Genomic DNA, 268,212 nt, shown 5'->3' with positions numbered 1-268,212 from the left:
CCTCCCTTCCCTGGGTTCCTGTGTTACATCCCTCCACTGAGACCCCCAGCCAGGAACCCAGCCCTGACCTCCCCCACAGCAGGACCCCAAATCCTGAGCCCCCTACCATGGGTATACCATTCTTAAAGCCCTCTTCCCTTTCAGGGTGATGGACAGCGTTTGCTGTCTCCTCCCTGCAGCTTGGGCCTGACCTGGGGCCCGCCTTTCTGCTCTTCTGGGTGAGCGAGAACAATCCTGCTTGCCTGTATTCAGCCCACACAGGCTAGAGGCTTTCATTCATTCATTCAGCAAACCTTAATCCACTCTGTCTCAGCCCCATGCTGCAAGCACCAGACATGCAGATGAATCATGGATCGGACACAGTCTCTGCCCTTGAGGAGGAGGGAGAAAGCCAGGAAAAGAAATGGAGCACATCACAGTGAGGACGAGCACCGCAGGGAGACCCGGGACAGGCCAGCTCCCATCAGCGGACAAGGGCCACTTCTGAAAACTCCGGAGAGTCTGAGACAGGCCATCCAGTGAACACCCACAGTCAGACAGATACGTGTGCTGGCAGGGAGGAGACACGGACACACCAGCAGTGGGGGTGGAGGAAGAAATAGGAAGGGACAGCCAGCCAGGCAGACACCCAGGGCGGTTTGCATTCACCGGCTGGACCAGGCCTGCCCAGGGCAGCAGGGACGCTGTCTCACTCTTGGCCGCAGCCCCAGCACCAAGCACGGAGCCTGGGACTGTGAACGTGTCACTGAGCGGTATTAAAAATAGGGACTCCTTGGATCCAAAGCCGGCACAGGGAAGGCGGTATGGACAGACTCCTCCCACTAGCAGTCATTTGCTCTTCCTTCTCCAGGGACGGTTTTCACCCTGGCCTCAGACGAGAGCCCGGGACTGATGGAGCCTGCCCACTGCCTCAAGCCTCACCCCCTCCTGGGCTGGGAACCTCACCTCACCCTGCCCCAGCCCTGCTCCTCCACTTTGAGTGAAGTTGGGGGTGGTGGCTGGGCCCTTTGGGCACTTGGAAGAGGCTACCTCTCCACGTTGTGGTTTTGTGGCCAGTGGCCCAGTCCATGGGAAGGGATGGCTAGGACCATGGATATTGGGGTAGGTAGGGGTCCTCAACTTTGGGGCAACCACCTTCTGTGACAGAGCTGTATGACAGAGGGGAGGAGCAGAGAGCCAGTCAGCCTGGCTGCAGTAGGAATTTTTGTGTGACGTGTCTGGTGTGACTGAGACTGGGGAGGTGTGTGGTTGTACATGGCCGTAGGAGACAGTGAATGGGTTTGAGTGCGTGAGTTTGAGGGCTGGAGTCTGTCATGAGGGATTTTCTCACTCAGCTTGGAAAAGCAAATCATTTTTCTGGATGTTAGCAGAGACCCCAGCACCAGCCCCTCCCTGGGCCCTTCTACCAAGGATGGCTGTGCCCCCACCCCAAGGGCCCCAACTCCTAACTTCAGAGTTTACTGCAGATGAAGTTGTAACACAAGTTAATTACATGGTTATCGAGAGATAACGGAGCCACTCGAATGCAGTTTCTGGGCAATTACAATTGTTTCCAACAGAGTCCCCATATTGCAGCCATGAAATAGCATGTCGTTTTGCAGTAATTATGTAATTAACTCGTCTCACCGCTCTAGGTTGCACAACAATTAATTCACTCACAATGAGATAGACTCGACATCAGGCAGCCAGCCTTTGAAAACTCCTGAGAGCAGAGGTGGCCTTCTAGGAGGCCCCCGGCCCTGCTCTGCCCACTGCAGACCTTACCAGGGGACTCCTCAGTTCAACATGCCATGGAACATGCCAGATCCAGCACCATGGCCTCACTTATTGCTGTGTCATTGTCCTCATCTGGGAAATGGGGACGATCTATTTCCCAGGGTAGCCGCGAGGCTGAGATCTACACCGTGAAGTACCAGGCCTGCATGAGCTGGGGTCATCATCCTGGACGTCATGAGGTGCTGAGCAAGAGACTTTCACCCAGGAAATCCCGTAGCAGTCCGCAGTTGCCCCCAAGAAGAGGCCACACAGGCCTTGGCTGTGGCAGGTGTCGAACCAATAGGAGGACAGAGGGAACAGACAGGAAACCAGGTTCTCCCTGTAGCAGGGCAACCAGGGCAAGGCCATAGTGACTACTTGGGGCCAGGGATTATGTACCTGGTGAATGTCACACGGGCTCCCAAGAAAAGCCTGACCTAGGAAGTCCCCGGCCACAGGGGCACAGGAGAAAGTTAAGTATAGGGCATGCGTGGCTCTGACCTGGTTCTCCTTGGGACTGCAGAACTATTGAAGATTAGGGAAAGGGAGAGACAGGAAGTACTGAACATGAAGAGCTGGAGGCTGCAGCAGCTCGAGCCTCAGCCTGGGCCATGTGGGCGGTGGCAACGTGGACGGGCATGGGACTGTAGCTGAGCGGTCCCCTCTTCCTCCAACCAGCCCATGGGACCCCGTCTTCCCTCCCTGCGTTCCTTGGTGGCCAGTGTCAGAGATACCCTAACAAGGGGACTGGTACCCATGGAGTATGGTACTTGCTTATGCCCCTACTCCTTGGCCTGAAGCTGGACCACATAGTCTGCGTGTGGAAAGAAGTTTGATTCCAATCTTGACACTGCTGCACGCCAATCATGAAATCTCACCTGGGTCCTCTCTTCTGGGCCTGGTCCCAGAAACTGTGCGCCACATCCTGAGATACACAGGATCCAGTGCAGAACCCACGTGAAATTCCTGCCTAGGAAGTCTCATCTCTGCGTGAAGACAATTGCTGTCTCCCTTAAAGCTGTCCGTGATCGTCACAGCCAGACTAACTATATCTGGCACAGAGTGCTTCCCAGCACCACCCATCTAGGGATGCTGCCACCAACTGAGGGTAGATTCAGAAAAGATGCTTTGTGCTGCAACTCTACATTACCTCTACAACTATGATTTTGCCTAAAACTCAACAACTAAAGATGGGCTGATATGAAGATCAGTTGTCCAGAAAAATAATTGGTCAAGCCTGGTTGATCATGAGAAGACAATCAGATCACACACACACACACACACACACAGCTAAAGAGTGCTAATTAATCAGAATCTTATGAACAAACCTCATCCCTGCCCCTGGGGCAGACTTTCATACTGCCTTGTCTCAACAAGTGTGGGAGTCTCTTGCCCCCTAGACATGAGGTTGAAGGGTATCCCAGATCTCTCAGACTCTTGGAACCTACAGAGTAGATTGTTCTTGAGCTCCCTCCTTATTGGTGCCATATTTGTCACCCAGCAATTATCCCCCAACTTAGCAGCACCTCTGTGCTCCTGCCTGCTCTCCCTGAGGCCCCCGTGGTCTCCAGCACTCAGCACCTCTCCCCTCTGGTCTGGGCCCAGTGCTCACATAAGTTTCACGTCACACTTCTGCCCTGTGCTTTCTCCTTTTCACTACCTCTGCTTACTTCATGGAGCAAGGGACCTCCCTTGCTGGGGCTTGTCTGAGGACCCTCCCTCTCCAGTGGCATGGCCAGACCCAGGAAGGGGAACACAGTTGCTGCTCAGGACATCCATCAGGGCGCACGGCAGAGGCGAAAGACACTTTACTATGGAACTTCCATAGCAGGAAGAGAAATAGGGGGGGGTGCGTCAAGGGCAGGTTTAAGGGAAAAAGGAAACCTGCAGCTCAGAGAGAGATTAGCTTGTAAAGCCTATTTCCAGTGAAGGAAAACAGACTTGGATTCAAATATTTTGGACTCTCCAAAGTGGTTTTTATTCTAGGGCACCATCCTTCCCCTTTATGAAATGTGGTGAAAATCCTCTGTGCTGCTGGCTTCCTCCAAACACCAGTTTCTTCCCCTCTTGAGCCCCAGGCTGCACACCTAACCAAAGTTTCCAGTGGGTGCTGCCTGGACCCCTCTTCTCTGGGCTTACATGCTCTGAGCCCAATCCAACAGCCCATTCTCCAGACTATCCCCTTGGCATTGGGTTTTGCAGACCTTGTGGCCTCTGCAGGAAAAGCATGAGCCCCTGAGGGGCTCAGGAGCCCTTTGGCTGCCTGTGGCACAGGATTGGGGTCTCTATTCCTTCGGTCCCCTGCCTTATCTGGGGACACAACTAGATTCCGGAGAGGCATTGGTCCAGGGACTCCTGCCTGGGGCTTGATTTACACTCTTACCTCCTGAGTCTGCTCTGTGAGAGTGGGGAACCCCATTGGGACCTGTGGTTTCCTACGGTTCTGGCAAGTGCAGTTCTGTCTTTCGGAGTCTGGAGGTGCTAAGGGATAGAGGCAGTTCCCAGGCCACACCTCTTGTTGTAACAGGTCTCTCTGTTGCACTTGGGTAATATGGGGCTCTCCCCACGGGGGTCTCAGGGCTCTTCAGAGTGACCCAGGGCCCCCTACTTCTGCCCCCCTCCCTATCTGAGGTGGCACAGTTACCTGAGGTAGAGGAACAGAGAGGGAAAGATGGGAGAGAGTAAGAGAGGGGGGAAGGAAGGAAAGGGGAGAGAGAGAGAGAGAGAGAGAGAGAGAGAGAGAGAGAGAAACAGATGGGAAGAGATGAGACAAGGTAGGAGAGCAGAGGGAATGGGCAACAGGTCTGGGAAGAATCTAACTACAGGGGAGGGGTGGAGTGAGGACGGCTGTGGCGGCAAAGGACAGTGTGGCACAGTGGTGGCATGTGGCCCAGGAGCCAGATTAGGCGGGTTCAGACCATAGCTCCTATGCCTGGCAGCTGCATGGCCTTGAGCTGCTCGCTTCACTCTCATCTTACAGGTGAGGAGTTTCTTCATCTTTCCAAGAAGGGTGCAGATAGCACCTACCCTCAGGACTGCCCTGAGCATTAGATGAGTCGTCACACGGCACCTACTCACAACTGCAGCTGGCTTGTGGTAAACGCCAGAACATGTAGCTGCTGCCGGAGCATTGACTTGATACAACCCGCATCAGGCCTGCCGCTTCTGAGGCCTGGGGCCCTCTTGCAAGAGGCCTGGGCTCCCCATAGCAGCCTCTTGCCGCACCCCATGGGCTGCTTCTGGGTCTCAGTGCGTGCTCCCTGGAAAGGGCACGGCGCCCTGGGACTGGTGGGGGAAAACAGCCAGGCAGACAAATGAAGCAGGCTTTCATAAATAAAAACAGTGCCCAGTAACTCTGTGAGGGAGGTGAGATTATCATCATCATCCCCATTTTATAGCTGAAGAAACTGAGGCTCAAAGTAATTACTTACTCCAGTAAGTAATAGGACTGGATCTGAACTCAGGCCTGGTCTGACTCCAGATTCCAGTCAGGTAATTCCCATGTGAAACTGACACCTAGAGACAGCCCTTGTATGGGGAAGGGCCTGGGAGCTCACAGGCAGATGGTACCCATGAATAATCCTCTAGACCCCCCACTTTGCCCCTGTTTCTCTCTATGGCCCATCCCCCTGCTGAGAAGGTGGTCCTTGGGTAAGAGAGGGAGAGACGAGGGAGGAAGAGTAAGTGACTTGGATGCTTCTGTCCCTTGTAGCACATCCTAAATGAGCCTGTTGCTGGGCCTGGCTTCTGCGGAATGCTGGGTGGAATGAACGGTTCCAGATGATGTCATCAGAGGCAGTGCAGGCTGGAGCAGTGATCTGTCATGGGCAGTTCCACAATCCCTGGGCAGGGGTTTTATCGGTGAGGCAGGCCCCAGTGCACCAGCATTCAGTCAGTCAGGAAGCCAGCCTGCTATGTGCCAGCCATGCGGCAGGTGCTGGGGAATGGAAATCCCAGTGGAGAAGGCAGACAGGGTCCTTCTCCATGTGGGGTTTATAGTCTAGTGGGGGAGATAGGCAATAAATAAATAGGTCAGTAACGAGCTGAAGATAGTGTGGAGTGGCCGGAGAGAGGCCTGCTTTAGATAGAATGGGAAAGAATGATCTTTTCTTACCCACCTTTAGAGACCATCTTATCTAATGGGCTTGCTTTGGGGAAACTGAGGCCCAGAGTGATGGACAGGGGCACACTGAAGCCAGCCTAGGTTGGGAGTTTGATCTTCTGGCCCTCAGCCTGGCCCAGAGCCATGTCTCCTGCATCCTGAGGCCTTCATTCCCGCAGGGATCCTGCTGGGGCACACAGTGCATGGAGGAGAGGAAGAGCCACTCAATCCTGATGTCTGCTCAGTGCTTCTCTCCCTTTACTTTCTGGGTTAATAAGAAACATTATTCCTTAAGATACCAAGAAATTGGGCTTGGGTTCTTGGCTGCCATCGCCAGTCTCCCTGCCCCATGATGCCACTAACTTGGGATATGTTGGCTGGATTGTGGTTTCTAGGGAATCTAGCCTGATTATTCTGGACACTTGGAGTTACTGTCCTCCACAGAGGATGCACCAAGAAAGTAGTTTCTCTGCAGACTCTGCATACCCGTTTTCCAGGGGAAAAGAGGATTTGTTGTAAAAGCAGGAATTGGCAATGCCCAGAGGGCCACGGGACAATGGGGCTGACATGACCGGTCCTTCTTTCCCTTTCTCCAGACCTCACTGCCTTCAGCTTGCTGGCCTGTTCTGAGGGGGGAGGTACTCCAGGCTTAGGCTCAGCCTCAGGGCCCCTACTGGGCCTTCCTGCTTCCAGGGATCGAGAGAGAAGCCGAGGCAGGTGGGTTTCTCATGACTGTATCCTGGGCACGGAGGTGTGGGGGCCCCTGTCTGCTGCCAACAACACACACCATGAGGTGCCCCTGGGAGAAGGGTTGTTTTGTGTGTCCTGTGATACTTCCCTACTTCACCCGGGGCTTTCATGCAGGGCTATGGATTTCCAGAATGTGGCTGACGATAGAGCCCCTTGCTTCTAGCCTGGGAACATCAGGCCGCCACCCACCCCTAGCTTCTCACAGTGAAGGAGTGAAGGGAACTTTGCCCAAAGCAGGGTTGGGTGGGCAGTGGTTCTGTGGGCCTCAGGAGACCCTGGACCCCTTCTCCAAGTTCCCATGGGCTGGCCGCCCCTCAGCCGGGGCCCTGATGACCCAGTCCTGTCCTTTACCCCTTCCCCTGCACCTGCCTACTTACTTAGGGCTTATTTGGAAGCTAATCCCTGTATTCATTAAGTGACCCCTCCTCCTGGCCCTCTGCTTTCATTAGAGACATGAGAGCTAATTACTAGCCCCTCTGAGGCTCCACCCCAAGCCATTTTAGAGCCGACACCGCCCTTTAAATGATTTAAAAATCCTCTTTCCCTGCAATGAAATGGGCTACTCTTCCCTCCCTGTTCAAACTAATTACTGTGCACTTCCCATCTGAAGAGGGACCCTGCTCCTTGTCCTCCTCAGACAGTGGCTCCTCACAGAAGCCTTTACGGGTTGCTGGGAAGGGAGGAGGTAGAAACATCTGAGGCTCTTCTCTCTCCAGGCACACATCCCAGTGAGTTCAGGAAAGCTGAGCCCGATGGAGACCGGGCAGGACAGGCTCAGGCTGGAGAGCTGGATGGCGAGAAATCGTTAGCGAGTAGGGAGAAAAACCGGCTCTCAGTGGTGGCCACCAGCCCCTCTGGGGCCTCAGTGCTGAAAAAGGTCCCCGCCCAAATCTAAGGCTTGAACATGCCCTACGGAGACCAGGGCAGGGTCAGAGAACTCTCTGGAACTCTCCGTGGTTCTGGAGTTTTTGAGCCTGAACCCTTGGGCTCATGATCGGGTGTACAAAATGAAAGGGGTGGTGGAAATGACCCCTGAGTATTATGATATAGGCTATGCCTGGAACACCGGAGTTCACCAACTCCAAAAGCAGCTCGATTCTATGACGGGAGGCCCCTGCTCAGGCCCCTCTGACTCCAGGAAGTGATGCCAACAGTGAGCATCGTGACCCTTGTCTTCTTCCCTCTGGCCCACACCAAATGGGTGGGGGGAGGGGGGAGGGGAGAGAAAGACTCTACAAAGGAGTGGTCTTAATTTCAGCATATATATAAAAGCTTCTTTCAAGAATATAATTTTATTCTGCAATTTAGATGTTATATTTCTCTAAATCACATAGGGGGGTTCCCTAACATTTTTCAATGTTTATTTATTTTTGGGACAGAGAGAGACAGAGCATGAATGGGGGAGGGGCAGAGAGAGAGGGAGACACAGAATCGGAAACAGGCTCCAGGCTCTGAGCCATCAGCCCAGAGCCTGATGCGGGGCTCGAACTCACGGACCGCGAGATCGTGACCTGGCTGAAGTCGGACGCTTAACCGACTGCGCCACCCAGGCGCCCCACCTAACATTTTTTCTTTAACTTAGGGCCTCTAACTTGAGCTCCAAACTTCATGGGGCTCTGTTCACTGGGGGCTTTGCTATGTAATCTTAGAGGTCACCCCCCACACACACACACATTCTGAGTCCCCTCCCCAGCGACATGTGGTGGTGGCTGTCACTACAGGCTCTCTTCCCACCCCTCCAGCAGTGGATGCACACCAATGCTCAGCCCAGAACCAGAACCTGTTAAAGTGGGAATATAAGGGGGAAAAGTGGCATGATCCACCCTCTCAGGGACCCCAAGTCCTCTGCGGTGTAAGTCCTAGGCCCTCCTCAGGTCAAGCAGGACTCAGACTCTACCTTCTGCCACTGGCCTTGTCTCTGATGGCCCTCACCACTCGAAGCATGAGGCACCATACTGCTGTCCCCCTTCTTCCTGCACTCTACCAGCCCTGCACCCCTTTAAGCCATGCTTTCTTATTTTTGGTAAGGAAACAGACATTGATAAAAACTTCATACAGAGAAAGAGGCACAGATTTGAGCCCTACGATAGATTTAGGCTCCGGGCTTCTGACCCATCTGAGTGAGGATCGGATTCCGATTACACTTCTGGTTGCCTTTATTCCCTACAGGAATGCTCACATTTCCACCTACTCCCCACTGCTCCTCAGTAGCCCCTTCGTGCAGCAAAATAATGCCCTTGGGCCTGGAGAGGTTTAAGAGGAAGGATATCGAGGGCTCCTTGCTCCCTGTGGGCAGTCTAAATTCCTGAGGTCTTAGGTCTGTACCGTCTGGGAACTTGCCCCTAACAGGGCCAATGACAGCTCTGCATAACACAAAATTTTTCTGCTTATTAAAAACACGTCACCTGTTTTGCTATATTGTATCTCACAGTCTCCCTGGGAGTGCATAGGTTAATGCCCCCCCCCCTTTACAGATGAGGAAATAAAGCACATTGTAATGTAGCTAGGTGGTGCAGAGGGGAGAATTCAAGTCAGCTCTTCTGCATCTGGGGACAGGGTAGCTGCTCTGTGGTATCTCAGGAATACACATCCATGTAAGCAGTACGTGGCAAGAATGAATGGGTGAGTATGATGTTGTCAGCACTCTGAAGAAGGGGCGGCCCACGTGGCACAAAACACCTGAGAGGAACCTGATATTGAGTTGCTTCCTGCGGAAAGAATAGCCGGAGATATGAGGGAGGCCTTACGGGTATAGGGGGAAGGAAGTCTGGGATCTCGACTGGTTGAAACGCAAGAGGGGACGCTGGAAGTGGAGTGGGTTTGGGGTTGAGGTGGGGGATAGGAAACAGGAAGCTGAACAGAAGAGTTTAAGCCCGGACTTGCAACACAAAGAGCTGTTATAGGTTCTTGAGCAGGACATGGGACACGAGCCCCTGTTTTCCAAGCCATGGCCACTTTCAATGTGTCCGCTCCTGCAGGCACGTAGAAAACCTCACTGGCCACTACTCCTCAAAGCTCCACCTTAGTAAGGAGGGTGGGAGCCTGCAGTGAAGCAAGAGTACCAAGGAAGAAGGCTCTTGGTGGGTCAGGTTGGGGCCCAGGAAAGCAGAATTATTTGAGCTGGGCCTCAGATTCATCTGGTGGAGACACGAGAGAAAGGACACTTCAGGCTGAGACAAAGCAAGTGCCTAGAGGTGGGAGCTCCTCCCCACCCGGGGAGCTCCAGGTGGAACAGGTGACCAGGGGTGCTGCTAGAAGTAGGGGTGGAGGGAACAAGTAAAGGGGTGCAGTTCTTGGAGATGCTGGATGGTCTCTGTCTGGGGAATCAGGCACATGATCGAGGTCAGGGGTGCCCTTTACTGGGGAGGGCTCCGAGGCCTGATGGACCAGAAAGGTTCTGCAGGTGGCAGAGTGTAGTACGTGGGGTGACGTTTTTTCAATGCCACCTCTGCCAAGGAGTAATAACGCCAATTAAAAGCAGAGAGGACCATTTTCTTGGGTAAAAACACTAAGCATAACATGGCCCAGAGCAGAGCCCTGTGGCTGACCACTAGGCACCTCCTATCAGATTACCATTATTTAGTGATCTTTGGGGGTGGTTCTCCAAACAGCTGACTAGCACTGAGTCAAGCACAGTTTTCCATCACAGGCACGGATGAAGTTATGAAAGAATTTATCAAAAGTCCAGACACCGCAAAGCATCCCTGATAGCCGTCTAGTGACCTAGGCAGAAAAAAGTAACGTTGGTTTAATTCATCTCTCCCTCCCACCTTCCCTCCTTATGTAACTCCTGTTCCTCCTCCTGCCCACCTTTCCATCTCTCCAATGTATGTTGAGTGTCTAATGTAGGGTAAGGCAAGGGAGTTATAAAAGAAATGAAGCAAAGTCCCTGCCCTAAAAAACTCTCACAGAGAGGAGGAGAGTCAGGAGCCAGCCTGTGAAAAAGTCATAACTCGGTGTGGTCGGTGTCACGACAGCTTTAGAAAGGGGAGGTAACGAACTTGGCCTGGGAGACCCGGGAAGGTTCTGGGGAAAGGACACTTGAGCCATCAAACAAGGGAGGATGAGCATAGCAGACAGTGGGTACAGGCCCAGAAGTGGGAGAGAGTGGAGCCTGGGTGAAGGGTGGCCCGAGGTTCAGTGTGCCTGCACAGGGATGCGGAGGCCCTGGAGGAAAGCAGCAAGGCCGCATGGGGCGGGAGGGTTGGGGGGGGGGTGTCTCCCGCTGGGCTGGGAGATGGGCCTTTATCCTCGAGGAACAGGGAAATGTCAGAGCTTTGTAAGTGGAACAAGGCATGATCAGATCTGCACTCTTTGAAAGATCACTCTGGGGTGATATAAAGGGAGAATCAGAGGGAGCAGACACCAAGGGTGGGGACACCTGCAGTTTCACTTGCCCAGGTGAGAAATGAGTTTTGCATGGCTCGCTCCTCATGACCCCCCACTGGGCTTTTTTTTATTTTTATAGCCATTCAAAAACATATACTAGAAGCATCCTGGGGGTGCGGAGGTGAAATGCTCCACCCTGCCACAGCCTCCAAGGTCTGTTTTTCCCCTTTTCAGAAAACCCAGCCTCCCATAGACCCTCCAAGGACTTTCACCCTTGATCTGCTCCTAGGGCATCTTCCAGTACAGAGAATAAAATGGCCAAAGCAAAAGTGTACACATTGGGCAAAGAATTTCTTACGAGTTGAGATGGGCTGTGGCCACCTCCTCCATCCCGTGGTAGCAGGGAAGACATCTGGGCCTCATAGGGAAATGAACTGAGAATGGTCCCAATATCCCAAATGACTCAGATGAGGGCATATTCTGTGAGCAAAGGGTCCTGTGAAAGCAGGGGCAGAAATGGGTCAAACACTTCCTTAACCCAATAATTCCAGGTCATAATGTTTGGAGAGAAATAAAAATCAGGTTACTAGCAGGCATATGCATCCCTCTGGTGAGAACCAGCTTGTTGTGGTGGTGAATTTCTCTCAGGTTTACCCAGGAGGAAGCAACACAGGTCTGGTTGAGAGATTGTACTAGAAAGGGTCAAAGCGCAGACATCTTCTCTCTCATATAGACAAGGGAGCATCTCCCTGAGACACCCTCTCTGGTGGACATTTGGTTAAGGTCCAACCTCCATTCTGTAGATGATCAGTCTAAATCGAATGCTCTCTGCACCTCTTTTTTCTTATTATTCGTCCAGGGTAAGTAGGTATCCAAGTTATCCTGGTCAAACTAAGGACTTATATTTATGATTGGAGGAGAGGTTTTCTGTCTTTCTTTTGGTGTGTGAATAAAGAAACAGGTAGCCCTGTTTGCCACTGGTAGCATCTTTTTTTATTAAATTTTTTGATGTTTATTTATTTTTGAGAGAGAGAGAGAGAGACAAAGACAGAGACAGAACGTGAGCAGGGAAGGGGCGGAGAGAGAGGGAGACACAGAATCGGAAGCAGGCTCCAGGCTCTGAGCCATCAGCACAGAGCCCCACGCAGGGCTGGAACTCATGAACTGCGAGATCATGACCTGAGCCAAAGTCGGATGCTTCACTGACTGAGCCACCCAGGCGCCCTGCCACTGGAAGCATCTTAGGACCACAAGGAAAACCAAGAAGGCAGAATGACACCAAGGAAGGCAGGATGGAGGAATGGGAAACTCCCATGTCCTTGACAGCTTCATTCAGCTGCTGGTAGTTCGTACTTGGGGCCTGCTGTACTTCCTATACTCTTATTCTTCAAGCCCCTTTGAGTCGGGAGTTTCTGTTACTTGCAGCTTAAAGCATCTATACTAACACACTCTCCAAAGGGCTCCAAAGGCGGGGTCTTGTACCCCCTTGGTGTAGTACAAGGGAACTTTTTGGTTGCCTAAAATCTCTTGCCACTGTCTTCCAGCTTCCCGTATGATTTCAGGTGCTTCGTTAAACCCCTCAAGAGCAGAACAGCTTATAACCCCGTCCACTGGAGTTAAGTATGTATTAGACCAGGAGAAGACAAGGCAGAGTAGCACTCAGAGTAGAGGCAGGACCTTCTTTGTCCTCAGATGGGCCACTGGCCCTACAGCTCCCCAGGCCTGAGGGCCCAAGGGCCAATTTCCCAATTTTCCTTTCAAGAGAATATCAACAGACTGTGCACTCGCCTCACCTGAGGGCCAGAAAGGAGGGCCTTGAACAGCAGGTGAGGGGTGGCTGTTCTCTCCTTAGGCAGCAATATATTCAGTCCCATCCAACCCTGCATTTCACCCCCTCCCTGACCCTGTTGCTTGAGGGGAAGGGCCATGTACATGCAGGTAGCAACTGGGAGATCCAACGTGCATGGGCCCCAAGCCCAGCCGAAGCCCGAGGCCAGTGTCCCAATGGGTCAACTGGCAGGCAGGCAGGCAAAAGCTGGAAGCTGTTGTTCTCTTGTTCCCTCAGGCTGAGGCATCAGCTAGAATGGGCTCTTGAAAGCTTCTGAAGGGAGCTTGTGCAGTCAGCCTGCCCTAGCTCCAAGGCATGGCCTGGCTGGGACTAGGAAACCTTCAAAGCTGTTCTCCTTCCCATCCCCTGCCTTGGAAACATGAAAGGGATTCTGATGCCCCATGCTGGTTGCTTTGATATTCAGCCTTGCCCACTGAAAAGACATTTCCCTGCCAATGCTCTCTGTCTCTCCCCTGTGACTCTTGCCCTGTCTCCTCTTTGTCTCTCCCTCTCTCTTTTCCTACCTTTCAGTCTCTGTCTCCTTTTGACTCTCTCTCCCTCTGTCTCTCTCTCTCCCTCCCACCCTCCTTCCCAGGCTCTATGTAGCTAAGATATTTTTTCTCCGGTAAAATCTGAGTCACCCTGTGTAAGATGGTTGGGCTCAGTGGAGAGGTTGCCACAGGGCCTTTGCTGGCCCAAGCCTGAGGCTGCACAGCCCCCACTCACCTTTCTTAGAAAGGACGTGAGCCCTTTGATGTTTATTTATTTTTGAGAGAGACGGAGACAGAATGTGAGTGGGTTAGGGGCAGAGAGAGAGGGAGACACAGAATCCAAAGCAGGCTCTAGGCTGCAAGCTGTCAGCACAGAGCCTGACACCGGGCTTGAACTCACAAACTGTGAGATCATGACCTGAGCTGAAGTCAGACGTTCAACCGACTGAGCCACCCAGGCGCCCCAGGACGTGAGTCCTTTGAAACGTGTGTGCTCACAAGTGGTTCTGCCTAAAGAAGTGAAAGCCTCTCTATGTCATCTGGGAGGCTCCCCCAGACCCCAGAATATCCCTCAGCCCATCTGCCTAGAGCTTAAAACCATCATCATTAGTCAAGCCACTGGGAGTCCCCTTGGAGGGGTGTGGTCTGCCATATGCACAAGATTGTGTTTAGGTCTGTGTTTTGTCTTGAAAGTTCACACACATCTTCATAATTCAGTCTTTTTAAGGTACGCTTTTAATGAAATGTAAACAGAAGTGCTCCCATCTTAAGTGCTCGGTCCCATGATTTTTCAAAAGAAGCACACCTGTGTCACCAGAACCCAGAGTAAAGGGTTCATCATCAGCACCCTAAGAAGCCCTAGTGCCCCTTCCAGTCACTGTCCCTGAAAGGCGACCTCTATTCCGCCAGTCCATAATATATGCTTTTCAAAATATATGTTTTAAACTTCTTTCTATGTAGCAAAAGTGTTGTTTGCAGAAGCCTGTACTTGTCCTGTGGCATTCCCAAGTCCCAGCATAGCACTGGGTGCTCCAGATGAAAAAGCACAGAGTCTCTTCTTGCCTGTCTTCCAGAAACTTCAGGAAATGAGGACTAGCTTTACTATTACCACCACTGAACAGTTAAGAAACCAGTGTTCAGAGGGATGTGATTTGCCCAAGGCCACTGAGCCTGAGTGATAAGCCAGGGATTTGAGACCCCTGCCAGGACCCTGAAGCCCTAGGGGGAAAGAGATTTGCTCCCTGGAGCCTGAGTTGTCCCATCTGATGAAAGGATTCCTGTTGAGAGCTTGATAACATCATATTAGAGACGTACAGGGGGTAGGGGACTAGGGTTTAAGCAATACTGACTCCTAGAATGTGGTCATGACAATGAGGGCAGGATCCCAGGAAACCTGACTGAGATGACCAGTGGGCCAGTGGGTGCTACCTTCAGAATCAGGCTCCCGAGAAGAGGTCACCTTAGTCTTCTGAGCCAAGCATGACCTTGGGCTCCTGGATCCATTACCAAATACTCAGTGGCCCTTCCGGAGGGGCAGAGGAGAACAGGACATGGTCCTGCCTCCATAGTGTGGCTGGGTGACCTTGGACAGGTCTCTTCCCTACTCTTATTTACAAAAGAAGAAACTGGAAGAAATTTCCCAAAACAGCCCAATGTGGCTTGCAGCCCCCAGGCCCCTCCAGCAAGGTATGCTGCCAGGGCCGAGGGTCCTGCCAGGGTCACATTAATAGAACAGGACTCAAATGGTCTAGAAGGGGAGAGCCGGATGGTGCAGCCCCACTGCCCCCCCCCCACTGACCAGGCTGGAGGCCTCCATCTCACACACCCCTAACACCCTGAGGAAGGCTGCATGCAATTCTCAGCTCGCAGGGCTCAGAGGAGGGGGTCCCTCAGCAGATTCTGGGGCTGTAGGAAACCCACTTGGCGAGGATCACACCAAATTTTTCTAAAATTCAGAGAACTGGAGAAGGCGATCTTTTTGGCTCCCTTTCAGAACAATGAGTGTGAACCTTAGTGGACGGGAGGGGTTGTGGAGGGGGTTCTTGCCAAGAACCTTATTGCCGACCAGAGTATGGTGTCTAACATGTGGCACATGACAGACTCACTCTGCTCTCTCCTGGCCAGACCACTTCTGGTCTTTGGAATTCAGGAAGGAGGTTCAGGGTGGGAGGGAGAAGACAGACCATGTAGGACAAGGAGCCTGTGCTGCAGCTGAGCTGGTTTACCCTACGGGAGAGCAGCCTCGGGGGCATGGTTTTCCTGACTGTGGAGCAAAGTGGTCAGAAGCGAGGGCTCAGGTCTGGCAAAGTGGGGTTTGGTGTCTCGTGCTACTGCCCTCACCAGTGACCTTTGCTCAGGTTACGTCCTATGTCTGTGCCCCAGAAACCCACCTACCTCACGGGACCGTAGGAGCACTAAATTGAGATGATGCGTGACAGGTGCCTTGTACTGTGTGTGGCACATAGTAGTTCAGTTAACATTAGATACTATTATGGTTATTACTGTTGTGAGCTCAGTGGCTCTTCTGGGGAGTGGGAGACTCAGGGTGGGGGTCAGAGAGAAAGGAGCAGGCAGACTCTGTAATAAAGACCACCCTTCTCGGTATGAAAGCTGCCTCAGTGGCTGTCAGCTTCCCACCCCTAGCAGTGTTCAAACGGAAGCTGAATGACCCCCCTCCCCAACTCTAAGCGCCACTCCCAGCTCTTAGCCAGACTTTTGGGGTCCCTTCCACTTTTGCACCTGGCGGGGATGCCCATGACAATCTGTCTGTCTGTCCCCTGGGCTCTTATTCCAGTCCAGAGCAAAGGAAATGGGCAGGTGGTGTGGTCCCAGCCAGTGTCTGCAGCGGAGGATGCAAAAACTCCTTCCTGATTGATCTCTCTGCTCAGAAAGGCCTTCAGAATTCCTCTTTCTGAGCACAAGCAGCAGGATAGGGACAGGGATGAGGGCAGGAAGAGGTGGCTTAATAAAAAATCCCAATAAAGCTCTGCAGCCCCTGGTGGCCAGGGGCAGGTCCTGGGCACAAGCCTTCCTTAGACCCGCCCACCCGGGGGCCCTGACTAATATTCCTGGAGCCTCTGTCTGCCCTTGGCTTCATTAACAATGCTGAAGGGGCTGAGAGGTCCAAGGGGGGTCCCAAATGCTGCCTGACAATATTGCTGAGCCGCCCACACCAGCCCCACCCCAGTGCACGCACCCCCCCCCCCCCCCACATTCCAGACCCTCTGCTGAGGAATGGGTTTGATTCAATCAGATATTTGCCTGTGGGACTGGCCGGGTCAATTTATTATGGGCCGATGCCAGCTCCAGGGAGTCAGGCAGCCCTGGCGTGGAATTTGGAGTGAGGACTCATTAAAGAGCAGCTGAGATGTGCAGGGGTGGGGTTCTGTTCCCCCAGAGCAAGCAGACCCAAGGGTAGGCTCTAGCTAGAAAAGGCTGGGCTGGGGTAGCTGAGGGCAGAAACAGAGGCACAGCCCACAGGGAGCACTGCCCTCCTGGTCAGAGCTGGTCTTCCTCCCCTGTGAGCTCTGGGTGTGACAAGCTCGGGCCTTGTTCCCTCTACCTATCCCCTACTCTAACGCTTTAAGGAGTTGGGACTCAGAAAAGCTAAGTCTGGCCAGTTTGAAGACAGCCAGACAAAGGCCTGGTGCGGGACCGCCAGGAGCGCTAGGCCCTCAGCTGCCTACAAAAGGAAGGGAAAGGGAGTGCGGACTTTGCAGTTCAGCTTAAAAAACAAACCTGTGAAACAGAGCCAGGCCCCCCTCCCTCCCCCTCGCTCCAGCATTAGCAGGAGGGGCTGAAAACATTTGTTCAGAGAGAGGGGGGGTGAAAAACCCTAAGTGCTTCTGCTTCCTTTTTTTTGCCAAATCATGCAGAAGATGCTGGCAGCTGCAAAGATTCAATTATGCACAATGCGAAAAATCATTTACAAAAATAATGGCACTCGAAAAAAATGGCCTCTCCAGAAATGGCGTGGAACAATAAATCCGTTAATTAGCTAATTAATATTCAATTGGGGTCAGTGGGCTTAATAGAACCTTTCTTGGAGACCCAAGAAATTCTAAACTGCCGCGAGGCGCCTGCCCACTGCCATTATCTCGGGCGAGCAGGCCCTTATCGGGCCGCCAGCTGTCCCCGAACAATGCAGGCCCTTATCAGCTGGGGCAGCAGCCCTGGCCGCTTGCTCGGGCTCCCTCCACCCAGAGGAACACACAGCCTCTTGGTAATTGATATATGGCGCAGCTTTGTCTGAGGCTGTTTGCTCTGCTGGTATTTAAGGCAGCGCGGGCCCCCTGATTGATTGCCATTGGCCAAGTTTCTGCCGTCAATGACAACCTGTCAATGAGGGACCAGCCAATGACAGTGGCTAACACTCCTGATACCCTGGCCACCTGGGCCAGGCTGGAGGCCCGACACATGGCAACATGACCCGTTGGGTTTGACTTGAGTTTGTTGCCCTCCTCAAGTGGGAACCCAAACCCTCATAGCCTTGAGTGTTTGAGTGGAGGACCAGCATCCCCTGCCCTGCTTTGCCGAGAGGTTGGGCCAGACCCTCGCTGCTCTAAGTGTAGTATATGGTCTTGCAGCATCTATCAGCTGGGAGATGGCCAAAATTCTTGGGCCTCCCTCAGATCTCCCGAATGTGGCTTTCTGGGGATGGGGCCCAGTAGTCTATGTTTCATCAAACTCCTTAGATGACTCAGATGCATACTGAAGTTCAAGAAGCAGTTGACAAAATAAGAGTTCCCACTCCTAGCTGTGTCTTAGAGTCACCTGGGATGGGGGAGAACTCAATACACACATTCCTGGGTCCTGCCGTGTAGAGTCACTTTTCCCTTATCTGCTGAAAGCACTGGGGTGTACAAGTCACCCTGGGAACACTAGGGCTGGCCAACAAACAGTGAAACAGGCCGCCATGATCATGGCCCGTTGGGAGTCCTGTCCAGTATAGAACAAGGCAGCACACACCCACCAGGATAGTCAAGCTCTGGCTATACAGGATTTGAGCTCCAGAAAACCCATTGGGAAACAATGACAGTCCATGTGGGAGGAAGGGCCCCAAGCTAGCCCCCAGATATGTGAGACCCATAGCAAAGCTGAAACTCAGTACATCTCTTTAGCAGCAGGTGCCATGGGCAGAGAAGGGAAGAGAAGGAAGTGGAGAAAGGGAAGAAGATTATGGAGAGGGGATTTATCTATTCTCTCCCCAAGGCTCATACTTCAGATTCAGGCCTTGGCTACTTCTGAGTGGGCAAGTGTTCCTCAGTGTCCTGCATTCCCATCCTGCCCTACCTTCTCTCTTCACCCCAATGGCCCATCCTCTATCATGTACCTTCCCAGGTCTGCCCCATCAGGTAGGGCTCAGTGTTCCATAGCTCACCTCTCCCTGCCTTCCCCCAACCCATACCCCCATGTCCAGGGTCACAAGCACTCAGGGAGCAGCTATGGCTCTCTCCACACGTCAAAGAACAAGCCTGAGTCACTGAGGTAGAGGGCTTTAGTCAGATGTGGACTTGGAAGCAACCAAGGATGAGGAAGTGGGGAGAGTGTATAGCACTCTTCTCTCAGGTGCTATGTGGGAGTCAGTCAAGCAATAGGAACCAGGAGGCCATGGGTAGGGGCAAACACCAGGCATAGCCCAGCTCAGCTTTAAAGCCCCTGACCCCACAAAGTTGGGGAGGAATTTGTAGATCACAGAGCTTGGTGATAGGAGTTCAGGGCTCTGTTTCCCAGAGAGCCAAGGCCAGGTGCAAGGTGGACTGAGCATCAGCAAGTGACAGGGCCCCAGCCACAATGGGGCAAAGCTAGTCTGAGCAGAGGGCAGCTCTAAGTAGGAAGGTGGCATCCCTGGGCAGGTAACCCAATGGGGCCTTGAACAAGTTAGGATGAAGTGATCAACCCTAGCTGGGGCCTGAGGCAGGGACCAGCTGTGATACTGAGTGAGACCAGAGTGACATCTCTTGAGCCATACTGAGGCCACAGGTAGGTTCAGTGGCTGATGAGAGAGAAAAGAAAGAAGCCAAGGAGGCAGAGATTCGTTAATCTAAGCACTTCCTTTGTTTTTAATGTGATTCCACAGCAAGGGCTCAATGTGCTGCTCCTCTGGGGTCATTCCTGTCTTGAGAAACAGGTGCCCTTAGGGCCTTGACCTCCATGTGGGAAGGTTAACAGCTGCCCCAGGCCTCTGGGGAAGCTCGGTGGCTGCACGCTCTGACTGTGTGGGCTGTCACTAGCACTCAGCATGGGACCGGGCATACCTCATGCTCAGAGTCCCAACTAAACCATCTTTTCATTGGTGCCCTCCCTGGGGACTCTTGGTGCATCAAAAGGCTGTTGCATAATATCAGAGGCAGTTATCCATCATCCAACACTCTCCTGCTAGGTTCAGTGCCTGCCATTCTGATATGTTAACAAACCCTCATGAGAAAAATAACCTTCCATTTAGTAAGCAAAACATTGACTTGAGAACCCATGGATTAGCCCAAACCCTAATTTACCAAGTTAGCAAGTAGCTTCTAAAGCTTCCCAGAATGTCAAAAACAGTCCCTTCCTTCTCCCACGAATGTGCACATACATGACTTTTGCCCTCATAGGGCTCCTGGGCCCTCACTGAGCAAGTCTGTTCCTTTGAAAAACTCGGGTTTGGCTCAGCTTGTCAGATCTTGGGATTGAAGGCCCAAAGTAGGCTACAGTCTTGGCTCCACCCACTTTGGAGAGTGAGCATGTGATCCCAGGTTGGGGGTACTGCCCTGCACAAGATGGTGGCAAGAGCAAGATACCCCCATCCTCCTCTGGCAGATCGAATCTGTCTAGGTTATGTTTCAGGAGGCCACTGGGTGCGGGTCCCCCTCGGAGAGGCTCCCATAGCCAGCTGGTGGTGGGAGAGAGAGACCGTGAGAGTCTCAGAGACAGACTTGGGAGAGAGAGACACCAAAAGCGCTGGTTGGTTTGTGTAAGAATGAGGGGGAGCTCTAGTCATTGGTTAAATTATCTGGGACTCTCCTTTGGCTGCCACAGAGACTTCCTATGTCTATGATGACAGATGCCAGGTGGTGGTGGAAGCCAGGGTGGGCTGGGACACTGGAGGTTTTCCTGACCCAAAGTCCCTATTTTGATCTTGAGTCTCTGGTGTCCTGCAAGCCCACAGTGGGCTCTTTCCTGAGCAGAGGAAAAGCAGAGCGTGTTCCCAATTCCGTCAGCCCCTTGTCCTTGAAACACCAGACATCAGACCAGTGTCCACCGTGACTTTATAGATGAGGGAACTGAGTCTCAGGGTGTGTCCAAGTACACAGTATATACATCGAGTCAGGTGTTAGGCTGGGACTCCAGGAACAGCCCTCTATCTCTCTTCATTTCTCTGCCTCCTGCCCACCACTCACTCCCCTCATCTGTCTCCATTGTGGGGGAGTCCAGGCCCCACCACCAAAGGAAAGAAAGTTTCTGCTCACCTGAAAACCAGCCATAGGAGCAGGAGGCCCTGAGTGCGCTTGCGGAGTTTGGAGCTCCTTCAACTTCACGACTAATTGCAGAGAGGCAGTGGGCGGGCTCTTGGCAGGCGATTAGCTGTCCCACTGCATGAATAATTTGCATAGAAAATGCTTTATTTTGGCAATCTATTAAAGGGCCCACAGTGCTGTGGCTTATCTCAGCCTCACAGCAAGGAGAAGGCTTGGCTATCTCGTTAAGTTCTGTTGATGCATAACAATTTGAAATGGGCACAAGCTAGTATGACATTTAAAGATGCCTTCACTTAATTATATTACACAAACATGGGGTTGTTTATCCTTGGGAATAAAGTCTTTTTGAAGTCAAAGTTGGCATGTGCATAAAGGAGGGCATTTTAACTGATTTTTCAAGAGGGGGCCTCCTCACTTCAAACTTGGGGGGTTGCATTTCCCTAAGGCCTCATAACACAGAGGGTTCTATGGCTGAGATGCAGACTTTGAGATTGGTTCTCTTGTTCTTCTTCTCTGGGGGTGGCCTACAGTTTGGCACTTAATACAAAATCGTGGAAAGAAAAGCTTATTAGAGCAAGGAAAAGAGACTTACTGTGTGACCTTGGGCAAGCCCCTCCCCGTCTCTGAGCCTCTGCTGCCTCACGTGCAACATGTGGGGTGGGGCTTTCCTGCTCTAAGGCAATGACTGGCAAACCACAGTGTATTTTTGCTTTCTCTTTGCCTCTCATCTTGTTGACTCTGTAAATAAAAAGACAGCCTCTTTGTTAAGAGCCAAAGGGAATTCAGGGTCCCATTCATGCTCTTTCTAAGGACTGGAAACATGCTAGGAAAGAGAGATTAGGGAAAACTAGGAAGAGTCTTGCAGCTGTAGAGGTATCAGGTATGTTTTTGCTCTGCCAAGCCAGGAGTCCCCAGGAGACCACAAAGCTAGCGGCCTTGCCTCACTTCCTTGAGAAGCAGGAACTGGGCCCTGGCTGGAGGGAATGAAAGGAAAAGCCCTAGTGGCATTGAGAAAATCTGCAAAGCTCTGAGAAGCCTGCTTTGCCCACAAGGTGCTCATGGAAAAGCTTATGGATCCTGGCTATCTCTTCACCTCTGAGCATTAGAGCAGAGACCAGTGCTGCTGTGGGAGGAGCTCTGGACACAAGGTTAGGTGGGCTGGTTTCTGGCAGGGTAGAGCCTTTGATGTTTCCAGTGACAGTGCTGCCTGAATAAGTCTTTCAAGAGAAAAAGATGCAGAGAAAGGAGGGTTTGTCCGGGGCCCTGACTTCCAGGCTCTATGTTCCTCCTGGAGTTAAGCTTTCTGGAAAGCAGACTCGCATCCCGCCTTCCACTCCCCTTCTTGCCCCCTAGGACTGAAGACTGAACTCTCCAAAGCTCACAGACAACATGCTCCTGCTCTGCCTCTTCCTGGCACTTAAAAAAATAGATTTGTGATTAATGGACACATTATCTGTGATTAACTATAGACAATTCCCATTCCATTATGACTTCCTAGAAACATAACTCTCTGTTAAAATAATGGAGAGAGTATTAATTAGCATTAATAGTTAACCTTATATTTAACTGATGTGTGCCACTTTGAATAAAACCTAAAGAAATGCCACCTCCCAGACACAATTAGGTCACTCCTTGGCTAGTCATGAACTGTTGGTGGTCACTGCCTGCTCTAACATGATTGTCCCCCAGTCTTGGGTAAAACTAACCCATTAAGTATGTAAATCTTGAGTCAAAACCTTCCTGGTGGTTGCTAGAAAGAGCTTCATCTTCAAATGCTAGCGTGAAACTAATAGTCGAGGTGAGAGAACTCACTCTCTGTTAGGCTTGTGCCATCTGGAGAATAAGAAGCAACATTACCACTCACGAGCAGTTGTTCTGAACCAGACCCTGTGTTAAGCACTTGTTGAGGGTAAACTACATGAAACTAGTGTTTTTGTAGTTCAAAAATAGCCAACTGGTGGCAACTTCATACAACTCAACCTAATACCTCACTTAATCCTTACCATGACCTTACCATTGTTATTATTCTTTCCATATTACACATTAGGAAAATGAAGCACAAAGAAATTAAATAATTTACCCACATTAACAGAGCAAGTAAGTGAGGCCAGGTGCCATGAGCTTTGACTCCATATGCATCTAGCTTTGACATTTTACTTCTTACCAAAGTGTTCCCAAAAGTATTTCACATGTTTCAATCAATGGACACATTTAAACTGAAACTGGTACATATTGTGTGCTCAATTAATGTTTATTAAATGAATGGATGAAAGAAAGGATGGATTACAGGGTGCCCGAGGCCCCAGTATCAGAATGGTATATAGGAATGGGCTGGATACTACTTAGCCATGGAGCACTTGGCCAAGGATTCTCACATTCTCTTCTCCCAATCTGACCCCTCACATCAGGTTCTTTTCCAGAGTCAAATATGTGTTCAGATATGGCTAGAAAGGTGGTGTGGACAGGGGGAGATAGACGAGGAGCTACAGTGCTGTCAAGGCAGAGACCTAGGACAGGGGGGTCATTTGGAGAAGTAGAGGAAAGAAGAGGATAAGCAGAACCATCATGCCTTGAGCCACCATAATTAGGCTGAGAAGCAGAGCCTCCCTAGATCTGGATCCCCCTCCAGGCTACTGCAAACAGGCTGTAAAATGTCCACTAACATCAGAGAGTCCTTGTGCTGTATCCATCACTTCCTGAGCATTTAGAGTCCTTTCTTTCTGACCCAGGCCCATTCTCTGGGCTCGAGGCAAATCTTCTCTCTTACAGACACCTAAACCTCAGCTTGTCTTAACATGGCCCTGTGACAGTGCCCAGGAGACTGAGGTTGGGCATAATTAATGGCCAGCTGTGGAGGAAAGGAAAGGCATGTGAGCACTGGTACAGCAGATCCACAGGGCACCCTGTGGTTCCATGCACGGTATGAATCAATGGGTTGTACTTAATTTATGTATTTATCAATTTTTGGCCAAACATAACTAAGAAATTGAAAACTGTAAAATGACACATAGATGCACAATAATTATAGCTCCCCTATTGAATAGCTTCCAATAACAAGAAATGGATGTAGTTAGCATAATTGTTGCTTTCGATTTTGCATTGAGTAGTATTTCTGAGAGTGATTGATTAATAGATGCTGATGCCGCACATTGCCCTCCCTTTGGGTAGCAGCCACACTGCACATAGTGATGGTTATAGAAGTCCATGCTGACAGGAGGCACTTGGTGAAGTTGGAGATTCAGATTCCAGGCTTTTTACTTGAGGCCCAGAGGGATGGTAGGTGGGTGCAAAAGAAAGAACAGCTAATCCCTGGGGAATGGCAGGTGCTGGAAAGCCTTACCTTCCTTGGGCCTAAAACCTCCAGATCTGGGTCACTACTAAGGATCTTCTAAAGAAAGAAATTCAGTCTCATTTAATGACTTACTAGGCATTTCCATAGTGCCCTTATTGAGCCCTGGGGGACGACAGAGAAGAATCACCCACATGTTTTATCCTCAAAGAGATTTCATACCTTGCCTGGCCAAGACCTTATCTTGGATGCCACACCCAAAATCATTACCATCACAGTCCTAAGCCCATTCACCATGTTTTATGATCTGTAAAGCTCTTTCAATTCATTTGCTCATTTAATTTTGCAATGACCCTGTAAGGGCAGAGATAATTATTCCCAGGGGAAACTGAGGCCCCCCAAGAGTAGGTGACCTTTCCAAGCTCATTCAACAAGTCAGTGATGATGAAGGGACCACAACACCAGTGTTTAATTTTGAGTCCAGGACTCCTCCCACAAGAACACACTACCTCCTGGGATGAGGTGGTGGGAAAGAGAACCCTGCTTTGCTGAGATTGATTTTCTGTGGGATAAACAGGTTAGAACTCATCTGGCCTTTGGGACTCACACACAGAACATGAGTCTTCATGAAGTCAGTGTGCAAACAGCCTCAGCTGGATAGAAGGGAGCAACAAATGGACAAATCATCTTCCAGACATGCCTACACCTGTATGGGTGTCCTGATTCATTTATCATTCATTCAACAAATATTAACTGAGGTCCTACTGTGTGTAAGACTGTCCTGCAGGATATCCTGGACATGGAAGACATCCTGTTACAATCCCCAGACTCTTCTCCCGCCCTTAGTCTGGCTGTCACAATCCAGAGAGGGAAGACAGACTTTGGTACCATGGACAGCTCAGTGCATGTATCCTTGAGAAGAATAGGCCAGGAAGGAGGGCAGAAGGCCACACACACCACCTTTCTCAGGAACAGCCTCATTTCCTGATCTCACCGCTACACCTCCCTGACATTCAAGACAATCTATACACCCGCCCCTTTAGTGTATGACACCCAAAGGACACGAAAGATGGTCTGGATGTTCCAAGGCTACTCAGAGAAACAACCCAGACCCACTCTTCCTTTCTCTTTCCTCATCTGCTTTTCCTTGTGATACAATCTCCTAGGACTCTGTACTCTTGCTTCATAACCCAAACTCTTGATCCTGCCACTGTCCTTTTAGGATTCCAGTTTGTTCTGAGTGTTTCTAGTGCATGAACTTTAATTTTTCCAAAAAATGGGGTCTTATTTAGCTTGCCTCTGTCTTGCCTTGGATAGGAGCTCCCGCATTGTACCCAGACCCCCATGTCAGCCATGTGGCTGCATTCCCTCTATGCTAAACCTGAACAGACAATCAGGGTGGCCATATCTTCAAAGTGGCTCACTAGGAGAGGAAGGAAAAGCTGGAGTTTGAGAACCAGCTAGAGCTAATTGACAGAGAGAGGTTGCAATTTGTAATTGATAGAGAAGCTCATCACAGGAGTTTCCCTGTGAAGTTTCTTATTCCTTATTCTGACATGAGTGCAGTGGAGGAAGGTTTGAGGAGAGGGAGTCAATTCTGCAATAATTTCTTTGGAAAGCAGGAGACAGATACTGGGGACCGACAGAGGGATGGATGGGCAGTGCTGAGGGCTTGGCGGAAAGGAGCCCATTGTGTGTATGGTTCTGGTCTTTATGTTTGGGTAACTGTCCCCAGTAGCACTCAGCTCCTTGCATGCAGAGAAGATTAGGATAAGGAGTTTACCAACAAGGACAGTGGGAAAACAGAGGTCAATGAAGTTGAGTGTGTCGACAAGACAGTGCTCTCTAGCCCTGCAAAATCATCCATGGGATATTCCAGAAGCTGTCACTTTGGTTCCCATACATACACTGCCATCTGCTGGGAGGATGGAAGAATGACCCGGAGGCTGCCCATATTTGAGGCCAAGCCAGAATCCTGTCCTAGGAAAGCCCCTCTCTCCTGCTAGTCCCAGTCAGATGGTCCCCAGACTCCCTCCCTGACTCCCTGCCTGCTTTCTGTGGCCTCCAAAGCCCTCTCTCACACCCCATAAATGTACTGATCCCTCTCTGGTTTGGGTTCCTCTTCCCCACCTCCCCATCTGATAGAGTTGCTCCTTGAGGACAGATTTTGTCCCCCAGGCGCAGAGCAGGGACCTTGGGGCATATGACCTCTCAGGCAGGAGATGCTACCTGTCCCCTCCAGGCCAGGCAGGAAAGAGGCAGCCGTGGGACCTGACTTGTCATAGGATGACTTACATGGATGTAACCTCCATGCTGCTTCCAGTCTGCCTGAGGGTCGTCAGCCCAGAAAACCAGGCCTGTTCCAGAGCTAGCTGCACTGAAACTGCACCGGGAAGAGACTGCCCCTCTTGTGATCTCTGGGAGGAAGGCAGGGGAGTCAGAGCCACCTAGCAGACCACCAGAGAGAGAAGACCCTCTGAGACCTCCCATCAGAATCCCCACGTCATGGATGAGAAAACTGAGGCCCAGAAATATGGTGCACCACGCTGCCCCTCCTGATAAGAGGGACTATTAAAGCACATTCCTAAGGGACTCAGAGGACATGTAGTCTAATCCTTGCATTTATAGATGGGGACACCAGGCCTGGGGGGTAGCAGGAGAAAAGGCTGCCAACCTGCTACGCATTGCAGTGCTAGTTAGTATCTGTCCTGTGCTTTCTCTGTGCACCAAACTGCCCCCCCTTAATGGAAGATCTGCCTGAATGCAGGAGGACTCTGGGGGAGGGGATGGGCAGGGAGGCTGGCCAGCCTTCTGGTGAGGAAGAATGCTGAGGCAGCAGCCCCTGGCTGCCCTGTCCCGCTGTGATGTTCCCACCATTTCCTTTGCTGCTCAGAGCAAGGCCAAGGTAGGAGGCTTATTTATTCCTGTGCTTTTATTTATTCATCTTTTATTCATTCACATCCTGTCAGTGTATATTGTTTACATTATAAATCATATGTATTCCCACACTCCCTCTTAAGGAAAAGGCCCAAGAATACAGATTGTTGCAAAACTGTGAAAACGGTGGCGGTGGCGGCACTCCATCTCCTTCCACCTCGGGCCTCCTGATGGGGTGTGGGAAGCCCTCATTATGGCAAGGTGAAGGCTGAGACCACCTGGACCTCCCCAGGCACCAATGGCGTGCAGCATGTACTTCTGACTCTCAACAGAGGGAGCATAAGAAGGAAGAGGGATGAGAGAAGATAGGAGTCTGCAGGGAAACCTAAGGATGGCATATTCTCCACACTCACTTCCTGAGCTGGCCAGACAGGGCTGAGCTGGGGCACCAGCTGTCTGAAGCCATCTGAAGGGAGTAAGCTGAATCCAAGCTACTCCGGAGGAAAGCCATAAGCCACCAGAGAGATGATTGCAAATGCCAAGACCAAAGGAGGAGAAGCAGATTTGTGAAGGAGAGATGGAAACAAGAGCTGGTAACCTGCTAGGGCATGGCATTGGAGCAGAAGCGGGTCAGGAGCAAATGCAGTAGGCACCCAGGTGGTCTGGCGGGCAATCACAGTTTGCATTTACAGACTGCCCTGAGTGAGTGGGAGGGCCTGGAGTTCTGGCCAGACTGAGACTGGAAGAACTGGACTGAGCAGATGTATCCTGCAGCTGCCAGACTGAACAAATGGGAAGTGGTACATATATCTCCGTGCAGTGGGGGGAAAAATCATTGTTTTAATTATATATCAAAACCTTTGGATATGTCTAAAGCTATACTCAGAGGAAGAGTCATAGACAAATGCATTGTTGGACAAGGTTAGTAACTAATAGCTAGCACAACAGGCAAACCCCCAAGTTGCAGGGACTTAGCACAGTAAAGGTTAGTTCTTATTCATGCTACATGCCTGTTTCAATCAGTCACTCAGGGGTGCACGCTGATAGAGAATCTTCTGCCTTGTAGCTGGACCATCTGGAACACATAACCTACAAGATTGTGGTAAAGCAGAAGGAAAAGGAGGAAGAAGGAGGAAGAAGACATACCGGCTCATAACTGTTTCAATCCAGACAAAATATAAACCACTTTCTGCTCACAATGCATTGGCTAGGGCTAGTTGCAGACCTGATGCCAAATTCCAAGAGACCCTGTGATATATAAGGGGAGATCACACATGTATCCAGTGAGCGCTGTCTCAGGAACATTAAACATTAAACAAGAAACCATTAAAATCTGTGACTTAAGCATCCAGCCAAAGAAAAAAATAACAAAATCATCCTAAGAACAGTAGTAAGAAGAAATTAATAATAAAATAGAAATCCATTCATTAAGAACAATTTATTAACTGCCCAACTGATGAAAAGACGAACACAGAGATGAATTACTAGTTAATCAGATTTTTTTTTTAAAAAAAAGCAAAGAAGCACAAGTAGACAAAACGGGGAAATAACCGCAAATATGTAGAAAATTAAAATGATAATTTTATAATTTCACAACCCTGTGTTTCATGTATTTTAAAAACTATATGAAATTATTTCTAGGAAAATATTATTACCAAAACTGACTAAAGACTGTTAATAATCATGGAAGATATTGAAAAAAATTTTTATGATTTTCTTGTATATATACATACACAAACACACACAGAGCTTCACAAGTGAATTCATTCAAATCTCTGAAGAACAAATAATTGTGGAGTTGAACTGTCCAGGGCATGAAAAGGAAAGGAGATCTCCAAGTTATTTGTTACAAAGCTGGTAAAATACAGATAGTAAAACTGGACAAGGCAAAACAACTACTACAGATTAATCTCATTTTGAATAACAAAACCAAAATCTTCAATAAAATATTAGCAAATAAGACTTAGCAGCATATTTTTAGGTATTAATTACCAAGTAAAGCTATGGTATAGGAGCAACCAGATCTCAGGACATGGACAGGTCACAGGAGCTGAAATGACTGAGATACCCAGTTTGACATGCAAGAAGGTTAGATGAGTTGGGTGCGAAAATGATGCAACACACAATTATGACTCTACTTCTAAACTCCTAGCCAGAGGTGAAGTGGTATAGAGGCAGAGCTTAAATGGGGGTCGTGAGATCACACTAAAGAGAACCTGTGACGTTAGGATCCCTACTGTGAGCCTTCTGGACCTCTAGAAAGCTGAAAACAGATGAAAAAACAGGCACCTAGGGCAGGGGAAATAATATTGCTGAGAGTCTGTTTGCCACTACTCACTTGAGTGGAAGCTGTTAACTGTCTTAGCTCTCTCCTCTCCCCAGACTATTCTTCAACAACCCACTCAGTTGTAAGATGAGATAGAACCAGCTGGAAGTCACACAGGGGCTTAGCAAAGGGCAGGGGGTGAGGAACATAAAAAAAAAAAAAGAACAGAAACAAAAAAAGCAGATGAAGGACATACATTTCAAGAGGAATTAAGCAAACAAAGGAAGGATGCAAATAATTTTCGGTAGCCTTCATTAAATTATAGATCACATGATCTCTCTTTCTAAAGAAAAGTACAGAGAAGAGACACAAAGGTGTAGTGAAGAGCTTATAGGATAGCAAATAATAAATAAGGTGGCAAAAGTCCAGAGAATAAATAGAAACAAAAAGAAACAAGAGAAACAGGGGTGCCTGGGTGACTCAGTGGCTTAAGACTTTTAATTTCAATTCAGGTCGATCTCAAGGTCATGAGATTGAGTTTAGAGTGGGATTCCATGTTGAGCACAGAGGCTGCTTAAGATTCTCTCTCCCTCTGCTCCTCTCCAGTTCGTGCTCTCTCTCTCTCTCTCTCTCTCTCTCAGCAAGCAAGCAAGCAAGCAAGAAACAGTGAGATATACAGAGCAACCTCCCATTAGAAGCAACAAATAACAGGAAAAAAAAAATGAATGAAAATACAGTCAGAGTCCTCATGATCAGAATTTTAGGAAATCACACTAGATAAAATGGAATAAAAATAAAAATGAAAACATGATTATGAAGAAGTTGATAGGTAAGGAAGACGAAAGAAATCTACTATGTATAATTAGTGTTTCTTAACATGAAAATGTCCCCAAAGAAAATTGAAAATACTTACCTATCTTTCACACATTTTCTCCACCCCCCCACACATCTATCTGTATATATGCTCAGAGATTTCTAAAATAGTGTTCATCAAGAATTATAGATGTTTCTTTCCAGGTGGTAGAATTTAGGAGTGAATATTAACTTTCTTCTTTGTATCCTGTATTGTATCTTATAGTAAGCATGTATTAGTTTTATAAAAACAAAATCATTATAATAGTTAGAAAGGAATTCAAACAATTAAAACAACCTATGGTTCTGAAATATCAAAAATTTAAAACAATCATATACAAAAATTAACTCAAAATGGATAAAGGTCCTAAATGTAAAACTATAAAACTCATAGAAGAAAAACATAGGAGAAAGTTTTCTTGACTTTGCGTTCGGCAAAGAGTTCCTAGGTATGACACTAAAAGCACAATCCATAAAAGAAAATATTGATAAATTAGACTTCATCAAAACTGAAACTTTTGCTTTGTGAAGGATACTGCTAGAAGAATAAAAAATATCAGCCACAGGTTGGGAGAAAATATTTGCAAATCATATGCCAGGCATGACTTGTATGTAGAAAATATAAAGAAACTCTCAAAACTCAACAATAAATAAGCAACTTAGTTGTTTAAATGGCAATGGTTTAAATTGATATTTCACAAAAGAAGGTATATTAATGAATAAGCACATGAAAAGATGCTCAACATCATTAGTCAGATAAATGTAAATTAAAACCACAATGACATACCAGTATGTACACATCAGAATGGCTAAAGTTAAAAAATGAAAACTGACAATATCAAGTGCTGATGAGGACAGGGAGCAACTGGAACTCTCATACACTCCTGGTAGAAATGCAAAATATTACAGCTCTCCAGGAAACATAGTGAGGCAGTTTCTTTAAAAAGTGAAACATTTGGGGTGCCTGGGTGGCTCAGTCGGTTAAGCATCCAACTTCTGCTTCAGGTCATGATCTCATGGTTCTTGAGTTCGAGCCCCCCATCGGGCTCTGTGCTGACAGCACAGAGCCTGGAGCCTGCCTTGGATTCTGTGTGTCTCTCTCTCTGCCCCCCCCCCCCTCACACTCTGTCTCTCTCTCAAAAATAAACATGAAAAAAAAATTTTGAAAAAGGAAAGCGAAACACTATTTACCAACACTATGTCCTTTGCATTCCATTTCTTGGTATTTACCCTAGATAAATGAAAACCTATGCTCACATTAAAAAAATGTACAAAAAAGTTCACAGCAGGGTGCCTGGGTGGCTCAGTCAGTTAAGCAACTGACTCTTGGTTTAGTCTCAGGTCATGATCTCATGGTCTGTGGGTTCAACCCCCACCTCAGGCTTTATACTGACAGTGCAGAGCCTGCTTGGGATACTCTCTCTCTCTCCCCCTCCCCTACTCACACACACTTTTTCTCTCAAAATAAATAAACAAAAAAAATTTCATAGCAAAATTTTGTAATCACCAAGACTTCAAAACAATCCAAATGTCCTTCAATAGGTGAATAGATAAACTGTGTTATATCCGTACAATAGAATGCCACTCAGCAATGAGAAGCAATGAATTATTAATACACACAATAACTTCAATGAATCTCAAATGCATTTTTCTAGGTGAAAGAACCCAATCTCGAAAGATTACATACTGTATGATTCCATGATTCTGGAACAGGCAAAAATATAGAAACAGGGGTGTCTGGGTGGCTCAGTCAGTTGGGCATCTGACTCTTGATTTCGGCTCACGTCATGGTCCCAGGGTCATGGAATCGAGCCCCACATCAGGCTCCATGCTTGAGATTCTTTCTCTCCCTCTTCCCTCCCCCCCCCAAAAAAAATTAAAAAATAAAAATAAAATATAGAAACAGAAAACAGATCCATGGTTGTCTGGGGTGGGTACAGGGAGAGGATCTGAAGACAAAGGTGCAGCACATGGGAATTCTTGGGGGTGTTGGAATTGTTCTGTATCCTGTGTGAAGTGGTGGTTAAAAGGATACAAGTATGTGTAAAAACTCATAGAAAAAGTGAATTTTACATTTGTAAATTTAAAACCGTAAAAAAAAATCCCCAGTGAACATTTAGCTTTCCACATTCAAAACCTTGTTGTAAACAAACAGCTGTGTCAACCCAGACAGAGGGGGAAAGAGTATAATGCTTGGACCTACAGGTTGCCAAGGCTTTATGAAGACATAAGACTGTGCCCTTGTGGTGACACTAGTTTATTTGTTAACATAGTTCATTAGTTGCATGAGAAAAACAAACAAAACAAAACAAAAAATAGAGAAGACTGTGCCCAAAGTACCACAAATTAAAAAATAATTACTATTTCAAAACAAAATCTTGAAAGCAAGGCTACTGAGTAGAGTTTCTGCTACTTATCAGTTTTGAAGCCCAGTCGATTTCTACCTTTTGTTTTGGTCACACGGTATTGAGAACATTCTGAGGTAATGCAAATGGAAACATATTTTACGCCTTGCATCCTCAAGATTATCTTTAATTAACCTCAGAAGCTTGAAAGAGAATAGTAGAAAATTGGTGTGTTTGCGTCCAATAGAGAATCACCAAAATTACCTAACTGCTTGCATTCCTTATTAAATAAAGTGTCAAAAATGGAGAACTCCAAACTTATTATGTTTTATGGAAATATTTATAAGAAATTCAAATATGTTTGTAGAAATGAAAGAAGAATCTTTATGCTGAGGCTCTACCTTTTAAAAAATGTGTTAACATGACAGTAGTAGTTAACACATCAGGAGTTGTCAATATATTCAAATTTAACATATACTACATTTGAGTACGTGTTATTCTAAATATAGTTAGAATATATTTGGACAAAAATAAGAACAAACATTGAAGAAAGCCCTGCAGCACCTGAGTTTCTACAGAACAGCATTTAAAAACCACTCAGCATGATAAACACTATCTAAGCCAAACATGAGAATGTGGATGATCAATCATTCAATGTAAAACTGTTCCCACTTCATTTGCCCAATTGTAGTTTTCAGCTGCTATATAATATGCATGTAACTTATTTCCAGCTAGTTGAGGGGATTTTTCAAAGCACTTTATCTATAAAATCTATATGTTGTCATCTTCATCAAACCATTCAAAGAATATGTATTGATGCCTACCATGTGCCAGGCACTGTTCTAGGCACTTGGGAAGCAGAAGTAAGCAAAACGGACCACAGTCCCTGCCCTCGTGCAGCTTACACTCTAGTGGGGAGAAACAGGAGAGAAACCACAGTAATAACCTATAGAATGTGATAAGTGTTGCTGTAGAGTATATGTTTGTGCCCCTCTGAAATTCATACGTTGAAACCTAATCCCCAATGTAATGGTATTTGGAGGTAGAGCCTTTGGGAGATGATTACGTCATGATGATGGTGAGCCTCATGAGTTGGATTAGTGTCCTTATGAAGGAGACCCCAGAGAGCTCCTTTGCCTCTTCTGCCATGGACACCAGAAGAAGATGGCTATCCATGAACCGGGAAGCAGGCTTTCATCAGACACCATAATCTACCAGTGCCCTGATCTCAGATGATAGCCTCCAGAACTATGAGAAATAAAGCTATGTTGTTGATAAGTCACCCGTCTGTGATGCTTGGTTATACCAGCCTGAACTGGCTAAGACAAGTGCCATGGAGGAAAATAAAATAGTGCAGGTGGATAAAGGAGTGTTTACCTTACATAAGTTGACCACAGAAAGTCTCACTGAGAATGGCAATGTTTGAGCAAAGACTTAAAGGAGGAGAGGTTGAGCCATGCAGATATTTGGGGCAAGAGTTCAAAGACTCAGGATGGTGCTGCCCAGGCCTGTGTGTGTGAGCAAGGAGGCTAACATGGCTGCAGCTCGAAGCACAGACATCATAGGAGATGTGTTCAGAGAGGCAAGGACACTGTATTTACAAATGGCTGCTTTGGGTCCCTTAGCCCTTAGCCACATAATAGTAGGGTCCAATCCTTCTCTCTACCACCTTTCCCTTCCAGGATCACTGTCTTCCATTGCATTTGGGAGAAACAGCCTTTGTTTCAAGTGCATTCTTACCAAACATGCAGTAGCCTGCCTTTTCTTTCACCTGGTCACCCCACAGCCCTCCATGCACATTGTTTCTTGTCACCTTGGCTGCTGGGATTAGCATTGCCTACTGATTCAATACTGCTCCCTCAGCCCTGGTCTTAGGAGATGAGAGTGCCTCGCTCCAAGCAGGGACCAATCCTCTCCCATATTCCCCAGCACCAATGGCACAGTCCATTGTGTACCACAGACTTTTCTAAAGGCTCGAAGAAACCATAAGAGGAATGCAGTGCAGGAGGAAACCCTGGATATCACTTTACTGAAACCATAATCTACCGAGCATCTCTCATCATACATAGGGAGCTATTTCCTGGCTGACTCTCTCTCCTACCAACCACAGGCCCTCAAACCCTGCCCTCTCTTCCCCAGTTCCTTGCTGTTGAATTCCTGTCTCTGAGCCACCAGAGATCCCAAAGTTTACAACATAACAGCCTCTCATTGAAGGAAAACATCACTTTAATTTATTCTTAGAAGCCCCTTGTCCTCATTGTCTCAACCCGACTCCATATAGATGACTCAATGGACCTTGCCAGGAGATTCACAGGAGCATTTTCCCTGTGCCAACATCAAGTCTTCTGGAAACATCTGCCTGGAAACTTTTCTAAAATGGCAATATTCTATTTCTATGGTACTTGATGCAATGAAAAACAATTATGTGTTGAATTTAAATAAATAAATTTAAAATTAAAAAAAAGTACGTGTTATAGGAAACACAAAGCAGGAGGCATGTTACTAAAATGTTTCCATTTGTCTTAAAACCAGAAGGAAAAATGAATTTTTAGCAGAAAATGCCTTGATATCTAATAGTAACATATTTGTTTTTATACCAATGCAGTCATAAAATGTAACTTTAAATATGTTTTATGGAAGATGGGACCCATCAAGGCAAAAGCACCAATGACCCATGACAATCCTAATGTGGTCCTGTGGCCAGTCAGAGCCCACCATGACTTGAACCTGACTGGGGCATTCATGCTCAGCAGTTTGTCTATGCCACTCAGATTTGGTAACAAAATTAGAGCAAAGTGAACGTGACCCTTAAGCAAAATAGAATAATATTTATTTCAAGTTATAAAAAAAGACAAAAGGGAGAAAATTAGATAGAATTAAACTGACTTCTTTTGTGACTCTTTTCTAGGTTCTAGGATCTGGAACCATATACCCTTCTGGAAGCAGGTCAGACATTGAATAATAACAGTATGCATTTAACAATAATAGTGATGATGGTGGTAACAATCAGAGGCAAGTTTTAGTCTAAGTGCTTTGCATGCAAATTCACTTGCTTACAAAAGTTATTTTGTAACTTGTTAGGCAAAACTCACTCATTGGGCAAAAGTTACACTACTTCCCATTGCAAGAAACAAAACTCCAACCCAATCAGGCAAGCTTAACACATATGGAAAAGAATGGGAGGAATGTATTGACTCCTATGGCGGGGAGGTTTCCAGGAAACCCACAGAATCAAAGGAGGAGCAGGGAGCAAGAAGGGTCTGGGGCTGGAGCCTGGATTCCACAACAGGCTTGTTCTCCATTTACCTCATTTCTGCTTATTTCTGCTGGTTTCACTCTGTCCTCCAGACAGGCCTATTCCATATGGTGGAGAGATCATCTGCCTGGAGACCCCAACCTTGCACCTGTCTTAGTTTAGTCTCCCCCAAAGCAGACTCCAAGGTAAGACTTTGCGCTACTTTATTTGGAAGATCATCTCAAGAAGGGAGTGGCAAAGCGAGACAAGGAAGGAGATGAAGCCCCAGAATGGGTATGTTAACAAGCAGGTTATGGTGACAGCAGTTAGAGCTTAATCCCACCGGGATGCCCGGGAAAGAATGTGCAGAGAACCCCTCAGGTTGTCCACCCTAAGGTAGTTATCTACCAGCTCCCCTCCCTCGTTGTCTGAGAGTTGCTCTGGGGTGATAGCTTCCAGCAGGTCTAGCTTGTTCCACAGTTTAGAGAATGGCCTTATGCAGACAGATGCAGGACTCCAACCTACATACAGGAGCTATCTGCGGGTGACCTCAAAGGTGAACCACTGGGATCTGAGTGAGCACCTGTAACATTCACTACAACTCCTTGTAGCACTGTGTCCCCCAAAGCATCATGGAGCTGCTTCTCCTCCAGCTCCAGCAAGCTCTGTGAAGGATCCTGATCTAGCAGGCCGAGGTTCAAGTTCCCACCATGGGCCAATCACAGGTCCAGAGGAATGGAAGGCTGCTTCCTAGTAAGGGGGCAGCTTTATCTGTTGGAATAGAAAATGTTCCCCTAGTCCTTTCCTCCACTCTCTTCAGTAACTAAAACCGATATTCATTTTATAAGTACTGAGTCCTACGGCGACGCCTGGATTGCCTTTGCCCAGCAACCAGGCCACTGACAGACCCCAAACTGCCTGGTTCTCCAGTTTTCACCAACCCGATCCCCCTGCAGGAAGAAAACAGTCGTTATCAAAAAGGCCATTGTCATTCTCCCTCTTTAGAAAAATTCCCATTAAAGATAAAGCAAATTTTAATTAGATTAAGTATCCAATTACTGTAATTACATTTTTTAAAAATTCACATCATGAAGATGACCCTTTTTAAAAGGGTTACAGGAATAATTAGTGTATTCATATTAACCAAAATGTATTGGATAATATTTATACCCAGAAGACAAAGTACATTACACACATTTCACCTTTGGGGAAAGCTTGCAAATGTTTTGGCAGTGGCATGAATATTTATAGGCAAGGGTGTGCTTTAGCAAGATTATGTGAGGAAGCATTTAAATGCTCACCAATTTTTACCCAGGGGTAAAGTATACAGAAAATGTAGCGCAGAGATTATGGATATGCAAAGTGTGACTTAGGCAGGGAATTTCTATCAGTTTGCTTAATTAATTGGAGCCAAAGACTATTTCTTCTCATTCGAGGCAGAAAGGCCCAAGGTATCCAACTGTGACTTCTCTCTGCGCTGCATCCGCCGGGGGCAGGGGCCAGTGAAGAGAGGTGGTAGGAGAGTGGTCAGGACTCTCATACTTTGACCAACCACCAGCAGGAAGCCTGGGGCCTCATGCCCCTCGCCTCTACCCACCCAGTCCTGGTCAGGTAAAGCTTTAGGGTCCTCCCAGTGGGTTTTCGTCTGAAGCTGCCTCCCCTTTTCTGATTCTAGTTTTCTTCCTTTTGACCTGCTTTGAGCCACAGCTCCGGCTGTTGTTTCATCTCACACCCAATTGCCTTCCAGGCTCCGTCACATTTGCTAGCTCAGGGAGGGAGACGGCACAACCTCCATTTCACAGGTGAGGAAACTGGGGCTCTGGAGCTTGAAACAACTCCTAGAACTGTGCCGCAGAGCTGGCCTCTCACGGGACTTCTGTTGCCACTGACCCCAGACCTGCTTGTGGTCACCACCAACTGCAGGAATATCCCACCTCTGCTGCCACCTGGGACCATCAGAAAAGGCAGCCCGGCATTGCTGTTTCCTCTCATAGATAACTTCCAAACCAAAGTCCCGCATGGGTGTGTCTGATTAGGGAACCAGTTATATACCTGTGCCCCAGTGGCGAGGGGCAATACCATTTGCTGGACTCCACATTGAGAAAGGGAGGTTCTTGATGCAGATAACATCAAAGAAAGGGTATTCAAAAGATTCTGGACATCCACAATCGACAGGCGATTTAGCACATTTCCTTCATCCTTGATGGAAATTCTATCCTTCTTTCAAGGTCTGGGTCCAGTATACCCTCTGTAGGCATCCTGCCCCATCTTCCTGCCTTTCTTATTTAACCTCTTCATTCTGGACTTTGGAGTTACACGCCTTGCTCCCTTCTGCTTAGTGTTCTGGATACTTGGGTCTCATTTCCCTGTGAACAACCCCAATTTCCTACCTATATTAAGGGTCCGTGACTCTTCACAATGGCCTGCTGTGGTTCTTTGGGCTTTTTTAAGAACTGTTTTCAGAGACCAAGGTGCATCCCTGGAATCTCCTCTGAGATGGAAAAGCCTCAGTTGCAGGGGGAATTCATTTTTGGAAGTGGCAAAAGTCACTGTATTCATCAGAGTTCTCCAGAGAAAGAGCCAATTGGAAGTGTGTGTGTGTGACTGAGGGTGGGGAGGGGAGGGGAAGGGAGGGGGAAAAGAGAGAGAGAGAGACAGAGATTTTAAGGAGTTGGCTGATGTGATTATAGAAGCCAGGCAAGTCCAAAATCTTCAGGGTGGGCTGACAGACTGGAGATCCAGGAAGAGTTGATGCTGCAGTTCAAGTCTGAAGAGCTCCTGCTGCAGAATTCTCTCTCTCTCTTTTTAATGTTTATTTATTTTCTGACAGAGAAAGAGACAGAGCATGAGTGGGAGACAGGCAGAGAGAGAGGGAGACACAGAAGCTGAAGCAGTCTCCAGGCTCTGAGCTGTCAGCATAGGGCCCGATGTGGGACTCAAACCCATGAGCTGTGAGATTATGACCTGAGCCAAAGTTGGAGACTCAACTGACTGAACCACACAAGTGCCGCCAGGATTCTCTCTTAGGGGAGATCAGTTTTTTGTTCTGTTCAGGCCTTCAACTGATTGGGTGAGGCCCACCCACATTATGGAGGACAATCTGTTTTATCAAATTCCACAGATTTTTAATTTTTTTTAATTTATTTTGACAGGGGGAGAAGGGGCAGAGAGACATAAAGGGAGGGAGACAGAATCCCAAGCAGGCTCTGTGCTCTCAATGCAGAGCCTGACATGGGGCTCAAACCTATTGGATTATGACCTGAGCTTAACCCACTGAGCCACACAGGTGCCCTGTCAAACTCCACAGATTTTAGTTACTCTCACCCAAAACACCCTCACAGAAACATCCAGAATAAAGTATGACCACATATCTGGACACTGTGGCCCAGCCAAGTTGACACATAAAATGAACCATCATGGTCACTAAGGGGCAAATTTGGTGGATGGGATAGAGAAACCTATTGTGGACAAAATCAGTGACTTTTTGAAATGAGACTCTTTGGTTTGATTCTTCTTTTGACCATGTCTTTTTAATTGAAATATAAGTATATTGAATATTAAAATTGACATGGAACATAATAGTTTTAAAAAAAGAACATGATAGTTTCATGTATACAACATGATTCAGTATTTGCATATATTGTGAAATGCTGACCAAACTAAGCATAGTTAACATCAATCACCATACAGTTACAATTTTTTTTCTTACAGGTACTTTTAAAAAATGTTTTTATTTATTTTTGAGGGAGAAAGAGAGCGTGAGCAGGAGAGGGGTGGAGAGAGAAGCAGATGCAGAATCTGAAGCAGGCCTCAGGCTCCAAGCTGTCAGCACAGAGCCTGATGCGGGGCTTGAACCCATGAACCGCGAGATCATGACCTGACCCAAAGTTGGACGCTCAACTGACTGAGCCACCCATGTGCCCCTTTTCTTATGAGAACTTTTAAGATTTCTCTTATCAACTTTCAAATATACAACACATTATTATTAACCATAGTCACCATGCTGTACATTACATGCCCAGGGCTTATTTATTTTGTAAGTGGAAGTTTAAATACCTTTTGGGGTGACTCTTCAAGAAAACTGTTGATTCCTAGGAAGATAGGAATCAACTTCTTTTTGCTCAGAGCAGTGGCAAAATCAGTGTGTGTGGGAAACCAGCAACATCATACTTCAATAACTATCTACTGTGAACCAGTTCTGTGCTCGGCCATGTCAAGGAGAGAAGACATAACCCTATCCTCCTGCGGTTCCTGCCCAGGTGAAAAGACCTGGGCAACAAACCCATGATAAATAGTGTCCACAGCAGTCCAATGAAAGAAGAGTCAGCATGAGTTGTAGTGTCCAGGAGAGCTTCCTGGAAGAGGTTCAGACCTGTTTGGGCCTTCTATATTAGGGCAAGGTCAGCTGTGAAAGGGGTGGAGAGAAAGAAATCACTGACAGCAGCTGCAGGTCAGTGGCTCCAGCTGTGGGCTCTCAAGCGCCTCAACTCAGGGAGACCTGCTGGTCATTAAAAGGCGGAGTAGAAGCTTCTAAAGAGAAGGAGACGAACAGAGGTCTTTCCTTTCCTTGGGGTTTAAGGCTGGAAGAGTCCCCTCTCTGCCTCCTACTGCACACCAGAGAAAGGTAGGTTCTCTGCCCTTGGTCTCATGATCCGTGAGCAGTCATCTCTGGGCTGAAATTGGATGTCAAGAGTAGTGTAACAAAAGTAAATCAGGAATGCTGGAGAGGTAACTAGCATAAGGATAAGAACTCCAGCAACACAGGAGAAAGCTTCTAGGGAGCAATTTACAAGTTCTGTGGCAGTGGGACCACAGGCGGGAGGAAAAGAAGTTTGTTCAAATTTGGGAAAATAAAAAATACAATGATTAAAAAGTACAGTTATGATTAAGGGCAGGCATTTATTCAGTTTTGTATTATCATCAGTGTGTTTCTGCACGTAAAGGACTTAAAAGTATTCCTCGCAGAGCCTGCTGCCGTTGTTACAACCACTCTCAAAACCAACACAAATCCTACCACTCCTTAGAAGAGCATGTCATCTGGCCACTCATTATACGTTTTGTTTCTGTCACCTTCTAACTTTCTTATTCTAAGTTTCAGTAACTTCTTACTCAAGATTTTAACATCCAGGTCACTATCTTTTCCACCCTATTTCTGTTCTCCTACTTGGGAACTTCAATATCATGGTGTAATCCGAGTTTCCTACTGTGGCCTCTCATCACTTTACATGAGCACTCTTGCTAATGTTATCTTCTCCCAGCCTTCACTTACTATTGATGGACTGATCGCTTCTATATTTGTTTCCGGCCCAAACATCTCTTCTTAGTTTCAGACTCCCATATCCAACTGGATAGCTGTACATGGGTATTTCATGGAACTCAAACTCAACTAGTCAAAATTGGAACTCTTTTTCACAAACCTAATTAATCCATTCTCATGATTCTGTTATATGGAATCAATGTCTATCCAGTCATCCAAACCATAATCTTGGGGGTCATTGCACTTTTCCCTGCACCTCTTAGAAGTCCTATCCCCTCAGTCATCACCTCCATAAACTGCACCTGTTATCCATGAGTCCAGAGCTTCCCTGGTTCCAGAGAGTAAAACTGGTGGTTAAGAGGGCAAGTCCTGGAGTAAGCATGCCTGGGTTCAAATAATGGGTTTTGACTTCTGTGTAATTTGGGGGGAGTTACTTTTAAGTTTTCTGTTTCTTGGTTTTATCATCTGTAAAATGGGTATACAATATTGCTTAGTCCATACAATTGTTATGATATGTAAAATACCTGGAACATAGTAAGTACTCAATAGCTTTTAGTGATGTTGATGATATCGAGATCGATGATGCCAGAGCATGCTGGTAGGGGCAACCACCTGGAACAAGATTGAGGAACAAGATTTAAAGGATATCACCTGCTTCTTAACCAAACTTTCAACCAAACCTTTATGCAGCCCCACGCTACATCTCTGCCTTTAAAGGAATACTCAGTGCCTCCCATTCTTAAGACTTCCTAGGTTCTGAGGGACAAATTAGTTTCCTTTTTAGGGGCTTTCCCTCTGTATGTATTTCACTTTTTATGCCATGATATGGTAGCCACTAGTCACACATGGCTATTAGGCCATTGAAATGTGACTGACTAGTGCTACACCTGTTGAAATATTTTGGGTATATTGGGTTAAACAAAATGGACTAAATGAACTTCACCCATTTTTCACCTTTTTAATGTGGCTACTAGAAAATTTTAAATTACATACGTGACTATCCAATTTCTATTGGATAGTGTTGTGTTTTAACAAAATGTTGACCTTTCTTGTCCCTTGTCATATTCTTTCCCATTCTCCTTAGTCTTGTAGTTGATACACTTTATCTCCTTGTTTTCATTTTTGTGAGGTGTCTGGGGGAAGCAAAGATAAATGGATGTGTTCCATCTGCCATGTTGAACTGGAAGTTATATCCAAGCTTCTCACAATCTAGCTCCTGCTTATATTTGTAGTCTTATCACTTTATATTGTCAGCAACCCTGTGGCTCAGCCAAAATGAATCACTAGCAATTCTTGGAACACACACAGGCTTTCATGCCTTTGCCTTCTTTGCATCCTTTGCCTGAATACTCTAAATCCTCCCACCTGTCTAGTGACTTATTTTTCAAAAACACACTCGAATTTCACATACTTTGAGGAGCTTGTCTTGACCCTCTCCTTCCAATTGAGCTGACTACTCCAGAAAATGCAGAAAATATTCTGCATAGATACCTATCTGTTCCATAAGGAAACCCATCTTATACTCTGGAGTGCCATTTCCGGATTTGATACATCAGAAGAACTGAATGTTCATAAAATGCTTATTTATTTAGCTAATAAACATTAAATAATAAAGACAGTAATGGAGGACTGTGGGAATGCAGAGGAAGGAGAAGCTGACTGGAAAAGTTTCACGAAGAGAGTGGTTTTTTTTGTTTTTGTTGTTTTTTTTTTTTTTTTTCAGTTGTTCTACAGAGAAGTATTTACCCGGTGGAGATGGCGTTAGGAATTTTCCAGGCAGAGGGAACAGGACAAGCTAAGGCCCCCGGAAAGCAAGGAATATGCTGCGGAAAGAGCAAATGATCTAGTTTGGATGTTTGGATGCAGCACTGTTAAGACCAAATCATTCAGAGCTTTCAGGGCATAGAAACAAGTCGGATGGCTGTGCCAAGGATAAAGAGGCGTTCTTGAAAGGTTTTACGCTGTGGAGGGGGATCATTAGGCGTGCGTTTCAGCATTCGCTCCTTTGGCTACAGACTGAGAACAGCTGTGAGCAATGGGAGCTGCCTTCGGTAAGGGGACGGACCGACGGACGGACGCACGGACGCAGCCACGCAGTGAGCGGGATGCGCAGAAGGCCGGGACCGCCAATGCCCCGGGTCCGGAGGACGCGCCCCTGGGCGTGGGACGTGGAGAGGGAGGAGTTTCCAGTTGGCAAAGACGGGAGGCCGCGGGTGCGAGTACGGAGGCCGCGACCGCGGTGCGGGCGCCTGGCGCACTTGTCCCTCGCGCGTCGCCGTCCGCGCAGCCCCGGTTCGGTCGGAGGAGGCCGCCGGCGCTGCGGTTCCGGTTCCGGCTGGCGTCGGCACCTGTGGCGAGGGCGGCGGCCATGGCGTACTCCACCGTGCAGAGGGTGGCCCTGGCCTCGGGGCTCGTCCTGGCTGTGTCGCTGCTGCTGCCCAAGGCCTTCCTGTCCCGCGGAAAGCGGCAGGAGCCGCCGCCGGCGCCGGAAGGTGAGCAACCGGGCTAGCTTCCCCTCAGTCTGCGAAGAGCACTGCTGCACTGAGGGGTGCTCCAGGTCTCCTCGAAAGGGCTAGAGAGGGCGGACCTGGCGGCGTTTGGGAGGTGCCAAGCCCCTGCGGGTCCCTTGGCGTCAGCGGACGACTCCTCCAGCTGTCTGGTCCCTTCGACCTCCGGACGCAGGAAGAGCCGGGAGTGCTGGCGTTCGCGCGCGCCTGGGCACCCTCTCGGTGGCCCGTCGCACACCCGTTCGAAGCTTCCCCCCTTGCCCTCACTGCCTTAACCCAGCTGTCGCCATCTGCTCAGGTGCTTTGAGTCAGGAGGGCTTCCACTTGCATTCCCCTCTTGGGGGTTTCCGTGTGCTTTCTGTCGTGCTTTTACATAAAGTCAATTGATATCGGTGTGGTTAGCCTTAAGTCGTTGTGTACTTCCACCGCCCCGCTTGAGCCTGTTTTTGTGCCTTTTTAAGTATAATTTGAAAATTTTAACTCAAATTTCAGTTACTGAGGTGAACAGATTACTACTTTCCCCTTACTTAAATTGTTTGGTAATCCTTTGTTATTGGTATGATCTTTGTGGTGTTTACAAACCCACCGTGTTGGTTGCTTTCAGGGGCTTTTCCATAATGAGTGTAAAGGGATGGATGTCCAGGTTGAGAGAAGGGACTAGAACAGTTCTCTGTAGGTCTTGAAGTTCTAGGAACTTTCTCCTGTAAATAATCTCTGTAATACCCTTGAGGGTGGTTTTATAGTCTCCAGACACTTGCACTAATATTCAGCCCTTGGTGATTGGACAGCTCCTTTTGAACTGAGATCCACTTCCCTGTTATTTGTGCACACTGACCATATAGTTCCACTCTCTTGCACATCATAAATTAGAAATACTATAGAATGCAAAGCACTAAATTCTAGGGGTGGAGGACAGATTGAACCCAGAATTCTCTTGATAGAATTTGCTTGATAAACTTCATGCTTGTAAAACTATCTACCTGGAAGAGACTTCCAAAAAATTATCACATTATTTGTTTTTCTTTCTACCTTGTTACAAAATCCTAAAGGTTTTGCTCACTTTGTCTAATGATCCTGTCTTGTCTGCCTTGAAGATTAATTCATGATGATCTTGAGCAGTAAAGATTCTTCTAAAATGGTATTTCACTGAATTGAATTCCATTATGCTGAATTATCTTGAATAAGTTCCATTGAATGTGAGTGGGAGATCCTCTTATACATGTTGTGGAGAGATTAAATGTGGCTCTTTCCCTTGAGAACTCAAGAGCTGATATTCAATGTTGTCATCTTAGAGATGAGAACACTTTCTCTTCTCCTTATTCCCTGGAATGTTCTTACCTCACCTTCCTTCTCCTTACTCAAGTTTCAGCTCAAATGTAATCTCCTCAGAGAGACTCTCCCTAGCTAAGACAGCTCCACCCGAATCACTTCCTAGTCCTTCATGTTGTATTATTTTCCTTTTTGAAGGAATTACTATATGGTGTGAAATGTTCTTATTTGTTTACTCACTTTTTTTCTGTTTCTACTTTCGAGTATGTAAGCTTCATGAAGGCGGGGACTTTGTCTTGTCTACCACTAACTACTTCATTTAGCATTTACCTAAAATGGCAGTCAATAAATAACGTGAATAAGTTAAGTTCATGAAGCTACTAATACTGTGAATTCTCTTTTTGCATTAGTTACTAAAAGAGTATAATCTAGGCAAAAACTTACCTTGAATGATCTATGCCAGTAACTGAAATTTTGCTAACTAAAACCTCTGCCCTTTTATGGACCTAGAGGGTATTATGCTAAGTGAAATAAGTCAGGAAGACAAATACCATATAATTTCAATTATATGTGAAATGGAATCTAAAACCTTAAACAAATGAGCAAACAGAAACAGACCCGTAAACCTAGAGAACAAACTGATGATCCCCAAATGGGAGGGGTGGGGGAGGGAATGGGGAAAGCAGATGAAGAGGAGTGGGAGGTACAGGCCTCCAGTTTTGAAATTAATAAGTCACAGGATGAAAGTACAGCACAGGTGTTATAGCCAGTGGTGTCACAGGGCTGTGCAGTATAGATGATAGCTGCACTTGTGAGCATAATAATGTATAGAGTTGTGGAATTACATTAGTTTCAGGTGTATGACATAGTAACATTGTATGTCAACTAGACTTAAAAAAAAAATTAATTAAAATCCTCACACCGGTATGTCACATTTTTAAAATAGTGATTTCAGGGTGCCTGATTGGCTCAGTCCCTTAAGTGTCTGACGCTTGATTTTTGGCTCAGGTCATGGTCTCCTAGTTTGTGGGTTCGAGCCCCGTGTTGGGATTTGTGCTGACAGCATTGAGCTTGTGTGGGATTCTCTCTCCTCTCTTTGCCCCTTCTCTGCATGCTTGTGTGAGCACACCTGCTCTCTCTCAACATAAACAAACATTAAAAAATAAAAACAGCCATTCCTATTGTTGATAATGCTGCTATTAACATTGGAGCGCATGTACCCCTCTGAATCTGTATTTTTGTATCCTTGGGGTAAATACCTGGTAGTAAAATTGGCGGGTCATAGGGTAGTTCTATTTTTAGTTTCTTGAAGAACCTCCATACTGTCCTCCAGAGTGGCTGCACCAGTTTGCATTCCCAGTAGCAGTGCAAGAGGGTTCCCCTTTCTCCACATCCTCACCAATACTTGTTGTTCTTTGTGTTAATCTTAGCCATTCTGACAGGTGTGAAGTGATATGTTACTATGATTTTGATTTGTATTTCCCTGATGATGGGTGTTGTTGAGTGTCTTTTTATGTGTCTGTTAGCCAGCTGGATGTCTTCTTTGGAAGAGTGTCCATTCGTGTGTTTTGCCATTTCTTAACTGGGTCCATTTTGTTTGTTTTTTGGGTGTTGAGTTTGAGAAGTTATGGATTTTGGATACTAATCTTTTACCAGATGTGCTGTTTGCAAATATTTTCTCCCATTCTGTAGGCCTTCTTTTAGTTTTGTTGATTGTTTCCTTTGCTGTGCAGAAGCTTTTCATCTTTGTGGATTTTTAATGTTTATTTTTGAGAGAGCATGAGCAGGGGAGGGGCAGCGAGAGAGGGGAACAGAGGATCTGAAGAGGGCTCTGCGCTGGCAGCAGTGAGCCCCATGCAGGACTCAAACTCATGAACCATGAGATCATGACCTGAGCCAAAGTCAGATGCTCAACTGGCTGAGCCACCGAGGTACCCCCCGAATCTTTAATCTTGATGAAGTCCGAGTCGTTCATGTTTGCTTTTGTTTTCCTTGCCTTCAGTGATGTGTCTAGTAAGAATTTGCTCTGACCGAGATCACAGGTTGCTGCCTTTGTTCTCCTCTAGGATTTTGATGGTTTTCTGTCTTACGTTTAGGTCTTTCATCCATTTTGAGTTTTTTTGTGTGTAGTGTAAGAAAGTGGTCCAGTGTGTCTTCTGCATGTCGCTGTCCAGTTTTCCCAACACTGTTTGCTGAAGAGACTGCTTTGTTGAAGATGAGTTGACCCTATGGTTGTGGGTCCATTTCTGGGTTTTCCATTCTGTTCCATTGATCTATATGTCTGTTTTTCTGCCATAACCATACTGTCTTGATGACTACAGCTTTATAATATAGCTTGAAATCTGGAATCATGATACTTCTAGTTTTATTTTTTTCAGAATTGCTGTGGCTATTCAGGGTCTTTTGTGCTTCCATACAAATTTTAGGATTGTTTGATCTAGCTCTGTGAAAAATGCTGGTGGTACAGGTATTTTGATAGGGATTGCATTAAATGTGTAGATTGCTTTGGGTAGTATAGACATTTTAACAGTGTTCTTCCAATCCATGAGCATGGAATGTTTTTCCATTTCTTTGTGTCCTCTTCAGTATCTTTCGCAAGTTTTCTATAGCTTCCAGAGTACAGATTTTTTTTTTTTTTTTTTTTTGCCTCTTTAGTTAGGTTTATTCTTAACTATCTTCTTGTTTTGGGCACAGTTGTAAATGGGATTGGTTCCTTGATTTCTTTTTCTGCTGCTTCATTACTGGTGTATAGAAATGCAACAGATTTCTGCACAGTTGATGTTATATCCTATGACTTTGCTGAATTCATGTATTCTAGCAATTTTTTGGTGGAGTCTTTTGGGTTTTCTACATAGAGTATCACATTGTCTGCAGAGTGAAAGTTTGACTTCTTCCTTGCCAATTTGTACGTCCTTTATTTCATTGTGTTGTCTGATTGCTGAGGCTAAGACATTCAGTACTATATTAAATGGTAATGGTGAGAATGGGTATCCTTGTCTTGTTCCTGATAGTAGGAGAGAGGCTCTCAGTTTTTCCCCTTTAAGGATATTAGCTGTGGGTCTTTGGTATATGGTCTTTATGATATTGAGGTATGTTGTATCTATCCCTACTTTGTTGAGGGTTTTTATCAAGAACGGATGCTCAAGCTTTCTGCTGTCAGTGTGGAGCTGACTTAGGATCCTCTGTCCCCCAGTCTCTCTGCGCCTCCTCTCTGCTTGTGCACTTGCTTTCAAAATTAAACATTAAAGAATTCATGGGGCACTTGGGTGACTCAGTTGGTTAAGCGTCTGAGTTCGGCTCAGGTCATGGTCTCATGGTTCATGAGTTCAAGCCCAGCATTGGGCTCTGTGCTGACAGTGCAGAGCCTGGAGCCTGCTTCAGATTCTGTGTCTCCCTCTCTCTCTCTCTGCCCCTCCCTCGCTCACGCTCTGTCTCTCTCACTCTCTCAAAAATAAATATTAAAAAAAAAAAAAAAGAATTCATGCTATATTTTTTTCAAATGCTTTTTCTGCATCTATTGACAGGATCATATGGTTCTTATCCTTTTATTAATGTGTATCATGTTGGTTGATTTGCTAATATTGAACCAGCCCTGCAGTCCAGGAATAAATCCCACTTGATTATGGTGAATAATTCTTTGTCATGATAAGCACTGGATGTTGTATCTAAGTAATGAATCGCTGAATTCTACTTCTGAATCCAATATTGCACTGTGTATTAACTAACTAAAATATAAAAAACCAAAATAAAAATTAAATAAAAAGGAAAAAAAGACAAACCACAAAACAGACTCTTACTATAGAGAACAAACAGATGGTTACCAGAGGAGAGGTAGGTTGGGGGATGGGTGAAATAGATGAAGGGCATTAAAGACTACATTTTTTTTTAATGATTATTTATTTATTTAGAGAGTGTGGGTGCATGTGCACACAAGTGGGGGAGAGACAGAGAGAGAGAGAGAGAGAGTGAGTGAGTGAGTGAGTGTTAGAATCCCAAGCAGGCTCTGTGTTGCCAGCGTGGAGGCTGACGCAGGGCTCAATCCCATGAACTGTGAGATCATCCCCTGAACCAAAACCAAGAGTCAGACACTCCACCAACTGAACCACCCAGACACCCCAAGACTACACTTTTGATGAGCATTGAGTAATACATGGAATTGTTGAATCATTAAATTGCACACCTGAAACTAATATAACACTGTATGTTTACTGGGATTAAATTTTTTTAATTAAAATCTTGTTAATGTTTATTTTTGAGAAAGAGAGTGTGAGCAGGGGACGGGCAGAGAGAGAGGGGGACACAGAATCCGAAGCAGAATCCAAAGCATCTCGAATCTGAGCTGTAAACATAGAGCCTGATGCAGGGTTTGAACCCACAAACCATGAGATCATGACCTGAGCCTAAGTCGGATGCTCAACTGACTGAGCCAACTAGGCACCCCTAAAATTTTTTAAAAAGAAAAAAAAATAGCAATTCCTACCCATTTTGGGGTTACATACCCCTTTGAGAATCTGATGAAAGTTAGAGTTTCTCCCTAGAAAAATTCACATACTATTTACACATACATTCACAATTTGAGTGTCAATTCGGAGAATTCACAGAACCAAGAAACCTTTCTTTTAGAGAAAGACAACCCTGATTTTTGAAAATTCTTAAAACCCGTCATTGTAACTTTCATTTCTGCCCATTGGAGTATGTGAAACAAGTACAGTCTCTTTTCCACATGACTGCTGTTTAGACCATCTTTTAGTAAATATTTATGATGTGCTCTTTCACTTAGTGTGTACACAGTGTACAGATAACTGTGGATTCTAAGAAAAATGAGCCAATTATCTGCCTGAGGAATGCACAGTTTAGTAGAGGTAAATGGACAACAAATAAGTGAAGAACAATATCAGTTGCATATACTCAAACACCTTGCAGGAACCAGTGGGAACTCATGATTAGAATGATCAGTTTTATTGGGAGCAGGAAAGGTGTCCTAGAACAGGAGGTTTTCTTTTCTAATGGCTTTCTTAAGATAAAGTTCACATATAGTTCATCCACTTCAAGTGTACAGTTCAGTGATTTTTGTTCTATTCCGAGTCATACAGCCATTACCACAATCAGTGTTAGAACATTTACTTTGTCATCCCCCCCCCATCTCCATCATACTCTTTATCCATCACCCTCCAACACACCCCACTCTGCCTTCAGCCCTAGGCAACTTTCTGTATGTATAAATTTTCCTGTTCTGGAAATTTCATATAAATGGAATCCTACAATATGTGATCTTTTGTGATTGGCTTCTTTTGCTTAGCATAATGTTTTCAAGGTTCATCCCTGTTGTAGCATGTAACAGTACTTCATGACTTTATGACCAAATAGTAGTCCATTTTGTGGATATGCTACATTTTGTTTATCCATTCATCCATTGATGGACATTTAGGTTATTTATGTATTTTTTTATTATATACGTAATGCTGCTTTTAACATTTGAATATAAACTTTGATGTAGACATGTTTTCATTTTTCTTGGGTGTATACATTTGGGAAATATGAACATTTTAGTGTGGCTAGAACTAAAAGTGAATTTTTTTTCCCCCTTTGGTCAAGTTAGCTAACGTACAGGGTAGTCTTGTAGTCTTGGCTTCAGGAGTAGATGCCGTGATTCATCACTTACATACAACACCCAGTGCTGATTCCAACAAGTGCCTTCCTCAGTGCCCATCACCCATTTTCCCCAACCTCATCAACCCTCAGTTTGTTCTCTGTATTTGAGAGTCTCTCTTATGGATTGCCTCACTCTGTTTTTAATCTTATTTTTCCTTCCCTTACCCTCTAGCCATGTGTTAAGTTTCTCAGATTTCACCTGTGAATGAAATCATGTGATCTGTCATTCTCTAACTGACTTATTTCACTTAGCATAATGGCCTCCAGTTCTATCCATGTTACTGCAAATGGCAAGATTCATTCTTTTTCATTGCCGAGTAGTATTCCATTGTATGTATATACCACATCTTTTTTTTTCTCCATTTATCAGTCAATGAACATTTGGGCTCTTTCCATAATTTTGCTATGTTGATAGCGCTTCTATAAATATTGGGGTGCGTGTGTCCCTTTGAATCAGCACTCCTGTATCCTTTAGATAGATCCCTAGTAGTGCTGTTGTTGGCTAATAGGGTAATTCCATTTTTAATTTCTTGAGGAACCTCCACACTGTTTTCCAGAGTGGCTGCACCAGTTTGCATTCCCACCACAGTGCAAGAGGATTCTCTTTTCTCCACACCATCACCAACATCTGCTGTTTCTTGAGTTGTTAATTTTAGCCATTCTGACAGGTGTGAGGTGGTATCTCTGTGTGGTTTTGATTTGTATTTCTCAGATGATGAGCGATGTTGAGCATCTTTTCATGGGTCTGTTGGTCATCTGGGTGTCTTCTTTGGAAGCGTGTCTATTCATGTCTTTTGCCCATTTCTTCACTGGGTTATTTGTTTTTCGGGTGTTGAGTTTGGTAAGTTCTTTATAGATTTGGGATACTAATGCTTTAATATGTCATATGTCATTTGCAAATATCTTCTCCCATTCCTTCAGTTGGCTTTTAGTTTTGTTGATTGTTTCCTTTGTTGTGTTGAAGCTTTTTATCTTGATGAGGTCCCAGTGGTTCATTTTTGCTTTTATTTCTCTTGCCTTCAGAGATATGTCAAGTAAGAAGTTGCTGTACCCAGAGTCAAAGAGGTTGCTGCCTCTTTTCTCATGTAGGATTTTGATGGTTTCCTGTCTCACACTTAGGTATTTTATCCATTTTGAATTTATTTTTGTGTATAGTGTAAGAAAGTGGTCCAGTTTCATTCTTCTACATGTTGCTTTCCAATTCTCCCAGCACCATTTGCTAAAGAGAATGTCTTTTTTACTGCTTTGTTGAAGATTAGTTGGCCATATGTTTGTGGGTCCCTTTCTGGGTTCTCTATTCCATTGGTCTCTGTGTCTGTTTTTGTGCCATTACCATACTGTCTTGATGCTTCCAGCTTTGTAATACAGGCGAAAGTCCAGAATTGTGATGCCTCCAGCTTTGGTTTTCTTTTTCAACATTACTTTGGCTATTCGGGGTCTTTTGTGGTTCCATACAAATTTTAGGATTGTTTGCTCTAGCTCTGTGAAGAATGCTGGTGCTATTTTGATTGGGATTGCATCGAATGTGTAGATTGCTTTGGGTAGTATCGACATTTTAACAATATTTGTTCTTCCAGTCCATGATCATGGAATGTTTTTCCATTTCTTTGTGTCATTTTCAATTTATTAAAAAAATTTTTAATGTTTATTTTTGAGATGGGGGGGCAAGGGGCAGAGAGAGATGGGGACACAGAGTCCAAAACAGGATCCAGGCTCAGAGCTGTCCACACAGAGCCTGATGCAGGGTTCGAACCCGTGGACCATGAGATCAGGACCTGAGCTGAAGTCGGACACTTAACTGACTAAGCCACTCAGGCACCCCTTCTTCAGTTTCTTTCATAAGCTTTCTATAGCTTTCAGCATACAGATTTTTTTACCTCTTTGGTTAGGTTTCTTCCTAGGTATTTTATGGTTTTTGGTGCAATTATAAATGGGATTGATTCTTTGATATCTTTCAGTTGCTTCATTATTGGTGTAATTGCTGTATAGAAATGCAACCAATTTCTTTACATTGATTTTTATATCCTGCGACTTTGCTGAATTCATGTATCAGCTCTAGCAGTTTTTTGGTGGAGTCTTTCAGGTTTTCCATGTAGAGTATTATGTCATCTGCAAAGAGTGAAACATTGACGACTTCTTTGCCAATTTGGATGCCTTTTATTTCATTTTATTATCTGATTGCTGAGGCTAGGACTTACAGCACTGTGTTAAACAACAGTGGTGCTGTCCTGTTCCTGATCTCAGGGGGAAAGCTCTCACTTTTTTCCCCATGGGGATGATATTAACTGTGGGCTTTTCATATATGGCTTTTATGATGTTAAGATATGTTCCTTCCATCCTGACTTTCTTGAGGGTTTTTATTGAGAAAGGATGCTGTATTTTGTCAAATGCTTTTTCTGCATCTATTGACAGGATCATATGGTTCTTATCCTTTCTTTTATTAATGTGACGTACCACACTGATTGATTCATGAATATTGAACCAGCCCTGCAGCCCAGGAATGAATCCACTTGATCGTGGTGAATAATTGTTTGATACACTGTTGAATTCGATTTGCTAGTATTTTGTTGAGATTTTTGCATCCATGTTCATTAGGGATATTGGCCTGTAATTCTCCTTTTTAGTCGGGTCTCTGTCTGGTTTGGGAATCAAGGTAATGCTGGCTTCATAGGAGTCTGGAAGCTTTCCTTCCATTTCTGTTTTTTGGAGCAGCTTGAGAAGGATAGGCATGAACTCTGCTTTAAATGTCTGGTAGAATTCCCCTTGGAAGCCATCTGGCCCAGGACTCTTATTTGTTGGAGATTTTTGATAACTGATTCAATTTCTTTTCTTGTTATGGGTCTGTTCAAATTTTCTATTTCTTCCTATTTGAGTTTTGGTAGTGTGTGGGTGTCTAGGAATTTATCCACTTCTTCCAGATTGTCCAGTTTGTTGGTATATAATTTTTCATAGTATTCTGTAATAATTGCATTTCTGTGGTGTTGGTTGTGATCTTTCCTCTTTCTTTTGTGATTTTATATATTTGGGTTATCTCTCTTTTCTTTTTAAGAAGTCTGGCTAGGAGTTTATCAGTTTTGTTTATTCTTTCGAAAAACCAGCTCTTAGATTCATTGATCTTTGCTACCTTTTTTTTTTTTTTTTTTGGATTCTATATTGTTTATTTCTAATCTTTATTCTCTTCTGCTGGCTTTGGGCTTTCTTTGCTGCTGCCTTTGTAGTTCCTTTAGGTGTGAGGTTAGGTGGTGTATTTGGGACCTTTCTTGCTTCTTGAGAAAGGCCTGAATTGCAATATATTTTCGTCTCTGGACTGCCTTTGCTGCATCCCAAAGGATTTGGACTGTCATATTTTCATTTCATTTGCTTCCATATATTTTTTAATTTCTTCTTTAATTTCCTGTTTAACCCATTCATTCTTTAGTAGGATGTTCTTTAACCTCCATGTATTTGGGGGCTTTCCAAACTTTTTCTTGTGGTTGATTTCAAGTTTCATTCATAGTGTTGTGATTAAAATATGCATGGTATGATTTCAACCCTTTTATATTTGTTGAGGGCTATTTTGTGACCTAGTATGCAATCTCTTTTGGAGAATGTTCAATGTGCATTTGAGAAGAATGTGTATTCTGCTTTGGGTTGAAAAGTTCTGAATATATCTGTTGTGTCCATCTGGTCCAATGTGTCATTCAGAGCTGTTATTTCCTTATTGATTTTTCTGCCTACATGATCGGTCTGTTGCTGTAAGTGGCAATCACTGTATTATATATATATATATATTTATGGTTGTGATTAGTTGATTTATATTTGGGTGTTTCATGTTGGGGGCATAAACATTTACGATTGTTGGCTCCTCTTGATGGATAGACCCCCTAATTATGGTATAATGCCCTTCTTCATCTCTTGTTACAGTCTTTGTTTTAAAATCTAGTTTGTCTGGGGCACCTGGGTGGCTCAGTCAGTTAAGCATCTGACTTCAACTTGGGTCATGATCTCACAGTTCATGAGTTTGAGCCCTGTGTTGGGCTCTGTGCTGATAGCTCAGAGCCTGGAGCCTGCTTTGGATTCTGTGTCTCCTCCTCTCTTTGCCCCTCCCCCGCTCATGCTTTGTCTCTCTCAAAAACATAAACCTTAGAAAAAATAAAATATAGTATGGCTACTCTTGTTTTCTTTTGATGTCCAGTAACATTATAGATGGTTCTCCATCCCCTCACTTTGAATCTGCAGGTGTCCTCAGGTCTAAAATGAGTATCCATTCTTAAGCTCTTTTGTCTTTTGATTGGGGCATTTAGTCCATTTATGTTCAGAGTGATTATTGAAAGTGATTATTGAATTTAGTGTCATTGTGTTATCTGTAGGTTTTGTGCTTGTTTTGATGTTCCTGGTCCTTTGTAGTCTTTGCTGCTTTCCGCTCACAGAGTCCCCCCTTAGGATCTCCTGCAAGACTGGTTTAGTGGTCATGAACTCCTTTAGTTTTTGTTTGTCTGGGAAAGCCTTTATCTCTCCTTCTATTCTGAATGACAGCCTTGCTGGATAAGGATTTTTGGCTGTATATTTTTCCTATTCAGCACATTGAATATTTCCTGCCATTCCCTTCTAGCCTGCCGAGTTTCAATGGACAGGTCTGCTACTTCCCTTATGTGTCTACCCTTGTAGGTTAAGGTCCATTTATCCCAAGCTGCTTTCAGAATTCTCTCTTTATCTTTGTATTTTGCCTCTTGGACTTGGATGCCTGTTTCCTTCTCTGCATTAGGGAAGTTTTCAGATATAATTTGTTCAAATAAACTTTCTGCCCCTTTCTCTCTTCTTCTTCTGGAACTCTTATGATAATGGATACTATTTTGTTTCATTGAATCACTTAGGTCTTTAAAATTCTCCCCTTGTGGTCTAATCATTTCCTTTCCCTCTTTTTTTCAGCTTCATTATTTTCCTTAATTTTATCTTTTACTTCATCTATTCTCTTCTTTTGCTTCTTCCATCCTTGCTGTCACTGCATCAAGTTTATTTTGTAACTCATTTACAACATTTCTTGATTCATCATGACTTTCTTCCTTGATGTCTGCAGCAGTAGATTCTCTGGTGCCTTCTATGCTTTTTTTCAAGCCCAGCTATTAGTCTTAAGACTATTATTCTAAATTCTTGTTCAGATTTATTGTTTATATTTGTTTTGAGCAATTCTCTGGCTGTCATTTCTTCCTGGAATTTCTTTGAGGGGAATTCTTCCATTTTGTCATTTTTGGATAGGAGTCTGTCTTCTCTGTATTTTAATAGCTTGTTATGTGTCCTGCACCTGTGAGTATTATTATATTAAAAAGAGATCATACATTGTCCAAGGCCTGGCCCTTCAGGAAGTGTTTTTGGAGTGTATGGCATGCTTTCTGTGTAGTTGGGAGCTCTATCCCACTGGTCAGTCCTCTATAATGCTCTTCCTTGTAGTGGTGGATTATTTGGACCTTCCACCAGGTGTGCTTTGATTTGTTCATTGAAGTAACCCTAGAAAAAAGGAAAGGGCAGGGAACCTGATCCCGTACAAAGAGTAAAATGAAAGGGGCAAAAAAAAAAAAAAAAAAAAAAGAGACCAAGCAGAGAATCAAACAATCTATAAGGCTTAATCCAGAGAGAGAGAGAAAGGAAAATAAAGAAGATATAGAAAAGGTGTAAAAAGAATAGAGTAATGCCTGATTACGCAAACAAAACAGAGAAAGAAAGAAAGAAAAAAATATATATATATAGTAAGAATTGACCAAAAGTCAAATCAGAAACTGTGAGCCTGATTTGCAAAGGAAAAAAAGAGGGTAGAAAGGAGAAGAGAAGGAAAGAAACGGGGAGGGGGAAGAGCAACAGACTAACACACAAGACCGCGGGATAGGTGTCTGTTGGTGCCTTGGACTGGTGGCTGTGCTGGTTCGGAGGTGAGGCAGCCTGGATGGCTCAGTCTCACTCCAGTAGGTAAGCAGTTGCCGGCACAGAGGGGTGGGATTTGGTGTAAGCGGGTCCCGGCTCCTCTAGGGGCCGCTGTCCTGTTCCCTGAAGCCCCACCTTGTTGGTGAAAATGGCAACAACTCAATTTCACCTCCCCCAACCAGGGCTCCCCAAACCATGCTGTTCAGGCAGCCCACACAGAGTAGTACAGGCAGTCACCTTGCCCTGCTCCTCAGTCTCCTGTGCCTCCTAGACATTCAGCTGGGATTCAAAACCGGATGTCTTAAGGGGCTCTGCACTGAATGGATTCTGTTCTGGTGTAATACCACTCTGCCCTGCCGATAAAGGGCCTTTGGCGCCTTGTGTGTGGGGGGTGGGGCAGACAGGCAATAAACCCTCTTCCCACAATACTCAAGGGAGGGAGGGGACTGTTCTCTCCCAGTGTGCCCTTGAGATTGCTACAGCGCCCCAGGGCTGGCTCCTGTCCCCCAGGTGTGCACACACATCGATGGCTCCAGTCCAGAGAAAGTCATGCACTTTTGAAAACTGATCTTGAGCACCTAAGGCTATTGGCAAAGTAGAAACTGGCACTCACGGTGTTTCTTATTCCTGAGTCCGTGGTCTGGAGAGGTTTTCCTCTTCTCCTAACACAACTGCCATCCACAGCCTGTCTTTCTCTCTCTCTCCCTTTTGTCTCTCCACAGAAGCAATTCCCTCCCCTCCATGCCTACACTATTTAATCTCCCCCAGTTTGCATACATGCACCTCTGTCCTGCTAAACTGTTGCCTCCACCTGGGGAGATTTTTCTGTCACTCCACAGATTGATTTCCTGGATGTTCCAAGTGTTCTGACCCTTTATGGCTGTGTTTGAGGGACAAGGGACATCCTGGTACCCCTACTTCTTCTCCACCATCTAAACTTCTCCTCTGAAGTTTAAGCTTCTCCTCTGAAATATAATTACTCTATTTTCAACCTTTTGAGGAACTGCTAAACTATTTTCCAAAGAGACTTGCACCATCTAACATTCTTTCCAGCAGTGTATAAGCATTCTAGTTTCTCCATATCTTGCCAACAGTTGTTATTGTCTGCCTTTTTTTTAAATGTTTATTTTAGAGCGTGAGCAGCAGACAGGTAGAGAGGGAGGTGGAGGATCTGAAGCAGATTCTGTACTGACAGCAGAGAGCCCAGTGCAGGACTTGAACCCACAAACTGGGATCATGACCTGAGCTGAAGTCGGACACCTAACTGATGGAGCCACCCAGGTGCCCTGCTGTCTTTTTGATTATAGCCATCCTAGTGGGTGTGAAGTGATATCTCACTGTGGTTTTATTTGCATTTCCCTAATGACTAAGGACATTGAGCATCCTTTTGTGCATTTATTAGCTTTTTGTATATCATCTTTGGAGAAATGTCTTATTCAGATCTTATACCCATTTTTAAATTGGGTTACTTTTTATTGTGGAGTGTTAAGAGTTCTTTAGATAAAAATCAGTTATCAGATATATAATTTGAAAATATTTTCTCCTATTGGGTTGTCTTTGATTTCTTGCTGGTGTCTTTTTAAGAAGAAAAGTTTTTCCTTTTGATGAGAGATGAGAGTAGATATGTTAGCAGGGGCCACACTGAGAAGATTTTTTTCTGCCATATTCAAGGAGTTAGGATTTTATTCTAAAAGTAGAAGAGGCCATTGTAAGTTTGTAAGTAGAAGGGAAACATCCAGTCTGGTTTTGGAAAGCACATCCTGGCAGCAGGAAAGGAGCTGCATTGTGAGGATTTCTTTAGGGAGAAGATAGTTGCAGAAGTCCAGTTGAGACAGTGTGAGCATCATTAAGTCAGTGTTGGTGAGTTCATCAGATAGAATATTCATGATAAAAGACAGAAAATTCAGCTTGAACTGTCTGAAGGCAAAAAGGGGATTTACTGTGTTGAGTACATGAAGAGATTCTGTGTTAGAACTGGCCTTCAGTGTTGTTTGATCCAGAGACTGACATTCTCATCAAGTCTCCGGCTCTGATTTTCTGTGTCCCATTTCACTTCCAAGTTCCTTCTCAAGTCAGCTCTGTCCTGACTGCTCTCACAGGGTAGCAACAATGGTTGCAACAGTTCCAGACATCACCTCTCAAATTCCATTGTCCAGAGAAAGAGGATGTCTTTTCTTTTAACTCTTCCTTCACTCCCACCTCATTCTTATCCCCCCCACCCTCGTTCTGTCCCATTAGTTCCAGCTAACCTATCCACCCATCTTAATGGCCTGAAGTAAGTTACTTGCAGTGCTTTGGGTAGAAAGAACATACTGATTAACCCCTCTGAAGTTGAGTGTGATTCCCAAAGGGATATAGAGGTATTGGAGGCAAGAGGAAATAGAGCAGGGGAGGCTGTTACCATTGGGTAGGGAGGAGAACAATTTTTTTTTAAGTAGGCTTTACGCCCAATGCAGGGCCTGAACCCAGGACCATGAGATCAAGACTTGAACTGAGATCAAGAGTCAGCTGCTTAACTGACTGAGCCACCCAGGCACCCTGGGAGGAGAACAATTTTAAAAGCTATTTTTATTTTTAGTATTTTTTATATTTCTCTGGTTTTTACTTTTATTTTTAACTTTATAATTGTAATTTATTTAACATTGTCAGAAATTTCAGTTGTTTTAAGAGCCATTTTTAGGTAGAAGCGGAAGGTGAGGGAGAAGGAGGCATCTTGGATTGGTCTCAGTTTATTGGCTTAGGTGATTAGACAGATGGTGATGCCCTTCACCAAAATAGGAATGGAGGAAAAGTAGATTAAAAGGGAAAGATAGTTCAGGAATTTGAAGGCTAGCATCATGTCCCCTTCATCAGTCTTTTTTCCTATGTTGACATCTCTGGCTCCATCATCCATTCCTCATGTCACCTAGTTCTAGGTATCTCAACATCTCAGTGCCCTCTTAGAAGGCAAGTAATAGCAAATGGAAGCCCATTAGCTCATGGAAGAGCAACCTGTTGCCTCCCCCACCCACCTTTAAAAATCTCCCTACTACTTCTCTTAATGCATCCTAAGGATTGCTTTAGATTTTTGGCATTTTACTTGCTGACCTTGTGGTTTATTAGAATCCTAAACTTTTATTATCATTATTGTTATTATTATTGTTATTGTTTGTTTATTTAGAGAGAGAGTGTGAACAAGGGGGCAGCAGAGGGAAAGGGAGAGAGAGAATCCCAAGCAGGCTCTGCACTGTCAGTGTGGGGCTCAAACTCCCAAACCATGAGATCATGACCTGAGCCAAAACCAAGAGTTGGATGCTTAACTGAGTCACCCAGGCACCCCTAAGCTTTTTTTTTTTTTTTAAATGACTGCTGTTCATCTACTTTGTCCAATTTGTACTGTTCACTTTATGCTTTGGAACATGGGTGGGTAGGGTTAGCAGTCAGCCTCACTGTCTGCCCCTGGTCTCTCTGCTGCAGTTGCAGACACCCTAGAAGGCAGGGGTTTCTCCATTTTTGCCTAGTTAAAAGGCTTGGCTGCTGGAACTGCGGGGGCACTGGTGTGGGGGGTTATCTTTCCTTCTCCCCAGCACAGGATTCCCTTTGCAGTGGTGCTGGTCCTTGCTGGGGTTGTTTGCAGGGTATGGTGGAGCAGGAGCTGCTTTGGAGGATTGCCTGCTGAGGCTGTGCAGAGGAAGGTGGGGCCATGCACATGGAACTAGAAAAATAGGTGGAGAGTGTTAGTGTTAGTTTTTCCAAGTGTCTTGCTATGTAGGCTTGGAGAGGAGAGGAGCAATGGCACATGTTAGCACTTATGTTGAAGTCTCCTGAAGATCCCTGTGCCTCCAGTATATGTTCTGAGGTTAGTAAATCTCCTTCCCATACACCTCAGGCGCTTTTCAAACTGTTGTTTCTATGGTTTCCGTGCTGTGTCTAAAGCCAGGTTATTCTGTCCCTTTGAGGGTGAGGACCCCATTTCCTATCTCCCCTCAGCTCTCCTGGAGTTAAGCCCATTGATTTTTAAAGTACCTGGAGTTAAACCCTGCTGATTTTAAAAGCTCTCTTAAGCCCTGCTGATGTGCTGATATTTTTCAATGCCAGATATTTTGGGGACTCATCTTCCCAATGCAGGTCCCCAGTGCTTGGGGTGCCTGATGTGGGATTTGATCCTCTAGCTTCCCCATGGGTTGTGTCCTTCTCATTTGTGGTTAGTCTTATCTGGGTTTGCTTCCCAGTCTCCTCTCTGCTCCTCTGACCCTTTTTGATCTGGCCTCCCTCTTCTCTACAATTAAATGTGAAAGTGCTGTTCTGTCAGTCTTTGGGTCATTTTCAGAGTTAGTTGCACAGTGTAGCTGTTATCTCAGTGTGTCCATGGGATGAAGTAAGTTCAGGATCCTCCTCCTCTGCCATCTTCCTCACAATCTCCAGAAGCATCCTTTTTAGAATCTAAATCTAGCCCAACAGTTACAACGTGCTCACTTCTCTACAGTTGAAAAATCCACCATGCAGCTTTTGCAAACTGGGACAGTACACATCTACTCCATCTTTAAAAATGCCATTTTTATCAATGTAATTTCTTAAAATTTTAGTTTAGGAACTTTTTTGCAAGTTCTCCAGTCTTGGTAGAAATTATCTGGTGGATAGACCCATCCTCCTCACCCATCTGGGACTTTATTTTCGTCCTTAGGATTGTTAATTTTCTTTCATGTAACCCAAAATTCATTCCCTTTCATAGAGAATGTGGAAGCAAAATAGAATTTCAGAAATTCTGCTTTCTCAGCATTAAATTTTATCAGGTAAGTTGCCTTTTTTTGGTCTAAAAGTACCCCTTTTGCTTTAGCTAGCCTTTTGGCAAATCTTAATTTATTTTGGACCTTGGCTGCCTCATGGGGCTCTTTATATCTTGCCACTTAGTCACTTCTGTGTCTTTCTGTTCATCTTTTCTCTGTTGTTTTAGAAGAGCTACATGGACATCTGCTTTTTCCCCCCCCCCTCTGCCTTTCCTATCTGCTTGAGAATTTTTGAAATGCCCAAGCAGCAATGCATTTTAAGAACTTTACTCTTAGAAAGGGTCTGTCTCATGCCATGGAATTCTGTTTCTATTTTCAGAACTTAATTCTGCCTTCCTAGAGCCCGTGCTGCAGAACCCCTACTTTGCTGCCATGAATACCGAGTTGGCACAGTCCCTTTCTCCTACAGTTCTCTTTCCATTTCACTATCCAGTATCTTCTTTGGCCAAAGTACAGCTCCCCTACTCTCACCTTATGCACCTGTGTAACATGAAAATGTCAGCATGCCAGGTCAGGAACTTGTCAGCTATTCCAGTGTTAACTTTCTGAGACTTCAGACAGGTGCCAGAGTAGTTGAAGTCCTCCAAGATGACAGTGTGCTGCTTCTATGCTAGAGTCGGTTTCAAGAGAGTCCTCACCACTTCCGTAGCTGGATCCTGTGGTGTTCCCATGATAATGTCCTGACATCTCTCCTCCTGACCCTGCCTGCCCATGTTTTCCAGTCATGACTCACTTTGAGTACTTAGAAATAGGGTTCCTTACCAGTCCCTTTCCAGTAGCCCTGTTCCTATGAAATAACTTAGACTCTTCTGTCACCATATTTTCCTTGAGTGCTGCCCACTGAGTCTTGAGCTATCTGAGATTGAAAATATATACACATATATTTTATTATGTGTATATATATATCACATATATGTATATGTGTACATATGTGTATATGTACATATATAATATACATATATAATATACATACATAATTCTCAAATTAGCTCTTTATGTTTTGGTATATAAGCTTAAGGGCAAACATATTATTTTGGTCCCTGACCTTTTCTTTTCTTCTAATGAAACACTGAGAATCTTCTCTGAAGGAGCGCCCAAGAAGAGAGGAGACAATTTGAGAGCCTGTGAATGCCTGCAAATTGGGCACTTTTTCAAGTTCAGAAACTTCTAGGGGAGTGGGTATGGAGAACAGTGGTAGGTGTGGAGCACCTTTACTAGTTACCCTGATTGCCATTTTCTAGTCTCAAAACTAAAAAACATTCAGGATAATGAAGTACAAAATTATTTTCAACCCTGAGAGTAATAGTGCTGGGTCTGGAGATTCCAGTAAAGTTACTGGCAGGCACAGAAGTCATCCAGATCAATTCCACAAAGTGTACAGTATGCAAGACCCAGAGCTTACCCTTTAGGGGACCTGAGCATAAAGAAAACACTAGACTTTTCTTCAAGAAGTTCATAGTTTGTCCTTCAGCTACAGAGCACGAATGAATAATATTTGCAGTTAAATAAGTTGGATTTATTGTTGAAGTGCGGGAGAATGCATACCATAGGGGAGCATGCGGCATCACAGGAAGAGTGCTAGAAAAGCTTTATTATATGGGGCGCCTGGATGGCTCAGTCGGATAAGCATCCGACTTCAGCTCAGGTCATGATCTCACGGTTTGTGGGTTCAAGCCCCGCATCAGGCTCTGTGCTGACAGCTCAGAACCTGGATCCTGCTTTGGATTCTGTATATCCCTCTTTCTCTCTGCCCCTCCCCACCCATGCTCACTTGCTCGCACGCTCTCACTCTCTCTCAAAAATAAACAAACACTAAAAAAAAAATTTTTTTTAAAAGAAAAGCTTTATTATAAGATGTGGGTGTGTGTTAGGTGATTTTGAAGAAGGTTTAAGGATATGGGGCTTTGCTCTGCATTGGATGCCATCAGAAAGTGGGGAAAATTCAGTGTCTGGATAGCTTAATAGAGTTTATCTAAAGGGAGAGCAGACCAGAGAAAGGCTAAAGCTGTAATTGGTGAAGAAGCAGCAGTCCTTCATTATCCAGGAATGGGGGCTATTGATATTTTTTAGCTTGGATGGATGTTGTCTGTGTTCAGGCAGATTACAAAGTGGTCTTACTCTTTTGTCTTCTTGATCCACGATGGTCACAGAATGGCCTTGTCTAATGTTGATATTCTCAAATTTCTGACGTTTAACCTGAGAACACCAAGACCTAATTGTGAGTGCCAAGCCAGCTCATACCAACACCAAGGCCTAGCTGATAGTAGCACTCCAGCTTCTGGATGTCGGAGGCATATTTTCTTATTCTCTGATATGATTTATAGGTTTCGGTCAGCACTGAATAAAATTGGGTAGAAATGGTTCTTAGTGAAAGATTCTCAATCCATTCAAGTAGCAGCTGTAAGACCTAAATATAACTCTTGAATACAGCCAGTTGTGATAAGTTCAGTTAGAGAGGTTCAAGCAGTATGTTCTAGGTGCATGGGAGTAACTAGAGAAAAAGCATTGGTGGTGAGGGCAGTATTTGGCTTGGGTCTTGAAGGATAAGCTGGATTTAAACACGTGGAGTTAGAAAAACAAAACCACTAGTCAGCAAAAAGCAAAGGCTTAGTGGTAAGAAATCACAAGGCAGGCTCCAAGCATGGTGAGAGGTCTAGTTAGGCTGAATCAGGAGTATGTAATGGGAACGAAATGTAAAGAGGTACTTTTGGACTAGATTATGGAATTCAGTTGTTTAGAAATTCAGTTTTGTAGGGAAGCCAAAACCAGAATTTAACTACCCACTGTGCATGCCACATGCTTTGTATCTGATATTTAATCCGTAATCCTTGTAAGAACCCTGAACAGTCCTTGTAGCAGCCCCAATTATATCCATTTTACAGATGATGAAAATGAGCTCAAGAAAGGTTCACTTAACCTCCATTTAAATAGTTGGAGGCACAACCAATAAATATCTTAACTAATAACCCTGAGTGAAAAGATAGTATTGAGCTTACTCACTTGGCTGCCTCCTGTGTAACAGTCTCTTGTCCTCGGTGGGACCCATGAGAGAAATGGCAAGACCAGTTAGAAATGTGCTTTGGGAAGATGACTCCTATCAAAACTGTAGTAATTAACATGTGTAGGGTATATGGACTAGGCCTTGTGCTAATAAGCAGCTTAGACACACAAGTATCTCTTTTAGTAGTATGTACCATGATTTGGGGGTGAGGAAGTTGGTAGAAGATGAAGAAAAAAATCTCAAACTAGCAGAAAACGTCAAAGCAGCTGTCAGAGCAGAGTTAAGTAGAGGAAGAATGTAACAAGATGAGGGGTCCTTGGAGACTGATCAGGAATAGTCAGCTGTGGTCCCAGCCTCCACTTTAATGCTGAGTTAAATTTGGCCTCTAGAATTTCCTCAGTATTTAGTGAGAAGCTTATGTATCTTAAGGAATTGGCCCATTAAGATCTTTCTTAAACTGCGGTAATCAAACATAAACACATCCAGTTCTGTATTGATTTATTTGTCTTAAGAATGAAATATTGCAGATGGTTTAATTCTGCTTTCAGAAAGCTCTTTTGTTAACAGTGCTAGAGTTTTTGTTTTTAGCAATAAGGATGGTTAATAACAAGGGAAAGTAGAACTTCACTCTGTAGAATCCATTAAATTTGTAGTCTAGTTTAAATGATATGCTAAGTGAAATTTTAATAATTAAATAAACCTAAATATGGGGAAAGCTTTCAATAAACAATTGAATTTAGTCAGATTGCATTTCAGAGACTACTTGAGTGCATAGAGAGATAGTGAACACAGCTGTTTTCTGTTTTAAAAAGTGCAATTTTAGGGGTGCCTGACTGGCTCAGTTGGTTAAGCGTACAACTTCAGCTCAGGTCATGATCTCACAGTCTGTGAGTTCGAGCCCCGCATCAGGCTGTGTGCTGACAGCTCAGAGTCTGGACCCTGCTTCGGATTCTGCGTCTCCCTCTCTCTGCCCCTCCCCTGCTCACGCCTCTGTCTCTCTCTCTTTCTCTCAAAAGTAAATATACATAAGAAAATTTTTTTAAAAAATAAAAAAATTTAAAAGTGCAATTTTAATGTTCTGATCTCTTCAGCTGTTTTTTTAAGCAAAAAAATTTAAAAACCACAAATCCTCTTAGTAATGTAGCTATAAAGTAGAACGTTTGTCGTAGTGAAAAATAGAAAATAACCTAAATGTCCATCAGCTGGGGAGGAGGTAAATAAATTGTGATAATGGACCTACAAGGAGATGCTATATAGCAGATGGAGTGAATGAACTAGAGCTACATACATCATCAGCATGGTACATTTCTAGGCCAAAATACTGATCCCCACCCAGAAAAAAAGACAAACAAGGGAAGCTGCAGAAGAATGAGTACAGTATGATACCATTGTATAAAGGTTTTTTAAAAATCGTGGTAGGGGCGCCTGGGTGGCTTGGTCGGTTGAGCGTCCGACTTCAGCTCAGGTCATGATCTCACGGTCCGTGAGTTCAAGCCCCGTGTCGGGCTCTGTGCTGACCGCTCAGAGCCTGGAGCCTGTTTCAGATTCTGTGTCTCCATCTCTCTGCCCCATCCCCACTCATGCTCTGTCTCTCTCTGTCTCAAAAATAAATAAATGTTAAAAAAAAAATTTTTTTTTTAAATTGTGGTAAAATATACATTAACATAAAATTTCCCATTTTAACCAGTAGGTGTACAATTCAGTGTCATTAAGTATATTCATATTACTATATAATTGTCAGTACTTGCCATTCATAACATAAAATTTTAAAACTCAAAACAATATTGTGTGTAGTTTATGGATATGTACTCATGTAGTAAAGTATAAAGCATACATTCTAATCACTGAATTCAGAGCTGTGGCTATCTCCGGGTGGGACACAGTACGTAGGTGTTCCACTTATATTTATGTGGTAGGCAGGTATGCAGTTGCTTAGACATTATCGTTTATACTTTTGTGTACACTTGGATATTTACCTTTAAAAATTTCTTTAAAAAAAATTTTTTTTTTCAACATTTATTTATTTTTTGGGGGACAGAGAGAGACAGAGCATGAACAGGGGAGGGGCAGAGAGAGAGGGAGACACAGAATCAGAAACAGGCTCCAGGCTCTGAGCCATCAGCCCAGAGCCTGACACGGGGCTCGAACTCACGGACCGCGAGATCGTGACCTGGCTGAAGTCGGACGCTTAACCGACTGTGCCACCCAGGCGCCCCTAAAAATTTCTTTTTAAAAAAATTATTTCAACTAGACATTTGCAAATGTTTTATAGCCATTGAATTTTTAAACCTCCCGGGTTCAGTTCTAAGAAATGTGGTACCAAGATCTAACACATGAGGTTGTTCCCTGTTGAGGACAGTTAATTTTATGGAAAAAACAAAGAAACAAATCTCTTCCAAATTGAGCATTCTGACCCCGCATACCATCTCAAGAGTACCTTTGGTCACAGGTAGCAGAGGTTATAGGTCTCAAGCCTAAAAGGTCTGGGAGAATGACTCTGTTTAGAACACACACACACACACACACACACACACACACACACACGAGGAGACACCAGGTTTTGGAAGGTGAAAATGAGTCTCATTTTTAGGTTTGACATGATAGTCATACAAAAGGACATATATACTAATGGGATTTAGAGATAAGAGGAACTTGAGAAGGAAAGGTCAGAACTAGAGCTATACATTTTGGAAATTATAATGGATCTGTGAGAATGAATGAATTTGCCAAAGGAAAAGGATCAAGAGCGAACATGTTGAAACAAAAATCTCCAGGAGAGGATTAAAGAAGAACCTATGCAAGAGACTGAGAAAGAATAGGTTGAAAGACTAGTCAGTAGGAAAAGAAGAGCTCAGGAGAGTGATGTGGCAGAAATTAAGGCAGGAAAGTTTGATAAGAATTTATTCAGATTAAGCACACATTTATTAAATGAGTAGTATGTGATAATCACTTGTATTTTTTTTTCATGTTTATCTTTGAGAGACAGAAAGCAAGCAGGGGAGGGGCAGAGAGAGAGGGGAACAGAGGATCTGAAGCAGGCTCCACGCTGACAGCAGAGAGCCCCATGAGGGGCTCAAACTGGTGAGATCAAGATCTGAACCGAAGTTAGATGCTTAACCCACTTAACCCACTGAGCCACCCAGGTGCCCCCTTGCCAGAAGAGTCTTAGAGTGAGACCTGACAGGGAAAAGTTATTGGATTTGATAGTTAAGGCATAGTTGCCTTGTTTGCTGTAACTATATTGCTTGTCTGTAAATTCTTTAGAGATAGGAGCTGTTTTATTTATCATTTTAATCTCTGTGTGTGGTACATTAAGGGTTTAGTAATATGTGAAGTATTACACCAAATACAAAATATGTATTTGCATTTCTCCAAGATATAAAACCTATTTTTACTATCTAGCCTATCTGTTCCATTGCTCCCCAATTCCTTCTCTTCCTTACCTTTGAAAAAAGTATTCCTCTACTTTCCAGTCTGCAAACCCTATCAGTCATGTTTCCCTACTTTTTTGCCATATCACATTCAGTGTTGCTTTTTGAAACCCTATGGTTTATTTCCTTCTTATTCCCATTACTCATTAACTCAGTATAAAGAAGACCATTCTAACAGAGCTGTCCAGAGGTGGCATGAACTTCCTGGGGGCAATACTGAGTTTCCTGCTTAATGGTATTCAGCAAAGTCAGGGCCTCCACTTAAGGAAGGGGAGGGTATTGAACACAGGTGGTTAGAATAGATGACTTTTTAAAAAGCTTTATTGAGATATAATTCACATACCAGGCAATTTATCTGTTTAAAGTGTACAGTCAGTGGTTTTTAATATAGTCAGAGTTATACAACTATCACCACAATCAATTTTAGAACATTTATATCACCCTCCCACATACACACAAAAAACTTCATACCCATTAGCAGTCACTCTCTTTTCCCCCTCACCCTTCAGCCCTAGGCAACCACTAATCTACTTTTGTCTTCATAGATTTGCCTATTCTGGACATTTCATATTATTGGAATCATGTAATATATGGTCTTACATGACTGGCTTTCTTTTGTTTTACTTAATGTTTGCAAAGTTCATCTGTATTATAACATGTGTCAGTACTTCATTCTTTTTATGGCCAAATAATATTCCATTTAATGGATATACCACATTTTAACTTAACCATTTGTAAGTTGATGGACTTTTTGCTAAGTATGAAAAAGGCTGCTATGAACATTTTTGTACCAGTTATTGTGTGAACATACTCTTCTTGGGTAGATATCTAAGAGTAGGATTGCTGGGTCATATGGAAACTTTGTTTATCCTTCTGAAGAACTGTCAGGCTGTTTTTCAAAGTGACTACACTATTGTACAGTCGCATCAGCAGAGTATGAGAGTTCAGTTTTTCTCACACCCTTGCCAACACTTTATTATCTGGGGTTTTTTTAATGTTTATTTTTGAGAGAGACACAGACAGAGTGTGAGCAGGGGAGGAGCAGAGAGAGAGAGAGACACACACACAGAATTCAAAGCAGGCTTCAGGCTCTGAGCTGTCAGCACGGAGCCCAGTGTGGGGCTCAAACTTGTGAATGGCGAGATCATGACCTGAGCCAAAGTTGGACGCTTAACCAACTGAGTCACCCAGGTGCCTCTATTATCTGTTTTTTGATTATAGCATCTTAATGGGTGTAATGTAGTGAATCTAATTGTGGGTTTAATTTGCATTTCCTTGATGACTAGTGGTGGTGAACATCTTTTCGTGTGCTTATTGGCCATTTCTATATCTTCTTTGGAGAAATGTCTATTAAGAGCCTTTGACCATTTTTGATTGGATTATTTCTTATTGAGTGGTAAGAGTTATTTATATATTTCAGATACTAGAAGCTTATCAGATCTGTGTTTTACAAATATTTGTTCCCATTGAGTGTTTTGTCTTTACTTTTTTTATGGTATCCTTTGTAGCACAAAAGTTTTAAATTGATGAAGTCCAGTTTCCCTATTTTTTCTTTGTTTGCTTGTGGTTTTGGTGTCCTGTCTAAGAAACCTAATCCAAGGTCACAAAGATTTAGGTCTATGTTTTCTTCTAAGAGTTGTATAGTTTTCTCACATTTAGGTCTTTAATCAATTTTGAGTTAATTTTTAAAAATAGTGTGAAGTAGGGGTCCAACTTTACTCTTTTGCAGGTGGATATCTAGTTGTCTCCATACCATTTGTTGAAGACTGAAGGTGATTTTTAAGACTCCTTCTGACTCTGCAGATTGTATGATGCTTTGTAGTATATTGGTTTCTGTTATTGTCTAAATAGGCGGACAGTCAAGATTTCATACGGTAGCCGTCCTTTCTCCCGAGGATACACTGTGTCTAAAAATGGGGGTTGCCATTAGTCTTTTATCAGTTTCTTCTAGACTTCTCAGTTGCTTTCAGTTCTTTTTTTTTTTTTTTTTTTTTTTTTTTAAGGAAACTGGTTTGCTTCTAGTCTTCTTTGACAGCTCCATTGTCTTTTCTTACTCTTGTTGCACCTAAGTACACCTATCCCACCAACACTTTTAGTATGGGAATAATTCACTCACTTAATCTTTTAATTAGCTTTTTCATTTAGGTAGTTTAGAGTTTCTTCTCAAGCCTAATTGTGGTCCAATAACAATTTCTTCTGAATGTGCCACCAACACGTGGAACTTAGTGTGTGAAAAACATGTACCCAGTCTTCCCCTTGCCATAAACCCACCCATGGTTTTCATTCTTCTCTTCATATATTAAACTCCTAATCTTGGAGTTTTCTGACCTCTTCCCTCATTAGCTCTGTGTTCTTTTCAATATTAAATGCTGCTGATCACTTCATGCTAAGAGCCCTTGGACCTATTGCTTCCTCTTTATAGCTGTAGCCAGCACCTTAGGCCCTTGCATCTCAGAGCTTAATTACTGCCTTCTTGCTGATTTCTCACACCCTAGTTTCTCCCTGCATTAGGCCCTATACTCAAATGCTAGATTTAATCCCTCTCAGACACACTTCTCATTAAGTCATTTCCTTGATCTTAGACCCACAGTTACCAAATTTATACACCACAAGTTAGCATTTAAACCCTCCCCCTCCACTTCCCTCTCATCTCTTGTTACTTCCCCAGATGGAGCCAAACTAATTTGGTAGTTAGCCTTATTTATTCTTTGTTCTTCTTTGTTCTCCTCTCTTTATTGTTGGAGGTGTTCTTCTTTCCTCCTGTTCTGCTTCTCTGCTATTCTGTGTCTCATTCTCTTCAACGATTGATCCCCTTTGACTCCTTTTTATTTTTTCTTTTGCATTCTTTTAATGCTTAGACATTTAGTTTGTCTAGTAATAAGGTCCATGATACCCTGTCCTTTTGTGGTGGTGTTTGTTTTGAATATACTACTTTTTAAAAGCATTGTTCAATGTGTGACTGTTTATTATATGTACGGGCTCTCTCCTACCTACTGAACATAATAGCTGTCCAGTAGCAGTATCTTCCTGGCTGACAGACTATAAAGGTTTTGGGGAGAGATGTACAGTGTACAGCATTGTCATCATTTTATGCAAAATAATGCCTTTTGTGCTATTAACTGATTTTAATGTTTTTTGCTTTATATGAAGTTTTGAAGTCTGTGTTCTCAGTACAGTAAAATGAAGTTCAACAAGGTATTACCACAATTACTAAATCTAGTATATTGAACACTAGCCATCTGATAAATCAGATTCTCTCAAGAGAATGGTTAGCTTCTTGAATACTGGCTAGGCATTTTTTGAAGGTGTATTATAGCCTTAGAGCCATTACTCACCACTTAATATATTAAGATCCTTGACAATTTAATAGCTACATAGTCACCAGAACTCAGAATAAGGAGTGTTAACCTGGCTTCGCTCTACTGTCTGAAGCTCTGCTTCTGTTGCTGACCTACTCTTAAAAAGCATTTCTGGCATAATTTTTATGTCCTCCAAAGTCAGTATTGGGAAAGAAAGCAGGACCATTGGAGTGGAGTAGGCTGAGAGAGGATACAAGGCAGATGGCAGCTTCCAAACCTAGTGGCTAGCTGTCTTACCTCTCTACCTGGCCACCCACCTTCTTTCTAGCCTCAGGAGCACAGTTGACTTAAAGATAGTCATCAGTTGATAGCAGCTTTTTGACATCAGGAGTGCAAGTTTCCTTTCTTATTCTTTTCTTTTTAACTCTTTATCTTCAGTCCATATAGCCATTCCCTTCCTCATTCATATGTGTCCATTCTGTGTTTTATGTCCTTACACTTACATATTTGCTAATATATGTAGTATATATGTAGGGCATATGTAGTATAATTATGATGCTGTCAGCTTACATAATGGTATTTGCTTATTTTTTACTCAGTTGTGTGCTTTTTAAGATGTTCATGTTGCTGTAGGTACGTCTGAAGTGTGATTTCTAAAAGCTACACAGAATTCTGTATTTGTATCCACTTCACTTTCATTTTCCATTCTTCTAATTATCAAAATCAAAGTGACTTTAAGCTCCCTGCTACATTATCATCCCAGCAAATTCTCACACAGCTCTATAAAGTCTGTAATTTGCATATAGACCATCCCGAATTCCTCTGGAATTTACCCACCAGAGTGGGATCACTGGATCACATAGGACATAGACATACTTGATATCACTAAGTACTTCATGTCACTAAGATCTCTTAGCAAAATGGTTAGATCTGTTTACCTTGTTACACACAGAGCATGAGAGTTCTTCCCCACCTTTGCCAACCTTTGCTGTTATCCACCATTCTAATTTTTGCCCTTCTGATTGGTGTGAACAGTGCAATCTCATTGTTTTAATTTGTATTTTACTCGTTGGGTTTTCTTTGAATTTGATCATCTCTTTATTTACTTGCTAATCCTTTAAGCTTCTCTTTCTGTAGGCGCTTTCTATTGGGTTTCTTAGGATTTTTTTAATAACAAATTGTAGAAATTCCATGTCTATTTTAAATATTTAATCCCTTGTCAATTGTAGATGTTGCATAAGCTTTTCCTTGTCTGTCACCTATTTTAACTCTGTGGTGGTCTTTATCGAACAGAAATCTGTAATTTTGTTAAAATCAAGTCCAACAGTATTGTATAGTTTGTATTTTTACAGTCTGATTTATGAAGTCTTTCTGTTCTCTAGTGTTTTCTGCTCTGTAGTGTTAGCTCCTGTTGCTTTTTCCACACAAGCTTGTTTATATGGCCTTTTGAAGAAAGGACTTACCTTTCTCATCTATGGCTCTTAGGAGCTTGGCAGTTGATGTTAATGTTTGCCCCTGATGGAGGAAAAAAATGCAAGAACATTGATGCACACTCCTTTCTCCAAGCTCTGTGCTTCCACTCATGAACCCTGTGACGCTGTTTTTGTGCCACATGAATCCTGTCTGCTCAGTTATAGCTGATTGGAAAGGGATACATACCTACCCAAGCTGAGTGTTCAGAATCTTCCTCCAGGGAATTTGGGACTGTGATGAGTCTGTGCTGGCCTCTTGAAGGATCTGCACATTGAGGGGCTTGGGGGGTGACTATCTTCCTCTGTGTTCACAAAGAAGCTAAAGAAATGGTCTCCACAGAAGGGAGAATGAAGAAGATCTGCACAGAGAAACACAGGGGAAAAAAAAAAGCCTCATGGCCCCATAAAAAGGGAGATTGAAGTGGAATGTGAGAGTAGCTGTCCCAGATCCTGATGGCTTTCCGGCTTTCCAGTTTGGGTTTTTCTCTCTTCTGAGACCAGATCACATTTCCTTTTCTGTAGTAGCTGGTGGTGGCTAACTGCTGTGACAGACTCCAAAGTGTATGATGGCCGTAACACGATTGAAGTTGATTTCTTACTCACGTAAACAAGTCCAGATGGTTCTAAGTTGGTGGGGTGGTAGCCCTGGAGGGCTCTGTGTCACACAGTTATTCATTAACCTAGATTGATGGAAGGAAGCTTTGTCATTTTCATCACATGACTTCAGAGGTCTCCCTAGGTATCAGCATGAAGCCTGCAGAAGGGAAATGAATGTGGAGTTTAATACATGGAAAGTTTTATAGGCCAGGCCTTGAACCAGCACATATCACTCACATTCCTCTGGTTGGACGTCTGTCACATGGCTTCCTTTAACTGTATGGGAAGCTGAAAAATGTTACCAAGCTATGGGCCTAGAAAGGAAGGGAAAATGGGTTTGGGTGAGCGGCTAGAGATTGCCACATTATGTTTATTTTCTGTGTGATACCTCTGTATCCTTATAATCAAGTTTCTGTTTTTTCTTAAACTTGAGTTGGCTTCTGTTATGCCTTAGTGCATGAAGTGTTTTCATAATAGCAATATTTAAAATAGTAGAAGACATAAATACTGATTATTTTCTCAGGAAAGTTGGGTCGATTTCCACCTATGATGCATCATCACCAGCCACCCTCAGATGGCCAGACCCTTGGGGCTCGTTTCCAGAGGTCTCACCTCGCAGAGGCATTTGCAAAGGCCAAAGGATCAGGTGGAGGCACTGGAGGAGGAGGTAGTGGAAGAGGCCTGATGGGACAGATTATTCCAATCTATGGTTTTGGGATTTTTTTATATATACTATATATTCTATTTAAGGTAAGTGGAATCATCTCAATCATAATAAAAATCCAATAAATCCAAAAATCCATAAAATCCAATATCATAATAAAAATTGTTGGTATTAGAACTCTTTACAGTTCATAACCTTTATTAAAATCATCTTTAAGCCTTGCTTCCTCTTTATGAGGTACTTAGGATAACTGTTATTCCAGTTTTATAGAAGAGAAAATCTTCTCTCAGAGCTTAAACAGTATGCCCTAGAATTCACAACTAGAAATGCAGAATCAGGACTTGAACTTGGGTCTTCTAGTTGCTAATACAGTGAGCAATAAAGTTCAAAGCCCTCTCCCACCCTAATTTTTTTTATTGGGTATCTTTGCAAGCTGAAAAGGCATAAAGATATGCTAAGAAGACCTTCGTATTAGCACAATGATTTCCAAACAGCCACTGTGAGGCCAAATAATGACCGTACCAACACCACTTTGTCCTTCTTTCCCCTTCTATGAGGTGCTGTTTTTAACATCCTCTGCAGTAATTCTGAAACAAAACTGCCACATCCTGAAACTAAGCCTGCTGTTTCCTAGCTCTAGGGAGACATGGTTTGGGTCCTTTAAAAACAGATTCCCAATTAAGTTCCACCTCCAGGCAGGCCTCAGCAGGTTATGGGCCTAGAGACCGTGAAGTGGAGCAGAAGTCACATTCTGCATCCTTTTGGGAAATCTTAAATATTCACTGTGCCCCTCTAACCAGAGTAAGAGGTGAGTTCCTTCTTGCCCAGGAACTCTGCAGGGGGCCTGAGTTGCCTCTGTTAGAACATCCCCGAGGGCTACACATCCCCTTTTTAGATGAGTGTGGGCAAGGCAGATGACCTGGAAAGAGATTGATTTCCTTTCTTTGTTTCTCTCTCTCTCCCTCTCTTTCTCTCCCTCTCTTTCTCTCCCTCTCTTTCTCTCCCTCTCTTTCTCTCTCTCTCTCTCTCTCTCTCTCTCTTTCTCTCTTTCTCTCTTTCTCTCTTTCTCTCTTTCTCTCTTTCTCTCTTTCTCTCTTTCTCTCTTTCTCTCTTTCTCTCTTTCTCTCTTTCTCTCTTTCTCTCTTTCTCTCTTTCTCTCTTTCTCTCTTTCTCTCTTTCTCTCTTTCTTTCTTTCTTTCTTTCTTTCTTTCTTTCTTGATGATTTTTCACTTGGGCACCTTCTATCGGCTCTTTCTCTCTACTGTTGTTTTGTTTTTTGGTTTTTTGTTTTTTTTGAGATGTTTCTCTAATATTGCCGTTTGATTTCCGACTTAGTTTTTGTCTCCCAACCTTTTCTTTTTTCATTTAATATGAGGAGTTCCATGACTTTGCGTTTCTAAGCTGCTGTTGATGTGCTGTACCTCCTTCAATTCTCAGCTTTCAAAGGGGAAAACTCCTGCAGAGGATCGGAAATGCTCTACTGCCACAGCTGGAAACACCCACAGGAAAATTAGTAAGTGCTCCTTTTCAGTAGGTGGACAAGTTTTATTGAGTCAGACCACCATAATTTAGCCAGAGGCACAGTCTGTGGATATTTCTTAAAAGCATTTCTCAGAAATTGCCCCAAATTAATCTGATGTCATTTTTACCTAAGCTCTGAAAATTCTCAAGTTTCCATATTGACGTTGGGCTTTTAAGAGAAAGAGTTATGAGAAGTACAAAACTGTCAGTTTACTTTTTTATATTAGCAAATTAATAATGCACATTTGGAATGGGTTACTTCTTATTTCCAGACTTTAGAATATTGGTAGCAAATATCTTTGTTTCACAGAGAGGAAAACTAAGGAAGAGAGATCAAGCCATTGCCAAAATCAGTTGTGAGATCTAGGGACAGAGTTTAACCCTTCTGACTCATGAGACACGGTCATCATATATTTACTGACCAAGTAGAATATTCTGTGCTCTCTGGGGAAATGAAGTGTATATGGCATGGCTCTCCCTTCTAATAATTCAGAGTCTGGGATGGAGGTTAGGAAAAATAACTTGTGAAAAGTTTACTATCTGGAATGGATTTGGCAAAAGCCTTGCAGGGAATGATCTCGAGCTGGGTCCTGTTTGATAGATGAGATGACTTGAGGAAGACCCAACCTGATGTAAGACGGCTGTAGGAAAGAAGGCCTGAAGAGTAGGTAGGTTATGCCATATTGTTGCAGGTTTGGAGGCCAAACTGCTTTATCCTGTGGATAATGAAGCCTCATCAGGAGTTTTTAAAAGAAAGAAGCAAAATGAAAGGAGGCTGAGCCACTGAAGCCTCTGCCCTCCGATGTAACTTCTTTTTAGATTTACTCTGGATTCTCTGTGGAAGTAGATACCCCAGTCACAGTCTGCATCCTTTTTAGAAATCTTAAATATTCAAGTAATCCTTTAATTACCAACAGTGATGGTAAATGCATCAGAAAAATAATTTTGAAAAGAGCAGCAAATTCTGTATCCAGTCACATGATTCAGTTAAAACAAAAGTAAATAAAATGAATTCCTAAGAGCAGCTGTTTTATAATGTAGCAGTTATATCTACTTTATTTTTCAATTTTGAATCATGCAGAAAATAAAAATGAACATTTACATGGCACAGTTCTCTAGACACTTTTCAGATGTTAACTGCATGTATAAGAATTTGTTTTAGAAGTATTAAAAGGCCTTTGAGATACTATATTTTACAGTGACCTCCTAAATATATCTCAGTAGAAGGGTACTCAGGTATGAAACAGAAAAACTGGATTGTCTGCATAATAAACAGCATTTTATTTTCCTGCTGCCTTAAAGTTCATTTCGTGTACTCATTGACTTATTTTTTTCTGATTTACTTTTAGGGTCTTAATGTTAATTTTGGTAGATAGATGTGATCTCTGTTGAACTTTATTGAGAATATTGGGAGCCACGGTTACACCATTTCACCCCAAAGGAGTCATTCGGAAACCTTGGGCAGGGAGGTTTCAGCCCTAGCTCAAGACTTCCCCTACTGAAGAAGCATAATATTTAAACCATTATCTTCTAGATAGGTTTTCAAACTTTGGGTGCAGGTGAAATATTGCTCTTTTCAGGGTCTTAACTCCTTTTCTGAAGTACCTTGCAGGTGTGGTACTTTAACCCCCAGCATCACTTGGATTAGAAGGACTATGTTTATCTTCTTCATTTCTTCTTGGGTGACCATGTAGGGGTATTTTTTCACTCCCAGGTATTTTCTTTAGCTGGGTCTGCTGTGTTTCTGTGTGTAAGAGAGTGATTTGTTCATTACTCCCTAAACACGAATCCTTGAGGTCTCACCTCTTTGTGAGACCCGTTGTGTCCTGATGGGACCAGCTGGAGGGACTCGGAGCCTCTATTCTGAATTTCACAACCAGGTGGAATCCCAGTAGGGTGGGGCGTCCCAGCCAGCCAGTTTCAGAAAAGAGCTTTGGAAGTTGTGTATGATTGGTCCTTAAGAGTGATGCTTGTTTTTCAGCCAACTTTGAGCTTGTTCAACTGCAAGAAAAACTGAAGGAGACTGAGGAAGCCATGGAAAAATTAATCAACAGAGTGGGACCTAATGGTGAGAGGTAGGTTTTCACATAAGAGGACTCAGGCTATTTCCCATTTAGAGAATCAATTCAAAATTTTGCTTTTGATTTCTGGACGACTTACTTTCATTTTATATAATTGTTAACTTATTTGTCATTTACATATGATTTCTCACTAAGCATTTCCATTTTCGTTCCATCTGCTTACCAGAGTCTCAGCTTTCAAGAGTCTGTGTTCAGTGTGTGCACATTATTGTGAGGGGCAAGTTTAGGAGCAGTGCTGCAGGGCCAAGTAGCCAGGTTCTATTGAAGATGATTTCATAGCTGTCTAATAATCTGGTTTTACTTAAAGTTATGCCCTTTTTTAATCTGCTTGAGACAGAAAAAAGAGATTACGTATCATACTTAGCACAGTGTCCATCCCAAGGACACAGCTTAAGGAAACAATCCAGGAGTCAGAATTGAAGTGTCCTTATTTCTGTCCCTATGATCAGCAAAATTTCCTTCTTGAAGCAGTATATCCAGTTGTAATCATTCACCTCCTGGAAGCATGGCATGGCCTGAAGGAGAAGTGAGGGTGCAGCCTTGGGCAGAAAACAGCTGTACCAGGCATGTCGAGGATGCATGTGGGACTGTGGATTTATGGCATGCATTGCTGGGATATGAACTTATTGAGGACAGACTTAGTCTGTTTTGTTCACTGTGTTCACATAATAGATACTAAGGAAATTCTTACTGTTGAAAAATAATACTTTTGATATAAGCATTTGTATACATGTATTATCATGGTAGAAGAGTAAATCATGGCATTCTTTGCTAAGATCCTTCACTTCCTGACCTCTGTATTTAGGGTCCTACTGAACACATCTCCTCGATTAACTGCCCATCTTCAATTGATAAATGTTTCTTGAATGAATGAATGAATGAATGAATGTGCAAAATGAAAATCCTCATCTATCCCCAGCTGACCCTACTTCACCTTTGATAGGAGCAAATAGCTCCACCATCTATTTAATTGCCCAAAGCAGAAATCAGATAGTGTTCCTGATTTCCCTTTTCCTTCACTTCTGTGTCTTACCAATCACCATGTCTTATTATTTATTCCTAGTTAATAATTCTGTCTCTGTGCAAAATATTCTAAGCTCTGCTAGGGCAGGGATTATCTGTATTATTCCCAGAGCATAGGCCAATAGTAGGCCCTAAAAAAGTATTAGCTGAAAGGGAAGAATGAGTGAATGAATGAAAATGAATGAATGTCTTTACCTTTTTTTTTTCTTTTTTGAGGTTGGCATACAGTGTTCCGTTAGTTTCAGTATAAACACAATGCCCACCATAATAAGTATAGTTACCACCTGTCACCATAAATCATTACAATATTGACTAAATTCTCTGTGGTATACTTTTCATCTACATGACTTTGTTATAAAATAAATAAGTTTATACCTCTTAATACCTTTTCCTATTTCACCTACTCCCCCCCACCAGCAACCACCAGTTCTGTGTATTTGAGTCTGTTTCTGTGTTGGGTTTTTTTTTTTTTTTTTTTTTAAGATTCCACATGTAAGGGATATCATGGTATTTGTCTTTCTCTGACTGATTTCACTTAGCATAATAACCTTTTAGGTCCATCCATATTGTGAATGGCAAGATCCCATTCTTTTTTATGGCTTAGTAGTAACATTCCTCTGTGTGTGTATGTGTGTGTGTGTGTGTGTGTGTGTGTGTGTGTGTGTGCGTGTGTACATATATACACACCACATCTTCTTTATTCATCCCATTGATGGACACTTGGGTTGCTTCCATGTCTTGGCTGTCGTAAATAATGCTGCAGTAAACATAGGGGTACGTACTTTCTGAATTAATGGTGCTGTTTTCTTTGGGTAAGTGCCGAGTAGTGGAACTACTGGATCATATAGTGTATCTATTTTTAATTTTTTGAGGAACCTCTGTACTGTCTTCCACAGTAGCTGCATTGGTGTACATTCCCACCAACAGTGCAGTAGGGTTTCTTTTTCTCTACATCCTTGCCAACACTTGTTACTTCTTTTTTAAAAAAAATTTTTTTTAATGTTTATTTATTTTTGAGAGAGACAGAGACAGAATGCAAGTGGGTTAGGGGCAGAGAGAGAGGGAGACACAGAATCCAAAGCAGGCTCCAGGCTCTGAGCTGTCAGCACAGAGCCCGACGCAAGGCTCGAACTCACGAGCTATGAGATCATGACCTGAGCCCAAGTCGGATGCTCAACCAACTGAGCCACCCAGGTGCCCCGACGCTTGTTATTTCTTATCTTTTTGATTCTAGTCATTCTGACAGGTGTAAGGTGATACCTTATTGTGGTTTTGATTTGTATTTCCCTGATGATTAGTGATGTTGAGCATCTTTTCATATGTCTGTTGGCCATCTGTATATCTTCCTTGGGAAGATATCTGTTCAGGTCCTCTGCCTATTTTAAATGGATTATTTGTTGGTGGTGGGGAGGTGGTTTGGTGTTGAGTTGTAAAAGTTCTTTATATATTTTAGATATTAACTCATCCGAAATATCATTTGTAAATATCTTCTCCCATTCAGTAGGTTGCTTTTTCATTTTGTTGATGATTTCCTTTGCTGCGCAAAAGCTTTTTATTTTAGGGTAGTCCTGATAGTTTATTTTTGCTGTTGTTTTCCTTGCCTGAGGAGATCTATCTAGAAGAAAGTCACCAAGGCTGATGTCAAAGTGATTACTGCCTATGTTCTAGGAGTTTATGGTTTCAGGTCTCACATTTAGGTCTTTAATCCATTTTGAGTTTATTTTTTGTGTATGATGTAAGAAAGTGGTCCACCTTTATTCTTTTGCATGTAGCTGTCCAGTTTTCCCAACACCATTGATTGAAGACTATATTTTCTCCGTTGTATATTCTTGCCTCATTTGTCATCATAGAGTAATTGACCACATAGGTGTGGGGGGTTTTCTGGGATTTCTATCCTCTTCCATTTATCTATATGTCTATTTTTGTGCCAGTACATACTGTACCATAGTGGAGAACTACAACTTTGTAGTTTATCTTGAAATCTGGGATTGTGCTACCTTGAGCTTTGTTCTTCCTTTTCAAGATTGCTTTGGCTGTTTGGGGTGTTTTGTGGTTCTATTCAGATTTTTATATTCTAGTTCTGTGAAAATGCCATTGGTATTTTGTTCTTTAAAAAAAAATTTTTTTTAACATTTATGTATTTTTGAGAGACAGGGCATGAGTGGGGGATGGGCAGAGAGAGAGGGAAACACAGAATCTGAAGCAGGCTCCAGGCTCTGGGCTGCCAGCACAGAGGCGGACACAGGCTCCAGGCTTGAACTCAAGGACCAAACCATGAGATCATGATCTGAGCTGAAGTCAGACGCTCAACTGACTGAGCCACCCAGGCGCCCTGCCGTTGGTGTTTTGATAGAGATTGCATTGAATCTGTAGGTTGCTTTGGGTAGTATAGACATTTTAACAATATTCTTCCAGTTGGTGACTGTGGTGTATCTTTCCATTTGTTTGTATTGTCTTCAGTTTCTTTCATTGGTGTCTTATAGGCTGTAGAGTATAGGTCTTTCACCTTATTTATGAAAGGGAGATATATGCAAAATGATCCCCAAAGGCCTGAGGTGACATAAGATCGAAGAGGAAGGATGAGGAATCCAGATGCCAATAAATGGTTTATTAAAAGGACCTATGAGCAGAAGTGTGTTGTGGGTGGCTGCAAAATGAGTAGATCTCCACAACCAACTTCCCATAAGACCTGCTTTTATAGCCCTGGAGATTGGGCAGTATTTCTGGGAGAACTGGGAAGAAATGTTTCAGAATCACAGTCCTATCTCCAGAGAAGATTCAAGGATTTTATACCCCAAGGGTCTACTTAAGGGTGTGTCCAAACAAAAAGAATATGTGTGTGAGGGTAGTGCTGTACTGAAGAAGGCTTCAGGTCACAGAGTGGTCATCATAGTGGATTTGTACAAGATGGTGTTAGTCTTGTTCACACACACTTCCTTCCTTAAATGTATTCCTTGGTGGAATAAATTTATTCCTGGGTAGCTCAGTTGGTTAAGCATCTGGCTCTTGGTTTCGGCTCAGGTCACAATCTCACAGTTCGTGGGTTCGAGCCCTGTGTTGGGATTCGTGGGATTCTTTCTGCCTCTCTCTCTGCCCCCTCCCCTGCTCTCATTCTCTCTCTGTCTCTGTCTCTCTCTCAAAATAAACAAATAAATATATTTTTAAAAATTTATTTCTCTTTTATTTTTGGTGCAATCGTACATTTTATTTTTCTTTCTGCTACTTCATTATTAGTATATAGAAATGCAGGTTTCTATAAAACAGATTTCTGTATATTTTGTGTCCTGCAGCTTTACTGAATTCATTTATTAGGTGTAATAGTTTTTTGGTGGCGTCTTCAGGGTTTTCTGTATATAGTATGTCATTTGCAAATAATGACAGTTTTACTTTTTCCTTACCGGTTTGGATGCCTTCTATTTATTTTTGTCTGATTGTTGAGGCTAGGACTTCCAGTACTATGTTGAAAATAAGGGGCAAGAGTGAACATCCTTGTCTTGTTCCTGATCTTAGAGGAAAAGCTTCCACTTTTTCACCATTGAGTATGATGTTAGGTGTAGGTTCATCCTATATAGCCTTTATTATGTTGAGGTATGTTCCCTCCAAGCCCACTTTGCTGAGAGTTTATCGTGAATAGATGTTGAATTTTGTCAAATGTTTTTTTCTGCATCTATTGAGATGATCATGTGGTTTTAATCCTTTGTTTTGTTAATGTGATGTATATGTTGATTGATTTGTGGATATTGAACCATCCTGCATCCCTGGAATAAATCCCACTTGATCATAGTGAATGATACTTTTAAATTTTTTTTTTTAACATTTTATTTATTTTTGGGACAGAGAGAGACAGAGCATGAACAGGGGAGGGGCAGAGAGAGAGGGAGACACAGAATCTGAAACAGGCTCCAGGCGCTGAGCCATCAGTCCAGAGCCCGACGCGGGGCTCGAACTCACGGACCGCGAGATCGTGACCTGGCTGAAGTCGGACGCTTAACCGACTGCGCCACCGAGGCGCCCCGTGAATGATACTTTTAAAGTATGGTTGGATTTGGTTTGCTAATATTTTGTTGAAGTTTTTGCATCTTTGCTCATCAGGGATCTTGCCCTGAGCCTTGACTTTTGACATAGATCAGGACTGTCCTGTGTGGTATCTCATGTGGTTTCCTCTTCTCTAATTTTGCCTCTCTTTGATTCGCTTTCTCTTCCAAACAAATGGATTATCTTTTTGTCTCTTAACCCTTTAATGGGTTCCTATTGCTCTTGTTAAAGTACAGAATCTTTAACCTGGCTTACATGGTGTGGGTGACATGACTCTACCTACCTTTGTTGCTTTCTCCATCACTCCCTCTGTGTTCCAGCCACAACGACTACTTGCTTTTCCTCTAAAATACTCATCTGCTTTTGCTTCTAGGACTTTGCATATACTTTTCTCCTTTATTGAATGTCTCCCTGACCCCTATCCCATATATCCTCATTTTTAACTCTCTCTTGTAGGTCTCAACTTAGACATCATTTTTTCTCAGCATCCCTGAACCTCAAACTCAGACATCCCTCTGGTGTGCTCCCATGCCACCTAGGTTTGCTGAATATATTAAGCATCCTATTACTTTCTGATCTTCCATTAACGTTTCTGTCCTCCCTAATGCCCCATAACCTTCTTGAAGACAGGAAATTTTTATTGTTCAAATTTTTATTCCTAGTGCTGGTGCACTGACAACGTCAGTATATGTTGAAAGAATGAATGAGGTAGATATAAAGAAAGTACTTTAAATAAAGCAGGCCATTTCAGCAATAATAAGAATATCTTCTTTGGCACCTAGCTTGATTTGTTCTGTGCAGCCCTGTGTGGTTGTCAATGGCAGGTATTATTTTCTCTATAAGGAACTATATCTCAGGCAACTATACTCCGGGGATGTATATTAGTTTTCTATGGCCACTGTGACAAATGACCACAAACAATGCCTTAAAACCACACACAATTATTATTTCACAGTTCTCTATGTTAGAAGTCTTAAACTGGGCTAAAATCAAGGTGGCAGGACTGCATTTCCTTCTGGAAGCTCTGGGGGAAAATCCATTTCCTTGTCTTTTTCAGCGTTTAGAGACCACATTCCTTGGCTCAGTGGACCTTTTCTTTCATCTTCAAGGCCAGCAATAGTGGATTGAGACCTTCTTACATCATATTACTCTGACCTCTTCTGCCTCTGTCCTCCATCTTTAAGGACCCCTTATAATTACATTGTGCCTTCTCAGGAAACCCAGGATAATCTCTCTATTTTAAGGCCAGCTGATTTGCAACCTGAATTCTATCTGCAACCATAAGTCTCCTGATATATAAAGTAGTATCATTTTAGGTTCCAGGGTTAGGATGTGGACTTATTTGGGGAGTGGAGAAGGGAACATCATTCTGTCTACCACAGAAGCTCTATGGAAAAGAAATAATTTGTATAAGCCTTTATAGGATGAAAGGATTTCCACAGGCAGAGTTCGGGGGGTGGGAATGTTTCAGAGTGAGAGGGTGGCATAAGCAGCAAACAAGGTGAAAGAGTCAATACATGGTTTTGGAATAGCATGTAGTCCTAGGTAACTAGAGTGGAGAACATCAGGGCTGCGGTAAATGGGTAGGGAGGTAAGTAAGGGGAGAAGAAATTAGAAAAGTAAACTAGGCCCAGACTGGAAGGCCCTGAATGGTAGGCTGAGAAATTTGGAATTCTGTCTTTATAGTGGAATGCCTCTGAAGGCTTTTGAAGAGAAATGTCATGATCTTCTGTGCTTTAGAAAAGTAATTCTTCTAGTGATATGTAGAGTGACTACATGTTAGAAGGTTACTGAAAAAGTTCTAGCAAAAGGTAATAAACAGGCCAGTGGGAGTGGAAATGAGGGGCCAAATTAAGGGGACTTGATGGAGGGGGGAAAAAGTCCTAGGCTGGGGGCACCTGACTGGCTCAGTCAGAAGAGCATGTGACTCTTGATCTCAGGGTTGTAAGTTCGAGCCCCATGTTGGGTATAGAGGTTACATAAATAAATGAGTGAATAAAAACTAAAAAAAAATCACAGGCTGTTTTCAGGGTTTCCTTGATAGCAAACAGCCAACTCTGGGTAGCAAAAACTTGGAGAAGGTGACAGAATTTATTGGAAAAGTATGGGGTAGGTCACAATATCAAAAGAATAGCTGAAGATCCAGGTTTTAGAGTGGGAACCAGAGCAGCTCTGGGGATTTAGAGGAAGGAACAAATGGACAGTCTCTTCAAGGACTGATGGTAGAATGAATTAATATGAAAAGTTTTCAGATCTGGCTTTGCTGCATTCAAGACCGAGTCTTAGGAGAAAGTACAGTTACCCTAACTTGGATCCTGTATATATCACTGAATCAGTCACTGCAACCAAGGGATGGAGTGTGATGATTGTCTATGGGCCATGTGGCCACCCTTGAAGGGGAGAGGTGAGGGGATGTATAGCCTCATTTTAACCTTTGCTTTATGAGCAGAAAAGGAATTTGTTCCCCCAAAGGAAGACTAGGTAAGAGCAGTGAAGGAGAAGAAAGAACTACAGATGAGTTGGGAGGACTTATAGCCCAAACTATAAGGAAGGTTATGATATCAACCAAGATAAAAACACAGAAGAGGAGAAAGAAGATGAGACTTCGGGATTGAGATCATGAGTTCAGCTTTGAATTTGGTTGAGGTGCCATCAGAACATGTTATGTATGATCTACAACAACGATAGGAAACTTGGGTATTGAAGTCAGGAACAAGGACACAAATTTGGAAGTCATTTGGTTGGAGGTAAGAGTAAGGGCCATGGGGAAAGATGAGATCAGATTTGTAAGGCGCATCATACTGTGTGGCAGTAGCCTGCAGTCTTTTGCTGGTCTGAATTCTGTTCTAGTCCTGAATGATGTTAAAAACTGTTTCATTCTCTCCATGCTTTACTTTTGGATTCAGAACTTGATGGCTCCTCTGATTTTATAAAACTTAAAAGTTCCAACTTGAACTTCCATTTTTCTAGCATCTTAGAATCTGCCATTCCCAACTTCTCCAAACCTGGCTGCTCATGCAGCTTTTCCTTATCCTGGGCCAACTAGGACCTGGAAGAGTGAATTTAAGGTTAACTTCATTAACGGCAAGACCTCTAAGTGGAAATGCCTAGATGATACTGGTTTTCATGTGAAAAGTCAAGATTAGAGGTAGAGTTTGGGCATCATCTATGTAGAGGTGGTGGTTTAATTTGTGATACTGGGTTAGCTTCCTGAAGGCATGACTATAAGAATGAAATGAGAGCCCAAGGATCGATCCCTCAGGAAAACCATGTGTTTAGGAGGTGGATGGGGGAAAGTGAGCCAGGATCAGAGATCCAAGGGATGGTTAAAAGAAGTGGGAGGAATTACGAATGTCTCAATGGCCAAGGGAAGAGAACATTTCAAGGAAAGGATAGTTCACAGTACAGAGAAGAATGAGATGTGAAGAAAAGATTCTTGGACTTGAGTAAAGTATCATTGATGATTTTCACAAGTTGTGGTAAAATGATGGAGTGGAAGCCAGATTTCTAGAAGATGGGAGAAAATGCATGGTAAGGAAATGGGGACCAATTAAACTAACACATATTTATTGAGCACTTGCAATGTTCATGGCACTGTGCCTACACCATCCTGAACTTATCAGTGCCTTCCATGACTATCAAACCAAATTGAGACAATGAGGAATCTATGAAAATATTCATTACATAAATTCAGAAGATGTAAGGTGGGCCATGATAAATTGCCTAATACATGATATGGACAATAGGAATATATTTGTTCAGAGGTAAAAGAGGATGCTTTAACTTAGATTCTGAGAATGCTTCAGTTGCCTGTTTCTGCTTCTAGCCTAGCAATTCCTTTTAAAATTAGGGGTTCTGGTTTTCTAGGAGTTAGGAAACATAGTCCAGATTGTTTCATTAAGTAAAAACCAAAATGCCCTGGGGACAGTCCAGAGAAGTAACATGTGCAGCCCAAGAGTAAGAGCTTTGTGATAAACACATAGGCTTTTTTTTTCTTCCAAGTTTTTATTTAAATTCCAGTTAGTTAACATACAGTGTAGTATTAGTTTCAGGTCTAAGATTTAGTGATTCATCACTTAACATAGAAAACCCAATGCTCATTACAAGTGCCCTCCTTAGTACACATCACCCATTCAACCCATCCTCCTATCCATCTCCTCTCCAGCAACTCTCAGTTCTCTATACTTAAGAATCTGTTTTAGGGGCGCCTGGGTGGCTCAGTCGATTGGGTGTCCGACTTTGGCTCAGGTCATGATCTCGCGGTCCGTGAGTTCAAGCCCCGCGTCAGGCTCTGTGCTGACAGCTCAGAGCCTGGAGCCTGTTTCAGATTCTGTGTCTCCCTCTCTCTCTGACCTTCCCCCATTCATGCTCTGTCTCTCTCTGTCTCAAAAAAATGAATAAACGTTAAAAAAAATTAAAAAAAAAATCTGTTTTATGGTTTGCCTCTCCTTGCCTCACCATGTTCCTCTGTGTCTTAAATTCCACATGTGAGTGAAATCGTATGGTATTTCTCTCTGACTTACTTTGCTTAGCGTAATACTCTCTGACTGCATCCATGTTGTTGTAAATGGCAAGATTTTATTCTTTTTTATGGCTGAATCATATTCCATTATATACATATACCACATCTTTATTCATCAGTTGATGAACATTTGAGCTCTTTCCATAATTTGGTTATTGTTGATAGCGCTGCTGTAAACATCAGGGTGCATGTATCAGTATTTTTGTATCCTTTGGGTAAATACCTAGTAGTACAGTTGCTGGATCATAGGGTAGTTCTATTTTTAATCTTTTGAGGACTCTCCATACTGTCCTCCAGAGAGGCTGCACCAGTTTGCATTCCCACCAACAGTGCAAGAGGGTTCTCCTTTCTTTGCATCCTCACCAACATCTTTTGTTTCCTGTGTAGCTAATTTTAGCCATTATGACAGGTGTGAGGTGGTATTTCATTGTAGTTTTGATTTGTATTTTTCTTACAATGAGTGATGTTGAGCATCTTTTCATGTGTCTGTTGGCCATCTGTACGTTGTCTTTGGAAAAATGTTTTTTCATGTCTTCTGCCCATTTTTTAACTGTATTATTTGTTTTTGGGGTGTTGAGTTTTATAAGTTCTTTATATATTTTTAATACTAGCACATAAGCTCTCTTAGCTAGGGGTGCCCTAGCTACCCCAGATGCCCCTCACAGAGGGGGGCATCTTGTTTTAATAGTAAGAATTAGGAGTTATGTAGAGCTGATGAGCAGTTGTGACAAGTCAGGACTCCTGTACTGATAGGAGGAATAGAGCTGTAAGAGGCCCAATAAATGTAAGATTTTAGCTGAATATGTAACAGACAGGCTTCTTCAGTTCATGGCTTTGAGGCCATTTAGTGTGGAAAAAGTAGAGCTCATGGTGGTTTTGTTTTCCTCCCACTGAGGTCTGTGAAAATGTTGCACCGTCAGTTACCATCTTTTTTTTTTTTTTAATTTTTTTATTTTTTTTATTTTTATTTTTTTTTCAATATATGAAGTTTATTGTCAAATTGGTTTCCATACAACACCCAGTGCTCATCCCAAAAGGTGCCCTCCTCAATACCCATCACCCACCCTCCCCTCCCTCCCACCCCCCATCAACCCTCAGTTTGTTCTGTTTTTAAGAGTCTCTTATGCTTCGGCTCTCTTCCACTCTAACCTCTTTTTTTTTTTTCTCCTTCCCCTCCCCCATGGGTTTCTGTTAAGTCTCTCAGGATCCATCTTTTAAAAAAATTTTTTTTTCAACGTTTCTTTATTTTTGGGACAGAGAGAGACAGAGCATGAACGGGGGAGGGGCAGAGAGAGGGAGACACAGAATCCGAAACAGGCTCCAGGCTCTGAGCCATCAGCCCAGAGCCTGACGCGGGGCTCGAACTCACGGACCTCGAGATCGTGACCTGGCTGAAGTCGGACGCCTAACCGACTGCGCCACCCAGGCGCCCCTCTCAGGATCCATCTTAACACTGGAGGGAGAAACACTTTTTTCCTGTTAGTCATTAAGGTTTAAGTTTGTTACACTAATGATAAAAACACAGGCTTCAGACTAGCTGATTAGAAAAATTGATGGCACCTCCATGAGGCCAGTATTGAATGTCATTTTTCCTTCAGGAGTGTTATATGGCCTCTGAATGTTCTGGATTTTTAAGAAGAGAATAAATAGCTTCTGTTAAATCCTGCTTAATACCGGTCCCAAACCAGTTCTCCATCTTCCAAGTAGAACCTTGTCTGCCTATGAGTGTGATGCAGTGCTTCTGTCTCAAAGAAAATAGTCCTGCCTTTATCCTTGAGCCTCATCTTATTTTTACAGACATGTACCTAGAACTGTCCAGTTAAATTGGGACTCAAATCCAGGTTTTCTAAACTGGAACTCGAGCACTATGCTTTAAGAATTGCATAGAGGGGTGCCTGGTTTGCTCAGCTGGTTGGTGTCCAACTCTTGGTTTCAGCTCAGCTCATGATCTCACAGTTGATGAGTTTGAGCCCCGCATCAAGCTCTCTGCTGACAGCATGGAGCCTGCTTGGGATTCTCTCTCTTCCTCTCTCTCTCTCTCTCTCTCTCAATAAACTTTTAAAAAAATTGTATAGAATGCTATCAGAAGTCAGGGGACTTCAGTCATAGTTCAAGTGCTGACATTAACTAGACATAAGAATAAATGTGGAATTCCCCCTCTGTGGGCTTCAGTTTCTCTGGTCTAGGTGATTGATTCAGAATGACCTAAATCTGAAATGTTAGGGCATATCTCTATTTCTGCACAAATAGATGCAGCCTGGTGATTCCAGGGTTGGCCTAGTAGCATATTTTTCCCTAGTTAAGGCTAATGGGCCAGCATATTTTCTTTTAATGACCTTGCTTCAAAGAAAAGTGGCTTGTAGTAAATGGGTAATAAGAGTAATGGTGAAATTTCTTAGAGATTGAACTGAAACTGAAAGCTGAAACATCTGGGTCTGGTCCCAGTATTGACCATAATTCATTGTGAGACCTTGAGCAAACACTTGATCTTTTCTGGGCCTTAGTGTCTGCATTTGTAAAATCAGAACACTGAACTAACATACCTAGTCATCAGCTATGCAATTCCATAATCAATTCCTAGAATACTTATCTGTTGCTGTTGGACTTCCTATTCTAGGATCCAGACAGATCATAGTATTGCCTATATTTATTGCCCAGCAGTATTTACCATTAAATGGCTGGGTTGTCTGATATTTCTAAGCAGAGCACAGACTGTGACTTCTGACCAAGAAAAACGTTTGCTGCATCAGCTCCGAGAAATCACCAGGGTCATGAAAGAAGGAAAATTCACTGACAGACCCACTCCAGAGAAAGAAGCTGAGGAAGCCCCTTACATGGAAGACTGGGAAGGTAAACAATGTCTTATCATTTCTTGGTTAGCTGTCAGCCCAGAAAAGAGCTCTTACAAATTTTTAAAAAATAAAACGTAGGGGTGCCTGGGTGGCTCAGTCAGTTGAGTGTCCAACTCTTGATTTCGGCTCAGGTCATGATCTCATAGTTAAGTGGGTTTGAGCCCCAGCGTCGGGCTCTGTGTGGACAGTGTGAAGCCTGCTTAGGATTCTCTCTCTCCCTCTCTCTCTCCCTGCCCCTACCCAGCTTGTACTCTTTGTCTCTCTGAAAATAAATAGTAAATAAAAACCTAAAAAAACATAAAATGTAAATACAATAAAATTCACCAGTTTTAAGTGTGTGGTTGGATGAGTTTTGACAAATGTGTCAAGTGGTATGATTATACCACAATCGTGATAACGTTAACATCTCAGTAAGTTCCCTCCCCCTTGGCAACTAATCCCTTACTCTGCCCTGGCAACAACTTAACCACTTTCTGTTCCTACAGTTTTACCTTTTCTATATAAATGGATCATATTGCACATGTGCTTTTGTTTCTGGCTTCTTTGATTTAGCATAATGCTTTAGAGATTCACATGTTGAGTGTGTCAGCACTTTTTTAAATTGCTGAGTAGTATTCTGTTACACGGATATACTGTGGTTTGTTTCTCCAGGCACTAGTGTAGGAACATATGGGTTGTTTCCAGCTTTGAGCTGCTATGAATCAAGCTGCTATCAACTTTTGCATACAAGTCTGTGGATGTATGTTTTTATTCCTTTTAAGTATATACCCAGGAATTAGGTTTCTGGATTTTTATTTAAAAAGTTAAGTGTGTATTGAACATTTTTAGAAACTGTCAACCTGCTTTCCAAAATAGCTTCATCATTTTGCCTTCGGCCAGCAACGTATGAGTATTGTAGTTACTCCACATCCTTGGTAACACTTGGTATTGTCAGTCTTTTTAATTTTAGCCATTCTAGTGAATGAATGGTGGTATCCCACTTGTGATTTTAATTTGCATCTCCCCAGTGATGATGATGATGATGATGATGATGATGAACATTTTTTAATGTGTTTATTTGCCACCTCTATATCATTAGTGAAGTGTTCACATTGTTGGCCAGTTTTTTCATTGGGTTGATTGTTTTTATTGAGTTGCAAGAGTTCTTTACATATTCTGGATATGTTTATTATCAGTTATGTATTTTACAGATATTTTCTCCTAAACTGTGGTTTTGCTGTTTATTTTCTTAGTGGCATCTTTCAAAGAGCAGAAGTTTTATTTTGATGTTCAGCTTATCATTTTTCTTTTATGATCTTTGCCTAACTGAAGGTTTGCCTTCTATGTTTTTCTTCTAGAAAAGTAGTTTTAGCTTCTGTGTAGGCCTATGATCCATTTTGAGCTAGTTCTTCTATCTTGTGTGAGGCATTAGGACTGAGGTTAATTTTTTTCCAAGTTTATGTACAATTATTTCTACTTATTTTGTTACATTTAATTACTTTGGCATGTTGATATTCAGTTGACTATGTATGTGTGGGTCTATTCTGGATTTGCTTTTTAAGAATTTTTATTCTTTTTTTTTTTTTTTAATTTTTTTTTTAATGTTTATTTATTTTGGGAACAGAGACAGAGCATGAATGGGGGAGGGGCAGAGAGAGAGGGAGACACAGAATCGGAAGCAGGCTCCAGGCTCCGAGCCATCAGCCCAGAGCCTGACGCGGGGCTCGAACCCACGGACCGCGAGATCATGACCCGAGCTGAAGTCGGACGCTTAACCGACTGAACCACCCAGGCGCCCCGAGAATTCTTTTATTCAAGTATAATTAATACACAGTGTGATTAGTTTCAGGTGTAAAATATAATGATTGAACAATTCTGTATGTTATTCAGTGCTCACCATGATAAGTGTACTCTTAATTCCCTTCACCTATTTCATCCATTGCCCACCCACCTTTCTGGCAACCACCAGTTTGTTCTCCCTAATTTAAGAGTCTGGTTTTTTTTGTTTCTCTTTTTTATTTGGTCATTTGTTTTCTTAAATGTCACATGTGTGAAATCATGCCTATACTTAAACCAGTATCACAATGTCTTTATCACTGTGTCTTTATATTAAGTCTTGAAATCCAGTAGTGTAAATTCAACTTTGTTTTTTTCCTTTTATTACAGAATTATTTGGTTATTCTAGCCCTTCATTTTCAGATAAATTTAGGATCAGTATGTCAATTTCTATGAAAAAGCCCAATGAGATTTTGATTGGCATCACATTGAATCTTTAGGTCAATTTGGAAGAATTAACATCCTGGCAATACTGAATCTTTAAATCCATGAACATTTTATATTATACCATTTATTTGATCTTTAATTTCGCAGCAGCATTTATAGTTTTCAGTGTATAGGTCTTGCACATGTTTTGTAAACTTGTGCTTAAGTAGTTTCTATTTTCGGTGATAGTGTAAAATTTCGAATGGCTTACTGCTACTACCTAGAAATACAATTTATTTTTGTATTCTGACCTTGTTTCCTATAACCTTTTTAAACACACTTAGTTCTAGTAGCTTTTTTTTTCTCTTTAGATTTCTTAGGATTAGATTTTGTAGAATTTTCTACATAGAGAATCAAATTGTGAATAAAGACAGCTTTACTTCTGAGTTTCCAATCTGTATGTCTCTTATTTTTCTTGCCTTACTGCATTGGTTAGAAACTCTAGCACAATACTGAATAGAAGTGGTGAGAGCAAACATCCTTGCTTTCCTGATATTAGGGGGAAGCACTCACACATTCTCCATTAGTGTGATGTGAGCTGTTTTTTGGTTTTTCACAGATGCTCTTTTTCAGACTGAGGAAGTGTCCTTCTAGTGTTGCTTTGCCAAGAGTTTTTAATCATGAATAGATAACGGAATTTTTGTGAACACTTTTTGTCAACTGAGATCATATTATTTTTGTTTTCATCTGTTAATCCAGTGAATTACATTGATTTTTGAATGTTTAAACAACTTTACATTCCTGGGATAAACTCTACTTTGTCATGATGTTCTATATGGCTAGATTCAACTTGCTAAGGACTCTTTATTTCTGTGTTTAGGAAAATTGGTCTATAGTTTTTCATTCTTGTAATCTTTTTGGTTTTGATTTCATGGTAATGCTGGCCTCATAAAATGCATTGCAATGTGTTCCTTCTTTTATCTTCTAGAAGACTTTGCATAATTGCTATTTTTTTCTTAAGTATGGAATTTTCTGATGACACCATTGGGGCCTAGAGTTATCTTGGTAAGATTTACATAACTATGAATTTAATTTCTATAATAGATACAGTGCTGTTCAGGTTATTTCTTCTTGACTGAGCTTTGATAGTTTATTTCTTTCAAGGAATTTACATATTTCATCCAAATTGTCATATCTATTATTAGTATAAAGTTGTTTATATTACCTTATTATTCATTTAATGTATGTAAGATCTGTAGCGATGTTCTCTGTTCTGTCCTGATACTGGTAATTTGTTCTTTCTCTAATTTAAATTTTTTCTGGTCAGACTGGTGACAGGTTTATCTTTTCAAAAAACTATGTTTTGGTTTCATTTGTTGTTGTTTTACTACTTTTATGTTTCCTGTTTCATTGATTTCTGTTGTTTACTATTTCCTTTCTTTTGGTTTAATTCACTATTTTTTTTCTAGTTTCTTAAGGTGAAAACCTAGATCCTTGATTGATTCCCCTGCCCCAACCACTTTGGCTGTTATTAATGACCCCTCCCTCCCTCCCTCTCTCTCTCTCTCTCTCTCCCCTCCTTCCCTCCTTCCCTCCTTCCCTCCTTCCCTCCTTCTTCTGGTTCTTTAGTTGTACATTTGTTAGACCTTTGATATTGTCCTTACAGGTCAATATCAATGTATGGTCCGTTCTTTTTTTTTCATGTTGTGCTTAATTTTGAATAATTATTCTTACTGTGCCTTTAAGTTTGTTAATCTTTTCAGTAGTATATGATCTCTCCATCTCATTTAGTGTATTTTTAATTCAGATATTATTATTTCTAGAAGTTCCATTTGGATCTTTTTTAAAGATTTCATATTCCATTTCTTTTTTTTTTTTAAACGTTTTTTATTTTTATTTTTGGGACAGAGAGAGACAGAGCATGAATGGGGGAGGGGCAGAGAGAGAGGGAGACACAGAATCGGAAACAGGCTCCAGGCGCTGAGCCACCAGCCCAGAGCCCGACGCGGGGCCCGAACCCACGGACCGCGAGACCGTGACCCGGCTGAAGTCGGACATTCAACCGACTGCGCCACCCAGGTGCCCCCCATTTCTTATATATTCATATAGTCTTCTACCTTCTTAAAAATATGAGGCATATTTGTAATAGCTTTTTAACAGTCTTGGCTGCTGATCTTATCTTCTGGGTCTGTTTCTAGTGAATAATTTTTCTCCCTGCTATGGCCTCTTATTTCATTGCCCTTTTTGCATGCCTGCTAAATTTTGACTGGATGATAGATATTGCCAATTTTACACCGTTGGATTCTGTATTTTGTTTTAGTACTTTACATAGCTGTTGGACTTACTTTTAACACAGTTAAGTTACCAGAAATCCATTAAAATACTTTTAACACAGGTACCAGATTCCTTCAGGCTTGTTTTTAAGATTTGTGAGAATGGGTCCAGAGCAACCTTTACTGTGGCTAATTTAGCCCCACTAGTAAGGCAATAACCTCAAGATTCTGTCTGATGCTCCACAATGTCTTTCTACTCTGGCTAGTAGGAACATGAACTATTCCCAGCTATGTATGAGCTCTAAGAATCTTGAGGCCTTTCAGTAGTTTTTTCCTGGCCTTGGGTAGTTCCTTCACATAGATGCACACATCAGAACTCCATTAAAAGCATGAAGAGTTGTCTCTGAAGATCCCTGGGGATCTTTCTCTGCAAAGCTTCTTTCTTTCTAGTATTCTTCCCTGTAAATTCTAGCTGCCCTGGTCTCCCTAAATTGTAGTCTATCTTCCCAGCTCGGTGAGACCACTGGGCTCGGTTTCCCTTTTCTCGGGGATCATGCTACACTACTTAGTAATGCTTAGAAATCAGTGCGTCATATTTTTCATCTGGTTTTCTAGGTGTTTAAAGAAAAGGGTCCCCTTGTCTCCATCATTGCTAGAGCTGAAGAGCCTACACATTTAACAGTGAAGTGATTCTGGATATACTAAGTTAGGGATAAAGAAGAACCTTTAAAAAATAGAAAAAATGGTTGTGAATATGTACTGGCTTTTTAGCAGGAAAGGATTTCTTGAGCATAAAAGTATTACAAGACCCATTCATAATAAAAACTTTCAGAAAACTAGGAAGAGGGGAATTTCATCAACTGGATAAAGAGAATCTACAGAAACCTACAGCTAGCATTTTGTTTAATGATCAAAGATAAATGCTTTCCCCCTGAGATTGGGAACAGGCAAGGGTGACTACTCTTATTCAGCATAATCCAAAAAAATAGGTAGTGTAGTAAGGCAGGTAAAGGAAATAAAAGTCATACAGATTAAAAAGGAAGAAACAAAACTTCTCCTCTTTGAAGATTACGTGATTGCCTTTGTAGAAAACCCCAAGGAATCCATTTTTAAAACTGCCGGGGTGCATTCAGCATGTGTTAGATTACAAGATAAAAATACAAAAATCTTTGTATTTCTACATAATAGTAAAGAATATGTTGATATCAATTTTATTTATATATTTTTGAAAGTTTATTTTGAGAGAGTGCGCATGAGTGAGAGGCCAGAGAGATGGGGAGAGAGAGAATCCCAAGCAGGCTCTGCATTGTCAGCACAGAACTCATGAACTGTGAGATCATGATCTGAGCCAAAATCAAGAGCTGGAGGTTAACCAACTGAGCCACCCAGGCTCCCCTGGACAAGATTCTTCTAAAATGTATACGGAAGAGCAGAGAAAATAGAATAGCTAAACAATTTTGGAAAATTGGAGGAATTAGTTTACCTGATTCCAACACTTATTATATAGCTACAGTAATCAAAACTGTGTGATACTGGTATAGGACCAGACACCTAGATCAAAGAACTGAGAACCCAGAACCACATAAATATGTACAGCTGATTTTTGACAAAGTTACAAAACCATTTCAGTGGAGTTAACAAATGGTGCTCTAGCAACTGGATATCCGTAGCAAAAAATAATCATCAAACCAAGGTCTACATGTTACACAAAAATTAATTAAAAACGGGTCATCAACATAAATGTAAATGGTAAAACTATAAACCTTTTTTGAAAAAATTTGCCTAATCCTAGGTCCCAAGGATTTTCTAAAGAGTTTTTAGGCTTGACATCATAAACACAATTCATAAAAGGAAAAATTGATAAGTGGATGTCATCAAAATCCAGAACTTTTGCTCTGCAAAAGACCCCGTTAAGGTGATGAAAAGACAAGCTACACAGTGAAAGAAAATATTTGCAGATCACATGTCCAACGAAGGACTTATATCTAGAGTATATAAACAACTCTCAAAACAGGGAAAAATAAACAATCCAGTTAGGAAATGGGCAAAAGATATGAACTGACTTGCACCAGAGAGGAGATACACAGATGGCAGATGAGCACATGAAAAGATGTTAAACATCATTAGCCACTAAGAAAATACAAATTAAAATCACAATAAATACCACTACACATCTAGCAGATTGACTAAAGTAAAAAAAACACTAACAACACCAAATGCTGACAAGGATGTGGAGAAACTAGATCCACTGTGCAACCTGAAAGTGGCACTCCTGGGCATTAACCTCAGAAGTGAAGACTTATGTTCACATAAAACTTGTACATTAATATGCATAGCAGCTTTATTAGTAGTAGCCCCAAACTGCAAACAACCCAGACATCCTTCAGCAGGTGAATAGTTACAAACTATGGTACATTGATACTTTGGTATACTACTCAGCAATAAAAGTAAATTATTGATATATGCAACAACCTGGATGAATTTCCAGATAATTATACTGATTGAAAAAGGCTAATTCCAAAAGGTTCCATACCGTGTGATTATAGGACATTCTTGAAATGGCAAAATTATAGAAATGGAGAACAGATTGGTAGTAGTTGCCTGAGGTTGAGGAGGAAATGGGGCAGGAGGGACTAGGTGTGGCAATAAAAGGGAAAGGGAAATATGAGGAATCCTTGTGGTGATAGAAATGCTCTGTATATTAATTTCATCAGTATTAATATACTGATTGTCCTATTGTAGGATAGTTTTGCAAGATACCATCATTGGGAGAAGCTGGGTAAAAGGTACACGGGGTTTCTATATTTCTTATAACTACATGTGAATCTACAATTACATTTTTTAAAAGCAGTGAGAGGATGGAGAACTGTCCTGCTACTGGAAGTCAAAAGAAAGCTGGAGTTGCCATACTTATATCAGACAAACTAGATTTTAAATTAAAGGCTGCAACAAGAGACGAAGAAGGGTATTATATAATAATTACAGAGTCTATCCATCAGGAAGAGCTAACAATTATAAATGTCTATGTGCCGAATATGGGAGCCCCCAATATATAAAACAATCACAAACGTAAGCAACCTTATTGATAAAAATGTGGTAATTGCAGGGGAGTTTAATACCCCACTTACAGCAATGGATAGATCATCTAGACACAGGATCAATAAACAAGGGCCCTGAATGATACATTGGATCAGATGGACTTGACAGATATATTTAGAACTCTGCATCCCAAAGCAACAGAATACACTTTCTTCTCGAGTGCACATGGAACATTCTCCAAGATAGATCACATACTGGGTCACAAAACAGCCCTTCATAAGTATACAAGAATTGAGATCATACCATGCATACTTTCAGACCACAATGCTATGAAGCTTCTAATCAACCACAGGAAAAAGTCTGGGAAAACCTCCAAAAGCATGGAGGTTAAAGAACACCCTACTAAAGAATGAGTGGGTCAACCAGGCAATTAGAGAAGAAATTTAAAAATATATGGAAACAAATGAAAATGAAAATACAACAATCCAAACACTTTGGGATGCAGCAAAGGCAGTCCTGAGAGGAAAATACATTGCAATCCAGGCCTATCTCAAGAAACAAGAAAAATCCCAAATACAAAATCTAACAGCACACCTAAAGGAAATAGAAGCAGAACAGCAAAGACACCCCAAACCTAGCAGAAGAAGAGAAATAATAAAGATCAGAGCAGAAATAAACAATACAGAATATAAAAAAACTGTAGAGCAGATCAATGAAACCAAAAGTTGGTTTTTTGAAAAAATAAAAAAAATTGATAAACCTCTAGCCAGGCTTCTCAAAAAGAAAAGGGAGATGACCCAAATAAAATCATGAATGAAAACAGAATCATTACAACCAATCCCTCAGAAATACAAGCAATTATCAGGGAATACTATGAAAAATTATATGCCAACAAACTGGACAACCTGGAAGAGATGGACAAATTCCTAAGCACCTACACACTTCGAAAACTCAAACAGGAAGAAATAGAAAACTTGAACAGACCCATAACCAGCAAAGAAATTGAATCAGTCATCAAAAATCTCCCAACAAGTAAGAGTCCAGGACCAGATGGCTTCCCTGGGGAGTTCTACCAGACATTTAAGGCAGAGATAATACCTATCCTTCTCAAGCTGTTCCAAAAAAATAGAAAGGGAAGGAAAACTTCCAGACTCATTCTATGAAGCCAGCATTACTTTGATTCCCAAACCAGACAGAGACCCAGTAAAAAAAAAGAGAACTACAGGCCAATATCCCTGATGAATATGGATGCAGAAATTCTCAATAAGATACTAGCAAATTGAATCAACAGCATATAAAAAGAATTATTCACCATGATGAAGTGGGATTCATTCCTGGGCTGCAGGGCTGGTTCAACATTCGCAAATCAATCAATGTGATACATCACATTAATAAAAGAAAAGAACCATATGATCCTGTCAATCAATGCAGAAAAAGCATTTGACAAAATTCAGCATCCTTTCTTAATAAAAACCCTCAAGAAAGTCAGGATAGAAGGAACATACTTAAACATCATAAAAGCCATTTATGAAAAGCCCACAGCTAATATCATCCTCATTGGGGAAAAACAGAGCTTTCCCCCTGAGATCAGGAACACGACAGGGATGTCCACTCTCACCGCTGTTATTTAACATAGTGTTGGAAGTTCTAGCATCAGCAATCAGACAACAAAAGGAAATCAAAGGCATCAAAATTGGCAAAGATGAAGTCAAGCTTTCACTTTTTGCAGATGACATGATCTACATGGAAAACCTGATAGACTCCAGCAAAAGTCTACTAGAACTGATACATGAATTCAGCAAAGTCGCAGGATACAAAATCAATGTACAGAAATCAGTTGCATTCTTATACACTAATAATGAAGCAACAGAAAGACAAACTGATCCCATTCACAATTGCACCAAGAATCATAAAATACCTAGGGATAAACCTAACCAAAGATGTAAAAGATCAGTATTCTGAAAACTATAGAAAGCTTGTGAAGGAAATTGAAGAAGATACAAAGAAATGGAAAAACATTCCATGCTCATGGTTGGAAGAATAAATATTGTTAAAATGTCAATACTACCCAAAGCAATCTACACATTCAATGCAATCCCAATCAAAATTGCACCAGCATTCTTCTCGAAGCTAGAACAAGCAATCCTAAAATTTGTATGGAACCACAGAAGACGCCGAATAGCCAAAGTAATTTTGAAGAAGAAGACCAAACCGGGAGGCATCACAATCCCAGACTTTAGCCTCTACTGCAAAGCTGTCATCATCAAGACAGCATGGTATTGGCACAAAAACAGACACATAGATCAATGGAATAGAATAGAGAACCTAGAATTGGACCCACAAAAGTACAGCCAACTAATCTTTGACAAAGCAGGAAAGAATATCCAATGGAAAAAAAGTCTCTTCAACAAATGGTGCTGGGAGAACTGGACAGCAACATGCAGAAGAATGAAACTAGACTACTTTCTCACACCATTTGCAAAAATAAACTCAAAATGGATGAAGGACCTGAATGTGAGACCGGAAACCATCAAAACCCTAGAGGAGAAAGCAGGAAAAAACCTCTCTGATCTCAGCCGTAGCAATTTCTTACTTGACACATCTCCAAAGGCAAGGGAATTAAAAGCAAAAATGAACTATTCGGACCTCATGAAGATAAAAAGTTTCTGCACTGCAAAGGAAACAATCAACAAAACTAAAAGGCAACCAACAGAATGGGAAAAGATATTTGCAAATGACATATCGGACAAAGGGCTAGTATCCAAAATCTAAAGAACTCACCAAACTCCACACCCGAAAAACAAATAATCCAGTGAAGAAATGGGCAGAAAACACGAATAGACACTTCTCTAAAGAAGACATCCAGATGGCCAACAGGCACATGAAAAGCTGCTCAACATCACTCCTCATCAGGGAAATACAAATCAAAACCACACTCAGATACCACCTCATGCCAGTCAGAGTGGCTAAAATGAACAAATCAGAAGACTATAGATGCTGGTGAGGATGTGGAGAAATGGGAACCTTCTTGCACTGTTGGTGGGAATGCAAACTGGTGCAGCCGCTCTGGAAAACAGTGTGCAGGTTCCTCCAAAAATTAAAAATAGATCTACCCTATGACCCAGCAACAGCACTGCTAGGAATTTACCAAAGGGATACAGGAGTGCTGATACATAGGGGCACTTGTACCCCAATGTTTATAGCAGCACTCTCAACAATAGCCAAAGTATGGAAAGAGCCTAAATGTCCATCAACTGATGAATGGATAAAGAAATTGTGGTTTATATACACAATGAAATACTACTTGGCAATGAGAAAGAATGAAATACGGCCTTTTGTAACAATGTGGGTAGAACTGGAGAGTGTTACGCTAAGTGAAATAAGTCATACAGAGAAAGAAAGATTCCATATATTTTCACTCTTATGTGGATACTGAGAAACTTACCAGAAGACCAGTGGGGGAGGGGAAGGAAAAAAAAAAGGGAGGGAGGGAGCCAAACCATAAGAGACTCTTAAAAACAGAATAAACTGAGGGTTGATGGGGGGTGGGAGGGAGGGGAGGGTGGGTGATGGGTATTGAGGAGGGCACCTGTTGGGATGAGCACTGGGTGTTGTATGGAAACCAATTTGACAATAAATTTCATGTTAAAAAAATAATAAAAGCAGTGAAAAAAATTTAAGGGAAAGGATAGTGTACTCTGAATACATAGAACTTTTACTTCCTGTAGTTTAGAGAATACCACAAAACTTAAAGCCAACTCTAAACAGGAAATATATTTGTGACAAGTATGACTGAAAAGAAGTTGATACCTTTTAGTATATAAAGAATTCTATAATTTATAAAACACTGAAATCCTCCTACATAAGCAGTACACAAAAGAAAAAAATGCACCTTGCTAACAAAACATTAAAAAGTATTTCAGTCTCACTAGTAATCAAGGAAATAAAAACTGGAATTCATTTTATCCTCCAGATTGCAAATCTCTTTATATAACCTTGTCCTGATATCCCGTTCATTTTCTGTCTACCTCTCAGGTGTTGAAATTATATAGAATTTAGGTCCAAGTGATACTAACTTTTAAGTATAGTAGCCTGTTTTAAGTATTTCTGAACAATGGCATTAAATTTCTAACCACAGTTTCAATTATTTTACATTGATAATTTCTACCGATTCATTGTTCAGTGCTTTCTCATATGCAGTATGTTCTTTCTCAATTTTTTTGATTTTTTTTCTTTGTATCAGAGTTCCTAAGTGTTTCCACCCCTACCCTGTCACCCCCAAGTGTACTTGACGAGTACTTGGATATCTGCATATGCCATTTTTCACTTTGATACAGGTAATTTTGTGCTCTTTTTCTTTACACAGCTGAAGACGATTTGCTTCAAGATGACTTGCAAATAAAGTTGCTTTATTTTTCTTTGATGTTGAAAATGAGAAATCTTACCACAGTCTGATTCTTCTTCTCTGTAGGGAACCTGCTTTTAGTTAGCTAGTTTGTTTTCTGTCTGAAAATTCATAATCTTTTAATCCTTACACATTTGAATTTGGGCAGGTTCATTAGCATATCTGAGTGTATATGAAAATGTGGATTTTTCATAGTATTTCTGCCTAGCATTTAGTGAGTCTTTTCCATCTGAAGACTTGAGTCTGCAGCTAAGTGATCTTTTGTACCTTTTTTTTTTTCTGGTTCTTGCTTCCATTCAACCTACTCTGCCCTCATTCTAGAATTCCAGTGATTTGGAAATTGGGTAGTCCTGGGCCAGCTTTCAGTGCAGTGTGTATTTTCTCACAGTTTCGATCTCCTTTTCATTTTTACCTTTGTCTTAGAAGAATTTCTGGACTTGGACTTCTAATATACTAATCTGCCTTTTAGCCATGTCCATTTTGTTTATTTAAAAAAATGTGTTTTTTTTAATTTTTTTTTTTAACGTTTATTTATTTTTGAGACAGAGAGCATGAACAGGGGAGGATCAGAGAGAGAGGGAGACACAGAATCGGAAGCAGGCTCCAGGCTCTGAGCTGTCAGCACAGAGCCCGACGCAGGGCTCAAACCCACAGACCGCGAGATCATGACCTGAGCCGAAGTTGGATGTTTAACCGACTGAGCCACCCAGGCACCCCTGTTTGTTTTGTTTTTTTTTTTTAATGTTTACTTTGAGACAGCAAGTGGAGGAGGGACATAGAGGGAGAAAGAGAATCCCAAGCAGGCCCCATGCTGTCCATGCAGAGCCCAGTGCAGGGCTTGATCTCACGTACTGTGTTCATTTCAGTCTATTTTTTCCCTTTCTCAAGTTGAAATATTTTCTTTTTTTTTTTTTTTAATTTTTTTTTAATGTTAGTTTTGAGACAGAGAGAGACAGAGCATGAATGGGGGAGGGGCAGAGAGAGGGAGACACAGAATTGGAAGCAGGCTCCAGGCTCTGAGCCATCAGCCCAGAGCCTGACACAGGGCTTGAACCCACGGACCGTGAGTTCGTGACCCGAGCCGAAGTCGGACGCTTAACCGACTGAGCCACCCAGGCGCCCCAATATTTTCTATTTCTAATAGTTCTTTTTTTTTTATTTTTTTAAAATTTAAATCCAAATTAGTATATAGTGAAACAATGATTTCAGGAGTAGATTCCTTAATGCCCCTTACCCATTTAGCCCATCCCCCCTCTCCCAGCCCCTCCTGTAACCCTCTGTTCTCCATATTTATGAGTCTCTTCTGTTTTGTCCCCCTCCCTGTTTTTATATTATTTTTGTTTCCCTTCGCTTACATTCATCTGTTTTGTCTCTGAAAGTCTTCATATGAATGAAATCATGTGATTTTTGTCTTTCTCTAATTTCACTTAGTGTAATACCCTCCAGTTCCATCCATGTAGTTGCAAATGGCAAGATTTCATTCTTTTTGCCGATTCTTTTTGATACTCCATTGTATATATATACATCTTTATCCATTCATCCATCGATGGACATTTGGGCTCTTTCCATACTTGGCTATTGTTGATAGTGCTGCTATAAACATGGGGGTACATTTGTCCCTTCGAAACAGCACACCTGTATCCCTTGGATAAATGCCTAGTAGTGCAATTGCTGGGTCCTAGGGTAGTTCTGTTTTCAGTTTTTTGAGGAACCTCCATACTGTTTTCCAGAGTGGCTGCACCAGCTTGCATTCCCACCAGCAGTGCAAAAGAGATCCTCTTTCTCTGCATCCTCGCCAACCTCTGTTGTTGCCTGAGTTGTTAATGTTAGCCATTCTGACAGGTGTGAGGTGGTACCTCATTGTGGTTTTGATTTGTATTTCCCTGAGGATGAGTGATGCTGAGCATTTTTTCATGTGTTGGTTGGCCATCTGGATGTCTTCCTTGGAGAAGTGTCTATTCATGTCTTTTGCCCATTTCTTCACTGGATTATTTGTTTTTTGGGTGTTGAGTTTGAGAAGTTCTTTATAGATTTTTGGATACTAACCCTTTATCTGATATGTCATTTGCAAATATCTTCTCCCATTCTGTCAGTTGCCTTTTAGTTTTGCTGATTGTTTCCTTCGCTGTGCAGAAGCTTATTTTGATGAGGTCCCAGTAGTTCATTTTTGCTTTTGCTGCCCTTTCCTCTGGAAATGTGTTGAGTAAGAAGTTGCTGCAGCCAAGGTCAAAGAGGTTTTTGCCTGCTTTCTCCTCAAGGATTTTGATGGCTTCCTGTCTTACATTTAGGTCTTTCATCCATTTTGAGTTTTTATGTATGGTGTAAGAAATTGGTCCAGGTTCATTCTTCTGCATGTTGCTGTACAGTTTTCCCAGCTCTAATGGTTCTTATTGCCTGTTTGCTCCCCCTTTTATACTGAGCCCTGGTTGGGTTTTATCAATGCAGTATTATTTTTAATATTACTGGGAATATGCATTATAAGTTGATATTAACTCCTGTTTCCTACATTGACTATTTTGTTTTTGTTCTTTTAGGGCTGTTTACATAGTTTGCTTAGTTTGGCTCCCTTGCTGACTTCCTCTTAGGATCAGTGAGTTTTGCTCATATTTTTAACAAAGTTCTTGAATAGCCAGTAATGTTGGCAGATAATGGGCTACCTTAGAAGCCCATTTGTGAGCCTATTTGATTTTCAGCAGGCCTCCCCCTCTTAAACTAAAGCAGATAGCCATGGAACTCCAAAGGTAGGCTTTGTTCTTGGTGTAAGGAGAAGGCAGGAACATGCCAGAAAATGGACATCTCTTAAGCATTCAGTGACTAGGAGCTAACTAGTAGCTAAGCCTCCCCAGGACCCCCTGCCCTTGACCAAGGAGGCAGTGAGGGCCTTGGGTAGCTAAACTCTTTTACCTAGCATTCCACCCACACACAGTAAGTTAAGCTTGGGAACTAAGATAGCATTGGCAAGATTCTTAACCTACTACTATCAGTGATGATGAGGGTATAAGATGGACAGTTGTATTTTTGTGTGTGTGTTTGTTTTGTTTGTTTTGTTTTTTTACATCACTGGTAAAAATAAAAGTGTATACATTCTTCTGGAAAGTAATTTGGCAGGGTGTAAAAAAGGCTTTTAAAATGTCTAATCCTAAACTTTAGTTCTCATATTTCCAGAAGTGTATCTTTTTTTAAGTTTCTTTTTGAGAGAGAGAGAAAGAGAGAGAATGCACCCACATGTAGGAGAGGGGCATAGAGAGAGGGAGAGGAAAAGGGGAGAGAGATTCCCAAACAGAGCCCAGCTCGGGGTTTGATTTCATAAACCGTGGGATCACGACCTGAGCCGGAATCAAGAGTCAGACGCTTAACTTAGCCACCCAGACACCCTCTAGAAGTGTATCTTAAAGAAATGGGGAAGTGGACATAGATTAATATTCAGAGATCTTAGCTGCTGTGTTACTTACAATAAGGGAGCATAGGAAAGAATCTACAGGTTTTACAGAAAAGGCATGGTAAGGCAGGTGAGTTATGTAGCTGTATGATGGGATATTTTGCAGACTTTAAAATGCCTAATGACATGGAGAAGTGCTCATGATCTAATATTGAATGAAAAAATGAATATAATATATGATAAAAAGGCCAGAAGCAACACAACAAATTATCATCAATGGTGGGATTCTAGGTGACTTGTGTTTTCTTTTTAAAACTTGTCTGTGTTTTTCAAAATTTTTACACTGAGTCTGTATGATTTATGATCAGAAAAAAAAAAACAGTTCATGTTGTTAGAATATGTCTCTCCACACTCTACACTGCATCAAAAAAAAAAAAAAAAGACCCTTTTCAGAATTTGCAGGCAAAAAGTGGTTTGTATTAGGGTTGAAATTTGCCAATTATCATAATGTGCAAATGGATTTTGAATTCTCCGGCTTTTCACATCGTGTAGCGTGCACGGCTGCTGTTGCCAGCTCTGGCATATGAGCTCCAGCGAGGCCCATCTGCCGCTCTGGCGCAGCTTGCCTGACACAGATTTATTTCATTTCGTTCTTTAATTTGGCAACATTTTGTCTTTTCTTATTATCATAGCTGGAATTCAGTACCAGTACTACTTATTTTGTTTACCGGTTTGTTGTCTCTTTTGTTCTATTTTGTGAAGACGAAGAAGCCAACAACGGGGATTGTGTCTTGTGAAAACGCAGTTCCTGTCCTTCGGGATCTTGGGCATGTCTTGCTGGAGTGTGCTCTCTCTCTCTCTCTCTGACACCTGCAAGCCATTTCAGTTCTTTTGATTAGTGGAAGCCTTCGTGGTATATTTTTTCAAAGAGCTTAGTGTTCCTTTTCTTCTCCTCTCCCCACCCAGGAAGATTTGGAAATGGTTCCAAATAGAAATTATAAACATTAGCCTTGAGCTATGCTCTCTGGTGTTTGGTACTTTTTGTTTGTTTGTTTCTAACCGAAGGCTCATGTTTGTTTCATCTTCATCACTACAGCAGAAGTTGGTGGTGTGAGACTTCCGCTCCGCCCTAAGCACCCTGCACTTAAGAAGAGTTTTTCTTCTGAATTAGTTTGTATTTCAAAGAACACGGGGGTAGTCTGCCAGATTGCTAAGAATTTACTCAAGTGAAACTTTAGAACTGTTAGAGTCCTCTTAGAGATTTCTTGAATGGATTTGTTGGGACAGGATAGCTGCTGCCTAAGAAGCCTCTTTGAGCCTAATACAAAGAATGTCTCTTCAACACAAAGTAAGACTTTTTGCTGCTTTTTTCTCTAGGTTACCCTGAAGAAACTTACCCAATTTATGACCTTTCAGATTGCATCAAGCGTAGGCAAGAAACCATCTTAGTGGATTACCCTGACCCCAAGGAACCGTCTGCTGAAGAAATAGCTGAAAGAATGGAATTGCTAGAAGGTGAAGAATCAGACCATTTGGGGTGGGGAGTGCCTACTGATCCCAGAGTCCAGGAAGATAGTTCTGTTACCTCATGTGACCCAAAGCCAGAAACATGTTCCTGCTGTTTTCATGAAGAGGAGGATCCTGCGGTCTTGGCAGAGAATGCTGGATTCAGTGCAGACAATTACACTGAACAAGAGGAAGCCACCCAAGAAGTATGGCCCCAAGACTTCAGGGATAAAGGGTTGGGCATCAGCACTGATAAAGCACATACAGATGGTACATTGAGGAAGCGGAACCCCCAGGGTTTGGAGTTGAAAACAGCTGGTTTGGGGAAGTATCCATTACTCTAGTCCCAAGGTGACCTTTCTCTCCCTTCTCCGATTTCATCCTTGGCCCTGTGCCCTATACTTCATTCTGTGTTTAAATATCCTAGCTAATCAGGCCACTACCATGGATATCATGTATCCTTCCTCGTGCTCAGACACCTGTCACCTTGTAAAACACGGTAGCAATTAGTATGAACATAATACAGCTTCACTCTTTATGCCTTTCTTCCACCAGAGAGTCGATCCACTGAGTAATTATGTTTGATCTATTGTACACTCAGGGACAGGGGTCTAACTCCTCGTGCTAGGAGTAGCAGATGGTTTACCTGTGAACGAACATCAGTTTACACGTGATGAGGACTTATGGTTGCAAAAGTGAAGATTTCAGAGTCCAAGATGTCTTATTCTTGGGCCTTGAGCAGGTTAGTGGTCTCCTGGGTTCAAGAAGAGAACATTTTTTGTGGGTATGATGGGGCCAGAGCAGGGTAGGACTCTGCTGTGTGAGCTGAAGCCCGTTTGCCACAGCAAGGGCCTTTTTAGGAGCACTGTTGCTGCCTCAGATACCTGCTTTTCTTCAGAGTAGCAGAAGCCCCCAGTGATTTGTGAAGGAGCCTGGAGACCTGTTGGGGGACTGTTTTGCTCCAGTATTGCCTGGATCTCTAGCTTCCTTTATCCCTGTTGTGTTCACAGAACTGCCAACCCAGAAGCACCTTTATACCTCTGGCCCTCAGTGGCCAGAAGAAGGTTTAAATAGAGACTTTTTAGGCCTTGCCCTCCAGATCCAAGGTTTGAGGCTGTTAAGGCTACAAGAAAGCCGTGTGAGAATGCTGGTCCTCCATGAGATGCTCAGGTGGCCAGAGAGCCAGGGATAGGGAAAGAATCCATGTGCTTACAGCAGTCCTGGCCTGGAAGCTATTCTAAATGTGCCCTCTGCAACCACATGAATTGAAACAGAAGTGAGGACGACTGAGCTTGTAGACAAAGTGCCAGCCCCAAAGGGAAGTTGCAGCGTGTGTCTTTTGCAGAGAACCAATATAGCAGGGGCATATAGCCCCTATAGCTATATAGGCCAGGGGAAGAGACTATTTGTCCTCTATTCAGGTATCTGGGTCTTTTGAGAAGGGTCGGGAAAGTAGGAGGTAGGTTATGACTGGAAGGATTTTGACCAAACTAAAGACCTCATCTCTAAGGTGCCATCTGCCATGTGTCTTCTGGAGATAAAATGGCACCCAGGTATCCTGGCTAGTAAAGATGAGTGAATTCAGTTTACATGTAAGACCGGAGTTTAAAAAAGACACATTCCCAAGAACATTCCCAATCATAAAATGCAGAAGACGTGAAAATTAAATTATGTGAGGGTAGATAGAGCTTTTGGAGTTCCATTGTTCCTAGTTGTCTAAGATGCCAGGAAAATAGTTAAAATCACACATCTAAGCCTATAGACTGTCAAAAGGTATAGGATCATATTAATATGTCAGCTACCACTAGGCATTTCTTGTTGATGAAATTAACATTTTTGTTAGAGAAGTCATTGAAGACTGAGTCTGTAGGAAGTATATTGCATCTATCTCTGTGTAGAATATTTGATTCACTTTAAAGAATGTAGTTTAAAATGTACTATAAATGATCTAGATGTAATGCTTAAGGTAAAAAATAATGTAGGTGCTCTGAACTGTTTTGATAAATTGTTTTCCATTATTTCCTTTTATTCACTGTGAGGGGTTGATTTATGAGGAGTCCTGGGTCCCTGGTTCTAATTTCTTTTTTGCCTTAGCATATATGTTTCCATTATTAAGATGTGTTCGTTTCTAGCTTGTTCATTCATGTGTTCATTTAGACACTGCCCAGGGGTAGGCAGTGGGAGCAGGAGCTCAATTCCTAACTTTGAGAAACAAAATTTGGTGTGGGAGCCTTGTCTTATTTATTATTTTCAGTGAACTATTAACTATAAAAGGGCTCAAGATGGTGAATTCTGCAAGCAGAGAAATGTCGGTCATGATTCCATCCATGCCTATTCTGTCCATAGAGTCTTGTTGGGTCCTTAACCCTTCTGAGTCTTAGTTTTCTCCTATCTAGTGCAGGGGAGTACAAGTCCAGGTCTCATAGGGTAGTTAGGAGGATTAAACGTGAACTCCTCAGTGCATATAAAACAGCATTAGCCCTCCTATCTCATACATAACCACTCAATAAGTGGTAGATAATTTACTTTTCTTGTACAAGGCTTTATGCTCTAATTGAGACATGGACCCAAATCTATAGAAACATATAGATCATTTTGGCCAAAGTACTTCCAAGACACTTGACAGGCGAGTTGGATCTTGAGGCGTGCTGGGAACTTCAGGTGGCCAAGGAAGAGAACATTCTTGGCAGAAAGGGCAGTGTTAGACAAAACTGGTGTGAAAAGTGTGTGGATGTTCAGGTATTTTTGAGGATGGTATGTAAGGTGTTGCCTAACCAACTCTTTAATTTTGAATGTTAATCTTTGGGGGAAATGGCTTATGGGAATAGTTCCTGCCGGAAGTACTAAGAGCTCATGATGGTTCTTGCTGCCCTAGCTCTTGGTTGGCTTAAACAGCAATAATAAATATTAACATATTTATATTTTAGAAATTTTGATTATTCACCAGTTGTGTAGTCTTTTGGATTTTCCAGAATTATTTTATCCTTCAGGGATGACAATTATGTGTACATACAACTCAGGATGACCAAATCCTAGCACTGGTTTTCATTGTCATGCCTGCTCTCGCTCTCACCATTGTCTTCATTTTTCAGAACTGGTCTGGGCTGTGAACTTGGATGAGCCCCCAGGTACTAGTTTTCAGTGACCTTTGAGCACTGTGGCAGAGCATGGAGGACAGACAGTTGGCCTAGGAAGCCACTGCGTCACCTGGGACCATGCTTGGTTTAATCAGGTGGGTGATCCAGCCAGGTGATGCTCTTTCCTGTCCAATAAGAGCAAAAGAAAGCACCTTGCTAGCTCTAGGACTGGCAGTATACACACTCCAGAAACTACACCCAGGAAGGAAGGTGTGTTGAAGAATGGAGGCATAGTTGACCTTTAGAAGAGATGGCCTAGAAGAACCACACTCTCTGTACCTTCTAGGACTTGGGTGATCAATGACTCATGGTACAAACTAAGACACTTTGGGGAAAGGGGACTTTAATTATAATTATGCCAGCACAATAGGTGTAAACCAGGACCATCCTGGATGTATTTAAAAGACTTGTTTTTAACCTAACCACTAAACAACAAAAACCTCTTCCCTTTTTAGTAAGAACCTGTACTGTTGTTTTCCACAGAAGCAGAGCCAAGGAGATATAGGCCATGATTGAGGCAGGAAATTATCTTAGCCACATAAAAACTCCAAATCTAGGGTAAAAAATAAACCAACCCTATTTTTGTTCCCAAGGGCCGGGCCCTCAGGGCGACACTCAGGAACCAAACAGCCCATTCTTGCAGAGGACTGTGCTAACCTAAGTAACTTCTATCCTTAACTATTCTTCCAGCCTTTCCAAGCCTGTGTGTGTGTGTGTGGTTCTCACCATCCTTAAATTTGAAGAGCACAGCCAGAGACAGGACAGCCTCAACCCACATGATAGTGTTTCCAACCAAGCCATGATGCCTTCCCACCCACCCCCGAGGCTCTTAGGACAGAAGGAAATGAATGGTGTAGGAAAAAACTTTAGGTAAGAAAGGTTTTTTTCTCCTTTTCTACAAAGAAAAAAATGCACAGTCATGTTGAAACAGTTCAAGTTTAATTTGTTGATATATGGTCTGTACTTAGACAAACACTAAGTTCTACAACATATATAATGTCAACATGGGAAAATACCAACTTTGTCATTGCACATACCAGTAAATAAATACATTTGCTCAAGAATACCAAAGAGTTTATTCAAAAAGTCACTTAATAAAAGCACAGTTTTGCAAGTTTGTCTAAAACTCCAGATAATTTTGAACAAAAATGTCTGACCACTCCAGAATAGGAAAAGACAATCTTGTGCAAACAGACATACACATTCTAGGCATTATGAAAACTGGCTAAATGTATATTCCCAGCAAGAGAAGTGCCACCCATCCTGACCAAGTCCTCTTTGTAACTCTGGCCTTCATGAGGCCAGAGTCGGGCTTCCCTTTCTAAGCCCCTCAGAATTACTCTCTAGGAAACTCTGGATCTTGGCCTTATCTATAGCTCTGCCTGGACCTTGAGGGGGGGAAAAGGAGAGGGACAGGAAAACAGAAGAGAAGAAAGGGGTGTGACATGTTTCTTAGGAAAGAAAAAAGGCACAGTGATGAGCCAGAAAAGGTAGTGATGAAAGCAGGGATCAACTTTAATTCACCCTCTTACTGAAGGCTTGGACAGTCCAACCTCCTCAGCTGTAGACGAGAAAACCACCTAGAAAAACGTGCTTTGCTCAGAATCACCTAGCTACTAAGTGCAATAGTGCTCTCTATAAGACCAACTTGCCTCTCAACTTGGTCAGAAAATTAAACCTATCCCCAGTACTTCTGGGGTATTGCTTCTCCCTCCTCCTAATCCTGAGATGACAGACTTGCAAACTGGAGGTACAGAAGGACAGGTAACCAGTAAACTCAAAACAAGAGCCCATCCCTTGGCCTGTTCCTGGGGGCTGCTATAGTTCAGTGCCGGGCACAAGATCGCAGACTCCTTAAGCTATCTGGAAAAGTGTGCTCTGAGGGCCACCTGGTTATCCTGAGGTCACAGATATAGCTTAGCAAAGAATTCTAGAAAGGGAAGGCCAGTGTTAGCACAGTAAGGGAAAAGCAGGGACTCCAGATAGGAAATGTCATTTGTGCTTGCATAACAGAGCCATGGTCATGGCTCACTGCAGACCCCACTGTGAGGAAGCATGTACTTACTAGGTTTGAAGTCCTCACTGCTGCTTATTAAATTTAGAACTGCCTCTAAATGTAAACTGGCAGAGCATTTATCTGTAAGTATTTCCAGACCCAAGACAAGCTTCTGCTTCTATAATTTTGCTGCCCTTTTTTGTCACTGAAGGATGCAGGCTCCGAAGGTCCTCTTCTAGCTTGTGATTATTACACTTGCTCGCTTCCAGTGCCTGTCCTCAGTATGAGTCTGGACCTTACCTGCTCCTCCTAAACTAGTGTCGTGATTTTTAAGGCACATTCACTAGAGTATGTTCAGATTCATCCAAAAGCATGCATATTTCTTCAGGTAATGCAAAATGGAACTGAAACTATAAAATTTCTTGGATGGTATCCTCCCAGTCAGAACCCCTGGGAGAAGGAGCTGCTACTTTCCCAGGTCTACTTTCTGATCAAAGAGCATGAAATGAGAAAAAAAAAAAATCCACAGGTGATCATAACATCCTTATTCCTTTCCTACTCATCCTTAGAACTATAATCGTAGTAAGAAACCTCAGTTGGTGATTTGCAGATTGCCCTTTTCCCCAGTTATACACAGAGACACAGACACACACAGACAGACACAGAGCACCTTGGAGCCAGAAGGAAAGAAAAGCTAGATTTGGAGAAGAGTGGGGAAGTGAACATCACGGCTCTGTAGAAGAGCTGTTTGGGGTAAGAGAGAGTAGAGTTTTGGGTGGCCCCAGGAGCAGTACAGAGGAGCTGCCGAAGGTCCCAGCTGCCCACCACCCTCAGGGCCTGCTCATTTCATCATCCAGTCACCAGGTGCGTAGAGGGTATGAAGGGCAAGAGCTGTTCCCATGGGAGATGCTGAGCCCAGATGGTTTCCAGGGGCCCTGGCAGCTTTTGAGTCTTTGGGCCCATGGAGAGGCCAGTGGACAGGGAAACCCAGCGTCACCAGGAGTGGGGCCTTAAGAAAAGACCTTGTGAGGCTGGAGCTCAAGCACCCATCACCTACTGCTCACCAGAGCTTTTTTCCCCAGGCCCGGGCCACACCAAGTTCCTGACCCCACCAGACTATCCAACCACCCTGCTCTCCTGCACATTTGCCACTGGGCTTCTACCTTTTCCACATGGCCATCTGGATTCCCCCCTCCCTAGGATCTAAAACAGCTCATTCTACTTTAAAATCAGAGACGCCGCTTGACCCAGACTTGGGAGATCTAGTTTTCATCATCCCAAGTGTCAGCAGGTCTCTTCCCAAAGTGAGGAGAAGAGCCAAACTAGAACTATGGAAAGGAGGAGGGCCCCACAGTACCTCATCAAGAAGTGGATCAGCCCTGGTAAAAGTCTCGTGCCCTCAAGAGTGGTCCGGAAACTAGACCAGTGGAAGGGCCTCGCACATATTCACACTAGAACAGGTGTCCCTTGCTATGAGCACTCAATGTAGGAAATCCTAGATTAGAAGGAAATAAGAACTCAGTACCTTCCACTTAGGTCAGAACAACTCCCCCTCACTACAGAACCTCACTAGACTAGTTAGGACTTATTTAAAAAAAATTTCTACACCACCTTTCCAAGCACACCTACTCTGAAGGGAGAAGCTATTCCTCCTTGCTTCCCCTTGACTTCTGACCACCATCTGGGCGAGTAGCCGGGGAAGGGGGGGGGGGTGGTAAATGACAAAACAGGTAAGGGCTTGGCTTAGCGTTTCCAAGTCTTCAGGGTAGATGGTGCCATCCCAAGAGGAGGAGGATGGAGGGGGGAGATCAGGCCCAGCCCTGGAACACTCACACCCCACCCATCACACCCTAATAGAGAAAGGGGCAGCAGCCTTGCTAAGGCCTGCCCCCTGAGCCAAACACAAGCCAGTCTCAGAGTGATACCCCAAAAAGCCAGCTTTCAGTCTCTGTAACCAGACAAAAGGGTGAGGGTATACAGACTGGGTCCCAGGAAGGCCAGAGAACCAGTTTCTTGGGGGATGGTAGGAACAAAGAAATCAAGGGAGCTGAACTTTGCCACTAACCAGCCAGGTGACCCAGTGCAAGTCCCATTCCTGTTATGATTCACCTAAAGTACTACTAGTTCATCACTAAAGGCCCTGCCATCTCTGAGCTCTTGTGGTTCTAAAATACTCCCTGCTTTCTTCACCCTGCCCCACTCCCACCCAGGAAGAACCACACCTTGACTGACCATAGGAGGAGCTGAAGCACAGGCAAGAGCACTGAGCTGGAATTTCTTCCCGGAGCATGCCAGGGTTCAGGAGTAGTGCTCTGCCCACTAGAGTCCCAGGCCCGCCTACCTGTGTGCACTCAGGCTCACAAGCTGGTCCCCGTCCACATTTACTGGGGATAGTGCAGGAACTGCTCAGTAGAAAGCTCCTCTGGCAGTTGACAGGACGCCCGAGATAGCCCTGGTCCAGGGAGCCTTTCCGTGTACCTCTTGCACGTGGACCTGTGTCCTACAGGCCCCATCCTCTAACACATCTGGCCTGGAGGCCCAGCCTCCTACTGCCTGTCTCTGTGCACATGGAGAAAACCTCCCACAGCCAGGCCCCTACAGTCCTGACAAGGTCCTGCCACTCACCTTTCCCAAACCCCTATAACTCCTCCCAGCCTGGCTGAGGCCTTCTGAAGCCAGAGGACTTTCTGTAGTTAGCAAAGGACTTGGTAGCCGATCCTTGCCCTTCTGTGTAAAGTTGATGTACCCAACACAAACACTGTGCCCTTCACGAATGGGGGACCCGTTGTCCCCTGACTCCTAGGCTGAGGGGATGGCTGGGCCACAGGAGCCCTGCATTGTGCTTCCTCTCCCTCTACACATCTTCCTACCTTCCAGCTGAAGAGGCCACCCAGCTTGGCAAACATGATTGCAGCAGGATACTAACCCAAGAGTTGGGGGTGGGTGTGTGTGTGTGTGTGTGCAGCCCTTGGGGCACAGGAAGAATTCATTCTGGTCCATTCACACACACCTCCCCCATCTAGTCCTCTGTCTCAGCAGTGGAGGCGGGTCTGAGCTGGCTGGGCCAGGGAGCCACCGAGAACAGAAGGTTCATCTGGCAGGAGGCCTATGTACAGAGGGTAGGCAGGGCTGTCTCTGCAGGCAGCTCCACTCCAGGCTGGGCAACCCCAACGGGCACAAGGAGGCCCTCTACTCGCAGGCCAGCTTGCTGTCGAAGCTGGACAGGGCGATGGCGAAGGCCTGCAGCGCACACAGTGGGTAGTTGTAATCCATGGTGAACACATCCTCTGCTACACGGCCAAACTGCATCACAATGTAGTCCGCTGGAGGCAGGCACAAGTGTGCACAGAGAGAGAGAGAGGACAGGGCAGTGATAGTAGAGATGAGGAAGCAGGAAGAGAAGGGAGCCGAGATGCCAAGGGAAATCCCAAAGGAGGTAAAACACAGACCGATGGGGAGAAGTGGTGGGAAAGAGGGAGCAGATGACACAAGGAGAAAGACAGACGTATACACACCAGAAGACAGAAGAGAAAAAGTCCATTCAGAGGGTGTTTCCACACCTGAGACTGCTGACTAGGGTTAGGGCTCCAAAGAAGGTTCTTCCAAAGGCCTCCCCGTCATTATGGTTAGAGAGCTCTTGACATCTGACCTAAGCCGTATGACCCACGTCCTTAAGCTCTGGCCTGTAAAGGCTGGGCTGGGTGAGTGAATCCTGAGCTACAGGCCATGGCTACCACGTGGATGATAATGAGTAAGGGCAGAAACACTCACGGTCATTGCCATGGATGATCTGGAAGTTCTTCACAGAGGCCTGTGTGACGCGCCCGTGGAAGTTGAGTACATAGGACTGTGTGTCATCATTCCAGACAGGCGTCTTGTTTTGTAGCTCAATGATACTCTCTGTGTTCTTATTCTGCCAGCGTGCTAGCAGCGTCTCGTGCTCCTAGGAAGGCAGCCTCCCCTGAGCCAGGCCCAGCCCTGTGCTGCCGCACCACAACCACCCTGAAGAGGGATGTGCCCTGGGGGTGGGGTTCTTAGATTTCCCTAGACCTCCACAGCTTCTTACACTGTGTCTCCTCCACAGACACAAGCCAGCTACAGTTCTGTCCACAGAAGTGCATGCAGAGGCTGGGATGATGGGGAAGGGGTGGGCAGAGACTCACGTTTCGGGGCCGGATGGAGACTCTCTCATGAACCATGTTCATGCCTGGGACAATCACACTCATCTTCCGTGGCCCCTTGAAACCTAAGACGTTTGTCTCCTGGGAAACAAACACAGAGCGAGAACTCAACACTGGAGAGGACTCTACTTACCTCACGGAGAGATGGCAGGGGCGTGGGGAGAGGGACTAAAGATGATGAGCTCGTTTCCAGCCTCTCCACTTGAATGTCTAACAGGCATCTCTAAACTTGACACATGCAGAACCAAGCTCCCCAATCTCCGCTCTGCCTAAACCAGCAACACCTACAGTCTCTCACTTAATTCTTCCATTTGTTCATTCTTGACTCCTCTCTTTCACTCACAACCCACTTCTAATCCATCAGCAAATGCTGTCAACTCAACCTTCAAATTATATCCAGAACTCAACCACTTTCTACCAGCATCACGTCTCACCAAGATGACAGTAATAACCTTTATCTGGATTCCTTGTTTCCAACCTTCCCTGCCCCCCCATCTTTTCACACAGCAGCAAGCAGTCAAGTCCCATGCTTTGCCTCCACTGTTCATTCACATTAAAAGCTGAAGGCCTTACCCTGACCACAAGGCCTCACATGGTATGGCCCCATCACTCTCCTCTCCACACTATTTGCTCTTCTCTGCACTCACTCTGCCCTCCTTGCTATTCCCCATACATGCCAGTCACTCAGGACATTAGCACTGGCTGTGTTCTCCCCTACACCTACATGGCTGGCTCCAACTTCCTTCCGGGCTTTACCCAAGTGCTACCTCAGGGAGACCCTCCCTACCATCCTTCCTAAAAGCTTACACATGCCTAATATTTCATATCCCTCTTCCCTGCTTTGTTGTTTCCTCTTCACATTCATCAGGAACATTATTTATTTTGTTTATATGTTTTATAGCTTGTCTCCCCTACCAGAGGTTTAAGGTATAAATTTACATCTCTCTTCTTCACTATTGTATCTTCAGTGCCTCAAACAGTACCTGCAACACAGCTGGGGCTCAGAAAGCATTTGGAGTTTTGGGCTGCCTCCCCAAAGGTGACCAGCAGGTGGCAGCACAGGATCATACAAAACAGCTACGAAGCTCCCAGACTGGCCGCCTTAGAAGTATCCGTGTCCAGGTTAATGGAGGTACCAATCCCCCATTTTAAAATGGAGACAAATCCCCTGTATTTATATTCCAGTTTGGTCATTTAGAATCTATAGGACACTGGCAAGTGACCCAACCTCTGAGCTTCAGTTTCATCTATATGATAAAAGATATAAGACTGAGCTCTTAGGTTGTACATTCAGTGAGATGATTATGCAAAGGGCCTTGTAGTCCATGAGGGCCTACATACCAAAGGGAGGACATGAGGGATGACCCAGGCCTCCTGTCTCCTTTCCCAGAGGCTCCCAGGCTGGGCTATATAGAGCTCACCTGGTTCCCAAGGCTCCCTGGCCAGATGGCCATCTGTGGTCTGAGCTCTGAAGACAGGGGCCACTCCAACAGAGAGCAGCCCAACTCTGTACAGTCTTGTCTACTCACAAAGCAAGATGGGAAAGCCCACAGGTTGGACAAGTCCTCCGTGTCATGTCTAACTTGGAGACTAGAGACCAGGAATGCAAGACTCACATAGCACACGGCTGCCAACTCCTGACGCAAGGCTCCACTTTCCAAAGTAGAGGATGATGCCTTCTGAGGGTTGACTCCATTGTCATAAACGGTGAACTTAGTGCCCATGAGGTTAGACCTGAAGGACAGGCAATCGATAAAGGATCATGCACCTTCTGCCCTAAGGCAGGGAAAAGCTCAGTCTGTCCCATGAGGAGCCTGCAGAACATACTGGATTGAGCCAGGAACAGACCTGGGTGGGGGGGACCCCACTCACTGAATCCCCATGTTTGATCATGGGCACAAGGCCTGGATTTGCTCTGAAGAGAATCAAAGGGCATCTTAGTTCAGTGAGGGAAATTCCAGGAGGTAAATCTGGGATCCACAAGTTTCCCTCAAGGAACAGGAGTGCTCCTCTCATGGGAGGTGAGCAAGCACAACGGCATGTTGCAAGACTGTAAAGGGGACTCAACATCCTGTAGAGAGTGGATATCACAGATGAACTCCTCTGTCCCATCCAGCCCATGGTGTTGGTCCAGCCCCGTCTCCAGCATTACCTCCTCATCTCTAAGCTTGACTTCTGTTTCCCCGATCTGGCACTCTGCTCCTCAGCAAACATTCCCCAAGAACTAGCTCAGAGCCCTTCTCCGATCCCAAGGTTGCATTCTCTTCCCTCAAGGGCTCTAGCACAGACCATGGGGACACAGCAGCTCTTCCATGGTGGCCTACATCTTCAATGACTTCCTGAGATTTTGATCCACCACTCTTGGCAGGCCTGTGCCCCACTCGCCTGGGAGCGGCTTAGGGTAGGGTGCACAAGGTCCATCCCCAAGTCTGGCTCTAGAATGGCACAGACCTGGGCCTGTGGTTGGATCTGATGGACAGACAGAATTCCATGAGCGGATCTGACCCCTAACCTAGAGCTCCTTCAGGGACAAGACATGCCCTGTCCAGGGTCTGGCCCTGCCCCTCCCTCCCACCCCTGCCTGCTTCCCAGGGGAGCGCTAGTACCGCAGTTTCCCGATGTAGCTGTCCCCTCCTCGAGACAAGTCTGTTGGGTCCACAGAGATGAGGTAATTGGAAGTTTTACTCTTCTTTCTCTTCCTTCCCGCCAAGAGGAACACCTTGGGGAATGGAGCAAAGTCACGTTCCAGGCCCAGCCTCTGGTCACAATTACAGGTGCCCCTCACACACACGACTCTCCCTTGCGTCAGCTCCTGAACATATGTGTGTGCACACACACATGTGCACCAGCAGACACAAAGGTACGCACCGACCAGGTACGGAGGCTTCTGTCCCTTTGGGGGAACTGAAAGGTCAGTGTTGGATCTGAGGCTTCCGGTCACATCCCAGCCCCGGGACCTCAGGCCATCCCCCGGCAGAACTGCAGGTGCAGGCCAACCTCACCTTCTTCCCATCCTCGCGGTCCAGGTGCAGGAAGTAGGTGGGGTACATCCCCCGATCCATCCCCTTCTTGTCCCGCGTGATGCGGCACTTGATGGTGATACCTTGGGGGGCCGGCCTCAGTGCAAACTCCTCAAGATCCTGGACCTCAACATCCCCCGAGGGTTCTGGGGCTGTTGGGCTGGGGGCCGAGGCTGCCTCCTACCGGGGAGAGAGTAGGAGCCTGATGCTCCAGAGATCTGGAGCAGGTGCAGTTGGCAGTCTGGGATCCAAAGCTGCCCTCTGGGGTGGTGGTGGTGGGAACTGGGGCAAGGTCCTTGGGACATGGGCCTGGCCATGCTGGCCCTGGGGTCAGCAGCCAGCACCTCAGCCCTTCTCCCACCTCAGCTGTCCCTGGGGGTGGAGACGGAGGATGTGGGCAGGTTCTCAGGGCCATCCTGTCCAACTCGAGCCCTACCCCTCCGCCCCCCCACTCCTGGCCTGACTGGGGAGGAGGCAGGATAGGAGGACAGAAGAGCCCTGGTCCAGAGAAGCTCCTGGTGGGCACCTAGGCCTAGTCCCAGGAGAGCCAACTATCATTTCTTCACACCCATTCCCCTGCAGCCCAGATGATCACCCTCCGAAGACTGCCGTCCACACCCTGCTGGGCAGGAGAGCGCCTCACCCTGACAGACTTCCTGCTGGTAGCAGAGCTGGGGCGGGTGTTGCTGTTTAGCTGGGAAGAACTGGAGCTATTCTCGTCCTCATCCTCCTCTTCCTCTTCAAAGCTCATGCTGCTAGAGACACCTGGGCCAGGCAGGGGAGCAGGCAGGGCCGAGGGGTCACATATACATGCCTGGACAAACACCTGTTCAGAAGCACTGAGCCACCCGTACACGTACAGCCATATGTACACACGTGGGTACACACACACACCCAAATATACGCAAGGACACATTCTCTCAAGCGCACACGTGAGCTGGGGATGCTCACAGTCAGTGTGTGACCCCGCCCCAGCTTTAGCTCAGTCCCCCCATGAGTTTCCCCCAAACCCCCAGTCACAGTGCCCAACTCCTGGGTAGTGAGGCCTGAGCAGAGCTGACCCTGTGCAGGGGGCCTTCATGACCACCAGAGGCGTCAGCTGGCACAGGCAATGGCATCTGCTTGGGGGAGGCCCAGTTCCTCACCCAGCCTGATGTGCAGGGGCTGCCGACTCCCCTCCCAGCCTGTCTGCGGCCTTCTGTCTACGCATTGCTCCCCACCTGGAATGCTGTCCCCAGCCTCACGCTGCCTCAGTGGCCCTTTCTCCAGGAAGCCGGCCCTGATCTGACTTGTTGGAGCATGTGGCACTGCCAGGCTTCCCTCTACCACCGTGTGCCAGGGACTCCCTCAGGCAGGGCTCACGGAGGTGCAACTCTGGGCAGCAGGTTTCCCGGGAGGATGTGCCCTGCCTCTCGGCATTCTGGCTCTGCTCCCCGAGCTGAGCAGGTACAGGGGAAACATTGTGCAAAAGGAGCTTTTTCAAAGGAACCAAAGGGAAAGGAAATCTGTCTCCAAACCCAGACCTCCCTGGGGACAGGAGATGGAAGTAGGGAGAGAGGGCTGGGCTGTGGACAGGTTGCTCACTCCAGTTCACATCTATTTCCCTTAACTTGGCCTTATCAGGGGCCCCTACACCCAAGTTTCTCATTGGTGTCCAACTGTGCCCCCCTACCAGGGCCTAGGAGGGACCGCAACAGACACAGGAGGACCATGCTCCTCCAGAAGGGTACATCTATGAACCTGGGACTGAGCTTTGGGGGTGTCACTGAAACCCCACAGGGCTCACCCTTCCTCTGCATCGTGGCACGGAGGTCCTGCCCGCTGGGCTGTGCGCCCCCACCAGCTGCCGTCTCCCCTGCGTCCTGGGCGTGGTCTGACTGGCCCACAGTCAGGATCTGCACCGGGCCTCGGGCCTCACACTTGTCTTCTGCCAGTGCTGCTGGCCCGCTGGTGCCTGCAGGCCACGGACACTCCTGAGTTCCGTGGGGATTCGGGGGGGAGGGAGAATCTGGATTCTCAGACATCCTTAAGGTGGGTGAGGGACGAGTGGGGAGACTCTCTGCAAAACTTTATTTGCAAAACTGATCTTTAAAAAAAACTAATGATTGCTGCCAGCCTGTTAACGATCGGTAAGCTACGAAGGGACATGGACTTCGTTTCTTCTGCTGTTCCCCCAAGTTAGCTGCCGAGGGTTGGTTTGAAATGCTTCACATCCCTATGGAAAAACAGCCATCTACAAAACCAACTGCACAGTGAAAAGGACAAGATGGAGAACAAAGATCGATCGTGACCAGACCCAAGGCCACCACTCGTTCACAGACGTGACCAGCTCCTGGTTACCAGTGCTGATCTCTCTCTCTCTCTCTCTCTCTCTCCAACACAGGCACACCCGTGCTGCTCGCTCACTCACGCGCGCGCTCTCTCTCTCTCTCTCTCTCTCACACACACACACACACACACACACACACACACACACACACGGTAACTCATAGACATCATTCGAAACATATGGGGCCTCCTGAAAAAGGTGGGGTTTGGCATACACTCGCTTTCCCACATGGAAGATCTCCCGTCCCACATCACCCAGCCCCAGGTGCCCAAGTAACAGAAGGCCTGGCCCACACAGGTGGCAGCTGCCCTGCCTGGTTGGGCTGTGCGCCAAATGCTGCTGTCAGCTCCAGAAGCCTAGGAACCTGGACATACCACTGTCCAACCATGGCCCACAGGCCTGGCAATCACTGGCCCCTGCCCAAGGGTTGAGGACACAGAGTGTCTAGCCAGCAGAGACAGGACTCGTGGCAGGAGCCACTATAAAACTGTCCTCGATCTCTGGGGATCTTTTCTGGAGAGAGAGGAGCACAGAGAACAGACTGGTTTGTGGGCCCGGAGGCTGGAGTCAGGACTCGAGCAGAGAGTGGAGGAAGCCCACAGGGCAACCATGAGCACTGCACAAGGATGGGCAGGCGGCCCAGGAGGCTGTGACACCTGCTGCAGGGAGCGTCCTGGGGCAGGACACAGGCAGCTGGCCAGGCAGGCACTCAGGCCGGGTGGGGGAGGGACTTCCCAGGCCTGACCCAGCCGAGATGCACGTCACTTCTGGCAGCAGGCAGAGCTTGCCCACACCCACAGGCCAGCGCAGGAACTCCATGAGCTAGACGAAGCCTATGAGCCAGCTGGGTGGGGGCCTGAGTGCCATTCCGGGCCTTCGTGGAGGCCTCCCGCCCTGTCCCTTACCTCCAAGTCTGGAGGAGAAGCCTCCCCCCAACCCTCCAGTGGGAGCCAGGCCTCCTGAGGAGGGCTGTAGTGGAGGCAAGCCAACCTTTGTGCTTCCCCTTCTTCTCCTTCCTAGAGGCCCCGCCCTGGCCTCCTGCTGCTGCGGCTGCCTTGGTTCTCTTGGCTGAGGCTGGTGCTGTTGGGCGGGCAGCTCCCAGCTGTGCACTGGTAACTGGGTCGGCCTCTTGAACTGCTCAGGAGAGAGCCAGAGAGAGAGCAATGGGTGAGATCTAGGTGAGAGCAGAGGTCCAAGTGGAACTCACTTCTCAGCACAACATTTCCCAGGGCTGCACCACCACCTGAGCCCCACCGGGGCCTCTGAACCACCCATCTTGACAAGGCACAGGGGCCCAGGGCAGGCTGGGCCGGAAGGAGGTGGCACCCCCACTCCAGTGTGATAAAGTCACAGCAAGCTGGCCCACACCATGATCCATCAAGAAGCACTGCAGTCAGTCTCTGGGCCAGCAAACATTCTGAGCCTGGGCAGGGGAAAGGAGAAGATCCGGAGAGTGTGGGTCACTGAAAATGGTGAAGACAGAAAAGGCTGCATCTCCTAGTAGAGCCCAGAACTAGCAGGACAAGCACGGCGGGGAGCCTGCGCTGGCCCTCACAGGACAAGTCCGCAGGAGCCTGGATGCTGGAGCACCCCCAAGGCAGGAGAATAAGTCTGGGACATGAAGAGTTGCACACACTGACAGAGAGGCCTCACAAGATCACAGCTGGATGGCCTCCAAAGTCTCCACACATCAGGACCCCAACCTGCTCAGAGTCTCTGAATGACTTCTCAATGCTCATAACATGAAGATGACCAACATGCTCTTGTGAGTCTGGCCCCTCCAGCTCCCCTCCACTTGGCCTTGGCCTTAATCTCACACTCCTCACTTCTCAGGAGACCCAAGTCCCAGCCACACCAGGCTCTTTCAGTGCCTTGTGCACCCGGTCCTCCCTCTTGCCACAGAAGCCTTGCTCCAGCTGCCTGAACCGCCCTCACTATTGACTGTCCCCTAACCCCAACTGAACTCCCACTCAACCTGTGCCCTCCTCAGGGAGGCTTTCCCTGACCCCAGTCTGGGAGTAGGCTCTCTGCCATTCACTCCCAGAGCCTGGTTTCTTTCTGCAAAATACACCTGTGACTATCTGTTTAACTCTCTCTGCCCTCTGAGACCTTAAGGTTCATGCGTGAACAGAGACCACACCTGTTTTGTGCTTACCCAGCACCCTCAGCCTCTAATCCAGAGCCTAACATAAACCAAGCCCTCAAAATATATTTAAGAAACAAATATTTAACATGAATGAGCATGGCCAATAAATCAAAAACCACTTGCTGGGATAAACACTTCTGATTTACGTCAAACTCCCCAATCATCCTCTGGAAACCATCCCATTGTACTTAACACCAGGAGCCAGCAGAGGGCAGGGCGGGAGACAGCTAGGGCCGCAGGTGGGGGTGGCAGGTACTCTAGGACATCCCCAGCCCAGGCCAGCCAGTCACCTGTGAGGCCGCCTCCTGGGGCCCTGCCCATTGCTCAGAGCTGGGCAAACACTGGCCCTCCCAGGCAGCAGGAGGCACGCAGCCTGGTCTCGAGTCTCAGCAGGGAACAGCACTCAGCAGACTGGACTACAGTGGAACACACAATGGCCGTTTCAATGTTTCAAAGCCCCGAGAAACAGAATTATCCTCACTTTGCATTGGGAGAAAACAGACCCAGAGAGGGGAAATGACTTGCTCACAGTCACAAGTGAGCAGGTGACCTATGGTGGTGCGACCGGAAGCTGTGTCTTGTCACATGGGAGGCACACTCCCTCCGGAAGGGCTGCTGTCCTTCTGCGGGCCTGGCCCTGCCCCGGGCACACAATCTGTACTCAAGAAAACAGCTGCTGAAACAGCTGCATGGCAGTGACTTACGAGACTCCCAAAGCCTCAAGATGCCTGAGCATATGCAGGGGCCCCGGGCTCCAGGCCCCAGCCTCCCTCGGCCCGCCTCCCTCCACCTGAGCTGGGAGCCGCAACCAGCCTGAGCACACCCTGATGGGGTGAGCCCCTCGCCGGCGCAGGCAGGAAGTCCCTGAGGGGCTCCCCAAAGCAAAGCCAGGGTATGAAGCCACAGCACAGGGGCCTGCGCAGGCTGACCCAAGGGCAGATACCTTGGTAGCTGGTGCTGCCACTGCTGCTGAGGTAGGACTCCACCAGGGGGGCCTGCTCCTCCGACTGCCGGGCCCGCCGGCTCCGGGGCCGCCCATCCGCATTGGCCTGCACCATCAGGGGTTCCTGACGCTTCTTCTTCTGCTTCTGCTCCAGCAGGGCCCGCTACAGAGGCACCGGACAGGCAGGGAAGTTGGCGGGCCCTGAGAGGGCAGCCTATCACTTCCGCCCAGAGGGCAGGTTCCCAACTGGGATCAAAGAGAAGGCCCTGCTCGTTCAGCTCGGTTCTAGAGGTTGCGATGGGATCCACAGCCCACTCCGGACCAAGGTACCTTGAGACTCAGGGTCCAGGAAAAGGAGGCAAAAGTGAGCCCGGGGAGTTGCCCTGGCAGGACCCCAGCACAGATGTCCAGGGTTCCACCTGCAGTGGTCCAGCTGCCTATCCCACAGAAGCCCTGGGTTCTGGGGCAATGCTAATGCTGATCTGGCAGAGAGGGCTTGCCTGTCTTCTGTGAGAGCCTCCTCCTCCCCAGACAGAGCCACCCCAGGAAGGGAGACGATCCTCCCTCCCCACCCTTGGAGACTCAGGCCAAGACGCCAAATGCTGACCACGCCTCCACCTGGCCCCAACCCCACTCACCTGCCGGTCAAGCTTCTGCTGCCTCAGGTTGCTGCCCTCATCATCTAAGACACTGCAGAGGGAGAGAGGGGCACTAAGGGCCTGCCTACCACATGCCAGGATGGAGCCCAGAGCCCACCCCCAGCACATCTGCATTCTTTAAACCCCTCCTGTCATGACTCCTGGGTACATAGGAGAGGGAGGAAGGGTGGAGCCACCCTCTGGAAATTGGCTCCAGACAAAAAGGTGTGAGCCATATTTTAGCCACTTTAGAGCTTTCTCCTGCTGGGATCCCTGCTGATTCAAGGAATTCCTAGTCAGCCTGGCCCCAGTAAGTACAGGAGGAGACTTTCCCTTTGCGCCCATGAGCAGGAACATGCCTGAGATCCAGGAAACCTGTCCCAAGGCACCAGGCAGAAGCTGGGCCCAAGGCTGGGCTTCAGAGTCAGGCGCCCATCCATTCCAGGTGCCTCTCGGATCTCACCAGCTCTTCCCCTCTCTTTCCATCCTTTCTGGAGGAGGCTGGATCCTCTGGGGCAGACACCTTCCCCTTCTGTTCAAACTCCTGGCTCTCCGGGTGGCAGAATGGAGGTGCCAACACTGCCCACTCCCCTTCCCCACTTAAAGACGGTTGAGGGTCCCCTCATTTGGGAGAGTGAAGCTAAAACACCAACCAGTCCCTCAGGGCAGGGCTGGGTGGGCATGTCTGCAAACAGACACAGCATGTCAGCACATAGCCCAGCAACCAGCCAATATGGCGCAGGGGGCACCAGGGCATCAAATCCTTGAGTCCCTAAGGTCTTAAAACAGGTAGCATCACCTCACATACACCAGACCTGCCTCCCAGGAAGGTAAGCATAATCAGCGAGCTCCAACCACTTAGCCTTCCTTCTCGTCCAAGACACATACATGAGACCCAAGCCCAAATTCTATAAAAGCCAAGGTTAAGGGGTAAGATTGGAGCCTGAGGATCTGAGTCCTGGGAATCCCCAGGCTGCCCTGGCCCAGTTATGCTGGAGCCTGCCCCTGAACCAGACCTGTGTGGGCACCTGCACAGGCTTGCCTGAGTGCATCAGGTCTGTGTGTGAAGCTCTAAGTGTATCTCATGCATGTGAATACACGGGGATGTGCGCAAATATAGGAGTACATCTACGTGGATAAGCACATACCTGGATATCAATGCATGTAAACACCTGCGTAAGAAGTGGGTGTGCTTGTGTGCAGGTGAGTACAGTGTGCATGTAAGGGGGAAAGATGAGGTCAAGTCGCCCCACAGACAAGGTAAAGCCATTTCCACCTCCTCCTGACAACAGCAGCTCTTTCTAGCTGGACCAATCATTGACTTGAAAGGACCCTTCAGCTCATTCAAACTACCTGTGCATCCATCTACTGGGGCAGCCGGGCCGGGGCGGGGGGGGCAGGAAGTCCACGGATTACACAGCTCACTGCCCACCTCTGGCTTCACCCACACACCTCCCTGGCCACAAGCTATAACGACTGCATGTTTTTAACTGGCAGCTGTCCTACCTACTTGAAGGCCTTTCCTGATACCCAGGGACTGCTGTACACTCAAGAGGAGCCCTAACTGTGACCTGGGGCCATGCACAGCCTTATTCACCAAAATCCTTGGCTGCCAGAGCACAAGAGAAAACACTACTAAACAGACATGCTCGAAGTCAAGGGCTTGGCCCACCTAAAATAGTCTAGAGCTGCATGTGGGACTCCCTGAAGGCATTGCCAGGGCCGAGGACAGGGAAGAAGCTCCTAAAAATGCAAGCTGTCTGGGACAGTGAGTGCCCCATCAGAGAAAACAGGCATGACGGGAGAGTGGCAGCAAGGGTCTTGAAGAAAGGATGATGGTACTAGAGTGAGCAAGATGCCTGGGGGCCCTGCCAGGTCTGAGAGGCTACATCTCTGCCACTGGTCTCTCCACCTAAGTCAGTGGTCTGACTGAATAACACCAAGGCAAAGCGTCTGCTCCCACAGACTTCAACAGGTCAGTCCACAAACACCACTGTCTACCCTGGGCTGCTGCACGAGCAATGCATATTCATTTATAACTTCCCGGATACAGATGGAGACTGCAGTCTGGACTCCATGTGGCACCTGGCTGACAGAAGCGACAGGGCCTGAAATCCACCCGTGCTCTGCTTGCCAAGCTCTGTGCCTGGGTGCACACGGGGCGGCCTGTAATCTCAGTCACGTGCCAGTGGCCTGGCTACAGGCGACCGTGTCACCTCTGCCAGACTGCCGGCTCCACCTCCCGCCAGCAGGAGAGGCAGTCTCATGGCTTGCTGGGATGATGCGAGTCGCTCGTACTTTCACAGGGCAGGGCAGAGGGCACTCATCTGGGTCATCCTGGCACTGGGCTTGCTGAGCAGGGCAATGAAGTTGCCTCCCATGGTGCTGACACTAAAATCTAGGGTCATTTAGAAAAGGGGATATCCAGGGGCGCCTGGGTGGCTCAGTCAGTTGAGAGTCCGACTTTGGCTCAGGTCATGATCTCACAGTTTGTGGGTTCGAGCCCTGCGTCAGGGCTGTTGAGCCTGTTTCAGATTCTGTGTCTCCCTCTCTCTCTGCCCCTCCCCTGTTCACACTCTGTCTCTGTCTCAAGAATAAACATTAAAAAAAAATTTTTTTTTTAAAGAAAAGGGGACATCCATCTGAGGGTTAAGCTGACATTAGCAAAGCCACCTCCAGAACTGCTGGGTCACACTGGCAGCTGGATGGACAAAAGGTGGCTCCAGCCATGGTGGCCTTGCTGCCCAGTGCCTCTAATGTCCTTATTCGTGCAGGAGGGTACATTCCTACCCCAGGCTACTGTCCACTGCCACGGTCATTCTATAGTCACACCCAGGTAAGGAAGCTGCCTTCCTCTTCCTCTGGCCCCATCTCCTTTCCCTGATGGAGGAGAAAGATGAAGAGCTGCAGGCTTTAGCAACAGTGATAAGATTATAAGCAGAATGGACTTCACCACCAGAGATGGATGGATGAACAGAAAGATGGATGAACTAGGGGTAGGCTTCTGAAGAGATTCCAGAAACTCAGCCTGGAGGTGCCTAGAGAGCCATCCACCATGCCTGTTGGAGCAGCCGTGGGGGCGGGGGGGGGGGGGGTACGTGCAGGCTGGGGGTGGCAGTTGGGAGAAGCAACTTGTGCCCGGTGAGTCACAACGTGCCTGGCTGAGCAAGACCCACCCAGGAGGGCCGGCAATTAAAGGACCTACATGGAGTGGCTCCGACAGCAGGCAGCAGCAGGTACAGCGAACAGGCTCCTGGCACAGCACTGTTTCTAGGAAAGCCGCAAAGGCACGAGGCGAACCACGGTCCCCCAGCAGGGATAGGCTTGCACTGCCTAACCGCAATGTATCCGGGCACACGACACCCGTCCCTGGTGGATAACGGAATCCCCGCAAACCCCAGCTGCTGAGGAGCACAATGACAACAAGGATGGCTGTCTCCAGGGAGTCAAGGAAACCCCTCTCACCTCCTCAGCAGGCCCGGGCTCCACCCCTCCAGACAGCCCTGCCTCTCAGCTCCCGCTTCAGCACCTTCCTTTCTCACCGACACTGCCTCTGTCTGATGGGCACTATTCTAGGCAGCATTAAATGATAACCACAGAGGAGACAGTAATGGCTTTTTAACAACTCGGGCTCCAATTATGGAACCACTGCCAAGCCCAGGCTGCCAGCTGCAGCCCCGCCAGGAGCCTCGGACACTGATGGATGGGGCCTCCAGCTGACCCTGGTGGCTCCTTCATTACAGGCATCTCCTGCTGGGGACGAGACCAGGGAGACCCAGGAAAGCACCATAAAATGGCTATGGGCACTGGGGCCTGACTTGGTAATCCAGAACTGCTGGGGAAATTACCCCAGAGTCAATCTCACCTCACCCTCGCTTCTAAAACAAGAGATGTAATGATGCTAATGCTCAGCCATACAAATGAGGACCACGAGCCACATTGGCTCATGAGGGTCAGAGAAACCCAGGCTGCGGCGTCCATCAATCCATCCACTCTGCCCAGGACCAACAAGGTAGCCCCTTCACCTCCCAAGGAGAGCCCCTCCATACCCTCTTGCTTCCCTCCAAGATGCCCAACAGATATCTGGAGAGAAAACTGTGCTTGACAACAAATGAGAACGGGGCACTTCTCCCATGGGATGGAAGGGCCAGACAGGGACAACACATTTAGGAAGCCGGTTCCCTGCCTCTCATCTCAGACGCCACCCTACATGCTCAGCTGACCCACCAGAGCTGACCAGAGGCCTGGGGGTCAGGCTACCCAGGGACAGGCCCGTACTCCATGGCCAATTCACTCTCCCCTTTTACTCCCTCATTCCTTCCACTCAATCACAGTGGAAACTACCCCTGTCGGACCCAGGGAATCAGGGAAATGGCCTACCAGAGTTGGAAAGACCACCCAGGGGGCCAGGCCACAACCCCTGTACCCAATGCCAGACTCCCCTACCCCCACCCCGGCACATTCAGATCTGTGGCTTTCGTTGCTTAGTGGCTGCTTGGAACATCATGGAAACAGTACGGCTGGGAACAGAGGGAGCCCCAGAAGGAAGAAGAGTCCCAGCCTCCCCGGATGGACCCTCTCCGTTCCAACCGCTGATTCCCAAACTTAGCAGGTGCGTTAAAACTGCTATGGGCACTAGGGCCTGACTTGGTAATTCAGAACTGCTGGGGAAATTACCCCAGAGTCAATCCCTCACTGCACTCTCTCTTTTAAAACAAGAAACGTAGGTGATTCTAATGCTCAGCCATGCAAATGAGGACCATGAGCCACAGCTGGTGCTCTCTAAAGAACAAAAAAGAAATTGGAGAGTTGCTGGAAGTATGCAAATGCAGCCTTATGTTCAGATGGGGGAAGAAATTATAGCCTGCAGATCAACGAGTCTTATGTAGGCCCCCAGGTTAAGACAGGCCAAGTGAGCAGCTAGAAGACCCAGTGACCACCAGGAGCAAGCCCAGGCCACTGTCAAGTCAGGGCACATGCCCCCAGACCTATCAGGGAAAACAGGAGGATAGCACAGCCAGGCTTCCACACGGACTCGCAGGGACCAGTGATGGTCACCCATGGGCACGATGAAGCCACATGAATGGCATGCTTCTCCAGTAAGACAGACACTCAAAGATCTTTGCAACAATAGGGCATGCCATAGTCAGAGAAGGTTTCTAGCATCCTGCTTGCCCTGGTTGGCATGTTTACTGATGACCTAAAGACAAGGCAGGCCTCTCAGCAGACTTCAAATGACGCAAAGTAGAAGTGATACTAAACTGTTCATTAAGACAGTAGGGCTTCAGGGGCACCCGGGTGGCCCAGGTCATGATCTCACGGATCCTGGGGCTCTGTGCTGACAGCTCAGGCCCTGGAACGTGCTTCGGATTATGTCTCTCTCTCTCAAAAATAAACATTAAAAAAAAATTTTTTTCTTTTTAAAAAGACAGTAGGACTTCAGAAGACACTGGAGAGCTAACAGAGTCTAACAGAAACCTAACAGGAGAAGGTCATGTCTCACATGTGGGTCCCCGAACCTAGGTCTTCCCGACACAGGCAGAATGGGGGACACAGGGCTTGACATCAGCCTGATGAGACTTCAGGGTTCTGTTTACAGAGGCCTCAAGGTGACTAGTCAGTGAGCCAAAGCCATTCCCCGAGATGGTGAGGACTCAACGTCAGCCACGGCCCCGGGCCAGGAAGTAACAGCCTCCCTCCACTGCTGTGGGACAGGCCACACCCTGCAGGCTGCAGGTACCTCTAGGCCTGTGCTGGAGGAGGGCAGAGACCAACCTGAGTGTACCAACAGGATGCCTGCTCCCCAAGTCCACTCTTTCACCCCTGTGTTTCCTTCTCCTTCTGCCCTAAGCAACATCAGGAAGACTTCCCAGGGGGGTTTGGGCGGGGAGTGGAGAGAGATTCTGCTCCTCGCCCCTGCTGCCACAGGCGAAGCAGCAGGCCACAGCATCCAGGGCGCCCCAAGGCTCCCCACACAGGCAGAACTGAAAGAGTCAGGTCTTGCTTGGTCAGCGGCCATTCCACTCTCCAGAAAGCGTAGTGAGGAAGTGGTGAGAGGACCCCAAAAAGAGCCAAGAGGAGGGAACACCCAGAGGCATGCTGAGGCTCACCCCAAGGAAGAACTTTCTACTGGTCATAGCCATCTGATGGCAGGCTACTGCACAGAGCATTTGCACGGAGGACTGGACAGCAAGGGCCCTTCCAGCCGAGCTTCTCATTCTCTAACCTAGGCCCACACTCTTCCAGAAGTATTCCTTTTTCTGAGAGGGGAGTACTACATCCCTCGGGTGTGCTGACAACCTGGGTGTGGAGCCAGGAAAGCCGGGAAGTCCTAAAAGCTATCTGGGGATGCCTCTTTGATTCGAAGTAGCAGGCATCTTGTCTATGCTGGCTCATGCCAGGCACACAGCCAAGAACCAGATGAGGTCCCTGCTCTCCAGGAGTTCAGGGCCTGGCTGGAGACACACCAGACAACGGCCGCACGACCATGCGGACAGAGCACTGAGGACAGGGGCTGGCCAGCACACCCCACTCTGAATACTCCACCTGCAGCTCAACAAAGGCTGTGAAGTCAGGAATGAAGGGCATTTAATACTCAAGAACAACACAGACGGACAGAAAATGGCAGAAGTGGAAATTATTAGTAGTAATAACAGAAACATATCAAAAGGCAAAACGCTCTTCTAATTGTTCAACTTTATAAACTAAATGGCTCCCTTCTGAGTCAGAATGTGAGATTAATCCATAATCATTGTAAACTGAGCCACAATTACCCTTAAGAAGATTATCACCAACTGGCGTCGCTTAGAAGAAAATGAGCCAGGCCTAGGGAACGCAGGTGCAACCATCACAGAGGGAATAAAACCCCCACCAGGAGAGCTAATAAGAAATCGACCGGCTTCTCTCCCCCAAACCAAATAACACATTCCAGTTCTGACATGCTGTGACATCAGGGGGGAAACCTCATACCAGGGCGCGTGCACACGTGCCCATCCCCCTCATCTGCAAGTAAACTGCCTTGCCAGTCTTCTGCCCCAGTTTTCGGTGATCACACAGGCATGTGGCTTTAACTGCAATCAGCAGCCCAGTTAACGCAAGGAGGCAATTTGCATCTCCTCCTCTCAGCCCAGGCCTCCCCATTCTGGAAGTCTACACCCAAAGTCCAGTGCCGTCCCAGGCTCGGTGCACGCTCAGAAAGACCCCAACAAGGCACGAGAGATTCGGGCAACTTCTGACTATAGCCTGCTCCCAGCTTGAGACCCACCCTCTTGGCCACAGAGCAAAAAGGCAGGGGTGACAGAGCAATGGGACAGCAAGCAGGCAGGGCCACAAGGGTGCCAAGCTGCTCCTCAGGGGTAGTCTGCCAGGGTGATAAGATTCTGTGCTCCAGGTGCAGTGTGCGGGCCCAAGAAGGGGATGGGGTGATGGAGTGGTTGGACCTGGGCTGGAATAAGTGCCAACTCACTCCTCGAAGGATGCCAGTGCCCTGGGGATTGCTGGAGGACAATGCCACTTCCCAGAGACAACCCCACTTCTCCAGGGCCCCCTTTCCTAGGGGCAGGATTAAGACTCCCCTATTTGAGACAGACTTTCTCTAAGACCTATGCACTTACTCTATGCATTGCTTTGGTCTTTGGCTCCTGGGAGAGGCTTCCTTGAACCACGATCTGGCCCGGCACCCAGTTGGCCAGACCCTAACCGCACCGTCGTGTCTGTAAGTGCTGTCCCTTCCCTCCCTCCGAAGTTAGTCTGTGGCCACCACCTGCCACCTGCTCCTCCATACTCGTACTCCCACAGCACTGGAGGCCACTCAGCCCACAGGCACTACCCCAGGCACCTCCGCTGGGTGGCTAGAAAAGGTTAATGATACTCCTTGTGGCTGCACCCCCTCAGTACAGGTGTGTCAAGAAAGCCAGGATGTTCCAGAAACTACCTGTGCCCCTAGCCTGGATGCCCAGTGTAGGGTAGCAGCTCTTCTGAGTCAGCAAAGCCCCAGTTTCCTGATAGAAATATCTCCCTGATATATGGGAGACTCTGAGGTGTGACTGCATTAGGTCTTCAGGAAATCCTAGGAGTGACTTGTGTATGTGTGCACGTGGGTATGTCGGTGGGAGGAGCACCCACAAATTCTAACTTGGGAAACCCTAAAGCCCCCAAAGGAGCTGAGATTAGAGACAACAGTTCTTAAGAGAAACCCTGAATCCCCAGGCCAGTTGACAGGTGCTTGTTTGCAGAAGGATCTGCTTTTAACAAGCCTCAGGCGGTTTCAGCTGGTTTCCATTTTGGATGCTGTCTGGACAGACTATAGAAGAGCTCGGTCAGAAGTATTTCCTATCAGTGACTGGACTCAGGTCCGTCCCTCCCCAAGAGCTGGCTGTTACAAGGCGGGTCCTGAGGGTCTGTTCCTACAACCCATGGGCCTGTGCACCTAAGCAGACACTAACATAGTGGACCCTAGCAGTCCAGCACCTATTTTACACACATGCCTCTCTGGGAGGCCTAGAGACAGCCCCGTAGCCCATGGCAACCAGGAGCCAATAGGTGGCCAAGGATCTGGCGCTGCCATGACGATGAGATCTATTCCAGTGGTAACGGAGAGAATGGAGTGCATGGGGGAAAGGCCTGCACCTGGGTGAAACCCCCCACACTCCTCCCCCACCCAGACCTCCACACAAGTAGCAAAGCCCAGCTGTCCTTGGAACAGACCAGAGTCTGGGAACACAGGGTGGCTGTGCTTTCTGTGTTTTCATGAGTGTTCTTATGCATGTAAAGGCAGTTCTATGTATTGTGAGTTAGTGTGCGTCCAGGTATGGACCTGTTAGCAAGTGGATTTCTGAGTCTCTGAAAGATAGGAGTAGTATCTGTGAGTGGGTAGCAGGTGTCAGGTATCGTCCCATACAGGATGTGTATGTGCACAGATAGTAGTACACACGTGTGAGCCCAAGAATCAGTGTGGGGGGAGACGTACAGGGTGCATGTGTATATAAGCAGCCGGTGATCTTGGTTCAGAATAACTGTCTCCAGGAATTCATGCTTTGAGCGTGTGAACCGACCAGCAGGATCATCTCTGGCTGGATGCACTCACGGAAGGTGCATGCCTGCAGCTTGTACCGGGGGGTCTGTCCACGGCTACACTGGCATGTGACCCGGTGCGCTGGGCCTAGGAGGGGGCTTAGAGCAGTGCGCTCCTTCCCCAGGCGGCCACATGGCGCTGCCGGACCCAACAAGGGCCCACACAGGCCCAGAGCTCTGGACCCTTTCAGCAACCCCGGCGGACGGGAGATGAAGCAGGGCAGCCAGGTTCAGTCCGCCCGGGGCCCAAAGTTGGGATAGGAAGGCCCAGCGCCTCCAGCCCGCGCCCGCAGTGTTGGATGGGATGGATATGGGAGCCCTGCGCCCCGGGTCGGGGTGGAGGGCACCCTCGCCCTCAGCGCTGGAGGGTAGTGGGCCGGGCCCGCGTCCCGGAGCCGAAGGGGAGGTGGGACGGGCTCCCGCGTACCTGTAGGGAATCCAGTCGGAATGCGGCTTGGAAGTCATGTCTCCCGGGGGCGGGGCGGCGGCTGCGGCTCTGGAAGCCGGGGCCCGCGGGGGCCGGCGCGGGGACCCTGCTCAGCTCCCGGGCCGCCCCGGGCCGCATCCTCCCGGGCCGGGGCGCCGGGCCCCTCCGAGGCCCGCGCTGCACGCCAGGGCCCCGGCCGCGGGCTCGGCGAGCGGCTGCCTGCGCGGCGCGACGGGCGAAGCGGCGGAGTGCGCGGGGCCGCGGCGGGCGGACGGGCGTGCGCGCGCGTAGAGGCGAGAGAGGCCGGCCCCCACGGCCCGGCGCTGCTAAAGGGACTCGGTCCCGCGCCGACCGCCAGAGTGCTGCGTGGCGGCCCGCCCCCTCCCCCCTCGCCCCGCCCCGCCCCCCGGCGGAGACCCCACCCCCGGGCCGGCGCTGGTGTTGCCAACGCCCCCGCCCCCGCGCCTTCCCGGGAGCCGCGGGGCTCCAGCTCCACACACGTGACCGTGACCGCGCCCGCGCCCACCCGAGGCTAAGACCAAAGCCGCTGGGCGGGTCCCTAGACCTCCGAGCGTCAGTTTCTTCCTCTGTGAAGCCGAGATAATTCTAACTCCTACCTGCCTTCCTAGCATACCTATCTCCGCTAAGAGATGGGAACCGCTGCTCAGCTCGGGGGTGGGAAGAGGGATGGGGGAGGGGAGGGGATCCTTCGGTGCCGGAAAGGATTGCGGTCTGGAACAGAAGAGGTCCCAGGGAACCCGCTGGTCCAAACTCTGGAGGCTGGCCTTCCCTTCTTGGCCCCTTCCACTTCCCCACCCTCCCCACCCCCTCACAGGTCCCCAGGGAACCTCTGGTTTTCTGTGAAGGAGCTGCTCCCTAGCAGCAGTAGTCTTTCTCCTCTAAGCTATAGCCGTCAAGGAGAACATAAACCGTCTATTGCATTCCCAGCCCTTATGAATTTATATTATTTAAGCTACACAACAGCCTTGAGAGGCAAGTGTTTTATTTCTATTTCTGGAGAATAAAGCCTCAATAGTGCTAAGATGCCCAAGGACAGAAAGCTACAAAGCGATGGAGCTGAAATAGAACCAGGGTCTCTGTCCTCCAAAGCTCTTTCTAGGGGCTACACTTAAAAGAAAGCAAAAACTTCTTAACAAAGGTCATCTTAAAGTCTCTGAGTGCTGAGGAAGTCTTGGCTGTGACTCACATCAACTTTAAAGCAAGCCGTGGCATGATGAGGTGAAGGCTAGTGAATCCACAGCCGGCTGACAGAAGCAGGGAAGCGAGGACAGGTGATCTGGCAGCGGTCTGCTGAGGGGCACTTTCTTCCCACTACATGTGGGTGTCCTCATGTGCGCCCTGGATTCAGCAGCGCACACACCCGGGTAACCATGCCAGAAGAGGGTCTGTGTGGTGACTCCACGACACGGCGGGGGGGGGGGGGTGGGGGGGCGGGGGTGTCGGAGGTGGAGAGTGTGAGAAGAACCAGCTCCGCTGAAGGAGGGCCCCATCCTGCTGCCCTAGGTCCACGGCCAGGATTTCCCATCCCAGGCTTTCCTCCTGGCGGCCTTGCCCATTAACTATAAAAACAATAACCAAATGTGTGGAGCATTTGCTGAGCTCCAGGTGCTATCTCTACGCTGTAACTGATTTCATCCTCACAACCACCCCAGGAGGGAGATGCTATCATCATACCCATTTTATAGCAGAATAAACTGGGGCACACAGAAGGCAAAGATCTTGCCCAAAGCCATAGAGCTACTCAACGGTGAAGCTAGGATTCACACACAGCAGTCTGGGTCCACAGCCCTTGCCTTTCGCCTCCTTCCTCCCTATCACCGTTCGTGCAGTGCACATGGATGCACACCCAGCCTCCTTCTTCTGATTTCTGGAGCGCACGACAGGTTAGATCCATCTCTGTCTGGTACAGCATTGACACTCTCTGAAGGCTGTGACCTCTGATTATTTATCAACCTCCAAGAGCTATCCCTGTCACAGGGGACAGAGGGCAGACAAAAGAAATCACCTCAGAGTGAGTGCAAGGGGGCAAAAAGCAGGGCTGTTTCCTTGCCTGCTGGGACATTTGGCATAGGCCTCGGTTCTGCTGATCAGGCTCCCAGGAAGGTCAGCAGAAAGGGACTGGTCCTTGCCTTGGAGGCCAAACAAAGCACTACCCTGAGGGCCTCTGTCCTGTAGGACTGGAGGACGGAGCCCTGCCCAGCAACAGGAGGCTGGTCCCACCATCCAGACCATGTTCCCCAAACTTCCATCAGCAGCTGCCACTTTGATGATGACTAGAGCCTAGAAGATTTTCCCTTCAAGAATTTGAGGCTGCTTTCCCCCATTCCCAAATTATCTGACACCTTAAAGCAATCAAAATCAAGTTGGAAGGTCTCAGGAGCCTGAAGTAATTGAATCTATTAAATAGATACTGTAGATTCTGTCCTAAGGGAGTAAAATCTGGAGGCAGAGTGAGGTGCAGAAATAAGACAGCTCCCCATGTCCTATAGAGGCTGTGTGTGCCCATGGGATGTGTGGGAGCCAGTGGGACTGTGCCATGTACGTATGAGTGTGCGGGAGAGAGAGAGGGAATGTGTGTGTGGTAAGGTGTCCCTGCATCTGAATGGGTCTGCACAAGAATGTTTGTTGGATGGTGTGTTGATATGTGTGCATGGGGAGGATCTAAGTGTGTGCTTCTGTGAGTTAAAAGGGGTATGTGAGAGTTCACACTCAACTCAGAACTGCCAATGGGTTTTCCTGCTCAAATAGCTCCCCTGGTTGACATTTTATGTGTATGCCCTTGGCTTCCATCGAAAAGCCACTTCAGAAAGCCACATGAGGAATACTGTACTAGGCCATGGTTAAAATACAACTGTGCTATACAATGACCCTTGAGAAAGGGCCTAAGCTTTTCAAATTTAGCCCGCGGAACAAGGTGATCTGTACCGAAATGCTGCCATGTAGCAACCCCCAACGGCCTCCTCACCACTGTCCAAATCCTGCAAGGGTGAGATATTTTCTGTGAATTTAAATTCTCCTTGTTGCCTTTTAGGCATTCTCAGACAGGGCCATGGTTTGTGAGGGGAGTGAAAGAGTTTAGCCCCAAGGAGACCCTTATATCTGCCACCCCAGCCGAAGAACCCCAGTGCAAGCTGCTCTCAGCGACACTCATTCAGCCAGGGAAGAAAGTTAGCACCTTCTTCTGGCACTTTGCTACTTCCATGTGAAGTCTTAAATTTTCTGTTTCTAATTTAACAGTTTTATTGAGTGTGGCTCACCTCTAATCAATTTTAGAAACAAACGGATATGAATAATAAGTGAATACCTATTCAGATTGGGCACTAAGTCCCAAGGTGCCCTGCATAGTAGCTTGGTGTTGCATCCTTGCAGGGTGAGGAAGGCAATTCGAATCAATCATATATCCACTGGACCCGACCCGGCTCACAGGTCCACGCAGGGCTTGGGCAGGTGTCAGGCCGGCCCAGTGCTGCTCTTGGGGAGCATTCCATCTGGCAGGAGGGACTGAAAGCACCAAGGTGCTGGGGTTACAGTACAGGTGTACAAAGTACTGGGGGCACAGAGGAGGGGCAGCCAGTGGTACCAGAGGGAGGGGAAGTCAGGTTAGGACAAATCTGTCCTGAGAGTGAAAAAGATGACATTGGAATCGGGCCTTGAAGGATTCTGAGAGACTAATAAGAAAGGAAGGGGGAAGCTTACCAGTTACTGAGATTTTACAACTGGCCCAGTGCTGTGCTGGTCTCTGACCAAAGGGCATTCCATACAGAGAAGATGACGTGAGCGAAGGCATCAGGATATGAGAATATGTGACCGATGCACTTGAAAACCAAAACCCGTGTGGTGGCATGGAGGGTAGCTGTTCCACGTGGCAGGAGAAGGGCCTAGAAAGGTAAGGTAGGGCCAGATCCCCTGGCACCCTGGACACCAGGCTGAGGAGTGTGGATTTTATTCTAGAGCTAATGAGGCATCACTGAGGGTTTGAAGCCAAGAGTAACCTTCCCAGATGTACTTTTAGAAAGACATAATTGGGAGCAAAATGGCGGACAGAGGGAGACAAGGCCAGAGGTATTGGCAACTGCTAGTGGGCTATTTGGAAAGTCCAGGACAGAAATGAGCGGACGCTAGACCAGAGCCCAGTGTCTTTTCAAAGCCATTGGGCACACATCATGGCAAAACGGTAGCATATGTGGACAGCCGGACAGTGCCCACTGCCCCATTTCTCCATGATTAAAGTGAGGCAGATAGGCTTACTGACATATTTGAAAAAATGCAGGCTAAGCACTAGAAGAATTAAAAACAAAATGTGTAGGGGCACCTGGGTGGCTCAGTCAGTTAAGCGTCTGAGTCTTGATTTCGGCTCCAGTTATGATCTCACGGTCTGTGAGTTCAAGCCCCACATTGAGCTCATGCTGACAGTGTGGAGCTTGCTTGGGATTCTCTCTCTCTTTCCCTCTCTCTCTGCCCCTACTCCACCCACCTGTACTCCCTCTCTCTCTCTCTCTCTCTCTCAAAATAAATAAACTTTGAAAAAATAAAAACAATACGTATATTTTTCCAAATAACTGCAGAAGATAATAGCAAATTAAAATCACTACCAACATCACCACAACCAGCACAGTCCACAGGGAAAATAAAATTGTAAAGCATAAAACAAGGTAATAGGGATAAAGTCAAAAGGAATAGTGACGAAATGAACGTAAGTGGGGAGTCTGTGAGCTGGGGTCACACGAGACCATCACTTGTTGAGTACATGCTATGTGCCTGGCACTTCTCCACATGTTCCATAAAAAGCAAATAAGGGCAGCAGGTAATGATGAAATGCAACTCTCCAGTCGAGGCTCCGCGTTAATAGATACCACATACCAAAGTGAGGTTGGATAGCCCCAAATGGGACTTGGAAGAGAGGCAGTGAAAACCTGGGTCTGTGACCAGGTGCCCATTACCCGCCTCTAATACATAAAAAATATGCAAGTCTGCAAAAAATGTTGCTGGAGGTCTAGGAGGAATTTTAGAAGGAGCCTCGGGGTCCAGCGGACTCTCAGTGGGAGCACAGCAGGGTACATGGCCTTTGCCTCAAGTCCAGGGAGTGGGGCTTGGAGACCCCCCCCAGAATGGCTTCATATGTGGCCATAATGGTCCTGAGGCCGTGGGGCACAGGCAACTGATTCATGCCTGCAAATCCAGAGAGCAGGTGGGGGGGTGGCTGCCCTGATGGCCAAGAGGACTCTGCCGCCTCAGGGTCAGGTTTGTGGGCAAAGGATACGTGAGTATTTCGGGGGGCCCACGCGAAGAGGACCAGATGTGGTTGTCTTAGATCCCAGTCAAGAGGACCCCCTTGTGGGAGAAGGTGACAGTGGGCAGAGGGGATAGACCCAGGCTTCCCAGGGCCTGAGAAAGGAACCAGAGTGTCCTATGGAGGATAGAGAGCGAGCATCACTCACATCGAGGGAGCTGTGCTTACGGAGACACCCCAAACGATGGAATGGTCTCCAAGAACCTCAAAAGGCACTCACGTGAGAGAGAGGAGGAAGAATTTTCCTGCCCCTCTCCTCTCTTCTTCCCCTCCTCCCCTTCACCTTAGACCTTAGAAAGAGTCAGAACTGCAAACTGGACCCTCTCCTGCAGGCAGCTGGCTTTCAGCAGATCATGATGGGTAACTCCGCAATTTAAGATTTGCTTATTGCAAAAGACAGGACATATGAATTACTCACAGGACAACTTTTGGTTCCCTGAAAGTGGCCAGAGAAGTCGTGGGACTTACCGTCAATTTCATCTAGGTTTGCGGGGGGGGGGGGTGGGTGGGTGGGGTGGGGAGCAGCCCCATAGAATAAAATTAAAGAGACCGTGGGAGACAAAAATAAAGTTTGCTTTATGACGACGTCTCATGAGTCATGCCTATTCACACACATGGTTCCTCTCATTGAATCCTAACAACACTATGAGGTAGGTACTATTATTATCCCCATTTTACAGGTGAAGAAACAGGAGGTTACATAACCTGCTCAAAGTCACACAGACAATAAGTGGGAGAGTTCAAATTCAAGCTCAGGCACCAGAGAGTTCTAGAGCCACAGGCTTAACTGCAATCCTCTAGAGAAAACCAAATGATGAGAGCCTTAGCCCTTTGGCTCATTAATTCCTGTTCTAGAAATCTAGCCAGGGGAAATATGCAATGGAATCAAAAGTTTATGTGGTAGGGTCCCCTCCCTAAGGAAAGAAAAAAAAAACAACCTCAAGGCAACCTGACTATTCGTGTATGTGACAACATTCCTCACAACCTTGTAACATGAGACCACTTAATCAGACTGCATATTTGTGTGTTACCATATACGGGAGACAAAAAAATAGAAAATGTATTAAAAAACTATGCCACGTGGCATTCAGGGCTCAGTTCTTCGGGGATGAACCCAACTGAGTGGTGTCGGCACGAATAAAGTTGCTTCCTGGAAAGAAAAGCCTTGGTGTCACGACTCTGTGCAAGAATCCTGCTACATTTATGTACAGATAGTCATGACAGCTTTATTTCTAATAGGAGAAATTGGCAGGAGTTGGGGATACAAAATGTCTATCAGTTGGGACTCGGTTAAGTAAAGAATTCTGTATTCACAGGAGGGATCATTAAGCACCCTTTATGGGGAGTTTTTAACGACAGAGGAACAGGTTTATGGGATGGGATCCGCTATTGCAGGAAATAATGTCCTATAAAGAAGCTCCACGTGCTGGAACACACATGAATGGTCTCATAAAAAGTTGCCCAGGGTGAGAGAGACACAGTCTAGTGCCATCAGCTAGGCCACCCTAGGACCACAACCTTTTGACACGTGGCTCCTCTTTCTAGGTGCTGGGTTTCCTATAAGGTCTGGTTTTTCAGCTCCCATGAGCGCCTAGTAACCCCTAAAGAGCACAGAAAATACCCCTGCCCCAGTTGGGGGAAATAAACAGTAAATAAATACTGTCAGTGCACCATGGATGTCATAAACAAATAAATAATATTTTAAAAGCTGTGCAGTTGAAATATCCTTAGTCACCTAGTGGAGTATGATATAGCAGGAAGATGACACCCAGGTGATCACACTCTAAGCATGCAGGCACGAGAAACGCCTGCAATTTGGGGCCAGGTTATTTATCTTGCAGGGGCACAGGGGATGTGCAGGAAGGATGCTGGATGTTAATACCTGCTCGGTCCCCAGTTCCCTGGCTCCGCTCTGAGAATCTATAGAGTTTCCTGCTCAGAGGGCCCCGGACTGGGGCTGGGGGCGGGGAGACCCATCTTGGGAAAACTTTCACTCCCAGACGAGTTCTCCTGCCCACTTTCTGACAGGGCTTCTGAGCCCTGCTCTCCAGGGAGTAGGAACTGAAGTTATAAACACAAAAAGGCTTCTGAGGAGGAGCGTCCAGGCCCCTGAGCTCAGCCTGCCCGAGGGGTTTGTTTTACTGGCATTATTGGATTTGCAGATAAGCAACAAGGAATTAAGCTGATCAGGAAGAGAGGGACACAGTTCTCATTTGTTCATAATGCAGGATTTATCTAGCAGAGCCCTCTCCTTTGTCAAACAGAGAGCCAGTGCCTTCATATCCTCCAGCAAAGAACATTTTATATTGTAACCTTTCAGAAAAGCCTGTGAGTGTGCATTTTTGACCTGTTATTCTTTCTCACCTAAGAAAACCATGGTTATTTAAAATGTGAAATGCATTTTAAACAATCCTACTCTGAATTCATAAACCAATCTCTCTAGCAAGAGGAATCAGACCCTGAAATGCAATTTAAACAATTTGCAAAGCGTGTTACTTCCAATACGGCAACATTTCACTCCACGGCCTTCCCTTTTGCTGCAGATGGTTCATAAATATCAGACTAGAGCCACCAGGTTACTGAAGAAGCAGTGTCCTGAAAGGCAGTGCTATGGGACTGGAGTCAATAGTTTTACCTCTATGGCTCAGTTTTCCCATCTCTGAAATGGGGATAAAAGTTCCAAGACCTATAATAGTAGCGAGTATAGAGGAAAGAACACCTTAAGTTCCAGTGCTGGCTCTGTGCTGTGTGACCTTGAGTGAGTATGTAGCCTCTGTGTGCCTCATGAAAATCAGTGGGTAGAACCGTTTTGAAGGCTACCTTCCGGTACTAAATTTCTCTGATATTTTGACTTTACAGGAGGACTGGTAGCAGACAAAGGGTTATGGTTTGCTCTACTCTGAAATAAGGATTAAAGTCTTATATTGTATAGAAGAAAGTGAACATATGCTAGACTTAGGAGACCTAAACTCTTGTCCTCTCTGTAGTGCTAACTCACTGGGTAGCTAGGGACCACGGGCCCAGACTTGCCTCAGTTTCTTCATCTGTTAAGTGCATGTCTTATACTGCACAGGGTGTGTGAGGCTGAACTGAGAGGAGTGTGAACCTGTGACCGCTGGGTCGAAAGTCCAAAGCACCATGAAGAGGTGCCAACAATTAGTAATTAGAGCTCCCGCATGCTGAGCCCTCACCTGGGACTGGCACTGTGCTAAGTGTTACTGTATTCTCTCACTGATGCTCACAGCAACCCCGAGGGGCCACCGGGCCCTCAGAACAGCGAGGATTTACTCAGTCCAGGCCGAAGAACTATGCCTCAGGGCCCGTGCCAGGCTTGGCTGAGGATGAGAACACGAAGTCCCAGAGGCGGCTGCTTTGCCCGGGCCGCCTACCCCCCCGGCACTGCCCAGCTCTGGCACAGGGAGGAGCCCATGTGTAGCCCCTTCCAGGGGATGAGGGGAAGTCTGGAGAGCTGGTGGCATTGGGCGGGGCAGGATCCATTGTTGCCTTTCTCCAACTCCAGGCTGCTTCGGACCTCTCTCTTCATCTCTCCCTGATTCCTAGTCCCCACCACAGCCCACCTTCCTGCACGTCTCCTCTGCAGGCACCACCCTCCCTGCTGCCAGAGAGCCTGTGCCTTCCTGATCCTGCCACCTTGAGGCTGGCAGGGAGCGGGGGCCCTGGAGACAGGGAGGGGTTCCACTCAGCAGCACGAGGCCCTGGATTCTGACCTGGTCATTGTAGGTCATCGTTTTTGGGTTTTTTTTTGTTTTGTTTTGTTTTTTTACAGTTGACTTTTTAAAATTGTATTTGAGAGAAAGAGAGAGAGTGAGGGAGGGAAGGGCAAAGAGAGAGAATCCCAAGCAGACTCCTGTCAACACAGAGCCTGACACAGGGTTGAACCCACAAACTATGAGATCACGACCTAAGCCGAAGTTGAATGCTTAACCGACTGAGCCACCAAGGCACCCTTACAGTTGACTCTTGAACAATGTGGGGGGGGGGGGGTTAGGGGCATTGACCTTCCCACACAGGCAAAGGTTCACATATAACTTTTGATTCCCCCCAAAACTTAACTGCTAATAGCTTACTGTTGAGCCTTACTGATAAGGAGTCAATGCATGTTTTGTATGTTATATGTATTATATACTGTATTCTTACAATAAACTAGAGAAAAAAGATGTCAAGAAAATCATATACATTTGCATTATTACACATGACATTTACAGTACTATACTATATCCGAAAAAAATCTGTGTATGACTAGACCCACACAGTTCAAACTCATGCTGTTCAAGGGTCAATTGTATACCCTGGATTCTGACCTGGTCATCGTAGGTTAGTCGGCCCTGTCCTGGCTCTCACATTTGTAGGGCTTCGGGCGTCTCTCTGGAGACAGGCAAGCTGGGCCTGCCCTCCAAATGAACTTCAGAGGTCTCCATTCCCCTGTGGGCAGGACCCTGGGAGGTGCCCAATCACACACCCAGTCACCCTCTGCTCTGCCCCAGCCTCCTGACCACCTGCTCCAAAATTCCCCAGGTCTCTATAATGTGTCCCAGCTCCCCATACCCATACCTCAGCCCGTCTGGTTTTCATGAGCTATTGGTACCCATTTCTCTGGCTCCACCAACCTGTCCTCAGCTTTGCCCCACCCCCACCTCTTGGCTGTGACACACTGCGGGATCCTCCTCTGGCCCCCCACCAGGACAGACCCTTGCTGCTCCCTCAGTAGCACTGAAGATGCCGCTAATGTCTTGGATGTTGGGAAACCTGAGTTCCAGGGCTCAGTCCCTGGCCTCCTATGACACCAGACAAGTCCTGTCCCAGTTTTCTTGGCCTCAATGTATCAATTTGTGAGACTAATGTCCGGGGCCTTCAATATCACTAGAGTTCCATTATCTAGGGCCCCAACAGTCAATTTATATGAAAAGGACACACATTTCCAATTGCCCTTGGAGAGTAGAGTAGAGAACACTCAGATCAGGCTCACCTGATCACTTGATCTCATACCCCCCGAGCCAAAGGTATGATGAGCAGACACCTATCCCTTATCCAGTCACATGCCCAGAAGACACACGGACGGTGCAGAATGCACCCTGGCAAGTGAGTCTGATTTCCCTCCCTCCCCATGAAAAAAAGTAGGGGTGAAGTGTGCATGTGAACAATCCAGTGGAAAAGTGAACATCCATGTCCCAGAGAAACTCCAAATGGCCACGAACATGTGGTAGAATGGGTACTTGATATCTCCCCCATCCTGATATCCAATCCATCACCAGGTCCTGCTGATATTAAGTACTAAGTATCTCTTTAGCAGGTCCCCTTCTCACCACCGCCAATGCCACCACCATCATCCAAACTACTTTGTCTGTGGATGGGACAAGCTGTGGTGCTTCAGAGTGGACCCTGGAGCCGGGTCTGCTGGTTCCAGGCCGGGCTGAACCACCAAGTACCTGCGTGCCTGGGAACTTGATAGTTAATATATATGAGCCACCGCAAACAGCGCCTGGCACATAGTGAGGAGACGTGTGACTTAGCTGTTGTTACATAATGCTGTGCACCCCCTTTCCCTCTGGCCGCCCTGCAGTCTGTTCTCACATGGCAGCAAGAGTGATCTTTTCACCGAGCAAATCTGCCATTGCACCTGCTGCTTAAAATCCTTACTGACTTCCTTGCTCACAGACCAAAAATTTTAAAGTGTTACCAGGCTGATCATGCTTCTGTTCCCCATACTGGCCTGCTTCCAGACAAGCCAAGCTCATGCTCTTTCCAGGCCTGCAGGTGCCATCTCCTTGGTCTGGAATCTACCTCTCACCCCACTGCTCCCGGGCCCTGGGCCCTGTTGCCGAGCCCAAGGTTGTGGTTATGTATTTTTTAAAAGTTCCTGAGGGCAACACTGATGAATAGTCATTAGTCTACTGTATTAGAAAGGAGTCATAACTTATGTTATTGCAAGTGATATGCTGTATGGGGATCCTGAAAAAACATAAGGGGATCAACGAGAAGATCTCTAGAATCAGAAAGTTCAATAGAGTTGCCAGATAAAAAGATAAAAAGGGGAACCTGGGTGGCTCAGTCAGTGAAGCATCTGACTTTGGCTCTAGTAATGATCTCATGGTTTGTGAGTTCAAGCCCCCCATCGGACTCTCTGCTGTCTGCACACAGCCCGCTTCAGATCTCTCTCTGCCCCTCCCCCTCTTGCACCGTCTCTCTGTCTCTCTCAAAATAAATAAACTTTAGGGGCGCCTGGGTGGCGCAGTCGGTTAGGCGTCTGACTTCAGCCAGGTCACGATCTCGCGGTCTGTGAGCTCGAGCCCCACGTCAGGCTCTGGGCTGATGGCTCAGAGCCTGGATCCTGTTTCCGATTCTGTGTCTCCCTCTCTCTCTGCCCCTACCCTGTTCATGCTCTGTCTGTCTCTGTCCCAAAAATAAATAAACGTTGAAAAAAAAAAAAGACAGTGTCTATTTAAAATAAATAAACTTTAAAAAAATACATAAAAAAGAAAAGCCAATAACATTTCTGTTATTACAAAATAATAAAGTTTAACAGAATGATAATGAAGACGATATCATTTACGATGGCAAGACTGTGTAAAGGGTTTTAAAACAATATTGATGAGACTTATTTGTGATTCATATGCAGAAAATGACAAAATAATGGAGATTCTCAGTATATTCCTATGTGATTAGAAGACCATTTTAAAGACAGTACTTCTTCCTAAATTACATTTCATTTAGTTCCAAGCAAAATACCAAGGGGATTCTGGAACTTGATAAGGTGCAGGGATTTCTTAAGGTTCCCTTGGATGGCGATCTAAAGAAAGGTGGCTGAACAAGCTGGTTTGTGAATGTGGGCTCTATGATAAGAAAGCCAAGGGACCCCCCCACCCCGCCTTGACTTGCTAATGTCACTCAACGGTGTTTCTAAATTTTGTCTCACAAAGCAGTTGGGTCGGTGATATAATTAGGTGTCCACTCTGTACCTCAACTGAGTGTTTTCAGCAGTAACAGGCTCTTAAGAGGAAAGGTAACAGCCCTTTGGGAGAGCGGGCAGTGAGAGGCAGAGCCTTGCACCAAAGCAAAAGGATCGAGGGGTGCAGACAGACTCATCAGGAAGTCAGGCCCGGGCCGGGGAGGTGGGGATGTGGCCAGAGACGGCGGTGCATGTGCAGAGCTCCCGTGAGCCAGGCCCGCTCCCTAGACTTCCCCACTACACAGGAGGCTGCCCAAGGGGTCCTGTCTCAGGAAAAGCCACAGTCCCAGGAGAGCAGAACAGGGGACGATGGTGGGGGGGTGGTAGTCAGGGAGCTGGTGCCACTACTTCCTTGCTTGCCTGTTTCACCCAGTCGAGGGGCCTCTTCCGTTTTCAGAGACATGAACTAAGAGTGCTCAATACAGGGGCACTGGGGTGGCTCAGTCAGTTAAGTGTCTGACTTCAGCTCACGGTTTGTAAATTTGAGCCTCTCATTGGGCTCTGTGCTGACAGCTTGGAGCCTGCTTGGGATTCTGTCTCTCCCTCTCTCTCTGCCCTTCCCCTACTCTCTCTCTCTCTCTCTCTCTGTCTCTCCTCTCTCTCTCCCTCTCAAATTAAATCATTAAACTTAAAAAAAAAAGAGTGCTCAATTCAGGGGCATCTGGGTGGCTCAGTCAGTTAAGCATCTGACTTCAGCTCAGGTCATGATCTCATGGTTGTAGTTCGAGCCCCGCGTCTGGCTCTCTGCTTCGGCGTGGAGCCCACTTTGCATCCTCCCTCTCCCTCTCTCTCTGCCCCCTCCCACAAAAATAAACAAACACTTAAAAAATTATTACAGAGTGCTCAATTCAACTGACCTATGCCAATACTCCAGATTAGGGCAGCCTGGGATAAAGTAGTCACTACCCTTAATTCCTCTAGAAAACCCAGGTGAAGATATTCTGGAAGCCAAAACAAAAGTAGGTAAGAAAACAAAGAAATTCTGATAGTGACAGTTAACGAGAGGAGGACCAGTTCCACTAGATAGTAAAATACATGCTAAAGCTACCATGACTCAAACTGTGTGGTGATGGACACGGATCACACAGCAAACTTCAAGGGAAGAAAATAAGTAACCCAGAAACACACCCCATTCTCCCCAAGAACTTAATTTAAATGTCAGTTACCCGAAAAAGGACACTCAATAAGATAATGAGAACGCCCAGTGGTGACAACAAAGGGGTGAGGTGTGCACGCAGTTATCTGGAAAGCTGGGAGGACGCTGCCGCTCTAAGGAGACGGGTAACTGCTGTTACCACGGCAGGTGGCTGATGTAGAGAAAGAGAAAAGAGAAAATACAGCAGCTCAGCAACACAGCCAGGACTCTGGCTCAGAGGCCGGGCTCTGAATGCTGCCAGCTTCCAGGGCTTGCCCCCTTTCTGGGCCTCAGTCCAACGTTGCAAAGATAAAGGATTAACGCAGATGACCTCTACTGGCCCTTCCAGCTCAGCCATTCTGGGACCTGACAAGGTGGGAATCATTCCCACTTCTGGTTTCTGCAGCAGGACTCGATGGGAGAACAGAAAGACGTCTGGCCCTTTCCTGCCCCAAATCACCAAGTGACGCCATAGGCCGGCTCTGTTTATCCAGCGTTGGGGCTCGCTCGGCACCCAGCCTGTCAGTCACCAGGACCCAGAGATGAATGAGACACGGCGCCAGCGTGTGAAGCCCACGGGGCAGTGGAGGACACGGCCCGGGTGGACGCAGACACAACAGAGAATAACCCCAGGTGGACAGAAGTCAGAGGTCTGGGCCAGTGAAGGTCCAGAGCTATGGGGGCGCAGGGGAGAGGGCGGTGGGGTCTGGGCGGGGTGGGGGGTATCAGGCATGGCTTTGCAGCAGAGGTGGCATTTGAGGCTGCATTAAAGTTATGTTTGGTTCGTTTTTTTGTTTTTAAGAATGTATTCTTTTTATTTTAAGTTATTTTTTTATTGTAGGGAGAAAGAGAACAAGCAGGGAAGGGGGAAGAGGGAGGGAGAGGGTGAGGGAGAGGGAGAGGGAGAGGCAGAGGGAGAGGGAGAGGGAGAGGCAGAGGCAGAGGCAGAGGCAGAGGCAGAGGCAGAGAGAGAGAGAAACTCCCAAGCAAGGTTCACACACACTCAGTGAGAAGCCTGACACGGGGCTCAAACTCATGAACCGTGAGATCATGACCTGAGCTGAAACTAGGAGTCGGACCCTCAACCAACTGAGCCACACCCACATGCCCCCAGACTGAAGTTTAATAAAGGTAAAGGGGGAGACACAGGAGGCAGGAGGGTGTTGAGGTGGGTGGTGTGGCTGGAACCCGTGAGCAGGAACTGAGGGGGAGGATAAAGGGGAGGTTATTTGGGGCCAGGCTGAGTGCTTGGCCTTGAATCTCTTACCAATGGGAAACCCCAGGGGTTGCTGGCACTGGGGACATGACATCGTCTAGCTCTGTGAGGGAGAAGATCACAGCAGCCCTTGGAGCAGGGATCCGGGAGCGGGCTCACCACTCCAGAGTGGCCTGGCCCGTGGCAGAGAAGGGGGCGGGGGTGAAGGGTCCAGGTGAGCCCGCGGGACCAAGGCAGGATTACACAGGGGTAGGAAAATCACAGCCTTGGGAGACAATTTCTGAGGCCAGATTGCCTGGGCTTTTTTCCTGGCCCTATACTAACGGGGTCTTGGTCTATTCATTTAACCATCCTGGCCTCAGTTTTCTCATCTGCAAATAACGGGAACTATTTCTTAGGCATGTCAGGAGATTAATGATTTTATAGAGAAAGACAAATATCATATGAGTTCACTCATATGTGGAATTTAAAATACAAAACAGATGAACATAAGGGAAGGGAAGCAAAAATAAGATAAAAACAGGGAGAGGGACAAACCATGTGAGACTCTTAAATACCGAGAATGAACTGAGGGTTGCTGGAGGAGTTGTGGGTAGGGGGATGGGCTAAATGGGCAAGGGGCATTAGGGAGGACACTTGTTGGGATGAGCACTGGGGGTTATATGTAGGTGATGCATCACTAAACTCTATTCCTGAAATCATTATTACACTATATGCTAACTAACTTGGATGTAAAGTTTTAAAAATTAATGTAAAAAAAAGAAAGCCTTCAGAATTGTGCTGACGTAGTAAGCGCTCTGTAAGAGGTGATGCCCTGATAATGGTGATGATTAGGGTACAGCTGCATATCTGAGGTGGGGCTGGAGTGCACGGTGACCCTCTCCAGGAATGTGGTGGGAGGAGCAGGTTTGAGTCCCTGTTTGGATGTACTAGGTTCCAGCACCTATAGGACACAGAGCTTAGTGGGGGGGGGGGGGGTCAGAAGATGGAAATTCAGGGAGTCGTGGGGGAAGGTGCAGACTGAGAGCTGGGGAGGGCTGATGGCAGAGGTTTGAGTTTGTAACTGTGGAAACAAGAAGAATCGGAGATCCCTGAGGGCAGGCATCTTCCCTGTTTCGCTCCCCGCTGTATCCCCTGTACCTGGGATAGAGCCTGGAACAAGGCAGAAGATTGATAAAAAGTTGCTGAGTGAATAAGTGAGCGGAACTGTTCCAGTCATCCACTCCACATATTAGGCACAGAGTGGTAACAGGAGCTAGCATGTATTAGACACCTACTATGTGCTAGGCACTGTGCTAAAAAGCTGCATGTGCGAGGTCTCATTTAATCTTTATGGCAGCCCTACAGAGAAGGTTCCCATTTTACACTTGAGGAAACAGGTTCCAGAAGGTGAACTTGCCCAAGTTCTGGCACAGCTAGTAAGGAGTAGAGCAGGGTCCGAACCCAGGGCCATGTGATCCCTGTAGGTGCTCTCCTTGACACGGGTGAGCAAGAAGGAATCTGGGGAGAAAAGAGTTCGCTGACGATCCCACTGTGCTAGAGCCCCAGTGCTCAGTAAAGAGTGAGTGTTACTGATCTTGTTGGTGGAGGAAGGAGCCAGAAGCAGGAGCTGGAGAAGCAGGACCTAGTTAGTGTCAGACTTACAGACCAGTGTCTTCCTGGAACCAGATGCTGGGCGAACGGGGAGCAGATGAGGAAGTGGGAGAAGAGATTGCTGGGGTTCCAGGTTCAGAATGGACATCAGCAAGACAAGGAGAGCAAGGACGCCCACCTTTCCACGGGGATAGCTGTGCACAGGTGTGTACAGGTGTGCACATGCTGTCAGGGGATCCAGGGAGCCCACAAGATCCTGGGTCTTCCCAGGAGGTGGAGACAGGAGGCCATTTGCAAGGTGCATGTCTGTCTACCCAGCAGGGACCGAGCTTGTGCAGGCAGATTTACACGCCTTCAGAGTGGTTTTGTGACCACAGCCAAAGTCCCGAACACTGCCGGTATTATTGGTGTAACAAGTAGTCTAGTTCCTAGACCATAAACTCCATGGGACCAGGTCCAGCTCTGCCCCCTGGTGCACGCCCAGCACAAGCACAACATCTGACACGTGACGGCATTTTCCAGAAAGGGACTCAAAGAGTCAGACAGGCTAGATCGCCTCAGGTCTCCAACTTGCAGGTGACGGAATGGGATTCAGAAACCCGGAATCCTCTTGCCCCACAGCCCTGGTGCCTAGAGCAAGGTGGCCCTGGGGGAAGGCTGAAGCCGCTTCAGGGCCTGACTCTCCAAACATCTGCATCCTTTGCATGGTCCTCCTGCCCCCAGAGAGGAGTAAGGTCCAACCCGTGTGCACAGTGAGGCACCAGGTCTGGGATCAGGCCCAGGGCACTGGCAGATGACGCATCCAGGGACAGAGCCCAGGGCCAGCTCCCTCTGGACTGCACGGATTTGCTTGGTACCCCTATCCTCACCTACTCCTGACCTGTGCTGGGCACTCCCTAAATCCATCACCTCTCTGCTGCCTGCCTCTGGTAACGGCTCCTGCAGGGAAAAGGCTGTCCCACCAGGGGCCAAACCAGATCTCGGCCCAGCGCCTGAGCAGACTAGCTGGCACTTGCCACCGTCAGAATCCCCTATGTGAGAGAGAACTGCTGAGTGTCCCCTGGGCCCCCACAGGTTCCAAGGACTCCAGGGCAGCTTCCTCCTGGGCCCTCCCTCCTCAGCCACCTCTAGGATGACACGATCAGGCAGAGTGAACACTAACCACCATGCATGTGCCCTGTTCCATGTCTGTCAGACCCCAAGCTGGGCTCGGGGTCACAGAGAGAAACTCCCCAAATCGATATGATTCTGGAGTCAACAGAGGTGTCAGCAGCCACAGAAACCACACTGCCACGAAAGTATGGGCCCCTGCTATGTGCATGAGTGGTCCTAGTGAGCGGTACATGTATTCTGGCTACTCTTCACCCAACCTCTGGGAAGTGAGATGTGAATATACCCGGTTTTCAAATAAGGAAACAGAGGCTCAGAAACCTGCCAGCATTTAACCCACCAACTTGCTGCTTCCCATGTTGTACACCCAACCTGAGCCCCAGGTCAAATTAACCCAGAAGCTGAGGTTCTATTTCAGCTTAGCAGGGAGCATGCTGCCCCTTCCACCATGCCCCCCCGGCTTCCCCACCCCCCCACCCGAGGACCTCCTGGCCCAGGGAGGAGGTGTACCTGGGCCTAGCAGACATTCAACCTGCTCTAGGTACGTGAAGAGGCAAAAGGAAGGAAACCGGCATTTGCTGAGCAATAACTATGTGTGCTGAGCACTTTAGTGTATTTTTTTTTTTTTTAGAGGGAGAGAGACAGAAAGAGAGAAAGAGAGAATCCCAAGCAGGTCTATGCTCAGTGTGGAGCCTGATGCAGGGCTCGATTCCACGACCCTAGGATCATGACCTGAGCTGAAATCAAAAGTCAGACACACAACCGACTGAGCCACCCAGGCAGCCTCATGTATTCTTTGCTAATTTAATCTTTTCAACCATGCTGTAATGAGTATCTCCATTTCACAGAAGAGGAAACAGAGGCTTGGAGATGTTAAACTGAGGTCATGTGTAGTACCAGGATTAGACCAACTTATTTGAATCTGAAGTCCATACTTCTGCTGCACCAAACCATTTCTCAACTCTGTCTAGTTGCCACTTGGGGATTCTGGGGTACCTACACATCTCCTCTGTCCATTAGCACCTGCCTCAGCCCCACCAAGCTGGCCCCATGAGCAGCAGGCCAGGAAGGAGAGGGAAAGGGGATTTGCTGACTGCCCAAAGCCTGGAGGACCTAGGTGGGCCCAGGAGATCTCCCTGTTACCCAATGACATGCTTGCCTTACCTTCAGCCTGATGCCCACGATCTGGGCTTGCCCTCTGCAGACAGGAGCCCTGGCCAAACACAGCTGTTGGGCTGGAAAGTGGATCCCATGGCCAGCTTCTGCCGATTCCCCTCTAAGAAGCTTGGCCCTCTTGTCTGTACCATACACTCACCCTGTGTCCTACCCTCCCCCAGCATCCTGCTTCCCCATGGAGAGGCCCTTAGTACAGAAACTGAACCCCCGTGGTTGTACAAACTGCCTAGTGCTACTGCTCCAGCCTGCCCAGAATACCCTGGAATGTCCATATCTGTCTCTCTGTTCTCAGGGTTTCTGAGTCCTTTGACACTGTGACTTCAGCCTCACGTGCTATGCAACTTGCCACTGCCCACCACCCATGTCTGCTCAGACTTATCTTCCTCCCTCATCTGGCCTGTTCCGAGATCAAAGGGTGCACCGTGGCCCTGCCTGTGACAGCTGTGGCATCCCAATTTCTTTACTGGGTATTGTGCCCTGAACCTCACTGTCCCTGGTTTGAGTCCCTGATTGCATGATGATTGCATTGACCCTGTCTGCATTATCTTCAGGCCACAGTCTGGGACGCTGAGACGAGGCAATGTTCCCTAATGCCTATCTTGTCCCAAACTCCCCGTGCTTGGACCTCGGCCAAGACCGAAGGGCCCAGACCTCAATAAACACTCCTGGTCTTACCCAGATGACCTCTGGTCAACATCCTGGTCTGACAGGCAGTGGAGAAACTCTGGGTGCAGCTTCCCCAATGATCTTCAGGATTAAGACAACAGGCAAGTGTGCTATAAAGCCCCACACCTGGTTTATCTCCATGCCCACAGCCGCAAGCACAGCATGGCGATCTGTGTACCCACGAGGCCACGGCCAGGCAGGCGGCTGTGTAGTTCCCCCAGCAGAGCATGCCAGGCCAGCGACAAGCATAGGGCCACGGGATTTCCCTCTTCCCTTCATTCAGTCTTCTCCCCAGGACAAGTGCTTCTGCTTCCAAAGCGCACCCAGCATCAGAGCGTTTGGAACAGTGGTCCCGGGGTACATGCTGGCCTCCTGCCGGGGGCTGTGAACTGAGTTAAGTCTGGAGAACCAAAACTTTCTGTTTCCAGGCCCCGGGCCAGCTCTTTGAAATGACCGCACCGCAATTCCTGTAGAGCAAATGATGCCCATCAGGTTCTCGGGGTCCTCCAGGGAACACCACACTGAAAACAAGGTTATAGAGCCACTCCTGACCAATATGGCAATGGGGACAAATCAAAACAAAGTAATACAGCTCCCAACAAGTAAAAACAATGAACCTTAATATTGGAGGGCTGTAGGGACAGCCATACATAATCGGTGTCATGGTAAACAGGCTCAATATTTCTGGAGAACCATCTAGTAATATGTGACAAGAGCTATAAAATTGCTTGTGCCCTTTGACTTAGTAATTCCACTTGGGGAATGCTTCCCAGTAAAATACTAAGAAAGTAATTTGCCCAGAGATATTCATAGCAGTGATATTTATAATAGCAAGGAACTGGAAGGAGCCCAGAGGTTCAGCACTTGGGGATTGATGCAGCAAACTGGGTCGAGTGAGCACCTCAGATGCTCCACAGCCAGGAGGCCGGAAAGTGTGCAGCATGGGGTGATGCGAATGCATGCCCCTGGACAGGCCGGACAGGAAGGAAATGGGCTCAGACCAACTCTGACTCCAGCTTCACCATGCAAATGTCCTGGAAGCTACCTCATGTCCATTCAGTGAAATCAGGAAACTTCGTGTTAATGATGAGGGCTTTAAGGATCATTTTAAATTAAGTGGATTCTTTTTTTTTTTTTTTAATGTAGTAAACATGTTAAAAAGCAACTCCACCAACTAAAATCCACAACTATCCTTGGGATGCCTACCTTCTAGAAGTCCACTCTCTGAGCCCTATTCTTAGTCGTGTCTGTCCTAAAAGAGCCAGGCTCCTCCACAGGACTGGATGGGGGGCCATGCAGGGGTTGCCTCATGGGTGCCCTGGGCTCTGAGCCACCGGTCCATGAACATAGCCCCAGACACTGGGATGCAAGGGTCCTTCCTCCTGAGACCAGCCCTTCCTGAATTTCTTCTCCTTCAAGGGCCTGCCCCATTCACCATGCTTTCTCTTCTTGTGCTCCAGGAAGAGGTTACTGAAAAGCACATGGGGTCTTCCCCTCATGTGAGATTCTGGATTGTCAGAGCATCTGTAAGGGTCAAAGCATGAGTGTCTAACGGTTCTGTAGGCAGAGGCCCGAGCCACCACACACCTAAAATAGGACTGGCCCAGGGTAGGCATCCCTCCAGAGCAATGGTTTCCTCACTCAGCTACAGCAGTCTATCAACATCACCCGGGGCAGGGGGTTAAAATGGAGATTCCTGGGCTGCATTGTAGACACTCTGGTGGTAGGGTCTGGGATATGTATTTTTCAAACCCTCCCATAGGTTCACATGAGACAAATCACTTTTCTAGAGACTTTGATGTCTAAGAAAGAAGTCATGGGCCTGCCTTCCTAGGCTTCTAAGTTCAGAGGGTTCTTAATTTGGGCCAATGGAGTCAGAAATCATGGCAGATACCACAGCCCCTCATGTGTGTGAACACACACACACACACACATACACACACACACACACACACACACACACACACACACTGCTCAAGGGAATACCCCAGCCCAGCGGCCTTGAACACTGGGGAGCACCTGGCCTCCCCCATTCCCCAGAGGCCCAGAGCCAGCCTCTGCCTTGGCCCAAGCATTTGTGTTTCCTTGACACCAGCAGCCTCCCATCTCTCCAGGGTCCCCCACTCCCTGCTGCAGGGTCGCCTGCAGCAGGTGCTCCTGGTCCATGCCCATGTCCCAAGTGGGGCAGTGGGGGCCTGTGGCCCCGCCTGCCCAGGCCATACTTACGGAGTCATTTTATAAAGCTGCGTCCTCCTCTCAAACAGCGACCCTCCCCAGGCCCAGGGCCACACCCCAGCCACGGACGTGGCCTGGGCAGACTCCGTCTCACCGCCCCCTGTCTCCACGACACTCTTCAGCTTCACATTGGTGCTTGAGTCCCCCAGCCTGTTGTCAGGAAACACCGAGAGTCGTCACCCCTGCCCCCATGCAACCACCCTGCCAAGTGAGAACTGGTTGAAGTGGACCCTGTGGTCTGGGGAACCCTGAGAACATGGGCAAGAACAGGGAGGGACTCCAGGGTGGGCTGGAGGGGGCTCTTCTCAGGAGCCTTGGAGAAACTTTCTGAGTCCATCTAGGATACTAAGGAGAGCACAGAGAGGAAGCCATTCTGCTGAGCTCTTCCCCCAAACAGTTCCTAAGGTAGCAAGAGACCCCAGAGCCTGGAGCACCCCAAAGGCACAGTTTGAGCCTGGAACCCTGTGTGCTCTAGTTTGAGGGACAGACCACAGCCCCTCCCTTAGGGGGTAGGGTCAGGGGCTGAACCACCTTCCCAGCAATGGGAGGGGTGTATATGCTGGGACAAGAGCTTGGGCTGAAGGGGCATGGGATCTCTGGTTCCTCTAAGTTGACTGCCCCCCATCCTGCACCCCCTGCCGCAGGATGCCAATACCAAGGTGTGGGGCAGCTGCCCCTACACAGCTCCTACCCCAAGGGAGGGGAGCCATGCCTGGGCTTCTCGGGGATGTGAAGTCACACAGGCCTGTTTCCCCATGGAGGCACTGGAAGGGCATCCTGTTCCCATTTGAGGGTCTCCCCTCTCATTGCTCCCCCCCCAACTAGTCTGGACCCAGCCTTGCCTCCAGTTTGCTGATAGGACCTGGCTGTCAAGGGCATTTGGGGGATGCCGGGTGGGGCTGGAGGGAAGTCAGGGCAATACCCACTGAGGCCTCCAGCACAACAGTGGGCATCATCACTGAGGCCAAGCTCTGGGAGCAGCCCAAGTGTTTTTTGTGTCCTGTTCTGAGAACCTTTGCTCTGTCTAGGTAGAGACCATGGACAGAGCACATCAAGGGACAGGGAAGCTGACATGCTGCTTCACAGCCAACCTCACACTGCATTTGCTCTGGGAGCAGTAGAGAAGGGCTGGTGTCACACAGATTCCTCTAGGGACACACTAATGGCTGAGACTGGTGACCCGCCAGCCAGGAGGAGGAAGTAAACTGAACTGCACTGACGGCTGAAATCATCCACAAGCAGGCAGGGCTGAGTCCTATGTGACTAGGCATGATCATGACTTTGCTACATGGCAAATGGGTGCTGAGGCCCACACAGTGCTGTAGCAGGATACTTGGTTTTCTCACTGTGTTTTATTTACTCTTCATTCTCCATCAGTGTCTATGTTGACAAGGCTTCACAGACTTGGGATCCTCTGACCCAGTGGTTTTCAGTCGGCAGCCAACATAGAAAACATAAAAGCAAGTGGCTCTGGATGAAGCTGGGGGTGGGGCAGGGGTGGGAATGCCCCACCGAGAGCTCCCCTTACCCCCAGCACTTCCCTGGGGATACTTCTGGGTGGCCCTGGGGCTCCAAATGTCATTTGAAAGTCACTGGTCTGGTCCCACCTTCTCTTTGGCAGATGGAGAAGCTGAGGCCCAGAGTGAGTAGTGATTTGCCAAAGGTCACACAGCAAGTTGATAGCAGAGCCAGGACTGGAGCTGAAAATGGGGCCCTGTGACTCCTAACCATCATGGCCCCCAGCTCTTCACAGAAGGCAGCCAGCTGCCTGCCCACAGTTCTGAACTCCTCCGACCCTCTCCAGCCCACTCTTCGGCTCTCCTGCATGGAGGACTGGTAACTGCCCCCCAACACCTACCTGCTTCCAGAAATGAGACCAAGATAAACACCTGGGTTCCTGGCCCTTCAGGACCAAATCTGGATGGCTCTCTGAGACACTTCTCGTTCTGTGTTCTCCCAGGCGACCTCTCCACTCCCAGAGCCCCACCACCTATCTGCAGGGGCTCCCAAATCTACTTCCTGGTGGCTTCTCTGAGTTCCTAATGCCTCTGGACTCCTCCAGAACCACCAAGTAAGTCTCCAGGTCCAAACCGCAACGTCTCTCACCCCAGATCTGCTCTTCTTCTGTTTCCAGCAACATTATGAGCCCTGCCATCGACTCAATCACCAGCCCAGAAGCCCAGATTCACCCTACCTCCTCTTCCTTCTAGCCCAGTTTATTGGACCTACGGTGCCCTCTTTTGGTCCCCTCCCCCTGTTCCGATGCCTCTGGGTTTAGGCCTCATGTGTCTCCAGCCTCTTCCAGGCTCCCTGCCTCCAGTTCTGCCCTCTTTAAGCGCATACACCTTCCAAAGTCAATCTGAGCCTATCACCTGTCTGCTGACAAGGATCCATCGACGGCCCCTCATTCTACAGGATAGACTCCAACCCCCTTCACGCAGCCTGCTGCCCGCCTCTGTCGCCTACTCCTCTCTGCCCTCCCACCAGGCTGGCCAGCCTCTGGTTTGCTCCAGCCACCCCCACCTCCCAAAGGAACTTCATCCTCTCAGTTCACTGGAACAATGTTTCTCCAAATGTGGCCTAAGGGCCACCTCCTTCACCATCCCCTAGCATACTGCAGACTCCTGGGCACCGCCCTGCCTAGACGTGCTAAAAGAGTCTCTGCATGTTTAATAGAGAGCCCTTACACACTCAGTGCCGAGGACCACTGCCCCAGGTGGCACACTCCCAGCCCAACTAACCTGTCCCAGTCTCCTTCCTTCTCCAGCCGGGCGAGGTATATCCTGCCTGCCCCACACTCTCCAGGGAATGACTCGCTGTGACTCGGTGTGTCCTCCCCCGGGCCATGGGCTCCAGGCAGGCAGTGAGCACTTCTTCCCCCTACCCGTGAATCCCCAGCACCGGACACAGTGGGCTTAGGACACCGGAGGGGGCTTAGGAAGCCAGCACAGAATGAATGTGCTGCAGGTGAGCTCTGACCACCTGGCCCAGGACCAGGACGAAGTCACAGCTGAGCTGGTGACAAGCCACAGCTTTTCTGGAAGCTGCTCCAATGCCTTTGCAAGTTGCACCTGCCCTCCTTCACCTAAGATAAAGGAGACCTGTTGGGGGCTTGTGAGTAACTAGGACCTACTGAGAGCTTTCAACGGTGATGTTTAACACTCAGCTCTCCAAAACATGTTTGCATGCATACATATGTAAGTTTATTATAAATTTTACTGATCTAGGGATGTCTGGCTGGCTCAGAAGGGCATGTGACTCTTGATCTCAGGGTGGTGAGTTTGAGCCCCACACTGGGTATAGAGACTACTAAACTACAATATAAGTGAAGACAATATAGCAGCCACAGACAAGATACACTTTGAAGTTCATCTGCTCTCGTAGCATCTCCCCCCATCTCTTTTGTAGATCTAGATAATCAACAAAACAACTCCGGTCTTCATTTGTAGCATTTCCTGACTACTATGGAGTGAATACACCCTCTGTGGCCAGTTATGTGACACAAGGCAGAGCTGGGCAGATTATTTCCACTGCACAGATACAACAGGCACGAATCACCTCAAGAGCACAGATGTAGTCAAATGCAGTTTAAAAAAAAAAGGGGGTGAGCTTTGTGTATTTGTCACCTTTGCTTTAGATCTTAATTTTATATTTTCACTTATTTAAGTGTATATAGTTTAAGCTTAACAGCAGCTACGTTTAACAACTGGCTTGCACAAACTCTCCTTTACGGCTGGGGAGCCCACGCGGGCCAGCTGCAGGACAGTGACCCTGAAGAACTGAACGTGACCTGCCGTAACCCACCAGGCCACCAGAGGGGCCAGGCCCAACCCCCACCCTCTAGAGCCTAGGCTGTGGGCTGCCAGAGATGGGGTCCCCTGTGTGAGCCTCAGATTCTTCAACTTTTTAGTGGGAAAACCATGCCCACCAACTCTTGAGGTGTAGGGAGGGTTATACGCCCACTTCCCCTTCTCCACACACACTCTGCCCACTCACATACTAGCTCATTTGCATCCCCCCCCAACGCACACACACATCGCCTCAGACATACCATGCATGCATCTTGAACCCACACATTGCCCTTCCCCTTCCAAGCCACACCACATACACTAACATGTCAGCCCTTCCTATGCCACGTGCAGACAAGTTTACGTGTATACAGCTGCCTCCCATCCATTACCTCAGGCACTCCGCATACATATTTGCCTCCAGCTGCGTCTCATACACACCCAGTATCCACCTGCCCAAACCACCACACAATACTCATACGTGCGCACGTACTTGAAACGCCTTCACATGCTCCAAACATGCACACCCCTCAGCAAGTACCTATTACCCCCCAATTCAGGGCATTTCACGTATCAATGGATATGTCACCTTACCCACCACGCGGCCCCCATCACTCCAGACCTACCACACACAGTTCTCGGCCTCCACAAAACATACACACACGCCACGCATGCATATATACCATCACCTACCTCTACTCCTCTCCACACTCACATATCACAGACACCCACACATGCCACCCCATAGGCTGAGCTCATACACTCAACACGTCCCCATATCACCTCCATGTTCCAAGACAGAAGACCCCCCCGCCGCCCTTAAGCCTACCCCCTGGATCAAGGAGCATGAGGGGAATCCAGGCAGCAGGAGTTGGGAAAGCTGGGGTGAGCTTCCCTGGGTGACAGTTTGCTTTCCTGGTGGTCAGGCTCTGGTCTGAGATTCAGGGGAAGTAACAGGACTGGTAGGCATAGGGGAGTAAGGTGGGAGGGAGGGGACAAAGACTGCTGGCTAAACACCTTAGTTTCTTTTAGGCCCAGCCTCAGGCACCATGGGGGGCTCCAGCAGCCCACCTCCCAGCTGCTCTCTCCAGCATCCCCACTCCCAAACAAAAATGCCCCACCTGCTTCTGGAAGCTCCTCCCACACCCAGCAACAGCAGGCTTCCATGGAGATACGTGGGCCTTGTTCAGAGGCTGTGCTCAGGCTCTCCTGGGCTCATGGGAGGGATCAGGAAGCAAGAGGCACAGGATCCTGGGTGGGGGACAGCTGGCAGGAAGACAAACAGGGAAGTCAGGACTCCCAACTACAAACCCTGCTGACACTCTCCGGACTCCAGGCCATGTCCCCTTCTCATATCTTGCTAGACTGAGGTAGTGGCAGAGGCACATCCTGTCCTTGGCTGTCCCAACTCTGAGCTCCATCTGAAGGTTGGGGCCTGTCCAGTCCATCTGACTATCAGCCTGTACTCCTGCACTGTCTTTGCCACCTGGCCCACCAGCAGCGGAGGGGAGTCCTGGGGTGAAGGGTCCCATCACCCCAGTGTCTACATGGCCTGGGTGAAGTCCTCTCTCTTGGAGCACCCCAGGTGAAGAGGAGGAGAAGCCAGTGTCCAGCAGATGCCAGGTGGGCTCCAGGGCACACAATGGGCAGATGTCAGCACACCTCCCAGACTACTTCCAGCTCACTCTGAAAGCAGCCTCAGACTGGACCCCAATGAACACAGGGAAGACATTTAATGGCACAGTGCCTCTTCTTACAGCACCACCCAGCACTGATAGGAGTAACAGAGCAGGCCTTAAAAGATGGGGTGAGCACCTCCTTCTTTAGAAAGCATGTACTCATTTTCACTCTTGCATCCATGTGATCTCTCTCTCTCTCTCTCTCTCTCTGTGTCTCATACACACACACACACACACACACACATATGCCCAGAGACAGGGCATCCCTAGACTGGCCCACCCTAGTGCAGCCTGTTCTCTCTGGACAATGTGTCCTGGTCCTCCCAGAAGACACTGCCTTCAGGTTTCCATGGCAACAGCAGTTGGTTCCCTGATTGATGTGTTACAAGTCTTTCCCTCTGCCTAGCTTGGGGGGCTTCAAGGGGACACGGGCTATGTATCTAGGTCTGGGCTTCAGACTTGGCTAGGCCATGACTCACCTTTGGCCTGGAGCAAGTCCCCAATCCTCTAGCCTCAGTGTCCCTGGGGCTCAGGGAGGGTAAGACTATACTCTGGCCCTTTCATCTCTGACACGCTGACTCTAAATAATTTTCCTACATATCAGAAACATCTAGTTAAAAAGAAAACAACCAGAGATCTTACCCACAAAAGCAACAGAAGAAATAAGATATCCTGGGAAGCTTCAGAAGAAACATCTCAGATATATATGAAAGCACACCAAAATCCTAATAAATCAAACTAGAGATCTTACCTATATGAACACCCATGATAAAAAGTGACACACCCTCTGTTCCTGTACGGTATTGTCATTTGGTCAAATGAATGTATGGATTCAATTGCCATTCTAAAGATAAGTGCAGTAGGATTTCTGTTTTCAATGGGACAAATTTATTCCAAATAAGTCAATTTTCCAAGATAACCAAGAAAATGCAGTAAGAGAAAAAGAATAAGGACTTGCCATACAGGCTATGAAACTGTACTATGAATCTGAAATGACCCAAACAGCAGCACTGGCTCGAGAATGATCAAACAGGCCCATATGATGTGTAAACATACCCATGTCTGCAGAAGAAATTGGGTTGTGATGAAGATGGCCTCACAAAACTCTGAAGAAATGTTGCACTATTTAGTATATGGCTTCAAGATCAGCTTGCTATCCACTTGGGGGGACAAAAGTATACCCCTACCTCGTGTGACTCACAAAAACACCAAACAGATGGATTAAAGACTTCTTGTAAAGAAAACAAAACAAAAACAAAACAAAACAAAACAAAATAAGAAGACTACAAGTAGAAAATGTTGGAGAATATTCCTCCAATCATGTGTAGGAGCTCTTCTAAGCATGTTCCTAAATCCAGAAGCCACACAGATTTATTAAGCTAAGAGCAACAGTGTCCTATACGGCAAGAGGCACCATGAACTGAACTGAATGTAAAGATGGCAGACGGCACTGAGGGAGGCACTTTGCAGGCACTTGCTGCGAGATGTCCTCGTGGGGAGTCCTTCTGGAAGGAAATATGATCCTAGGAACATATCAAAGACCTTTACTGAATATCTTTGAGGCACTCAGGCCTTTTGAGCCATGAATTTCACTTCCCTGAAGCTAGTCTAAGTAAGCAAGCAGGTAAGCATGGAAATTTATGTACAAAGATGTTCATCATTGAGGATTTTGAAATTACTGAAATAATCCAAACAGGAAAATAGTTAAATAAATTTCGATAAGTCTATAAAAAGAACTATTATGCAGCCATCAAAACAATATTCGTCTAACAATATTTAATGATATATTGGGGTATCTGGGTGGCTCAGTCGGTTAAGCGCCGCACTTCGGCTCAGGTCATAATCTTGGGGTCTGTGAGTTCGAGCCCCACATCGGGCTCTGTGCTGACAGCTCAGAGCCTGGAGCCTGCTTCAAATTCTGTGTCTCCTTCTCTCTCTGCCCCTCCCCTAATCACTCTCTCTCTCTCTCTCTCTCTCTCTTTCTCTCTCAAAAATGAATAAATGTTAAAAAGTTTTTTTAATTAAAAAAACAAAACAAAACAAAATAGTACCTTAACAGAACTGAAACCCAATTTTTTTAGTGAAGAATTTGCTGCAGCAACAACACAATACAAAGCCACCTCACTCTTGCCATGTACCTTGCAAGGCTTACAGCTCGGCTCTGGGAAGCTCCCTGCCACTCAGGGAGCTTGGCACCTGCGACCAGACCCAGGCATTAGCTACCCGAGGCGCCCTTCCTGACCCTGACTGGAAGCTTCTCCTTTGTGACAGCAGCCTTTCTCTGAAGACTATCTGTGCAAAGTTCATAAAAACGCCTCCTCCCCAACCATCCTGATGCTGTTGGCGGAACAAGTAAAAACTAAATGGCTGAGAAAAGCATAGGAAGAAAGAGCTAAGAGACAGAACAAGAGCAGACCAGATCTTTTCTTTAAGGTCTAAGTTAGACAGAACTTACTTTTAAGTAAGTTACTTAAACTTACTTTAAGCCCGCTGAAAGGGAGAAGAGCATACGACTTTATCCAGATGCTTCTGCTTTATGGTTTACCTTACTCATTCTCCTTTTTCTTTTTCTTTCTTTTTCTTTCTTTTTCTACCCCCTCCTAGTGAACTAGAGGTTTCCAGGGTGGGCACATACGTAAAAGATTTTTTAAAAAATGCATGAGGGGTGCCTGGATGGCTCAGTTGGAAGAGCATGTGACTCTTGATCTCGGGGTTGTAAGTTTGAGCCCCATGTTGGGTGTGGAGATTACTTAAAAAGAAAATCTTTAAAAAAGCATTGGGGTGGGGGACACCTGGGTGGCTTTGTTGGTTGAGCATCTGACACTTGATTTCAGCTCAGGTTGTGATCCCAGAGTCATGGGATCAAGCCCCATGGCAGGCTCTGTGCTGAGCATGGATTCTCCCTCTCTCTCCCTCTGCTCCTCTCCCCTGCTCATGCTGTTTCTCTCTTTCTCTCTCGCTACAAAAAAAAAAAAAAAGGTGAAAAAGAAAAAAGGCATGAAGGAAAAGATGTTCAACTTTATTATTCACCAAGGAGATGCAATACCAATACTGCAATCAATACCACACATTCACCAGAATAAGCTAAGATAAACAGACAGAAAAACCTAAAGTTTGGTGAGGATGTGGAGTGACCAGGACTCACATACTGCTGGTGAAAGAGTATCTGTAGAACCACTTTGGCAAACTCTGGCAGCATCTACTAAAGGTGAACACAAAACTCTACAATTTCACTCCTGGGTATATACCCCACAGAAATGCACACACGTGTGCAAAGGACGTGTACAAGACCGTTCCTGGCAGCACCATGTGATGATTACCAAATACTTTAAAATTCCAAAATTCCATCAACAGTTAGGTGGATATATAAATTGTGCTATTGCCACACAATTAAATTCTATATAGCAGCAAAAAATGAACTACCGTGTAAGTATATACCTAACACAGATGAATCTCCCAAATATAATATTGAGCAAAGCAAGACACATTCAAACAGGATATAGTGAATTATTCCATTTATATAAATGCTGAGCACAAGCGAAATCAATCTATGATATTAGGAGTCAGGGAAATAGCTTTGGGAGGGGGCAGTCACCAAAAGAGCTCAAAGGGAACTTGTAGGGTGCTGGCAACATTCTGTTTCTTAGTTTGGGTTTTATGAACATAACTGTTTTCAGCTGTGGAAATGCATTATAAGCTGTGCACTAAAATATGTACTTTATTTTTTTAATCGTTATTTATTTTTGAGAGAGAGAAATACAGAGCAGAAGTGGAGTAGGAACAGAGAGAGAGAGAGAGGGAGACACAGAATCCAAAGCAGGATCCAGGCTCTGAGCTGTCAGCACGGAGCCCGATGCGGGTGTCAAACCCACAAACCACGAGTTTGTGACCTGAGCTGAAGTTGGACACTTAACTGACTAAGCCACTCAGGTGCCCCTAAAATATGTGCTTTGAAAAAATTATTTTTAAGTAAGCTCTAGGTCCAATGTGGGGCTCAAACTCATGACCCCAAGATTAGGAGCCAGCCAGGTGCCCCAATTTGTGTTTTTATATATACCATATATACTTTGAAAGGTTAAAAGATAGAAATAAAAAGTTAACAGGAGTTATGTTTACATATTGGGATTATAGATAATTTAATTTTTCTTCCTTATATTGTTCACGTATTCCAAATTTACTACAATACTTCTTAAAATATTTTAATGTTATTTTATAATATATGTTCACACCACATGATGCAACCATGCTTCTAAAAAAGGTGTGAAGTTGTTCTGGGTAAGAAGCTATCACTTCTTTTCCTGAGGGGTATCTACTTCCTTTCTCTGCAGTCTGGGCCAGTGGTTCCCAAATCTGTCTGGACATCAGAGTTCCCTGGGGAGCTCTTTAAAAATTCTGTGTCTAGGACCCTGCTCCCAGAGATCTGGATTCAGTTGATCTAGGATGGGCTCTACTATGGCACCCCGCATGCTCTGAAGTACTGGGACTATGTGCCACAGTATCTGAAGAGCTCTCCCTGCTGGACAGGGGCTGGGAAAGGCTCCCTGGGGCACCCATAGTCCCTCTTGGTAGGGCTGGGAAAGCCCAAGGTAGCCCTGCTTCAGAGAGACTACAGGACAGGGAGTTAGGCAAAGCCCTTAGGATCTACTTACGTGACAATGTGACCTTGGGTAACTTACTTATCCATTCATGTCCCAGTTCCTCCTTTTGCAAAATGAGAATGATAATAGTATGTACCTTGCAGGGTGGTTGTTACCATTATATGAGCTAATATATGTAAAAGGCTTAGGACCATCTGTGATGTGCTGTAAGCCCTCAATAAATTTCAGCTGTTATTATCCATTCGACAATTATTTATGAGTTCTCAGTGAGTTGAGGACACAACAATGAAAAAGACAAACATGGCCCCTGCCTTCATGGAAGTTACAATCGAATCACAGTATACACTTTTTTAAGTGGCTGAGCAAGCAGGACCTTTCCCAACAGAGTTACACTGCATGGCCACACATCCCAGTCATCAAAGCCCTGCCCCACACCCTATTCAAAACCTCTTTTCAATAAGAATTTCCTGTGACACAGTAGGCTTCTTGTGCCATAGTTTCTGACCACCATGCAGGAGATGGTGGGGAGCCATAAGTCCAGCCCACCCCAAGACCCTCCTGGGACCCACACTGGCTGGGATGATGTCACAGGGCTCCCTCTGAAGCAGGTACAAATGCAGCCACTGGAATGCTCACATACATCTAGCCCCTGTGTGGCAGAGCAAGGAAATAGCCTAAGCCCTCAAGCCCAGTACTGTCCAACTCTGGAAGGAAGGCTATCCTACACTGAGCCCTTCTGCTCTGGGCCAGAGAGCCTGGGGACATCCAGATCATTGGAAGGCAGCTGGTCTCGGGTCTCCTTGTTTCCACCAGCCATGGCTCCATACCCAGCTTTCATTCATTCCCCGCACTTATACAGAACACCTACTCTATGCATAGCCCTCCGCTACTGGTACAGAGCCAAGCAAGACAGGCCCTTACCCTCAGAGAGGTCACAGCCAAGTAGCATATTTGGATATAACCCATGATTAAAGTTGAGTAAGACTTGGGGCGCCTGGGTGGCTCAGTCAGTTAAGTGTCCGACTTCAACTCAGGTCACGATCTCACGGTCTGTGAGTTCGAGCCCCGCGTCGGGCTATGGGCTGATGGCTTGGAGCCTGAAGCCTGCTTCTGATTCTGTGTGTGTCTCTCTCTCTCTGACCCTCCCCCATTCATGCTCTGCCTCTCTCTGTCTCAAAATAAATAAACGTTAAAAAAAAAAAAAAGTTGAGTAAGACTTAGGATAGAATTTAGCACTGTGTGTGACTAGGACAACTGAGTAAGCTTCCTAGCAGAGGTGGTACTAAGTCCTTCAGCATGATGGGAAGTTTACCAGGTGAAGATGGGGAAGGAACCACAGGTACAGGCCTGAAAAGGAAGACAGAATGTGAGTTTGCAGGACTGGTGCAGGTGGGGAAGAGATAAAATATTTGGCTCCGTGCTGACCAGCTCATGCATGTGAGGGGACTATGTGAGGCTGGGTAACGAATCACCAGGGAGGAGCAGGCCAAAGATTCCCAGAAACTCACAGAAAGCTGGGAATAGTTTGTGTTCCTACCAGCCAGACTGCAAGGACCTCCTAAAACGTAGGACATCAAGCAGAGTCCTCAGAAGAATACTGCTTTAGTAGCGAGGTTAAATTAGCCCCTGGCTAAAGGCTGCTCTGGACCTACCCTAACAAAGATGAAAAGAAAACCTCAAAAGGATCCAAATTCTAGATAATTTAACTGTGTCAGAACAAAGCCCCAGAGTCCAGCACCCAACAATGTAAAAACGTAAAATTCACAGCATCTATCCTTTAATAAAATATGACCAGGCATGCAAAAAAGCAGACTAGAACACATAATTAGAAGAAAAATCAATCACAAGGAGCATGCGTAGAAGTGACAAATATGATAGTATTAGTGGACCAGAATGTTAGAAGAGCTATTATAAACTTACTCCATAGAGCAAAGAGGGTAGAAGAAAATATGACTATAATGAGGAGAAAAATGGAAGACGTAACTAAGATCCAAATCAAACTTGCAGAGTTGAGAAACACAATACCTAAAACAAAAGTACACTGCATAGAATTAGACACTGCAGAAGAAAAGATTATGAATTCAAAGACACTGCAATAGAAATATTCCGAAATAAAACTTGGAAAAAAGTACTGAAAAAAGAAAACCCAAAGTATCAGTGAATTGTGGAATATCAAGCTATCCAACATACACGTAAATAGAGCTCCAGGAAAAAAAGAAGGAAATAGGAGGGAGGCAGAAAAAAATATTTGAAGAAATAATGCCCCAAATCTTTTCAAACTGGATGAAAATTATAAACCCACAAGTCCAACAACCTCAAAAGACCTCAAGCAGGAGAAATATAGAGAAAACTATGCCAAGATCCCTCATAACCAAATTGTTGAAAACCACTGATAAGGAAAAAAAGCTTAAAAGCAGCCAGAAAAGGGCAAACTGTAAGAGACTCTTAAATACAGAGAACAAACTGAGGGTTGCTGGAGGGATGTTGGGGTAGGGGGATGGGCTAAATGGGTGATGGGCATTAGGGGGCATTTGTTGGGATGAGCACTGGGTATTGTATGTAAGTGATGGATCACTAAATTCTACTCCTGAAATCATTATTACACTATATGTTAAGTAACTTGGACTGACGTTAAAAATAAATAAATTTTACTTTATATGGAAAAAAAAAACCAGCCAGAAAAGGAAAAGGGAATGCACACTGCAAACAGGAACAAAGAAAAGAATGGCAGCACACTGTTCATGAAATGATGCAAACCAGAAGACAGTGCAGCAACACCTTCACAGTACTGGAGGGCGGGGGGGGTGGGGGGGAGCCCTGTCAATTTTAATTCTATTCCTGGTCAAAGTATATTTCAAAAATGAGAGCAAGATAAAGACTGCTTCATACAAATAAAATCTGAGAGAATGCATCGCCACCAAATCCGCACTATAAGGAATGTCAAGTCCTTCAAGGAAAAGGAAAATGATACTAGAGGATAATTTACATATACATATGAAGAGCCTAAGAAAAAGTAAATATGTAGGTACTCATGAAAAATTTTTTTCTCACAAAAAAGAAACAAAAAACACTGAATCCAGCAATATATAAAAAGATTATACATCTTGACCAAGGAGGATTTATGCCAGGGACGCAAAGTTGGCTTATCTAAAAATCAATCTTGGGGGCCGTCTGGGTGGCTCAGTCAGTTAAGAGTCCAACTTTGGCTCAGGTCATGGTCTCACAGTTCATGAGTTCAAGCCCCATGTCAGGCTTTGTGCTGACAGCTCAGAGCCTGGAGCCTGCTTCAAATTCTATGTCTCCCTCTCTCTCTGCCCCTCCCCCTCTCGCACTCTGTCTCTCTCTTAAAAGTAAATAAACATTAAAATTTTTTTAAAAAAATCAATAATATCATATACAATATCAAAAGAATAAAGGATAAAAATCCCATAATTGTCTAGGCGATGAAGAAAAAGCCTTTGAAAAAATTCAATACCTCTTCATGATAAAATCGTTCAACAAACTAGGAATAGAAGGGGATTTCCTCAGCCTGATAAGGGGCACCTGTGGAAAACCAAAAGCTGAAATCATACTTAACAGTGAAAAACTGAATGTATTACCTACCTCTAAGATCAAAACAAGGATGCTCGCTCTTGACAAATCTGTTCAATACTGTACTGGAGGTTCTAGCCAAGGTGATCAGGTAAGACAATGAGATAAAAGACATGCAGATTAAAAAGGAAAAATTAAAACCATCTGTCTTCATAGATGACAGGATTTTGCATAAAGAAAACCTAAGGTATCTACCCTAAGAACTATTAGAGCTAACAAACGAGTTCCACAAACATATGGGATACAAGATCTATGCACAAAATCAGTTATATTTCTATACACCTGCAGTGAATGATCCAAAAATGAAATTAAGAAAACAATTCCATTTTCAAGAGCATCAAAAGGAATAAAATATTTAGGAATACATTTTTAAAAAGAAGTGTAATACTTTACAATGAAAACTTCAAATTTCTTTGACAGAAATTAAAGAAGACCTGAGTAAATAAAAAGACATCCTGTTCTTATGGATCAGAAGTTTAACTACTGTTAAGATGGCAATATTCCCCAAGTCGATCTACAGATTCAACACAATCCCCATCAGAATACCAGCTGGTTTCTCAGCATAAATTGACAAGCTGATCCTAAAATTCATACGGAAATTCAAGCACCCAGCATAGCCAAAACAATCTTTAAAAAGAACAAATTTGGAGAGCTCACACTTCCTGAATTCAAAACCTTACAACAAAGCTATAATAATCAAGACTGTGTGGTCTTGGCATAAGGACAGACACGTAAATCAAGGCAGTAAATTTACAGTCTGGGAGTAAACTCATGTATAAATCAATTAATTTGTAGCAAGAATGCCAAGACCATGGAGGGGAGGAGAGAATAGTTTTGTTCAGCAAATGGTGCTGGGACAACTGAGTATCTAAAATGAGAATGACCTGGGACCCTCTACCTCACACTATACACAAAAATTGACTCAAAATGAATCAAAGACCTAAACATAAGGACTAAAACCATAAAACTCTTAGAAGAAAACTGAGACACAAATCTTCATGACCCTGGATTAAGCAGTGATTTCTTAGGACACCAAAAGCACCAGCAGCAAAATAAAAATAGATAAATCAGACTTCATCAAAATTTAAAACTTTTGTGTTACAAAGGGCATTGTCAAGGAAGTGAAAAGATAAGCCATAGAATTCGATAAAATATTTGCAAGTCATTATCTGACAAAGGACTTGTATCTAAATACCTAACAAATGGTTATACCTCAATAATAAAAAGACAAATGATCCATTTTAAAAATGGGCAAAGGATCTGAATAACCATTTTTCCAAAGAAGATATACAAATGGCCTATAGGCACATCATTAGTTATGATTAGTCATCAGGGAAATAGAAGTCAGAACCACAATGAGATGCCACTTCACACGCACTAGGATAGCTATAATAAAAACCACAGATAAAACATTTATTGGCAAGGATGTAGAGAAATTAGAAACTTCATACATTGCTGATGGGAATGTGAAATGATGCGGCCACTTTGGAAAACAGTCTGGCAGTTCCTCAAAAGGCTGAACATTAGAGTTTCCCAGAAGTTCTACTGCTAGGTATATACCCATGAGAAATGAAATGTGTCCATAAATCTTCACAGCAGCATCATTTATAACAGCTATAGAGTGAAAATAATCCAAATATTCATCAACTGACGAATAGATAAGCAAAATGTGTGTGCCCATACAGTGTAATATTATTTGGCAATGAAAAGAAATAAACCATCGAGACATGCTACAACATAGATGGACCCTGAAAACATTCTGCTAAGGAAAGAAGCCAGCCACAAACAACCATATAGTATGTGATTCCATTCATATGAAATGTCCACAATAGGCAAATCTATACAGAAAATAAGTTAGCAGTTGCCTAGGGCTGGGGGAAGGTAAAAGAGAGGAGAGTGATTGCTACTGGGTATGCAGTTTTTGGTGGTGGGGGGTTTAGGTAATAAAAATGTTCTAAGATTGATTATAGTGTGGGTTGCACAACTTAAAACCCATTAAATGGAACACTATATATAGGTGAACTGTATGGTATATGAATTACATTCCAATAAAGATGTTACTTTAAAAAAAAACAACTGGGGTGCCTGTGTGGCTCAGTCAGTTGAGCATCCCACTTCAGCTCAGGTCGTGATCTCACGGTCCATGGGTTCAAGCCCCACATCAGGCTCTGTGCTGACAGCTCAGAGCCTGGAGCCTGCTTTGGATTCTGTGTCTCCCTCTCTCTCTGCTCCTCCCCTGTTCATTCTCTGTCTCTCTCTGTCTCAAAAATAAATAAACATTAAAAAAAATTTTTGAATTGTTTAAAACAAAAATAATAATGTATTGTTGGGTTTTTATGAGAAATAAAAGCAAAATACATGATAACAGTTCAAAAGACAGAAAGGAGGAATGGAATCATACTATCGTAAGGTTCTTATGATATTCATGAATGGTATCAGATTATTTAAAAGGTGAAGATATATCATGTAAATTCCAGGGCAATGACTAATAAAAACAAATAAAACATAAACATAAAAAGAGTTACAACTAATGAGCTAAGAATGGAGATAAAATAGACCCATAAAAACACCCAATCTAAAAGAAAGAAAGAAGAGAAGACAAAGGAACAAAGAACAAGTAGGACAAATAGACTACTAATGGCAAGATGATAGACTCAAACTCAACCATAGTGATAATAACATTAAATGTATATGGTCTAAATACTCCAATTAAAAAGTCAAATATGGCATATTGGATAAAAATGACACAATTATATGCTTTCTAAAAGAAATCCTCTTTATTTTTTTAAATTTTATTTATTTAAGTAAACTCTATGCCCAACATGGGGCTCTAACATATGACCCCAAGATCAAGAGTTGCATGCTCTTCCAACTGAGGCAGTCAGGTGCCCCAAGAAACCCTCTTTAAAATTTTTTTTTCAACGTTTATTTATTTTTGGGACAGAGAGAGACAGAGCATGAACGGGGGAGGGGCAGAGAGAGAGGGAGACACAGAATCCGAAACAGGCTCCAGGCTCTGAGCCATCAGCCCTGAGCCTGACGCGGGGCTCGAACTCACGGACCGCGAGATCGTGACCTGGCTGAAGTCGGACGCTTAACCGACTGCGCCACCCAGGCGCCCCAAGAAACCCTCTTTAAATATAAAATCAGAGAGGTTAAAAAGATAAGGATAGAAAAAGATATGCCATGCAAACACTAGTCAATAGAAAGCAAGAGTGATTACACAAACCAACTGGAAATATTACCAGGGATAAAGAAGAACATTTCGTATTAATGAAGGGGTTAAGGTCTTGAGAAGATATAACAATCTTAAATATTTATGCACCTAGAACAGAGCTTCAATACACATGATGCACAAGGTAACAGACCTGAAAAGAAAAAATAAAACAAAGGACGAATGTCTAGGTAGCAGCTGTAGTCATCAGCTTTGAGATAGAGGTTGAAGCCATAGCAATCAAGTAGATCAGCAGAAACAAGCATAAGGGAGAAAGAGATCAGGACAGAATTCTGGACCAGTTCAGCATCACCAGGGTGAACAGAAGAAAAAAACTCTCATGAAGAAAACAGAGAAATACCTATCAGAATAGGAGGCAGAAAAGGAGAGTGTGAGGTCATGGAGCTTAAGGGAAGAGTGCTTGGAAAGGCAAAGTGCGCTCAGCTACATCAAACGCTGCACAGATAAAGTAGGACCTCACAGGCTGCACCAGGATTTACAGTTAGAATCATTGGACATGGGCATGAGAAGCATGGGTAGAGTAGTGGGAGCAGAAGCCAGCCTGTAGCAGATTGCATACTCAGCAGCAGGACCTGGGAGATGGAGATCATAAGCACTGGTTTTGATTTCAATAGGCTTGGCTGAGAAAAGGAGGAGAGAGAGGAGGTTGTAAAGTCAAGGTATTTTTTATTTTAACTGGGTTACAATGGAAGGAGCCAGGAGAGTGGAGTCAGTGAAGACACAGGGGACAAGGAATGAGCAACAGAAGGAAGTACTCAGGCAGGGGTCAAGGGGAGGGTTACCAGATCTCTAGGGGAGAGGATGACTGGAAGAGGGACACCTATCTCTCAGTATAATGGGGGCCAGAGGCACGGATGGGCATGGATGCAGGTAAATTTGGAACCCAGGGCAGAGGTTAAAGAAATTCCCTCCTGAATTTTCCTTGTAAAATTTTCTTTTCCTTGTAAAGAGAGAGCCTGGGTTGGCTGCTGAGAGTGAGTGAGGAAGCTGTGGTGTGGAAAAGAAGAGGGTTATGCGAGAGCTTTGAAACGGCTGGGGGTGGAGTTTGGAGCAGGACTGCTGGGCACTGCTGAGGGCTCAGCTGGACCATGAAGTTGCACTAGCATCAATTCACGAAGGGATTTCCACCTACACCTCAGCCCTATAATAAGCCAGGACTAAAGAAGGATGGCAGTTACCATGTTCTAGGGGTGAGGTCGGAGGCTGAGGGGCCAGGCAGTGAATGGTGAGCCGTTCAAGTTATAGGTCATAGCATCCAGATTGGAGGGGACCAAGAGCTGATTCAGGGTGAGGGGAGAAAGTAAGAGGCAGGAGCCTGAAGGTCTCTGTAAACAATCATGGTGGAGGCAAGGGAGACAGACAGCATAGGAGGGACACAGAGATTAAGACTTCAGAGGTGGAATGGTTTCAAATGATGACAAGATCACGGTAATGGATGGCTGAAATAGAGGTGACAGTCAGTGAGCTGAAGACAAGTACCTCAGAACCAGGGTTTGGAAGAGCTGTTTTCACAGACATGGAAGCTCCTGGTAGGATGGTAGGACCTAGCATATAAACACTGGGACCAGATTCTTTTGCTTTGGCTGGGTCCCTAGGTGGCTGGACCATCTAAGTTTGCCATTAATTATGACTACTCCCAACCTGCAGAGATATGTCCTTATAACTCAGCCTTCATCCCTGAGGCTGCCTGGGTCCTCACCTCCCTTGTTCATCTAGTTACAGCCTTGTGTGCCCTTCAGGACTGGTCAGCATGGGTGAAACATCATGTTTGTTGGCACCATCTTGAATTACACAGCTTTAAGAAATACTGGCAGAGCCTTTAAACACGGAAGAGCCAGAGTGGTATCGAGAGCCCTGTATAAAAGTAGAGGCACCAAATCCCAGAAATTAGCCATCCCAGAAACCCCGTATGACCAGAAGTCTCTGATAGCTAGCCATAAGCTGTAGATAGATGGTCACAGTATGCTCAGAGCTTGTGTTCACATGAAGCAAGGTCACAACTAAAAGACCACACGCTCCCAGTAAGCCCCTTGACTTCCATACAGTGAGGCTGGCTCCCTGGCCTGCAGTGTAGAGAAAGAGCCTTGAGTAGGGGGCCTGAGTTCTAGTCCTGACTCTGCCATGAACTTGCAGTGTGACCCTGCCCTGAGGCCTCGGTTTGCTGGAAAACAAGGGACTGGCTGTGGGATCTCAAAGCTTCTTGCAGCCTTGACGGTCTATGGGTTGTGGGTGCAGGAAGGAGACGCTCATCAGCTCACAGCGCTCAAGATGCATGAGCTGCAGAAAACAAATGAGCTGAAGTCTTCAAGCTTCATGAGAGTCATACTGTATAGTCCTCCCCCTAGGGTTCACTCCTTGTATCCTCCTCTTCCTCCTTCCTGAGAGCCTCTGAATTAAGCTCAAGGGATACATACCACCACCTCCATGCCTCCCATCTTCCTCTTCATGAGATTTTCTTTAAGCTAAAAACTCTACCTGGTTTGAAGCTCTGTGTTGAAAAGGAGAACATAAGAGGCCAGCCACGGGGCCATACCAGAGACCACTGGCTCTCTACCCTCTTAGGGCACCATCATCACAAACCCCATCAGAAACCCAGGACCAACATCCATGAGAACTCCAGATGCTACCATATTTGTCTGGCCTGGTCCCTGGGAGGCAGGCAGATTCCTCGGGTCCCAGGGATCTTCAGCACCCCGTGCTGACACTGGTGAGGGGATCCCATCATGTTGCCTATCTGCACCCAGCACTGAGCCCCCTCTTTCACAAGGCAGCTATTTCTGCCCATCGTTTGGACCAACAGTATGTCCCAGGGCTCCTGTCATGAGTGAAGAACAAATGCGGTCCTGTCAAGAGTCTTGGAAAAGACCCATTTCGTGACTGTAGAAGACAGGCCTGGGATGTCAGCCTGGTGCAGGTAGCATGAGGGTCTGGGGATGTGGACAGTGGGAAGGAATTCCCTCAGTGGTCCTGGGCCACACCTTGAGGACACCTCCTCTCTGGGAAAGGCCTGGCTGAGAGTCCCAGGATAGGCTGGGGAGCTGGGCCCTCCAGGCAGCTGGCTAGAGTCAGGGCAAAAAGACCCCAGAAGAATCTAAGAGGAACAAACCAAGGCCACAACAGCCATAGTGAGTGCAGCCTTTGGAGGGGTCACCCCTCCCCAGGACCCCATTTCACACACACACACTCAGTACATATGGGGTCCATAGCCCCTGAGCTGCTCATGTCCTTCCCACCACCTCCCTGCAGTCTCCCGTGAATGGCCCATTCCAAGCCAGCGCTCCCTCCTCCCCTGCCAGCTCACCTAGCGATCTCCCTTCCTTCCTTCCAGTACTTCCTCCTGGTTGTTCTCCTGGGGGGGGAAAAGAAGGGGTGACCCCACGCCCTGTTGCCTCAACTTCATCATTCCTGCCCCTTGCCTGGCCAGACCAGGTCTTTCAGGCCTCTTTCAGGGCCTTGGTCTTGGCCACTTCAGATGGGGACTCAACGGGATCAGGGTGGAAGAGCTCTGGGACAGCAAGCAGGCAGCCCAGAATGGGGGCGGTAATGAGACCTGGGACGAAACAGGGGGCCAGGTGCAGACCAGGAGGAGAAGCCCACCAAAAGAGGCAGAGAGCCGGAGTGTGGAGCTGCCAAGGGCAGAGGCCTCACCCCCATGGCGGAGGAAGCCCCTCTGATCTGGGGCAGGTGGAGGAGCAGAGCCTCCCTGTTCACCTGCCTAGCGCCTGAGGCTTTGGGAGGGCTGTGGGGGTCCGGCGTGGTGATGGGGAAGGGAAGGTCTTGGAACTGCAAAGGGGTGAGGTCGGTGAGGGTAGGTGGGTGGGGTGGACCCGGGGGTGGGGTCCACGGGCTAAAGGCAGGGGTGTTGAGCGCTTACCGATCTCTTCGGTGGCCCCGTTTCAGGGGCCCAGGTTTCCTGTGTTGCTTTGAATGCTGAGATCCCATGGGCCGGGGAGTGCCTCCTGGGAACAAAATCCCTGTCTCGGCAAAAGAGTGCAAACCCAGAAAGAAAGGAGAGGGTCCTTCCCTCCATGGCAGCCAGACGATGGGGTGAGTCTGGAGGCTGGGGCTGCTTCAGGCGGCACACAAAGACCTGGAGCCTGTTGCAGTTCCTTATAGTACTCGGCTCCGAACTGAAGCTCGTGCCGGTGTCTCCCCCCATCACTGTGGCAACAGTCACACTAACAACCACCGTCACTGATTCACTAGGACACAGAAACCCTCTCTGCTGGTCACAGTCCCCCTTGCAAGCCCTTCAGGACCAGACTGACTCCCCAAGGCCTCCATGGCCCTGCCACTCAGGGACACCCAACTGCTCGTTTCCATGGCAACACAGAGACCAAGTGTGCCTGCCTCTGTGGTTGCTATAGCAACCCCAGCAGAGCCAGGTGCACTGAGGACAAAGTCCCCATCTGGAGGAACCACAGCCGGAAAACACATCCACTGCTGCTCCCTGTGGCCTGCCCTGTGTTGGTAGCAGTCTCTGTGCTGGCGGTCTCCCACCTTGTGTCTTTGAGGGACTCGTGGGGGATCTAGGATTTCCTTGTCTGTGTCCTCGGCCTCTTGTCTTCTCACTCCACCTAAAGGGCACAGGAGTGATCTTCCCCCTCACAGGGCCTCACCTCCCACAACACTTCTATCAAGAACATACACTGCCTGCATTGTGGGCCCACCCCTCTTCCAAACTCCAGAACCCTCCCTCCACCTGCTCTCTGGACACATCTCCCCAGATGTCCTACAGCAGCTCACACTGAGGTATGTAGCTTAGGACTTCCTGTGAGTCCGAGCACTTATCTTCTCCATTCTGTCTCCGTGAGTGACACGTGTGGTCCCCAAGGTGCCAGCATAGCTTCCAGCTCTTCCTGTCCACTTTCCCCTGCCAAGGCCGGCAGGCGATCATCCAGCCCTTTGCTGCCGGCTGGCAAGCCTCTCTCAACTCCACCCCCTTCCTTAGGTCCACATCCTCAGCAGGGTGTCCCTGTCACCTGGATCTTGGCATCAGGATGGTGTCTGCCTCCAACTTGCTCCTCTCATAAGGGCCCTCCTCCACTGGAGTCAGAGTGAGCATTCTCAATGCAAATCTGATCATGTCTCCCGACCCTGCTTGAACCCTCCAGAAGTTCCCCACTGACTCAGGACAGAAGCTAAGCCGATGTACTCTGCCAAGTCCTGCCAACTCCTCCAGTGTCCCCCGCGGTCAGGTGCCTACTGGAACTCCCGGATCATGTCACCTCTGCCTCTCTCCCCCCTACTCCCACTCCACCTCTTCCCCTTTCTTGCCTAACCCTGGCCAAGTTCTTGCGAAAACGACACCCAGACTTTCAATGAGTGCCTAGATCAACAATCAGAAATCTTTGGGATGTAATTTCAAATATCTGAAGGGCAATGATGTCTAGATGAAAAACCGCACATTGCTGACCCCACTCGGACTAGATCTGAAGACCTCAGCCCCTAGCTGTGCCAAGCAGACAGACAAAGACTCATAGAGACACCATAAGTAGCTGTGGAGGAGAGGCAGATCTCATGGCCTCCAGAAGGCAAGAGAATCACAGACCATCAGCTGAGGAGGGCACCTCAACCGCTCCCCTTCATGTCACAGATGGGCGAATCGGGCTCAGGGGAAGGAAGTGTCCGAGCCACGTCTCCCAACTCTCGGCCTGCGGTTCTCTCCACTTTGACACGTGCCACAAAGCTCCAAAGCCAGCATGGGGCCATCAGCACAAAGGGTTCGTGCACAGATGTGTTGCAGGCGGCAGTTTCCAGGTAGGGGAGCATATGTGGGTGCCCACCTGGAACTAGAGACCTCATCCCTCCATCTCTTATAACTTGTCTTTCAGATGTCTTCTGTCCTACTGCGGGCAGAATGGAACTTTCCAGTCAGAGTCAAAGGGCATCTTAAACCAATGTTCAGGTCAGCACTTTCTCAAACACTAGGTCCTCCCCCACTCCCCCACCCCTTCCCCCCCACCCCCATTTGACTGCCTGCCCAAGTTCTCCGGTTTATACACTTGTCCATACGTTAAATCAGGGAACATGGAACAGGAAAAAGCTGTATCCACTGTAAGAGAAGCCAGCTTCCTCATTTCCAGGGTGATGGGGATTGGGGTGGAGTGGGGCAGCTTCAGGACACCCTGGGAGAGGTCACAGTCAAGGTCACAGTCAAGGTCACAGCCAGGGGCAGGAAGTCCTTTGGAAGCAAAGTGGATCGACTGGTGATTATGAAACGTCTCCGTGCACACTTCCAGGATCAGTGCGCTCACTCCTAGAGTGGTCCCTCCTTCTCGGCGACTGGCAATTTCTTCTTCACTTCAAGCCCAAATACACTTCCCTTTGGTTCCAGTTCTGACCCCAGGGCCCCACCGAATGTGACTTTTCAGTCTGTCTGTCCTGGTGCTTTGCAGCTCAAAGCACTTTTACATGTTAGCTCTTAATGGTGAGCACAACCCTCTAGGGAGGGCACTGTCATCGGTATATCACAGAAGAGGAAACTAAGGCCCAGAGCAGGCACTGGATGGCAGACTGCCAGTCTGGGTGGTGGAGAGTGTGCTGACTCTGTGGGGCTGTGGAGAGAGCTCATGGAGCAGAGGACCAAGGGCAGGGGTGCTTCTGACACATTACCTCCAAGACCCTCAGTGACAGCAACTGGACACTGAGTGGCCCGGCTCCTTAGGCCTGGACCTTGACGTGACAACACCCCAAGTCCCGGATACAATTTGGCATCCTGGGCACCTCTTCCACATTGATTTTCCTGAAATGTCTGTTTAGCCCTTCGACAAGCCGAGCACAGCCTGGGGGAAGGGACAGGGGAGGGCGGCATCCTCTGGTGCAGGTGTGCCTCAGCTCACGTCCAGCTCAGCAAAACAGAAGCCCTTCCGGGAATTAGACCTGTCCTCTGCAGGAGGCTGGTCAGCCAGCACCCCTGGTTACTTCAGCGTTTCCTCTGCCTCCCCGTCACAAACAGATCATCGCAGCCTTCCTTTAGTGACCTGCTGTCCTCTCCCTGGGAGGGATTCGGAAACATGTGACATTCTCCATCCCTATACACGGGCAGCAGTGTGTTAGCTGCCTTTGAGATTCGTGCGTCAGGGACTCTGTCAGGCATGCCTGCGCTTATCCAGCCCTGGCTGGACCCGATCTGGGACAGAAGCAAGACCTGCACGTTCTGTCTGCCCATTAATGCAGCAGTTACCATGGCAACCTGCGGCCTCTCAGAGGGATCTGAAGGCTGAAGCAAGTCCAGAGGGATGCAGTGGAGGAAGGGCACCAGGAAGGCCAGCTTCTGGTGGGGGTCCCAGCTCAGAGAGAAGCTGAAATGGAGGGAGCAGGGGTTAGCACCCAATTAATAGTGAGGGGGAGTTGAATGAGGAGCCAAATTTAAGGAGGTACCAAAACTCAGTGATCAAGATAACATTTAAGTCAACTTGAATGTAAAAATACTCTTGATAAGCAAAACATCGAAATTTTAAACAAAGACAGGTTCTGTGGGACTGGAATTAGAGTGAGGCAAGTGAGGCCAAATCTTGCAATCAAGGGTTGGATCCTCTATTAAAGTTTTGATTTTGTTCATTAGGGATGTTTTTGCATTGGTTTTGATTTTTAAAAAGGATTGCATTGAAGGGGTGCCTAGGTGGCTCTGTCGGTTAAGCGTCAGACTTTGGCTCAGGTCATGATCTCATGCTTCATGGGTTCAAGCCCCACGTCAGGCTCCCTGCAGTCAGCACACAGCCCACTTCAGATTCTCTGCCCCCCTCTCTCTGCACCTGCACTGCTCATGCACACACACACACACTCTCTCTCTTTCTCTCTCTCTCTCTCTCTCTCTCTCAAAAATAAATAAACATGTAAAAAAGTATTGCATTGAAATATTAGTTACATCAATTACTGAGCTTTTTGGTGGTTCCTTAAATTTCGTATCTGAGGTAAATGCCCCGATTGCCTCATCCTAGTCTCAGGCCTGAAGGGGAGGACAGATGGAATCGGGGGCAAGAGGGACCCTCATGCAGTTGAAAATACATCATATGACAAGGAGCCAGGACACATGAGTTCCTGTCTGCAAACTGCAGGGATTCCTCTCAGTTCTGACAGAACCAGATTCAGATTTCACAAGACTCTGCAACACAAAGATTGCTGTTGAGCAGCACAGATTCCCAGTGTGCACACGGGCCCCTACATATCGGGGTGATGGTGACTCAGAAGGTGGCTCCCATCTCCTGCCCTTCCTCAGTCTGGCTGCTTAGGAGAGAGGAGGGGAGAAGAAGAGAGGGGAAGAGGGAACAGAGGGGGCGGGCAGGGAAGAGGCTGGCAGTTCTGCACGGTGGGGAGCAGGAAAGGCAGATTAGCTGTAATTGCCTGAAGCTGAGAGAGGCTGTTGATAAATGTTACTAATAATCAACCTTCAGATCTGACACCCAGCTCAGGCTGGGATTACTGTTTTGAATGGAAATCGAACCCAAACCAGTAATTACCCCAGTGAACGATGCCAGTCTTACTGTGGAGCCTGTTCCAGGCAGGGAAATGGCACCTGCATGTCAGTGTCAGTCCATCAGGGAGAGGATTCTGCAAGGGGCCCCTTCCCAGGGTCACACCCAAGAGCACAGGCTGGCCTGGCCTCCACTGACTCAGTGGGACAGTTTCCACCCTTCTTCCTAGGAACTACAGTGGGTGAGGGACGCTCAACAATCACCCATAGTCTCTAGGCAGAGTCCAGACCTCAGACCTCACTCACACTGTCCGTCTGTCCTTGGGCTGGGTGGAGGTCCCTTGCTGACATCATCCCTGGCTATCAGAAGCAGTTGCTCGGGGAGGGGCTGGCTCTCTTCCCCAAAACAGATGCAGCCCTCCAAACCTCCATCAGGACCCTAGGACGACCACACAGCTGCTCCCTGTTACACCAGGAGGCTCCTGAAGGGCATGAGCTGGGGCCAGGCGAGAGGACAGGACCACCATAGGTTCTAGAGTCCTTCCCAGCCCCTGTCTCTGTTCTTGACGTGCGTGTGCCTGCTCCCAGTGCCAGACAAGGCCAGGTATACCTGGACATTCTCCCCAGAAACAAGCAGCATCCTACAGCCCTAGCCTGTGTCCCTCGGCACCTCCTCCTCTCTAGAGGCCCCCTAGAATGCTGGCACCAGCAGAACCAGGCCAGAGGGGAAAGGCTACTCCTGTGTCTGAACCAGCTCCCCTCCCAGGGTCTACATGTGCCTGGGTACCTCCCCCCCACACACCCCCAGCTTCCCAGCAGATAGGACAGCTGGATACTAAAAAAGCACTCACTAGATGAACTGCAGCAGGGAGCAGTGATGGCAACACTCTGCCCTGCTCACATCACTCACCACCAAACACCCTCTCTGCTGTGACAAAGAGAATAAGACAATCCCTGCCTCCAGGGAGCCCTGTGGGGGAGGAGGATAAGTAGGCAGATAATGACAGATCGTTAGGACTGCAGGTTATTATCCCTAATGATCCCTTCTGACTCTTAGGTAAAAATGACCCAAAGTACAGAGTCTGGAGGTATCGATGAGCTGCCTCAGTGGACAGACAGAGCTGGTCAGGCCTGGTGCGATTCAGAATGTGGAGGACCACAGCCTTTCAGGCTGTAATTAGACTGGGCAAGTGTCAGAACACTCAGCCCTCCTCAGCTGGAGCTGGTACCTCGAGGGTGCCACCTAGTGATGGCGCAGCAGAAATGCAGCTGTCTTCAGGCCCTGGGGTTTGTTTCCCTCTGCTCCTCTCCTTCCCCTCAACTCAGCTGTGCAGGAACTCAGGAAAAGGATTCAGTTTTGTTCACAAAGGCTTGAGGCTTGGCTTAAAGAGGGTACAATGGGTCCCAGGGTCTGGAAGCTATAGGACAGCAGGCAGGGGAGGGGCCCTGCATCCGGAGCTCCCTGGCTCCCTCCAGAGCATCCTGGTGCCCTATAATTATCTGTTCACACAGCACTGTCTCCCCACCGTTCCACTGGGACCTCAGCTGTCACCTGCTCCTGGCCCACAGGGAGAGGTGACAGGAAGCCCCTACCAAGAACTGGTCTGCTCAGCCTCTCAGGTGCCAGACTTAGTGGTCCCAGGAAAACTGTGCTCACCATCAGCTAACCCACCTTGCTCCTGTGACCTAGGAAGGGGCTCACTTTCAGTCTGGGGTCAGGCAAGGATGCCGCAGGGGCTCCACCCTCAGCTCTCAGATATCCTATTGGATTTGGGAATACCTGCTGCCCCCAGTTATTTTCCTTTCTTGCCAGAGAAAGTGATAGTGACAAGATGTGAGGTAGCAGTCCCCAAAGTCCGTGTTCCCAGGTGTGGAGAGCACTCAGCCTGGGCCAGCCCTCGGTGTGGGGCATGCAGAGGGAGGCAGGCAGGAACCAGCTCAGGGAGAGGGTGAAAAGAAGCAAGGACTGGAGAATATCTGAGGGGTGGAAGGGTGGGCAAACATTTTCTTAAAGGGCCAGACGGTATATATTCTAGCCTTGCAAACTGAGCTGTACTCCACTCTGAGTTGTAGTGCGAAAACAGCCAAAGACAGTATGTAAACAAATAGGCAGGCCTGTGTTCCGTTAAACTATGTACAGAAACAGGCTGCTAATCTAATTCAACCTCACCGCCCACCAGAATGGCTGCCCAGGCCCAACCACCCAAGGCCACAGCCCAGTGACTGCCCACTGGTGCCAGATGCTCAAGGACCACCAGCCCACTTGACCACCGCTGCCTCGCAGGGCCAGGCTGGGTGTGGTGTCACAAGGGGTAAGGTGTGGGGGCTGGAGTAGAAGAGGTCAAGGTGGTGAGAAGCATGGCCAGCCGGGACCCCCAGACCTCAGTCCTGCCCTCTCCCTTTCCCAGCATGCACTCAGGGCTCCCGACACTCACCTGCAGCGGGAGGCTCTGCCCAGTCGCCGCTACTCCCCTTCCTTCCCCTAGGGGATCTCTGTCCGTCTAGCTGATGCCCCTCCAGCCCGTTCCTGAGCAGGAAACCCCCAAATCCGGGAGGGGGGATGGGACTTAACTGCCCCAAGGACAGGTCACTAGACAGATGACACCCTGGAGAGGGCGACGTGGCCCGAGGGGGGAGGAGGTGTAACCCGGCCCTGGGATCCAGGGGCCTAGGAGAGGCCAGGCTGGAACCGACGCCCCTGTCCGGAGAGGCCGGGCCAGCAGGTCCCAACCCCGTCCCGGAACAGTCTACCCCAGCTGGCGCCGGCCTCCCCACCCCAGCTGTAGTCCCCCCACAGGTGGCGCCGTCACGAGAAGATCGCCAGTCGCAGGCCGGGGCTGGTCCCTGGGCTCTCCAGTTACACTAAAAGTGAGACCGAGGAAGATGGTATCGAGGCCCTGCAAAGGCGGCGTGGGCTCATCCAACATTGATGCGGCCCCGGATTGCCTCAGGAGCCCCTCGTGGCAGAGGCGGGGATCCCGCTCCCAGCTCCTCTGGGGCGAGCCAGGAGGGTAGGGCAGGGTCTTCTGCCCGCACAGCTCATCATACAGGGTCACACAGACAGCTGTCAGCTCCGAGATCTAACTGGCCCCTCCTACTCTCCAGAGGTGATTCTGCAGCCCTCCACCCCTGAAGAAACTGCCCAGGCAGGGTGGGGCAGGCTCATGACCCTGACCACGCCTATCTCGCACTGGGAGAAGGGCAGTGTACCTGTCCTCCCCACCCCCACTTCCAAGGTGCAGGGGAAGAAGACAGAGAGAGCAAGCCAGTCTCTCCGTCCCGCCTCTCGCAGTCACTTCTCTCCAGTGCACCTGCTTTCATTCAAATACCTGCCACTCACACACATCCACATAGCCACTCTTGTTGGCACATGTGCGCCTCCCTCAAAGGTGCACAAGCTCAGTGCTGCATACACACCCCGGCACAACACGTTCACACCCCACATACACAATTAGTGGTGCACACGCTCAGCTGCATGAAAAACACACTCGCAGAAGCCCTCTCCCAGAGGACCCCAAACCATCACTGAATCTGCTCTCTGACATTTGGTGATGGGGAGAAGGGAATGCCACCCAGACTCTCCCACCCAGGGCAAACCAGACTGTGGAGGGAGGGGCAGGTGCAAGGACAGTGCCCTCCTGGTGCACTGTGGAATTCCTGGCCCGATTAGTTGTTCTGCAGTGCTGGAGAGGGCACAGAGGCAAAGCCAGGTTGGGATTAAATCTTTGCTGAGGAATGTGACCTTGTAAGAAGATAATACTGGGTCCCTCTTACCCTGATGCAGGCCCTGCCTGATTCCAAAGGTTCTTAGATGCTAGGCCCTCATCTGCCTGGCCTGAACTCTGGGCCCTTCATTCCGATGCTAGGTTCCAATCAGCCGGCACAGCTCTCTAGCATTGTTCACGTGCAGAAATCTGCCTCCTCTGGCAACAGCACAGGCAAGCTATTCCCTAACGCCTGCTAACTTCCCCACAGCCTGGCCTGGCACTCATCAACAGACCCTCCCCACCCACACACTTACACACAACCCTAGGATTTGCTCTGTCAATCTTCAGATTAGAGGAGACCAAAACATATGCCCAAAATATCAGAGTGAGGCTGATTGGGAACACACACCTGACCTAGGAGATCTAACTTCTCCAACTGCAGCACAGCCCACACTGCTCGGGATGGAGAAAAAAGGTGTGCGTCTCTCCCAAGCACATGCTGGGTAAGAATGCCCCAGATGAGAGCCAGGCTCGGCATTTATCTATCAGGGCTCAGGATATTTCAGAACGAAGGAGTCAGATATCAGTGGGTTCCTGTGAGCCCCTGCTTAGCAACTGTCCTCCACACTGTGCCCCTCTCTCCACCTTTGGTCACAGAAATGATGTCGCTGCTCCAGGGTCTTTCTACCTCTGTTTAAAAGCATCCTGTCATCCTACCTGGGAAGCCACACTGCCTGATGACTTCAAACCTCAGTGTGGACAAGTCCCAAAAGACTTGAGAAATCTTTGTCTCACCTCCATGACTTGCTCTTCTCTCTAATCCTTATCACCCTGAGCCCCAACCACGCCGACTGCATGGGAGATAGACCACCCCCCACATTCCACTCTCCCCCAGAACTATTGCTTCACTGACCCTAGACCACCACTCTCATTTGCCCTACCCAGCACAGTCATTTTGGTCCTACACTGCTATTAAATCTGCCAAAAGGATAGTTATATTCCAAAAGTTCTGGAACAAAGCAGGACCTCCAACCACCTGGCTTTGGTGTCCACCCCAGCACTCCCCGCCCCTGCACCCTGGAAGCTGGCACTGCCTTGGCCAGGACCTCCAATCGCAGCCTGCCCTATTCGCATCCCTGCACCTTGGCCTTTCCAATCACAGAACACATAGAAGGCCCTGGGTCACGCACTCACAGAATACCAGAACTATAAGAGTGCTCAGTCAACCAGTCCAGCCTCTTCAACTTCAGAGGAAACAGGCCCAGAGAGGCAAGTGACTTGCCCAGAGCCAGAATGGGAATTAATGGAGTAGCCAGAATGAGATCCTCGATTCCTAACTCCCTGAACAGTGCTTTTCCCAACATCTTTCCCTGCTTCATAAAACTCAGTGTACAGACAGTAAAAGCATCACCACTTTGTCTCAGAAGAAGCTGCTTGTGAACTTACATGCCACAGTGGTCAGTCTGGCTGTGCCCAAGCCTGATCTTCCCTGCTACTGCCCTGCTCTCCCAGCCTCTCTGGTGGTTCTGACCCACCAGCAGTAGGGACTGGAGTTAGTTGGCTCATCCCTATGGTTCCCTCTGTGTAGTCTCTCAACAGCTGTGGCCTGAGTCCAAGTGCTAAGGGAAGGGGCTGTTTCAGTGTCCTGATCTGCTTGTGAATTCTCCACTGGGGCTAAATGCTTGGCCCGCTTGAGGAAGCTAGACCTTGTCACCCACACTTCAGGCACTGGCTAAGGTCCCCACCCCCCAAGTTCTCATCTGACTTCGCTTTTCATCCCTAGCCCGGAGGTCCTGCAACTATGCCCCTCTCACCCAACTGGTCCCAACTGGTCTTCGTCAGCCATGCCTCTTCAGTCCCTGGACCGCTTCCCTAGGTACCTCGGCCTCCTTCCCTTACCTGCCCTTACACTCTCCTCACACAGCTCCACCTTGGGGCAGAGCCTGCCTGGGCCATGGCACCTATCCCTGTATCTAGGAATGGCCTAACTTTCAGATTCAAATGGACAGGAAAATGCCGATATTAGTAGAGGAATCTTGTTCTGTGCTGGCTCGTAATAACAGCAGCCAGCACAGAAATAGCACTCACCATGTGACAGGCACTGTCCCGGGCACTCTACATTTATCAAGCCTTACAAACATCAAGTCATTTACTCCCTACAACGGTAGGTACTATTTCCTCTAATACTATTACTTCCATTTTAGTGATGAGGAAATGGAGACTCATGGCAGTTAAGTAGCTTTCCCAAGGTCACACATACATTGGGCAAGTGATTTGAATACTGTGAAGAAACAACTTTCTGGAACGTTAGGGGACAGAAGCCAGAGCCATTGTTCGGGAACGTCCAGACACTGACTTGCTTCCCCTTCCGCCTCAGCCTCGCCCTGGCCAAAAGTAGGTGGCTCTGCTGACACCAAGCTGCTGGCTCTAAAGAACCAGGAGAGCCTCGACATTTTTTTCTCGTGGCAAGAGAGTCTACCTTTTGAAAACAGAATATATTTTGTTAGGGTCAAGTACTCTCAGAATGATGAAGTAAGTCTTAAGTACAAAGGGCTACTTTTACAATAAGGATTTGGGTACTCTCTCAACTTGGCGGAAACCTGCCTGTGCACAGAATGTCAGCCAGCACTGCACGCCCTGGGTGGGAACCAAGGGGCCAAAAGAAAATCGCAGCAAGATGTGCTGTGGAGACTCCTGGCCGGTATGGTCCCTGGTCACCAATAAGCTCTGGGCCAGTTAAATTAGGAACTTCATTTTACCTAATCCTATAGTGGGTATGTGTGTGGTCTGTTTCTAATCCACAGCCTACCTGAAAGGGTATACAAACATCATCTCATTCAAGTCTCACCATGACCCTTCGCTAGAAGAAAATCATCACCCCCATTTTACAGACAGGGAAATTGAGACTAAAGGACATTAAGTAACTTGCTACTTGACACACTTCTAAACTGTTTAGACTTTGCTTCTTTTATGTCTACAAGTGGCACATAGGATTTTTATAATCAACCAAAACAATAAAGATTTCCCATACTGTGCTACATGTACACAGCTAATAAGAGGTGGGGCTGGGATTTGAACCAGGTCTGACTAATAACAAAGCCTGAGCTCTTTCTACTGCCCCCTCTGTGCCATCTTGGCGACCTAGTCTCTTGGGAGTCACAGCCCTCCCTAGACATGTTTAATACAGGTCATGTCTTGCTTCCTTGCCCGTCTCTCCTATTCAAAACTTATTACAAAGCTGCAATTAATCAAACAGTGAGGTGCTGGTATAAGGATAGATGCACAGACCAATAGAGTAGAATTGCAAGTCCAGAAATAAATCCATACATCTATGGACAATTGAATCTTGACAAGAGTGTTAAGTCCATTCAATAGTCTCTTCAACAAATGGCAATGAGACAGCTGGATACTGGATTTCTACATGCCAAGGAATAGAGTTGGACCCACATCTCACACAAAAATGAATTTAAAATGGATCAAAGACCTCAATATATACCTTAAAATCACTTAGGAGAAAACAGTGGTAAATCGTTGGATTTGGCAATGAATGTGTAAATACTACATCAAAATTATAAACAAAAGAAAAAATAGAGGGAAATCTGGTGGCTCAGTCGGTTAAGTGTCTGACTCCTGATTTCAGCTCAGGTCGTGATCTCAAGGTTTGTGAGTTCAAGCCTTGCATCTGTCAGGCTCTGCGCTAATGGCATGGAGCCTGCTTGAGATTCTCTGTCTCCCTCTCTTTCTGCCCCTCCCCTGCTCTCTCTCTCAAAAGTAAATAAGCATTTAAAAAAAAAAGAAAGAAAAAAATAGATAAATTGGACTTCCTCCAAATTAGAAACTTGTGCTTAAAGGGCATTACCAAGAAAGTGAACCTTTGTTCACTGTTGGTGGGACTGTAAATTGGTACAACAACTATGGAAAATGGTATAGGTTTCTTAAAAAGTAAAAACAGAACTACCATATGATCTAGCAATCTCACTTCAGGGCATACTTCCAAAGCAAATGAAATCTGGACCTCAAAGGGATATTTCCATGTTCACTGCAGCATTATTCACACCAAGATATGGAAACAACTTAAATGTCCATCAACAGAGGAATGGATAAAGAAAATGTAATATATATATATATATATATATATATATATATATATATATATATGGCTGAAATATTATTCAGCCTTAAGAAATAAGGAAATTGCTATGTAGGACAACATGGATGAACCTGGAGGACACTGTGCTAAGTGAAATATGCCAGACACCGAAAGACAAATACTGCATGATATCACTTTATGTGGAATCTTAAACTAGTCAAAGTCATAGGAGTGAAGAGTAGAATGGTGGTTTCTAGGGGCTGGGCAGATGGATAAATGGGAAGATGTTGGTCGGAGGGTACAAAGTTTTGGTTATCTTAGACGGATGAGTTCTGGAGATCAGAGGTACAGCATGGGGACTATAGTTAACAATACTATTTGTATCCTTGAAATTTGCTATGAGGATACATCTTAAGTTTTCTCATCACACACACACACACACACACACACACACACACACACACACATGCGCGCACACACAAAGGAAAGAAAGAAAGAAAATTGTAACTGTGATGTGATAGGTATGCTCATGAACTTGACTGTGGCCATAATTTCACAATGTATATGTGTATCAAAACATCAAGTAGTACTCTTTAAATATATATATTTATAGAGTCTATATTTACATGTACATGTGTGTGTATATGCTTACATATATACAAAATTCCTATGTGTTAATTATACCTCAATGAAGCTGAAAAAAAAGCCACCAAGAAATACCAACCAAAAGAAAGACATGCATTCAAATGTCCAGTGTTAATAATAACCAAAACTGGGAAACATCTCAAGCATGCATCGTAGTGGAACGGGTGAATTGTGGTAAATCCATACAGAACTCTACATAGCAGTGAGAATGAACTAACTGCAACTTGATGCAGAAACACAGATGACTCCACTGTTAAACTCAAGAAGGAAGACACAGGGGCACCTGGGTGGCTCAGTCAGTTTAGTGTCCGACTTTGACTCAGGTCAGGATCTCACAGTCATGGGTTTGAGCCTTGCATCAGGCTCTGTGCTGACAGCTTGGAGCCTGGATCCTGCTTCAGATTCTGTGTCTGCCTCCCTCTCTGCCCCTCCCCAACTGACTCACTCTCTCTCTCTCTCTCTCTCTCTCTCTCTCTCTCTCTCTCTCTCTCACCCTCTCTCTCAAAAATAAATAAACATTAAAAACAATTTTTTTAAAAGAAGGAAGACACAAAAGAATACACCTGGTACTCTTAAATTAAGTTAAAAATCAGCAAAACTAACCTCTCCAATTTGAAGTCAGCCTAACGGAAGTCAGGATGATGGTAACCCTCGAGTTAGAGGGCAGAGATAGGACGGTTTCTGATTATAAGAGTGTATTCACTTTGTGAAAATTCACCAAATTCTTCACTTATGACTTGTGTGCTTTTTCATATGAGGTCATACACTTCAATAAAGAGTTTTTTTTTTTATTTTTATTTTTTATTTTTTTTTAACATTTATTTATTTTTGAGACAGAGAGAGACAGAGTATGAACGGGGGAGGGGCAGAGAGAGAGGGAGACACAGAATCGGAAGCAGGCTCCAGGCTCTGAGCCATCAGCCCAGAGCCTGACGCGGGGCTCAAACTCACGGACCGCGAGATCGTGACCTGGCTGAAGTCGGACACTCAACCGACTGAGCCACCCAGGCGCCCCTAAAGAGTTTATTTAAAAACAAACAAAAAAATGGGGGCAAAGGACTTGAACAGACATCTATCCAAAGAAGATATACAAATGGCCAATAAGCACATGAATAGTCATTAGGGACATATGAATCAAAACCACAGTAAGAAACCATTTCACACATCCTAGAATGGTTTAAAACCAGAAAATAACAGGTGTTGGCGAGGATGTGGAGAAATGGGAAACTCATGTGTTGCTGCTGGGAATATAAAATGGTGCAGTTGCTGTGAAAAACAGTTGGGTGGTTCCTCAAAAAACTAAACGTGGACTTAGTATCTGATCCAGCCATCTCACTCCTACAATCCACGTAAAAGAATTGAAAACAGGGACTGGAACAGATGCTTGTATGCCAGTGTTCACTGTAGCACTTTCACTATGGCCAAAAGGTGAAAACAACCCAAGTGTCCATCAACAGAGTAATGGAGAAAGAAAATGCGGTATGTGCATGTAATATATTATTCAGTCCAAAAAGGAATGACGTATTCATATATGCTACAACATGGATAGACCTTGAAAACATCACGGGAAGTGAAATGGCTAGACACAAAAGGGAAAATATTGTATGATTCCACTTATAGGCATATATCTAGAATAGGCAACTTCATAAAGATGGAAAGGAAATTATAGGTTACCAGGGGCTGGGGAGAGGGGTCAATGAAGAGTTATTTCTTGATAAGTACAAAGTTTTTGTTTGGAGTGATGAAAAAGTTTTGGAAATAGTGGTGATGGTTACACAACATTCTGAATGTACACTTAGCAATTAGTAACATAGCCAATTTTATGTTATATATATTATTACAACGATACAAACTGTATTGCTATACATTGACAATTAATTATTGGAAACTGAATTTAAAGATATACCATTTACAATATCATTGAAAAGTATGCAATACTCTAGGATAGATCTTATGAAAGAGGTGAAAGACTTATATTCAGAAAACTACAAAATATGCTTGAGAGAAATGAAAGATGATCTAAATAAACACAAAGATACATTATGTTTATAGGCTGGAAAGCCCACCATTACCAAGAGTCAACTTTCCCCAGATTGATCTATAGATTCAACACAATCCCAGTCAAAATCCCAGCAGACTTTTGTCTTTTTTGGTTTTTGCAGAACTTGAAAATCTCATTATAAAAGGAATGTGAAATTAACAAGGACCCAGGAGAGACAAACAGCTTTGAAGAAGACCATCCTGGTTTCTCCAGTGCTTGGATGAAACAGCCTCTCCCAGGCATTTCTTTTGTCTTGTTTTGGCTCCACACTCACCCAGAAACCTTTGGATTTTACTTGCCAAGTAGCTTGATTCTGGCTTGGGAATGGGCCCTGTGCAGGGCCGCCAACATTGCAATAACTACAAAGAGATCTTCACAATTCTAGGTTAATAAGTGGGTCTCTGGATTTGAAAAGAAGAAGGAGGAGGAGGAGGAGAACAGCAACAACATCAAAGTTGAGGATCCTAAGCTACCTGATTTCAAGACTCTTTGCAAAGCTATAGTCACCCAGATAGTGTGGTGTTGGCATTGAGAAAGGCAAATAGATCAGTGGAGCAGAATAGAGAGTATAGAAATAAATACAACGACAATTCAGTTTGATAAAGGTGCAAAAAAAGCAAAGTCCTTTCAACAAATGGTGCTGGAACAATTAGATAACTTTTTTTTTTAAATTTTTTTTTCAACGTTTATTTATTTTGGGGACAGAGAGAGACAGAGCATGAACGGGCGAGGGGCAGAGAGAGAGGGAGACACAGAATCGGAAACAGGCTCCAGGCTCTGAGCCATCAGCCCAGAGCCTGACGCGGGGCTCGAACTCACGGAGCGCGAGATCATGACCTGGCTGAAGTCGGACGCTTAACCGACTGTGCCACCCAGGCGCCCCATAGATAACTTTTTTTTTAAGTGAACCTCATTCTACATACAAAAGTTAATTCAACTGAAGCACAGACCTAAAATATTAAGCCTAAATTAGAAAATCCCTAGGAGAAAACCTTTTTCACCTGGAGTTAGGCCATTTCTTAGATGAGACACGAGAAGCACAATCCATAAAAGAATAAACTGTTAAATTAGACTGCACCAAATGTAAAATTCTGCTCTTCAAATACATGAGACTGAAAAGAAAGCCACAGACTTATAGAAAATATTTGCAGGTCACATAGCCAATAAAGGACATGGATCCAGAATAAGCAAAGAATTCTCAAAACTCAATAATAAGGATGCATATAACCCAGTAACAATTGGGGAAAAGACTTTAACAGATACTTCCCCCCCAAAAGATACATAGATGGCAAATAAGCACATGAAATGATGCTCAATATCATTAATCATGGAGGACATGCAAATAGACTCACAATGACACATGATTACATACCTATTAGAATGGCCAAAATTTAAAAGACAGAACATATGAAGTTGTCCCACAGATGTGGAGGAATTGGAACTCTCATACACTGCTCATGGGACTGTAAAGTGGTACAACCACTTTGGAAAAGTGGCAGTTTTTTTAAAAAGTTAAATGCATACTTACCAAGAAAACACATGTGCCTACCATGTGATCCAGCCATCCCACTCATAGATATTTACCCAAAAGAAATAAAAACATATGCCCATACAAAGACTTGTACATAAACAATCACAAAAGTTATATTTGTAATAGCCAAAAACTGGAAACCACCCAAGTGTCTACCAACAGAGGAATGGCTAAACAGACTGTGGTATCTCCATATAATGGAGTACTATCAGCAATAAAAAGAAATGAATGACTGAGTCATGCAACAACATGGAGAAATAGCAAAATAACTATGGATGCATGAAAGAAGCCAGACCCCCCTCCAAAAAAAAACCCAAAAAACAAAAAAAGAATACACACTGAATGATTTCAATTATATAAAATTCTAGGATATGCAAACAAATCAGATCAGTGGTTCCCTGAGGATAGGAGGAGGGTAGGGTTTGACGGAGGAGCAGGAAGGAAGTATTATAAAGGGAAACAAGGATACACTGGCCTCTTTGCTGTTCTGAAATACACTAGGCACACTTCTACCTTAGAACCTTTACACTTGCTGTTCCCTTCTATAGAACATTCTTCCCCATTCACTCCCTTGTTTTTTACCTGTCTTTGCTGAAATATCACCTTATCAGAAAGAGTTTCCCCAACCAGATAATATAATACAACATATTCACCTCCACCCCAACCTCCATGTAGTGAGATTCTCTTCCTTTTGCTCAGCTCTATTTTTTCTTCTTTGCACTTAGCATATTAGGTAAATCACTTAGCACTGACATATTATATACATGTTTTTGTCCGGGTCTATCTCCCCACACTAGACAGTAAGAGTTGTGGGACCAGGGAATTTGTTTTGTTCACGGCTCTGTCTCCAACATCTATAATATTGCCTGGCATTTAGGAGGTGCTCAGAAAATACAAATTGAGTGAATGGACCATGTTCAAAGGCAGGTATCATTATTATCATCTTTCTGTATGCAGAAGTTAAGTTGCTTGTCTAAAGTCACACAACCAATTATTGAGGGAGCTGGGCTTCAAAGTCAGGTCACTGTGACTCCAAAATCCAAGTTCCAAGCAAGTTGTGTACACTGTCTCAGAGTCTGGGGGGCCAGATTCAAAACAAAGAGATCACCATGAAACAATGCAGTTAGAGCCTCTGAGCGTGAGAATACACATCAATCCACTCCTTCTAGAGGATAATCTGGCAACAGTCACCCAAATCTGAAACTAGCAATCCCTCTTCAAGAAGTTCATTCTAATCAAATAACCAGATATGAGGAAAAAATGTTATGTATATAAGGTTGTCTACTGTGGAATTATTTATAACAAGAGATTTTGAGATGACAAAAAAGTCCCCCAAAGGGTGTGACTGAGGTGGCGTGGCAGTGATGTGGAATCAAGAAGTTACAGAAGATTGAGCCCCATGTGAACAGTTCTCAAAGGAGCAGGAGGCAATATCATTTGCTTAGGGCCTGGGGGTGTGGAGTAAGGGTCAAGTAAGAGGGGCCCTGAGTGTGATGCAGAAGAACTGCTGTGGGGGATGGGAGTGATGCTAAGCCAGAGAAGGGAAAGACTGCTGATGGCACAGCTCAAGATGAAGCCCCAGAAAATGGCGACGATCATCACGGTCCTGCAGTTTTTGTGGCAGTGCTCTGATGCCCCAGATAAGAGAGGGGGTGGGGATCCTAACGCTGGCCCACACGGGGCTGGAGTTGTGGCAAGCATATGCAAGGAAACAGAAAGCGATGGTAGTAAGTGGTTCAGATAATCTGCCAGGTGGTCCTGACAGGAAAGGAAGAAGAGAGGCCAGGAAAAGGCTGGCAGGAGAAAAAGCAGACATGAAAGCACTAGATAACTCGATAATGTGGTAGGAAGAATATATGAGGGAGACGCATGAGGCCAGAGATTGGGATAGTAGTGTGTATGATATCAGGGGTGAGGTGATCCCAGGAGCCAACATGTAGGAATGTATTCTGTGAATTGCTGAAGAGAAGTTTCTAGAATGGGAAGGTCCAGAAATTGTGAGTGAAGAGGGCTAGTTGGTAATTTACATAAACCCTGAAATCTTTGGGATAATGACTAGAGCTTGAATGGAGGCAAGATGGTTAACCAAGTGCCAAGCTCTTGAGAACACAGGGACTTGATGAGATGTACTCCAGGCCACTCATCTTTCATCGTCAGTTCATTTTACCTTCATAACAATCAGTGATATACATAAGAATAGACAGAATGGTTACCCTTGGAGAGTTCAAAATCACTGTCAGAGTTTTGAGGAGTTCATTGGCTAGAGGGATGCTGGATAGAGAATACAGAGTTACCAGTGAAGGATCTGGCTTTGAACCCATTGAGTTAGGGGTGTTGGTGGAATATCTACAGAATACCCACATGGAGATGTTTACAAGCCTTTACAGAGGCATGGTTAGGGCTCGACAAAAAGAGTGGAGTTGAAGATATTGATTTCTGTGTTAAAAGCACTGAGGTGATAACTGGGACCAGGGTGTAGCCTGAGAATAGAATGGAACACAGCAGAACGGGAGAGAGGGGAGCTTTGGCATGTGCTCACGTTGGGACAGTGGGGACCAAGAGGAGTGAGCAATTAAAGAAATGCAAGCCTCATATTGTGGTAGATTGCAAAAATGGCCATGAATTCTTTGCAGCTCCTCCCTTCAAGAGTTGAAACTTATTCCTCTATCCTGAACGTGCGCTGACATTTTGACTCACTTTGACCAATACAGTGTGACAGGGTGATGTGCACGTCCTAAACCTAGGCCTCAAGAGACCTCGTACCTTCTGCTTTCTCACTGGGAAACTTCTACCAGCATGTGAACAAACCTGAGCGAGCCTGCTGGAAGACGAGAAAGGATTTCTCTCTTTTTGGGGAGAGAAGCTTCAGATGTGTTAGCTTTCACAGCTGAGGCACCACACACGTGAGTAAGCACGGCCAAGAGAAGCCAAGCCTAGGCCAGACCACAAACACTGCCCAACCGAGCCCAGCCCAGATTCGTGACGCACAGAATCTCGAGTTAACTAGAACAATTATTATTTTAGGCCATTAAACTTAAGAGTAATTTGTTACACAGCAATAGATGACTGATACATACATGACCTGAAAAGCAAAGAGGGGAACAGATTAAAAAGAACACGTTATATAATGCAGAGAAGCCAACTCCTGGGGGGGTGTGAAGGAGAGTTCAAATGTTCAGAGATGTGGTGGGGGCAGAAGTCAAAGAACAGAGTCAGAAAGTGTGAACTGTTAACAGTGGTTTGCTTCTAGGGGTTAGGGGTGGGGACGGGGACAGCACAATCACAGAATTTCACTTTTAAAATGGGGACTACATATATGTGTAGCTTATGTAGTGTTTTTAAAAGTTTACTAAGGATTGTGCAATTTTAAAATAATTCAGTCCTTATGTTTTAAACACTAAGCACTAACTGGAAAATGGAGGTGAGTGATATAGACCAATGGTTCCAGAGTAAAAGCCAAACCAGCTGTATCCGAAACACTGACTCTTGAGTTCCACATCTGGAGATTCTGATTCAGTTAGTTTGGATATGGACCAGGGAAGCTATTTTCTTCCCATGGCTCCGTAGGTGTTGAGATGGTGGGGTGAGAAGAAAAAGGTTCTGAGGGTAGAACCCCAGGAAAGGTCTTTATTTAGGGGTCTAAAAAGGAGAACACTGCTTTTCAAACTAAGCATCTATGGAAGACAGGGTTCTCAGAGACATTTACAATATTTATTAATACAACAGTGATAGATACCACTTATTACTATGTTCCCATCTAATTCTTATATTACTTCCCATTTCACAGAAGAAAAAACTGAAGCCCAGAAAGGGAAAGTGACTTGCTACAAGTGAGCTAGGTGGAATCTGGATTTGAACCCAGGCTGTCTGATTCCAGTGTCTTGCTGTTGTTTGTTTTTACAGGAAAAAAAGTCTAGTTACTATATAGAATTGTCTCAATTTAAAAATTCCCTCCTATACACGTATTAGGTCCTTGGCATATGTTGCCACTTCTTTCTACTAGGATCTAGACTGGGAGCTCCTCTGGGGGAAGGAATTATGTCTTGTTATCTCCTTATCTCCAGGGCCCCACACACAGTTTGCAGTCAATACATGTTTGCAGAATAAGCAAATGCATGTGTGGTTTGGAATCTGAAGGCAAGCTCCGAGGGTTTGTTATTTTAAGTTGAATACTCCAATCATTTTAGAGTTCCTCTCCATAGGAAACACTATTTTTAAAAAGGGCACGTTCGCTGCAGTTGTGAGCTGGACAGCGAGCAGACGGCTAGGACTGTGCAATGCAGGGTTGGTGAGGAAACAGAATCAACCAATTTAGACATGTTCTCCCAAAGAAGGCGATGAAAGCAGAGAGGTGGACCAGTTGCACCCCTCTTGAGGGAGGCGTCACAAACTTGAATAGGTTTACAGGCTGAGAGATCACCAGTTAAGAATGGAAAAAGATGGAATCAATTGGAGGGCGAGTTAAAGGGGTCCTAGGGGGACCCTGTTCTCTGAATCTCCGAAGGTAGGGGTGTCAAAGATTCAGGAAGGCTTTTAGCAGTGAAGGGAAGGAGAGCACAGGAAGCAGGACTTCAGGGAGAAGAGAGCAGCCCAGTTAATGAAGTTTCTCTTCCAGCCCTCCCCAATTAGGACCATGGATCAGAAAATGTAACTCCAGAGATCCTCATGGGGTTGTGAACTTTAACAACAACAACAACAATCTACTATCTACTATCGTCATGGTTTCGTTTTTAAAAGAGAGGGGACATTTCACACACCAAAAATAGGCAGAAAGGACAAAAATCTCAGAATGAGTCTCCGCTTGATGACCGACTCATTCTGTTGTCCTCATTTTTCTCATTTCACCTGGAAGGATGATTCCTCCCGGCAGGACGGGTGCGTGGGGAGCGCGACTCCCGGCTGCCCACGCCCGCAGCCTCTCCCGGTGCCCGCGGGGCGGGCGGGGCGCCTGGCAACACTGCGGGCGCCCCGACAGCCCGCCCCGGGCCGCCCTTCCGCTCCGCCCAGCCCGTGGCGACCCGCAGGTCCCCGGCAGCAAGCTGGGGCGCTCCGGCCGGCCGGCAGTCCTCACCCACCGCCCCGGCGCCCCTCCTCGCCCCACCGCGCGGCGCCGCCCGCCCCGGGGCCCCTCCACGCTCCCTCGTGCGGTTGCGGTTGCGGCGCGGGTGGACACCGCAGGGCAGCCGGGCTGGGATGGGGGCGGGGTGCGAGGTGGGGAGGCAGCTCGTCGGACCCGGTGCCCTCCTCCGCCGGCTCTGCCCCGCAGGTATGAGGACACCCTCGCTCCGCTCCGGCTTCGCATATCCGCCGCTCCCGGCACCGACGAGCCGGACGCTCGAGGGTCCGGGTGCAGCTGGGGGTCTGAGCGCTGGCGGCCGCGCTCCCCGGGAACTCTGCTCCTCCCGCCCGGGTGGGCGCAGGGGAGCGCGCCCACGCAGGGCCACGCGGAGAGCCCGGCGAGCCCATCCTGCAGGCGGCCGCCCTACCTGTCGTAGCTCCAGCGGCTGTAGGACAGGGTCCGGTGGCTGCTGACTCCCTCCATCGCCACCTCCGGGCTCGGCTCCGGCTCCGCCGCGGCAGCAGCGGCTGCGTTGGGCTCGCCTTTCGCTCGCTGCGGGCCCGGCCGGGGCGCGGGCGGAGGACTGTACCATTCGCCCCCCCTCCGGGGGGGGTGACCCCCCCCCCTCCGGCTCTGCCAATGGCTGGGACGCGCGGGCTGCGGGGACCCGGGCCCGCGGGGCCCCCTCCCCCGCGCTCCAGTCCCGCGGGGGCGCGGCTGCTGCAGCCCGCACCACTTATTTATTTATTTCCGATGTGTGCTCCGTGTCGCCATGGCAACCGCTCCATCTTTTCCGGCGTCACTGGGGCACCGCTGCTTTCAAACCTTCCCGGGACTAGGATTGCTAAGAGGCTGTCTCCTCTCCTGCTCACCGTACTCAGGCCCCTTCTGCAGAGCCGCCCCCTCCTTCCTGGCGTGGAGTGTCATCCATTGACTCCTCTCAACCTTCCGCTTCGATTGACCCCCTTCTCAGGAATGGAAATCCCATCCCCCGAATTTTGAGGACTCCCGCCATCTCCCAGCCCCTTTCCCCCTACTAAGTCTTTTAATTACCGGAGTCCCCCTCGCTTAAAAGTGGTGACACTCAGCCCCCTCCTTACCCGAAGGAAAACCCACTTCTTCCTCCCTCTTCCCCCACTGGATTCCCTTGGCCCCGCTATTCAACATACAGTCGCCCCCTTGGGTTCCGAGGACCGGGCTCTGTAAACACACCCATTTCTAGGCCATGTCTGTTTATTTTCCTTGTGCTTTCCCTTCATCACTACTAAAAATTCTTTGGAAAAAAATCCAGCCTTGTTGGCTCAACTAGCGGAGAGTGTCTTCTTCATCTACACCTGGCAGAAAAAGGCCCAGGGAGGGCTATGGGGAGAGGGGCGCAGACGTGGAGAGGAAAGACTGCCCCCCCCCTTCTCTTCCCTTCCCCCACCCTGGCTGCCGGCTGCGGGGATTTACAGGTATAATCTTCTTGCAGAGGTCACGGAAGCCTAAGAAGGACCTTTCAGTGCAGCTGTTGTGACAGCAATAACGTGCTGAGACCCGGGTCAGGGTGGAGGCGCCAGCGGTGGGGAGGAGGAGCGCAGGGCAGTAGCCTTTGAGCTACACTAATCCAAGGATCAGGGGCAACTCTGTGAAACCAGACCTTCTGTGAACCCTGTGGGTTCCTGGCTTGCAAGGGACAGCACACCTGTTGCATCCAGCCCACAAATGTGGTTGTGTTTGTTTTCATTGACTAAGTTGACAACAATTAACGGAGAGATTTAATAGATTGAACCTTTTGTCCTCTCTTGAAAACTAAGAAAATCTGGCAAGCCTTGGGCCGGCCTTCTGCATGGCGGGCATACAGCCGAGAAGTGGCTGCTCTCCTTACAGGGAGCATGTGTTCTCCTATGGGCCTCAGGCCCCAGCCAGCCAGTTTCTTCCACTTACATAACTGGTCCCTGTAGCTTTGGAGTTTGCCACCCTGGGCAACAGTCCTCTCTGTAACCAATGGTTTCCCTGAAGCCCTCAGAGTTGTGCAAATGCATCATTAAGCAGTATTTACCAAGGATCAGCAAGATGCTGTAAATAGCAAGCAGACACTGTCACTCCCCTGTGGGGTTTATAGACTGACATGCATGGACTGACTCCCAAAGAGAACCACTGTTTCGGAACCACATCTTGATGGTGAGTCTCTTGGCCATGGGAGTGGTGGATTGGGACTCCAGAATCAACTCGTTACAAGTGCGGGAAGCCTTATTTCATTGTTTGGGTAAAGTTGAGGGGAGAACACTCCTATCTGGAGAATGTGTGGTGTTGTGGGACCTCCCACAGACACTGCAGAACCAGAAGCCACAGCTCCTGCCCCATATGTTATCAGACAAGCATCCAAGGATGTTCTTTCCCCAAAACACTGATGGAAGAGTTGTAGAACCTAAGAAGGATATTCCCTCAACGAGAGGAGTCCTGCTCCAGCAGCATCACCCCACTCCAACACATGCTCACAGAGACCCACTGGGGCTGATGTTGGGCACTGGCTGCCAGGCCCTTCCTTGCAGCCTGCCTTGGAGGTCACTGGGGCCAGTGGTAATAAACACCTATTCTACATCACCAGGGAACCAAGTAGTTGGTGCAAGACAAGAGTTCTATAGCTGTAAGAGTCAGTAGCAGGTGTACTGGATTCCCAGACCCTCATCTCCAAATCCTGACATCCTTAGGTACAAATAAGAAGCCCAAAGTCAGGTTTCCTAGGCCTGGGCTGAGAGCTGTGGAGAAGCTGCATCCCAGACATGAGCCCTGAGCTAGGCAGATGGAAGAGCCTACCAAAGCCCCAGAGAATGGACCTTTGACCCTTATCAATTCCAGAAGTCATGTGTCAGCATTCTGTTGGGGGGAGATAGTGGCAGATTTAAAGTACAGTCGCCGAATCTTTGACATTCCTCCTATTGAGCGGGAAGGGTTATGTTACCTTACCATGAATCTCTATGCTATGTGATTTCTGAGGTTAATAGATGGCCTTTTAGTTTACCAGAAAGGCCACCATGTAAGAAGTCCCATGACCATGTAGCCACTATGCTGTGAGGAAGCCCAACCTATAAGAGAAGGTCATATGTAGATGATTCAGTTGATAGTCCCAGCTGAGCCCAGTCTTTAGGTCACCCAAGCACCAGACATGTAAGCAAAAAAGCCTTCAGCAGATTATAGCCCCTAGTCCTTCGAGTCATTTCCAGCTGCTTGAGTGTTCCCAGCTGAGGCCCCAAACATTATGGAGGAGAGATAAGTCACCCTTGAGTGCCCTGCCCTGACCCAGAAAATCGGTGGGGACATAGAAACGGTTGTTTTACACCAAAGATACCCAGACAGGCAGAATTCATCTCAGAGGAGCTGGTTCTTTTTCCTTGAAAGCTCATGAATGGGGCCTTTTGGTTATGATAGGAAGGGTCCCAGTTAGTTTACACAGAAGAGTGGCAACAAAGAAACTCTATTGTTCTGCATAGTAAAGCACTAGGAAAGTGGGAGTTGTCCTCTGGTGGCTAAATGATGAGTGGAAAGAAGGAGGTGCCAGCTGCCTAACTCTTGAGTTCTATCACTTGACAGTCCATTAGTGCCAGAGGTCTCCGTTGGACAAGAACACTGTATGGGGTCTGTGGAAAGTTCCACTATGAGATCTTTCTGGCTTGAGAGCTAAGCCTTGCCTTCCACAGCACAGAATTACTCATATTTGAAAAAGCAGCTCATGGTTTGCTACAGGGCTCAAGCAGAGTCTGTGAATACCTGATAGCAGGGATATCAAGACACTATATGACTAGAAATGTCTGCTGTAATCTGGGCCACCAGTCATAGACTGGGTAATTTCTGTTGACTAGCTCACCAGTCATAAGTGGGCAGTTTATTGTATTATGGGAATAGTACATTTGGGATTGGATCCAGACAGAACAAGAAGTGAGCTGCATGGAAAGATGACTCTATGTGTACAGCCCTGTTGACCAACCTGCCTCCACAACTCACATTCATGCTTGTGGGGGCGTTCCTTACGACCACTGTTATAGGAGGAAAAAATGTGGAGCCTGGAGTCTGTTTGGGTTGACTTCATACAATGGTACAAAGCAAAAATGAATTGCAGCCGTACCACATACTCAGGACAAGTCCTAAAGGTGAGCGGTGAGGGAAATCCTTCTACTGAGCAGTACACTTGTCCATCAACTTCGCATGTAGGGAGGCATGGCCTGAGGCAAGAATGTACATGGACTTCTGGACAGCAGAGAATAACTCAATCACATGAAGCAAGATTGGAGTACTGGAGAAGGAAGCCTGGGGAAAAGGTGCATGGATGGACTCACAGGAGAGATGTCAGATTGTGCAGATCTTTACGTGTCATGTCAATGCTCATCAGAAAGCTTCTGCTGCAGAGGAAGGATCAATAATTAGGTACACAGAATGACTGGTCTGCTGGTTTGTTTCAACCAGCAAAGTGCACGGGCCCATGAATGGAGTGGGGGTGTGGCCGAGAGGGAGGCGCTGCAGAGTCTCACCACCAGCGGCTCCCTCTCACCAAGGCTGATTTATCTCCTGCAGCCGCTCAATGTTCAACCTGCAGTCTCAGTCTCAGGGGCTGGATCCTCATTATGGTGTCATTTCTTGAGTAGATTGCCCCAGCACTTGGTGGTAATTTGATTACATCAGACTCCCTCCACCCTGCAGAAGGCAATAATGTGTTCTTACTGGAACTGAAATCTTTTTGGAATATGGATTTATCTTCCGTGCCTGTCGTGCTTCTCTAGTGGATTATTGAACATCTAATTATCAACCTGGGATTCTGTATCGTGAAGTATCAGTTGAAGGGTACATTTTATGGTAAAGGACATGTGACAATGGTTTTGTAAAAGAAGGGGTCTTATCATATACTCCATTGCCTGGAAACGAATGGTAGAAAGTGGGGATGGCCTTGTATTATTATTTTTTTAATGTTTGTTTATTGAGAGATAAAGAGAGAGAACATACGCACAAGTTGGTGAGGGGCAGAGAAGGAGAATCCCAAACTGGCTCTGTGCTGTCAGTACAGAGCCCAACACAGGGCTCCATCTCACGAACCATGAGATCATGACCTGAGCCAAAATCAAGAGTCAGACGCTTAACCAACTGAACCACCCAGACACCTCAGGAATGGCCTTTTAAATTAAAGGCTTAGCTAAGAAGCCAGCTTTGGAGTGACATCCTGTGGAACAGCTGACATATAGTGAGTGCTATGTCCCCAGTAGTTAGAAGACACAGGGTCGGGCGCGCCAGGGTGGCTGAGTTGGTTGAGCGTCCGACTTCAGCTCAAGTCATGATCTCACACTCCGTGAGTTCGAGCCCTGTGTTAGGGTCTGTGCAGACAGCTCAGAGCCTGGAGCCTGCTTTGGATTGTGTGTCTCCCTCTCTCTCTCTGCCCCTCTCCTGCTAGTGCTCTTTCAAAAATAAAATTAAAGAATAAAAAAAAAAAAAAAGATGACACAGGGCCAAGTAACCAAATGGTGAAAATAGGATTAGTCCCTTTCATCATCACTCTGGTGAGGTCCTTACAGAAACGTTTTCCCATTTCTGTGACTTGCTCTGTTGGATTTGAGATCCTGATTCTCAGGGAGACATTGTCAACTGGTTAACACAGGATTTTTCCACTTTGGGCCCCTCAAGGCAGTGGACCATCAAGTAAAAAGAGTTTTATTATACTGAAGGGAGCAATCATCCCTGACTGTCCAGAGGAGCTAAGGATGCTGCTGCATAGTGGGATCAGTGGAGAGTCATCTGGAACTGTGTGCTGGAGTGTCTCTTTGCGCTTTCAGCCCTGGGGATGATGCTAACTAGGCAATCACAGCCAACAAAGCCTGATAATGGCAAGGCAGACAAGGGCTCACCCCCTCAGGATGAGCCATCCAGACCAGCTTTGATGTTAGGGTTGTGGGGAAATGAGATGATGAATATTAATTGTGGCTTAGGAGCAGCTGCAGGAGGGGAACTATAGTTTATTCCACTAACCCTCCTGTTGAAAGTGGTTTTTTTTGTTTTTTTTTTTAAGGCGCTTGCAGCTGACCACTGCCTTAAAAGAGTCAATGACAGAGTGGACTTATGTGGGGCAGGAGCAGATCTTAGCAATGCAAGGGGTATACCTCTGCAGAATCTTTTGGTGCCCTGTGTCATAGCACGTGGCCTCCTGTCTTCTGCCTGGTGGTAGTGGACAGTTTCATGCATATTACTCTTATCTCAAGTTCTCCTTATCGGCCAGGAAACAACACGTAGTCCACCTGTGGATGCAGTCTACAAGTAGGAGGAAGTTAGCCTTCTAAGACATTCTTCAACCAGTGGAAGAACTGATTAAATGTCCCAGCTTTCAGGTCTTTCAGAATTCTGAGGGGTATTTTACACAGTTCCTAGAGGGTTCTCAGTGGCACGTAAATAACCAGTTTAATACCTTAGATTGTATTGATTTTCCTCCCTCGTCTTCACGGCTGCTTCTTGGATCATATTATGGGTTGACTGTCTCCCCCCAAAAGATATGCTGAAGTCCCAAACCCTGGTTCTTGCGAATATGGCCTTACATGGAAACAGGGTCTTTCCAGATGTAATCAAGTTGAGAACATTAGGGTGGGCCATATCCAATATGACTGGTGTCCTTATAAGAGGCAAATTTGGGGGCGCCTGGGTGGCGCAGTCGGTTAAGCGTCCGACTTCAGCCAGGTCACGATCTCGCGGTCCGTGAGTTCGAGCCCCGCGTCGGGCTCTGGGCTGATGGCTCAGAGTCTGGAGCCTGTTTCCGATTCTGTGTCTCCCTCTCTCTCTGCCCCTCCCCCGTTCATGCTCTGTCTCTCTCTGTCCCCAAATAAATAAATGTTGAAAAAAAAATTAAAAAAAAAAAGAGGCAAATTTGGACACAGATGCACAAGGAGAGTGCCACATGGTGACAGGCAGAGACGAAGTGCTGCAGCTCTAAGCCAAGGAACATCTGGGGCTACCAGCATTTAGGAAAGGCAAGGAAGGATCCTCTTCTAGAGGCTTCAGAGGGAGCATGGCCCCACGAACACCTCGATTTCAGACTTCTAGACTCCATAAATTGTAAGAGAATAAATTTCTATTGTTATAAAATAATAAGTTCGTGGTATTTTTCTAATACAGATCACCTTCCACATAAACTACCTTCTTCCCCCAAGTCCCTGTCACATGCTCTGCTTTCAGGGGACCCAAATTAAGTATGTCCCCCCTCCAGCTGAGATTTTAGATCTGGATTTGGGGTTTCCACCCTCAGCTAACCCTTACCTCAATCCTTCTCTTGCTCTCTCAATCAGCTGAGTGGTCTTACCTGGGATGGTTTGGACAGGACACCGCCTTGCACCTTCTTCCAACCTTCAGAGTTGTCGAGGGTTCCTCATTCACCTGCCAAAAACTAGTACCATGCAGAAAGGCCATCTTATTTTGTAGGGGTCCCAGGGCTATACACTAGCTCTGGCACCATCCCTTCCCTGGATAGAAAGCCCCAGAAACCCCTTCTTGATCGTTAGGGCCTGGGCCAGGTTTTCTCCTGGGAAGTGGCAGCTCCAGGATTTTTGTATAGAAGGGCTTGTATATTATAATCTGATTAGAAAGGGAGTGGTCCCTATGAGTTTCATTTAAAACTGTGTTTCTAAACCATGTTTTGAAAACTATTATGTGTTTATAGTGATTTTGTGGTGGGCTACAGTAAGATAGTTTGGTGTCTTCACTCTGTAACCACATCAAAGGTAACCAAAGGTGGTTCTGGAGGCGAAGCATATCTATGAGCTTTGGTCACTCATTTTGCACCAACCTAGTCTTTCCAAGGCAAGAAGTGCTTTTTCTGTACCAGGCCCTTAGAAAGCTGCCCAGGAACATAGAGTGTGAGCTGGCAACCAAAGGCTGTTAAGTGGTGCAAGGGAGCCCTCTAGTGGCCTGACTCAGGCCTCAGGCATAGAGCTGGGCTCCATATGGGACTATTGGCCCATCCATTATAGACAGAAGGACCAACATGGTGGGAGAGACCATTATTAAACTGATGACCACCAACATGGGACAGAAACATAAGCATGGGGCTGGCATTCCCAGTGAAGCAGAAGACAGACCTGGACAGATCAGGAAACAAGTAGCCCTAATTACAGCCTAGATCACCACCAAACAATTATCTTCCCATCTGGGAGACACACTGGTGTAGCCGGGGACAACTGGAATTTTGTTAGCCCTGTAAAGAATTGCATTACTGATCATGCATGGATTCCTAGGCATTGCAATGAGAAGCAATGCAGTTCCAGCAGTTTGGCACTGTTTGAACATTCTTGGAAATGCTGACCATGGCTAGTATGTAGGAGAAATGCTACTTTTTTCATCAGATATGCTAGAACCTGGTATCACAGCAATAAGCTGTGAAGTCAACTGGAGTATGAATGGATCCCTTGATTCCTCAAGGAGGACTGAGTGAAGCTTTTTGGGGTTAAGTCTGGCTATTGTTAGCAATTCTGTGGGTGTTGGGAGGTGAAATGGTCTTGCCATCCAGGATGGGCCAGGTAAACCAAGCAAGCCGCCAATCCCCTGCTGAAGCCTTGTCTCATACTCCCTGCCTCAGGGGAACAGGAAGACTCAGTTTACCTGTTCAACTACTCTTGTCCAGAGCAAGTATCCAGTAAGAGCCCACACCTGCTTCCCTCAAGGGTCCACAGATCAGTGGACCATGTTCTCTGCAGGAGCCAGATCCTTGCTAGAGACCCCTCTGTACCAGCCTCCCAAGACTTCCCTGGCCCACCACAGCCAAAGTCCTAAAGCAATCCTCTCTCAGGACTCCAGCAGAGCCCAGGGCCTCTCTTGCACCCAAGCAGCCTATAGGCTCAGGAGAGCAGATAGGTTGGGGTTGATTAAAGGGAACCACATTCAGGTTTCAACATCCCTAGAATCCTTTGCTCTCCAAAGCTACTTAGAGTTTTCACAGGGGCTCTAGTTTAGGCTGATGGAGGCAGACAGGACTGTGGCACTTATGGACCCACAGAAGGCAGAGGATCAGATTTTCTCTGGTTCCCTCTCAGCTTCCTACCCCCTCCCTCCACAGTAGAAAGAAGGTAAGCAGAAGCTGGAGATGTACTTTCGTAATGGCCTCCTTCCCATGCAGTGGTTTGGATGGTTTCTCAGGTGAGAATGTGCGACACAGAGTAGGGGATGCAAATTATTCTAAAGAAATAGAAATGTAGACATTTGTGTCTACACACACCTGTTCACCACGGAATGATGTATTAGCACAAAATTGGAAACTCACATGTCCAACACTAAAAAATTGTTTAAATAAGTAAGTTTGGCTACGTAATAAAAACTTATGAACCTATTCAAAATAAGGTTTTTGAAGATTTAATGACATGGACATTATTTTACAATGTTTAAAAATTATTTTATAAAATTCAGTTAAACTTTCAAAACACAAAGTTGACCGTAGGTTCAAAGAACTTCTAAGATACCCCACATGACTTTTGGGAGGACCTGTAAGCAGGTACATAGGAGCAGGACAATAATCTGTTTCGTGGCTGTTATTGCTACCTTATTTTACCTCTGGGCTGCTGTATCCTTTGAAGTACGATACTCCATACACGCCCCGAGTCCAGCTGTAGGCTGACAGCTCAACGCCTGGAGCTTGCTTCGGATTCTGTGTCTCCTTCTCTCTCTGACCCTCCCCGACTCATGCTGTCTCTTTCTCTCAAAAATAAACATTAAAAAAAAAAAGTGGCCAAAATAGAGTCTCTTACACCAAGCCCATTTAGCATATGCTGGTCACCAAACCAAGACTCAGTTATAGTTTTCACCTTTCCCGGAAACAGACTCCAAAACCGAAGCACCTGGTCAGCACTAGTGAGGTAATCTGACAGATCCCTGCCATCTCCTAAAGGAAAGTGACCTTGCCACAACCAATCTAATGCTTGCTAATATAACTTCGTTGTTCTCACCTCCTTCTGCCTATAAAAGTCTTTCATTTTGTACAGCCCCTCAGAGCTCCCTTCTATCTGCTAGATGGGATGCTGCCCAATTTCTGAATCACCGAATAAAGCAAACAAGATCTTTAAAACTTACTCAGTTGAAACTTTTTTCCTCTCCCATCCCTGAATTTATTTATTTATTTTTAGTAATCTCTACACCCAACGTGGGGCTTGAACTCACAAGCCCGAAATCAAGAGTTGCATGCTCTTCTGACTGAGCCAGCCAGGCATCCCTTTGAATTCTGCTTTTTAACAAGAGTAAACACACAAGTCCAAAATGGTGAGATGAATGCTAAGATGTAATCATGCTACAGGAGCACCTTCCAAGAGGAGGTTTTCGGTTTAGACCAAAACCTAAAGGAAGAGCAGAAGTGAGCCAAAGGGGCATATATTTTAGGCAGAGGGCAGAGCAAATGCAGAGGAAGCACGATACTCCATGTGAGACCCTCCCAGCTATGGAGGTGGAAGATCAGTCAAGGCCATGATGAGCTTTACAGGCTGTAGTAAGAAGTGTGAACTTTATCCTCGGCTGTGAGGGGAATAGATCAAAGGGAGTGAAGAGGAACTGTTTTTCTCTACACTTACTACTCACATCAAACAATTCTGCAACCAGATGTGCAGGTAATTTTCCCACACCAAGCAATTCCCAGATATCAGCTGAGTGTCCTACAGTTTAACTCAATTCTGACACTATGATAGAAGATAGGATTCAGTAGGCAGGGAGGGTAAGATTAGGGCCTGAGGTCCCTGGGTGGGGGAAAAACACCTATTTTGGAACGATGCTGGGCGTGTCTGACCTCAAGAGGCATTAAGGTTCCTCTTAAGGATGTAACAGACCCCCCCCCCCCCAACCCCCGCCTCAGATTTCCCCTCTGGAATTTGACAAAAGACCTAAATATGGTCACAGATAAACCCTCACACAGTGGAAAGGAGCCAATCAGGAATGGACAACCCAGCACCTGGAACTATCAAGCCAATAAGGGTAGAACCTGAAAAGGTACGAGGGGGAAGGGATGGGGGTGGGCTGACCAGAACCTTGTAAAACAAGGACCCTTGCCTATAGTCCTGGGGCATTTATTTGTGAATGTCCGTCCCCTCTGTAAAGAGAGCTTTTCTACTATTCTTCCTTTCTAATCTTATATGCTAATAAACTTGTCTGCTGCTCATTTTGTGCCCACCTCTTCATTCTTGGAAGCTGCAAGACAATGAATCCCAGCTTGGAAGCTGCAAGACAATGACACTGTTATCCTGCAGTAACACTACAAATACCTGGAGACAGTATCAGATTCCAAGGTTAGGGGCTCAGTACTACAAGACTGCCTTCCCCTGCCCCTTCAGATACACGTCACGAGTCCAGGTTGTCACCTGTGCTTCTGACACACCAGATATAAATTGGACCTCCTTCTTGGGTTTGAGTAATTTACTGCAGCACCTCACAGAATTCAGGAAAACAGTTTACTTACCATTACCGATTTACTAAAAAACATTAAAGGATTCGAATGAACAGCCAGATGAAAATATACACAGGGTGAGGTCTGGAAGGGCCTAAAGGACAGGAGCTTCTGTTTCTGAAGACTGGGGGTATACTACCTTCCTGGCATGTAATTGTTCCTAGATACATTCTTATTCACCAACCCAGAAACTCTCCAAACTCTGTTGGACAGAAGGGCCACTACATAGGCATGACTGATTAAATCATTGGCCATTGGTGATTAATTCAATTGGTGACTTTCAGCCCCTCTCCCCTCCCCCCAAGCTGAAAATTCCAAACTCAAATCACTTCATTAACATAAACTGGTGTGGTTGAAAGGGTCTGGTTAGGAATAACAAAAGACTCTTTACACCATTTATAGCTCTTATCACTTAAACAAATTCCAAAGGGTTTAAAAGCTGTGTTCCAGGAACCTGGATGAAAAGCCAAATATGTGTTTCTGTATTTTTGGTACAGTATCACAGAGGGCAAGACTGAAGGCAGAGTAGTAATGAACCAGTTGAAGCATGGAGGGGAGAATCAAGGATTCATTCAAGTTTCTGGTTTTGACAACAGAATACCTGATGGGTCATCACCTGAGAAGGGGAATTCAGGTGTTGTGGAGGAGGAAGAGACAATCAGTTCAATATTGAACATGTTGAATTTAAGATGCTTTTGAGACACCCAGGGGAAATCTAGTGTTCATTTACCTAGTCTGCAATCAGCTCTGAATATGGGCCAGAGCTAGAGCTGAAGACTGGGCACCTTTAACAAACTGGCAATAATCGCAGTCAAAGGCTTCTATGAGACCTTCCCAGCAGTGTGTAGACTGTGAGAAGGACCCAGGATGGAAGCCTGGGGAATGAAACCTTAAGGGAGGGTCAGAGGAGGAAGGATGAAGCAGAAGCACAGAAAAGGGGAACAGGAGAAAATAAGAGAACTGTGGTGTCTTAGAACTTACGCGACACATACGATCTCACTGAGACCCTTTCTGAAATGTTTCTAGCACATGCACAACCACACACAAAGATAATGTGTGAACACACATTCACAGTAAAAACAAACTTGTGCACACATTAGCACAGGCTGTAAGGAAAAAAGAGTTCCAGTATCATCCATTTTCTGTCAACCTAGGCATAGGGTATTTCTTTCCCTACAAACACCTCCCTAGCCAAGAGTCAGCAACAAAAGAGCCACATGGTCGACATGGTCTTCGAGCCTTTGGCAGTTTTCTGTGCCTACAATGCAATTTCCCTCTCCTTTTTCAGTCTGTTGCTTCTTCATTCTTCAAGTCCAGTTTGGATCTTACTTCCTAGATGGAAGACTTCCACGACCTCCAATGCCTCATGACTCCCAATGCAATCATCTCTTTACTTGTCTGCCCCTCCAAAAGGTTCTAAGCAGGATTCTTGCTTAGCACCTTGCTGCCATTTGGTATTACATGAATAAATGAATAACTTCATTAACTCCATTGAGTAAATTCTTCAATCTTTCCTTAAAAGATTTGGTGCAGCCCCATAGTTGATCAAATAAGTCACAATTACTTAGTTGCATTTAAGACCTCACCATTTGGTCTGCTAAAGAACAAAATTCACCTGAGCAAATCTGAAGATCTAATTGGCTTTGTTAAACAATTCATAAATTGGGCAACAACCCATCTACCAAGCAGAGATGTTCCCAGGAGTTGTACAAAATGGAAGGTCTCATAGGAAACGGGGAGGGAAAGTTACTGGCAAGGTTTTTATCATGCAGACTACCTCATTAGTGTTGGTCAGAAAATTTCATAGTTGGCTGTTAAAAGGTGACATTCCTGGGGTAGGCTGAAACTAATTAAATATCGGGGGGGCAAATGACTTCACTTTGGGCTTTTTAAAACAGGTCCCAACCTATCCCTCTAACCTTAATTCTGGACACATCTCCACATGCTGTAAGCTTCCACCACTCTGGAGTAGCCAGCTTTTCCATATACTATCCCTTCAATCATCTTTATAAAATACCAGGTAACGTCTTAGATTCCCATATCTCACCATTCAAGTTCAACCAGCCTCCAAGCCCTCCTGAGTCTGCCTCTTAACATCCTCTTCAATCACAGTCTTGTCGCCATCCTTGTTGCCACTGTCGTGTCCTCTGAACAGTCACAGTGGCCCCTATTCACCTTCCTGTCTTCTGCTTCTCTCCCTTAGCAGGGGATCTTCCTGAAATGCCTGATTAAATTATGCAGCCTCCTCCTCCCCCAAATTCTAGGATAATGTCCAACCTCCATAGTCTTGAGGGCTCTTATGGTCTGCCCCCAGAATATGCCTCGTTGGTTTTTGAACAGGTGTTTGCATGTTTCCTTTGCCCCGTTTTTCCTTTCCCAAGTTCCTCGTAAAAAAGACTAGCCCAGGTATTTATGTCCTGGGTAGAATCTTCCCAGACTCCCTAGGACAGACCTGGTCAACCTTTGTAATATGCTCCTGTAATGTTTCATTTTTGCCATATTATCTTACTGAGTCACTAAACTGTGAAGCAGAGGGCTACAGAGAAAAAAAAGAAAAATCCAGACCTGAATTAAAATACCATTTCTTCACTTCCTAATTGTGTAGCCTACCTCGAGTAACATACTCCACTTCTCTGAACCCCAGCTCGTTCTGTGATATGAAGAGAAGACTGACCGAAACAGAACAGGTGCTCATTGAGGGCTAGATCCACACTCATTTTCTATTTTGCAACTACTTACTCTTCTGTTTTCTCCATCAAAATGTGAACTCCTTAATGCCAGTAGATGGAGTGCACACTTACTGACCTAGTGCTAGCATACTATTTGGCAAATACTAAACACTTAATGCTTAATTGAGTAAACAATATAGAGCAAATGGTATTAGTGTACACGGGGTTACTATCCACTATCAGTGTCGACATACATTCAGAGACTCATTGCCATTTGGCATCAGTCTGCCCATTGGATTAGATGCTCCAGAGGCTCAGTGTGCCTGAGGATGCATTCCTGTGGGATCTATCTGTTCCTAAGATCAAGATGTCCCCGGGCTCAGGATACTTTATTTAGGGTTAGGCCATCCATTGATAAGGACTCTCCAAAGGTCAGAATGTTCACTGAAGCCCATCAGGGGAGGTACAGGAATATGCCATTTATGTCTAAGAAGCTAATGCTATCAAACCAACCATCAGAATGAAGCTCATGGACACTGGGTAACTGGTGTTGCCCAGCTTCTGCAGGGAAGAGGGAGTGAGAAATGGAGAGGTGGTGGGGCCATCACTTTAGTAGGGCTAGTTGGTTGCATAGTTTGTTGGATTGATTGAAAGGACTAATCAGTTTGGGTGGCTAAGGTCTCTGGAATGTTTGGACAGGATTTGGGGGATAAAGAAGATGGATTAGTATTTGAAGGTTGCAGTCTGGGAAACGCTTTGAAGTCGCTAGCGGGGTTCTTTGGAAAGTTGAGGAGTAGGGGAAGGGAGACTTCTGCTAAAGATTGTTGAAGAGCCCTGAACAGGGAACCTCTTGTGATAGGATGGCCGGGTGGGGTGGGGTGGGTAACTCGCCAGTTGCGGAGCATTATCTTCACTGGTGTAGGCTTGTTCCATTTTTGCTTAGACTGTACAAGTCCCATCTTAGCCGTAACTTCTTAACTGTCCCCCATGGCTTGTTGCTGCTTCTCCCAGTCATGGGATCCTCAGAACTGCTGGGAATCACTGCTCCCACTCCCCACTCAGTATGGAATGGTAATGTGAGGAGGGCAGGTGGTAAAAAAATCCTCGATGTGTGCTGAACCAAGGCATGTCAGGCCACGGTCTCCCATGCGTTCTGCTTTATTTCCTGGGCCTCTTATGGTTCTAATTCAGGTTACTTGCAGTTCTCACTTGGACCACTCCAGCTACCTTTCTGATGACCAATGGCATCATCCTGAAAGGCACTCCTGCTTCTTTCAGAAACTTTTTTGCGGTCTCCCTTAGCTATTCTGGTGGTGACAAGCCCTCACCAACCATCTCTTGCTAGCTGCCCTTCGCACAGACCCGCCACACCATGTCTCTTCACTGTGTCCAGGCCAGTCTATCTCTGCCTCGTTCAGCTTATTCTCACCCCAGGGACAGCTGTGGTCATCCTTTAAGCTCCATTCCAGGGTTCTAGGTTTACCTCGTCGGTGAAAATCTTCTCCAGTGACTCTTCTGGCCTTCTGCAGCAGTTTATACTTTCCACAAGGGATGCTTTTGGCTGCCCTTGGCTTGAAGACCGCATGCCTCCTGAGAGATGGTATTTCTTTTGTCCCCTGTCCTCTACTTCTCAGGAGGGTCAAAGCTACCAGGCTCTGGGCAGCCTCGAAGGAAAGAGGAAGGATTAGATTCTGCATTCTGACCCTATAGTATGCACTGCCTTCTGAGACTAGTCTTTTTCATTCTATGTTTTAAGATGTCCTGCTTACAGCTGCATGACAATTTTCTGTGTCCATATTTCAGGTGTATCTCACACATAAAATATAGGTGGGATTTGTTTTAAAATTCAATCTTTTTTTTCTCTCATTAGTTTAATCCTTTTTACATTTAGTGTGGTTACTATATTTGGATGTATATCTGCCATCTTTACTTGCTTTACCCAGTCTTCCCATGCTTTCTCAAGTAAAAAAAATTCTTTCTTTTTTCTTATTCTATTATTTCCCATCATTTTCATTTGGAGATTATTTCCAGTGAGTAACCCTGGAATTTTATCATGCATATTTAAAAAAACTGAAGTTGGTATTAACCACCCACCCCAAAAATAGAACACAAACACTCTGAACTCTGATCAACCCTCTTCCCATTGTGCATGCCATTTTTAACCTCACAATTTGGCATAACTATTGTCATTTCATGCCTACGTGTAAAAATGTATCATTACTATTCATAGCTTTTGACCCCCAGAACTTGTCACATGTCTCAGAAACAGAATTACAATCTGGGCCTTTTTGATACCCACTTGCTTTCATTTACCTTTCCACTCCAACACATAACATAACCCTAAGTCCCTGAGTAATGACCCATTTCTTCTCAACCTAAGGTATTTCGCAGTGGCCAGGCAGAACACTCCAGCAATCAGATGAAAGGGCTGTTTGAAGTCTACAAAATCCCTGGGAAATATCATCTAGTCTTTGCTTAGATTCAGCAATTGGCAGAGCCCAACACAGCCCGATGGTGCTCTCAAGTTACACATAGTACTGCAGGAGTTTGCAGTTTGGGGGACATCTCTTTAAATTTAAGCTACAGATCCTAAACTTGCCTCCCCGAACCATAGTGGCAAATAGCTCCATTCTACTATTCAAGTAGTTTATGACCCTGACCACACTCTTTACTCTTTCAGTTCAGATCAAGCATTCAATTCTCTTAATTATTTTCCCTGCATGGATTCTCCTTTTCACTTGCTGTGGAAACCCCACATGATCCATCAAAAAATGGTTCAGAGTATTGCCAGTGGACACCTTTCCAGACTGAAAGCCAAAAGAAAAATTTGGTAAAATGCAGTTAATCCTCAGAAGACTTTCTTCCCACCAGCATGTACTCATGGGTCCCAGGACTGAGATTTGTACCCACTCCTTTGTTCCTCTCCACTCACCCACCAACACATGCTCTAGGTCCTCCTAATTGTGCATAGGGCAACACTTTGTACTGTCATTCATGTGAGGCACTATGGAAGAGAAGTGACAAAAATGTTTTTTTTTGAAGGTCCAGTTTGCTCTAATCATAGGCAAAAGAGCGGGAAGAAAGTACCTCTGTGAAACCACTGTGCAAAGGCTGTCTGGTCTGGGGGCAGGTGAAAAGTGGCTTGGACTTGGGTTATGGGTGCAACTACTGATGGCGAGTCACCAACACACAACCAACTTCTACCCAAGTATTCACTTCCTGGTTTTTGCATGAGCTCTCCCTCCACCCAGCAGTAAACTCATATAAGATGGATTCATTTACAAAAGGTAGGCTATGTTTATTTAGAGTCACAAGCAGTTGACTGACTCAGTGTGACTCAAACCACAAGGAAACCATCCTACAACACTCCATTCTGAGTCCTGGGGTGGCCCAAATTGGCAGGAGTGCTGCTTGGGGCCCATTCACAGGTTTACAAGTTTCTCATTGAGGGCAATCTGTGACTGCGTGAGATTGGCCAGGTAGGTCACCATCAGCAGGTCCTGGAAGAGGAAGAAGCCACAATAAGAGAGGGGTTGGGCAGAAAGGGAGAAGAAAGTCTGGGGTTGGCCAGCTCCATGGTGAACACTGGGTAGAGGGCAGTCCTGGATAAATAACAGCTCAGAAGAGGTTGAGCAAGACTCAACGGTGGAAGATAAGAATGAAATGTTTGAGAACACTTTCTCTTCTTTACTGATACACTTATAAAAGTGGGGTGCTTTAGCCAAGATCTGGGGTAAGATATGGGGGGCGGGAAGTCTGTGAACCCAGATGGGGAAAATAAGAAATTGCATTTTCGTTAACCTCTGAATTTAGCATTTCTTTTGACCATGAATCTAGATAGCAAGTCATAGTAGTATCAGCAGTTCCTGAGACAATGGAATCAAAGAAGAGAAGGCAGAAGACCTCCCCAAACACATGTACCACCTCTTCCTTCCTCCCAACCTGGACTGCAAGGGGCCAACGGCAAAGCCCTTTCTCCTTTGTTCCCCTCTAGGTCATCTCCCTTCACATTTGTGTGCATGAGCTGAGGTGGGGGAAGACACAAGCTCCCAGAAGCCCAGGGATGGCACTTACATTGATGTTGCTATTGAGCATGGTCTCAAAGTCATCAGGAACAATCTTGGGTACTTGGTTAACCAGACTCATCAAGAAGCGGCCCACAGTATTGTCAGCAGACACCTTTCCAGACTAAGCACCAAACAAAGATTCAGTGAGCCACAGTTAATTCTCACCACCAGGGACTGTCACTTCACCAGTACACCTCTCAGAGATCTCGGAGTGGAGATCTATGCCCTCCTCCTTTCTCGCCTTCCCCCTCCTCACCAGCACATCCTCTGCATACTGCAACACTGTGCTCAGGGCATCCTGGATGCGAGCCGATGCCCCTCCTACTTGCTGCAAGTCACTTGAAAGTCCGATCACCCGGTTGGGGCTAAAACAGGTCTTCATGATCAGGTCAACTGTGGGAACAGGTTGGGGGATAGAAGAGGCACAGACATTTCAGTCATTCCATCAGGGAAGAGACTATCTCTAATCATTCTAACTTTCCCACTTCCCTCTGGATACAGCCAACTTCTCTGAAACCCTGCTCTGCTCTTAGCTGCTTCTCTTCCTCCTGCTAGAGCTTAATCACTGGTTTTGGTCTTGTATGAATGGCCACGTAGCCTCTGTGCTGATAATTTCCCATTCTAATTGCACAAATAATTCCTGGAAATTCGTTTATAATGGAGAACGATTGTGACTTTAATCATCACAGACTTTAGATCAACGGTTCCTCTTCAACCTACCCAAAGCCCTCCATTCTTGTTAGAGAGCAGCTACCCTGTGCCCTGAAAAGTGTCAGACCTCAAAAGAGGGTATGGGAAGGTCACTCACCTCCAATGCGTTCAGTGTCATAATACGCGTATTTCACGGTCAGAGGTGTGAACATCACCCCCATGGTCCTCCCAGGGACACCCATTAAAGTGCTGGGGAGAGAGAAGTCAAGGTAAGTAAATAGCCTTGGGAGAGAGCTTCCATGTCTAGTCCAGGCTGGGAAAGCAGTCATACCAAGGTTATGGGTTCCAAGGTTCTGAGACAAGGCTGAAACCACCTGAACCTGAGGTCTCATGGGAGCAAGTCACATTTTTCCTTTAGCTCACTTCACACACAATGAAGCCTGGCCTGCGTGAGGGGACTCAGCCTGCAGATCTGACTTGGTCCCTTCAGATGAATGTTTCACTCACTGCAATATCAGTGATGAAACAGGACGCTGCATTTCCCTGTGGAGCTGACTGCCCAGATATCCACCCATCGGTCTTCTATGAGACTGTGCCCTTCATTAGCACTGAAAAAAGCAAATTGACTCCAGCCCACCAAGACTAGATTAGGTGCTTTAAGAAATCTCACTAAAGGTGACTGCCTTTACTATGTCAACTATATATTTTCACCTGGACCAAAGTCTGTTACATTATGTCACACACAGAAAGTGCACCAAATCAAACAGCGTAAGAGATACGCTAAGAAATGCCTTCATTCTAACCAGAAAAGATAATCCTTTCAACTCTCCCAGCAGCCCCTTCTTTAGCATGCCTCCCCCGTCAACAGGAATTTTAACTGCCTGCAAGCTCAACGTGTCAATGCTATAATGTTATTGTCACCAAAACTGTACTCGACCCTGGGGTAATAGATGTAGTCACAAAGGACAGCCATCCTTTAATCTGTATGACTCTGAGTCCTGTGTATCCAGGAATAATGATTAACAAAGGGTTACTCAGAAAAGCAGTGAACATGACCAAAATACCAGTGAGGATCAGCTATAGGAACCGTGAAGAGTTAGCTTATAGAAACGATGACGGGAAAAACATGACAGTTTGCTCAAATACCTAAAGGTCTGTCATCTGAAATTGGTTAAGAGAAATAAGTAGAAATCTGGGGTACAACTGGTATCAGCAAGTGGATATTTGAGGGACAAATTTTGTTTCAGAGTAAAACCCTTCTAACGATAACTGTTGAGAGGGAGGAATGGGTTTCCTTATGAGGCAATGAGTTATATACTGAAGGATTAAACCTGCTTGGGGTGGAGGTGGGTGTCATCCAGGCATGGTAGGAACCAGACAGCCTTTTATGGCCTTGTGCCCCAAGACACTGGTTACCTGACATAGGCCTTGATGCTCATGCGGCCATTCTGGAGGCTCGTGTCCACGGTGAGGTGAATGGGGTTGGGGGCTTCCCGGCTATAGTACTCATGGATCAGCACAGAATGCTCTGTAATGTCATGGCCTGTAGCATACCTGGAAAATGAAACATAGTTGTGGATTCAAGTCTACATGTAACATTAATACCAAACCCAAGGGTAAAATGGGTGTCTCTAGGTAGCGTTACCTCCAGTGCAACCTAAATGCAAAAAGACTACACTGAAACTGTATTAACTCAAATCAAAGGCTGACTCAGAGCTCTTGAAACATTACAAGTCATCAGCAAGGCAAAAATACTTGGCTCAGTAAAAGCTACAATTCAAAGTAAATATTCTTGGCCTCATGAGATTAGAACTGCCAGCAAGACACACTAAATTCACAGATCCCTGAAGTAATACACTTTCAATACTGTCTCCAAAAGGGAGTAGAATAACTAGCCTGGTAGCAAAAAACCTTGGCAATCACCAACACTTTCCATTCCCCCAACTCCAACTTACCAGCCCAGAATGAGCTCATTTGGAGAGACTTTCTTGTGTAATTCATACATGTTCTTAGCGAATTCCATGTCAACAGCCACCTTAGAAGAAAAGCAGAAAAGAAAGCTAAGAAGCTAGAAGCCCATAGAAAAAATGGATGAAAAGGACCAGAGCCCACCCCAGCAGACAAGAGGCCCAGGAAGTATATACCCATAGAAAGAAGGTTCTTTGTTGAACTTTTAGTTATAGAAGCACAACGTATTGTGCAGGAGAAGCCTTAAGGAGAGCCTAGCAAACGAACAGTTACAGACCACACAGTGGCAGCTCAAGCTCCCACTCACCTCATCTTCTGACTCGTTGTGTGGCACTGAAAAGCAGTTAGTGACCTCCACTGAATGCTTGTCAACGGTGCCTGTGAGAGAGAATTGTCCACATGTTACAAGACCCTAGGGCACTCGGCAGCCTCCGATCACTTTCCAAATGCTTTCAGAGGCCTCCTCAAAGTCAATGAACAAATTGAATTCGTAAATTCTAAGTTAGCCATATGCATCAGTGGGACCAGGATTCTCCAGAGAGCTGAAGGTCTGAAGCGATCTCTCTTTGCTTTAGCCATCAACATATGGGGTCTATTCTTCCTTCACAAGGTCTTCTTTTGCTTATCTGTTCCATCCTGCTACCAGTCCTACTCCAGGTCTTTTTTCTATGACCTTCATTTTCAGCCTCTAGATTTTCTCCCTATAATTCAATCTGCAGAACTACCTGGAAAATTCTAATAATGTCTACACAGGGCACCCATACAGTAGCCTAGTCCCAAAGCACAGTGTTAGGGAGCTTCACCTGTACCTCCCTTCAGTCATCTAGTCCCATGGTCATAACCTTAGCCCCATCCCCATCCAGAAACCTTCTACCTGTGAACCTTAAACATCAGTATCAGTCTTTTACCACAAACTCCTATTCTAGTTTTGATACCCTTACTCCCATTACATTTGTTTCTTGACCTAAGACTGCTGGTCCCTTGGGTTCTCCATTTTTTTTCTAATCTACTGGCACTGCCCATACCAGGCTTCAAGCCCTGCCCTCTATACTAGTGACAACAATGCTGCCCACACCTGTGTCTGTTTAATTCCACTTCACTATGGTTTTTGCTCCCTTAGGTGAAACTATGTCCGCAAACCCAGTGGGTAAATACTTTTTCTCTTATTTGACCTCTCATCAGCATTCAATAGACTTGACCATTTCAGACTTCTGAAGCACTTTTGAGTCTTCTATATTTCCACGCTGCTATGATAACCTTCTATTAGAGCATTTATCATATTGTATTCTAATTATTTGAATGAATAGATCTTCATCTTGAAGGTTAGAGTAGATGTTGTTTTATCAAACTTTGAATTACAAACATTTAAAACAATTTTATGGTACTTAAAAGATACCACTGACTTCTTTTAGCCAAATTAAATGTTTCATGAATTAATGTCTGAGAAAATATATAAGCTCCTAGTAAGAAGAGTCTGTTTCATTTTTCAGTAAGTACTATCCCTGTAACCACCTAGCATTGTACCATGGTCCCAGTCCAGAAGAGAATCTTAAGATGTAGATTATAGGTCACTAAATAAGGTCACTATAGTATCTGGGGTACTTAATACTCTCCCTCAGTGGAGAACTGTTTCTTTAGTTAAATAGCTCATGCATGTGAGTTTGGAAAATTTGGCAGTGCAGCTGAAAGAGTAGTCTTTGTCAAGTGCCAAGTTAATGTTGCAAAAATCATTTGTTACAGAAGCTCAAAGCAGGACATGGTTACAGAAAGCTATTATACTTTGGGAAGTTAGGAGTGGGGGTGAGGGTAGCGGTATGGGATGAAGGACTGATACTTAATTAACACTTTTCCTGGGAACCTGGAAGATGAGAGGAACTTGGAACAAATGAGGGAGATCAGGGAAGGCACTTGTGGCAAAGAGAATACAAAGTCTTGGTTTCAGAAAAACTTTGGCAATGTTTGGAAGATAATGGATCAATTGAAGTTCCTGTAAAATGCTAAACCTTCAAAAATAAGTAAAGAGAGACTATGTTTGTGTGTTGCAGGGGTAGAGCCCTGATGTGGAGGATGGCAACTAATGGCTGTTTTGTAGCTCATGTGTCCCAGCAGTTAGATGCTCTTGGTAATAATTTTGCTCTTGCAAAGCCCAAGTCTAAGTAGCCCCCCCCCCCCCACCAGAACTAGACTTTAGGTAATTTGTTCCAAGGCACATGGTTAATATTTGGTGCAATCTACCTACAATCTTGTCTTCTTTGCAATACACCAATTGTTTTCTATGGTGGAAGAACCATATCTATCTAAAATTGGGGACAAAGATGGAATGAAAATGAATTTGATGGGATCAGCAGTACCCAGAGAAAGAGGCATATTATCAGTAATCTCTCTCTAGTGCTTCTCCATTTTACAAATTACTTTAACATATTAGGGAGACTAATGGACAGATCAGGCTTAACTCTGGAAAATAGTATGGAAGTTCCTCAAAAACTTAAAAATAGAACTACCCTATGACCCAGCAACTGTGCTACTAGGTATTTATCCAAAGGATACAGGTGTGCTGTTTCAAAGGGGCACATGTACCCCAATGTTTATAGCAGCACTATCAACAATAGCCAAAGTATGGAAAGAGCCCAAATGTTCATCAATGGATGAATGGATAAAGAAGATGTATACACCCCTATATACATACAATGGAGTATTACCCAGCAATCAAAAAGAATGAAATCTTACCATTTGCAACTACATGGATGGAACTGGAGGGTATTATGCTAAGTGAAATTAGTCAGAGAAAGACAAGTATCACATGACTTCACTCATATCAGGACTTTAAGATACAAAAGAGATGAACATAAATGAAGGGAAGCAAAAATAATATAACATCAGGGAGAGAAACAAAACATATGAGACTCTTAAATATGGCAGACAAACAGAGGGTTACTGGAGGGGTTGCGGGAGGGAGGATGAGCTAAATGGGTAAGGGGCATTAAGGAATCTACTCGTGTAATCATTGTTGCACTATATGTTAACTTAGATGTAAATTAAAAAGATAAATAAAAATAAACAAATAAAAAGATCAGGCTCAAACATTTAGGAAAACAGGATTACTGAAGCCCTAAACGAGTTTCTGACAAACCGGTTTACTTGTTCAAAGGGATGTCTTTTTACAGATCTCCCCACTCCTTTCTCAAGTGGTTAAAAATGTCTTTGTAAACACCGAGAAAATAAAGAAATTTAGTCCGTAGGAAAGGGGGGAAAACGTGGTCATTGGGTTTAGGGAGTCAAATGTTTCTGACTTCCTACTCAGCATCTGAACTCATTTTTGGTCACACTTGGCCTGAAATGCTACTGGGCAGATTAAAAATAAAATGTAAATCATTCCGCATACGGTTTTTATTCAATAACTAACTACTGCTTACGTATTTTATACCACCCGAAGTGACAGAAATGTGGCAGGGAAGTTCAAGTTCCTTAAGGAGGTAAGTAGCGGCAGGAAGGTGGCATGCAAGAATAGGTAAGAGGTCAATGGGGATGGGAAGGGAGGGGAACAAGAGAAAAAGGAGGTGGGAGGAAGAAGATTCAGACGATGGTGTCTGACCACTCACCCAGCAGGGTGCCGATAACTCGGGCAGCGCCCTCATTGCGTCGCTCGTAGCTGTCCACGATGGAGGCCAAAATGACCGGGTGCAGCCGGACCACACGGCCGCCGGGGAAGGGGCCTGGAAGAGCAGGACCGGGCAGTGACTGCGCAGGGGTCTGCGCTGGGGCCGGCGCTGAGGCCGAGGTCTGGCCCGGAGCCGCGGTCGTAGCCGCTGCAGCCGCCGCGTCTGAGGATGAGGCTGGAGCCGGCGTTGGAGCCGGAACCGGCGCTGGAGCAGGAGACGGGGCTGGCGCTGAGGCTGGGGTTGGGGACGGGACTGGGACCGAGGGTGGGGCCGCGGCTGGAGCTGCGGCTGGAGCTGGAGTGGCGGCAGACGCACTCGCCGGTGCTGCCGGTGTAGCCATCTTGTCGAGAAAGAAGGAGCCAGGAGCCGAAGGGAGTGAGTAGAAGAATATTAGGGGCACGATAGGCTGAATATGCACCACGTGAACCAGATCTTTGTGCCTATTGGTCACTGATGATGTTTCTCACGGCACTACAATTTCCTGCTGAGTTTGTGCTCTTTAATTTCTGTCCCATGAGCACTCAGTGAGAGGCGAGCTAAATAGTTCCGAGCAAACTTGGGACCCCCCCCCCCCCCCCCCCCCCCCGCTGAGAAAGGGAAACAGCTCAGTCTGCTCAGCTGCCGCCAGATGGACCCAGAGAGCGGAGAATGGGTTGTAATTCCTGTTTTCAGACTTCAAAAAGGCAGTGAATTTAAAATTTTTTTTTTTAATGTTTATTCATTTTTGAGAGAGAGAGAGAGCGGGAGCAGGGGAGAGGAAGAGAGGGAGACACAGAATCCAAACAGGCTCCAGGCTCTGAGCTGTCAGCGCAGAGCGGAGGCGGTCGAATTCTTCAACCGTGAGATCACGACCTAGTGGAAATTGGAAACTCAACTGACTTAGCCACCCAGCACCCCAGGATAGTGAATGGTAAAGTGCCTTTAACGGCACTTCTTGACAGAGTCATAAGAAGACAATGCGGTGGCTTATTCTATTCAGCCGTTTGAATATGTGCCAGATGCTGTTTTAGTCCCTTGGGATATATCAATGAATGAAACAAGGATTGTTGTTCTCCCAAAATTCACCATTTAGTGGAGGGAGACAAATAAGTACATTATATAATATGTTAGAAGATAATGAGAACTATGCAAAAGGAAAAATTAGCGGGGAGTAAGGGGGAATCAGAAGCTAGGGTAGGTCACAATGAGAATGCAAGGTTTGAGTTGATTGAAGGAGGTGAAGGGGGTGGCTATAATTGGGGAGAAGAGCCTTCAGGTCGAAGGAACAGCAATGCAAAGGCTTTAAAGACAGGAGCAGGCCTGGAGTATGTGAGAAGACTATTTGGTGGTTGGTGTGTTCAGATCATGATGGGGAATTGCAGAGATGGACCCTTGAATAGGAGTTGGGGAGCAGATCATTAAGGACGTACTAAGCCATGATAAGGATTTTGACTTTTACTCTGAGAGAGGAGGGGAGCCATTGCAGGGTTTGGAGCAGGGGAAGGCCATGATCAGTCTTAGTTTTAAAAGGATCATTCTGGATGTTTTGAGAATAATAGAATGGGCCAGGGAGAGGTGGTTGTCGAGGAGAGGAGGGTGAGAGAGAAAGAGCAAGAAGACTTTTTAGGAGATTAGCAGGTAGCCTAAGTGAGAGGTGACGGTGGTGGGAACCAGGCCAGTAGCAGTGGAAGTGGTGACAGGTTGGTAGACTAGGGACATATTTTGAGGATAGAGACAAAAGGATTTTCTGAGGAATTGTATGTGAGGTATGAAAGAGAAGAGTCAAGGATGACTCCAGTTTTGTGTGTGTGCTGAACAACAAGTATGAAGAAGTTGTCATCAGTTGAGATAGTAAAAGCTACAAGTGGAGCAGTTTTTTTTTGGAAAAGATCCCAAGTTCAATTTGGGAGGTGTCATCCTTGAGATGTTTATTAGACATCCAAGCAGAACTGTAGTGTGATCAGGTGGAGATACTTGGGAGAGGGTTAAATGAGGAACCCTCTGTAAATCTCTCAGCATATGCCTGATATACAGCAGTTATTATTATTATTATTGTTTTAAAGTTTATTTATTTTGAGAGAGACAAAACACAAGTGGGGCAGGGGCGGGGGATGGTGGCAGAGGATCAGAACCAGGCTCTGCACTGACAGCAGGGAGCCTGATGTGGGGCTGGAACTCATGAACCATGAGATCATGATCTGAACCGAAGTCAGATGCTTAACCGACTGAGCCACCCAGGCACCCCCAGCAGTTATTATTATTAAGTGGTAGCTATTATCACTGCTATGTAATGGGAGGAGCTCTGATTCTAGTGTACTATGTAACTTTGGGCAATCTATAATTTTTTCTGAGTCTTAGTTTCCTTCTCAGTACAATGGGAATGATAATATCTGCCTGTTAGGAAACCAATCAACTCCCTTAATTAGGTCAATTCCTGGCAGCTAGTTGGCAAAGTGGGTGGGTGAGGTTGGACTTCTCAGCCCTTACTCTCATGTCCAAGAGCTGCTTTCTCTTGGAACTATGTTCCGTAATTAGAATTTATATGATCCTGCTCCCCTGTCAATATTCTGGGCAGACATATGTTCTTTCTTTTAATTCCCCTAAACACAGGTGAACAGCCTATCAGAGGAGGATTGAAAAGAGACTTGGATTTTTTTTTAATGCTTTATTTATTTTTGAGACAGAGAGAGACAGAGCATGAGTGGGGGAGGGGCAGAGAGAGAGGGAGACACAGAATCTGAAGCAGGCTCCAGGCTGAGCTGTCAGCACAGAGCCCGATGCGGGGCTTGAACTCACCGACTGTGAGATCATGACCTGAGCTGAAGTTGGACGCTCAACTGACTGAGCCACCCAGGCGCCTCGAGGCTTGGATTTTGTAACTGGGATCTTTAACAACTCTAGCAGAACAGTATTCGAGGAATTGATGGTGGGGTGGGCATGGAAATCAGAATTCAGGTGGGAGAGAATGGTCAGTGGGAACTGATGGCAGTGAGTGCTGGCTGCTCTCTCAAGAGAATTGGTGGAAAGGAGAGGAGACATTTAAGGCAGTAGCAGAGGGGAACAATAGGACTGAGAAGGGGCCACTTCTCAGTCCCCTGGACTGGAAGAGTTTTAAGTGTACTTTAAACTAAGGGTGAAGATCTAGAGGAAAGAGAAAGATTGAATACACATGTGAGAAGAACCATCTAATGAAAGAAGGGAGGAAAGAGGACCTGAATGGAGAAGGCTAAATGAAAGAGATGTTCTTGCATAGAGTGAGGGACATGCAAGAGAGGCTGCCCCAGGCTGTGGCCTCCCTTATGGATGCTAGTGGGTCTGCCTTAGCAAGGGCTGATCCCCTGAGATCATCCCATGGGAAGAAGGCCAGAGGAGAGAATCACCTGTGATGAAGAGGTGTTGTTGCTCCGAACTGACCCTTGGGACCTCTATCCACTTACTTGAGTTGGTTGTGGATACTTCATCACCAAGAACTTTACCTTGATGTCAATGTCCCGAAGACCTTTCTCTCTGGAAGGAAAAGAGAAAGGGGTGGGTGAAGAATCAGACATGGGGCGCCTGGGCGGCTCAGTTGGTTGAGCGTCGAACTTCAGCTCAGGTCATGATCTCATTGTTCGTGAGTTCAAGCCCCGCATTGGGCTCTCTGCTGTCAGTGTGGAGCCTGCCTCGGATCCTGTGTCTTCCTCTGTCTCTACCCCTTCCTTGCCTTACACATGCTCTTTCTCTCTCTCTCAAAAATAAGTAAACATTAAAATTTTTTTGAAAAAGAATCAGACACTTTGAATTGGGGAATGAAGGGAAGTTGCAGGGCCTCCTGTCAAGTGACATTTTTCTCAGGGAAGTGAAGCCATGGTGATCTGTTGAGAATGGAAGTGCAAGGGTGGGACTCAGTCCTTGGGCAGTGGAAGAGGGGCCAAGAGTGAGTCATTAAAGGCATTGATCAATTATGAGAGAGCCCAGCTAAGCCTGGAGACCTCAAGGATCTGGTTAGCTTTTGTATTTTTCTCCAGCCACATGGCTAAGAGGCAGGCAGGGAGAGATCATTGGCATGGCCTTCCTAGGAATGCTGACCAGCTAGGATAAGGAAGTACATACATCCAGGATGCTGACTTTTCAATCACTGACTGAGGGATCCAGGCAGGCTGAACCCTATGAATAGAAACTCTGAGGCCTAGGTTCATTATGAAAGGGCAGAAGGCATGGGGAGAGAGAAAAATGAGCTGTCCCCTTGAATATGGGAATTGTGTTGTGCACATGGTGTACTGGTCAGGATATATATACATATATATATATATAATGTTTATTTTATTTTTTTATTTTTGAGAGAGAGAGAGAGAGTGAATGGGTGAGGGGTAGAGACAGAGAGGGACAGAGGATCTGAAGCGGGCTCTGCACTGACAGCAGGGAGCCCAATGTGGGGCTCGGACTCATGTACTGTGAGATCATGATCTGAGCAGAAGTTGGACACTTAACTAACTGAGCCTCCCAGGCATACCATACATATATAATATACATATAATATACTATGTATATTATATGTATATATAATATATTTTAAATATGTATAAATATAAATAAATATATATGTTAAAATTATATATATATATAATTTTTTTAATGTTTGTTTTATTTTTGAGAGAGAGAGAGACAGAGTGTGAGTGGGGAAGGCGCAGAGAGAGAAGGAGACACAGAAGCCGAAGCAGGCTCCAGGCTCTGAGCTGTTAGCACAGAGCCTGTCACGGGGCCTGAACCCACTAACCATGAGATCATGACCTGAGCCAAAGTCGGACAGTTAACCAACTGAGCCACCTAGGCATCCCTAAATGTATACATATATTTAAATAAGGGATTGGCTCATGTGATTATAGAGGCTAGGAAGTCCTAAGATATTTACTTAACAAGCTGGAGACCCAAGAGAGCCAATATGTAGTTCTAGTCCAAAAGCAGGCAGACTCAAGACCCAAGCAGAGCCTATGTTTCAGCTTGAATCTGAAGGCTAGAAAAGACCAATGTCCTGCTCAAGCCTTCAGGCAGATGAAGTTCCCTCTTACTCTGGGTGGGGATCAGCTCTTTGTTCTATGAAGGCCTTCCACTGATTGGACAAGATCCAGCAACATTAGGGATCGCATTCTGTTTAATTCAGCCTATCAATTTAAATGTTAAACCTATCCAAAAGACACACCTACAGTAATGTTTGACCAAATATCTGGAGATTCTGTGCCCTAGTCAAATTGACACATAAAATTAACCATCACACCTGGGATCCTGGTCATCTTGAGGAATATGCTTGATAGTCCTTCCTGAAAAGAAGGTCATAGCTACAGGCTCATGTTAAAATTGGGGACTGTAGCTTGATAAACCCATTCCACCTCTTCAATGACTGGCTGGAGTAAAGGGAGGTCTGACTACAGCTCCAACTACGGGAAGGCCGCAAGGGGGAGCCCGAAGCTCGCTCAGCCCTGCAGGTATGACTTGGGACTTACTGAGGCAGGGCAGTGCAGGAACCATACCTTGGTGGCCGACCACCTGTCCTTCTGCAGACTGGGCCTGGCACAGGCAGGCTGGTAGGCTGCCTCCCACAGTTTGTCTCTGCTCACTGCCAGCAGGTTTCAGGAAGTTGTGCACCTTACGCAGGCTCCACCCACTAGTGCCAGGATGCTCCTTTGCTATGCTAGACTTCTACACAGTTAAGGCTCTCTGCCTGGATGCCCTTTCAGACTGAGGTGGTGAGGAGCAGTGGCCACAGTTTGAAAGCAACAGTGTCACAGACCTCAAGCCTCATACCTGCCTCCCTGCATGGCAAATGTTCTCTGTTCTGGAGGGAACCTGGCCCCACCAACTGGGTACCCACCTTGTCAAAAGCCAGCCTGATCAGGCAACTCGTCACACATGAGATTTGCCTGTCTCCAGTTCATTCTTGACTACTTGGCTAGGCATGCTATTTTCTTAGTTCTCTGATTTTCTGATATCCATATCTTAATTTCTGCACTTGCTTCTGGTCTTCCCTCCCTCCACCTGGTTTTGGTCACTAGAGCTTCTTTCTCTGGCTTGCTATTCTCAGCTCATCCTTAATTTCTGCCTCTCCAGATTCTTCAGATTCTAGTCGCAGTGGGCCTGGCCAACCCCCTTGACTTCATGCCAAGGTGGGGGACAGGAAATCACAGAGAGTTGCTGGTGTTTTCTGCCCTTTAAAAAATCTTATTTAAATTTTATTTAAATTATAGTGTAATAATGGTTTCAGGAGTAGAATTTAGTGATTCATAACTTACATATGACACTTAGTGTTCATCCCAACAAGTGCCCTCCTGAATGCTTATCATGCATTTAAACCCATTCCCCCACCCAACACCCCTCCAGCAACCCTCAGTTTGTTCTCTGTACTTAAGAGTCTCTTGTGGTTTGCCTCCCTCTCTGTTTTTATCTTAGTTTTCCTTCCCTTCCCCTATGTTTATCTGTTTTGTTTCTTAAATTCCACATATGGGTGAAATCATATTTATCTTTCTCTGACGGACTTATTTCGCTTAGCATAATACATTTTAGTTCCATCCATGTCATTGCAAATGGCAAGATTTCATTCTTTTTGATCGCTGAGTAATAATTCCTGTGTGTGTGTGTGTGTGTGTGTGTGTGTGTGTGTGTATGTGTTTCACTTCTTCTTTATCCATTCATCAGTTGATGAACATTTGGTCTGTTTCCATAATTTGTCTATTGCTGATAGTGCTGCTATAAACACTGGGGGACATGTACCTCTTCAAATCAGCATTTTTGTATCTTTGGATAAATTCCTAGTAGTGCAATTGTCAGGTCATAGGGTAGTTCTATTTTTAACTTTTTGAGGGACCGCCATACTGTTTTCCAGAGTGGCTGCACCAGTTTGCATTCCTACCAGCACTGCAAAAGTGTTTCCCTTTCTCTGCATCCTCACCAACATCTGTTGTTTCCTGAGTTGTTAATTTTAGCTACTCTGACAGGTGTAAGGTGGTATCTCATTGTGGTTTTAATTTGTATTTCCCTGATGATGAGTGATGTTGAGCATTCTTTCATGTGTCTCTTAGCCATCTGGATGTCTTCTTTGGAAAAATGTTCATGTCTTTTGCTCATTTCTTCACTGGATTATTTGTTTTTTTGGTGTTGAGTTTGATAAGTTCTTTTAAAAAAAAGTTCATCTATTTTTGAGAGAGAGAGACAGAGAGAGAGAGAGAGAGAGAGAGAGAGAGAGAGAGAGAGAGAGCAGGGGAGGGGCAGAGAGAGGGGGACAGAGGATCCAAAGCGGGCTCTGAGCTGACAGCAGTGAGCCTGATGGGCTGGAATTCACAAACCTTGAGATCATGACCTGAGGTGAAGTCAGACGCTTAACTGACTGAGCCACCCAGGTGCCCTGAGTTTGATAAGTTCTTTATAGATTTTGGATACTAACCCTTTATCTGATATGTCATTTGCAAATATCTTCTCCCATTCTGTTGGTTGCTTTTTAGTTTTGTTGATCATTTCCTTCACTATGCAGATGATTTGTATCTTGATGAAGTCCCAATAGTTCATTTTTGCTTTTGTTTCCCTTGTCTCTGGAGACATGTCTAGTAAGAAGTTGCTACAGCTGAGGTAAAAAATGTTGCTGCCTGTTTTCTCCTCTAGGATTTTGATGGCTTCCTGTCCTACATTTAGGTGTTTCATCCATTTTGAGTTTATTTTTGTGTATGGTGTAAGAAAGTGGTCCAGGTTCATTCTTCTGCATATCACTGTCCAGTTTTCCCAGCACCACTTGCTGAAGAGACTGTCTTTATTCCATTGGATACTCTTTCCCACTTTGTCAAAGATTAGTTGGCCATACATTTGTGGGTCCATTTCTGGGTTCTCTATTCTGTTCCTTTCATCTATGTGGTTTTGTGCCAGTACCATACTGTCTTGATGATTCAAACTTTGTAATACAGCTTGAAGACTGGAACTGTGATGCCTCCAGCTTTGGTTTTCTTTTTCAGGATTGCTTTAGCTATTTGGGATCTTTTCTGGTTCCATACAAATTTTAGAATTGTTTCAGCTCTGTGAAGAATTCTTGTGTTATTTTGATAGGAATTGCATTGAATGTGTAGATTGCTTTGGGTAGTATTGATATTTTAACAATGTTTGTTCTTCTGATCCACGAGCATGGCATGTTTTTCCATTTCTTTGTGTCTTCTTCAACTTATTTCATAAGAATTCTATAGTTTTCAGAGCACAGATCTTTTACCTCTTTGGTTATGTTTATTCCTAGGTATCTTATGGTTTGTGGTGCATTGTAAATGGGATTGATTCTTTGATTTCTCTTTCTGTTGCTTCATTATTGGTGTATAGAAATGCAACCAATTTTTGTATGTTGATTTTTATATGCTGTGACTTTGCTGAATTCATGGATCAGTTCTAGCAGTTTTTTGGTGGAGTCCTTTGGATTTTTCACATAGAGTATCATGTCATTGGTGAAGAATGAAAGTTTGACTTCTTCCTTGCCAATTTGGATGACTTTTATTTCTTTTTGTTGTCTGATTGCTGAGCCTAGGACTTCCAACACTGTGTTGAACAACAGTGGTGAGAGTGGACATCCCTGTTGTGTCCCTGACCTTAGGGGGAAAACTCTCAGTTTTTCCCCATTGAGGATGATATTAGCTGTGGGTCTTTTCTGCCCTTCTTGCCTAAGCTACGCTTAGGGGCTGGGTCTTGCCTGGCCCAAGAACCATGACCATATGGCTGTTGCTTATAACTTCAGGAAAGGAGACTTTAGGGTGGCCCCAGATCTTTCTGTGAATATCACAGGAGACATAAGTCTACCCTGCCTGGGCCAGTGTTGTAGCCCAGAGCTGACCTTTGAGAGGCTCTCTCAGTGAAGGAGCCAAGAAGAATCACCTCCATTGGGCTAGATGTGCCCATCTTCTCATTCTTGCGTCTGGTGTGTTGCTGTGAAAGTGAGGTGGTTCTTTTCAGGTGTCCATGGACCACACTCATTAGTGGAGGTTCTTTTGATACTTGATGTCCTCCAGAAACTTAGTGCTCTTTTTTCTATCGCAGGTATACAGAATTGTAATAATCATACTCTTTGGTTCATGACACTTGGGTTCATTCATGAACTGCTTTTTTAGATCCATTCATTCATTCACTCATTATTTTTTATTTTTTTATTATTTTTTGCCTTTGATTGTTTTATTACTCAAAAAAGCTTCATTTCTTTATTTAGCTTTCTGACTCTGTGTTTGTGCCTTCAACACTTTCACAACGATTTTCTTCTCCTCAATAAGGAATGCATGTTTGATCCTGTCACGAACACACTCAGCACACATGGAACCATCGTAGGCCCTGCTGACATGTTTTTTCATTTTGGACAGCCTCGTAAGAACTTTAGGTCTCACAGCACGAACTCCTCGAAGTCGGCCTGGGCACATGCCACGTGCAGATTTTGGTGCTTCCCAACCTTCTTGGTATAAAGGTAAACGATTCTATTACCTGGGGTTCAGGACAGCCTAGTTTTGTTAGAGGCTGTGTTGTAGGACAGCCTACGACGGTATGTCAAACGCTGGACCATTCTGAATGCCTACAGACGCCGTCCCCGGAACAGGCACTCATTATTTTTTAAATAATGTAATGAATAGGACTTATTACCCAAACCAAGAACTAGAACATTCATTCATTTTTTAAAATGATGAACAGAACCTTCAACCCAAACCAAGGATTAGAACATTATCAACAGTACTATTATGAATTAATATATTAGAATATGAATTTATTAAAATAGAATTATATACAATAGAATTTATTACTATGAAAATTAGAACATTATAATAGGTAATATTATCATGAGTATTAGCATATTATCATTCAGTGGTATGCTAGTAAATGTTTAACAACCAGCTCCCTTAAAAAAAAGTGACCCTAGTTTTGTTATCAATTTCCATAGTATAGATATTCCTATCATGGTTGATTTCAAGCTACTGGCTCTCAAAATTTAACAGCTGGCTCTCAAAATTCCCGAAAATTTGCCAACTGGCTTTCAAGAGCTGGTATGGGTTGGATCCAGCACTGCTGCTTTACATATACCTATTGCCCATGCCCAAGATCTCATTGCCTTCCCGCCCCACCCTGATAAGTGACTATTCACCTGAATTTGTGTGTAACATCATTTGCTTAAAAATCATGGTTTATTTCAAATATATATGGGTTGACTAAGTAATATACTCTTTAATTCTTCTAGTTTTTTGAATTCCATAAATATAGCTATACCAGATTTCCCTTGATAAGTGTATTCTTATATATCTTTTTTCCATTCTTTTGATTTCAAGAATTCCATATCTTTATGTTTTAGGAGGATCTCTTGTAAATAGCATATACCTAAATATTTAAAAAATCCAACTTTCCACATTTGAATTCTTTGGATTCCCATACCTAGTCTATTATTTGGGTTAATTTCTAACATTTTATTATATTTTTAATTTTTTGATGTTTATTTTTGAGAGAGAGACAGACATACAGAGCACAAGCGGAGGAGGTCATAGACAAAGGGAAACACAGAATCTGAAGTAGGCTCCAGGCTCTGAACTGTCCTCATAGAGCCTGACATGGGGCTTCAACAGGCGCTTAACTGACTGAACCACACAGGCTCCCCTCTAACATTTTATTGTTTATTTTTGTTACACTTTCCATTTTCTTTTTTTAACTTCTATTTGGCCTTATAATGTGGTTATTTGTCTGATTGTGTTTTCTTAAGGTTCTTCTGCTAGTTAAGAAACACATTCTAATTTTAGCATTTTAATTATTTTTGATTTTGCCATGCATTTTCTTTTCTTATTTGTTAATTACGTATCAAGGGAAGTGATTCCTTAGTGTACAATATTCATATTTCATAGTTAAGGATTATAGGTCAGTGACAAACTTCTATGGAACTCAATCCAAATAAAACTTTTATATTCCAATATCATTTGGCACTCTGAAAGACACCTGCCTTCTTCATCTCAAAATCTTTCATGGAATCAAAATTTCTGTAGAAATCCATATACACTTCTTTTTGTGGCTCAGGCACAACAAACTTAAAAAAGAGTGGAACCCCAAAGGGATACAATGAATGCTCTAACAGTATGGAATTGCAGAGGCTTGGCCAGAAGGGTATACATCTGAAGTTTTGTCAAAGCACTGGAAGCCATTATAGTTATTCTCCTCAACATCAACTCCCTGACTGATGGAGTGGTGGTGTTCCAGCAGCACACAGGTGCCAAAGTTACCATGCATTTTAACTCATTTGTTTTGAGTTTAAATAGCTGTACCAATGATACGAGGACTTTGAAATGTTCTAGCTCTGATATTTCCCATTCTGATTTGTGCATGTACTTTGCCAGCCTGCCTGTTTTTCTGACCGCCATCTTGCTAGCAGTTGCCAAGTCACTGGGGACAATGCAGTTCTCCTTCTCCTCCAAGGCCATGTGGGAGTACTGTTGAACAAAGGCAGCCTCTCATAGCAGAGGTGGATACTTCCAAATGGCTACATGGAGTCGATCTCAAGAGGACATTTAAACTTACCAACCTCATATGCTAACTTTGTTAGAACTGACCAAAATATAAAAGAGAATATGGTGACCACTATAGGGGCCAGAAGGCACCTTTTCAAGGGGCCTTTGCATGGAAGGGATGGTCTGGAGTTGGAGCCCCTACCTCTATTAGGCAGGCCTGGAAGCAAGGGGGTAATGATGTATACTGAACTTTGCCTTGGCTTTGCCTCCATGGGTGAGGAAAGATTATAATGCAGGCACGGAATTTTGGTAGCTCGACTCAGAGACTTCAATCCCTCCACACATATTTCTAGTTACTCTTGTTTCTTGAGAGTTTGCTGTTAAGAAAAACCCTCTTTACAGAATAAGTGTATAAATGTGTGTGTGTGTGTGAGAGACAGAGAGAGAGAGAGAGAGAGAGAGAGAGAGCTTTCTGTTTCATCCGCTTATTTCTCTCTTCTGTCTTTTGTATCTCTTTTCTGACTGTTTCCACCCTTGGCCTCTGTCTCTTTGTCTCCACCCATTCCCTTTCGGATTCCATTGCTCCAGTTTCAGTTCTGCCCACAGCCAAGACAGGTTGCCTCATTTCATGTCCTGTCTCCACCCTTCAATTAAAACCAGTCTTTTTACATCTCATTTCTATTCCTTCCAGTGTGACTTTCAATCCCTGACCCATCATCTCCATACTTGGATCCTTCTAGGGAAGGCCAGTCTGAGAGTCTTCTCAGTTAGTGGACTCAGTTTTTTATGTCATGCTATGTATGTGGCTATGTCTCATTCCATTTTCGCATTTTATCTCTTGGGCTTGATTCTTTGCTGTCTTACTTTGGTCTCTAGCCTCAGCTTGGTTAAGTCTCTGGGAGAGACCAATTCCCATTCCTTCCTGTTCTCCTGGATTCTGGCAGAACTCACTGAGCACTGGGCACGAGAGGCCTTGGGGAGATAGGGGGAAAGGTGCACTAAAGAGGCTCCAAGATGCTCCCTTATGGCTTCTCCCCTCTTCACCAGCAGCCCTCCCACCCTTAGGAGATGCTCTTACTCATCATTCAAAGAGAATCCAGGGACCACCAGACATGAGTACCCTCACCTGACCACAAAACTCACAGACCCGCTTTGCTCTGCCAAATGACCCTGTCACTTTCCTTAGGCATGGATGGAAGATGTTCCCTCCATTCTCCTGTCAAAGGCCAATCTTTTGCTTTTGCTTTGAATCCTGCCTCAATCCACAGCTCAATTCTCTCCTCTGGTACTTCTCTGTTGCCTGTATTTCTAACCTGATTCCTGTGTCAGATGATTTTTTATCAGCATCTAAATCCTTCCCATACTCTCTCACATTAAAACAAACAAGACCTTCTTTTGGCCCCACATCCCCCACATCTTCTCAGGACCTCTCAATTCCTTTTGTTGCCAAGCTTCCTGAAAGATATGTCTATATACATTAGTTAATGTACTTTCTTTTGTACTGAGGTTTAGTTGACATACATCATTATATTTATTTCAGATATACATTATGATTCAATATATGTTTATATTGTGAACTGATCATCACAACAAATCTATCTAACATCCATCATCATACATAGTTCCAGATTTTTTTGTGTGATGAGAACTTTCAAGATTTACTCTTACTAACTTCCAAATATGCAATACATTATTACTATCTCTACTTCTACCTCCTGTTCTTACTTTGCTAATTTTTACTTTATAACATATATGCTCATAGTTTAAAAGATCAATTAACATCAAAAAGCTTATGCTCCAAATCCAGTACTTTCCTGGTCCACTTCTCCAACCCCCTCCCTACTCCACTACCTCCATTCTCTCTTTCCTGAGGCAACTCCTTTTATATTTAAATTGTTTCCTCTTGCATCTCTGCACTTTTATTTTTTTATTTTACTATATTTACATTTATTTATTTATTTATTTATTTTTTTTTTAATTTTTAAATTTTTTTTTCAACGTTTTTATTTTTATTTTTGGGACAGAGAGAGACAGAGCATGAACGGGGGAGGGGCAGAGAGAGAGGGAGACACAGAATCGGAAACAGGCTCCAGGCTCCGAGCCATCAGCCCAGAGCCTGACGCGGGGCTCGAACTCACGGACCGCGAGATCGTGACCTGGCTGAAGTCGGACGCTTAACCGACTGCGCCACCCAGGCGCCCCACATTTATTTATTTTTGAGAGACGTAGAGAGACAGAGCACAAGTAGGGGAGGGGCAGAGAGAGAAGGAGACACAGAATCCGAAGCAGGCTCCAGGCTCTGAGCTGTCAGCACAGAGCCTGATGTGGCGCTCGAACCCACAAACTGTGAGAACATGACCTGAGCTGAAGTCAGATGCTTAACCCACTGAGCTACCCAGGTGCCTCTCATCTCTGCACTTCTAAATAATAAATGTCTACTGCTACCTTTTGTCTCATCAATTTTATGCACTATCTCTTGACTTCCTATGCCATAATATTCCACCACTGTCCTTTCAATATGGTTATATTATACATTTTAGTTAGATCAATATTCAGCGGTTCCATTATTATTTCTATGCAAACATTATTTACAATGGAGTGTTGTAATTTATTATTATGTAAAATTCTTTCCTATTTTTTGTTTTTCCTAGAGCTAGAATTTCTATATTCTAGTTATTTGTTTAGTTTTCTTGGTATTGAATGTTAGTTTCTCCATACCTTCTAGTAGCCTCTCAGTAGGATCTTCCAGAGGGCCTAGAAGCATCTGTTATTCTGTCAATTCTTTTTTCCCCCTGGAGATGATCTGAGAGCCCTATTCTCCTCGGTCAGGGCTTCTGTCCTGTCCCCACTCTAGGCTCTCTGACCAGGTGCCCTGGGCAGAGTGGGGAGGGTGCTTTGTTTTCCTCCTTGTTTGGATTCCTGTTTCATGGAGCTCCTGTCTTTCTCCCTTTTCACTTTGGTGGAGCACATCCTCCAGTGGTTTAAACAATGTGAAGAAATGGTGCAATGCATGGCTGAGGACATGGTGGTGACAGTGCCTCAATTCCTTTGCCTCGCGAGTCAGACTGCCCCAGCCTGGCCCTGTGTCAAGTTGTAGGAGAGTGCTTGGGTTTCAGAGAGGGAGAGGAAAGGGCTGCTGGACTCTTTTTTTTTTTTTTTCTTGGTGACAGAATAGGTCATCCCTTTGGCCATTCCCTTGTTTTTCAATTTACTATGTGCAGGAAGGAAGTCAAGTTTTCTTCTGATGAGCAGCGCTTATCTACTGAGTGTTAGATGGAATGTGTGGGTGTTTCTGCTGCTCTGAGGCCCCGGGGTGCTTCATCTCTCCCAGCCCCAGATGGGCCAGGGCCTATTAGGTATGAAAGGGGAGGTGACGGGATTGTCCCACCCACCCTTTTAAGCCCAGCACCACCAAGAAGAAGTGAACTAGTGGGTTTGGGCTAAGTGGACCCAGGCTTGGCTGGGGTCTGACTAGAAAAGAAGATCTGTTTCCCTCAGTGCCCAGGACCTGGCTTGTTGGGCTCCTGCTTAAGGGAGGTGAGTCATCCCTAACTCACCTCCAGCTCTTTGAGTCCAAATGGCCTGAAGCCTAGATAGCCCATCTCCTTGGCACCCTCTAGTGCTATCTTTTCTTGCTGTCTCCTGAATTAGCTCTGCCAACAGCAGAGATTTTCAGGGGAGCCTGAGAGTTTATTGTAAATCACTCCTGTGTCAATAGGCTTGCTTTTCCAAACTACCCCAAGACTTGCACCCAAAGTCCCTTGTATCCTAACATACTCTGAAAATTTTTTTCTCACTTTTTGGTGCATAGTTAAAATGCTGGCATTTGAATCTCAGTGGCTTTCCCCATTCCCAAATACCTTTTTCTAACTCTCAGACATTTTGCTACTGAGATGGATTTCCCACTGGTTATAGATCAGAGGGGTAGTTCTGGACTCTGAAGTCTTCTGCTAATTGTTGCTTCTCTTCTTCTGAAGACTGTCACCCTGTCAACATATTAGCTCTATATTAAAAAAAATTTTTTTTCAATGTTTATTTATTTTTGGGACAGAGAGAGACAGAGCATGAACGGGGGAGGGGCAGAGAGGGAGACACAGAATCGGAAACAGGCTCCAGGCTCTGAGCCATCAGCCCAGAGCCCGACGCGGGGCTGGAACTCCCGGACCGCGAGATCGCGACCTGGCTGAAGTCGGACGCTTAACCGACTGCCCCACCCAGGCGCCCCTAGCTCTATATTTTAAACACAATTCAAGATCCTGTTCTCTCTAGTGGGGGATAGCAGTTAGTCTAACGACATGGTTTCTGCATCTGTCTTCTATGGTTTTTCTTTTCACATCTTTCTGTTCCTATTTACCCAGGTCATAGACAATGATTTAAATCCTGCCTCTTTGCCCACTGGTCCGGCTCTGGAAAATTCTGGAAAACCACTTTTCTCTCAAATTTCTTATCTGGAGTAACCCCTAAGATAGTTTCTGTGATGATCAAGAGAGATAATACTTAGAAATCATGGGGAAAAATAACCCAGTGAAGAAATGGGCAAAAGACATGAATAGACACTTTCCCAAAGAAGACACCCAGATGGCCAACAGACACATGAAAAGATGCTCAACATCACTCATCATCAGGGAAATATAAATCAAAACCACATTGAGATACCACCTCACATGGGTCAGAGTGGCTAACATTAACAACTCAGAAAACAAAAGATGTTGGTGAGGATGTGGAGAAATAGGAACCCTCTTGCACTGTTGGTGGGAATGGAAACTGGTACAGCCACTCTGGAAAATAGTGTGGAGGTTTCTCAAAAAATTAAAAATAGAACTACCTTATGACCCCGCAATAGTGATACTAGGAATTTATCCAAAGGATACGGGAGTGCTGATTCATAGGGGCACATGTACCCCAATGTTTATAGCAGCACTTTCAACAATAGCCAAATTATAGAAAGAGCCCAAGTGTCCATCAACTGATGAATAGATAAAGAAGATGTGGTTTATATATACAATGGAATACTACTTGGCAATGAGGAAGAATGAAATCTTGCCATTTGCAACAATGTGGATGGAACTGAAGGGTATTATGCTAAGTGAAATAAATAAAAGAAAACCAGATATCATATGTTTTCACTCATATGTGGAACTTGAGCAACTTAATGGAGGACCATGGGAGAAGGGAAGGGGAAAAATAGTTTCAAACAAAGAGGGAGGCAAACCATAAGAGACTCTTGAATATGGATAACAAACTGAGGGTTGGTGGGGGGGTGGGGGAGGGGGAAATGGATGATGGGCATTGAGGCGGGCACTTGTTGGGATGAGCACTGGGTGTTGTATGTAAGCAATGTATCATGGGAATCTACCCCCAAAACCAAGGGCACACTGTATACACTATATGTTAGCTAACTTGACAATAAATTTTAAAAAAAGAAAAGAAATCATGGGGCACAAAGTGAGCCCTCAAAGTGACTGTTCTTTTATTATTTGAACTTGTCTCCTTATCTGAATTAGAAAACTTCCAGCTTTGAAATCCTGTGTGTGCTTGAGTCCATGAGGCTGATTGCGAAGCCAATGGGTTGATGATATAGAGTTTCTACCTTCTTGCCAGGACTCCTCAGCAGTCCTAGCCAGTATGCTTCCACTCTGGATAGGTTCACAAAGTCAGGGAAGGGCTCACTTTGAAAACTTAAAGAAGTATATATTTTTAACCCAACTGTCTTAAATAGGCATTTAGGACCTGACAGTGTGTGTGAGAGGGAGAACGGGGGCGGAGGGAGAGATGGAGAGATAGAACCTATACACCCACATCCCTTCCTTCCTATTTGCTGGCACAGACACACGTCAGCTGACAAAGAGGCACAGCCAGGAATGAGTAAGAAAATTCCCTGCTGTCCCACCTACTCGCTTTTCTTGGAATTTTGAACACGTCTCTCTCTCCTCTCTCCTTGGCCTGGGCTCAGCAGCTTGCTAAACACCCAGAAAGGAGAGTGGCTGAGGTGCCTGCAGACTGCTTTTCCCTCAGTGCTCACCTCTCTTCCCCTCTCCCTTGCTTCTCCAGGTCACCGGTCTCAACTAGACCCTTCCCCCCTACACCATGGCCCTGGCCCACAGCCCCCGAGAGGCATTGATCTGGGTTTTGAGTGACCTTGAGGAGAAAAGCTTCAAGCTATTCAAGTTCCACTTACGGGACAGAAGCCTGCTTGAGAGGCAGCCGCAGCTGGCTCGGGGGGAGCTGGAGGACCTGAGCCGGGTGGACCTGGCTTATTTGCTGATTTCCCTGTATGGAGCACAGGAGGCCGCAAAGGTGGTGCTCAGGATCCTGAAGGTCATGAACCTGTTGGAACTAGTGGACCAGCTCAGCCACATCTGTCTGAATGGTGAGTGCAGGAGGGGATGACAGGAGGTCAGGGTAGCCCCAGGACTATGTATGTAAGCAATGTATCATGGGAATGATACCCCCATGACATTTCCAGAGACTCCCACAGCCTGTGATTTATGCTGTCTCTTACTCTTGCCCTCTGTCCATGTCTAGGAGCACCAGTGCCCAGGGTCCTGGTGGTCTCCAGCCCAAGGCTCTGACAGCCTGAGCCAAGGGTGGGGATTTATTTACAGAAAGATTACTATTATCTTGTGGCCATAATGCCCCCACCTCCTGCCTCCAGTCGTAGTGCCACAGAAAAGAAGAGGAGAGAAGGACTTAGAGATTGGGGAAGATGTTGGTGAAGGGGATTCCGCTAAGCAGCAGAAATGGCATCAGGTGGTGGGGGTCTGACCTTGCCTTAGCTGCTGTCCTAGCAGGCAGCTCAGGCTATTTCCCACAGAGGACAGTCTGCTTCTGAGTCCTTCTCTCTCAAGGAACTGATGGATTGATGCCGCCCTAGAGTGCAGGATGGGCATGGAGACCAGAAGTTCTCCTGTCCCTTCTCATGGGGTGCTGGGGTGGTGGTGCCTGTGCTCCACCCATAGACCCCTTTCACACCTGAGACCTCTTCTGGCACAAAGTCATGGCTTCTGCTCAGAAGCTGGTTTATCTTGAGCACCTGGTTTAATTACCAAAAATAGGTTTCTATTATTTCACTATCTTCCAGCTTCCCTTCCCTTTCTCCCCTCTCTGTCCTTATCATTTCAATTTTAAAAAAGTTTTTTTTAAATTTTTTTTTCAACATGTATTTATTTTTGGGACAGAGAGAGACAGAGCATGAACGGGGGAGGGGCAGAGAGAGAGGGAGACACAGAATCGGAAACAGGCTCCAGACTCTGAGCCATCAGCCCAGAGCCTGACGCGGGGCTTGAACTCACGGACCGCGAGATCGTGACCTGGCTGAAGTTGGATGCTTAACCGACTGCGCCACCCAGGCGCCCCTTAAAAAAGTTTTTAATTGTTTTTTTAAAGTTTATTTATTTATTTTGAGAGAGAGAGAGAGAGAGAGAGAGATAGAGAGAGAGAGAACAAGGGGAGGCAGAGAACCCCAAGCAGGCTCCGCACTGTCAGTACAGAGCCCACACAGGGCTCAGTCCCACAAATCGTGAGATCATGACCTGAGCCAAGTCAAGAGTCAGATGCTTAACAAACTGAGCCACCCAGGTGGCCCTGTCTTCACCATTTGAAATGAGGATGTTTCATTGGAACACTCAGTCACATACACAGAGACTTTTACACATATACATATTCTTACAAACACCTACTTGCAGATGCACACTGACATGCCTTCTTCACACAAAAATACACAAGCTTTTGGGGTGCCTGGGTGGCTCAGTCAGTTATGCATCCAACTTCAGCTCAGGTCATGATCTCACAGTTCGTGGGTTCAAGCCCCACATCGGGCTCAGAGCCTGGAGCCTGCTTCAGATTCTGTGTCTCCCTCTCTCTCTGCCCCTACCCTGCTCGTGCTCTCTCTGTCTCAAAAATAAGTAAACATTAAAAAATACATAAGCTTTCATAGGCATACTCTCATGGGCATGTGTGGATACAGTCACTCATACCCCACAGATACCCACACACACAAAACACACCCTTGCACACTCATATGGGTGTACACATGCACACCAGGCATGTAAATGTGTGCAGGTACACACACATACACATCTGTAGCAGTCACTCTCCTTGTGGCTGGAAGTATAAACTTCAGGAAGATAGAGGTTAGCATACAAAATGAAACTAGAGATCAGGATCTAGAGTGTGAACGGCCCTCTTGGTCCTTCTTTATCTCCATGTCACCCGCTAACACCCCATGTGTCTGGCTCAGATTACAGAGAAATATACCGAGAGCATGTGCGCGGCCTGGAGGAGAGGCAAGAGGGGGGACCCTGCGGCAGCCACAGCCAGCTGCTCCTCGTGGCCAGGCCTAGCCCGGAGAGCCCAGAATCGTCTGCCCTCCCCGTTCTGGAGCAAGAGCTGGACTCTGTGTCGCTGCAGGCTCTGTTTGATCCAGGAGAAAGGCCTTACCAAGCCCCGCCCACAGTGGTACTACAGGGGTCTGCTGGCACTGGAAAGACAACACTGGCCAGAAAAATGGTGCTGGACTGGGCCACTGGCACCCTTTACCAAGGCCAGTTTGATTATGTCTTTTATGTCAGCTGCAGAGAAGTGGTCCTGTTGCAGGAGGGCAGACTACACCAGCTCCTCTTCTGGTGTTGTGGGGACAACCAGGCACCTGTGGACGAGATGTTGAGGGAGCCAGAGCGGCTGCTGTTCATCCTGGACGGCTTTGATGAGCTGCAGAGGCCCTTTGCAAAGGGCTTGAAGAGGCTGAGTCCGAGCTCTATGGGGGAAATCCTGCACTCTCTAATTAGGAGAGAGGTGCTTTCCACGTCTTCACTTCTTATCACCACCCGGCCCCTGGCTTTGCCGAATCTGAAGCCCTTGCTGAAACAGTCGCATCATATTCACATCCTAGGCTTTTCTGAGGATGAGAGGAGGAGGTATTTCAGCTCCTATTTCACGGATGAGGAGCAAGCCAGAAATGCCTTTGACATTGTACAAGGGAATGATGTTCTCTACAAATCATGTCAGATTCCAGGCATCTGTTGGGTGGTCTGCTCCTGGTTGAAGGGGCAGATGGAGAAGGGCAGGGAGATCTCAGAGACTCCCAGTAATGACACAGACATCTTCATGGCCTATGTCTCTACCTTCCTGCCGCCCAGTGACAATGGAGGCGGCTCTGAGCTTACCCGGCACAGGGTCCTGAGGGGTCTGTGCTCCTTAGCAGCTGAGGGGATCCAGCACCAGAGGTTCATGTTTGAAGAAGCTGACCTCAGGAAGCACAATTTAGATGGGACCAGGCTTGCTGCTTTCCTGAGCAGCATGGATTACCAAGAGGGATTTGACATCAAGAAGTTCTATACCTTCCGCCACATTAGCTTCCAGGAATTTTTTTATGCCATGTCCTACCTGGTGAAAGAGGACCAGAGTCAGCTGGGGAAAGAGTCCCACAGAAAAGTAAACAGCCTTCTGGATGAAGAGGGGCAGGCAGGGAACGAGGAGATGACCCTCAGTACACGGTTTTTATTGGACATATCGAGAAAAGAGACCTCCTCGAACTTTGAGCTAAAGTTCTCCCTCAAAATTTCTCCCTCGGTACAGCAGGATCTGAAGCATTTTAAAGAAAAATTGGAATCTATAAAATGTAACAGGGCCTGGGATTTGGAATTATCTCTGTATAAGTCTAAAATAAAGAATCTGGTAAAGGGCGTTCAGATGAGCGATGTATCGTTTAAGATGGAACATTCAAATAAAAAGAAATCCCATGGCAAGAACTCATTTTCTGTCAAAACCAGCTTGAGCAATGGATGGAAAGAAAAGCAAAAATGTCCTTGTGACAATAATATAGCAAAGGCTCAAGAGAAGTCTTCTAATGGAAAAGGCAGAGAGGCAGAGGAATGAACGACGTGGAGGGTAGGAGCAGCATTTATCTGGGAAGCAGATAGAACTGAAGGGTTGGGAAGGTGGTGGGGGTAGGGACCGGAGGATAGGGGAAGACAGGGTGTAAAAAGGAATGGACAGATGAGAGATTACACTAATGGGTACTAGGAGTGGAAAAGCAGAGAAACAAATCGAAAATAACATTGGATAATAGGGGATCAGAAAACTTGGAACATAAGATGTGGGGAAAGTCCATGTGGAATGAGTTCCCAGGAACAACCACATTTACCATCAATGGCTCAAAATCAGTTATTTAAAATCCCCTCCTCCTAGAGGCTGTTTATAACCTCCTATACCGTAGAGTTTCAGTAACCCCTCTTATGTGTCAATGTGATTTGACTCTTTGTATAAAATAAACTTCTAAATATAATAAACTATGGATTGTGCTTATTCTATAAAATGGGATAATGTGAAACATATCATATCAACATTTAAAGGAAATAGTGTACTGTGTCATACTGGAATATCCCTTTGACTTTGTATTTGTGATCAATTGCTGCTTAAATAGTAGCTCCCCATCTTTCTAGAAACTTCTAGAGTTTCCATGTTGGAAATAAGCCATATCTGTTACAGATCTTTGGTCTTGGAAGGTCTACTGTGACTTGACTTACCTTTGTACTAATACCATGTCACTTGTCCTCATTGGTGCCATTACCTCCCTTTAATTTTTGTAAAGACCAGTCAGTTCTAAGCGGTAACTCATAATCTCTTTTTCTTCTTTGGCTCCCTCTGTATAGAAAAGAAGAAGAATCAAAGGAATTCCAGATGTAGTTCGTGACTCATTTCTTAGATGAGGAAATTAAAGTTCAGTTAGGGGCCCTGTCAATTTCTGGGGTTCCTCAGAGACATCTCTTAGTTCCCATACCTCAGTCAACAGTGTAGAGGCACCTGAGGACCTTGTGCCTAAGCACTGCAAACCTACCCCCACCCCAGCTGTTGCTGCTGGTATCAGCACAGCTGAGGATGTCGGTGCTGCCTTGGACAATCAGTGCCCCATAGAAAGGTTATAGATACCCCTCGTTTTGCTTTTTACACATTTTTATTACTGTCATGACTCCTCACAAATTGATTCCATGTGTACCAATTCCAGTAATCTGCTGGACATGCCCAGACGTCTCAATCCAAGGGAACTCAGCCTTGGATGGTCAACTTGGGACATCATAACACTAATTATTATTAATTCTTTTTCACACAGGAAGGTTGGTGGCTCCACATTTGATAATTAAATAGATAGCATACTGAACACCTAGATTCAGAGTATGTGTAACAAACCTTATGTGTGTGCATGTACTTATTTGAAGAGTAATTTGTACTACGTTCCTACAGAGGCTGGTTGGCATCCAGTGAGAAAGGCTGTGTTGTCCCCTACAGAGCTTAGATGTTCACAGAGACCAACTCCCGAATGCCATACAGAATTTGGGCACAATGAAACAGGTGCTTAGCTACACTGCTGGATTTTCATGGGGCCAAGGAGGCCTGCTTCAAAAAACGTGGATCTAAAAACCACTGAGGTTTAAACATATTAGGATTCACGTTCAATCCAAACTAGCTTAAGCAAAAATTAAATGACCCACTGTATTTACTTTTTAAAAAGTAATGATTTCTAGTTTTAGGTATGTCAGGCTCTTTTTAAACAATGACATCAAGATTTCACTCTCTCTCTCTTGTCTGTTGCTCTTTTTATAGTCACCCTTTCTTCTTATTTCAGAGAGTGGCTCTTAGGTGTCGGAGAAAATGGCCATAAGAGCCATTTCTCTTATGGTCTGCTTAAACCATCCTTACAGTCAATGACCCTAAAGGAACAGAATCGTCTTTACCAACAGGTCTAGCAGAGAAGTTGGAAGAGGTTTCTGACCTGACTCTAGATATGTACCAAGCCTTGAACAATCACTGTGGTCTGGAAGATGAACTTCTCTGACTGGATAGCCCTAAGTCTCATGGTCTAGGCCACACCCCCATGGCTAAGTAAGAAAGGATCAGCACTTCCTGAAATGCATGGAATGGGAGAGTAGCTCCCCAAAGGAAAGGATTCTGAACAGACAGAACAATATGTCACACAGACTTCACACAAATACAAGTGTGTCTGATGGTCTGGGATTCCCTGAGGGGGCTGTGTAAGAGGGAGATGCAATGAAATCCCTGTGCATAGAAGTCTGAAAGAAAGGGTCCACTGGGCTTCAGGACTTGATGGTCAAAGGGAGGAGTGATTCCAGGTACAGAGAGGGGCTGGCCTTACCTGGTGCTTACTTAGCCTCCCTCTGGGGAGTGGGAGGTGCCAACCATGGGAAAGAGAAGGCTGTGGTCAAAGGGAAGAGCTCTGTCCCTAGGGAACAGCCATGGGGACCCCCTCTGAAGGGGTGGGGTTCAAGAGTGGCAGGAGGAGGAAGGTAGTGAGACAAAATACAAGATGCCCAGTTACATTTGAATTTCAGATAAACTATATATATATTTTTTTTTGCGTGGGACACACTTATACTAAAAGTTTACTTGTTTATCTGAAATTCAAACTTAACTGAGCATTATATATTTTTATTTGCTCAATCTGGCAATCCTTAGTGGAGGAGGGTGGTGGGGGAGCAGGCAGCAGCCATAAGCCACATGAAGTAATATATCAGCTGCTATAGCTCCAAATAGTCTTGAAAATTTTACCATATTTCTCCCCATCTCTGGGATTCTTAAAATGAAACCCACATTTTTTGTAGAACCCACAAACTGGTGGGGTTCCTATAGCAAGTTAAAAATGTGAATATTCTTGGGAATATTTGGAGAACATTTGCCAGGGAAAGACTGAATTTATTTTAGCAAATATGTGGCGATTTTGAGATTGGATCAATGTCCAAATCCATTTTTGTCACTGTTGTCATTGACTATGCCTTCTTAGACAAGTTAGAATTTCCTTTTCCCTTTTTGGAACATTGGCAGAAATGCAACTCCCTCCACACACACACACACACACACAGACACACAAAACAAACCAAAATAATCTACCCCGCAAACAACCCCCCCCCAAACACCACACAAAACAACAAATCAAAACAACCAAACAAAGCAAAACACCCTTCTGAGTTCATAACAGACTCAGAAAGATGATAATCTCTATGTTTCACACTGCCCATTCCCCACTTTTAGCCCCCAATGGATTTTTTTTTTCCAATTTAGTTAACATACAGTGTAATCACCCAGTGATTGATCACTTACATATCACACCCAGGGCACTTACATATGACACTTACATATGATATGTAAGTGCCCTCCTTAATGCCTGTCACCCATTTAACCTCCCCTCCCATCAACCCTCAGTTTGTTCTCTGTATTTTTTTTAAAATTTATTTTAGAGAGAGCATATGCAAGTGGTGGGGGCAGAGAGGGAGAGGGAGAGAGAATCCCAAGCAGGTTCCACACTCGGTGTGGAGACCAATGTAGGGCTCCATCCCACGACCCTGAGATCATGACCTGAGCAGACGCTCAACTGACTGAGCCACCCATGTGCCCCAGTAAAGGTGGTTAAAGATAAATTTATTTTAAATTTAATTTTATTGTTTCCCTCTTCTGATTTGCTTCTATTCAATGTTGATTTTTTAAAAATATAATTTATTGTCAAGTTAGTTAACATATAGTGTATACAGGGTGCTCTTGGCTTCAGGAGTAGATTCCCATGATTCATTGTTTAAATTTAACACCAGTGCTCATCCCAACAAGTGCTCTCTTTAATGCCCATCATCCATTTTTCCCTCTCCCTCACGCCCCCATCAACCCTCAGTTTGTTCTCCATATTCAAGAGTCTTATGGTTTGCTTCCCTCTGTTTCAAACTATTTTTCCCCTTCCCTTCCCCCATGGTCTTCTGTTAAGTTTCTCAAGTTCCATATGAGTGAAAACATATGATACCTGTATTGCTCTGGCTGACTTATTTCACTTAGCATAGTACTCTTCAGTTCTGCCCACGTTGTTGCAAATGGCAAGATTTCATTCTTATTGCCAAGTAGTATTCAATTGTATATCTAAACCACGTCTTCTTTATTCATTCACCAGTTATGGACATTTGGGTTCTTTCTGTAATTTGGCTATTGTTGAAAGTGCTGCTATAAACATTGGGGTATATGTGCCCCTATGAATCAGCACTCCTATATCCTTTGGATAAATTCCTAGTAGCGCTATTGCTGGGTTGTAGGGTAGTTCTATTTTTAATTTTTTGAGGAAACTCCACACTGTTCTCCAGAGTGGCTGCACCAGTTGGCATTCCCACTAATAGTACAAGAGGGTTCCCCTTTCTCCACATCCTCACCAACATCTGTTGTTTCCTGAGTTGTTAACGTTAGCCACTCTGACCTGTGAGGTGGTATCTCAATGCGGTTTTGATTTGTATTTCCCTGATGATGAGCGATGTTGAGCATCTTTTCATGTGTCTGTTGGCAATCTGGGTGTTTTCTTTGGAAAAGTGTCTATTAATGTCTTCTGCCCATTTCTTCGCTGGATTATTTTTAGAGTATTGAGTTTAGTAAGTTTTTTTAAATATATTTTAAATGCTAACTTTTTATCTGATATGTCATTTGCACATATCTTTTCCCATTCTGTTGGTTGCCTTTTAGTTTTGTTGATTGTTTCCTTTGCTGTGCAGAAGCTTTTTATCTGGATGAGGTCCCAATAGTTCACCTTTGCTTTTATTTCTCTTGCCTTCAGAGACGTGTTAAGTAATAAGTTGCTGCAGCTGAGGTCAAAGAGGTGGTTGCCTGTTTTTTCCTCCAGGGTTTTGATGGTTTCCTGTCTCACATTTAGGTCTCTTATCCATTTTGAATTTATTTTTGTGTATTGTGTAAGAAAGTGGTCCAGGTTCATTCTTCTGCATGTTGTTGTCCAGTTCTCCCAGCACCATTTGCTAAAGAGTATGTCTTTTTTCCCATTGGATATTCTTTCCAGCTTTGTCAAGGGTTAGTTGGCCATACTTTTGTGGGTCCAATTCTGGGTTCTCTATTCTATTCCTTTGGTCTATGTGTCTGTTTTTGTGCCAATACCACATTGTCTTGATTACAGCTTTATAGTGAAGACGAAAGTCTGGGATTGTGATGCCTCCCACTTTGGTTTTCTTTTTCAACATTACTTTGGCTATTCAGGGTCTTTGGTGGTTCCATACAAATTTTAGGATTGTTTGTTCTAGCTCTGAGAAAAATGCCAGTGCCATTTTGATTGGGATTGCATTGAATGTGTAGATTGCTTTGGGTAGAATTGACATTTTAACAATATTTGTTCTTCCAATCCATTAGAGTGGAATGTTTTTCCATTTCTTTGTGTCTTCTTCAACTTCTTTCATAGGTTTTCTATAGTTTTCAGCATACAGATCTTTTACCTCTTTGGTTAGGTTTATTCCTCGGTTTTTTATGGTTCTTGTTGCAATTGTAAATGGGATCAATTTCTTGCTTTCTCTTTCTGTTGCTTCATATTGGTGTATAGAAATGCAACCAATTTCTGTACATTGATTTTTTATCCTGAAACTTTGCTGAATTCATGTATCAGTTCTAGCAGCTTTTTGGTGGAGTCTTTCGGGTTTTCCATGTAGAGTATCATGTCATCTGTGAAGAGTGAAAGTTTGACTTTTTCTTTGCCAATTGGATGCCTTTTATTTCATTTTGTTCTCTGATTGCTGAGGCTAGGACTTCCAACACTATGTTAAACAACAGTGGTGAGAATGGACATTCCTGTCCTGTTCTTGATCTCAGGGAGAAAGCTCTCAGTTTTTCCCATTGAGGATGATATTAGCTGTAGGCTTTTCATATATGGTTTTTATGATGTTAAAGTATGTTCCTTCTATGCTGACTTTCTTGAGGGTTTTTTAAAGAAAGATGCTATATTTTGTCAAATGCTTTTTCTGTATCTATTGACAAGATCATGTGGTTCTTATCCTTTCTTCTATTAATGTGATGTATCACATTGATTGATTTGTGAATACTGAACCAGCCCTGCAGCCCAGGAATGAATCCCACTTGATCATGGTGAATAATTCTTTTAATATACTGTTGAATTCAATTTTCTAGTATGTTGTTGAGAATTTTTGCGTCCATTTTCATCAGGGATATTGACCTGTAATTCTTTTTAGTGGGATCTCTGTCTGATTTGGGAATGAAGATAATGCTGGCTTTATAGAGTCCAGAAGCTTTCCTTCCATTTCTATTTTTTGGAACAGCTTGAGAAGGATAGGTATTAATTCTGCTTTAAATGTCTGGTAGAACTCCTCTGGGAAGCCATTTGCCCCAGGACTCTTATTTGTTTGGAGATGTTTGGTAACTGATTCCATTTCTTCGCTGGGCATGGGTCTGTTCAAACGTTCCATTTCTTTCCATTTGAATTTTGATAGTGCACGGGTGTCTAGAAATTTTTCCATTTCTTCCAGGTTGTCCAGATTGTTGGCACATAATTTTTCATAGTTTCATTATTCTCTAATAATTGTTTGTATTCCTGTGGTGTTGGTTGTGAGCTTTCCTCTTTCATTTGTGATTTTATCTATTTAGATTCTCTCTCTTTTCTTTTTGAGAAGTCTGGCTAGGGGGTTATTAATTTTGTTTATTCTTTCAAAAATCAGCTCTTAGATTCATTGATCTGTTCTACTGGTTTTTGTTTTTTTTGTTTTTTGTTTTGTTTTTGGATTCTATATTGCTAATTTATGTTCTAATCTTTATTAGTTCTCTTCTGCTGGCTTTGGGGTTTCTTTGCTGCTCTGCTTCTAGTTCCTTTAGGTGTGAGGTCAGGTTTTGTATTTGGGATTTTTATTGTTTCTTGAGATAGGCCTGGATTGCAATGTATTCGCTTCTTAGGATGACCTTTGCTGCATCCCAAGGGTTTGGACTGTCATGTTTTCATTTTCATTTGCTTCCATTTATATATTTTTAAAATTTATTCTTTAATTGACTGGTTGACCCATTCATTCTTTAGTAGGATGTTCTTTATCTTCCATGCCTTTGGAGGTTTGCCAAATTTTTTCTTGTGGTTGATTTCAAGTTTCATATCATTGTGACCTGAAAATATGAATGGTATGATTTCAATTCTTTTATATTTATAGAGGGCTGTTTTGTGACACAGTACGTGATCTATCTTGGAGAATGTTCCATGTGCACTTGAGAAGAATGTGTATTCTGCCACTTTAGGATGAAAAGTTCTGAATATATCTGTCAAGTCCATCCAGTCCAGTGTAATATTCAAGGCCTTTGTTTCTTTATTGATTTTCTGCCTAGATGATCTGTCCATTTTTGTAAGTGGAGTATTAAAGTCCCCTGCAATTACCGTATTCTTATCATTAAGATTGCTTATGTTTGTGACTAAATGATTTCTATATTTGGGTTGTTTCAAGTTGGGGGCATAAACACTTACAATTGTTAGCTCTTCTTGATGTATAGACCCCATAATTATGATATAATGCCCTTCTTCATCTCTTGTTACGGTCTTTAGTTTAAAATCGAGTTTGTCTCATATAAGTATGACTACTCTAGCTTTCTTTTGACTTCCAGTAGCATGATAGATGGTTCTCCAACCCCTCACTTTCAATCTGAAGGCATTCTCAGGTCTAAAATGAGTCTTTTGGGGTGCCTGGGTGTCTCAGTTGGTTGAACGTCTAACTTTGGCTCAGGTCATGATCTTGTGGCTCATGAGTTTGAGCCCCATGTCGGGCTCTGTGCTGATAGCTTGGAGCCTGGAACCTGCTTCAGATCCTGCTTCAGACTCCCTCTCTCTGCCCTATGCTTGTGCTCTCTTCCAAAAATAAATAAACATTAAAAAAAATTTTTTTAATAAAATGAGTCTTTTGTAGACAGCATATAGATGGGTCTTTTTTTTTTAATCCATTCTGATACCCTATGTCTTTTGATTGGGGCATTTAGTCCATTTACATTCAGAATTATTTTTGAAAGATATGGATTTAGTGTAATTGTGTTATCTGTAGGTTTCATGCTGTAGGTGATGTCTCTGATCCTTTGTAGTCTTTGCAGCGTTCCACTCACAGAGTCCCCCTTAGGATCTATTGCAGGGCTGGTTTAGTGGTCAAGAACTTCTTCAGTTTTTGTTTGTCTGGGAGTCTTTATCTCTCCTTGTATTCAGAATGACAGCCTTGCTGGATAAAAGATTCTTGGCTGTATATTGTTCTCTGTATTTAAGAGTCTTTTCTGGTTTGCCTCCCTCTTTGTTTTTATCTTATTTTTCCTTCCCTTTCCCTATATTCATCTGCTGAGTTCTCAAAATCCACATATGAGTGAAATCATATGATATCTGTCTTTCTCTAACTTATTTTACTTAACATAATACCTTCCAGTTCCATCTACATTGTTGCAAATGGCAAGATTTCATTCTTTTTTTATTGCCTAGTAGTATTCTATTATATATGTATACTACATCTTCTTAATCCATCCATCAGTTGATGGGAATTTGGGCTCTTTCCATAATTTATCTATTGTTGATAGTGCTGCTATAAACATTGGGGTGCATGTGCCTCTTTGAATCAGCACTTTTGTATTTTTTGGATAAATACCTAGTGGTACAATTGCTGGGCCATAGAGTAGTTCTATTTTTAATTTTTAATTTTTTGAGAAACCTCCATACTTTTTCCCAGAGTGGAATTTTGCACTCACTATTGGTAGGAATGCAAACTGGTGCAGCACAGATTTTCTTTACCATGGAGAAGGTGACTGGGGCATCCATACTGTCAGACTCAGCCTGCTGAGAGAGAGGATGGTTAATCTCAAGAAGGCGCCTTCATTAGTAGGATGTGTAACTATTCACTCTTTGACTTTTTTTAAATAATCTTTTCCCCTTCACTCCTAGACTTGGGAACTAGACCACAAAATGTGTGAACTCTTTGAAGTGATTCATTTATAGACTTCTCTTGCCCTGTTTCTAGTTATTTTCTATACTTCCTTCATCAAGATTTGAAATCTTGTCTTCTTTACCCACAACATCCATGTCCTTCAGGACACTCAATTCATCCTCTGCAATATTTCTTGTTTTACTCATCCATTCCATCCTATTTATACTTCCTTCCAGCCTGTCTTGCAAAACACGTGTGTGCATGCACACACACACACACACACACACAACCCCAACAACAAATGGAATTGATTGGGTTTCTTTGTATTCATGCAATAATTGCAATGAGACAGTGTGTCTTTGCATATGTATAGGGGCATTTGAGTGTTGGCTCACCATTACTCATTGGCCTCCTTCCTCTACCAACAATACCTTTATTTCTCCTGGGGAATTTTTTCATTAAACTTTTTCAGGTGTGCACACTTGGGGTAGATGCTATCCTCAGCTATGGGGTAGGGACCATAAAGTGCATATTTGGCAGCATTTTCCACCCTCATTAGTCACATTGTCTGGTTCATGGTCTCTCATGTAATTCTACTATAGTGAATGATATGGGGTGGGGGGTTCTTGGATTCGTTTTTGTGAATGAAAGCCTTTCCCCACAGAATAACTGGTATGTTTCCCATGGGACACAGATTGGAGAGGATGTATCTCTGTATTGGCAGCCTTGTTGTCTCTCAGAAGGGAGAGCTTCCTTGAGAATGGAACCTACCCTAGGAAAGCAGAGATGAGAAACAGAGAAAGGGAACCCAGAGTCTGTTCACCTCATCTGAGTATAGGATAAAGTCAAGCCTGAGGATTCATTCATCCCTACATTTTGCTGAGACTGAGCCAATGGTCTCATTGCTGTAGGCTGAACTCTGAGTCCCTAGGTTCTTATATATACCTTGTGAGATTGATAACAGTATCTTAATTTCAGCAGAAAAGTAATAGGGCCAGAGAAGTTACATATTTTCTCAGTCATACAGCTAGTCTAGATGTTTTCTCTTCAAGTTAAAAAGCACCAACTATAAAGTAACCTGAATGACTATCCCCCCACCCCCCAATTTCAGTGTTTTCATACTTCTACTGGAAAATATATTTAAAATTTTGGTAATGATATCCAGGCTTTCCACACAGTAACTTCAACCTACTTGTCTTAACATGTTCCGATCACTGCAGATATTGTCCATACTATGCAATCAGTCTAGATAACCCTGCCTTTGTTCATAGCTCCATCCCTTCCTCTCTTCCTCAATCTGTTTACTAACATTCACTCAGCCTCTGCTTTCATTCTTTAATGGGGGGGTGGGGAGGTCCTGGTGGAATTGGGTCTCTGGAGTGAAGAGATGTTTTTCTCTATAGGGCTCTGAAGGAGTGTTGTTTCAAGTTTATATAGCTGAGCTTTTTATGTCCATAGGGAAAAGTCTATATAAATTGAGTATAAGTTCTCCAGAGAAGGGCTCTCAAAGGGCAAACATTTAATGCCCATATAATATTATAAAATCAGTGCATTCAATCACTGAGTTGTATTTATGGGAGAGGTTTTTTTTTTTTAACTGAAGAGGTGAAACATCTGATTAAATGGGATGAAAGTCAGACCAGTCCATAGGAAAGGAACTGAAGATTCTGTTTATGCACTTGTTAGTGGGTTTGCCATTTATAGTTCTTCTCACTGATAATTGGAGATGCTTACCAGTGCTCAGGTGAGAATGTCAACTACTCTGCCTTTCATAGTCACATAAAACTTTGGGAAATAATTAGAGCTTTAAGTAGTTTTATTGCACTAATCATCAATTCATAGAGCTATGTAGCTGGGGTTGGAGGTGGTCAGAAATAAGGCCAGTCATGCACAAAGATGAAATCCTGAGAAAGGAGTGCTTTGCCCAGGGTCATACAGAAAGTTAACAGTGGAGTTGAAAGGACATGTCATTGAATAAGTCAGGTTAGCATTAGGGTAACTCTTGTGAAGGGGAAAAGATGGAGGGAGAATTCAGGTTCATTTGTTCATTTGTTCCTTTTTTCCTTTTTCCTCTCCTTTTTTTCTTTTCTTTTTCTCTTTCTTTTTCTTTTTTTTCTTTCTTTCCTCCCTTTATTTCCTCCCTTTTCCTTCCTTCCTTCCTTCCTTCCTTCTCTCTTTCTTCTTTCTTTCTTTTTCTTTGAAGATTCTCTAAATTTTCATATTTTAAAACTTATTGGTTTTATATACTCGGTGCTTAATATATGTATTTTTTATCTACTAGAAAAGGTACTTATATGGTTTTTTTCTGCAAAGTCTACTAATTTTAGGAGATTTTTTGATATCCAATACGTAATTATTGAGGTTAATATATATGGTATTCAATTTATCAATACAGAGTTAAACTCTGTAAATCAACTTGCCTTCTACTATCTGTTAATGTTTTAATGCTATGAGGTCAAGAAAACAGTACATATCCTCAGCTTGCTTGTCCTTCTATCCTTCTGACTTCATCTTGTCCCACAGTGAAATTCTGCTCGTTTTCAAAGCACGCCCTTCAAGGCCAGGAGGCCCTCCTTCTAGTACTGAGATGTCATCGAGTACCTTTGATTCGAGCAAGTCAGCCTGCCTCTTTCTGCCTTCCTCCTTCCACTTCCTGGCCCTTCCACCCATGACATCCTGTGATTATGGTTGTTTACTTCCTCTTGCCATTCCAAAGTACTTTTTCCCTTTTAAAATTTCTAGAGCACTTGTTTCCATCTAGTTTCCCTTAAATGCCAGCTTGAGAAGTGAGCATTTTATTTTACCAATGAGAGGAGACTCTGAAGGTACTGGAAAGGAGGATGATATTATTTTGTCAGAGGTATGAGGGATAGATTGGAAGAGAAGTCACAAAATGTGGAGAAGCCAGTTAGGAGACTATTTAATGATGGGGGTAGGGTGGAGAGGGGCAGGCAAAGAAAAGAGGCCATGAATAGAAGCAGTGTTGGGGCGGGGGGGAATGAACTTGCTAAGGCCAGAGGGACTCCAGATTTTAAAGACCTCACTGTAGGCTTGACAATAAATAGGATGCTGGGGACATTGGTCTGGGTGACTGGGGAGGACAAGGGGGAGAAGTGAGGTGTTCCTTCTCTGCCAAGAGGTGCTCACTTCTCCTGCCCCAGGACAAGGGGGAGAAGTGAGGTGCTTCCTGGGAGGAAGATGGTCAGCTGGGCCTGGGACTGGTGGGCCCAAAGGACTCAGGCAGCATATATGCCTTCTAGGTGCCCACCCACTTTTCTACCTTCCCTTCAGCTCTGTCCTCATCTGAATGGAGGAGAAGCATGCAGTTTTCTGTGAACAAATCAGAGAAACACTCATGTCAGGTCCAGGGCTACCTTCCTGCTGCAAACCACATGAGTGAACCTGAGTACAGGAAGAGTCAAAGACTCATCTTGGAGGTAGTAGCAGAGTTAGGACCCCTATACGGTCTGCAGGGTCTCTCTATTCCCTTGACTTATTTTTCCTTCAGACACTATATTCCTTGAAGGCAGAGTCCAGGTTTCTAAATTTTAATATTTATTCTTTGATATATTCAACAAATGTTGGTGTTGCATTTATTATATCATTCATTATCTGTTCCGGGCACTGAGAACATAGGAAAGAATAGAACAAAACAAAGTTTCTGTCTTTCTGGAGCTTACATGCCAGAAGGGGGAGTTAGATAATAAGCAAAAGCCCAAATACTATGTGTTATTTCAGCTGGGGATGAGTGTTATGGCAAAATATAAACCAGGGAGATGGGAGTCACAGGGTGCTGGAGTAGGGGATAGGGGCTGCTATTTTGTGTTGTGTAACCAGGAAAGACCTCTCTGTTGAATTTATGTCACAAATGTATCTTTGAGGGTACACAGGCTCCCACATGATAGATATGCAATCAGTGTTTATTAAATTGTTAATGGTTAAATGAGCTTGCTAATAGTGTGTGTGTCGTGGGGGGAGAGGGAGAGAAGGAGGGAGAGGGAGGGGGAGAGAGAGAGAAAGAGAGAGAGAAAGAGAGGTTAAATCACAGGATCAGAATAACTAAAAATGGAATTTTATATAGCCCCCAAAGCCACTTTATGGTCACAAGGATGGACGGTGGAGAAGTGACCTCTAAAGTTTCCCATTTAGACGTATTTCAATATAATTAGTCCCATTCTAACCAGAAATCAATATGCTTGAAACAATTTACTTATGTTCAGTTGAGATAAGTGCATCTAAAATTCAATTCCTTTTGAGTGTTTCTCTGCTTGTTTGGGTATATTATTCATGTATTTCATTTTTTAATTTTAAAGTTTATTTATTCTTGAGAGAGAGAGAGAGAGAGAGAAAGAGAGAGAGAATGAGCTTGAGCAGAGGAAGGGCAGAGAGAAGAGAGAGAGGGAGAGAGAGACTACCAAGCAGGCTTCATGTTGTCAGCGTGGAGGCTGACCCAGGGCTCAATCCCATGAACTGTGAGATCATGACCTGAGCCAAAACCAAGGGTCAGACACTCAACTGACTGAGCCACCCAGGTGCCCCTCATGTATTTCATTTTTAACAAGGCAAGAGAAATGTATTTTGAATTTTGGCATTTGTAATAAATATTCATCAAAATTTGTTTTAATTTTGAATTAATAGTTATAAACTTGTGTCTTTTTTTGTTATTTATTTCAAACACTTTATTGGAAAAATCACATGTAAATATACAATTGGAAAGAACAGAAATGCATACATGAATATCATGGACAATGGATTACATGTTTTAAGAATGGGATTTATTTTCAACCTAACAAAAAAGCTGCCAGAGAACACTTGCTTTTCATAAACTGAAAGGAATATTTCTGAGACAAAATTCCTCATTTCATTTGTATTTGAAAGATTCACTATTCTAATATATTGGCTATTCTCAAGATTTGCCAACTTGAAGATCTGTCAAAATGAACTCACGATTACATCTTCTGCCAATAATTTCAGACTAAAACTCTCAGCTTTTGGACCGTGACTTCATAACTTATATACATATGTCCACAAAAATAATATACTCTCCACCACTGAAATGAAAAGGCAAAATCAAAGCTCTGTGGTTGAATTCATCCTCTTGGGCTTTTCTAACTTTCCTGAACTCCAAGAGCAGCTCTTTGGGGTTTTCTTGGTTGTTTACCTTGGGACTCTGATGGGAAATGCCATCATTATAGTCATCATCTCCCTGGAACAGAGCCTCCACGTTCCCATGTACCTGTTCCTGCAGAACCTGTCTGTGGTGGATGTGAGTTTCAGTGCAGTCATTATGCCTGAAATGCTGGTGGTCCTCTCCACTGAAAAAACGTTAATTACTTTTGCAGAATGTTTTGCACAGATGTATTTTCTTCTTCTTTTTGGTGGGACTGAATGTTTTCTCCTGGGGGCGATGGCTTATGACCGATTTGCTGCAATCTGCCATCCTCTGAGCTACCCAATGATTATGAACAAAAAGGTTTTCATGAAATTAGTAATGTTCTCATGGGTCTCAGGGATCATGGTGGCTACCGTGCAGACCACATGGGTTTTCAGTTTTCCTTTCTGTGGCCCCAATGAAATCAATCATCTCTTCTGTGAGACTCCCCCTGTGCTAGAACTTGCATGCGCAGACACCTTTCTGTTTGAAATCTATGCATTCACTGGCACCATTTTGATTGTCATGGTCCCCTTTGTGTTGATTCTCTTGTCTTATATTCGGATTCTCTTTGCCATCCTGAAGATGCCATCGGCCACCGGGAGGCAAAAGGCCTTTTCCACCTGTGCCTCCCATCTCACGTCTGTGACCCTCTTCTATGGCACAGCCAATATGACTTATATCCAACCCAAATCTGGCTACTCCCCAGAAACCAAGAAGGTGATGTCATTGTCTTACTCACTTCTTACACCTCTGTTGAATCCACTGATCTACAGCTTGAGAAACAGTGAGATGAAAAGAGCTTTGATGAAACTGTGGCGAAGAAAGGTGGATTCACACATATTCTGATTGTGTTGAGAAGCTATGTGCTGTTTGGCCACTGCTCGACTAAACTCTGTTTAAATATAATAAATGGCCATTCTATATACCTCAGTATTAACATGCTTAATTTGTTATTTTTCCAAGGTCAATAATATATTAGGGATCCCTATATTGGTAGTGTATTATTGTCATTCATTTTTAAATATAATATATAATACAACAGTTAATCTGTTCCTCTGTTACGATCATCTAGATCATTACTGGATTGTTGTCATTAAGACAAAACTTCAATAAACATCTCATTCCATACATCCATATAATCATAGTAATATTTTATTTCTGACAGATTCTTCAAAGTGGGTCTGATGTAATAAAGAGCCTGTGTGCTTATAAGTTTTACTAGCTATTAAAAGCAGAAGTACTTTTCAAAGTCATTGTAACTTTTCAGACTGACCTGAAGGCCCACTCTGTTGCACTAAGCACTGTAGGGCTTCACGAAACTGACTAGATGAGATTTTTATTCCTGAAGTGAAAACCTGTTCTGTGAATGAGTAAGAAAAGATACATTTATTTTGGGGTGATCAAACTGGTTCCACGTCATGGACTCACACAGATTATTGTTCAAGACAGGATTTCCCTTGGTATATTTCTAGATATTCACCCAATGGTGGGGAGCAAAGAACTACACGAGAAACTTCCCTAAAGTCTCACTTGATACTTGAGTATCTTTTTTCACTTACAGACTGTTTTTAGAGACTTTTGTTAAATTTCCTTTGGTTGGCCCAAAGTGCCCCAGACACTTTGTTTATAGACATAGGATGATTCATTTCTTTTATTGTGGGAAACTAAATGATAAACTATTTGGCATATTTTCTATGGTTGTGAGTCAAATCACTAACTGTTTGATCTTCCCCAGAACAATTTCTCATCTTGTAACATTTGACAGTTACTTGCTATTCTAATGTTGTTAGTCATAAATAGAGGGACCCCTTTATTGAAACGATATCACTTCTATATCAGCTCCTATTGCGTTAGTTTCTGTTCGAGGGATGGTAATAAAGGGGAAAACACTATTCCCATTGCCATTCAGCTGTGGGAAAAGCAAATTTTTAGTAAATATTGCCTCTGTCAGAAATGAGAAGTAGAGATGCAAAACAGATTGGATTTTCACAAAAAGAAATTTCAACCATCAAATGGTTGAAAGCAGTTTGAATGCTATTTGAATGTTTATAATCTTTTCAGTAGAGCACTAAACATGAACTTGGAAATTTTTTCATTAGAGTTTGTCCTGAAATTTCCTTCTCATAGTCCTGAGGGGGAGTGACTAAATAAGGCCATTCAGGAAAAAAAAAAAAAGTCTCTGAAAGCCTAATTCCTAAGCCAAATATTCACTTTTTACTTTTTGTTGCTTCCTTTGTTCATTCATTCATTCATTCATTCAATAAGTTTTTGTTAGAGGTGACCATTTATGGGACTGCCCTGGGTTTATATGGTCTCTGCTCTGAAGGAGTTCACAGCTTATTGGAAGATCACTGACTCTGAGATATCATGAAAGCCACACCACGCTTATGTCTTCATCCCAGGTGAAAAACAGAAGTTGAACTGGCAAGGTCAAGGTTTGATTGAATAATATGATGATGTCTCAGAGTCATGCCAATTCTCTATTTGGTTTTAACTTTGACAAAAATAGCCAGTCCAAAAGGACCTTGTTGCAACTCTACTCCAAATGGCAGTCGCTTCGGCAGTACCAGCTTCAATCTTATGGCAGCTGGTAGGACTGACCCTTGAAATCATGCTTTCCTGGTGTCAACCACAATCAACATGGATAGGAAAAAAGTGGAACTTTAAAATATAAATCTTGGGGTGCCTGGGTGGCTCAGTCAGTTAAGCACGCGACTTTGGCTCAGGTCATGATCTCATGGTTTGTGAATTCGAGTCCCACATCAGGCTCTGTGCTGACAGCTCAGACATAGCTTCAGATACTCTGTCTCCCTCTCTCTCTGTGTCTCCTCCACTATCTCACACACAAGCTCTCTCTCTCAAAAATAAATAAACATTAAAAAAATGAAGTGTAAATCTTATGATGTCTCTCCTTGTTGAAAACGTTTCAATGGGTTTCTATGTATTCAGGATAAAAAAGCCTTTAATGTGGTGTGTGGAGCCCAGCTTAACTGGGCCTGCCTATGCTTTCTTTCTTTTTTCTTTTTTTAAAGTTTATTAATTTATTTTGAGAGAGAGACAGAGAGATAGAGATACCGAGAGACAGAGACAGAGACAGCACAAGCAGGCGGCATGCAGAGAGAATCCTAAGCAGGCCCTGAGCTGTCAGCACAGAGCCTGACACAGGATTCGATCTCACAAACTGTGGGATCATGACCTGAGCAGATATCAGGAGTCAGCCGCTTAACCAGTTGAGCCACCCAGGTTCTTTCTGCCTATGCTTTCTACTCATTCATGCTGCACTCTGCCTTTTCCACACTCATTCACTCACCTACATTCCTGGTGCAAGGTCTGCTTTCCATTTTTTGGGGTCACGATCCCACTCTGAGCTGAAATTGTCGAAACATGCCTTTGTCTCCATCTGATATGTTTCTCACTCCACTTTTCAACTAATTCTTAATCTTCCTGCAGACATCCCTTTCCTTATGGTGGCCTTCCTTACTTCTCCCATGTCCCAACTGTCCTTAATTTTTTTCTCCCTCTGAAAACCCTGTCCTTTCTTCATGGCCTTTTATCTAAATTTTCTTTTATGCAGCAGAGTGGGATTTTTTTTTTTATTCCTAGTAGGAACTTGCGCCCAGTTTCTAAGCTAAACAGAAATGTTTGTAAAGTGACACATGGTGGGGATGTAGAGATGTCCTTAGCTTAGTAAGATAAAGTGCAAGACAACAACTCAAAGAAGTTCATCTTCATAGCATAAAATCTGATGTGTGCTTTTTCATTCAAACTGATCAGGCCATCTTGACGACCTCTGAAGAGTTCCACCTGCCCGCCTTCCCTAAAGCTCTCCCACTTAGTTTTAAATGGTTTGTTCACCACACTCAGCTTTTTTGTAATCTACCTGCGGGGGTCAAAGAAATTTTATAACAACTGTAAAATTCTGTTGTCTTTTGATGTATTATCTCCCATCCCCTCCTACATTTCAGTGCCTCAATCATTGCACCAGCCAGTACATTTCCCTCCATAGTTATATAATTCCAAGTTATCATTTCTGAAAGTTTTTATCACTGAATTTCCTGTTGTGCCGGGAGATGTCTACACTCCACATAACAGAAGGGATGGGATTTATAGTCCAGCCAGGTGGTAAAGAGCCAGTCTCCAAACCCTATTTTACTGTCTGCTTTCACTGACTCTTTAAGTACCATCTGCGCTGGTTGGGTTCTCTGACAAGCAGACACTGAGATGGGGCCTCCCCAGGGAAGGAAAGTACCTGGGAAAGATAAAAGGTTGAAACAAGATTGTGCTGGATAAGCCCTTTGACTGCCAACCAGAACTGGAAAAGTCTTCTGCACACCCAACAGGGAGCTCTGGATTGTCCATTAGAGGCGTCCTGCGTGGGTCAGAATTAATAAGACCCATGTTCAGTTGTTGACCAGGGGCCTTTCCCAGAAGAGTGTGGTTTGGCTTGGAAGCTGAGTTTGACCATGAAGGGGCAAGTATCAGTCAATCATCACCTCTGCATTCACCTGGGCTGTGAGTCTATTATTGGAGAGGGATCTGAGCAGCACATTTCCATATCCGCCGCAATGTGTCTAAACGTTTGATGTATAGATAGTTTAAATTGCAAGAGGGAAAGTATAAATTTCCAGCGATATACCAAGGCAAAACCATGTGGAAATAGATATTACTTACTATGGATTTGGCTGGCAACAAAAGCAGATAAAACAAAAGAACCTATACCGCTGTTATATGCTTGTCAAAAGCATGTTTGAAGGATATAGTAGATTGTTTAATGAGCTAGAAAACACAAACATAGATTAAGTATACATTTCTCATCTTTGCTAATTACGTATGTGTGAATATGATTGGAGGGATAGTGTGGTTTAAGAGGAAACACCAGGAACACACAGCAAGAGTTAAAAAAAAAAAAAACCCTGGGGGGCGCCTGGGGGGCTCAGTCGGTTAAGCAGCTGACTTCGGCTCAGGTCATGATCTCGGGGTCAGTGAGTTCAAGCCCTGCGTCGGGCTCTGTGCTGACAGCTCAGAGCCTGGAGCCTGTTTCAGATTCTGTGTCTCCCTCTCTCTGACCCTCCCCCATTCATGCTCTGTCTCTCTCTGTCTCAAAAATAAATAAACGCTAAAAAAACAAAACAAAACAACCCTGGTCTCAAACACTGGCTCTGCCATCTTCCATGTTTTGCCAGTTACTTCTCCTTTCTGAACATTAGCTTCTTCATCATAAAAGCATGAGGATAGTAATAATACCATTTGAGATACTGTGAGGATCAGCTACAATAACAGTAATAGTAGTTACAGAAGACAACAACAAAAGGATCGCAAGCTGAAGGTCTTGTGTGTCAGGCATTGTGTCAAATGCCGGATACTCTTCTCTCATTGAATACTCACAACAACTATATGAGCTAGATACTATTCACATCTCTGTTCCTTGAATGATTTGTCTCTCTTCTCTTCCCCCCTCCCTCTTTCTCTTTTCCTTCTCTTCCTTCCTTCCTTCCTTCCTCCCTCCCTCCCTCCCTCCCTCTTTCTTTCTTCCTTCCTTCCTTCCTTCCTTCCTTCCTTCCTTCCTTCCTTCTTTCCTTTCCTTTCCTTTCCTTTCCTTTCCTTTCCTTTCCTTTCCGGCTTCACTGACAGCACGGAACCAGGAACTCATGACACTGAGAGCAAACATGAGCTGAGATCAAGAGTCTGACACTTGGCCACCTGGGTGGCTCAGTCAGTTGAGTGTCCGACTTTAGCTCAGGTCATGATCTCACAGTCCATGAGTTCGAGCCCCATGTTGGGCTCTATGCTGACAGCTCGGAGCCTGCTTCAGATTCTGTGTCTCCCCCTCTCTCTGCCCTTCCCTTCTTGCACCTCTGTCTGTCTCTCTCTCTCAAGAGTAAATAAACATTAAAAAAAAAAAAGGTCTGACACTTAACCAACTGAGCCACCCAGGTGCTCCTTGAATGATTTTTTTGAATTTTTTAAATGTTTATTTATTTTTGACAGAGAGAGAGAGAAGAGAGAAGAGGGGGGGGAGGGGGAGGGGCAGAGAGAGGGAGATACAGAATCTGAAGCAGGCTCCAGGCTCTGAGCTGTCAGTACAGATCCCAAGGTGGGGCTCAAACTCACAAACTGTGAGATCATGACCTGAGCCAAAGTCAAATGCTTAACCGACTGAGCCACACAGGAGCCCCTTGAATGATTTCTTCAATAGTCTTTTAGATCTACTACTAGAACTGATAAATAAATACAGTAAGGTTGCAGGATACAAAACCAAAATACAGAAATCTGTTACATTCCTATGCACTAGTAGTGAAGTAGCAGAAAGAGAAACTAAGAAAACAATCCCATTTACAATTGCACCAAAAATGATTAAATGCTTAGGAATAAAGTTAACCAAGGAGACGAAAGGCCTGCACTCTGAAAACTATAAAACACCGATGAAAGAAATGGAAGAGGACACGAAGAAATGGAAAGACGTTCTATGCTCATGGATCGGAAGAACAAATATTGTTAAAAGGTCTATACTACCCAAAGCAATCTACACATTTAATGCAATGCCTACAAAAATACCAGCAGCATTTTTCACAGAACTAGAACAAATAATCCTAAAATTAGGATTCCTAAAATTAGGAACTAATTTTAATAATTAATCCCTAAAATTAGAAACCACAAAAGACCCCAAATAGACGAAGCAATCTTAAAAAGAGGGAAAAAGCTGGGGCATCACAATCCCAGACTTCAAGATATACCACAAAGCTGTAGTAAACAAAAGAGTATGGTATTGGCATGAAAACAGATACATAGATCCATTGAAAAGAGTAGAGAACCCAGAAATAAACCCATGATTATATGGTCAATCAATTTTTTACAAAGGAGGCAAAAAGTATGCAATAAGAAAAAGACAGTTTCTTCAAATGGTGTTGGGAAAACTGGTCAGCTACATGAAAAAGAATCAAATTGGACCACTTTTTACACCATACAAAAAAGTAAACTGAAAATGGATTAAAGACCCAAATGCGAGCCCTGAAACCTTAAAAATTTTACAAGAGAACACAGGCAGTAGTTACTCTGACATTGGCTGTAGCAACATTTTTTCTAGATTTGTCTCCTGAGGCAAGGTAATCAAAAGCAAAAATAAACTATTGGAACTATATAAAAATAAAAAGTGTCTGCACAGCCAACAATCAACAAAACTAAAAGGCAACCTACTAAATGTGAGAAGATATTTGCAAATGACATATCCAATAAACGGTTAGTATATAAAATATTTAAAGAACGTATACAACTCACTCAACACCAAAAAAATAATAAGAATCCAACTAAAAATGGGCAGAAGACATAGACATTTTTCCAAAGAAGATGTACAGATGGCCAACAGACACATGAAAAGATGCTCAACATCACTCATCATTAGGGAAATGCAAATGAAAAGCACAATGAGATATCATCTCACAACTGTGAGAATGGTTAGTATCAAAAAGGTAAGATATAGTAAGTGTTGGAGAGGATGTGGAGAAAAATATTCAGTTTTTCAATAACTTTTCTGTATCAATCATAATGATTAGGAGATTTTTCTCCATTAATCCATTAATGTGGTGAATTAGTTGATTGGTTTTCCTATATTTAACCAACTTTGCATTTCTGGGACTAAATAAACTTGGTCACAATGTATTACTTTTCTAATATACATTCCACTGATTCCCTTTTAGGATTTCTGTATCCACACTCATGAAGATTAGCCTGCAAATTTTCCAGTTGTGCACTGTCCTTGTTCTGTTTTGATATTACAGTTATGCTACCTCCAAAAGTAGTTGGGAACTTTACCCCATTTTAATTTTCTGATAGATTTATGGAGGATTGAATTTATTTCTTCCTTCAATGTTTGGTAACATTTATGAACAAATTTATTAAGCATGGGGTTTCCTGTTCTGTAAGGCTTTAATTACCAATTTCATATCTTGAATAGTTTTTGGACGTAAATTTTCTGTTCTAGTTGCAATTTGGTAAGTTCTATATCTCTGAGCATTCGTAGGATCTAACCTTCAAATATATGGCACAATATTTTTCATAATGTCTGCACGTTCAGTGGTGATGCCCAGTTTTAAAGTTCCTGATGATGGTTATATTTCTTTTCTATCTTTTATTAATCCAACCACAGGTTTATGATTTACTGGACTTTGAACTGTGTTTGGCTTGGCTTTTTTGATCCTCTCTCTATGTGTGCTGACTTTCCATTTCACTAAGAGATGCTTCTTCATGAATGATCTTCGCTATCTCTTTCCTATGTTTTGTTGTTTTTATCTAACACCTGGAAGTGCACACTTGATTCATCATTTTTCATGCCTACTTTTGTGCAGTAGATGCCTTCTGTGCTTCACTATTATTTTCTGCAGAATACTTTCTAATTTTCTTGCCTATTCATTGTGTTTCAGATGTTATTTACAAAAGTAATCCTCAAGTTTAAACAGGTTGCTATTTCCCAGTTATGTTCAATTATAGACGCCCAGGCAATAGCATTGTGGTCGCACAACATCCTGTATGGTGTAAATGCTTTAACAGTTGTGGATAATTTCTTTGTGGCCCAGTTTATTGTCAGATATTTGAACACGTCCTGCATGCGATTGAAGACGATGTGCTTTCTTCCCAGTGTTGGATACCCAGTTCTCTATGTGTGCTAGAGTAAGTTGTATGGTGAATATTTTCTTTGTCCTTATGGATTTTTATTTGTTTCTTCTATCAATTACGTAAAGAGGCATGCTGCAGTCTCCTGCTATGAGTGATAGTGCTTTAGGTTCCCTTGTGTATCTGTCCATATTTGCTTGTTATGTTTGCAGCCATATTATTGTTTATCACAGATTTAGAATTGTTCTATATTCTTGGGGGGTTGAACCTTTTCTCGTTACGAAGTGTGACTCTCTTCATCCCTAGTAATGTTTCTCGCTCTGATAATGATATAGTTATCTAAATTTCTCTTGGCTAGCATTTTGGAAGATCTTTCTCCAACTTTTTGTTCTTAACCTTCCCGTGTCCTTCTGATGTAGATGTATCTGTACTGAGGAATGCTGTGGAGAAAAATGAATCAGGACAGTAGGGTGGGGCTGGAGTTGACTGTTGCATATGCTGACTTAGGAAGATGTCCTGGAGAAGCTGTCCCTGGAGCAAAGAGGCATAAGGGAGTTAGTCTTTTGGTGAGTCAGAGTCCGTGTGCAGGGCAAAACAAAGGCAATAGCTATGAGATGAGAACATAGCTGTTGGAATCAAGGACCAGCAAGCAGTCTAGAATGGCTGAGTGAGAGGGAACAAGGGGATGCAATGGAGCTGGCTCACAGAATAATGGGGGAGGAGATCATTAATCCATGGGTTTGGCTTCTAACCAAAGGGGACAGAGTGCTGTTGGAGGGTTTTGAGCAGAGGCAAGGCAGGAAGGAGAAGTTGAAAGGCCATGGCTATTATCCGATTGAGAGACAAAAGTAGCTTGGAACAGGGTATTAGCTCAAAGAAAGAGAAAATGCTCACAAGGGATATGCTGTGTTTTGAAGACAGAGCCACAGATAGGTTATGGCATTGACATGGGTTTGGAGGACAAATGACTCCTTGATTTTCAGCCCGTGGAACTAGAAGCTTTGAGCTGCCGTCCCCTGAGATGAGGAATGCTGAGTGCGGAGCAGGTTAGGGGAAGACCAGGAGTATAGTTCTGGACACACCGATGAATGAAAATGTGATAAGTTCATTTGCAAATGCTATCTTAGTGGCCTGAATTTCATTTCCAACATCCTGTTAGCTAAAGAGATACTTTCAGGGTGTTTTGAAATTTCCAAGGCTTTAGTTTTCTTTTCTACATTTGGCTGTTGTTCTGCTGTTTTGGTGTATGAGTATGTCATGTGTACAAATGCCAACTATTTTGTATTTATTTATATTTTCATTCTGACAGGTATATGATGACTCTTTGTAAATATCATATACATATTTTGGGAGGAAAACAAAGTTAGCAATGTAAAAAAATGTTGTTTCTCTCTTATATTTACTCTCTCATTACCATCTGTTAAATTGTAACCTTCTCATTTTTATGTCTGTATGGTCTATTTTGTCTGCCAATCTTTGAGGATGGTGTGTTAATTTCTCTACATTTTCGTTGTTCTTCTATTTAGTACTATTGGCTATAAAATTATAGTTTGACATTAATATTACTTCCTTTTTATCTCTTTTTGCATGTATCTGACATACTTGTACACATTTCATTGACATCTAATCTACATGTAGGAAGTGCACAAATCCTGACTCTACATCTTGACCTCTCCCAAACCGCATATCACCTGTATTATCGCTACTGACATCAAGAAACAGAGCATGTGTGACACAAGTGCCCAAGGGACATGGGTTAAGAATCAGGGAGAATACATCTTAGGCAGAATTCCCAAGCCTGGTGCATGTGAATGCTTCATGCCTGGGGTGTCATTCCAGGAGGGTGAATGACATTCCTGGATGGAATGTGGGAATGCAAAGCCCTTTTTGTCAGGATAAGGGATACATTTCCCATGGACGCAGAGTAGACACAATGAATCTCTAAGTGTTGTTGGCAGCCTTATTGCTGCCAGGGGAGGTGAGCTTCCTTGAGAACG

The 268,212-nt window shown here is 45.3% G+C and overlaps 5 protein-coding genes and 1 pseudogene across 13 annotated transcripts; 3 read left to right on the top strand and 3 right to left on the bottom strand.

The window, feature by feature from the left end:
• Positions 1-42,440: 42,440 nt before the first annotated feature.
• RIC3 (RIC3 acetylcholine receptor chaperone) lies at positions 42,441-109,124 on the top strand. Of its 4 annotated transcripts, none has more exons than XM_043580569.1 (6): positions 42,441-43,325; positions 73,246-73,472; positions 74,824-74,899; positions 76,889-76,982; positions 89,270-89,418; positions 90,072-91,039. In XM_043580569.1, the coding sequence occupies exons 1-6, from the start codon at positions 42,869-42,871 to the stop codon at positions 90,197-90,199; spliced, it is 1,131 nt and encodes a 376-aa protein (XP_043436504.1). In that variant the 5' UTR covers positions 42,441-42,868; the 3' UTR covers positions 90,200-91,039. The 4 variants fall into 4 exon arrangements, with proteins under 4 accessions (XP_043436504.1, XP_043436503.1, XP_043436501.1 ...); XM_043580568.1 differs by lacking the exon at positions 90,072-91,039 and adding an exon at positions 106,114-109,124 and having other exon boundaries at positions 43,103-43,325; XM_043580566.1 differs by lacking the exon at positions 90,072-91,039 and adding an exon at positions 106,075-109,124 and having other exon boundaries at positions 43,106-43,325.
• Positions 109,125-110,257: 1,133 nt separating this feature from the next.
• TUB (TUB bipartite transcription factor) lies at positions 110,258-198,468 on the bottom strand. 3 transcript variants are annotated; one of them, XM_043580563.1, is made up of 12 exons: positions 198,309-198,468; positions 124,594-124,645; positions 123,956-124,118; positions 121,857-122,000; positions 120,324-120,491; positions 119,181-119,302; positions 118,520-118,717; positions 118,124-118,236; positions 117,134-117,251; positions 115,500-115,598; positions 115,108-115,279; positions 110,258-114,659 (listed from the first exon to the last, which is right to left on the bottom strand). In XM_043580563.1, the coding sequence occupies exons 1-12, from the start codon at positions 198,362-198,364 to the stop codon at positions 114,526-114,528; spliced, it is 1,539 nt and encodes a 512-aa protein (XP_043436498.1). In that variant the 5' UTR covers positions 198,365-198,468; the 3' UTR covers positions 110,258-114,525. The 3 variants fall into 3 exon arrangements, with proteins under 3 accessions (XP_043436498.1, XP_043436499.1, XP_043436500.1); XM_043580564.1 differs by lacking the exon at positions 198,309-198,468 and adding an exon at positions 134,093-134,265; XM_043580565.1 differs by lacking the exon at positions 120,324-120,491 and having other exon boundaries at positions 198,309-198,467.
• Positions 198,469-207,216: 8,748 nt separating this feature from the next.
• Positions 207,217-222,787, bottom strand: EIF3F (eukaryotic translation initiation factor 3 subunit F). Of its 3 annotated transcripts, none has more exons than XM_043580560.1 (8): positions 222,258-222,787; positions 218,966-219,036; positions 218,646-218,725; positions 218,107-218,244; positions 216,848-216,939; positions 216,296-216,432; positions 216,047-216,160; positions 215,246-215,472 (listed from the first exon to the last, which is right to left on the bottom strand). In XM_043580560.1, the coding sequence occupies exons 1-8, from the start codon at positions 222,655-222,657 to the stop codon at positions 215,395-215,397; spliced, it is 1,110 nt and encodes a 369-aa protein (XP_043436495.1). In that variant the 5' UTR covers positions 222,658-222,787; the 3' UTR covers positions 215,246-215,394. The 3 variants fall into 3 exon arrangements, with proteins under 3 accessions (XP_043436497.1, XP_043436495.1, XP_043436496.1); XM_043580561.1 differs by lacking the exon at positions 215,246-215,472 and adding an exon at positions 215,519-215,838 and having other exon boundaries at positions 222,258-222,692; XM_043580562.1 differs by lacking the exons at positions 215,246-215,472; positions 216,047-216,160 and adding an exon at positions 207,217-214,779 and having other exon boundaries at positions 222,258-222,693.
• Positions 222,788-231,423: 8,636 nt separating this feature from the next.
• Positions 231,424-231,873, bottom strand: LOC122482674 (annotated as a pseudogene).
• A 7,803-nt stretch (positions 231,874-239,676) lies between these two features.
• NLRP10 (NLR family pyrin domain containing 10) lies at positions 239,677-244,118 on the top strand. Of its 2 annotated transcripts, XM_043580559.1 has the most exons (3): positions 239,677-240,125; positions 241,995-243,643; positions 244,108-244,118. In XM_043580559.1, the coding sequence occupies exons 1-2, from the start codon at positions 239,843-239,845 to the stop codon at positions 243,629-243,631; spliced, it is 1,920 nt and encodes a 639-aa protein (XP_043436494.1). In that variant the 5' UTR covers positions 239,677-239,842; the 3' UTR covers positions 243,632-243,643; positions 244,108-244,118. The 2 variants fall into 2 exon arrangements, with proteins under 2 accessions (XP_043436494.1, XP_043436493.1); XM_043580558.1 differs by lacking the exon at positions 244,108-244,118 and having other exon boundaries at positions 241,995-244,047.
• Positions 244,119-257,509: 13,391 nt separating this feature from the next.
• Positions 257,510-258,454, top strand: LOC122482673 (olfactory receptor 10A3). The gene has a single exon (XM_043578988.1). The coding sequence runs from the start codon at positions 257,510-257,512 to the stop codon at positions 258,452-258,454; it is 945 nt and encodes a 314-aa protein (XP_043434923.1).
• Positions 258,455-268,212: the final 9,758 nt, after the last annotated feature.

Source organism: Prionailurus bengalensis, chromosome D1 (genome assembly GCF_016509475.1).
Source record: "Prionailurus bengalensis isolate Pbe53 chromosome D1, Fcat_Pben_1.1_paternal_pri, whole genome shotgun sequence".
Taxonomy (NCBI): Eukaryota; Metazoa; Chordata; class Mammalia; order Carnivora; family Felidae; genus Prionailurus; species Prionailurus bengalensis.
Note: the sequence above shows the minus strand (reverse complement) of the source record. Positions and strands in the feature narration are given on the sequence as shown.

Coding starts and splice junctions, on each gene's coding strand:
- RIC3 (XM_043580566.1), top strand. CDS start 43,202: ATGGCGTACTCCACCGTGCAGAGGGTGGCCCTGGCCTCGGGGCTCGTC. Junction 73,473..74,823: donor TACTATATATTCTATTTAAG/GTAAGTGGAATC, acceptor TTCAATTCTCAG/CTTTCAAAGGGGAAAACTCC. Junction 74,900..76,888: donor AAACACCCACAGGAAAATTA/GTAAGTGCTCCT, acceptor CTTGTTTTTCAG/CCAACTTTGAGCTTGTTCAA.
- TUB (XM_043580563.1), bottom strand. CDS start 198,364: ATGGAGGGAGTCAGCAGCCACCGGACCCTGTCCTACAGCCGCTGGAGC. Junction 119,303..120,323: donor TGCCACGATGCAGAGGAAGG/GTGAGCCCTGTG, acceptor TGCCTGGCCCAG/GTGTCTCTAGCAGCATGAGC. Junction 114,660..115,107: donor GATCATCCATGGCAATGACC/GTGAGTGTTTCT, acceptor GCCTGCCTCCAG/CGGACTACATTGTGATGCAG.
- EIF3F (XM_043580560.1), bottom strand. CDS start 222,657: ATGGCTACACCGGCAGCACCGGCGAGTGCGTCTGCCGCCACTCCAGCT. Junction 216,161..216,295: donor AGTATGCAGAGGATGTGCTG/GTGAGGAGGGGG, acceptor TTTGGTGCTTAG/TCTGGAAAGGTGTCTGCTGA. Junction 215,473..216,046: donor TGCTCAATAGCAACATCAAT/GTAAGTGCCATC, acceptor TTCCTCTTCCAG/GACCTGCTGATGGTGACCTA.
- NLRP10 (XM_043580559.1), top strand. CDS start 239,843: ATGGCCCTGGCCCACAGCCCCCGAGAGGCATTGATCTGGGTTTTGAGT. Junction 240,126..241,994: donor CAGCCACATCTGTCTGAATG/GTGAGTGCAGGA, acceptor TGTCTGGCTCAG/ATTACAGAGAAATATACCGA.
- LOC122482673 (XM_043578988.1), top strand. CDS start 257,510: ATGAAAAGGCAAAATCAAAGCTCTGTGGTTGAATTCATCCTCTTGGGC.